Consider the following 230,786-nt stretch of genomic DNA (forward strand, 5'->3'; position numbering starts at 1 on the left):
GCAGCAGTGAAGGCAGAGATTGGATGAGCTTCCAGGCTCGTGTCCGCGTATCCTTCGTCGGTTTTCCAGCGGCCAGGCTGCCTCAGAACGTTAGCAGAGTGCGAACCGTGCTGTCGTCCAGCTCCGGCTCCGGCACCAGGCACCAGCAGCAGCAGCAGCAGCTCCCGCCACAACGGCTACAGAACTCAGGGAAACTTTTCCACACTCACACACAGACACACAGTCACACACACACACACACACACTTACATATATTGAAAGGACACAGGGGAAGAGGAAGCGACAGCGGAATAGCCTCAGACAAATGGCCAGAACAGCGAGCAACGGAGCAGCGGGCCAGGCCAACCCGTGACTACAAACGGGATACGAGAACAGAGGAGCAACAAAGAGTATAACAGAAGAAAAGAGTGGAGGAGAAGGGGCAAAAGTAGGAGAAAGGAAAATCTTGCCTGCTGGAAATGGAAGGAGAAATGCTGCGGCTTCTAATGTCGACGCCAGCAGCGGAAGTAGCAGCCACAACAGCAACAGCAGCAGAAGCAGCAGCGGAAGGAGCAGCAGCAGGAGCGGCAGTGGCAATATCGCCCACGTCGTACTCCTCATAATTTCGAGTCCCGCTCTCGCTGTCCCCCCCGTCTAAAATCTGTGTGTCTATCCCACGTCTCACGCTCTCACAGTCTGTTTCGTGTTAATTGTTATTTATGTATAGTGTGTTGTATATATAAAGTTTGTGTGATAACAAAAGGGAGATCGAACATCGCGGATATCCCAATCCCGATCCAAATCTGAGTCCCGATGATAACCCGAAATCCGATAAGCGACTAAGCGAAAGATAAACTCCATCTTTAGTCAAAAATCAAAAGCGTACAACGAGAACAAACAAACAAACAAACAAACAAACAAAAAAAGGTTTTGCCAGCTGAAACAACCAACAAAAAACCAAAAACCAAACAACACTCCAACGGGTCCAATGTTGCAGCCAACAACATGCAGCAAACAGCAACAGCAGAGGCAGCAAACAGAACATGCAGCAGCAGCGGCAGCAGCAGCAGCAACAGAGGGAACAGAAGCAGCAGCCGATCAGCAGGAGCGGCAGCCGATAGTTAAAGATCATGGAGCCCTAGCCTTAGCCTTAGCCACTGACAGAAGCAGCAGCAGCAGCAGCCCCCGCAGCTACAGCAGCGACAGCAGCGACATTCTGTGCCACAGCAACATGTTGCCCGTAACCAGCACAAGCAGCACAACGATAGATTTCAATAGTCGCCGGCGAAGGGGTCGTCTACGGGGCATGGACGAGGCAGGATCTGCACCGGCAGCAGCCTCAGCCTCTGAATCACCCAAAGAACAACACCAAGCAAAGATACTTGAAGAGTGTGTAAATATTTTCAAACGCTTAGTATTATTAACATTAAATACAATATCAACAAGAACAACCGCAACAATAACGAAAGGGAAGACAAGAGGCAGAACCGCAAAGGAGCATTCCATGACCAGCAGCTGCTGCTCATGGCCACAGCCTCAGCCTCAGCTTCAGCATCAGTATCAGCCACAGCCTCAGACACAACGCTGCCGCCGCCTCCGCCTGCCGATCTACTGCATTCTGTTGGTTGGCTGTTGCCTGGCCACTCAGGGACTTGGCGTTGAGGCCGCCAAGCCCAAGTCCGCCAAACAGCATTACAGTAACAACCAGAACAACAACAACCAAAACCCCAACAACAACCAGAACAACGATGTGCTGAATGGAGTTAATGCACCGCCCTTGTATCAGGGGGCGCCCTCCCAGACATCGGGCGAGGACGAGGCCGAACTGATGTACCCCTTCCAGTCCGGGGAGCACATGTTCGGCGAGGAGGAGGAGCAGGACCAGGAGATGAACATGAATGCAGCGCCTGGCTCTGACGAGGATAATGCTGGCAATCAACGTGGTATCAATGGTAAGTGTCAGACCTCCTCCTCCATCTCCATCTCATCTTATTTAAATCATCCTTTGAGTCGGAGCGGATGGTGCCACATGGCGTACGATGCTCGTATGTGGAATTTACGCTTCTTCGCGTCTGAGTAGGAGCCTGACTAATGGCATTTGTATTTAAATGAGAGGCAGAGGCAGAATCGAAAAGAATCCGAGGGCAGGGACGGATTTGTATGAGGGACTCGTATGAGTCTGAAGAAGAATGCAAATTGGATTTAATTTGCATGGGGCACAGATGAATCCGAATGAGGGAGAGAAAATCAAATCGAATAAAGTTCAGGGGTTGCGTGCAGAGCTCTAAGCAAGACATCCCATCTATCATCTATTTAACTATCCATCCCACACACTGACAATATCTTAAGGTGGAAAAAGTCAAGCAGCGAATCTCCCATACAAATTCCACTAAAGTTAAAAACTTAAAGACAAAGACAGGGTTCGATTTCGGTTGAAATTCTTTGCCAGACGTAGTATTCCGACTAGCTTAAGGGGCCCCGTTGCGTATGCGTGATATTTATGTGGTAATTTTGTGGAAGACGGAAGCCATGGACTCTTTCCTCGCTTCCGCTGTGCTGCCTTCGGCACATAGTAATTCTTTTTCACCGACGGTACACACGGCTGGCGTATGCGCGATATTTATGTGATGCCACTGCGTATATGTAACGTATGGTGTGTGGAGTGGCCACTACTGAAGCGAAACACGCGCCCTGCGTATACGTAATATTGTGAACATAAATTATCCCCCATTGCAGGCCAGGCCGCATAAGCGACTGCAAATGAACATAATGGAACATCTGTCTGCAGTTCTGCACTCACACTTGCCTCACACACAATGATATAAATTTATGTTTGTGCACATATGTACATGGCACTCTTTTCCTTTTTTTTTGTTCAGTTTTTACAGCCCTATCAGCGAAAGTCAAGCTGGCTCCCCTTTCTCACCTTTTAACCCTGATTCTGGCCCTGTCTCTTGTCTGCCTGCCTTCCATGCTCCACGTGTGCGATGCAGTCACATTTTGGCCAACAATTAAACCCAACATTGCACTTTGTTTGCTTAGGCGTGCGGACCCTAGAGCCATTTCTCATTTTAATGACTCAACAGAGCTGTCTCTGGTCTGGTCCTGTCTCTCCTGTGTGTTCCGTGTGTGTGTGTGTGTGTGTGTGTGTGTGTGTGTGTGTGTGTGTGTGTCTGAAAGTGGCTGAATGAACAAAGGAAAATTGCGGCACACAGTAATCGACTATATGGCACCCTATAAAGTGTGGAATGCCAATGGCCCTAAGTGGATTCCATTGATGATGATGTCAATCTGAAAATCTCCAACAAATCCGTGCATTCTCTATTCACCTTTTATCACCCACTGAAACCGAAATTGGAAATTCGTGACACATAAAACTATTCAAAGAGGGTGGGAAAAGGAACAGTATACTCACAGAAACTGGATATCGATGTTCAATTGAGACATCATCCATAAATCTCCTTCTCTTTTTGCTGCTGTGCACCCAACTGCAGTTCTGTATTGGATGTTGTAGCTGTGGATACATACTTACTCGCATATCTGTATCTCAACCATGAACGTGTTTTGTGTGTAAATCAAGCTTTAAAACTAACGCAGATTGGTGGAACAAGCGACAGGCAACGAGCAATTAACATGAAACCAGCGGGAAAAACTTGGAAAAACAAAAAAATGGAAAAGCTCACCCAGCAAAGGCAGACAGACCCTCCACCCCCACCGCCACACACACATACAGCAGGAACTCAGCAGTAGAATAGTAGTAGTACAGGTCACCCGAAATACATATGTATGTATGTATGTATGTATGTATGTATCTGTGGGGATATACTATTTATATGTGCATGGCATGTATGTGCGAGTTTGTATATATTTTATGTGCCACGGTGGCACTGGTCTTCTCTTCAACGACCTTTGTTCGAAATTTTATACCACGTATCGTATGTGTATGCACGTGGTACTAGTACGAGTGTACGAGTAGGTGTGTGTGTGTATGTTTTTTGGGGTGTGTATGTATTTGCCTTGCTTTTGGCTTTTCTATTTTACCATCGACCCAAATTGCGAGCCCGCTTTTCTCGCACACACACACACACACACCCGTGAGATATAATATGTAAGTGTGTGCAGGACTATGGTGTATCTGTGTGTGTGTGCGTGTGTGTGTGTGGGGCACACGCAAACGTGGCTGTTAACGACGTTTCAAGCTCTCAACGTCGACGTTTGTCGTGTGGGTGGGCCCGGGCCGAGCGCAGTCAGACCCTGAACAAAAAGCAAGAAAAGGAAAAGAATATAAAGTTAAGTAAAGACCTCGACCTAAACGGCAGGCGGCCAAAAAATACAATATATGTACATACATATATGTATGGATGTGTATGCAAACATTTTGAAAAATGATTGAGAAAAAACAAAAACAGAGACAGAAACAGAAGCAGAAGCAGAGACGCGGAAAACGAGTTGCCCGAAAGGAAGAGGGAAATCCCCACTCCAACCCCCCGCCCCCACCGAAAGAAAGCACGCACGGAGCGCCTTAAACACAAAATTTAAATCGATAAATCAAAATGCCAACAACAGGAAAAAGCAACCACAGTACGTCGAAGGAGGTGAACGAGGAAGAGGAGGTCCTGGCAAGGACGTGTGAGTTGCATGCTAAAAGCCACGAGAAACGATAAACGTGAAGGGGTTGGAGGAGGGGCCTCAGAAAATGGCTGGTTCGTGTGTGGGTGGCAGGAAGTCTTTCCTTCCTTCCTTCTACCATTTGTTTCCCATGTTTTTGTTGCTGCTTTGTGGGCCTGGGGTCTGGGGTCCTGAAATGACAACATTTGCCCGCCTTTTTAATTATTGACATTCCGCTCAACCTCTTCTCCCCCCACAACCACATATGTACATATACATATATCACCCATGCCATGTCCTTTCGGTCCTCGGTCAACGGTCCTCCCATTTCTTGTGGCCACACTAATTGTCCCTCGCTGGTCCGATTCTGTGCGTGTGTGTGTGTTTGTGTATTTGTATCCCCCGACTGTGATTCGGCATTAATTTCAATCCCTGCTGCAACATGCAGCACAATTGGATCTTGGAGCTTCTGGTCTTCTGGCCACTCTGTTCCTCGGGGGCTGACTCAGCTAATCGGATAAACCTGCAACCCTGCTGTTCCCAACAGGAATCGGAATCACTGTCCCAAAAAACACACACACAACAGTTATGATTGGATATTCCACAAAACCCGAGCGAGCCGTGATTCGAGCATGATTCATGATTGAGGGCCCCCGAGGGGTTTGCTGTGGTTCATCTCGGCATCAATGACAGGTGCACGCTTCGTTATCATTTAATGATTCATTCAATACGGGGATTTGCGGTATGTCTGTCTGTCCGACTCTCTGGGAAACCGGTTATCAAATGTGCAATCCGTAGTCTGGTCTCGGTATCGAATGGCACTACTACGCCAGCAACTGCGTAAGCAAATCTTTCTCGAATACCGAGTCGAAAACCTCTCGAGCATATACTAGATCAAAATTTGTTCCATTATGTTAATTTGTAAGTGGAGTTTATTTATGGTTGATTAAAGCAGCACACAAGTGAATGAGCGAATCAGCTTCCACTCATATGTAGCACTCTACTCCAATGAATGATACAAATCAGGTTCCATTCAAAACCCTATATCACGGAACACTGCAAAGAAAGTTATCTTATCAGAGAAAAGCTTCACCAATGGTAAATTTAGACACACTGATGTGTTAATCAATGAATTTTGAGACATCAGTTTGCATTAGAAAACCATATAACATTCCTAATCACATCAAAATGAATCAAAAGCAAATTGATTGAGCAAAAAACCGCATAGAATGCTTAATATGCTGTACGTACGTCTTATTATTTTTTGATTTAGAAAAACCTTAGTTGAGTCATTGCGATATACCGTAAGTCACTTTCCGGTAATTTTCATTACTATTGGGACTACGCCGTGAATCCAGAATTAATTCATGGACTTTTGATGAGTGACAATGTTTTGCACTCGAAAAACTTTCAAATGAATCTCTAATTAAGTTTCTAAAGATCTCTTTTATGCATGGGGAAACTTTAATGGGTCCATAAATTCTTGCAAGTTGTGAAAATTAGTTGAAGAAATGTTTCCCCGGCTTTGGCTCATTAAAGAACGAAGCCTGTTCAGTTTATGGCGTTTATGTAATGAGTGTAATTCCGTTCGAAATTGGGTCAAGCACATGGTATGGTATGGTAGGAGTAGCACTAGACTGCTGCTCTGTTCGCACTTTGGGGCTTGGTCCACAACGGGATTGCCCTGGGGACGAAACGGTTTGATTAGGCTAAAATGCGGCCCACTCATGTGTGTGTTTTTTGGGGCCGACAACTATGCCAAGTTATGGTAGCCATAACTTTCGAAAGTGGCCCCAAAGCAAAGGTAGCAATAGGCAGTCAGCAAGGGTTGCCATCGGGCAACCTTCATTGACAGCTGCTCATAGCCGTGATAAAACTTTCTATGGCAATCCTTAAGTGCGCCCCCGTCTCTCCTTCCTTCCACTTCCACCCACTGTTTATTGAGCACACTGCGGCAGGGCGAGTGGCTGTTAGAGAGGCTAGAGACGAGGCCTGGCCCAAGCCTGCATTGATTCAACAGCCACTTGACAACCCTGGCTCTGCCTGGCTGAATGTTGCATGTGCATTGCACGTTTCGCTTGCTTTCGGTCTGATTTTGGCTGGGCTAATCGATTCCCCAGAGCCACCTTGAAACTCTTGCACCGCTGTGCCGTTCCGTTCGTGCCGAAGCGCGCTGTCGCTCTGATAAATTAGCAGCTGCTTTCACGGCAGACTAGAGCCAGAGAACACTGCGGGTCAAAGCGAAGCGTGAAAAAATGCGGACACTATCATTCCACACGTTCCAAGAGGGGTGTATGTACTCGTACCCGTGGGAGGGGTTTGTGTGTGTTTGCTAGGGGCCGCTTCCGCTTCGGGTGCTACGAGCCTCCATAATGAACTTCCGGCCATGGCAAACGCTTTTTCTTTTTCTTCTTTTACTATTACTTTTGTTGTTGTTCCACCATTGGTTGCTCCTTCTCCTGCTCCTGCTCTCGCTCTCGTTTGTGTAATTTTCATGCGTTTGTTCAGCCGTGATTTATGCACATTGATGACGTAGCGGAAAGGAAAATACAGCCAACGAGCCTGAAAGCCGCTCTCTTTACGGGCCACGGGTCTTATCAGCCCCCTAATGACGTTTAACCCATTGGGAGCTCAAAGCAGAAGAAGAATTTTACTCGATCTATCAAATAATACTTTTTATTGCTTTATCATAAATATTCATGGGGGGTTTTTTTCTTCTTCTAATAAATATCGAACATAGTTGGGGTTTGGATTTGAGTTTGGGTCTGGGGAATAGTCATTTAAATTGAAATTTTGGCAATGGAATTTCACTTTCTTATGTGTTTCACTGTAGCTCCTGCTCCTGGCACTTAATGGGTTAAGTTAATCGATTAGGGCGCCTCCTCCTCCTCTTCCTCTGCATCCTCTGCCTCTCTTCTAGTAGTCTCTCTTTGTCACGCGATTCCAGCCACTCTCGTACCGCTCCACCTCAAAGAAGTTGTTCAGGGTCTGAGGCAGATTCTTGCTCTTCGCTTCGGTCCCCATTATCCGCGGGGGCGTGTATCGCTTGGGCGTGGTCGCAGTGGCCGCACTCCCCGCCTGCTTAATGCATTTCGCTGCCGTTTCCGTCGCCTCTGGGGTGGGGCTGGGGCTGGCCGTAGGCGTGGGTGGCGTCGCGACCTGTGTATGCCACTCGTAGATGCGCGGCGGGGCAGCAGGCCCGAGGGTAGCTGGCGACCTCAACTGCAGCTGAATGGTGGCCCGGCTAACGAAGAGCGGCTCCTGGCCGTAACCATGGCTGGCACTAGAACGGGGACTGTGACTGACTGTGGCGGCCATCTGGGCGAATCGGGTTCCACTTTGCAACTGATTGCGAATTCAGAATGCGAGTGCCAGGCCAGGCAGAGGCAGAGGCAGAAGCAGAGGCTTGTTTGCTCTGTGGTTTTGTTCTCTTGTTACGTTTCGTTTTCGGTTGCTGCTCCGTAAACAACGCGTCTCAGTCGCCTGGTGACGCATCCCCGAGATGGGAGAGTGCTGTGTGTATGGCGATGGGAGCCACAGAGACTATAAAACAAGTCACGACCCGCGGACAAAAATTACTCATTGATTCGCCACAAAATTGTTAAGTGAATTAAGATGTGATGGGCCTCTTAAGTACAGCAATTCCTCAACGAAAGGTTAGCTCTCGTGAGTAATCACGCGACCATCGCTAACTTAAGTACAGTCATCGCATGAATTAGCATATTGATGAGGAAAGAACATGTCTGATTCAGAAGGAACAGCTTCTTTTAACATCTCTATGTTAATAATTTCAACTTTAAAGTGCATTCGTGACAAGTCACGCTACCATCCCTAGGAAGTGGTTATTTCCATTTTTATAAGATTTCTTAGCTCAATTATTGTATGAACGTTGATAAGAACCCGTCACTCCCGCAATCTGAATGAACTTCTTCTGCAGTATTCCACCCCCCATTCCACTCTCTTCCGGTGCTTATCACGCTACCATCGCTAGCATATGTGCTCTAGAAGCTATCTGACGAGGCTCTGGGCACGACTGCTGCTGCTGTTGCTGCAGTCGCTTAGTCAAATTTTAGTGCCATTTCAATAGCGGCACTCGAAACTGGTTTCTGGGCACTGGCACGGGACAGGGGGGACTGAGAGACTGGGGCAGCAGGCAGCCATCGAGGCAGACGCCCACATGGGCAATGTCAATAAATAATCATAAGCACAACAAAAAAATTAAAAATAATAATAAATAATATTTAATAGTCATTATTTTGTTACCTTCGCAAGTGAACCAATAACAATTTGATGACCAACTTCGTGTGGAGGTTCTCAGATTGGATCTAAGTATTGCTTTTTGCCCCTAGATTTCATACGTAGATGGCGCAATCGGTGTTACTTTCGGGGGAATCTTTTGATTAATATTCATCTGGAATGAAAGGAAGAGTTTGAATTGAGTATGGATCTCATCCTCCCCAATAAATATCTTCTTCATGAGTGGACTTTATCTGCTAATAGTTGTATGGGAGTGTGAGTAATGAGTGCAGGCAATGCGAATATCTAGTATTTCTCTTTATGACCCGATAAGAGGGAGTGGTTCTACATATGTGATTCATTAACATGAGATATTTAGCATTATCTTCTCTGCCATTTTCTATGATTTGAAAGCGCTTCTTCAGTTGAGATACCGATGCCATATGCTTTCGACTTAGGCCGCTTTCCCAATCATCGACCAACTCATAACCGAATGAGTAACTCACATCAAAAGAGTCTGTTCCCATTTGCAAATTACCCAAGCACTGAGGCCTGGGCCGATGCTCCACTTTTGATATGCAGGGCACCACTCACCCACCCAAAGCGAGGGCTCCAGCCTAAAAATTGAAAATTGTTCAATCCAATCGCCTTCGAGAGGCGTCGTCGTCGTCGTCACTCATTAAGCATTTGGCAGGTGATTCATAAGAATCATTCATTTGTGGCTCACGCTCCCAGCGGGCGTCGGGCTTTGGGTCTCGAGTGTCCGCCCACCGCCCCCACACAGAAAGGTGGATTAATTGAGTGGGTGTGGCGGCGGAGCATGTCGGTGGGGTCCGTTCTCCGTTAGCTGCATGCAAATGCGAGCGAATCGGGAACCGGTTGTAGAGCAAATTTCTTTGTCTGTCTGCCTGGCAGTCTATCTCTCTGTCTGTCCCCGATCCGACCACAAAGTGAGTCAACCTCCATGTGGAGTGCTCTATTTCAGGAGCGTAGGCAACCTCTGACTCCGCTCCTGTGGCTCTAATGAGCCTATGATATTCACAAGATTAAATTGAAGAAAAACACACTCCGATAGATCCGAGGGTTGTCTGTGAATATGCCATGAATCAGACAAGTCGATGCCGACGATCGACGGCGACGAGCCACGCGAGCGATTAAAGCCGCGTCAATTATTTGCTCGGCACACGCGCCAAAATGATTGCTCACAGTGCAAATGATTGATAAACATTTACATTACCAACATTTACCATTCAACATCCACATCTACTGCCAGTATAGCTACGAGTACATCATCATCATCATCATTGACATCGACAGTTGGCAGCGCGAATAAGTGCAATTTGTTAATTGTTGCAAAATGTGCTGCTGCATAATTTACTCTAAAGATAATTGCCCATGAAAATCGCGGCTCACAAAAGGTGCCGCATGCAACAAGGGAGTTCTGCCAGCGTTTCCAAAAGGTCGAGCCACTTAATTGAGGATGTCTAATGGGGGATGTATAGTCATTGAGGGGGGAGCAGCACTATTAAAGGTAAAGGTCAGTAAAATGACAAATTTGTCAGTCAACTGAGGAAGACGATTTCAGTGCCTTTTTTTAAGCTATTTTTACCGCTAGCTACTATTCCGACTAAGAAGCGTTTTAATTCGTTATTTTAATTGAATGCGAAAGGATTCCCCGAATCTACCTGACTAATTAGCAAATACTGACATTATTTTTCTTCCCTTTCTGAATATTTTACAGACACTCACAGCGAGAACTCGACCGTCACGAAAACGCCACTATTCCCGAAAGATCTATTCACGAAAGAACAGCTTGAAAACGGCGCTGTTATCCTGCACATCATTGGAGTAATCTATATGTTTGTGGCGCTGGCAATTGTCTGCGATGAATTCTTCGTGCCTTCCCTTGACGTAATCATTGAAAAGCTCGGCATTACAGACGATGTGGCCGGCGCGACTTTCATGGCGGCGGGTGGCAGTGCCCCCGAGCTCTTCACAAGTGTGATTGGCGTTTTCGTGTCGTTCGACGACGTTGGCATTGGTACGATCGTTGGCTCTGCGGTCTTCAACATATTGTTCGTGATCGGGATGTGCGCCCTCTTCTCGAAGACGGTGCTCTCGCTCACCTGGTGGCCCCTCTTCCGCGACTGCTCATTCTACAGTATCAGCCTCCTGGTGCTGATCTACTTCTTCCGCGACAATCGCATCTTCTGGTGGGAGGCCCTCATCCTGTTCACCATCTACATCGCCTACGTGACCTTCATGAAGTGGAACGTCGAAGTGGAGCAGTGCGTCAAGAAGTTGATTACCAAAAACAAGGTGACTCGCGTCCGAAGTACAGATCAACTTATGCCAGCAGTAAGTAGTTGGGAAGTTTTTTTGCAACAAAAAATCAAATCAAATCAATCCAAAAAAAAAGTCCAACAAAATCTCTCTCTCTCTCTTGAAAATTTAAACAAAAAAAAAGAGAAATTAACATTTAAATTAAAAAAAAAAACAATTACAAAAAACGTAAGTCAAGAAAATCTTAAACGTAAAAGAGAAAGCGAAATTGAAAGCCAAAATTTTGTGTGCCACAAGAAAAGAAAAGAATCAAAGAGTAAAACGAAAACGAAGATCCTTTGCCAGGAACGAAATTTCGTTTTTGATTTTCGTTTTGTGTATGTTTTTCCTTCCTTTTTATCCCCCTAAGCCCCCACTAACCCCCCATCTCCATCATCCATACTGATCCATCTCCCATCTCCATCTTTCTCCCCATTGCATTCGAGCTGTTGGCGCGTGCCAGGCACTAACCAGTTGGCAGGTGTTTAAGCTTGTGTGACTAAGGGCAGCACCTCAGATTGCTGTGGTTGTTTTTGCAATCGCAGATGAAGCGTCCATGACTAAGAGATCTCTGCTGTGACATTGAAAGCACGACTCACTAACTCAGCCTCTCACTCCCCAGAGTTCGACTCAAATTTCACCTGCGACACTGCCATTCGAGTGAGTCCGTACCGAAAACAGGTCCAGGAACTGAAAGCGGCCCACTCTCCAGTACCTTGACCTACTCTTGGTTTCATTACAAATTGAAATCGGAAATCCGAAATCCCAGTTTTTTTAAGTATATGGCATTTCTAGACCCATCTTTGGGGTCTTTCCCCCCCCTAGAAAACCGGTTTTTTCTAGTGTCTTGGGGAAAATACCAATAATATATAATAATTTCAAACCGGTTTAAAGCTAGAGGGGTTATTTTTACGCCCGATGGCGCAATTTAGATCCTCAAATATATATAAAAATATAAGTAATAGAGAAAAGTTAGTTTAACCCGGTGCGGCTCTACGTCGATCAATTTTCTAGTAGATTCTCGTAGTTTTAGACTTAACCTGTACTAGCTATATTTAGGGAATTTGTAGCTAGAGATCCTTTTTGGATTGTTCTAGAACCGAACATCTGCCAACTGGTTGGTACCACCGAGTGCGTTCCATCTCCAATTTCTACTAACTTTTATTATTATACTATAACTATTCTTTTAAATACTCTATCTCTCGATCACTAGTTAAACTCCTTGTTTTTTCTTTAGTACTTAGCTTCGAATCATTTGTTAGTCAAAAGTTTGATTTGCTATGCCGTCTTTTCGACTTGAACACCCTAACACCCTAAGAGACACCCACACACCTGAGCAGACACACCCCCAGACACTCACTTACACTGCTGATACCACACACCTACACAGGCATACACTATGTGCTCCTCACACGATCACGATCCGTAGAGAACAAAACTCTTCTTCTGCATGAAAGTAAAGTAAATCTAAAGCCCAAAAAGAAACTTTGCACACAGCTTGAACTTGATCTTGAGCCGAGACATAAACCAGTCGTCCGTCGCATGCAGAGTGCGCCGTGAGTGCAAGTGAGAGCGGAGCGAAAGAGTGAAAATGAGTGAGAGAGAACGCGTGCGCATGCGTAGAACAGTTTTGAGTTTTTTTTCTGTTTTTTTTTTTTGTATTCTACGCTTCTTGCTCTGTACAATACATCCATCTCGTTCGCACACACATTTCATTTGTTGTAGCACACTTTCGTTATGTGGTGAAAACTATGCTCCTTTGCCACGGGGGGATGGTAATAAATCCTGGTAATAAATCCTCTGGGATGGAACTTTTACCTTTAATAACTTCACTCTACTTGGAATCATCTTGGGCTGAAGCCTTTATCCTTATAGTTCCACAATATGCTTGATTGATTCATTTAGAATGCGGTCTCCCGAACGATAAGACGATTATGAAGTATTTCAATAAAAAATATTCTTGCTTTATTATAAAGAAAGGCATATGACACATATGCAATTAATAATTACTCACATTACAAAAAGGAGTCTAAGACTATTAATAAATATGTAATATATTTCGCTAACTAAAGTTCACTCGAATGAACACTATCGAACTCTTTCTGCTGCAAGAAGAGCCTTGTGCTGTTATGATTGACTAATTTCGTGGTATTTCGATTGTCTTTTCGATCTTTGGGCTGTAGCTAATACTTGGAATGGACCTTGTCATCCTTCTCAATGGAATATGAGTCTGTCTCTACACCATGTCTGGATGTCTTGGCATCAGGACCTTGGGCGACATGATCACACCTTGGTTGTAGACGTTCGGCGGTTGCATTGGCACTGGCGGGGCACATCTCAGGCTAGGACTCGGACTGGCGTGGACCTGGGCGCGCTGCAGCCTCGGGAGGGTGGCACTCTGTAGGGGCCGTGTCTCATGCTTGACGTGGATGCGGGCCAAATCGCTTTCGATAAGCAAGGGGTTGCTGATGGTCCTAATCATCTTGGGGGTCATGGGCCTTTTCTTCCCACTGTCCACAGTGTCAATGTTTTCCGTGGACACAGCCTGGTAGTGGGACTTCTTGCTCAGGTTAGCCTCGGGGTCTTCTTGGGTCTTCTTCAGGTTGTGCCACATCTGGATGTCGCAGACCTTGAGCTTCATATAGATGAAGATCACTATCCGGTAGAGGATCACGTAAGCCACCATCAGGCAGAGGCCGAAGGTGCAGTGCTCGGCCACTGTGTCCAGCAGGTGGTTCATATCCACCTGGATTATGTTCTTGTCCTTGCATATCTTGTAGACCGCCGGCGTGATCACCATCCAGTACAGCAGTACCACAATAAGTTCGATAATCCTTTTTTGAAACATTCTCGCTGTGGTTGTTGTTCTTGTCGATGTTGGTTCTCGATGGTTCCGCGGGGAAGAGGAGCGCGCGCGCTTCAGAGCTCGATGCGGTTCGGTTTAAGCTTCGTTACTAAATGATGCACGGAGTGCGCAAAAGCCTGCTATATAAAAAAATTACAACGCCAATCGACCGCACTGATCGATGCAGTCAGCGCGGTCTCTGCTCGGTCTCAGTCTCACTCTCAGACGAAGCTCTGAAGTCTCAGCGAAGCTCTACCTCGGTGGGGCTCGCTTCGAGTCGATCCAACGAACGACGGTCAGCGATCAGCGATCTTGTTTATCAGTCGCGTATGGGTTTATCTTTAATCGTTCGCTATTCCAAACACGGATTGTATGTAAACAAAGTATGCCTACGTCAAAATCGAGCCACAGTACCAGGAATATCTACGCTTTTTCTTGGAACTGGTTTCGGGGTCACCCTCTGGGCGGCAGGCTGCTACTTCTTCCGATTCCGATTGCATTTCATTTCGAAAACGACAAACAGGTTGAGTGACAAATTGAGCTCAAGTGTGAGTCGGGTTTCATTTGTTGTTTGTTTGCTTTACAATTTGCATTTCTTAGATCATTTGGTAAGCCTCTCAGGTCGCCCTCTTGACTCGAATACTCGAAATCAGCAGGCGAAATTTTTGAGCTGTTGAATTGAGTCTTTTTTATTTGAAAATTGCTGTTGAGAATGATTCATGCTGAACTTAAATAATTCATTATGTGATTTAAGCGCTTTGGTAACTTACGTTGCCCTGCTGTCTGCTGTCCCTCTCCAACACAGCGTCTTTGTCTTTGTCTCCGTCTCCGATTGGGTGATGAATTTTCGATTTTATAAAATGCTTTCAACGTGATTTCATACACTTGGCTTTGGCTTTGGCTCCAACTGCAGCTCCGTCTCTGGTTAATATAGATAGTCCACCATTAATTGTGGCTAATTTCATTGTAAAAAAACAATCAGACCCAGCTGACAGATCTCCCTTTAGCACGGGTTCAAGGTGATTAAATCCAGAGGGAGAGAGAGCTCTCTCTATGTTTCGAGATATTCCCTCTGCTTGGATCGGATTTCGCAGGTGTCTTCTGGCTTTGCGTCAGAGATGAGTGAGTTAGTCCGAATCGTGAATGAGTGGTTGGGGGGGACTAGAAATCCCATAGTATGGGTTTCGATCAACAACATGACTGGGCATTAATTAGCATTTTAATCGGATTGGTGGGGTAGTTCACCTGGCACGAGCCACTCGACTCGCTAATGGTGGTCTGATCTTGACTTGCCCTACACCTGCTTCAGTTGCAGTTCCAGTTTCACTTTGAGTTCGATTCATGAATGGAGTTACGAAAGACTCGTTCTCCAATATAACGTACGAGCGTACGGGTATGGGTACGGGTACGGGTATATGTAACACCAATTATCATCTCGTTTCCATTCATTCATTAGAGTCCCCATTAGTCACCTTCCCCTCCACACACACCCATCATATATATACATATGCATATATGTAGTTGTAGTTGTATATATAGTATGTACATGTATATGGTTAGTGCCTGCACTTGTTACACCTACCGATTCCAATTCCGACTCCGACACCGACCCGATCCTACCTCATCTGCCTGCGCTTCCTTCGCTAATGTGCCAATTAATTCGCATCAATTGAAAGTATTTTTCGATTTTCAGTTGTTCTCTGACAAAGTTTTTCCAAATGTTTTTGTGTTTTATCTGTTTCTTTTTGATTATAGTGAAGGCAAAATGAAATACAACAAAACTTCCCACTGCGCTTTGACAAATATCAATACAGATATCGTATAAAAAATATATGTGTATATTTTGTTTGATCAAAACAACCAAAAAAAAAAAAAAGAAAAAAGTAAAGAAAAACCAAAAAAAAAGTCATTCAAAAGCTTGTATGTATAAAAACCCAACAAAAAATGTTGCAACAGACAAACAGAAAAATTTTCAACGACCAAAAAGCAAAATGTTTTCATCATTACATACTTTGTTTCCTCATCTTCGAACTTATCGTTTTGATTTTGTAATAAATGTAAGACTCGTTTGGATCCCTCCTATGAGGCCTACAAGCATGTCCTGATGCTACAGTTCCACAATCGATCCTATGTACTGTATATAACACACAGATCCAATCCAACTCTTTATTTTGTTGCACAAAAACCTCCTCCTACGCAAGTATTCCAATCTAACGACGATGGCAGACAATCCTAGTGTTCCTTAATGTTCCAGCGACTAGCGATCCATCTCCAGAGGCTGTAAAGTACTCCCATCAGACTATAGATAGATTTCAGTTTATCAGATCTTAAGTGGTCCGTGTATTGTACCGTATTGTGTTGGATGTTGTGTGGTAAATCATCTCTTTCGACATTTGACTTGATTTTGACATTCATTGAGTTCTGTTCCGTTCGGTTTTTGTTTCGATGTCTTGAGTTCTGTTCAGATATTGGCTCCCAACTAACTTGCACTTACCGATTCGATTAGACCTTAAGCTACACACCAAACATACAAACAAACAACAACACCAACAAACAACCAACAACCAAGAACCAAGAACCAACAACAACAAAAGCAATCACAGCCAGAAACAACAAGAAACAGATACATACATATATGTATGTACAATGTACATGCAACATGACAAAAGATAGACAAGAGCTACTACAAATACTACACTCAACCTGTAAATTTATACAAATTGCAATAATAAACTTTTCTTCTTCTTCTTTTCACCTTTTTCTCGAAATATGCTTACCAAAAAAATACCAAAACTAAATCCGAAAACCATTACACCGCCCTCTCGAAACTCAAAACTCAAAACTCAAAATACGAAACAATAATCCGTTATCTGTAACCCCGTAACCCGCAACCCCGTAACTGTGTGTAAACCCGTAACCGTACCACTACCACCCACGTACCCACGTCCATCCGTTCTTGTTCTTCGTTCCACTTCAGGGTAATGCGGCAAACTCATCGGAAACCTCAATGGCCACCCAGCCGGGCGGCTCGGTGACATCGCGTGCGGCGAGCGAGACGCGCTCTGGACCGCCCGGCTCGAGCAACGCGGGCGCTACAGGTAATAGCAGCGGTGGTGGCACCTCGGGTAGTACACAGACCGGTGCCAAATTCCGTCATGGCCTATTACAGCTAATGATACACACGATAGATCCACTACACGATGGTAAGTTCTTTCGTTCGTTGAGCTGTTGCCACAGTGTGTTTTGCACAAGTCAAGCCTAAAAAGCCTAATGCCTAACAAAAAAAACTAATATGAGAAAAGAAAACCCAACTAAAAGTCCCCCTAAACCCCCAATATTCCCCATCAGCCCATTCCAGATCCCTGTTCTAATCCCCAATCCTTGACCACCACGCTTACATCCAAAATAAGATAAATACAAATGCAATAACATATATCTCAACTACGCCAAACTCTACTCTATATACTCTACTATATATGCCTTCTATATACCTTCACCTGTACCTTCCACCTATCACCTACAACCTGTACCCAGTATCTAAAGTTATGTTATGTTCAGTTTTTGTTCCTTTTGAAAACTCTGTGTACATTCTGTGTTCTTCTAATTGGATGTTTGACTTGCCAGCCAGGGGGTTTCTTTTTCTATGCTTTCGCTCATTCTGTACTCTACCCATTGCTGTATCCATATCCGTATCTATATCTGTGTCTATTACAATTTCTATTTCCATTTCCTTCCCTTTACGTTGCGTTCTTGCCTTCGGTTTTGTTGTGTTTTCATATTCCTTTTTTTCCCTTTGCTTTTCTTTCTTTTCTTTTCTTTTCTTTTGGTTCTTATTTCTTTTTTAATGGCGACCTTGGAGCCACTTACCTAATTAGCACGCCAGCCAGCCCCAGACGGAGCGTCGACAAACAGTGCGGATGTCCGTTAAGGGGCAGGGGGAATTGACAGCTTAACCCTTTTGTTTAGGGCCCGGCAGGAAGACAGGAGGGACATCCGACTTGAGCGGAAAATCATTTAAAGGTCATCCTGGGACTCGATTTCGCTTCCCCCCCTTTCCCAGATTGATTTTGTTGCAAACCAAAACCAAAATTTCCAATCACCATTGATTTATTATGGATTAGGCACATTGTAGTAGCAGGGGTCTGTGCATGTACTCGTACCCATAAATATGTATGGGACAGACCCAACGTTGAGTCGTTGTTGCCACGGCAATGGCCCACACCGAACGAACAACAGCCAGGGTCGGCCTTTGGGGCGTGCTCGTCAAGGTTCGCAGGTGCAAAGTGTTAGAATTCGTGTAGCGCCAAGTGGGGGCCTACCTCAACGCGGAGTGGTGTCTCCCAGCTATACATTGAGGGAGGTTCCGATTTAAACTTAAGATGCCTGTACCTAAATAGGGGATTTGAGGTACCCCAGAGGTAGATTTCGAACTAGAGAGCATTTATTATTTGGATATGCAGGGAATCCCCCCACAAAGCGGTTTTACGCTTCGTCTAAAATTTATTCTTACATTTTGAGTTTCTGCCGCCTCACAGAGCTGCTATTTGCTAATTTATTTTCGCCTTTGTTTTGTTTTCATTTTGTTGCAAACAACAAAACAAAAGAAAAAAGCATTATCAACTAAAAGAATGAAAAAAAGAAGAGAAACAAACAAGAAAAAAAAATAAACCATAATAAAGAAAATATTTTATGTTGTTCAATGTCAGTTTGGAGTTACATTTATACTACCAATATATCCAATATCTATAAATATATATATATACATATGCGTTATATATCTAGCATTAAAAAAGTTATCATAAATTCCTAGAGTTTTTGAGCGCAGCTCAATGGCATACGTACTGGAAAGATACTTACGAGAGATATACTAGATGTATCCTAAAGTATGCCGTAGTACCTATGGAATTGTCTGTGGATTGAGTTGAGTTTGACGCGTGACAAAAACAAAACAATTTATTGGATTGTACATATTAACTATGCGTTGTCAATGTTGTATGTGTTAATCGTAATCGTTATAGTAATTGTAATTGTTAACGTAATTGAAATTGTAATTAGTTAGCAACTAGTACAATTGGCTCGCTGGCAGCAATGCTGTTCGAAATTGGCTTCCACTTAGATCTAGGCTTAGGCTTAGACTTAGGCTCGCTCTCGGTCTCGGTTTCATACAACTCACTCCGTCCCACACCCATCCCCATATCCGAGTATATTTAGTCACAAAGATCATTCAAAAAACAATCAACGCGCTCGATCCGGCTCGGGCTGCATGTGCGACTAGTCGAGCGGGTTGTTTTTGCATAGGTTTTTGTATAGGCATCGCTTTATGTCACTATGGAATGTTTGTCTAATATTTGTGTGTTTATAAGTTTATTTGTGTATGTGCGCTGTATGGGAATTGTGTTTTTGGGGCTGCAGCACTTGGTGGAAATCCGGCAAGAACCGATCTGAACAGAGCGGAAGCCATTCTTATGGCAATGATCTCAATAATCGATAATTGTGTGTGACCCAAGAGCACAAGTCCCATCATATCTTTTGTTCCGTTCACTGTATGAGCATGTTCTGGGTCTGTATTCGAAAGACATCCATTAGAATCCCCCTCGTACATATCACACTTACTGTACACTTACATGCAATATATATATATATAGTAGATACGTAAGATAAGCTATGATATAAGTCTATTGAATCGTGTACATATATACACACATATGTATATGTATATACTAACGGAGCAATGCTAGATAGGGGGTCCTTCGAATAGCCATTTAGTCCGACGATCCCCTCAAGAAAATATCAATTTAAAGAGTACTTCATGCCGCATTGACAACAACAAACAAAAAAAAAAAACAAAAACAATTCTAAAAACCCATCAGAAACCCCCCGTCCGATCCCGAAACATCAGCATCCAACAACCAGATCGATTAATAATAATACAAACTCTTAGTGCAAAACACAAGTTCACACTCAAAACATCGATCGAGAATCGAAAAGTTAGACCAAATACCCATGAGACTCTGACTCTGACACGGTAAATATCAGTAGTGATCTCTAGTCTAGATCTAGTAACTATATATAGCCATAGATGTAGTAATAGTCGGCTTAAGAACCCCCCGCTACTGTCCATTGCCCTCCCAATGTCCGCACTATTCTACTCGGCTGCTCTTCCGCTATACTCTGTCATCCCTATACTCTCTCCATAGACTAGACTACTTACTACTCGTATATACCCCCTACTTATTCGTACTTACTACAAGCAACCTCCAAATGCTGTTTCGCAACTGACATCAACATTTTGTATAAAATATTTTCAATATACCTACATATAGATAAACGTATATATATGCGTATATGAACGATCCAACCAATCCAAAGTACCCCGTTGGGCTAGGCCCTAAATTTGTTTGTAAATTACAAAGCTCTAAGAAAAAAACTAAATCTGAAACCGAAACCGAAACTCGTAACTGGGTTAATTCGTTTATTTCTGATTTTAATCGATGCAATTTTATTCTTTCTTTTTCTTCTTTTTTTCGTTTAATTTTTCGCAAAAAAAAATACAAAAAAAAATCAAATAAATAAAAAAAAACACTTGGATTTTGCGTTCAAAAACTCCATTCGTTGTGTGCCAACAAAAAATACCAAAAAATACGATACCGAAATGAAAATCGAATACCAAATACCAACTACAACAACAACAACTACAACTATTACTACAACAACATCGCTACTCTACTCTGCTACTCGCAACACACAACCACACCACCACCACCACCACCTACAAAACCACCAACAACACCTTCAACACCAACACCACCACACATGTTGTATTGTGTAAACAACAACCAAAAAAATACTGCATTATTTATCGAAACACACCCTCCCCAAAAAAAAACCACACACAATTACAATGACAAAGATGATGTTCCAGGCAAAGTGGACGAGAAGGCAACGCAGCTGCACGCCATTGCCTCGCTCAAGGTGCTGCTGGACGCCACCAAGCCGCAGCGGGGTGGCGCCACCACCTCGGCTGCGAATCACGTCAAGATCAACCTGAAGGAAACCGTCCTGGCGGATCGTCCCAATGGGAATATTGACACGACGCTCGATTCGGTAAGTTGTTTTGATCATTTCGCACCCCCTCCCACATTCTATAGCCCCTCGTCCGGGAGGATATATCTGCAACATATATGATGTGCTAATGAATTTATCCTCATGATTTCCCTTAGGCATGACTTTTCAGTTTCAAATATTCATTGATTTTATGTGTTCTCTGATTTTCCGTTTTGATTCTACTATTTCGTTTAAAAACAAATTGATTGTGTCACACAAAACGCGCTGCATTCTTCATACAAGCAATAATTAGGAAATATATATGTATATTGTATTGAATATCGTAAATCGGAATTGAGCTAGTGTAACATTCGCCGTGGCATTTGTGTCTGAATATCGTAACCTTAGATTTCCAGGAAACTCGGGACTCATAATTGAATATCGTATATGGAATATCGAGTATCGTATTGGAAATATCGGGAATTTTTTATCGTTAATCAAAATATCAAAATCGAATATCGTATTCGTCATAGAATAGGATACAAAAGACTCTACCGGACACGGGTTTAGCGACCAGTTCAAGCTCTCTACAAAAATGTACACACAATTTCACAATTCTAGCTGTTGGCATGTTTCCCTTACATGGCTAATTGATTGGTAGACTGACTGATTGATTGATCGATTAACTGATTGATGCAACGTTTGAACTGATTCTAAACTAAATCCTGGTGTGTTACTGCTACTCCCCCACCTATTCGTACATATTTGATGTTCTCTCCCTAAGTTTATTCCCAACCTCCCCCAATGTGTGTTTCCTCTTCGATGTGTTTTTAATTTATAGATACGTTTTCAATCCGTGTTTCTAAAATGTCAACTACATGTGTGTAGGTCCCAACGAATGAACAAAAACAAAAACCAAAGAAATTGAAACAGTGTATTTATGCAACGTTTATGTGTGACTTTAAATGGATTTTTGAGTTAATTCTTTAACGATTTGTGTCTGAATTCTTTTCCATTCAACTGTTCCACCCACCCCATCCCCCACCACACACACACACACGCCCAAACACCCCACTATCTCTCACACCCAGACACAAACACAAGACACTCGCCTCTCTTCCTGTGTCTCTACTTTCTGTTACTTTCTGCGTGTATGTTTATGTATCTCTCCCCCTTATCACTCAACATTCCCACATCTATCCATCCATCTAAAACAAACAGTCTATCTATCTATCTGTGTGTGTGTTTTGTCTTGCCCCAGAAATAATAATAAACAATAGCAATATGAAGAGCTAATTCGGAATAGTGAAATTTTTGCATATACTCGTACCGTATGATTATCGTACCCCCATTTGGAACTCATTTGCTTTGTGTCTTTACCTTACCTTATTTTATTTACCTTTACTCGTACCTAGTGTTGATCTACCCACAAAAACACAAAAAAAAAACGCATATATAGACAACAACAGACATTACTCGTACAAATATAAAGGAGAGCCAAACGATGCCTTGCATATTACAATTGCCATTCATATTTCACTAATGTGCGGTGCGATGCAGTCATTCCAATGCAAAGTAGTGCCTCAATTGCTGCGCCCCAAACCACCAATCGAACATCATCGCATACCATCCACACCCCATGACACCCCACGAGACACAGCAGCTCCAGCTCCAGCTACAGCTCTAGCTCAAGCTCCAGCGTACATATATCGTAATATCGTAATCGTTGGCATTTGGTTTTAAACGAACATTCTTATGCATAGGCGCAAGCACTTGGCTTTGGCCCCCAATAGCAGCAGCAGCATTGCATTCCGGATGCTCATTCCGCAGCCCCTTGCAGAGGCTATCAGAGTTCTGAGATCATATCTCATGTCTGTCTGTATCCAAAGCAAGAAACAGCTGAGATAACTAATTTTCATACCATCAATCAATTAATAGGACATTCCATAAACGATCTGCAAGGGTATGTAGCCTTCGGTTTGCCGAAGATAGACCCCGCTTTCTAGTTGACGCTTTTTAATTACTTTTTTGGTTCTATCGATTTATGCAAAGATCACAAAGCAAACAGACAAAATTCTGAGCCGCTGAATCGATGGCTCGATGGCTGCCACCTGCAATTTAAATCTGAATTCGACTCACGATTGACAGAACATGGAATATCTCCGAGTTGGGCCTCGCTCTCAAAAGAAAATAAATCCAAAAAAATATACTTCGATCTATCTATCTATTCAAATCAAAATCTAAATTTAAATCTATATCCCCTTCAAAAGAAGCAAATTGTGCTTTTGTTTCAACGCTATCTATCCCCACTATCCGTATCCGTATGTGTTTGTTATGTGAACCCCGAACAAATCCCAAGTACACTTATTCTACACATTGCGAACAGTCTTCTTTCTTCTGTCTATCCCCCAGTCTTCTACTATCTGTAAAAGTTTAAGTTAAAACGTTTTAATCAAAGTTTTATTTCGATATCTGATCTGAATCCGAGAACTTGAGTGCCAAACAAGTGCCAAAAGCTTATAATTACAACAATCTGTCTCTCTTTCTATATAATGTGTATACTCTACTCCCAAAAATACCTTATATATAAACATCAATTATATATATCTAAAATATCTTGAATAATCAACTTAAAGCCATCGTTGAGTGGTCGACGTCCTAGCTGGATTGAGCAGAGGGTCAAAATTCAGACACGCAAATTTAGCATCAAAGTTAGTTTCATGAACAATTTTTATTGATCTCTCTCTCGCTATCTCTCTGTATCTATCTATCTATCTATCTATCTATCTATCTATCTGTTTCTGTCTCTACATACTATCTCTCTTCAATATATTGCATAAAATCTTTATCATTTCTTATTACAAATACTACTGTATCGTAAACAACGAAGCTTTTATCTTCAACTCAGTAACAAAAGAATTATCCGACAATAGAGCACGCGGTCTCATGGCACACAATAGCTCCTTGGTAGTGGCCTCGTCATAGATCACAGACCAAAGAAATGTATATACATAGATAAATATAAAACTATTAAATTTATACGTATGTAGACAAGTTCCGTTAAGTTCCTTAAAAGTACTTTTATAGATGACTTGCCATTCAGAAATCTCCCAGGTAAACAAATTTAAAGATTCTCTGGAAGTTAATAAGTCACTCTGATGACAATCGTTCAATATGATTGATTAGTAAGAGCCGCAGAGCCGCAGCCCATGCGATGATTAAGGCTGACATAAATGTGAAACCAGATCCCGAATCAGAATCAGGGCTTAGGGGGCCACTGGCCAGGAGCGTGTGCAGTGCCAACCGCAGATAAATTTACACTTAGAGAACCGTCACCCACCGCCCACTTATCACATAGAAATGCTTCAGTGTCGCCTCTGACAAACACACTCACATCTGTACACTTAGTGTAGAGTAGATCTTAGATAGATATTTGACCTAGATCTAGCATTTTCTTATAACCATTTTTACTTTCTACTTTCGTTTACAATTAATCTAATCGACTTGGTAGACGTGTCGTTGGTGTGTTGTTGCACTTGCTAAACAAATACGAGCATGCCCACTGTACCGCAGTACCACTGTACCTACTTGCGATGCTGATAGAACTCTGCACGTTTTAAGTCTCTCACTCTCTCGTATCGTATCGTATCGTATCGTAATGTATTTGTAACTTTGATAGAAAGTAAGTGCACCTCTCTCTGTACCACACTAAGTATTTTGATTGAACCACACTCTGTAAGTCCCACAAGCCCCACAAGAGGAAACGAACCCAAGAAACAACCTGCAGACTTTTCTTAATTCAAAATCGTAACAAAATTTGTACTATGACCAAGAAGTATCTAAGTATCTGTAACTCACGCTCATCTGTATACAAAGCTCATAAGGCATTCCACAATTCAAATCGAATTCAGTCTCTGATCCCCGATTCACTCACTCACTAAGCGAATAACTCGTACTCGTACATAAGAACCACTCACTCACACACACACTCGGCATTTTTACTATATATTTTATATAACAAATTCCATATTATATATTCTCTATTATAAATACCATAAGTACTTTATACGGATACTATGCCTATAACTAATGTAAAGAGCAGCAGACAAAAGCGCACAATGTTGAGTCCAAGGGTTCTAATCGAATGTCTCTTGCTCCCTGCTCCCTTGCCTACTGCTTCCCGACCCGAAAGGCGCCCGAAATCGAGGACGAACCGGAACCCCTGAGCATGGCTTGGCCGGACACGGCGCGTAAGCGCCTCACTTATGTCCTGGTGGCCCCGCTCCTGGTGCCCATGTGGCTGACGCTGCCCGATACGCGAACGCCGCGTGGCAAGCGCTTCTTTCCGGTCACCTTCATCGGCTCCATTGTATGGATAGCGGCCTTCTCCTATCTGATGGTCTGGTGGGCAAACGTGGCCGGAGACACGGCCCGCATACCGCCCGAGGTACGTTGCCGATTCCATTCCTCCATTCTTTGCGGGGTAATTGAAACCTGAACCCGAGCCTCAAACTGATTCTCTCTTCCCTCTCTCTCTTCTGTTCTCTGTTCTCCTTCCCGTTAACGAATAGGTCATGGGACTGACCTTCCTGGCAGCGGGCACATCCATTCCGGACTTGATTACCTCGGTGATTGTGGCACGCAAGGGATTCGGCGATATGGCCGTCTCCAGCTCCGTGGGCAGCAACATATTCGATGTGACTGTGGGGTAAGTAAATCCATTTCCAAGTACGATACCAACAATCCTGCTCCCGAGACATCGAGAACTAATCTAATAAACTAATATGAATGCATTGCAAGCTTACCGATACCCTGGCTGCTCTATGGCATCATCTACGGTGCGCCCGTTGAGGTGAACTCGGTGGGCATGGTGTGTTCCATAACCATTTTGTTTATGATGCTCGTATTCGTGGTGATGTCGATTGCCTGCTTCCGTTGGCGCATGAACAAGGGGTTGGGCTTTACCATGTTTCTGTTGTATTTTGTCTTTGTCGCCGTCTCGCTGATGTTCGAATACGATGTAATCACATGCCCCTTCTAAATATGATGTGGGGGGCACGGGCAAAGACAAAATAGTATCAACGGTAACCGAGGGGTACCAATATACATATACCGCATAGATATCGAAGATAAATATGTATATCGAAGATATACCGGAAAGAGATTGAGATACAAAACGTGTTTTTGATAGCAAATCTCTTTCTCTCATCCAATTAGCTAAATTATATACAAAGCAAATTAATGAATGAATAACAAATTAATTACCAGTGGACTAAAGCTAAATAATCGAATTGTTAAACAGACACAGAAACATTCACACACAGACACATAAATACACACCCATACAAACACATGCGAACATGCGAAAACTTAACGTTAAAATGCGAGTTAGTTAGTGCCAGCGTTTCTTTTTCGAAAGACATTTACTTTAAAGTGTTTAGCCGCAGCTTTTTATGCATCCTGTACCCTATACCCCTCTATACTCTACGAACTCTATCGTATCTATCTATCTATCTATCTACCTATCTACGATCTACCATGATCTACTACGAGCAACCTTATTAGAAAGAAAGACGAACAATGGCTTCCCAACCAATTACTATCTATCTATGTATCCACCTAAGCGTTTGGGTTTAAACTATTCTAAAGGATTAAACGATGACAAGATTAAGACAAATATATATAAACTGTATATCTTGGCACAATGGCACCCACTATTCACGATATGAAGATACGATAAAGAATAGCGAAGAACAAGCAAGCAACAAACCAGCAAAGAATGCTACTACTTTTGTCGCCTTTCAGTTGCGTGCTCTACTAAGATTTCTTCTCCTAAAACAAGAGCCTCTCTCTAAACTCTATCTCTAGTTTAGCCACTTATAAACATACATACCGAATACGGAGGAATATATACCCCCACATACCCTCACACGCACACTTACAACATGGCATACTACTATATATTGACCTACACTACATATGTATATTGATTAAGTGATAATTTGCATAATTATTAAACAAGCAAAAGCTAAAGCAAAACTCTCAAAGTAAGCTATAATTATACTCGAAACAAAAATCGAATCAAAGCGATCAGAAAGCGAACAAGAGACAAGAGATCAAGGAATACTTTACAAACATTTTGCTAATGTATTTGCCACATACCAAAAAAAAAAAAAAAAAACTAATACCAAAGCATTATGATTATCGATTATACTGATTGAAATTCCAAGTCCAAATCCAGTCCTAATTCTAATTCTAGTTATGATTATGATTCTAGTTCTGATCTTAATTCTAATTCTAATCCTAATTCTAATTCTCATTCTTGCTGACGTGTAGAACGAGCAGAATTTAAATTTAAATTGAAACCATATTTATTATAGACTATTTCAAATCCAAAAAACTAAACCAACTTATAACAAAAAAAAAAAACAAAAGAAAACAGAAACTAAACCAAAACTAATTTCATATACTTTCATGCTTAATGAAGAGTCAAGTCCCCAAAAAAGTACATATATGTATATGTATATATATATGAGCATATAAACATATTGATATATATACTATATATATATATATAAACGACATACAAAACGATATTTAAATGAAATACGAAAGAAAATCAACTTGCTCTCTTTATTTAGAACGTACGTAACATTTTTCTAAACTAAAACTAAAACCAAAAACCCTTAAACTCGTATTAAAAAAAAGGTGGCCGCAAACCGAGCTAAAGCAAATGCAAAAGATTAAGCAAAAATAAAAAAAAAGATAATTTAACATAATACGCATACATATATACACCTAAATATATACATACATTATATATTTTATATATAACAGAAGATAACTTACTATATACATACATATACATATTTATATATATGCAAAACTATACTTAAGTAGGCAATGTATCTAACGGATATCCAAACGTTTGCATATGGCTCGCAATCAAGTTGAGGAAATGACAGAACAACAAACATGAAACAACAAACAAAGAGAAACAAAGATACACGCCCATACACACCCATACACAAACACAACATACACACATAGAACAGAAAGCAATAATTTTTATTACCAGAGATCTAGAAGGAAGCAGTGACATAACTTTATATACGAGTATATACATGTATATTGTACACCGGTACTATTCGAAGCTCGAAACTGTATATCAAACAGCAGCAGCAAACAGCAGAAGTTGTAGTGGAAGCCATCGGAAATAGTTATGTATGAATATATAGACATACATACATATATGCAGATGCAGATACATATATATGCTGTAATGTAATGTACTTACTGAATAATACGATATGCAAATGCAAGAATTAACGTAACTAAGTGGCTGCTCTTACACCCCATGGGTGCAGTGCATTCGATTGCACACAGATATTTATACATATATATATGATAAATAATATAAAATATACATATATAGATTATGGACAGAAACCAGAGATCACATCTACAGCGGAGAAGAACTTAACACCAAAAAGCTAAAACAGAAACAGGAGCCAGGAGAAGAAGACATTGTACAGAAACCCCTCCTACGACTCGCACACGGACAATGCTTACATCAGAACAATGCTCTCTCTCTCTCTTTATATAAGGCACACACCATCCATCCCTGCTATTCGATGCACTAGTCCAGGTTTGGCTGAGATCTTGGGATGTCCTTCTACGATATATGGGGTTCTCTAGCATGCCTTAAACCAAACCAAATGTGAATAGGGAATTCGTAGAACTTCTCCTTAAGCTTTCTTGGATCACTCCAATCATTCCTTTCTATGAGAGTTCTCCCTTGCTTCTCGGCTCTCATGATTACACTCTCAACACCAAAACCATTGACTGTAGTCCATCGATATCGATATAATAGATACATATATCCCAACTAGCAAGCTCACTTCTCACGAGTAGATTGCCTCGGTCGCCAGGCTTTAACAGAGACAACTTCCAAGAACAAACAAGAAATTAACTTAATCTTTTATACATGCTGTATGTTAAACTAAACTAAACAAAAAACAAAAGCGAAAAAACCTAAAAAATATCTTCCAAATTAACTTTAAAAACCAAGTCATATATATATATTATATAGCGAGCAAATACTTGAAAACTAAACAAACATTCATACTTAACTGAATACATCTTATTAGAACCTAACAAGAAGGAACACCCAGCAATTACTTGTACTAAAGATTCTCCTCACTCACAACAAACACACAATCACACATATCGCGCCCACTTTTTCTCTATAAAAAAGGTACACGAAAAGTACAAAAACCTATGTAGGGCCTACTACTACGAGTATGCTGCGATATCCCAAGAACGTAACTAACAGAATCGAAAAATTGTTAACGAACAGATACATTTAGCTTTGTGAGGCACTCTTCTGCTTAACGAAAAGCAAATCAAAAGCTAATCGGAAAGAACAATATTACATTGAAACACCTCCCCCGCCAAGAACCACTATCCCAAGTCCCCACATCGCCCCAAACGCACACACTGAACACACACAAATGTCGGAGTGGCCGTATAAGTCGCGCTTTAAGAAGAAGTATATACAAGAAACATATATATATACAGATATATATATGAAATTGTTATGGTTATAGATTTTTAACAAGTTGAATAATTGCATAAAAAGTAAAAGTGACAAAAAACCAAATAGAAAATACAAAAAAAAATTGTTGAAACATTAGCAAAAAACGTTCATAAAACAAAAACGAAGCGTAAGGAAGAGAACAAATAATAATAATTATAAAAAAAGCAGAAGAAAAGCGAAAAGAAACGAAACAGATATAGTAATGCTATATATACTTTATGAAATATTTAACTATGAAAATAAAATCATTGTTTGAAATTAAAGTAAAAAAGTAAACTTACTAAAAAAAAAATAAAACAAAAATTCAGTGTTTGCTAATTTTGTGTCCCGACCAAATTTTGAGTTTGCAGAATAACCCAACCGTAAGTATAGACCGATTGATTTCTATAATTCGTTCCGATCAATTGGCATTTTAACGACCTCAAATAAGAAGATATATATTCGAACATTTGTATGAAATTAGCAAACACACAAAACAAACCCAAGCACAGACCATTCGAAAGCATTTCTAGAGATGTGGCCACAACAATTACTACGAATACGCTCTCAAGTCAATCACCTATAACAATCGTCTGTAACTGTAACTGAACAACAAAACTACCAGAATAAACACCAAGAAATACTCGTACGAACATAACTTATGCGAACGATCTAACGGTCTAAAGAACGAACGAACGAACAAACAAACGAGCACATAATCATTGATTTCAGCTTTAAATAATCTATAACTAGACTTAAAATAGACCGTACTACTTATATAGAACACACATATACAACACAAATAATTATATATATATTGACTTTTATAAACAGGTACTATATATTACGAGTACGTCTGGGGATGGGATTTTATTATGCAAACCGTTGAAAGAGAATTACTTTTTTTTTAATACGAATACGAATACTAAATACGATAACGAATACAAAAATATAAATAAAACAAGTGAAATGCAATGTATACAATACTTATATTCGATTATACAATATTTAGAGAGCGTTCAAGTTGCGTCCGTTGTTTATAACACAAGAAACACAGCAAACAATAAATTTCGGCAGCCGCGTGAAACGGAACGGAACGAAACGGTACTGAACTGGCGCTCGGCTTCGATTTGTTTTTCGATTTTTCGTTCGATAACAATAACGATAGCGATACCAAATACGATAACGACAACCGAAGCAAATATGAATATATGAATCCAGTAAAAAGTAATAGTTAACATATTGGTAGACTTATTTAACGATTTTATAGCGTTTTCAAATTTATAAGTGTACGAACAAGATGCGTTTATTATTTGTAATGCCAGCGATGTAGCGATGTAGCAAATGGGGACCGGACACATCAGTATATAGTGCGTGAACGGGAATATACATATATAGCCGTCGTGTGTAATACAATTATCATTACCCACCAAAATATTTTGCGTTGTTAAGTTTCGATTGTTGTACTTATTGTTGGACTTTTACTTTACGAGTGTGTATTTTTTCGATAAACAAAACCAAAACCAAAACAGAACGTACAGCACGGACAGGTCGAGTGTTGGAAGATGGGCATGTAATTAGTACAGGAAGGATCGAGTAATTTTAATAGTGAACAATGAGAGTATTATAATAACAGACATTAATTTTAATAACTGATACGCTTCTAGCACATAAGATTGTACAAATGATTTATATACATAATAACGACAAACCACGAAAAAGGCGAACAAACACAGAAGTCGGGCTTCAGTTATATTCAGATCGAAGAACACTATATATTCCAACACCCCCTATGTTGCTGTTAGTCATCGGAGGACTCCAACCCCTCGGGCCCCATACCGTCTTCGGCCTTACGAACGTTCGAATGATGAATATATAATGAAATACAGCGAGTTATTTACTTTATACAAGTACGTCTAGTTAACGACATTTAGATTTTATACAAAACACACATACACATTGCCACACCGAAACACACCTCATTCCCTTACACTCCCCAAAAACCGCGAACCAAAACCCATTCGGAGCTCATCAAAAAGAAGAAGAAGAAGTACAGGAGCAAAAGGAGTAAAGCAAATCAAATATATAGTCAATTTCTAAACGATACATGCAAACATATATGGCTGGCACTCAAAAAATATACAATACATATATGAAACAAGAATTATATAAAGTTATGTAAAAGCATTTTAAAGGATCGGAAATAGGGAGCATAAGGAAGGAAGAGTGAAACCTAAAGCCGATTGGAGCGGATCTGATCGGAACGGAAGGGAATGGAACGGAAACGACACTTATGTAAATCAAAACGAAGCTATAGCAAATAAAAACCAAATGTTAACTAGTTATTTAGGTGAAATATACAACAAATCACACTCAGATACAGATAACGATAAAGATACAGATACAGAACGAGCAGCAGATACACAGATGCATTTACATTGCAGACAGACACTAACACACCCACATACACACACACACACGCACACACTGACACGGACACACGAACGTCTGTAACGGTGTGAATGCGCCGTTACGCAGCCAGAATTGTAGCAGAGCCGCAGCAAACGAATATAGAAACGAAAGAAAGAAGCAAAAATCCAAAAAGAAATGGCCGTTTAATAAACTTTTGTTATTAACAATGCAATCAGTCGTAAATTGCAGTTGATTGCAGTAAAGCATGTTGCGAAAACCAAAACGAAGTTAATGTTCAAACTAACTAATATATAACGAATATTATATAATACAACAAACTTAGACTGTATGTTATTTTCTCAATACAATACCTATAAAAAAAACAATAAAAACAGATTCAATAAAATGAGTTATCCAAATGCAGCACATGGCGTTTTAAATATTCAAATTCCCCGCTCACTTTTTTCCTTGGTATATTTACGGCATATTTTGAAAATGACGTTTCTGAGGTTCCAGTCACACTCGATAAAACAATTCAAGCGAAATATTTATTTTTCCATATATTAATATACTTTTGAAAATGACCGCCAAACCATATCAAAAGCGCAACGACTGTAGCTCGATACTATCATGATAGTCTCAAAACCATCGATAGTAGAGGCTAGCAGCAAAATATCGATACTATCGATATACCTCTACCACGCGACCAACAACACAAAAAACGTGTGTTTTGGTGTGCTGCGTGTTTTTCCTCAAATTAATCTGCATATAACAGATTTTACCAGACAAAACGAGCATTTTTCCAACCATCCACAATGAGACGTCCGAAGAAGGTAAGTGGAAGAGCAATCGCAGTATTTTAGATACCGCTGTGAGGTTATGTTTTTGGAGCACCCCTTAATGCTTGTCCTACGCAGTACGAGGCCGGTGAGGCCACCCAGTACATCAGCCGTCGGGCAGCGATCCGGAAGCTGCAGCTGTCGCTGAACGATTTCCGCCGTCTGTGCATCCTCAAGGGCGTCTATCCACGCGAGCCCAAGCACAGGCGCCGCGCCCAGAAGGGATCATCGGAGATCAAGATCCTGTACCACACAAAGGACATCCGGTTCCTGCTGCACGAGTCCATTGTGTGGACACTGCGTGACTACAAGGTAAGTGGAGTTTGGAATGGCAGTCTGAAAGCAGCCCCTTGAATTGTTCCCCCCTTCCAGATCTTTGCAAAGAAAAGCAGCCGCGACCGCGCCATCAAAGATTTTCGCAACCTGAAGCGCAGGTTGTCTCTGTTCCCCGAAATCAAACTCGATCACATTGTCAAGGAGCGCTATCCGACCTTCATAGACGCCCTCAAGGATTTGGATGATTGCCTGACTCTGCTCTTCCTGTTCAGCACGTTCCCCTCGCTACATCTGATTCCCCGCGAGCAGTCGAACTTGTGCCGACGTCTGACCATCGAGTTTCTGCACTATGTGATTGCCTCCAAGTCGCTGCGCAAGGTATTTATCTCCATCAAGGGCTACTACTTCCAGGCCGAGATTAAGGGCCAGAAGGTCACCTGGATCGTGCCCCACTACTACCCGTTCAAGCCGCAGTCGCGCCAGGAGGTTGACTTTAAGGTCATGTCCATTTTCGTGGAGTTCTACACAATCCTGCTGGGCTTCACCAACTTTCGTCTCTTCCACGGCCTCAACCTGGCCTATCCGCCTCAGTTCCCCTCCAGCCTGCTGCAGGACAACGCAGAGACATTCAAGGACGAGTCCAGCTTCGTGTCGGACCGCATTGCGGCCCTGAACTTTGAGCTGCTGCGCACCGACAAGGTGCAGGAGGACGAGGAGGAGCCCGACATTGACATGGAGCTGCTGGAGCAAGACGGCGACTCCAAGCGCATCATCAAAATGAAGCAGGATGCCCAGGAAATAACTCGTCTGCGCACCCTCTTTAAAGGTCTAAAGTTTTTCATCAATCGCGAGGTTCCCCGCGAGCCACTCGTCATTCTCATTCGCTCGTTTGGCGGCAAGGTCTCCTGGGACGCGTCCGTCTTCGCCGGCGCCACCTTCGCCGAGAACGACGAGACCATCACCCACCAGATCGTGGACAGGCCCAGTCTGAGCACACAGTACATCTCCAGGGACTACATTCAGCCCCAGTGGCTCTTCGACTGCGTGAATCAGCGCCAGCTGCTACCCACTAACGACTACTTCCTTGGCGAGACTCTTCCGCCCCATCTCTCGCCATTCGTCGACTCCAAGCGCGAATCGTACATACCGCCCGAGGAGAAGGCCCTCCACGATCCCTCTCTAATCGAGACTCACGGTAAGTTCTCTAGAGTCGAGTCTTCTTGATCCTCAAATATATCTAATACATAATTCACATCTTTTTTTAGATCAAAGTGATGAAGAGTCCGAAGAGGAGGATGCCGCCGAGAAAGAGGAGGAGGAGGTGGACCAGGAGCTGCTCGACGCGCAGCTGCAGCTGGCCTATCAGCAGGAGACAGCCGAGTACAAGAAGTTCGGAGGCCCCGATGGCGTCAACGAGGACGAAGAAGACCTCAGCGAAGAGGACGAAGAAGACCTCAGCGATGAGGACGATGATGATGATGTCGATGAGAAGACCAAGCGCAAGCAGCAGGAGAAGGAAAAGATGTCCGTGCAGTCTGGCAAAGTGCACAAAGTGAACAAGCGACAGGTGCACAAGGCCGAGGTGGACGAGCACCGCCTGCAGGCGCGTATGGTCAAGCCACGCCATCGCAACCTCTTCCGCAAGCTGATCCGCGAGAAGCAAACCAAGGAGAAGGAGGAGTGGCTGCTGCGCAAGAAGCGCCGCAACATCGACGCCGACACCAAGGAAGCCAAAAAGACGGCAAAACGCGAAGCCCGCAAACTGGCGGCCGAGGCAGCCGCCCGTGCCGCCAAAATGGTGAAGTGAGCAGTTGGAATGCTGTGTTCGAGTCTTGATCTAGGTACAAAACAATAAACAATGATAATCGAAATCCATCGAATCCTAAGTATTTTTATATATATATATATGTATAATCTTTATTTTGCACTTTACAAAATGATGAACAATTAATTTACATGCGGGGTAAAAAACTGAGCTAAAATTTAAAATATTGTACAACAATTGTCAACAGCAACTCGAAATTAGTTTTAAAATCAATCAATAGAAATCTGTTAGCAATAGTATCAAGTGGTTTCGGGGTTTGGTTTCCTTTCCTTCAGAGTCCTTCTTCGAGAACAGAACACAATCGAATCTCTAGGCCCAGCCATGGGGGGTAAAAACTTAAGCAATAGTTTGTATATAAGTATAAGTATATCGTATCCGTATCGTATCGTATCGTATGTATATAGTAGTATATTGTATAAGCCCTGACGCAGTCCGCAGTCTGTCTGTAGTACATATCTATTAATCTACGTGTATAATCGATCGCTAGTTAAGTCCTAAGTCAAATTTTTCGTTTAACAAATGCCTAACTTCTCGCCAGCTTCCATTTCACTCCATTCTACTCTACTCTATCCTTGCTTTCTCTATTCCTCCTAGTCGCTATCGCTATCATCTCCGCCTGCCGCACCATCCTCATCATCATCATCGTCACTGTCCTCCAGTTCGGGCATAGGGAAACGCAATAGAGCCGCCACTCCAGTTAGTTGAGCCAGTTCTGTCGATGAGAATAAATCAAGGAATGAAAGATATAGAGATAACAGCCGATTGGTAAGTGAGTCTCAAAAAAGATCTCTAAGGTGACGGGAACTACGTAGAATTTCAAGTCAATTGCATGCTAGATAGGCCCATGACATAGTCAACTACAACTTTTCCACTTAATGGCCTGCCTGGGGACGTGGGCGGTTCCGATTCAAGGCTCACCGGTTGTCGGTTCTCGGCTGTGACTCAATCTCTGAACTTGGCCAAAGGTTCTCTCGGTAATTCTATCTCTCTCTTTGCCTGCCCAATTATCGCTGGATTAATGTAGGTTCCACAAGATAATACTTTGTTTACTCGAATCATTTTTGTGGGTTGCCAGGCCCCGTCGCAATCGCTTAAATTCCACTTCAATGTTTATATATTTATGTAATTCCAAGCTGATTAAAATCCGCAGCGGGAAACAGTTGCTCATTCAGCACTTGAGCAAAAGATATCGTACGAATGGGAAGCACTTGAGAAATACTTGCAAGTGTGGATAGACGAGCATTAGTACAATGTATTGGGGGATGGGGATGGGATCTGATCTATTTCGGAACCTGCAACGACCCATTTTCGCGTCGAATCGGAAAGTGCTGCCAAGATAAAAGAACAGATTGGCATCCACGTGAGTCATTTGTCGGATGAAATGACTATTTAAAGCATTCAACACCACACAAATATGTGCAATTAATGCTTTCTAAATTACAAATTGAAATGCAAATGAAATCGAAAGTCCCTTCCGAAGGAGGCAAACATTTTGGCAGCCTTTCAATGCAATCTGGTGATGATGTATTCCGCTGTGAGATGTATGGATGGACTTTGTAATGCGGGAGACCCCTCCAAGAAATACGTCTACTACATGTACGCATATGAAAACAACATCTAGTGGCGCAGTGCAGTGGGGGATTTAAAAATAGAATATTTAACGAGGTCATTAGACAGGGGGAGGCCAGGCCCCTGCACACGAATATTAAAATTGAGCAAGCAAAGCATAGGAATTACAGAAGCAAAAACAAATGTGGCTGTGGAAAGTAGCTGCCATTGGAGATGCTCATCTCTATACACAAAGAAGTGCTCTCCCCAATCCCCCTTCATAGAAGTTTCTCCATCTTCTGCAGCTGCAGAGTGAGTCATTGGATCTGTCTTCGATGGAGAAATCCTCTCCTTCGTTGCTGCTACTCACGTTCTCCTGAGATGTGCATGCTGGAGAAGATTTTCACCTCGCCTCCAGCATCGCGAACAGACTCCACCAGGGTGACATACTCCTTCCTGAGATTAACATCCTGACATCTGAAATAAAAAAGAAGGAAACATGTAATAGATATTTAACATATGAATCGATTCATCTATTATCCATTTATGGATCGTGATATCTATTGCATTTTATATTCGACAATCGGATGGATCGTTAAAATGCCACATAGCAAAGTGCTCGATCATGGCACGTGATGGGCATAACAATCCAGAGTGGTGGATAAGGTGTCAAGTTGAACTAGAAATTGTGTCTTCCCTTGGAACGGGCTTTTCCAAATGCACGGGGAATGGAATGCACGAAGTCAGTCACAGTCAAGAAAAGCGCATAAAATGTCTGACAGTTCAAGAACCTCAGATAAATGATTATGTTAATGATAACCATTAAGCATTATCATTAACAGGTAACGCGTACGAGAGTACGAAAGTAAGAACAATGAAGCGAAGGAATCCCAATCCCATTTTAATTAAAACCGCTTTTCTGTTTGCAAAGAGAGAGAGTTAGCGCGGTGCAGAGAGCGGAATTTAATTCGATCGGTGACCAGTGGGAGCAGCTCTCCCCATGTGGAAGCCATTTACGTTCCACAGCACGTGCAGTGCTAGCAGAGTGAGAGAGCTGCTTGTGGGACCCAGCGGCAGTGCCTCGTCGACGTCTTCGCTTGAAGAATTAGTTGCAAAGCGGCTTTCTTGGGGGACGCATCGAAGAACGTGTACGAGGCTCGGAGACTGCCACGCGTAAAGAAAAATTGGTGCTAAGACCCGCGTTACAGCTGCTGCTGCCACAGAAACGAGTCTTCCATCCGTCCATCCATCCATCTATCAGCAAACTGCAAGCTGCAGCCGAACGCAGAAATACTGCACAAATCACGCATACAAAAAAGGTGTGTGGAACGGAACGAGTGAAAGTTGGACGATAGTTGCACTTGGGATTGTTGTTCATGGAGGGAGATATTCCGCTGACAGCTACAGTTTAGGGTTTCCAGCCGTTGACTCAGCGGAAAGCAATGCAGCAGCAGCAATTATATACATATGTATATCTGCTACCTGTATCTGCTTTTTACTCATCCGCTAACCGCAAGCTGCGATGAACCCACGAGAGGAGGAGAGCCATTGTTGTAGATGCAATAATTGCTGCTGTTTCCACTGCGTGACAATGATTGCACAATGGAATCAATTGTTATAATGGAATTAGCGTGCACCGTGGGCCCCGGCACCGGCCCCGTGCACGAGGTCCCGCCACGTCTAGCCGAAAGAGCCATGACTTCGCAGCCAGAAAGTACGGGGAAAAGCGAGGGAATGTGCGACACAAGATACGAAAACGAATACGAGTGCGAATAGTATCAGTAAATGCCCGTAAAAATGTCTAATTAAATGTGAGGCCGTGTGCCGGCGGTGGGGGGTGGAAACTGAACTTGACTCAACTGAACATCCTCTTGCCTCTTGCACGAACCTTGTGATACGCTCCAAAAACGCTGACAAAGAAAATAGAAATGGGAATACAGCGAAAGCACTCGAATAAGCTCACCTCCGCTCTTCTTTCTCTTGATTTCTCGACTTGTGAAACATTTGTATGCATGTCTAGGGGGTTTGTGATCTTTTCAAAAAAGCGACAACTCATTGATTTCGCCATTAAATAACCGCTAACCAAACAAAATCCAACCCCTGTGATACAAAACACTCGAAACAGAGCTGGGGAATGGCCCTAAGATTCAGTGATTCATGGATATCGTATTCAGTGATACATTCAACCCATAAACGGTGTCAATATCTGATATACACAGACAAGCCCTTTCACTTCTTGCCCATGCTCGTGTTGGGTCTGTTTCCCTATATGTAAAATTACAAAAAATTGTCTTTCAAGACAACATTAACATGCGCCGCCAGCTGCGACAACAACAGCAAACAGAAACAGCCATCGAAAAGGGGGGCACGTTTTGGATGCACAAGACACGAGGTTGCTGTAAGACAAAGAGGGACTAGAAAAACTGGTTGGAACATATAAATATTGTAATAATAAAATGCACATAGAAAGAGAACTAGTTGTCGATGGACATGCCCCGGAGAGGGAGTGAAATCGGTTAATGGATGCAGAACTAGGAGAACTTTATAAGTGGATCATATTACATGCGGCGTGTGGAACCCATTGAGAGCGATTCCAATGGAAAGCAGAAGTGGGAGAGGTGGTGGGAGCGAGAGTGCCCGCTGCTTCAAAAGTGGTCCCCGCCAAGTGCTGATCCATAAACGGAGCGATTAAATAAATTAAAATTCTTTGCTCTATAGCTGTTTTGCTGTTCTCCCAAGCTGTCGCCCACGAATGTTGATGTTGGGTTCTAATAATTAGCACTACTTTAAGCGAGAAACGCTACAAAGAAATGCTTCCAGAGAGCGATGAGGGATATACAGTATATATGTATATATGTACATACATACATCCGATTTACATCAAAGTGTAGTTCAGTTTCAAAGTTTACGTGTGCAAATCGCAAAACTCGTCTGGCGAAAACAGCTCTATAAACAGAAACGAGACCCAAAACCCAAAAACAGAGCACACGCAAATCGAGAGCTCGGGGACTGGGGACTGGCCGTGAGGAGCGGCGGATATGGTAGAGGAGATAGGAGAGCAGGGAATGAACGCACAAATCCCAAGCAACTTTAGCTCCAGCCGTCGTTAAAACTCAACAAAATATATATGTATCTCGATCTCCACTCAAGTTCCTACTCAAGTGCCGGCCACTTAACACCCTCCAAGATGCTCAACCGACAGCCCGACTACACCATCTCCGATCTGGGCCATCCCTGGCCATGCGACCATCACATGAAGATGAGAAGAGAGCTTTCGATGACTTGTGGCACACCTCCAGCATCGCCCAGCCGCCTCCTGCCCATGCGGGAGACGCTCGACGACTACTTCCAGCGGCTGCTGAGGCAAGAGGAGGAGCAGGATGACCTGGCCCGACAGAAGCACCACAAGAATCAACGGAATGAACAGCAACGGAGGCGGTAAATCAAATGAGATTTAAATGGAAAGTGCGTTCCCATCTAACCTAACCATTCTCTCTGCTTCTGTCTTTCGCAATTGCGAAACAATCAACAGCAATAAAAAATGTCGAGATAAAGGGGAGACAGCCACAACCACAACCACAGCGACGACGACGACGTCAACTTGCGATTTGAACAATTTCTGACGGAAGACACGGATGGTATAGAGGGGGAATATAGTAGGGGGAGCAACTAATTCAAAGCGGACTGATTAAAAGTGCTACAATAAACACACCTTTTTGCATAGAACTTTAAGTACATTAAACGTTAAGTAAAGAAGAACGAGAACCCGATAAACACTTAATTTTAATTTAATTGCGAGGCAGTTTGGATCTTTCGTTGCTGGAATTTCAACGGTCCATTAAATTCGTACAAAATGGTAAACAAAAAAGCTAAAGATCAGTGCGAAGAGAGGCACAAAGCGGACAGCCAGAACAGACGGCCAAAAATGGCAGAGAACGACGCAAGGCGAGGCACACGGCAACCTTGATCATGAGCACGTCGCCATGGGGCCAACAAATTGCTGCTCTGGGACGTGCTTTCTTTAAATGGATAAAACCTGCGAATGGAGTAGAGATCTATCTACAATACGCAGCGGAAGATTAAGAATCGTCCAACATAAATGGGGGCATCATCATGATGGGTGGTTGGGAATATTCTCATCTATAGAAAGCAGACAGAGTATAGACATCCAGGTTCACTCTCTCCTCATGCATCTCCCAATGAAGATCTATCCATACATTGGCATCTGTTGCAGAATATACTGTTGCTTTCCCTTTTCTGATTCTGCCAATACTCTAAATTAACAATTCAAATATTAAGATGGATTTCCTTCCCTCATGAATCCAACAAAACATTGCCAGATGCTCCACCTTCTGCACATATGTGAACATAAATTGTTGTCGCGCTTGTCGCTAGCAATTGGCTAAAGTTGAAGGTTCTCTGTGTGCTATCGTGCTCTTGATCTCTCCGCTTGATGGGGCTTCATGTGTCCGTCTGTGTTCTTCCGCTTGGAATTGGCCTTGAGAGGGAAATCCGCCAAGTGTGGACGACGGGGACTCACCTAAACAGATTGTCGGAGATGAGCAGCGTCTCGATGGCCTGGGATTCGGCAGCGCGCAGCACGTGCTTCTTGCCATAGAAGGCCTTGGCCGGTTCGCATTGGAGCATCATGTAGAACTGTTCCAAAGCCTTGACCTCGCCAGCGGCCTTTGTATCAGACATTTTGGCCACCACAGCGGGATCCTGGAGAACTTCTGTAATTGGGAATGGCGAATAATTGCAGAAGACTATCCAAAAAAGAAGGGATTGAGATTGGCTTACCCTTTAGCGAATGCTTGAACCCTGACGAGGCATGGACGAGCATGAATTTGCTCTTGTTGTCCAGCAACAGCTTGTAGTCCATTTTGACGGCCTGCTGGAACATGTAGTCGTAGAACTGGTCCCGCACAAAGCCGGGCGAGGCGATCAGCACGCACTTGACCACATCGAAGTTGACGTGACGGAGGATGCTCTGCATCACCTGCTCGTAGAACTTGGCCAGGCCCTTCTCGTGCTGCTGGACGCTGCCCTTTCGCTTGCGTGGTATGGAGACTTCGATCTTGCTGCGCACCAGCGTCATGCTGGCGGTGATGAGGCAGACATGGGCCAGTCCCTCTTGCATGACAACGGCGGCAACGTCGGCCGACTGGGTGGGATCGCAGGCCATCTCGATGCGCTCCAGGGCGATAGTGTCCCACTCGGGCTTGCGCAGCTCGAACTTGCGGTTCAGCTCGAGGTCGAGGGTGTGGTAGGCGCCCATCTTCACGTAGGGATTCTCCTCGATGTTGCGCCCTTTCAGGCGCAGCACGCAGGCCTGGGTGTCGAAGTCGATCGTTTCCACGGCGATGGTGAGGGTGGTGCGCACCCGGCTGCTGGTGGAGGAGCCGGTCGCCGTCTCGTTCTGCACTTTTCTGATGGTGGTGCTGCGGACGCTGTCGCCCTCCGCTATCAGGTTGTACGCGTGCCACATGTCCTCCGACTCCTCGGGCATGAGGGTCACATTGCTGCAAGAAAACCGATTGGGGAGCGGAGGGCATTAATGAATTCCATGGGGAATGGGAGCACTTACCCCTGCATGCCCTTGTCCACGTATTTGCCCAGCAGTTTCATATCGTTACGCCCCACGAATCCTGCGGATTCCCGAATCCCTGCGTCAGGGAGGGTTTACTTTTGTAGGGTTTACTTTTGTTGTAGGCACTTCGTGCTTTGCGTTTGCTGCTGCGGGGAGCTGCTTGTCACTTGAATCTGGCTGTATGTTCCCTCGGGCCACGTGAATCGCAATGCATTTTTGTCATTTGATCAACCAATTTCCCAAATTTCACACAGTCGACCCGAAGTTTCGGCGGACAAGTGGCATTCACACGGAACTGACGGGTCGGGAACAGCTGACCCGCTTCTGTGGCGGTATATATCTGGTATTTTCCGATTCCGAATTTCCGGTTTCACGCATCAGCATACGGTCATACTGGACATGTGCTAAAAATTAGGAAAATCCAAATATTCCGATTTTGTTTTGTACTGGAAAAATACACGCTACACGCTTTTATTTATGTTACGACTTTGTACGCATGGTTGCTTAAACCATTCACTTAAACCTAAACTAACAGCCTTTCAATCTCCTGCTGAATGGAAGTAATCTGCGACTTCAGTTGGCTGCCCTCGTTGGTGGTCACCGAGCAGGCCACGATGGGCCTGGAGACGCCACAGGCGCGGCCCAGCGCCTGCTTGGAGCGCACAAACACATACGGCACGTTCTTGTCCTCGCACAGCAGCGGCAAGTGGAGCAGAATCTCGATCGGCTCAGTGTCCCCAGCGAGCACCACAATGTCGGCCAGACCACGGTTCAGCGTCTTGGTGGCCTCATTGGCGCCCTTTCGCAGCTGGTTGTAGTTCAGAGCCTGCTGCAGCAGATTCATTATCTTGGCCGTCAGTTGGGCATCTGCCAGGGGGAATGCTTTCGGGTTCACTTCCTCGGTCTGTGGGGGCGGTAGAATGTTTATATTTCACTTGGGCAATGTTCGCAATAAGGATGCTTACCATTTTAATGATTGTTTTAGTTGTTGGTTGGAATATAATCAAAATTAAATGCAACCTCTCGGCTTGTTGCTTCACTGAGGGCAATGGCGGCGGTACACTTACTAAAACACGTGCATTAGCGATGTAAATACCAGTTGGGATTGTTGATATTATATCGATATAATGATATAGGTGATATTTTTTATTTTTGATACGATAATATCGGTACGATACTTTTGTCGCCGACTATGTCAAGAATCGATATTTTTAGAAAATATCGACATTGATTGGGATGGGCTCAGTGTGCAGAGGGCATTCGTTTAAAGGGAAGATTATGAATAAAATGTTTAATTTTGAACAATCCTCAATTCATTTCGGTGGAAAAATAGCATTCAAAACTATCGATGGCGCTAATATCAATCGTTTGATAACCATAACCAACTATCGATGAGTTGGGAGTGCCATGCAGCCCTGTAGTGGCAATCGAATCTGTGTGACGCGCTTGCAACCCTTGCATTTTTTTCGCTTGCTTGTAGGTTAATTGAAAGTATTTTTTTTGCAAATAAAACGTTTATTGAGCTGAGAGCGCACCAGCAAACTGGCGACAATGGCGGGCGGCAACACTCCGCGTGTTATACAGGTGACCAACATTGCGCCGCAGGCCACCAAGGACCAGATGCAAACGCTGTTCGGCAACATTGGCAAAATTGAGGAGATCCGGCTCTACCCCACCATCCGAGATGTCTCGTGCCCTGTGCAGTCGCGTATCTGCTATGTGAAGTACACGGAGACGACCAGTGTGCCTGTGGCCCAGCATCTCACCAACACGGTGTTCATTGATCGCGCCCTGATTGTCATCCCCGTGCTGGCAATTCCCGAGGAGTACCGCGCTCTGGAGATGCTCAAGAACGGAACCATAGTGCCGGGTCTGCAAAAGCCCGACTCGAAACTGCCGCCCGAAGTGATCAACCGCATCGAAGGCCAGCTGCCGCAACAAGTTATCAAGACTTATGACCCCAAGCTGGTGGAGTTCAATCTGCCAGAGTATCCGGCCCTGCCCTCGTTCTATGACGCCCGCAAAATTGAGGAGATCCGGCGAACCATTATTGTGTGCGATGTGAAGAACGAGTGGCGCCTGGACGACCTAATGGAGTGCTTCCAGAGGGCCGGAGAGGTGAAATATGCGCGCTGGGCCGAGAAGGACAACAAGACGTACTGCATGATTGAATTCTGCGAGCAGACCAGCATCATCCACGCCCTCCGCATGCAGGGACAGGAGTTCAAGGGCGGCTACCTGAGTGTCTATCATTCGACATACTGCATCACCAAGCCGGAGGCCAAGTCCAACGAGGCGGCCCAGGCGGAGATCGAGGAGGCCATGACCATTGTGAAGGAAGCGCAGAGTATGATATCGGCCGCTATTGATCCAGTGATTGGCATGCTGGCCAAGGACAAGCGACGCCGGTCCCGCTCCCGTTCCCGCTCTCGGGATCGCCGCACCAGCCGCTCTCGCTCGCATCGCTCCACGTCCCGAAGACGCTCACGTCGCTCTGGCTCCAGGGAGCGACGCAGTGGTTCGCGCTCCAGGCGCTCTCGCTCCAGGGGAAAACACTCGTCCCGTTCCCGAAGCAAACGCTCTAGATCCCGTCACCGTCGCAGCACCTCCCGTTCGCGTAGATCACGTTCTCGCGGTGGGAAACCATCAAGAACGCGCGGCAAGCGATCTAGGTCCCGTCATCGTCGCAGCACCTCACGGTCCCGACGTTCACGCTCGCACGGCGCCGGCGGCAGCACCAGCAGCAAACGCTCCCGTTCCCGCGAGCGCAGCAAGAAGTCGCACCGCGAGAAGCGCTCCTCCCGTTCGCCCAGGTCGCGCAGCAAACGCAGCTCGCCCTCGCCAACACCGGTGAACGCCCTAAGCAGCAAGACACGTACAAGCCGTAGTAAAGATGTGTCCACGGTTGTCGCAAAGACTGCCTCATCGGCCGTCCGGCGGCGCGAACGCTCTCGCACACCCGAGGCACCAGGACGCAAACTGAAGGTTATCTCCGAGGATATAGAGTTGAAGAGCTCGCGCTCCAGCGCCGATTCCAAGTCCCGCAAATCGGTGAGCGTTGAGAAGTCGGACAACATGGATATATCCAACTCCCCATAGAGCCTAGATATATGGACCTACACGAATTCATAATAAATACATATTTAAGTAATCCCCAATTATATGATGTCAAGTATGAGATTTCCTCATTTCCACTTTCAGTTTCCATCAAGTATAAAGTCAAATTTAGAACTGCAGCAACACGTATTGTATCCTTACTCGAGAGCAGTCATTAAAAATACATAATTAAGCTTCTAAGACCAATATGTCCACCAACTGATTTATTTTAAGGAATTTCTTTCAGTGCATTGCACAGCTGAGGAACGACTTGTTTTTCGTTCTTGCAGCAAAGCTCTACGCCATAAATGCTGGCGATTTCAAAGCTTTGCAAGCTTTTCCCCCTGTCAGCGACGGAGCGAACGTCGAAATCAGACAGAAGTCGAAAGTTGGTCCCATCGAACGCCTGTCGTCAGCGGTTTTTAAGTTATATTAAATCTACATTTGATAAAGAATTAAAACCAAAATCCTCACAAGATGTCTGCAGCAACAAAAGGTATATACATATTGGGAAAACGAACCCCAGTGATGGATAAAGAGTTCCTGGGAGATGAATGTGGTTGCGAGAGACTGGTCGAGGCTTTGCTGAGAGCGAACTTTGGACTTGTTTGCTATCCCCCGCACAGAGCCGGTTGCACTTTGGACCTGTTGAATTGAAAACAAAATTCTGATTTAGTTTCTACAATTTGAATAATCATTCTTGCTTACACGCATATTATAATATATGTGTGTATGTACACAGGTATATATATCGTGGCTGCCAAGCGCACGGCATTCGGCACCTTCGGTGGCGCCCTGAAGGCCATTAACCAGACACAGCTGCAGACAGTAGCTGCCAAAGCTGCTCTAGAGGCGGCTGGTCTGAAGGGAGAGCAGGTAGACACCGTCATTGTCGGCAATGTGATTGCGGTGAGTGGGAACAGAATCCCAATTACCTTCAGAATCGAATTGATTGGGGATTTCTATGTTGCAGTCATCCTCCACGGACGGCATTTATGTGCCCCGGCATGTAGGCCTTAACTGTGGTGTGCCCATTGAGAAGCCCGCCTTGGGGATCAACCGCTTGTGCGGTTCTGGGTTCCAGTCGATCGTAAACGGAGCCCAGGACATTCTGGTGGGCGGTGCCAAGGTGGCGCTGACCGGCGGCGTGGAGAACATGTCCCAGAGTCCGTTCATTGCCCGTAACATTCGTTTTGGCACCACCCTCGGGGCCAACTACAATCTGGAGGACGCCCTCTGGGCAGGTCTTACCGACAGCCGCTGCAAACTTCCCATGGCCCTCACAGCCGAAAACCTGGCCGATCAGTACAAGATCAGCAGGGAGCGTGTGGATGAGTTCGCACTGCTGTCGCAAAAGAACTGGGAGAAGGGTCAGAAGGAGGGCGCCTTCGATGCGGAGATCACTCCCATTAAGCTGAAGGTTAAGGGAAAGGAGGTAGACTTTGTCATCGATGAGCATCCTCGCCCCAAGACCACCATCGAAGGCCTGAACAAGCTGCCCTCGCTCTTCAAGAAGAACGGAGTTGTTACGGCCGGCACAGCGTCTGGCATCTGTGACGGAGCTGCCGCCGTTATTGTTGCCTCTGAAGAGGCTCTGAAGGAGTACAACCTCAAGCCCCTGGCCCGCCTGGTCGCCTTCTCCTTTGTAGGCGTCAACCCAGAGATTATGGGTATTGGCCCAGTGCCTGCCATCCAGAATGTACTCAAGGTGGCCGGCAAGAAGCTGGAGGACATTGATCTCATTGAGGTGAGACCAGATCCCACTTAAAAGGAAAAAGACCCTGTTGACCGATTCCTCGTTTTGCTCTGTGCAGATCAACGAAGCTTTTGCTGCCCAAACTCTTGCCTGTGCCGATGTTCTGAAGCTGGATCCCTCCAAGTTGAATGTGAATGGCGGTGCCATCGCCTTGGGACATCCTTTGGGTGCCAGTGGTTCTCGCATCACCGGTCACCTGGTCCATGAGTTGCAGTAAGTTGCCTGTCGTTAAACGATCCGGGTAGATATATAATCTTTCTTTCCCTCTCGCAGGCGCAAGGGACTCAAGTATGGCATTGGCTCGGCCTGCATTGGAGGTGGCCAGGGCATTGCCTTGCTGCTTGAAGCTGTCTAAGTTGGATTGTTCAGCTAGAGCTGTCCTCCTTTCTGCATTTATGATTATATTAGTACTGAAAATTCCCCACAAAAAGAAACCCCTTTAATTAGAAATAAAGCAAAAAATAATTTTATCTTTACAATTTATTAAATCATTTGCGAATGGAAGTGTATCAGCTTTCTACAAGAAAGACAACAATTGCATCTTCGTGGTATACAAATTTCTATGTTCATTGCTGGAAATGCTTAACGGACGACTGATGGGTGATATGTCTCAGCCCATGTACGAGTTTTGGATTAACGGAATTCTCGCCCGCTGTTTAGGGTAGGGAATCAATCTCTTAGAGGGCCTAACATTACGAGTAGATGACGAAATTTGTTCAGTTCGTTTGGGCGCTGGTGGAGAAGAGTGCCAGGGCTCCGCTGGCGAGGCCAACGGAGAAAATGTAGTTAACAAAAGGCGTCGAGTTCTTCAGCAGAAAGAAGCTGATGAAGATGATGACGGCCAGGTAGATGGAATTGTTGTAGAAAATCGAAAAGGTGGTGGCCTCGTAGTCGGCGACCTCGTTCTTCTTCCAGAGGATGCGCTCGTCCTTCTCCTTGCGCGTGACCTTCTTATCGTCGCCCAGCTGGCGGTTCACCTCGCGGGTAACAGCGTCCTCGCGACGTCCGGCAATCTTGTGCTTCAGCTGGAACTTGATGTTCTTGTAGGCAGTGGCCATCAGATAGGTGCTAGCGGCGGTCACCAAAACAAACAGAATAGAGCTGGGCCACAGGTCCATGTTGTGTATGCGCCAGAAGAGCCCTACGAAGCAAAACTTTCATTCATAAAGGGCGGCCGAAAAAATCAACAACGTGTCACTTTACTCACAGATGGGCACCGCGGAAACGATGAAGGCATTGCCGTAGAAGAGGGCCGAGGACTTTGTGCTCACATTGCGGCTGAAATCCTGCAGCAGAAGCTCTTCCTCCTTGGTGAAGCCAGAAGACTGCACTTTTTGTTGCTTGCCAGAGCCCATTTTTCACAATTTTAGTTTAACGAAAGCAAGAGCTACAGTGAAAGTTGCTACAACGCACACAAAAGTCTATAACGAAGTGTACACGAATGCACAAGAGTCAAGGGTAGTCGGCTTGTCGCCGATGTGACGTGTAAACGTCAAACCCAGAGTTGCACCGGGACGTCTAATTGACAGCCCTGGTGGCCGATAGTTGGCAAGCAACCATTTACCGATAGGAAAGCAACAGGTTCTGCAGCTGAGCGGAATTTGTATTTATATTAATTCAGTTTGAATTTAAAGGTGCGCTAATGAGTAAAGGGAACAATCGGCATCTGTTTAATGTTGCGGTTGTGTTCAAAACAGTCCAATTGTTGAATTTAAAGCTTAGAAGCTAAACTGTCACTGCAAACGGAACCTGTCCAAAGGTCATTTCAAGTTGTTTACATGTTTCGTGCATTTTAGGTCTGTAATGCTCCGAACAAAAGTCTTAAGTCTGGTGGTCCGTAGTGGACCTAGCCGGCTCATGTCCACCGCCACCAAGCTGACCACAGTGGAGGTGAATGACAAAACAGGAATCGCCACCCTTACCATGTGCAGGGCTCCAGTAAATGGCCTCAATTTGGAACTGCTCAAGGATCTGAAAACCTCCATTGACGAAATCGAGAGCAACAAAAGCCGGGGTCTCATACTGACATCCGTAAGATAGTGCATTCAATTCTCGGCGATCCCATATAATCAATTGCATAACACACTTGCAGTCCAATGCGACAATATTCTCAGCCGGTCTGGATATCCTGGAAATGTACAAACCCGAAAAGGAGAGGATTCGTGCCTTTTGGAAACAACTGCAGGAGGTTTGGCTTGCCCTCTATGGTAGCAGTGTCCCCACTGCAGCTGCCATCAATGTAAGTTTCCAGGTACGATACGGATCCAGATACGGCTGTTCTAACGATTTGGTTTCGTAGGGCCACTCGCCCGCCGGAGGCTGCCTTCTGGCCACATCTTGCGAGTACAGAGTCATGCTGCCAAAATTCACCATTGGTTTAAATGAGACTCAACTGGGCATTGTGGCGCCCAAGTGGTTCATGTCGTCGTTCCTGAGCGTCCTTCCACAACGTCAGGCAGAGCGGGCTCTCAATCAGGGCCGTATGTTCTCGACGGAGGAGGCCCTGCAAATCGGCCTCATCGACGAGACTGCAAACAGCAAAGAAGAGGCGGTGGAAAAGTGTGCCGCCTTTATAGGCACATTCGCCAGAGTGAATCCTTTGGCTCGGGCACTGACCAAACAGCAGTTCCGCGCAGCCGATTTGCAGCAATTGGAAAACGAGCGTCAGGACGATCTGGAGAAGTTTTTGTTCTTTGTTAACCAGCCAGCCGTGCAGAGGGGTCTGGGCATTTATCTCGAGGGTCTAAAAAAGAAGGCCAGTAAATAATCATATGTTGAAATTATAGTTGCCAATTTTTAAATAAAGGCAATTCCTTTTGTATTTCAGTTTGTTGAAAATTCAAATTAGATTTCTTGTATTCGAAACCTTGTGTCGTGGCGACGATAAGATAATCGAATGAGAAATCACAGTCGTGGATCGATAATGGCAGAACAGGTTATAATATGCTGAAATGTATACCGGCCAGAGGTCTGAAGAAGAAGGCCAAAGAGCAATAATCATTTTTTTACATTTATAAAAATAATATCAATGAAATCATTTGAATTTATGTTCTAAATTCGTTCCTTTCGATAGGCAGTTTTCACGCGCTATCGATTGCCGATCTCTGTGTTTTCTTTAGGTTCGCGTCCCGACTGCAAATGAAGAAAAACGAGTTAATTTGTTTAATTTTATGCCTGCCGCTGAGTGCGTGATTGCTACTCAAGATCAAAAGTCGTAGAAATGTTGCGCAACAGGGTGATAGGGAATCTCCGGCAGATAAAACCCATCCTTTGGAGCCAATCTTTGCGATCGCTCTCAAACGCAGGAAACTCGGGTCTCACAACGATCGAAGTGGACGACAAAAGTGGAATTGCCACATTATCAATGAGTCTGCCGCCCGTGAACACTCTCACCTTGAAGCTGATGCACGACCTAATTGATTCCATCAACCAGATTGAGTGCAACAAGAGCCGTGGGCTCATTCTGACGTCGGTGAGTCTGCACAGGGGACAAAGGCGTTCTCTGACACGATTTCTTTATTATTATCCAGAGCAATGACAGAGTTTTCTCCGCCGGTCTTGACCTCAAAGAGTTGCACAAGCCCGATCAGGAGAGGCTGAAGGAGTTCTGGACAATCTTCCAAGACTTGTGGCTGGCCCTGCATCTTTGCGGCATTCCAACAGCTGCGGCCATCAACGTAAGTCCTGATTCTGCATGGAACAAGCCCTCCCCTAATCGTTTTCCCATTTCAGGGTCATGCGCCTGCCGCTGGCTGCATAATGGCGACGGCATGCGAGTACCGCGTCATGCTGCCTAATTTCTTCATCGGAGTGCATGCCACGCGGTTTAGTTTCCTCGTCTCCAAGTGGATGATGCTCTCCTATCTGAGTGTGCTGCCACGCCGCATTGTCGAGCGGGCGCTGAACCAAGGTAAGCTATTCAGCACTCAGGAGGCCCTGGAGGTGGGCCTCATCGATGAGGTGGCCGGTACCAAAGAGGAGGCCTTGGCCCAGTGTGCCGCCTTCATTGGCACATTTGATAAGGCCAATCCCATTGCCAGAACACTGACCAAGCGAATGTGTCGTGAAACTGATGTTAGCGAGCTGCTCAGGGATCGTGCCGGGGACCTGCGTGCCTGTGTGGACTACATCAATACTCCCCTTTTCCAAGCGGGACTGAGCGCCCACCTCGAGGGCCTCAAGGAGAAAAAATAGAAGGTCAAGGCATCAAACTGATGTTTTCCAAAGTGCTGCATTTATTATTGAAATTTAAAATTAAACTGTTACTTCCAAATCTCATTCCTGGTTCAACTCCTGTGGAAGATTGGCCAGAGCACCTGTCATCATTTCCATGAACGAATTGATTTCCAATATTTTGGCACGATGGCGGTCCACTTCCTTGCTGGAAAGAGAGTGTCTATAGGTTTTTGTTGTCTTTGAATTCGGTCTCCACTTACTTGTTCAGCTGCTGGATCATGTTGTCAATGAACTCCCTGCTGCGTATGGCCATGCGATCCTCGCGTGCATCGATGCGCAATATGTGGGTTATTCGCATGCGCTCGACCAGCTGCAGTACCGCCTCGCGATCGTCCACACACATCATCAACTCTTTGGGAACAGCACCGATTTCCTGACGAGCCAGTTTGGTGGACAGGAATTGTGTCACAATCTCCGTCATGTTATCTGCAAAGTGGCTGCACACATCGCGTAGCTGGAGGAAAAAAACCTGAGCTTGCTCCACAAAGCCGGCCATCAGCTGGGAGATCTTGCGATGAAAGTTCCGAGTGGATTCCTGCGGATAGAAGCGACATAAGTTTAAGGAATAATTCAATCTTCTCCTACCCACCTCAACAGCCTCGTGCAAATGTAATTCCTGGGACATCAAGCTCTGCCACATCTCGTTGAGGGCATCATCAAATTGTCTGTTGAGGGTGTCCACCTGGGAGAACTCTTCTGACCCGTCTTCGCTCTCATCCAGCTCTCGCAACTTCGAGCTTAACTCCTCGAAAGTTCGATCCTTGTATTGCAAAAACTTTTCGATCTGCGACTGGCCTAGGGACTGGAGCTCTTGCTGCCCCTCCTGCAAGTTTGCGTTAAAATCCCGGATCTCTTCATCCCGTTCTCCAAAGCGCTCCAGGCCCAGCCTGTAGATCTTCTGGGTCAACTGGTGGACATCTTTGGCATACTCCTCGGTCAGCTCTTGCACCGGAGCCCCCACCAGCATCAGGAGTCGCCCGTTCTCGTCGTCTCGCCACAGGGAATCGTACAGCTGCTGTCCATCTAGATGCTCCACAAAGCTGGAAGCTAGTCGCTCAGCTTCGGCTGCCTCTGTTGCATCCGTTTCAAGGACCTGAATCTCTCGCTCCTGTTTGTCCTCGATCTCGCGTAGTTCGCGACTGTAGGGAAAGGGAGTTGACAATCCGGATGAGAAAATATATGGAGGATTCTCACTAGAAACGCTTCCTCGCCGCTTCCCGGGTGTCCGCCTTGATAAAAACGTATTCATAGTAATTCAATTGGGGCAAAATGGCAATCACATAGAGAGATAGAGGGAAGTTTGGCTGCTGGGCAATGGGATTACCTTCCAGATTAAGGACTTTCAGGCTGTTTACAAAGCGCAGTCGTTCGATCTAGAGAGGAAGACGTGATTAAAAGATGCAGTTTCCTTAAGAGAAGTCTCACCCCATCCACCGTTTCGATCAGATTATTGCCAATGCTGAGGATGACCAGCTTGTCAAGGGTAAGGTTCTCAATTTTCCTGATGCGATTGCTGAACAGCGAGAGGGTTTCCAGGTTGACCAGCGTCTCCAGGTTCTCGATTTTCGTGATGTAATTGAAGCTGAGGTTCAGCTCCTTGAGAGCCGTGAGCATTCCAATGTGCTCTATGACCTCAATTTTGTTGCAGTTGAGGCACAGCTTGGTGAGATTGGGCAACATCCAGAGGTGGTCGATACGCAAGAGATCTTCAAAGACATCCCTCAGATTACACCCGCTCCAAAGCACTCTTTCGGGCGGACTTACTCTTGAATTCTAGCCGCATGGTTCGGATGCGCTCGTAGACCACAGGCTCTAGCTGATGCAGGCGACCCGACTCTCCCTTTTGTCCCTCCCCTAGGTAGGCAGTCTCGATCATCTGGCGATCAATGATGCCCGGCTCTGGGCAGTTGATCTCCTCGAGAAAGCCCCTTGCCGGTTCCTCACTCTCATGTTCTGAACCCTGGCTGACCTGCTCGTCCATTTTGATTGACTCTCGTTTAACATTTGCCAGGCGGTGTCGTCGTGCAGCGTCGAGTCCATTCCATATCAAGGTTATGGTTGCTGGGGTAACCGAAAACAACAGAGCCCTGCCTAGTAACCACCTGGGCCGTGGTCTGTGCGTATTCCACCCCATCGCTGACTCTTGGAACAGGTGCAAGGGGTCCCTTCTCTGTCTCTCCGGTATGGCCGGCTCCATGTCCCGATTGATTCCACTCGTAGACCTTCGTGCGTTCGGCTCTCTGGGGGTGCAGCGGAGGCGAGGGATGGTCTAGTTAGGGTTGCGGTTCTTTAGGTTTTCGGGTTGTTGTGGATATCGGCTCTGGCAGTTGTTAATGTTTGCTTCTAAAATAAACTCCAGTTCGCGAGTGGTTACTCACATAGGAAGAAACTCGAGAGATCTATATTTAACTCGTCCGATTCGTATTACCCAGTGATCAAGTGGAGAGAATCTGGTTTAAATGCGATTGTGACTGAGGTACGACTAGGGAATAGGGAACGCAGAATAGGGAAGCGGAGCCCTTCCTTCCATTGACCGAAAGGCAATCGATAAAGTGACACCCTCACCTTTCAGTTTGTTTATTTGTTTGTACACAGTGCGAAAAGTTAGTCGCATATCAGATATAGTAATACCCAAATCCCCCCGAGATGTGCGTGTGTCCCTTGTGCAAATCTAATAAATTAGTTAAATGTGAATAGGTTCAAGGCTTCGCTGCGGGCAGCCCAGCATTTTGACTAAAGTCACACCGAAACGTGACTCAAATCGCCCTGAGACTCCTTCCAACAACGTAACCCACAATAATCATACACACGAGAAAGTACATGTACAGAAGCTACCATACGTACATCTGTATCTGTGTAGGAAATAAAAGAAATTGTTTGTTTTCCTTAACGAACTATATTCGCCGTGACCAATTTATTTTTCAAATGTAGATTCCTAGAATCTCCCGAGTCCAAAGGAATACCATCTTCCAGTGGCTATGGCCCCAGATATTCCAACAATCAGGAGTAGTACTTGAATGCCCAGCTTCATCATTAGATTGCGACTGAGTTAAGTGTTCCCCCAAGTGGATCTTTTATAGAAATTGCCAATCTCTAATTGAATTGGCAATGCCTTAAATGAGTGTTAACTAGATCTTAATAGGTTCCTTATTATTTCCGGTGCTTGCATAAGGCCTGTGCAGGAAATTTGCATGACTAATAGTATACTCGAATGATTTTATTCCCGATCCAATTGGGAATGCGCGAAAGCTTTGGATGGTATTAGGAAAGCGATAAGTAATCATCTATAAAAATCTTCAAAAATTCAAAAAAAGATGAAGCGGAAGATCCTCCGAAAGGCGTTGCCAGTTTGATTAGGGAAGGGAATATAAATAGTATAATTAAGACTCAGAAGAATGCAGATCCAAATCATTTCGAAACTGAACATGTGGCATTAATGCAAACACCGCGCAAAATTGGGAATTTAAAGGTTTTAAAGGCGTTGCCAATTTGATTAGAGAAGGGAATATAAATAGTATAATTAAGACTCAGAAGAATGCAGATCCAAATCATGTCGAAACTGAAGATGTGTCTAACGACTGTACTGCTCATTGTGGCCAACGCCCATACTGGGAAATATTCCTTTGGAATGGGCAGAAATTAGCATTACAATTTCCTTAGCCACTCATTCAGCTCTTGTTTGGCGGGGATATAGCACTAATGAAGACACCTAATAAAATCCGGATTCCATAAATTAGTCTCTTTTCTTATCTTTGACTGTGGAAAGGATATCTTCCATAAAATACCAAAAAGGATGCGCAATCTGCCATTATAACATATAACTATAACTAACATTATAACTTCGAATCAGATGTAGATATGTCCGGATTTTTATTAGTCGATTGTAACTGTTTTTTATTATCTGGGACTCTTTACTTGTGTGTACTTTCCTTTGAAAGTCGAACAGGCTGTAATTACAAGCCCGTCGACCCTGACCACTAACCGCCCTATCAACCTAATCATCTATAAAAATCTTAAAAAATTCAAAAAAAGATGAAGCTGAAGATCCTTCTACTTTTGTGGCCTACCTCAATGGAAGATATTCCTTCCATTCAGGAAATTAAATTTGATTTTGCAAATTATTTAGTTATTGTTTAGCTTATATTGGCTTTACTAACAAGTGGCATTATATTGACTTTGCTGACAAGTGGCATTAATGCAAACACCGCACAAAATTGGGAATTTAAAGGTTTTAAAGGCGTTGCCAATTTGATTAGAGAAGGGAATATAAATAGTATAATTAAGACTCAGAAGAATGCAGATCCAAATCATTTCGAAACTGAACATGTGGCATTAATGCAAACACCGCACCAAATTGGGAATTTAAAGGTTTTAAAGGCGTTGCCAATTTGATTAGGGAAGGGAATATAAATAGTATAATTATGACTCAAAAGAATGCAGATCCAAATCATGTCGAAACTGAAGATGTATCTAACGACTGTACTGCTCATTGTGGCCAACGCCTGGACTGGGCGATTTTCCTTTGGATTGGGCAGAAATTAGCATTACATTTTCTTTAGCCACTCATTCAGCTCTTGTTTGGCGGGGAGATAGCACTAATGAAGACACCTAATAAAATCCGGATTCCATAAATTAGTCTCTTTTCTTATCTTTGACTGTGGAAAGGATATCTTCCATAAAATACCAAAAAGGATGCGCAATCTGCCATTATAACATATAACTATAACTAACATTATAACTTCGAATCAGATGTAGATATGTCCGGATTTTTATTAGTCGATTGTAACTGTTTTTTATTATCTGGGACTCTTTACTTGTGTGTACTTTCCTTTGAAAGTCGAACAGGCTGTAATTACAAGCCCGTCGACCCTGACCACTAACCGCCCTATCAACCTAATCATCTATAAAAATCTTAAAAAATTCAAAAAAAGATGAAGCTGAAGATCCTTCTACTTTTGTGGCCTACCTCAATGGAAGATATTCCTTCCATTCAGGAAATTAAATTTGATTTTGCAAATTATTTAGTTATTGTTTAGCTTATATTGGCTTTACTAACAAGTGGCATTATATTGACTTTGCTGACAAGTGGCATTAATGCAAACACCGCACAAAATTGGGAATTTAAAGGTTTTAAAGGCGTTGCCAATTTGATTAGAGAAGGGAATATAAATAGTATAATTAAGACTCAGAAGAATGCAGATCCAAATCATGTCGAAACTGAAGATGTGTCTAACGACTGTACTGCTCATTGTGGCCAACGCCCATACTGGGAAATATTCCTTTGGAATGGGCAGAAATTAGCATTACAATTTCCTTAGCCACTCATTCAGCTCTTGTTTGGCGGGGATATAGCACTAATGAAGACACCTAATAAAATCCGGATTCCATAAATTAGTCTCTTTTCTTATCTTTGACTGTGGAAAGGATATCTTCCATAAAATACCAAAAAGGATGCGCAATCTGCCATTATAACATATAACTATAACTAACATTATAACTTCGAATCAGATGTAGATATGTCCGGATTTTTATTAGTCGATTGTAACTGTTTTTTATTATCTGCGACTCTTTACTTGTGTGTACTTTCCTTTGAAAGTCGAACAGGCTGTAATTACAAGCCCGTCGACCCTGACCACTCACCGCCCTATCCTCATCCCATCCGCTAATGTTGATATCTGTGACCTTGACGGAGAGTTGTTTTTCGGTTAAATCAAATGAAATTCGGGCAAGCTTATCGGTTGGTGCTTCTGGATCAATATATTGATTCCAGTTGGATAGGGGGCATCCGAGAATCGGGCACACACGTCCGGCCAACGGGCTCATGGCCGATTTGATTCGATTCCATTTTTAGTGCATGTCATTTAATTCAAACTCTGAGATTCGCTTGAGGTTTGCCCGTGTGGGCGGAGGTGTATAAATAATAAAAAACCCTTTATTGCTTGCCCATAAACGAAACTCGTTCATTTGTTTATTTCTTTGTGCAGGTGCATCCAGAAACTATGTGAAGAATTGAAGAGTGCTATTGTAATAAGCATGAACCGATACATAACGCTGACCCAACTGGGGGACGGCACCTACGGCACCGTCGTGCTGGGCCAGCGCAAGGACACCGGCGAGAAGGTGGCCATAAAGAGAATGAAACGCAAGTACTACTCCTGGGAGGAGGCTATGAACCTGCGGGAAGTTAAGGTGGGTTCTAAACAATTTCTAGAGTTCGATTCCTCCTAAATGAGTGCCCCCAATTGCAGTCCCTGAAGAAACTGTCGCATCCGAACATCGTCAAGCTCAAGGAAGTGATTAGAGAGAACGACACCCTCTACTTTGTGTTCGAATACATGAAAGAGAACCTCTACCAAATGATCAAGGATCGGGACACCCACCTGCCCGAGCCCGAGCTTAAGAGCATTCTCTTCCAGGTGAGCCGGAAGCAAGCACTGAGATCTTTTTCCATCTGTTACTCATCTCCTTGATAGGTTCTCACTGGCCTGGCCTTCATGCATCGTCATGGCTTCTTCCATCGCGATCTGAAGCCGGAAAATCTTCTCTGTTCTGGCCCAGAGCTGATCAAAATAGCCGACTTCGGCTTAGCAAGGGAGATCAGGTCGAGGCCGCCGTTCACGGACTATGTGTCGACACGGTGGTATCGGGCGCCAGAGGTGCTGTTGCACTCCACTAACTACGGCAGCACCATCGACCTGTGGGCAATGGGCTGCATCATGGCAGAGCTGTACACGTTCCGACCGCTCTTTCCGGGTAGCAGCGAGATGGACCAGCTGTTCAAGATCTGCTCCGTGCTGGGTACGCCAGAGAAGGTGAGTGCACCACCTGAACACCGCTGAACATTATAATCTGAAAATATGTTATTGCTTTGCAGGGTGACTGGCCAGATGGTTACCGACTGGCGTCCATGATCCACTTCCGCTATCCAGATTGTATCAAAGTGCCACTAAGCAGCGTCGTCAGCCGCTGCAGCCAAAACGGACTCGATTTGCTCGAAGATATGCTCGCCTACGATCCCGACAAGCGTCCCACGGCCCAGCAGAGCCTCAAGTATCCGTACTTTCACGCCCTCAAACGAATCTCGCCAACGGCGGCCACCAAGGCGAATGTTCGCCTCAGCTCCAAGTATGCGGCGGCTTCTTCTGGCCAGCTCCTGCTACCTCAGACCCAGACTGTGTCAAACCACGTGCTTCCGGTGCAGGAGAAGCTCCAAGTTGTCACAGAGCTCATCCACCAGGGCAACAGCAACAACAACAACAACCTTAGCAATGGCAAGGGTCTCTCGAAGAACGTGAGCCTGAGAAAGTACCAGCCGAAGCTGAGCTTCTTAACCAGCCACGATATGGGCATGCCTGTTGCTGGGGGAGGATCGATCCCGCAATCCCTGGCAGATTCTTCCAGCCTGGTCGGACCCACAGGAGATCAACGCCAGACACAGCACCAGCCACAGAACGGAGGTGAATCCATCAACGACATCTACTTGAATCGCAACATTGCCCAGCTTTTTGGATTGCCCGCAGCAGAGGGATCTCAGCAGCATTTGTACCACCCGAATGTCTCCTTCAGCAACACCATGTCCCGCAACGCTGGAGCCATTTATGTGAATGGAAGCCAGCTGAGCTACGACACGGCCAACAAGAATACCAAAAACAATCCCAAGCTCGTTGTTGGCGCAGCTGGCACCAACGGTGGCTACTATGTACCGGTGACACGCAACTCCGTCTTGGCCCCTGATTCCAAGGTCTACAACGTGTTCTCTAAGGTGAGCGCCAACCAAGCCCCGCCCAGCTTAATCGTGCGCCAGCCACAGCAACAGCAGCATCAACATCCCTCCTATGAAGCGTCATCCATGTTGGGTGAGGGAGTACTCAATGGAGCCGGCATTCGGTTGTCCGCGCGATCCCGTCCGACCGCGCAGGAATCCAAGGTGAGGTCTGACGATCTGGACCAGATACTCGGGTGAGTTTTTTGTGAATAGACGGAAACGACTGTGGGCAAATTGCAAAGTGTGCACTTTACTGTGAAGTCCTTATCTATCGTTCGCTGCACTTGAGATTCATTTCGTTCCCTCACCATGTGACTTTGTCTTTCGTGTAGCTCCAAGCTGAAAACCTCCGCCAAACGCCAGCGCAATGCTAAGGCCAATATGCTCCTGGAGGACCTGTTTGGCCAGCTGTCGATGGACTCTGACAGTGACGGCAAGTACCCTCACACAGTTCCGCCCACGCAGCAGGCGAAGAGTGGCGCCCATCGAGAACGCGACCTCTTCGGCGAAAGCTTCCTGCGACCCGGCATCCGGAAGAAGAACACCCAGAGCAGCCTAGAGGTGAACAACGGCAGTCACGCGGACTCGCTGTAAGTAGGAGGCGGGGAAGGAGGCCCTGGCCTGCATGCTCGTGTAGACCTTGTCCCATGCTTCTTTGAATCCTCATGCTCTCAAGATCATGCGCTATCATCCATATCGTCCATGTTGTGCTCCCTATACTTTGTGCTCTTTCTATACATTGTGCTCTGTGTCTTTCATTTCTCCCTTTCTCTCTCCTCTCTCTCTCTCTCTCACTCTGTGTTCTCTGTCATCGTTTTGTGTCTTTTCATTTGCTTGTCATTGAACATTTTGTGTGGGTGCAGTGATAACTGCTCCTCGTCCTCCCCATCAATTGATGAAGAATGTCGCTTTTGGCCCATAAGGTAAAAACCAACATTCGCCGCCAAGTTGTAAATAAATTTGAGTAGAATTTGAACTACCTAGAAGTAAGAAGCATTGTCACTATATCATATCATCTGTACAATTACCGTAGCCACAACATATTATTTGCCTTCCTCTGTGTACGTACGTATTTGGGATTAATTACTGACCCGAATATTTGCTTTGAGTTTTATTTCTGTATGGCACACTAATCTCTTTATTAAATATGAATTTGAGTACCTCTATCACGAAGTCTTAATTTTATCACGTGTCCACATTCTTTCAGAGCACAAAACAGACAGAAGCAGAAGCCAGCAGCAGAAACAGGAGCCGCGGCATTCCCCTGGGATGAGACCAACAAGACGGAGGATGAGAAGCTGACCGCCTGGATGGTGGCCGAGAACGGTAACTTGAATTTGGGGAATCAGCAAGCGTAGAAGTCGAGAGCACTCCAATCAATCCAAATCAAGTAGTCGGTTAGAAACTGAAAATTCGGGGCAGCACCACATAACAATCCACAACACATTGGGTTATTGGCATGCATGGCGTTCCACCAGGTATTTCTATTATCACATTATCATATTCCCAGGATCGCTGCTGGAGAATAAATTTTGAGGAGATCATCGACTAGCAAAGTGCCGTTGTACCTGAAACAGAATGGAATGAATACTTCTTTTTCGAACTGAATCTGAATACAAGTCGTCAAATCATCAAATCATCCAATCAGCGTGTAGAGGTAGAGTTAATCTTGTTAATGCTGTGATACAGAATAAGCTAAATATTGATCTATGAGCGTAAGTTGTAATTTAATCTATAATAATATAATCCGAGTGAATTTTGAACATAAAGCTTTTTGCTAACCCGCCCCTTGAGCACAGAAACTCGTAGAGCTGAAGGTGGAACTGGAGGTGGAGTAAGTGCAAGGGATTCGGTTTCATTTCCCTAATGCGATTTCGCCAAGAGTTGGTACGCGTTGCATAAGCCCCAACCAGTGCACTTTTTGCGGGGGATTCAATTTCATCTCACATAACTTGGCCACTACGACAATGAGCCACGGGCTCTGCATATAAAAGCTTGTTAAGACAAGCCCTTAGTCATCAGTCGATTGAGTACGTTCCACCCACAGCCACAGCCCCATCTCCAGCTCCAGCATGAGTGCCCTGGTAAGCGACAAACACTATGGAAGTCTATCACAATATCACAAATCAGCACTTGAGTAGTCTTCCAGAATTGGCATTTGCCTGATCCTGTGTGCATTTGCCGCTGTTCAGGCTTCCATCATAGCCAGCCACCCCGATGAGCTGATTTCGAGTCCAGCTCAGTATGAGTTTCAATATGCCGTCCATGATAGCCACACTGGGGATATCAAAGACCAGTTCGAGCATCGGCGCGGCGATTATGTGACGGGTCGTTACTCCCTCATTGAGCCCGATGGCCATCGTCGCATTGTGGACTACACCTCCGACCCGCTGCTCGGTTTCAATGCACAGGTTCGCCGAGAGCCCATTGCCAGCATCTCCCGCTACTGAACAGACACCGAAAAGGGATATTCTCCGCTGAAGTGACTCTTGACCTGCACGCATAGTCTGAAACTAAAATATATCATATGATCTGTATTTGTAGAATATATCCGCAGGCTGTTGTGCGAAAAGAGTTTTTCTGATAGAGATTGTTTTCTAAAAATGCATTTATTGCCGTCTATTTAGACATAATATATACAATATTAGGCGGATGAGATAGGACCCCGCTTATACCAATATGCGGCAGTATCGGTAACTGAGTGGCGAAGAGTCTAAGTGGAAAAGTCGTCGAAGAAGACACAGAAAAGATGCATATGTAATGTGTAGAATGTAGATACGATCCGAAACAAGGTGGTGTCTGGGTATCAGGTAAATCATAGTTCGGCTAGAGTTCAGATACAGATGCAGATGCTAGTGCTAGTGCGGATGGGTGGTCGTCGTCGATGCGATGAAATCAGTGTTTGATATCTCTCTCTCTTCCTATCCAACCCTCCAACTTAGTGGTACAGGCCGAGGGGTAGTTTGGGCAGAGGAGACAGGATTTTAGCAATGGGAGCAGCCTTAATCACCTTGTGGCCCAGAGGATCCCGGCGGACGACGGCATTGAAACCATTGTGGGCATCCGAGGTGTAGTCTACGGTACGCAGGTATCCGTCGGCATCGATTAGCGTGTACTGGCCCTGCACTTGATCTCCCTTACGGGACTCCGTCTGGCTCTTGATGTCGCCGGTGTGCTCGTCGTGCACCGAATAGGCAAAGTCATAGTGTGCGGGCGCCTCAACCTCGACAGCCTTGAGCAGGGGCTTGATAAGTCCCGGGGAGTGGTAGATGGGACTCAGTGGCAGCTCGATGGCGGCGGCAGCGCCCACACCCAGGATGAACAGAGACAAAAGCTGCAAGGGAACATATTGAGAAAGGTGGTTAGTGGAAACTTTCTTTTACGATTTTCCCTAATCCTTTTGACTTACAGCGAACATTTTGGCTTGGAATTTGTTTAGATTTGGTTTGTGGTGGCTTGGTAGTTGGCTTCACTTGCGGCTCCTGCACTGAACTATGTCTCCAACTGTCGCGTTCGTAACTTTTATATGGCTCGTCGAGTCAAAGCTCTCTGTCCCCACCTCCACTCAAAATCCAAGCCCAAGCACACGCACCACGCACCGCGAACCGGAATCCGGCTAATGCAAAATTGTTATAATTTTTTAATTTTATTTTTTGGCAAATTTTGTGTTGCGGTAATAAAACATTCACGGTGCTATGCTCCAGTTTGTTGCAACAATGTAGGCAAGGCTAAGCTTTTGTCTCTGGATTGTCAATCGGGTCCTATGTGACCCATAAGCCAGGGTCATACAATGGCACCCAGCATACCATTCAAGCTACAATCATGGTCCAAAGTCAAGTGAAAGTTTTCTTTTATTAGAAAAACAATTAAACCAATATGATGGGTTTTAGTGGATATTCCTGTATGTTCAAAGTTAATATTAATTTTGAATGATGCTGATGGTGATACGAACAGGGCTTTGATAGAGGTTTAAGAAAGAAAGGATTGGCTGAATATGGTAAGTATACTTGGAGATCAATCTATAAATTTCTTATTTTTATTAGCGTTTCCCTTAAGCCTTCAATTCAATTGGACTACTTATGTGAATCCACCAGAATCTCCATAATATTTTCAACTCCACTAATAGGATCAGTCTGCTGACAAGTTAGCTGACATATTGAATGGCTGAATGGCAGGGGATAGAGGCTTGTTGTTAATCGCCGTCACAGCAAACAAATTGCACGCTGACATTCGAAGATTGTTTGATCGACAAACCCGAGAAATGCCGTAAAGAGCTTTGTCGATTTTCCACTTAATTAATTAATCAAATTGCAACATCCGCCTGCGGGCCGAGCCCCCCAAGATCTTTGATCTGGACAGATCTGGGCCTGGTCAGGTGGCAGTGAAGTCGCATTCGCCTTTCACGCATGCTCCGCTCAAAAATCAATGCGACAAAGGTAGGCAAAGTAAAGGCTCCGAACACCAAACTCGTTGCTAAATTCGATGTGAAGTAATATGCGCTATAGTGGAGTGGTGTGGAGTGGGGTCAGGTAAAGTTGAGTGGGGTGGAGCTGACAGGTGGTGCGGTGCGTATTAGTATATTGCGCCACATTCATTTAGAACAAGATTACGATTTCATTGCGAGTGGTAGTGGACCAATTTTGGAGTCGCCACCGCCTGCTCACGCACTTGGACAGCTCGACTTATCTGCCCCTTCTCCCCAGGACCCCTATCAACGTTCTCCACCATCCGTGGTCGTGCCTGCTGTCTAGCAATGCCCAACCCAATCAGCAACAAGACATATAAATTTAAGTAGTCTCTATACATAATAAGTTGTGTCTACTTAGCGACATATACACATGAGTCCGATACAAGTACGAGGAGCGGATTGGCTACGGCGACTATGGCGATCACTACGACTAGCGCTATGACTCTGACTACCAACAGATCGGATTTTTAGCAACCCCAACTAACTATTTATTTTTCAAACGAGCGGGAACGTTCTCCCGATCATGAGGAGGGGTGGCACGCCCAGATCGGATAGAAAATTGCCGACTTATAGCGATTTTACTAAAATACGATTTTAAAAACCGTTAAAAAGGCATTTCCTTATTGTCCTTGATGTCCTAAATAGGTTGACTCGACGGGGGACATTTTTCCGGTTACGAGGATATGTATCACGTCCAGATCGGATGAGAAATGGCGGAGTTATATACAATAAAGCACAAATAAATAACACATATTCTGCATTTTGTTGTAAAAAAAGTTAGTGGGTGCTAGTGGTGCTAGTGGGGGCGCCACTGTGCAAAACGTCGTTTTCACAGTAGCGCCCCCACTAGCACCGACGGCCAATGATGGAACTAATGTAATTTAGTTCCAGAATTCTCCGTCGGTAACCATGGGGGCGCCATTGTGCAAAACGTCGTTTTCACAGTAGCGCCCCCACTAGCACTGACGGCCAATGATGGAACTAAAGTACACTAGTTCCAGAAATCTCCGTTCACAAATGGGGGCGCCAGTGTGCAAACGACGTTATTTCACAGTGGCACCCCCAGAATGACCGACGGCCATTGCTGGAACTAACTTTTTTTTTACAACAAAATGCAGAATATGTGTTATTTATTTGTGCTTTATTGTATATAACTCCGCCATTTCTCATCCGATCTGGACGTGATACATATCCTCGTAACCGGAAAAATGTCCCCCGTCGAGTCAACCTATTTAGGACATCAAGGACAATAAGGAAATGCCTTTTTAACGGTTTTTAAAATCGTATTTTAGTAAAATCGCTATAAGTCGGTCATTTCCTTTCCGATCTGGACTTGCGACGGCTTCTTGTGATCGGAAAAATGTCATTAATTTTATGGTAAGAAAATGTTAATTTAAAAGGGACTTTAACATACAAATTTTACGCATTTCTAAAATTTTTATTATCCATTTCAATTGCGGTTTGTTTTTGTTTTTTTTTAAATATCAAAAATTGCAAATACATATTCACTAATTTTTTTTTAGATATTCTTAATTTTTCAGATGTGTTAACAATACGACGCACTACACATAATCATTCGTCCACATATGAATTGTATATGTAAAAAAATTTAAGGAAATCGCTAGCACATTGCACTACGTAGAGCTGTATAATAAATATTTTCATAATAATTGGCAATTTCAAAAAAAGGTGAAAGTTGCACTTTGCTTGTACTTTAAACCATCTATTCGTCATTAAAAAAAATGTAATAATAATAAACACAATAAGAACAATAAGAACGGATAAATGGTTTAAGCACAGACAAATTGCCAGTGAGGTAAACAAAAAAGCAAAAGCTGTTAACAAGAAATTATGCCACGGTTCCCAGCTGACAACGTGCCGCGAATGGCTCATTGTCTGAGGGAAAATGACAGCTTGGGCCTGGAATTGTTTTTGCCTAATATGACTTTTTGCTCTTCTTTGACGCGTTTTTCCTGTTCTTTGCGCATTCGTTGGCGTTCCTCGTCCATCAGACGCTGTTCTTCAATTATTGATAAGCGTTCCTCAGCCTAAAACAACACAACATTAAAACAACTTTTCCAAGAAACAATAATCTTTTATAGCTTACCAATTTTCTTTGCGCCTCTTCAATTTTACGATTATTTTCGGCCAAAATCTCTTCAAGCTCTTCGCGTTTTTGCTTTTCATCCTCCTATAAAACCCAAACAAAATGTCGTATTAATAAATCATGCCTAATATTTTAGCCACAGCTTAGAACTATGAAATAGAAACAGTTTCTTGACATCAGCGATGCGATGGAAACTGTGCGAGAATTGGACGCACAGAAGTTTGTGGTTTCAATTTTTTTTTGCTTGATGGGCTGCAAATGCAGTAAAATCTATTTTTATGTTTAACAATAAGTTACAAAGAAAATTTTGGTGAAAGTAAAAACATTTAGTAGTGTCTAATAAGAATGTTTTAAGTAAGTTTTTTTTTTTAGTTTTTTACATTATAATAGCACACAACATAAACAAATGTACTAGTATTTCTAAATTGTTGGTCATTTCATTTCATTTATTTTTTGTTTTGTTTTGTTGCTACTTACTATTTAAATAGGTCATTATTCCAGTATAATGGCTAAATTTGTTTGGTAATTTTTAAACTTTTTGGATATTTTTCATTTTTTTTTTTTTGCTGATTTTATAAACATTTTTTGAAAAATAAAAAGCTTCAAAAACAAACATGAAAATCGCAAACTAGGCACAAAAATGTGTAAAATTGGTAATCCGACTTAATAAAAATTATAGACAGATGTTCTATAACGCTAAAACTTGGCGAGTGAATCTTAAACTATCTTCAGTCTTCTCGTAGTCCATCATATATTGTTTAGCTATGTGTTTAGCTAGTATCGTTATAGTTGATGGCTTATCACACCGTCCACGAAGTATCGTTTGCTTAGGACACTCACCCGTCTTTTGTCTTTGTTTTTCAAGCAGCGTACAGTTGGAACTAATTAGTCGGCAGGCTCAAAGCCCGCCCCCATAACTAGACCACCTAACTATAGAAACTAACTTAAAGAATCAGGACTGTACGCGAACCTGGGTTTTTGGGAGAAGAGTAGAGGAGAGGAGTGGGGGATCAACCTCTGCTTATCTGTCCTTCCATGGACCAAGTGCTTCACAGCAGGCTTGCTTTAATTCCGGCAGGGGGGCTCTGTGTGATTTGTGATTTGCTGCGATTTCTGTGTATTTATTGCGGGCTCTCGCATGAAACACACACTTACTCGTACAGACAACAAGAGTATCACGCTGAATACGGTCTACAGAAAGCGAAGTATGCGCCCAACGATAACAACGGGTTACAAAAACCAATACCAAAATAAAAGTTTTTAAAATATATAGGTAAGAACAAACAAAAAATGAAGCTAAGAGTAAAAGTACGCAATATTTGTTTGGCATCAAAACTGTGACACATGCGACATTTGGCAATGTCGTCATTTTGGCTTTTTTGGTAGGAAAAATAAAAATTACAAAATTATTGGCAAGAAGATAGATGCGAAACCTGCCGCGGCGTTCCCAGGGGCTCAGTGGGGTTGTGTGCAGGCTTGCGATAGGGGCGAGCTGAAAAATGCCAGGTTAGTGATGCAAATGGTGGTGGGGTGTTAGCCATGTCTACGCCTTTAAGCAGTTAAATATGGGGTGTTTCATGGGCTGTGCAAATTATTTAAATGAGGGGATGGGGGCTTGGGAATATTTTACAGATGCATGTACACACGCGCACACTGAGCCGTTGCTGAAAACGCCGCCAGAGCGATTTCTGGTGGCATTGTGAAGACGACTGTTTTTAACTGCTGTTTATGTTTTTTCATGTTTTCGGTAGTTGTTGTTTTGTGTGTAGTTTTCTGACAGTGATAGCAGCAGTCGTCCAGCGAAATCTGATTACGAGCACCTACCTCGCGACGGCGTTCTTCTTCGCGTATCTGTTCGCGCCGCCTCTCCAGTTCCAGCATCATTTCTCGCTCCATTTCAGCCTTGGCCGTCTCGACGCGACGGTTAACCTCTTGTTCAATCTCGTCGCGCCGCTTTTCTAGCTCCTCCTCAACACGCTTCTTGACCAGCATCTCAATACGTTTCGCTGCTTCCTCCTCGACGGTTTTTTGTTCAGCCTCTTTTTGCCGCCGCTGCCGCTCCATTTCCGCCAGACGCTCTACCTGCAGCTGGTTTTGCTGCAATAGATTTTTGATACATTTAGTTTAATCCCCATTGTAGGAAACACCGCTTACCTCATCCAGCTTCTTGAAGCGGCTGCGCTTGTGTCTGCTACGCTGAGACTCATGGTCCGAGTATTGGCTGTCACCGCTCGATGAACTGGACCGTTTTCGAGGCTTTGATATAGACGGTGAGCTGCGATATTCTGTGTGCCTGTCGCTACGGTGCCGTTCTCGTTCTCGGTCACGCCGGCCATGGTGGTTCACCTCTGTTGATTTATCTCTGCCAGTTCTCGTGCTGCTACGCTCGTGGTCGTGGTCCCGATCCCGATTGTGCGACTTACTGCGTTTCTTGTGCTTGCTTTTGTGACGGCGTTTTCCCGACGTGCTTGGGGTGCGTGAACGGGAACCCATGGTAAAATAATTACAATTATTTTTATCACTAGCTTTATTGAGAGCTGGTTTCAGCTTACACAACAAAACAATCAATCTAATCAAATAAATTTATACAATTTTCACAATGCTCGAAAACAGTGTTGCTAACGTTGCTAGAATCCATTTTTCTGACACCCTTTAGTGCTATTTTAAACTGGTATTTTTTTTTAGCGTTTTCTTAAGTGTTGCACAACTTTCCATTTATTTTAATTATAATTTTACAATTATTTCGTGAAACTTGTCTATCATCTCTTTATAGTCCTTAAAACCAGCGCAGTCTTTGGCCGCCTCCTTGCCCAGCCACTTAAACTCCGTATGCTCATCGGAGAGAATAGGTGCCTGGTTGGGATTTCGGAGCTCAGCCAACCAATATATCACGATTTTTGGCTTTGCCTGAGATTCAGGTTTCGACCTGACCTCATAATTAAGCGTTATTGGTGTGTCCTGGTATATAATCAAGTCCTTTTCGTCATAACTGTTTATGCATTTCAATTAGTTATGTATGTGTGCACATTTGTGGTATCGTAAGTCACTTGCCCGGCTTCCTCTTTAGTTTCCCGCAGCGCTGTGGTGAAATCGTCCTCTCCCGGGTCCACGTGACCCTTGGGTGCACTCCAGTGAAAGCTACCATAGGAGGCTTTCAACAGTAAGTACTCTATCTCCCCACAAAGACGCCGAAAAACAACAAAACCAGCCGCTTTTCTCATTTTGTTGGTGATGACTGTCCCAGTGTTGGAAAGGATTGTCAGGTAAAAACATATGATATGTTGATAGGGCTCCAGTGTTGTAAAGGGTTACCGAAAGTTACATGAGGCTCCATGTGCACGTTTCTGAGTGAAATTACATAAAAACTAAATTAAGTACACGATGTACGCATTACTTCGCCGCTTTGCGGGAAACTCCATCCGCACCAATCAACTGAGATGTTACTCTTCCTTCACGCCGAGAGATGTGGTGCGGGACACCGCCGATGAAGCCGGCACGCTGCTCACACGCTTTGCCAAACATATCGCACTGGTGCGGTACCAGGATAAGGAAAATGTGCGCGATGTTCCGACGACAGTGCGCTATGCCGACTATTTTCCAATCACAGACGGTCGCTACTTTCAGCGATCTGTGGAGAAGACAGACGCTTCACAACTGCCAGCCCTGATCATTCTAGCATCCAGCTATCGATCAAATGCTGCACTTCCAATGTATGCAACCGCTCTAAACACATTGGATGCACATGCAGTGGCACAGCTAGCAAAGATGGACACCTCAACAGTGCTTGAAACGCTGTATTCATTCCTTTTCCTAATACCAAACTGGCTCAAACGAACGGATTTTCATCAGGAAGCAGTGCGCCGGCTGGCAAAGGAAGATTTCCGTGACAACAAAGAGCGATTTCTTCAAGTTTGCTTTTACATGGGTCTGCAAAAGAAGCAGACAATATCAAACGATTTTCAGGCGCTTCTGGAGGAGCAACTTCCAAAGCATTTGTCAGCTTTAACTGAGCTGGATCTCGCTCTGATTAGCAATGCTGCCTATAAGACGTCGACTGTGATTACGGGCAGTGTGAAAGAAGCTTATGACACAACTTTGGCTAATGCCGTTTTAGGCTTGAAGATTACACCAGAAAACTCAGCTTTGTTAATCTCTTTAATCAAGGCTCTGCGGCTGCAGCGTGTGCGTGACGAGCGAGTGTGCCAGCATCTGCAGCAAATTTGCTTGGACTCTACTCAAATAACTCAAATTGAACCTAGAGGATTGGGACACATTTTTGCATTCTTTGCCGAGCAACGTTGGGACCAAGAAGAATGTATGGCCGTCGTAGTGGAGCGGCTAATGACGCTTAAGCCAGGCGACTTGAGGGCCAAAGATTTAGCCACATTACTGTGGTCTAGCGCACAACTCAACTGTCAATTGTCTGCCGCGCAGCTCAGGCAGTTGGAGCTGGCTGCCCTTCAGAAACTTGATCATGGCGAGTATAATTTTTACCCAGACAATCTGATAGACACCTGCCTATCCCTGTACACGTTGGGACATTACTCAAAGGATTTGATAGACGCCGCCGAAGAGCTAAAGGCTACACAACGTCACCAAAAAGCACAACCCAAGGTGGACAGTCGTTTAACAGTCTTGCGTTCGGCTGTGGCCATTGAACATCCATCACTGGCCAAATTGAAAACCGAACAGGTGTTCAAGGAGTTTACCCGTGCCCCTGGCTACTTGCTTAGGGATCGGACGGACTTCACCAAGTATGCTGAACAGCTGGGTCTAGATGCTGAGATAGAGGGCGTTGATCTAGTCTGCCCCATCAGTGGCATCAATATTCCCAGCTTGCGGGTGCAGACTACGGGCGATCAGGCGAGCGTCTACTTCGTGGAGCTACTCACTCCAGAACAAACTTTAAAGTTTAGTAAGAAACCCACGTCATTAGTGCGCCTAAAGCAGCGGCTCTTGGATTCCTTAGGCCAAAAAGTTGTTTTGGTAAGTCATCCCATTAATCAAAGCGAACGAACTAATTGTTTTGTTTTATAGCTGCACTCCGGAAATATGGCGACCACTGCCAAGCAACTCCATGCGCTTCTACAACCAGCTGTCGAGAGTATAGAAGATACTGAGGTCGTCCAAGGCCTAAGCAACTGAATCATGTGATATCGAAGCTAATCTTATAGGCTTCATAGGCTAGTTACAGATTGTAGCTTTATTTAACAATGTTTTATGTACGTGTAAATATTATTTAAATATTAATAGCACTAAACGTAATGTTCAACAATAATGTATAATACAAGGAATGGGTTATGGTAACAATACGCTCCGTCACTCTCAACGGATGGATTTAATCTTGGCCTTGAGAACGACATAGGACACGAACCTGAAAATGAGGATCATTGCACTCAGGGCAATAACGTCATTCCAGAACTGATCACCAGACATCGTAATCTCCTCCAGAAACTTCTTTGGATACCTTGAAGGTATATCGTGGCACATAAGAAAGATTAGGTCCCAGATTTTCAGGGAAAAATGGTTGCTATTTACCTGTAGTGGCAATACGGCGCCTCATTGCACTCTAGAACTCCCCGATCTAGTCCGTATATGGCAGATATAAAGCCTTCCAGCCCATATCTCAAATAGGATATGTGACTGCCCCACCGCAAGTAGCTGGGGAGGTCCCGCAACGTCACTCCAAAGCCAGCAAACATCATCATGGGAATGGTGAGCACGGGCGCCAAGAATGTCCCATTCACCACATCGAACCAAGCACCTATCATCAGCCCAAAGCTGTGGCCTACAAACACTGTCAGTAAACTAATGGCAAAGAACATCCAGAAGCGAACCCACTCCATGGGCTGGTAGCTCCACAGATAAACAATCGAGGTGAATAGGAAGCAACTGATGATCTTCAATAGAAATTATAGTTGGAATTGGCAAAGGAACTTTAGATTTGTCTGATGAATTACGCACCGATATGGGGAGGTCCACGAGGGTCATGGCAGTATAGTAGGCTTTCATGGAGTACCAGCGGTTGAAATGTTCCTTTATCAGAATGGACATCTCAATAGGGACTGTTATTGACGGAGAGCAGTTAAGAGGTGGAAACGATGCATTTTTACCCTACAACGCTTATAGAAGGATAATATTTACTTACAGGTCAGAACTGTTAACATCATCGTGGTCATGGAGTGGTGCATCAATATGGCAAATAGTAAATTGTAATTATCCAAGACCCGCGATCCCTCGCGACCCGTGTGATCGTACATGGCTCCGAACAGCAAGGCCACAGCTATGTTGACTCCGATGCGGAGATGTGTCATGGTCGTATCTCGGCGCGCCTTGATGTAGCCTCTCCGCAGCAGCACTGAGCACTGGTTCGCGTAGCTGGTGTCCTCCAACGAGTTATTCTTGGTACGCTTCGGAATGGGATACTTTCGCATTAAGGCCTCGGAGCGCAGCACCGCACTGGCATTGTTGAACCATGTCAAACAGCTCCCGTTCTCCGTGGCGCTTTTGAGTGTGTCTATTTTGTCATAGCCGTACTCTCCGCATGCCAGTTCGATAACTTAAGAGTGAAAGGTTGGGATGAAGTTGCTCTAAATATATGCCTTAAAGGGGGCCATCTCTTGACTTACTGTAATCCGCCGGGTTGTGATACATGGGGCAAGGCAGGTCCACGGCTTGGAGGAAAGGAACCAACTTCTCTGTGCCACCCTGGTAGACGCAGTTGCCTGCCGACAGAACGTATACCTCATCGAAGATCTGGAATAGCCTGGCCGTGGGCTGGTGGATGGTGCATATGATGGTGCGGCCCTGGGTTGTCAGCTTCTTGAGCAACTCGAGGACTTTGGTGCAGGAGCTGCTGTCCAAGCCACTGCAATAGGGTGAGAAATGGATAAAAAAAAAGCTTGGAGTGACAAAGGGAGTTGGGATCCTACGTGGTGGGCTCGTCTAGAAACATCACAGTGGGATTGTTGATCAGCTCCATTGCAATGGATAGCCTCTTCTTCTGACCACCGGACAGGCGCAATGTGAGTGTCTGGTCGTGATCGTACAGACCCAAAAGTAGCAGTATGTCTTCGATCTGGAATGAGTATTTCCAGAATAAAACCCACTCGAACATTTCAATGCTTTGTAATATTTAAACATACCCTGCTCTCCTTCTCCTCGTAGCTTACGGTATGACCCAATTTCAAGTCGGCGGCTATATGCATGTTCTCGTTCACCGTCAACAGGGGCTGAAGACGATCATCCTGTGTTATGTAGCAGGACATACGACGGAAGGAGGCTGAGCAAATAAATGAAACCATTAGAAGGCGAACGTTTCCCAAGCATTTCAAACTACTTACGCAAATCGCGTCGTCGGCCATTCAGCAATATGGATCCATCCACGCCGGTGGTCTTGAAACCCGAAAGAGCATCCAGCAAAGTGGACTTTCCCGCCCCCGAGGGACCCATAATGGCAATAAGCTGACTCCCAGGAAACTTTCCACAGACGTTGTGTAAGATTTCCTTAGATCCTAAAAAGAAAAGTGTAAATATTTTTGCAATTAGTTAATGCTCTCATGCTCTCACGTAATACTAGTTGTCTCTGTGTGACATTCCGAGTGCACTCGTACTCTCGTAAGGTCGGTTCATGAGGGCAATGGGTAACCGGTTAAGCAAACTATATTCTAGCATTCCATCTGGAAATTGTAGGCCAATAACGGCTTAGGGGGGTGAACTACATACTAAACTAGAATAGTTAACCCCAGGCTCCATTTCAATATATGTACATACGTAGAAGCAGCATTCATGATGCATCAACGTTTACTGTGGAAGCGGAGTACCCTCTCGAGTCCACAGGGCGGGGCTAACATTAATTAACTGGTTAATATGATAACTCGATAACAATGGCATTATTTCAATCTATTACCACAGCTCCCAACAGGCATATTATCTTTATATACGTACTTAGTATAATTGCTGACACGAGGCAAAGAGTGGCTCTGGCTTGGTCAACGCCCCGGGCCCTAATCAAGTTACCAGGCGCAAATCGATGTCGATTTTGATATCATTTGGTTGCTTATTTCTTTGGTTCTTCCTAAACTTTGATATCGTCGAACATGGCCTGTAAAAACCCCTTCCCAGTGCTGACCCAGATATATCGAATAACAAATACTCTTTCCATTTCCGCATTGTTTAGCTGGTTTATTTTAGCAGACCTGTGACAGAGAGTCGAATCAAAGGAAGAGAACCTTTGAATGACTAACTCTGGCCCTGATAGGCATGCACCGGCACTGGAATAGGAAGCGTGAAAGGGGTAGGAAAGGGGTTAGGTGCTTATCTAATCAATGGAGAACAAAGTTGGCGAAAGAACTAACAGGCAAGTGTTTATTGCTGGTTGGTATGTGAAGCATGACCAAAACCAATAACCTTGAAAGACTCTTCTGCTATATCAATAATTGTGTGCACGACTTTACTAGAGGCAGTAGCCTAATCTTGGATATGAACTGGTAATGGGAACGGAAACAATTTTTCCTTGGGGTGCTGCATAAGAAGTAGCCGCTTACCATCATAAACCTAATTCAGCTATGCTCCCAATCTAATATTAAATAATAACCAGTTGCCAATCTTATCGATCCATATCTTAGATCATGCGATCGCAGCTCAAGTTCTTTGTAAATGTCTTCGCCCCCTTATGAATGCTTACCACGGTTGAATCCCAAGTTCACAGTCAGCGACAGCTCCTTGAACTCAATGTCCACTGGCTCGCGAGCCGGCAAATTGTTGAGGGCATCCGTGTCGAAGTGCACCTCCTCCTCGGCCACAGACTCCAGAGGCGGCTGCTTGGTGGCCGCTGCCCCATTGCTGTACGCTACTTGAGGTGGGGTCGGAGCGGAAGTTGGTGCGGACGAGGGCGTGGTGCTGGTGGCTGTGTTCGTCTGACCATTACGCCAATTGCTTGCACTGGTCATCGGCACTGTGGTGGCGTTGTAGACTCGTCCAGAGGTGGCTTCTCCAATCTCAATTCCGAGACCGATGCCAGCGACACCGTCGCCAGCGTTAAAGAACTGCTCCCGCGCAGTCGGCATTATCTTTGGTTAACTGTAAAAGACAAAAAATTCAATCACTTCGATTAGTTTTGTCGTGTTGTTGCCCAGCGATTGATTGATTGAATTAATGAATTATGCAATCATGGATTGTGCGGTATGCCTCTTGTCTCTTGTGAGAACCTTACAGCCGCTCAAGCCAACTTCGAGACCAGCCTGGCAGTTTATAGCGATTTTCCCACAAACGGGTTTAATTGAGGCTCATTTCGCACTTTGATCGACGCTGACGGTTTTCGCTCTTTCCGAATAAAATCAACCTTTGAGGCTGTGCTCTCCCTTTGTTACACGCCTTAAGTGTCTTCCGGATGGTTCCCTGGGAGCAGATGCCGCCGCTCAGCTAATCCGACGTTCATCTGATTCTGCTTCTGACGAGCCATGAGAGATCAGAGATGAATAATGAAACATTTAAATTATCTGCAACAGCCCCAATGAAATTTACATTTACATAAGCGAAAATGTAGCACGCAGTTTACTCCACACTTCGCGCAGCCAGAGCTATTAAATACGAGTAGATTTAATGCCAGCACAGATTTTTGCAAAAAGATCAAGGCACAGGCGGTGGCGGCTGCGACAATCAAACAATCAAATGCGAATAAAAATTTACAATAGTTGCGACAATTGCTAAAAGCGCCCATCCGCGTGTGTTTGCATTGATCTGCTACAATCCGATCTGGTGGGATCTGATTCTGATCGCAACAAAAGCATTGTTTCATGTATAGCATAGCGTTAAGAACAACTGCAACTGCAATCGTCGCTGTCGCTGTCGTTGTCGGTGACGAAGCTATGGGTAGTACTTCTCGTGTGTGTCATCTTTAACCCGCGGCATCTTATCGCCATCTGGGACTATGGCGCGAAAACAAAAGCCCCATCACGATCCAAGAGAAGCGCCTGCCCACCGCAGCTGGGACATTTACCTTTGCATGGGAAAGCGTTGCATTGGGAAAGGTAAGAATCGCTAATGAGGACTGCACTTGAATCCGTGCAAACAGCTATCAGCTGTCCGCTGCAATTACTACCCATGTCAACGGCCGAAGTAGCAGCGGCAGCCCCTGTAGGGCTAAAATGAAGGGGGGGACTAGACCTACACTACTCAAGAGTGACGTTGACGGGTCTTAATCAGTTGTATTTCACTATTGATTGATACGAGTGCTGTCTCTCTCGTTGTCACGTTTTGCTGGACTGGCTGTTTTCTTGGTCCGACCGAGTCTTATTTAGACATGATTTCCTTTGTTCAGTCTTGGATTTACATTTCATATTTGCCTGTGACTCTGGCAATCCACATACTCGTGTGCTTATGCCTTTCTTAGCTCTCTTCGTGCCCCCACTTCGCACAGAAAAATTTATGCTAGACCTAATATATAAATTCTCTCTAAGTAGATACAAGCTTGTATTTATACACATATGTACATACGTATGGCTGTGTATGTACCTATGTGATGGTGCTGATGCTGACATGAAACATTGTTTTGTATACTTTGCTCACCGAACAAACCGGTTCATAGATCTCCGTCAATGCAGCTGGGCACGGGAGCACATTAAGAGCGTCAAAGAAATTCAAGCCAAACAACAGCTGTTCCCAAAGGAAATGGGAGCAACAGCAGCCCCCCATCGATGGAAGAGATTCTTGCTTGAGGTTTGTGATGTGTTAATTTGAAGAAAGAGACCAAGCAGCCAAATCACTTTCAATATGCCATCTTTCTACGGCTGACCTCGGGAGGTTCGACTCAATTGTTATTTTAATGATCGCAAAAGTGATAGCTAATCGATTCTCTTCCAGAATGCAGTTCCACAATTCAAAGCGCACTGTCAGCAGTTCGACGAGTTCACGCTGGTTAATTTCAACGGAAGTGACCCACTCTCTTTAAAACCTTTAGTTCATTCGCACCAAATGCGTGAGTCAACTTATCATTGAACGCCATCCTTTGTATCTGAAAAGAGTGGTTCCTCACTGATTTACACATAATGCCATTGATATCGAGCAAGCAAGCACTGATAAGGTGGAACCTGAGTGTATTCAATGTATACAAATATATACAATTGCCACTCCTGCTCCTGCACCTCATACTCGCACAAAGAAGCAATACCTAACATTCAACGGAAGGATGAAAAGTCTTTGGTCGGATTTGTAATTAAATGTCCGTTAGATTGTTTCTTAATTTATTTGTTTAATTTGTGGTTCTTATTTTATATTTTCTTGTATTAGTACAGTTCACGCTTTCAGTTTTTGGGGGATCCTTACCCGTTTGAACAACAGGCTCCGCAGAACTACTATCACACGTTTCTTCGGCTAAGAATTAGGACCGGAACCCTTTTGTTTCGTTAGTTTCTTCGGTTTGAACTCGCGATCCAATTAGCCGAGGAGTAACAGCGTCTTCGGAGCGACGTACACGACTGGCGGGCAGTAAAACAAATAATGATCCCCCATCTAGCTGTGGGGACCGTTCAAACGCGTTCCCTCAGAATTCGAATTCCGGTAGAGTCCGACCGCCGAACGACCAGCTGACGACGACGACTCATTGAGACCAGAGACCCACACAAGCACAGAAAGAACACGATCGAGCGTCTCAGCTAGTGGAGTGGAGCTGGGGAGCTTATACGCATACAACCTGCAAGCATCTGTGTGTGTTCGTGTGTCGGTCTTTTGTCTCCGCCTGTATGCGAGCGTGTGTGAGTGAAATGCAAGCTTTATCAGAAGCACAGCCGAAGTCCGCTTGACGGATACGTACCTCTCTGTTGGCGTATATTTTGCATTGGTTATTGATGTTTTGGCGTTGTTATATTTGTCGTTTTCCTTCACTGATAAGAAGCTCATTCTCTCTCTATACAAGCACACACACACTCAATCGCAAATACCTGTTAAAAACTCAAATACACACCTATGGGGCAGCTGATTACCTTTTTGGTAGCACGATCTACAACCCGATCGCCCGGGTCACAAGTCCACATCGAATTTCTTCGATTCTTCATAATACTCGTATTGTACGTAATAAAATGATTTCTTGTTGCTGTCGGATTCTTCATTTCGCTTTTATTCTGAACTCATTGGCAGCAAAAACGTAGAACAATGCCCAGCTCTATCCCCGTCATGACATTATCGAGCAACTTTACAATGGGACTATATACATACATTTGTATGTATGTACATATATGTATGTATACACATATTTGTATATGAATCTCCAAGGTACCCGGAGCTTTGCTTGCCTTGACACAATGAGAGCAAAAAGTGCGAGGAGAGCATCTTATCCCTGGATCGTAGAATGACCTTACCTTGTGTGCATGTACCCTGGGATCCCTCTGTTCGTCCGATATGCATATTATCATATTTCATTCTTACCATCTTTCACTCTCTCTGCCATTGATTGCCATCCATCCATTTTTCGTTCATACTATATAGCTATGGTATGCGCCATGAAATTTTGTAGAGAAAAAAAATGTTGACACGAAAATTTGTTTCTTAAATGTAGTTGTATTCCAATACAAACTTTAATTTACATACTAGTATTTGGCCCTATTCAAAATTCGTACATAATGCGCTACTTCGTCCCGAATCGATGCAGTAACCAAAATCGCATTTTTCTAGGTTGGGATCATGATGATCACTTTTTAAGAGCCCTGCCCCAGCTCGAATGTTTTTTTTTCAGTTTTTGCTTTGTTTAGTTTGGAGAATAAACTTGATTGATAAGTATTTATTTAGCTATTATCGTAATTGTTGCCTCATTACACAACCCATGAACCGACAGTCCGTCGCTTGTAGCACTCTGATTCAATCCTCTGGCTGGACTTTGACCGTTCTCTCGACTCTAGCTAAACAAAATCCGATTGATATGTTCCCATGCCTAGTAATCGTAAAGTTGTATAGAGAATAGGGGAAAAAAGAAACAATATGAAATGAAATCGGGTTGAGCGCTATGTCATGGGTTTTTAACTGTTGATTTCCATTTCGAAGTTGGAGCTGGTTTCAGCAGCTCGTCCCCCGATTAGCCCTCGAGCACTTGATGAATTTTTCAAAAAATTCGGGAGATTCTGAACCGCTATAGGCATGGCCACGGGCATGGAAGGGATCATATCTCTGAGGGAAGTCAAACATATTATAAATAACAATTTACATTAGTGTTTGATAGGTTCAAATATTGACTAAAACACAATCTGCACGTCTGCGAGAAACTTACCAGCTCTACGATAAGATTACGATTTACAATCGTTCGCGCCATACATTATACTCGTATAGTCAGTCGTAAGCTATAGGAAATCGTAAATAAACCGGCTGGAAACGCATCTCTTCTGATTAAATCAAGGCAATCTCTGGCTGACTTATTCCACACACCCTCGTCTTTTTCCCGCGATTCACGCTCCTCGCAGTGCAAAAATTTACAAATATCATTCTAGTCCCAGCCCCCCCACTCTATCGTACCTGGCTTTTTATGTACTGTCCATGTCGCTGTCGTTATGGTGCTTTTCTGCTAAATAAACAAAGTCCAAGCAATTGCGGCTTCTTTGAAAGCTCTTGATCGACGTCAACGCCGTAACGACGAATCGTCGCATTGTCGTAGGCGATCTGACATGGTCGTGTGCATTGCTTCTTTATAGCTTTCTCCCTGGTTCTCCCTGAACTGATTAGAGCAACTTTATGAACTTGAGTTCGTTGAAAAAAAGCGCAATAAGATCTCTGCCCACATCTGATCTTAGTCGCATCGGAAGTGGTTTATGTTTTTGCATAATTGATCCAATGCATCCCTCTTGAAGCGCCCTAAAGACTCACCACAAACAGAATTAAAATCCCGAATCCAGCTGCTGATGAAGACATCATGAAGATTGCTTAACAAATTTCTCACACACCTGAAATTTTGCTCAACCGGAATGAAAGACCATGATGGTTACGGTTCAGCAAGATACAGGCGCGAATGAAATATGCCGGCACATGATTGGATATCAAGGAAAATGGATAAACTCCAAAACTTGAAGGGACACTTGGATGAGAAAGTGAAACCGCGACCGCAACTATTCCTGGCCACGCTCGGAGTGGAACTGATGCATAGAACGAACCGCCAACCTCTAGGTAGACTCCCATAATGCCACTTGTGATCGACCCAGAGCCGTGCGTCTATGTGAAACATTTCCCGCCGCTGCTGCTGGCCGGGGGAGTCGGCATTAGAATTAGAGACTCAGAACAAAAGGAACCTGCAAGAACAATGTACTGGCGTACCGGCTGCCTCGCTGGTTGGCTGAGTGCTCGGTCGGGGTCGGCTGACTGTATGGGTGGGTGGGTCAATAGCGGCCAGTACTTGCAACAGCGGCGCATGCTTTCTAAGCGCCACCGTTGTGCTGTGCTGCTGTTGTTGTGGGACGCACCTTACTAATACAAACATCCAAATGGAAGCAGAACGACAGCTAACACCATCATAGAACGCGCCTTTTTAACGAGCGACGCGACCTCACCTATAATATAGAATCCGACCAACGAAGATGGAGATGCCACAGCCCCAGGGTTTGTCATGACGCGTGTTCGGACAGAAGTGGGCTTGGGCTGCCACATATTGTATCATTGGGCACATACTCGTAGCTGGATCCTGTCATATATCCTGCCATTTAAGTGTTATATGAATTTCTAAATGGGTTAATACTTGGAAAATGCATTTCCTAATTAAATTAGACTCCAGGTGCAATGCGTGGACTGTAGAACTGTAAGAATCTAAGGGCAAGACAATCATATAAATCATTTATTTTCAATAGCCCCCAAGAGGGGTTTGAAGCCCCAACATTATGTATGATCCACTCGGACAGGACATTCAAGATTTGTGTTTTTGGTCGCCCATCAGGAATCCAAATGAAAGAAAAATAAGGATTCACCTGTTACAGAAATAGTAGAATTTTAGCACATTTAGATGTACTAACTGAAAACTGCAAGGATATCCATAGGTAGAGCACTTTAATGATTGCTATTCTTTCGCTAGCCATGCTTATAAGTCAGTTATATTTATCCACAGTCTGTTTCTCTAGAACACACCTTCTTCCAAAAGCCAATCCCTAAAAGTTTATGTATTGGCATGGACTGGGGGGTAACCACACCCAGCCACGGACGTGCCACTTTTCGCGCCCCACCAATTGCCCTTTTTCAACCCCACTCTCGCACGTTATGCCCTTTTTGCCTCACAGGCACACAGGACGAAGGACACGGAAACAAGGAAGCGTTGAATAGCTGCGGGGATGATCTGCGGTCATTAAAAGGGCGCGTCGCATATTAATACCAACAAACAGACACACTACGTAGCCAAATGTCAGCCCAATTCGAGTGTATACTGTAAGTCCCAACAGAACTGGGCTTGGCCAGACATCTGGGCCCTTCGGATCTATTATCGCTAATTGAAAGTTAAAAATTAGAATTCTTTAAAAGGGTGAAGCAATACACGATCTCATTTTTAAAACTAACCACAAAGAAACAGAATTTAATTTTCCCCGAAAGATCAAAAAATAGATTCAGGATTATAATGCTCAAAGTTGTTAAATTGATGGAAAGCGGGATGACACACCTACTAGCTGGCCAACCAGCCACCCTCTCCTTCCAACACACTGTGCTGACAACGTTGAACATTGGCCAAACGATTTCTATGTACAAGCCATGGTATACACATGTGTATGCACATAACTTATATCGTATCGCCAACTGTACATTATATAAAAAGCTGATCCCACACTGCGGCCAACCCAGCCGAATCTGCCTTTGTCTTGCCACATTGGCTCTGCCAGCATTAAAATCTAGGTGAGGGAGTGTTTCAGCCTTTCAACGAAATTTAGTATCAATGAGCATGGGGCTCTGCCATTTGGATTGTATGGTTAATTTAAATGCAACTATTTAATTAATTTTTGCTCCGTCCGCAACGATTTGTTTGCACATAATTAAATCGACTAATTGGACGCCAGTGTTTAGTACCAATTAGCCGCGGGCTTGGCAATGTGTAACATTATGCCTATTAAGGTAAATCAACAATGCTTAAATTTAAACTACGCCAACTCCGGCTGGGGGGGCTGGTCTGTATGGGAAGGATTCGTCGTCGGACTACGTGGTTGCGGCGGACCCACGGCCATGGGCAGGCGATCGCCCCAACGGCTGACTTTGGCACAGCTGTATGCCGATCTAGAACAGGGAAACAGTATCGTGAGATAGGGACGAACATCTGAGAAAACATTTGGGGACTTACTTCCCGTGCTTGGCCTTCGTGAAGATGACCTCTTGCAACTTTCCCTCTTCCGTGCAGAGACGGCAAATCGCATGCTTTGACCGCACCAAGGTGGGACGCACAATGCGGGGCCAAGGGCGAGAGGTGTCTGAGACGTGACCCTTCTTCAAAATAGCATAGCTGTAGAGGGAGGTTTGGCGATCTGCGGAGGAATCGCTGCTCAGTCGCAGTGGAGCGTATTTTACAGGGAAATTGCAGGGTGTTCGATCTGCCAGATCTCTAAGACGGGGACAACGTACATCGTGTGGGCACTGAGAGTGGAATACTTGGACTAAAATAATTGTATACGGATATGAAAAACAATTTTAGAGCTTACCGGAGCAACTGTATGGCCTTGCAGGTCCTCATCATTGACACGCAAAAGAAAACGTCTGGCTTCGTTGACCAGCTCGCAGCCACGTCGTGTTCCTTCTTCGGCAATGACCATATAGCCATCACACTTGCGCCACAGGTTGAGCAGAATCTCTTCTCGCTGTGCCTTGTCCACCATCTCAAAGAGAGTATGCGAAATAATGACTAAATCATATTTTGTTTCAATGGCGGGCAGAAACTGGCGGTAGAACACGTTTCGCAATGAGATTTGCTTATTTTCCTGGCCGTCCCGTAGGATCAGCTCGGAGAGCTCATTCATTTCCCTGGATCGATCCACATTATAGTACTCAAATATGTTCTCTTTCCACAGTTCACTGGCCACCCACATGCCAGTGCCGACCCCGGAGCCAAAGTCAAAGTAGCTGCGGGGCTTAAACTGCTCATCTCGCTGTGCCAGCTCTGTGAGAACTCTCTTCAGGACCGCATACTCTTGGGCTCCTCTGGCCACCGCATAGACAATGGCTTCGTAGGCACCGTACTCGATGCGCTTCCAGGCATACGTGCGCTGGCTCAGGCGTTTATTGATCTCCAGCTCCCGCTTGCGTTTCCAGCGATCCGCTTCCTCCTCGCTTAGCGTGGCCAAACGTTCCAGGGACATCTTGGAATTCACCTCCTCAACAATCAGTTTCTTTTTGTTTTCGATTTCTGCCAGGGTTGGTGGGGGATGTCGGGACCTGACGTATGAATTGAGCATCTGGCAGTCCTGCAGGACTTTCTTGACGGGATGGTCTCCTATAATGCGCCGTAGTGTGTCGCCCAATTGTTGGGGTAGCTCAAGATGGTTAGCCTTGACGATGCCAGGATGCTTCCTCGGCTTCAATGTGGCTTGCTCCAGACCGGAAATCACTGTTGGTTCCACATCGACGGCGATTTTACTTGTAAACCGATACAGTCGCGGCGCTACATGCCTTCTTGTGCAATTTAGTGTAAATTGCATTGTTAAAGTTAAATTAACTGTAAATGATGCAACACGCGTTTGCCGGTGTTTTGTTCTGTTTGTTTCGGTATATCGGTCTCGGTATATTTCCGGTATATTTTGAAAATGATAAGGTGTATTAAGAGTGTCTGAGATTTGCGTGGTCACACTGCGTTTCACTTTTTTGGACGACCATGTTTAGGTCACACACCTTGCATATTTTTGGTTAATTAATCGTAGAAAAATGTATGTTCAGCGCTGAGTCTTAGCACTAATCATACAGTTTTGGTCCGCGGCTTACTTTTAGTATTTTTGGTCTTTTATATTTTAAATTTCTTTCTTTGTGGCTCCCACTTCTGCTATCGTGTATCGATAACTAGCAGTGCTGATCAATACTTGAATATCTTCGCGCCATGTCGCGAGTATTTGCAAATTCAAAATTTAGGTCTTGTTTTCATTTTAAATATAGTTTAATCACTAACCATACAGTATATAGTTGTGCCAGTTCATACACCGAACGTACTGTTTGGATAGTGTCGGTAGCCCGTTGTTAGCAGAACAATTGTCCCTACCAGTTGTCATTAGTTGTCATTGAATGTTTTTCACTGTTTTATTATAGGGGGTTAAGTGGGCTAAGTTCTTTTTTCCTCGGTATATTTTGAAAATGATAAGGTATATTTTGGTATATTTCTGAGTATATTTTTTCCGTGAATTCGCGGGTGGAAATTAGCGGATATATGCAATAAATTGATAATATAATATATAACATAATTGCCAGCGAGGCGGACTTGTAGCCATATCTTCCCAGACCATAAGCCGTCAATTGCATATCAGTCCGCAGAAGGAATAAATCTCGCGGAGTAGCAGCGTGTGTCGCTGCAGTCGTGGTGTTTTGTTATTGGAGCAAATAAAGAAGTAGAAAACAAGATTAAAAATAAATTCAGTGTTTGGCTGGCACGCACTCGGGAAAAATGCATGTGCTGCTGGTGAACGAGCAGGAAAAAGTGCGACCAATTGTTTTCGCCACAAAACGTCATATATTATAAAATTGAAAAATTAGGTCGTCGTTTGTTGTTGGTTTTGGAATCAAAATTATTTGGTGAGTTGCGTTGCTGTGCTGTGGCAGCTATAATGATTAGCTTACAGTTTCAATTAACTTTCAGTGGCTGGCTTAAAAGTTAAAGCAAGCGGACGGACCACGGGCCCAAAGAGAAGTCAACAAAAACGACTTTGAGAGAGACGTCGCGACGCACACGAAATAATTATAACAACACGTTCAAAGTGAAGGTCAACGTCACAACGGCGACGACGAAGGCAACGACATCAGCAGCAACTCTGGCTGCCGAAAAGCAAAGTGAACGCCTTCCCTCGAGCTAGCGATTTCCAATCTGGGCCACCCTTCCACCACATCCACTGCAACACAATGTCTTCACCAGGCATGTCCACATCCATATCCTCCTCCGCCCAGCGGCTGATGTTCACACTGTTCCTACTGGCCCTGCTCATCCTGGTCGCTAGTGTACTCAGCAGTGACACCGCCATGCCCACACAGAATATGTCCCACAAGGAGAGAACGGAGCTAAGGTGAGTGAATGGTAGATGAGTAGAATGGTAGTCAAACTCTTATTCCGTCTTCGTTTGCAGGGAAGAGGCCCGCGACATGTTTTACCATGCGTATCGTGCTTACATGGAAAATGCCTATCCAGCCGACGAGCTGATGCCTCTCTCCTGCAAAGGGCGCTACCGCGGCGTGACACCTTCGCGGGGCGACATGGATGACATACTGGGAAAGTGAGTGTGGAAAGTTTGGAGTGCAAGTTGAGCTTGAAATGTACGGACTGTGGCCTTATGTGTGTTGTAGCTTCTCCATGACCCTGGTGGATACTTTGGATACGCTGGTGCTGCTCGGTGACTTCACAGAGTTTGAGCATGCCGTCAAATTGGTCATCCGTGATGTCCAGTTCGACAGCGACATTATTGTCTCGGTGTTCGAGACAAACATTCGAATGGTGGGCGGCCTGCTCTCGGCCCACATTCTCTCCGAATATCTGCAGAAGCAGGTGGATGTGATGCACTGGTACAAGGGGGAGATGCTGGAGATGGCGCGCGAGCTGGGCTATCGGCTGCTGCCGGCGTTCAATACCTCCACGGGGATACCGCATGCCAGGGTAAACCTGCGCCACGGCATGAAGGATCCCATGCTGAAGAAGTCGCGGGAAACGTGTACGGCCTGTGCAGGCACGATACTGCTGGAGTTTGCTGCCTTGTCGCGACTCACGGGTGACCCCATATTCGAGGTGCGTGCCCATGCCGCAATGGATGCGCTGTGGAAGCTGCGCCACCGCGGCTCAGACCTGATGGGTACCGTCCTGAATGTCCACTCCGGCGATTGGGTTCGTCGCGACTCGGGCGTGGGTGCCGGCATCGATAGCTACTACGAGTATTTGTTCAAATCGTACGTCCTGCTGGGCGACGACAAGTATCTGGCTCGTTTCAATCGCCACTACAACGCCGTGATGAAGTACGTCAGCGAGGGACCCATGCTCCTGGACGTGCTAATGCACAGGCCGCACGCCAAGTCCAGGAACTTCATGGACTCGCTGCTGGCCTTCTGGCCGGGCCTCCAAGTATTGTCCGGTGATCTGAAGCCAGCGGTACAGACCCACGAGATGCTCTACCAGGTGCGTCAATCCATTTTAACTACTGTGCATAACATAATGAATTGTGTTTACTCTTTAAAATAGGTTATGCAGATGCACAATCTTATTCCAGAAGCATTTACGGTTGACTTTCAAATCCATTGGGGCCAGCATCATCTACGGCCCGAGTTCATCGAGTCAACGTACTTTTTGTACCGTGCCACGGGCGACCACCACTACCTCCAAGTGGGCAAGCGTGCGCTGAAGACTCTGCAGCAGTATGCAAAGGTCTCCTGCGGCTATGCGGCTGTGAATGATGTGCGGACGGGCAAGCACGAGGACCGCATGGACTCGTTCGTCCTCTCCGAGACATTCAAGTATCTGTTTCTGCTGTTCTCCGATCCGCAAGATCTGATCATAAATGTGGATGAGTTTGTCTTCACCACGGAAGCGCATCTGCTGCCCCTGTCGATTGCACAACTAGGGAATGCCACGTTTAGTGAGTGAACCACAGTGATCCCCTAAAGACTCCCTTGTCACTTACAGATTTCACTTACAGGCTTTCGGCAATCGGACGAGCACAATGTACTCGACTTCATGCGCACCTGCCCCAGTTCCAATAAGCTTTTTCCTGAGAAAGTACGCAAACCATTGCGCAACTTCATTACGGGCTCGTGCCCGCGCACCAGCAGTGGCAAGCGACTCAGCGCCCTGGATTTTCAGGCAAGCAATGCAGATCATCTGCGAGCTGTTTACGACATGGGCATCACCATGGTTTCGGTAGGGGACCGCAGCCAAGGCAAGGTGCGACTGTTTCATAGTTTCTATAATGTAAGTTTTTCGTTCTGTTTTGCATTTTTCTTTTCCTCTTTTTTTTTCTTTGGTTGCGTTTAACATTATAAGTAATCGCTGCTTCTCCTTTTTCTGGTTTTTATCTGATGATGGGATCATCATATATATTCTCTCTATATTATGTTTATTCAAACACAGGCCAAGAGTCACGAAGAGGGCGAAATGGGACTACAATTTATGCAGGAGATGCTGGAGCTAACTAAGATTCAGAGCATGAATCAGCTGGCGCAACTGCAAGTGCGTAAATTAATCAGAAGCACAAATAAATGTAACTATATTATCCATAATTTTAAAGGCCGTGGCTTATGCCACTGATGAGAAGCTTCAGGACTGGACTGCCCTTATGGCCGGACCTTCGCACTTTAGTCCAGAGCTGATTGGCGAGCAGTTTGTGGAGGGCGATATCATTCTGGCCAAACCATTGCGAGCCTGCGATGAGAAGCTCAATCAGGAGGAGGATGGCGATGATGCGAGGGGAAAGGTTCTGGTGGCCGAGCGCGGCGATTGCACGTTTGTCAGCAAGGCACGACTGGCGCAAAAGGCTGGCGCTGTGGCTTTAATTGTCTGTGATAATGTACCAGGTTCTTCCGGCGAGACGCAACCCATGTTTGCCATGTCCGGCGATGGCACCGACGATGTACTCATACCCGTGGTCTTCATGTACAACGTGGAGTTCAGTAAACTGGCGGCGGTGATGAAGCGGCGCGAGCATCCGCTCCGTGTGCGAATCATGCAAATGGTGGAGTTCAAGCGCTGGCAACTGGCCAAAGAGGGGCGGCAAAACGATACGACGGCATCGACCCAAAAGCCGGACAGGGAATTGTAGTGCCTACTGTCCACCCACCCCACCGTAAACGCTTCTGCTTCTGCGGCTCTCAAAAGTGCTTTTCGATAAACATTTTTGAAAAAGTATCAATCGAAATTTCAACATTCGTAAATTGTACATTTTAGCCGCTCAGTAGCAACTACATTATAAAATTCTTGTACTTTACTAGACACGTAAGGATCCACCCTTCCCCCCGTAAACCCGTTAACGGAACCGCTTGAGCTAGCCGTGACTTTTAGAACTTTCCTCTTTGGGGACTTTTTTGCTTGCGTGTGATTTTTGTGATTCGGTTCGGCGCAACTCTCAGGCTAGCGATTGGCTTTCTAGTAGCTGCAACTATTGCCGGGCCGATCTAACAACTTCAGATATTCAGATATACCCATACATGGTACGTACATTGTCAAAGTGTAGTTCCGCAGCCTCGCCTTCGGATTTTTATACGAGTTTTACTTTCCGTGTAAGTAAATCTTTTGTACATACAACATTAGATCGTAGCAACTAACAAAGTACTAATTAATGTTTAATTTTAAGAATAACTAGATTATTAAGCAATAAGTCGAGAACAAGAAGCCAATCTGTAGTTGAAATTGTTTAGTTCATATACCAAAATAGTTTAAAATATACGAGAATTTGATAAAACCAAACCAATGCCTTTTTTGCATTTCGTTCGAGTTCATGAATTAAAAGTGAACCAAAGTTTAAATATGTACCCTTGAAATATTAGGAAGCTTTAAATATGATAATGTTGCCCGATCTTATGCTTTATGCCACTTGTACCTGTATTCCTGCACTCTCCCTACCGCTTCGCACCCATAAGGCTTATATCCCCAGGGGTCTATGAAAACATACATTAATTATACAATTATAGATATATTTGAAAAGGGATCCATTTAATGACATTCGGCTTGTTTCCATTTTGGTTTCCGTCGCTTAACTCATATTATATGACACTCCTACTGTTCTACTCGATTCCATTCGCGAGCAGTAGATCAAATTTAATATTTAGGGGCTAGAACTACGTTAACTAATTTACAATATGCCTAGAGTTTTGTTTTTCTTTTAGAAAAGTTCAAATAATAAAAAAAAGAAAACGAAAAGCCAATGAAATAAAAAACACTTAGATAATACAAATGGATGACTTAATTAAGGCCGACTTAGGATTAGGACTTAGACTAGAGAAAGTTATCGAAAACAATTGCTGGAGAGGGGTAGTGAGGGGAGGGTAGTGAAATAATAAGCGTGAAGCGCCGTACAGGGGCTGTATCATCCGATACCTTCAAGTATATTTGATGTACGAGTGAGAGTTCGTCTGTGGGATTTATGAATATTACATTTCAGATTTAGACGCCATTAACGTATCGTCGAATCTGGTGAGAGACACAAGTCGCACAAGGAGCAGGAACAGACGGCTAGATAAAGAACTTGGGCTAAGGGAGCCTCTCTGTCGGTTCATACTGGTACGGGCATGGACTGGATTGAAGCAGTGCCAGATGCTGACATGGTCGACTGGCTGCTGTTCATAATCTGTTGCTGCTGCTGAACGGCCAGTTGCAGCATGTGGTTGGCGATGCTGTCCACGGTGAGGGTGCGCGGCGACAACTCGATAACCTGTGACTTGTGGCGCGCATAGAAGCGCTGTGAGCCATTCGCCTGAGGTGCCACGTACGTCAACTGCCTGGGATCGGCGGAACTTATCCAAATCTCTTCGCCAGTGCCGGCCTTGAGGATCAGGTGGTCCCCGGTGTTGACGGCCTGAATCTGCTCATTAAACTGAGGTGTTGGCAGGCGGTGCACCTGCAACAGACGATGCGAGGGCGTCGCATGCGACAGCTCGCAGGCAATCACGTGTACCTCGGAGGGCTTGTCCAACTGCTCCTGGGACTCGATGTGCTGATAGAGCACCAGCATGCTGCTCTGGTCCATTTCGAAGCTGGGGTAGTGCATGGTGGCCAGAGTGCGGCCCAGCGGGCAGCAGAGGTCATAGTTCATCAGCGTGTCTCCGCTGCGATGGTCCCAGATCGTGATGCGTGTCAGTCCATAGCCAATCAGGCGATCCTCCGTGAGGCACTCAATGTGCTTCAGCTCGTGCCGCAGCTGCTTGAACTCGCGTATCGAGGCCAGCGTGTCCAGCGTGGGGGTCAGCGAGTACTTGCAGATGCCCGAGCGCGGCTTACCCATCACCACCTCCTGCTGCCAGGCCACCACAAAGTAGCGAGACTCTGCAATGCTTGTGAAAATCACATGCGACCCGTCACTGAAAAGAGCGAATAGAGAACACATCAATTATGATTGAATGTTTGACTGTGGTTCGATTTGTGAAGACTCACCAGCTGACCGCATCCAAATGCACGGAATGCATCTTGGGGCGCAGCTCCTCCTCGCAGTAGTAGTAAACGTTCACATGCAGCGACGTCAGCGTCACTTCCCGCTTGTGGTGGTCCAGCGGATGGCAGCGCATCTCCACGTACACAGGCGTTGAATTGTGCACACAAAGTCTATTCCCGAACGGCGCAAACACCTCATTGTCTGTTGGAAAGCAGTTGGAAATTAGAAAAGGTGCACATATGTAAGATGTAAGATATAAAGTACGCACCATTCGTAATGCGCCTCAGTTTTCCCAGATTCACCCAACGCGGGCCCCGTTCAAAGTCTTCCTCTGCATAGGAGTGTTCCGATTCTGTGGCTTTCGACTCAGTGCCTTGGCCCGGAAGTATCGAGTGTGTCGAGGCTTTATTCTCCTGTGCTGAGCTTGGCGTACGTGGCTTGTGCAAGACATTGAAGACCTTCGAGTACTTCCAGAAGCTGACGCAGTGCTCCTGCAGAACTATCAGCTGGTCCAGCTCATAGTAGATGTACAACACTTTGCCGTGTTTGCCCGCCAGCGGGTTGCTTAGCATACGAGATCCATCGCAGAGTCGGACCATGCTACCGGGGGGAAGGGTACGATTGATATCGGTATATGACCCAGCATTATCCGTCTGCTGCGACGGCCGACGACGCGAGAAATGTATATCCTTCTCCCTCTCCTTCTGTCCGATATCCGATCCTCTCGGTGGCGGATAGACCAAGACGGGCTTGGCCAAACTGGCATACTGGGCATAGTTTGAATTGTTTGTTTGCATATACTGGCTGTAGCTCGGGGGATTGGCCTGCATGTAAAGCTGCTGCTGCTCCAACAGTGGCTCTTGAGGTTGGGCAAACTGACGGGCACTTAACAAATATCGACCCACGAGGTCTTTAGCTGGGGATGTGCGTGCATGTTTTGCGAAAAACTCTTGGGAGTCGTCCATCAAGGCCTTGATTTGATGAGGATCAGCAGTTACATGGAGAGAACTGGGAAACTGGGCAAAAGGCAAGGGTCCAGCTGCTGTTTGAACAGAGACCCCAGCCCCAGGCATCGTGTGGGCTCGCGCACGCCTGTAGCTCTTTGGGCGATTACCTCCAGCATCTCCGACCACGGCGTTGGTTACCTTCCCTACCGTCTTTTTGGGAGAATGCGGTGGAGCAGCAGCCGTCGTCTGCTGCTGCTCGAGACGATGCTGTTCGGGCAACTTCTTATCCAGGGTCTCCGTGGCCTCCGTTGCTTTCTTCGCGCTTCCTTTGGCAGACTTCTTCGGGGCTGCTCCTGCGGCGGTGCCACCGCTCAGTCGCTTGCCCCTGCCCTGAGCATCCGCATCCGAGAGAGCATAGCTCTTCAGAAGGCTGACCTTTCGATTGCGTAGCAGCTTCGAGTTCATGTGCGTGGTGGAGCGCGTGACCAGGTCGCGGGTGCGGGCAGGTGCTCCCGCTTTGGTAGGAGACGATGCACCCACCGATGTCCTTGGCTTCTTGCTCTCAGCCTGACTCTTTCGGGGAGTTTTGGAGGTTTGTGCTTGGTTTTTAGTTGGCTTTGGATTGTGTTTCAGCTGTCTGGATCTGTCTGGGCTGGAGCTCTCCACAGAGGGACGCGGACCGCCATAGCCCGCCGTCTCGACGTTGCGGGTGGGAGAGGGCGTGAGGGTACGCGTGCGTGTGGGTGCGCGCGGCGTTGGTTGTGCCACTGGCAGCGCCACTGGCGGAGCATTACTCATCGATTGGACAATGTAGATGGATGGCTTCGTCTCACGTGCCTGTCGCAAGCGCTTCTGCATACACTCCAGCAGCTCCTCACGGGCCGGGGCGGCAGCGGCGTAGACCTGGGCGAAGGCAGCCTCTACCAGTTCAGACTTGGAGCACCTTGTGTCCTTCTCTGGCTGGTGGTGCTGCTGCTGCACGGTCTCCAGCAACTGGTCCTGGGTGGGTGTGACAGCGGCATAGACCTGGGCAAAGGCCGCCTCCACCAATTCAGACTTCGAGCATCTATCGTCAGCCTCTCCATCCGCCGCCCCCTCGTCCTCCGCATCCGAGGATATTGGGTGATCGCCCTGTGCCTCATAGTATTGGTCATACGCTTGGGTGGACTGACGCTGCTCTTCCGCGACTAAGGCTGCGGCTTGCTCCTCTGTGCTCTGCTCACTGCTGGTGTTCAAAGCCACAAGCTGCTGAAGCTGCTGTTTCCTCTTCTTCCGCTTGCCACGCACATCACATCGCATCCTGTCCAGCTGCTCCTGCGGCCGCACTCTCAGGGAGCGTCGGGCCACCGTGCTGTTGGCCAGCTCCCGCATGGCCGTGGCTACTGCATTGGCCGTGGACATCTCCGTGAGTCCCAGATAGTTGCAGAACTCCTGCTGCTCGTAGAACATGGCATCGTTGGGGCAATCGCCAAAGGCGTCAGCATTCTGTCCAACCCTCAGGCTAAGCGACACATCTGTGGGGGAAACAGAGAAAGATTAGACCTCGTAATGGTATGGCACACGGAGGAAACCCTTACCCGATGGGGGATTGGGACTCTCCCGATAGCGGGAATGCTGCTGCTCCTCCAGCAGTAGCTCTTTGTGCCGTTTCGTGACATTCTTTCGCATCAAGCCAAGGACAACGTCCGCCAGCTCACGGTCAACTTCAGTTTCCGTGGAATTAATAGCAATAGCAGCCGGCATGGCTGCGAGAGCGACAGCAGGGGCGGGAGATTCTGCGGATGCAGTGGACACTGAGGCCACTGCCAGCGGTGCCAGATCTGCTGTGGAAGTCTCCTTTGTGGCCAGTCTCTGGACTGAGGTCTGTGTCTGAATTGTCTTCATGTCGGGCACCATTTTGAAGTCCTCCAGCAGCTGCTGCTGCTGCTGCTCCTCCTGCTCCGAGGAGAGTGCCTGCAATTCAGCCTCCGGTGTGAGGGTGGCCACAGATGGATTGTCCCCGCCCACCTCGTAGCAATCATCCTCGTCATCCTCGTCCAGAATAATGGTATCCTCTGTGGGCAGCACATGCAGCTGGCGTCGCTGAATGGGGGGCTTCTCCGGAGCGGATGTCCCTTGGCTGGCGCTGGCCTGGTCCTGGTCCACTGCCGATTGGGCTGGACTATGCATAAACTGGCGGCTTACCTTTTCCATATTGCGAACCAATGTCTCGCAAAACTCGTTGAAGCTGTGCCGCTGGTGCGGAATGGAAGCCTCGTGCTGCTCGAAGGTGGCCTGGAAGTTCTCCACATCCTCGACAGCCTCACAGTCGTGGGTGGTGGCCGTCTCCCAGGTCTCCACCTTCTCACTGAGACTCATCTGTGGCTGGGCCTGGCAGATGGTGGCCAGCCGCCGGTCCATGGCCTCCGAGAAGAGGGTGTTCTTCAGCAGTGGAGGATACTTGCGCTTTGCCGGATGTATTTTCCTTGGCCTATCCTCATCGCCCAGGCCCAGATTGAAATCTGCGTAGTTGTCGCTGCCGTTGGGCGTGGACGAAGAGCTATTTGGAAATTGTGTGGGGCTGCTGTGCTCAGCCTCGGGCTCCGGTTCGGGCTGCTCCTCCTCCTCCATGTCGCTGATAACAATGGGCTGCTGGGATTGCTCTGTGTCCATCTCTGGGACATGCTCCAGAGGAAGCTCCTGTTCCAGATGTAGCTGATGATGATGGTGCCCCTGCTGGATCTCATCCTCCTCCTCCCCCTCGTTGTCGTGGTCCTCCAACTCGTGATCGTACACCTGACAAATGTCGGGACGCTCTTCCTCCAGCGGAGTGTCGTCCACAAAGTTTGCATCATTCTCATTGTCATTGTCGTTGTGCGCCTCCTCATCCTCGAGCCCATCTCCTTCGACCAGCTCATGATGATGGACCATGGGCTGGTCCAGAGCCGCATCGCTGAGATATACATTGTTGCCGGCCTCCATGTGCGTCCCTTCCTCATCCTCATCCCCTGCCACGCCATCGATGTAGCCCGAGCCGTTCAGATGATGCCGGATCAGAGCTCCGTTGCCGGACATAAGGAAGGCCTGCTCGTTCTGCGTCGAGACTATTATCTCGCAGCAGTGCTCCTCGGCCAGGACGATTTCACCGTCCACGTCTTCGTAGACAACGCACTGCTCGGCACTGCTTGGGTCAACCATTTCGAGAGCTTGCTCCTCGCTATGCGGCAGAATCTCAAACAGACGAGCATCGACGAGGCTGCCGTTGGTGAGCAGAACCCCGGGATTTGTGGAAACCGATTGCATAAAGACCACGCCCGAGTCTGTGGCCGCCTCTGGAGAATCTAAAAAAAAAGGATGCTATTAAGTTACACAAAACCCTGTGCTTGAGGTTGACCAAAAACTAACCATTGATTTCGATTATTTCGCAGCTCATTCGCGGCCGTTTGGGTGGTGTGCAGGCAGAGTAGTTTGTGGCTTGTAGATCTTCGGCCTGTGACTGCATGGTGCGACAGAGTCCGTAGACGTCATGGCCTACGGTCTCCTCTGTGGTATCCACGTCGTCCTGATCAAGCCAGCCATGGAAGTCGGTGCCATCGCTCGATATGAGACTGCAAATCTCCGAATCGTCGGAGATGATGTGCAGCAGGCTGTCCACCGCGGGATCCAGCAGCTGCTGCTCATTCGCGATCTGTTCCCGGCTTAAATGTGGCCGTTCTTCATCGGCCACTTCCACGCCCAGGGGACCTGGTGCGGCGACTGATTGTGGCACTATGCCACTGCTCGACGAGACGAGGTCGAGCCACCGTTCTTCTGCCTGCGCGTAGGCCCTGTCCCGCTTCGACATTGTATTAGTTCACGCCAAATCGATTAAAACTGAAGAGATTGAATAATGGTAGCAATTGTGGAAGATTTTTTTTCGGAAATTACACGTGAAATTTTAAAAACTGTGCTCAATGCTGTGTACAACATAAAATATAAAGCCTCAACTCCGTATGGCTGCACAACATGATTGATTGTCAAAGCCTGCCTTGTTAGGATATTTTTGTGCGTATAGCAACGCACATATTTCATGTATTTTATATTTTGGCAGCAACAAATTCTTTTTTGTGATTACTTTTGATTACACCTCTACGGATAGGGGTATTCTTTTATTTGGTTATCGTTACTGCCCACCAATAGATGCATCGCATTCATCGGTATCCCAATGAAATATAATCGCTCAAATCTGTACTTATATGTTTAAACGTACTAATGAGACAAGATAAAAAGTACTAAATGAAAATAAAAATCAATGGCGCGTTTTTTGCCAGCCACAAATTTAACTTGGTTTTTTCGCCAAGATACCCCCAATCGATTAATCGATTGACTGCAAACAGCTGGCTGGAATACAAAAAAAATACAGTAAAAAACCATGTTCACTCGCCTATGCTAACTTGACTACAATTTTCCCATTCCCCATCCCATGCGCCCGCGCGCTGATAAGTTGCTGGTGAACAACAAAAACTTAGTGGCATTCGAAATAAAAGTACTAAGCGTGCTCGTAACTCTGAACACATCACAAAACATCCGAGCGCTCGAAGTGTGAACGTCGTGTCGTCCGCTCTCCGGAAAAAAACAAGAAATAAAATAAAAACGCTACTTTTACTCATCAATGTGCGTCTAAAACGAAGTCAACGTCAAATATAAATTTAAAGCGGAAAATTCAATAAATCAACAATGAGTGACAAATCTGTAAACGGCTGCAATTCTGGCCAGAGCTACAGTCAGTGCAACGGCACCGCCACCGCAACCACACAGCAGCAGGAAAAGGAAACCCCAACCAAAGGCAAAGACGTCCGCGTCTGGTGCGACGGATGGTGAGTCATTGGTCATACATTCATTTTTGGCAGAGGGGAAGGGGTGAAGATTGTGCCAGCGACTACTTCAATCCAAGAACCTTTGGTATTTGTATAGAGTTCCTTGAAAACGGTGAAATAATATCCACAAAAACGTACCACTAACGGTAATCGCTGTCGTTCGCTTGCGTCACTTTATTGATAGCCAGGAGGGGGGGAACGGTAAAGGCTGGCCGGCGGGCAAGTACACGTACAGTGGGTCAAAGCAAGACATTTCACAGGAATTACGTATAATTCTAGTGTTCAATCCGTCCGCTATATAGTGTCTATTTCAGGTTCAAGGTCAATTAGAACCGAAAGATCGCTCGACATATTAATGCAATAGTATACATATGTACATGTAATGGGGTAAATGCATGTAGGTATTCCGAGGAATTTGACGCATTTGCTAGTGCTCCGAGTGCTGCATGTTCTCTTTTGCTCGTATTATTGCTTTGGAGCTCTCTCCATTTAACATTTGATTGCATAGGATAGGCCAAAACCGGTTTATCTTAATCGAGAATGACGCATTCTACGGCGATAATGCTATATGTACTCCGTAGATGGATGGAATGGCCTACCATAACAAGTTTTATTTATTTGCTTTATTAGACGACAGAAATTTCCTTCTTTTTTATTGTGGCTTCCGCTGAACGTCTCAGAAGCATATATGTACATACATACATATTTACATCTCCGAATATATCAATTGTTTATCCTCTCTGTCCTCACTCTCTCTGTTGTTCCATAAAAAAAACAATGCCGCATGCCCAAACAAAATATATGTACATATGTATACATATAATACAAATAAAATCATCATCGTATGATTCTGTGTATGTGCACAGAGTGAGAAGCGAGATTTGTTCTTACCCGATACAGTGGCTGCTGGCCGCACCGGCACGTTTCTCTTTCCGGGGCGGGTGCGTTTACGTGGCCGTTGTTGACTGTGGCAACCCATCCATCCAAACATCACGTGATTGGGGTTTGCGCATGCCTCGTCCTCGTCTCCATCCCACGCCCAATTTCCAGTTCATGGTTTGGCCATCGCCATCGCCATTGACCCATCCCATCCCATATGGGGCCTCTCCTCATCGTCTGGCATTCTTTTGTGTACATTTTTCATTGCCATTTTGCAGCAGGCCTTGAGGGTCGCAAAGGAAAGGGCTTAGCTTGGCTGTGAGGAGAGGAGTACCTGTAAAATCTTGAAGGATATAATTAAAATTGGATTTTATAATCCCAAAACACTGAAAATGCTTTCTTAATTACATTCGAGTGTAAAGGATAAATAACTGTATAAAGAATATATACAAAATCTATCAGAGTGCATTAGATGCACATTTAGAATCCATGTATAGACGCCATATCCGATAACAAAACGAAGACGTCTTCGGACTCACAAATTGGCTTCCTTTGTCAATGGAATTTCCTTTTCTAAATCCGGATTTTTAAGTATAATAAATCACATGTACTTGTATTTCCGGGTAATCTCTCCCTTAGCCCCAATAGGGGTCGCACACCCCAAGTATCAAGTCCAGCGAAACATTTAAGGCTGATAAGCTGTCGAGGGATCCGCCAACCAATATTCAAACGGCACTATCAGCTCAGCTGCTCTGCGGATGTTGGGGGGGCTCCGCAAAAAGCAAAAAATAAAAAATATAAACAAGCAATTTATTTTGGTACACATTTTTGTGTGGAGGAATCAGAGAGGAATCCGCCCATTAACCCAGCGACTCTTCGGTCCGGTTCACAAAAATCGTCTCTAATCAGCAGAGATTGACGCAAGCAATGAGAATGAGCCTGAGCCTGCCTTCTCCTACGGCACTCACTCAGTCACCTCTCTCTGATCTATTTCCGATCAATGTCAATGAACTTGAGCTCAAAAACAGTTCAAAAACAATTGAATGATGCTCGTAATACTTGTTGTAAATGGTTGCCGCGCAGGTCCCTGGGTACCCGCTAAGACCCCCGGTCGTCAGAGCACAAATTCTACTAAGAATCGCGTGATATTTTTTTAATCAGCAACATTCGTCGTTGTCGCTTGTGTCGCCGCTTGTTGCTCTCTCAATTGATTAAGCGGCCCCCGAAGCCTGTTCTACATATAGAGTACAATAATATAATATATGTATGTACATACTCGTATGCATGGTACATATTACTCGCATGTTTGTTTCCCCCGCACTCGGCACAGATTTCTCTCCTCTTCTCTATGGCAGAAAATCTCCGGGAGCAAAGGTTTTTCCCTCTCGATTAATGAATGGCCCCACGTTTTTACTAGCTGCTACTGCCTGTCCCTGCTCTTCGTCTACGCCTACGGCTACCAGCTGTGTGCTGTTACTATCAGCCAAATGTTCCCCACCCCTCCATGTACCCATGTTCGAAGTAGCTTTATTTTTGGCTCTTCATTATGCTCGTATTCCGTGACGTAGTAGAGTCTCTTTTGGCTTCACTTTTTAACAATCGAACGGCCCAGCCACATCCAAAAGATGAACGTCTAAATATACCCAGAAAATATTCTCTGTTTATTGTCAAGGTATTTTGACAACCTTGATCTTATATGTGCGAAATGGCTGAAAAGCGTTAATTGTACAAATATATTATATAATCCTAGAATATATGTATTATTTACCCACATTCGTAGCAAGCTACATTCAAGAGTCTACGACGTGTACTCACATATGTGGTCTAATCAGTTAGACGGAACCGATAATGGTGACGTTTACTCACTCCTTATCATACATATATTTTCGTGTGTGGTTCTTAACTGTTTTGTTTCGTTTGGGTGCTATATAATTGCTGCATGCTATCTAAGGTGTGTCACCATATTTCTGTCTGGCCTCCTTTTTCAGACCACACCCCTGCATGCAAAATGATTTCAAACCTTAAGTTCCATAGTAAGTTAAATTCTTCTAAGTATATAGATATGCTTGTATCGTAATATTATTGTCAGCATATTTTGGTTGGACTACTAACGGACTTCTTTGCTCTTATTTATTGACAAAGTGAATCAATTCGCTTTGCAGCAGTCTGATTTGGGTGGAAAAATACTGTGTCCAATTTGTGTGTCTCGATCCGGTCCATTGCTTTCGACTATTTAAATGAAAAATGTCATTCAATAATGCACAAGTAATGCAATTTACAGACTTTGAATGGATCGTCACGTCTGTCAAGTGCCGAACTAATCCAAATCCAAAATTGGCTCATGGCACGTGTGTGCCGTGCGTATGGAAATAGCTTTAGAATCGAAACGACGGGGAATGAGTATTCGCCCTCGCATTCGCACTCACATGTGCTGTTTGTGTATATATATGTACGAGTATGTGGACACGCTGCTTGAGCACAATTGCAATTAAAAATTGCTAAATGGCACACAGAAATCAAACGTACATATCTCTTGTTGCTCCAGTCATCTCTCGCCCTCTCTTTATGTCTTTATGCCAACAGATGATCGGGTCCAATGTGCAATCTTGACCAATGCTGCTGCGGCGCTTAAGTGGAGCACAAAGCCGGGCTTTGGGGATAGCCATCAGTCAAGTCAGTCACTCAGCTACTGGTCTGTACTGGTCGGCATTGAGCCGCGCCACACAACATCAGACACTTTGCTGACGCGCATGGACTTTGCGTTGAATGGGGCGTTTTATGTAAACGATGTAGTAAATGATTTATATTATACGTGTACGTAGGTACTTTCGTATGCATTCAAGCCTGAGCCCCACCGCAAGTTTACGAGTACGGCTGCGGGTCAAAAGCGACGGCTCTCAATTACTTGTAATCCTTCTGTCAACCAAAGCTGATTTTATTGCTCCGAGCATTTATTTATGGCTACTTTGTAAATGAACTTTCATCCCAGAGATCTTTCTACTATGCATGGGGATAAAAATACTATCTAAACGCAGCAGATACGCCAGTTACGGAATCCCACGTTTTAGAGTGAGGATCTTTTGCTCAGAAGCAAAAGTTACTTGAACCCGAGTCTCGGTTGAATGCAAATCTCTTCATACTTTGTACTAGCAAGGCGATATGCCAGTATATATGCACATATAGACGAGATCAGAGCTCATATTAAAGCTTCCAGCCTGGGCTTATCAAGCGAGATCCGAAAAAAACTAATTTCTAGGAACCACATGACTCACGCAACCACTATGGGAGGTAGTAGCATGGGAAGCATTGACTTCCGATTTCCATGCTCCAAGGTCGCTCTTGTTTTCCAATCTATTCCAATTTGTTAACCGGAAGACAGTACATTTCCCGTGCGATAGAAAGTTTGTAATCTATACAGGTGTTCTCAGAAAAGATAAACAAAGAGCGTGTCGTGTCTTCTGCCACACTTCCCTCATAGAAGACAGTCGTACTAATATCTAACTAATTAACGTGCAATTCCATTCCATTGCCACAGCTATGATATGGTACACTTTGGGCATGCCAATTCTCTGCGACAAGCCAAAGCACTTGGCGATAAGGTAATTGTCGGCATTCACACCGACGATGAGATAACCAAACACAAGGGACCGCCCGTCTTCACCGAGGAGGAGCGCGTCAAGATGGTCAGGGGCATCAAGTGGGTCGATGAGGTGGTTCTAGGTGCCCCCTATGTGACCACTCTGGAGGTTCTCGATCAGAACAACTGTGATTTCTGTGTGCATGGCGGTGAGTACCCAAATATCACGATCTACTCTATTGCAACTCTCTTTAACTTGTTTTATTAATTGCAGATGATATTACAATGACCGCTGAGGGTGTCGATACATATCATCTGGTCAAGTCGGCCAATCGCTACAAGTGAGTACTGCCTGAAAATAGCTGAACTTGAGCTGAACATAACTTGGGTTCTCCTTTTCCTGTCCAATCAACAGGGAGGTCCGACGCACAGCTGGCGTCTCGACAACCGATCTGGTGGGTCGCATGTTGCTGCTGACACGCAACCACTTCCGCCAGGGATCCGCCGAATACGACATCGAGAAAGAAGGTAGCTTCCGCTTGCTATATGGCTCCGGCTTTTGCATCGAAATAAGTTTAATTTTTGTCCCTGAAATGCCCATTGAATCACAGCCGCCAGCACAATCCTTGTTTCATTGAGTGTTCCGTTCCATTGAGTTCTTTCATTTTTAACAAATACTAACTTTAGACTAAGGTTTTTTCTTTCTTTTACCACTCCAAACTCTCTCTCCCCCCGGACTGTTTCCTTCTGTTACTCTTTGTTGTACGTTGCTCTGCATGCTGCGCGTAAACCACGAATCAAATCGAATCTCAGTTCCAAGTATGAACAATTCATATATGTAGCTATATATGTATATATTGTCTACAATAATAGTATTAGCAGCAAAAAAAACCAAGCGAATGCTTTAAAGGAGAATGCAATGCAATATAACAAAATACATGGCATGTGCATGAAGCTTTTAAGAGATTTTTGTTGTTGTTATTGTTGGGATAAGGCCTACATATCGTTGGCACTCCACCGTACGCTTAGCTTACGCTGTTAGTTGATCCTGTATATTTTCCGTACAGGGCGTACCGTTTTTGACTTGTTTGATCCGTGACTAATCCTTTGACTTATGTTGCTCTCTACATTTTTACTATTTCTCTTCTTTTTATTTCTATGTACGCACTGTTTACCACTAACAAAACAAATAATCTACTACTCGTATATGCAAATCTATGCTAAATCCTCAAATGCCAAATACCAAATGTCCTGTGCGTGTGCGCGCCCGCGAATCGAATGACAAATGAAAATATGAAATGTATCAAAAATATGACCTGCAATGACCTGCTATCCGTAATCTGTAATCTGCAATCTGCAATCAAATATCAATATCCAATTCAAATCAAATCTGAATTCAAAACCAAATCCAAATCAATTCCTCTAAATGTAAACGTAAATGTAAATGCAAATTCAAATGCTCTATCTTATATACTACACTGCTCTCTCATTCGTCTGTGTTTGCTTTTCCAACCAATTACCAAACAAATTGCATAAACAGCGAAAATGTTAAAACTACTACAAATAAAATCCCATCCAGGTTCATCGAATATGGGTCAAGATTCAGCTGCCAAAAGTCCCTGGACCGGCTGCAGTCAGTTCTTGCCCACCACACAAAAGATAATACAGTTCAGCGATGGCAAGTCACCAAATGCCGGCGACAAGATTGTAAGTAAACTACTAAGCTATGACTAATCAGACTCGTTCTAAATCGAATATGGTTCTTTTCAGGTATATGTGGCTGGAGCCTTTGATCTATTCCATGTGGGACATTTGGACTTCCTGGAGAAGGCTAGCAAGCTGGGCGACTATTTGATTGTTGGCCTTCACACAGATCCCGTGGTCAATTCGTACAAGGGCAGCAATTACCCCATTATGAATCTGCACGAGCGCGTGCTCAGCGTGTTGGCATGCAAGGTACGATCTGCGTCTATCGGCTAAGTCTTAGTCGGCTTGAGCTGCTCCTTTTTTTAACACTGCTCTGGCTTCTCTTTCCTTCTATAGTTTGTCAATGAGGTGGTGATTGGAGCGCCGTACTGCGTCACCGAGGAGCTGCTCGAACACTTCAAAATCGATGTGGTCTGCCATGGACGCACTCCTATTGCGATGGAGGATGGTAAAATTGATCCGTATGCCGTGCCAAAGACGAAAGCCATTTTCGAGCTGATCGACTCTGGCAATGAGATGACCACCGAGCGGATTGTGGAGCGCATCATCTCGCATCGTCTGGAGTATGAGCGCCGCAACCAGGCCAAAGAGAAGAAGGAAATCGAGGCCTTTGAGGCGTTGCAACGGCAGAAGCAGACCCAGAAGGCGGGCTAGCAGCAGCTGGAGCAGTCCCCCGTCCCTCCTTCCGATTTCACACACTAGACGGATGTTTTATTTTAAATATTTTAGTTTCGTTTTTTAGTTTTTCGTTTTGTTTAGTGTTTAGTTTAAATTTTTATTTGGGCTTTGTTGCCCCTTGTTTCGTTATATGTTATGTTCAGGGCGTGGCAGCCTCACAACACGCAAGCCCCCGCTCCCACAAGCAACACTCAGTTACTACCCCCCTGGACAGCGGATCGGCTCGTGCACGCGCATCTCGTTTTCTAGTACAATTTTTGAATAGCTGAGGGCTCGCAGTCAGGCAGGCAGGAGGCATGCAGGAGGCTCTCTGCAAGCCTCAATGATATATAAAGTTATATAAATCGATATATATATATACACTACGATAATAGCATATTTAAAATCTAAATTGTATGTAAGCTCAAAATTGTAAATTCTATGTAATAAGTGTTGAGAAGCAAGAGTCATGAGTGAGTGGAAAGCAAACTCTCAAAATTGTACGAAATATATTAGTTTAGGCCAAAAGCAATGAACTTGTCTAATCGCTAATCTACAGTATATAGTTATCAGCCTGGCTTGTGCTTGAAGTGTAAATACAAATGGGAACTCTAGCCGCAAGTGGCCCCAAGTGGAAGAAAGTGAACGAACTCTGGATCTATCAAAAGTAATCTCTGATATTTTGTCTTCAAATACACATATATCCAACCTAGTGCAAGTTCTTGTCCGCTAATGCTACTCCTAATGTTTTATGTTCAATGTTTAGCTCTAGATTAAAATATATTTATGTACATGGCCAAAAAGTAATCCAAAAAAAAAAAAATTAAGCATATTTATGTATAAATTTGTTGTCGACTAAATCTTCTTCTGTTCGCCGAGTAACTTTAGCTCCACTGTGAGCAGCTGCTGCCACACATCCACATTAGCCATTAGCCCGCGTAGGTCTTCGACGCTGATGAGTATGGCGTTGCGGTCGGTTTTGATGAACTCCTTGCAGTCTTGGGTCGCGGAGACGGGGCGAGCCTTTAAGGGCTTGGAGTAGCAGCGCGAGGACTGTGCTGCCTGGACCTGCAGGCGCAGGGAGACTGTCACATCCTGCAGTGGAGTAGTCACCCAGACGGCCAGCACTTCATCAACGGCTGGTTTGCGGTGCCACAGCAGAGAGTGCTGGGTGCGACAGCCAAAGACCATGAGGACGCCATGCTGTGAATACTGGCGATACTCCGCCGGCAAATGAGTGTTACGGGCGCATTTGAGCGGGTTGAGGCCGGCGCGACGGTACCCAAAGACCCCCAGAAGCGTATTCACATCGTGCTCCAGGCTGCTGACATGGCAGCACAGAGAAGTCTTCTTCTCCGGCCTCATCTCCACAAACGGAAGACCCATCCCGTGCAGATGGTCCCTCAGATAATGGCCCAGCAGACCACTGGGCTCCAGAGAGCACTGGCAGGCATGGCACGGACAGCGAATCAGGCGAAGTTGGGACCAATTTGATTTGTTTCTGGCTGTCTCAAACAGCGACGAATTTTGTAAGCTGGATTGTGATGTGATTGACTTGTACTCGTATCGGTTCAGTCTCAGGAACCTGACCTCCGACGTCGAGGCTTCCGATATGGGCAGTTTGACGCTGGAGTAGGACTGGGTGTCCTGTATGTGACGTTTCCTTCTTTTGTGCCTCTGCTTTGGATCACTGGAATCTGTTTTATTTGAAGCGGAGTGAAAGGTCGGAAGTAAGACAGACATGCTCGGATGGGTACGAAAAGCTCAGTAGACAGAAACCTGATTCAACGGCATAATTTTGCTGGGAATTTGGAAGTGAATGTGACAACTTTCGCTATGGAACGCAAAGGGTCTCTTCATACAGAACGGGATCCATAACAATCTTAGCATTTAATTTATTATTTATTGGCCCAGCAACCGAAGCCGCCGGGCACTACGAAAAAATTCATTTTAGACTCATTAGAGTGCCCCTCTCCACGGAAATCTTTAGTAAAAGGCGAAAGATTTATTCGACAATTGAAGAGAAGCCAGAGTAATTTTGCAATACCAAACACGTCCAATCTTAAACAAGCCTGGCCAGAACTAGTTGGGAATTTTAAGAGCAAGCTCTCGCTACACCGAAACTGGGGTTGCCTGTTATGTGTGAGCATAGCTCGCTGAGCAATATTGTGAGGTCTAGTCTAGGCGACAAGCTGTATTAGAGTTTAACTTAAAATATACTACCAACATATATGGATATATCTGTACTACCTACGATTATGAAATTATCACAAAACAGCTACCAAAATATAGTTTGTCCATACATTTTCCTCTACCACTGATAACAAAACTTCTTGACAGAAATAATGTCTGTACTGAAACCAAAAAACAACCCTGAAAGCATACCAAGGCAGTCTGATATTTTTCAGCGTGTAATTCCCAACTAGTTCTGGCGCCATGCTTATGGTGTGGCGGCTGTTTTACCGTTTCCAGTTATCGCTTCTCGGCCTTATGGCTAAGATCAAAGTGTAGTATCTGTTCTTATCAGCTTAACATCTGATAGTTTCTCCATTGGAGAACAACAAATGTTAAACTGATTTTTGGAATCAGACGGAGTGCTAGGGGCTTGCTCCACCTCTGTCGCGGGTTGGCCCGGTATTGCAGTACCGCCGGGATTTCGGCCCAACTTAATAATAAATTTGACAAGTAGTTTTAGTAAGAGAAGAATTGTGGAGAGAGTGGAAATTCTGCGTGCCTTCGCGCCGCTGCTGTTTCTGTTTCCCCAAACCAGAAAGATAAACGAGAGTCGACAGGTTTTTAGGTATTAAGTCGTACATTTATTTTGATAATACACCTATTATTAATACAGTTTCTTTTCGAATGTGTGGGCTTTTTTTCGTTTTCGCTTTTTGGTACATTTTAATCGGTTTTAATACAAAGTTGTCCGGAGCGCGCGCACTTCTTAAGGGCGCGCGTTCAACATTTCTGGCCATAATACGCAAGTAATTAATAATAATGATAGACAATTTGATAGTAAACAAAAACAATAACGATCGAGTCGTGTCGTGTCGGGTAATGTTCAGCAATTACGATACGTTGATATACATTTTGCCATGCGACGACTATATTTGGTTTCGCTTTTTGAAAGGACAACTTCAACTACGGAACAATCTGAGCTGGCTGTGTTGCTCTCTCCTGGCTGCTGGCTAACTACTACTACTAGGTTTAGTATGTATAACTGGTGAATAGCTGCGCTGTTTCCTCTACCGATAACGTGTCAACCGGAACGAACAATGCGCTTTTCATTTCTTTTCTTTACTTTGGCGAGAGACCACTACTACGTTCAAGTTATTCGAAGAAGGAAGAGATTTGTGATGTGTGTAACGTATACAACGTATGCAATAGATCTACAGTTAAAGAGTGTGTGGTTGTTTCTTTGCGTGTGGGCGTGCTTAAAACGACGTGAGATTATGGGGACCAGACTCTAGACCTCTAGACTCCTAGACTCCTAGACCACCACAGCACCGGCCTCGGAACGGCTGACTGGCAAATCTGGGCAATTTTTCCAAGAGTCCGACAGCGGGTCATAGCATTCGACAGCGTTGATGGTGACTTGCGCTCGATAGAAGTTTACCTCGCAGGGCTGCAACGAACAACTGGATTAGGAAATGTTTACGAATGATGGACATATTCAATCGATTACCTGATCCCCACCAGCCACATAGAGCAGGCCATCGGCAGCGGCTACGGCTGGAATGGCTCGTGGCACGTTCAACGCACAGACCATTGTCCATTTGTCCTCGTCGAAGCTGTAGCGCTCCACAGAGCTGAGAATGTCCTGACTGATGCTACTGCCCCCCACCACATACAAGTAGCGGTCCAGAACGGCCACGCCCATTTGGCAGCGAGCAGTTTGCATGCGGGCCAGCTGGGTCCACTCCTTGGTGACTGGATTGTAGCTGAAAGAAATGGGGATGATCAGCGGATGCAGTAATTATTTCATATATTGGATAAAAACCTTATCAAGTCTGGCAAATGTCGGGTGGTTGTTGTGCAGCCGCCCACAATGTAGATGAGACCCTCGAAGCTGACTACGCCCATACTGAAGCGGGGCTGGGGCATGCTGCCAATTAGTTTCCAGAGATCCTGCTCTGGGTCATAGCACTCCATGGTGCCGCCAATGTCGTCGCCAATCCAACCGCCAACAGCAAACAGATTGCCGCCCATGGTGCAGAGTCCAAATTCGCAGCGAGGCACAATCATCGGCGAAATGGGCTGCCAGATGTCGTTTTGGGGGTCGTAGACTTCGCCATTGGCCAGGATCTGGGAGCCGCGTTCGCCACCCACCACGTAGATCTTGCCGTTCAAGGCCGACACTCCCGGCAGTATGCGCCCCACCTCCATGGGGGCTGTTTCAGTCCACTCGCGTCGAAATATATCGAACTTGGCCACCGTCTCGAAGATGCAGTCTGCCGAATTCCAGGTCCGTGGCGTATCCCTATGGGATCCCCCAATTATGTATATGTTTTTCTTGGCCAGCTGCCGGGGGCAGACACGCAACGGCACCAACTGGCCGCGCTTCGAGGCAATGTCCCGACAGATCGAGCGCAGCGCAATCTTCACTGACATGTCGCGACAGTCGTCTTTGAGTGCCTTGTCGATGACCTTCACAGGAACGAGAGCCATGCGCACATGAGACAGTATATCAAAGACATAGCAGCGCCGTTGAATCACATCGTGTTTGATCCAGCGCAGAGCTGCCTGAAACACCTGCGATTCAGAGTCCACACGCAGCAACTCGGAGTTCAATAGCTGCGACAGCAGAGCCTGCGGTGTCTCCAGGAATTCGTCCTCCAGTGTTATCTGAGGGTGGAATCATAGATACCGTTTAGATTCCAATTATTTATTATTAAGTTGGGCCGAAATCCCGGCGGTACTGCAATACCGGGCCAACCCGCGACAGAGGTGGAGCAAGCCCCTAGCACTCCGTCTGATTCCAAAAATCAGTTTAACATTTGTTGTTCTCCAATGGAGAAACTATCAGATGTTAAGCTGATAAGAACAGATACTACACTTTGATCTTAGCCATAAGGCCGAGAAGCGATAACTGGAAAATGTAAAACAGCCGCCGGACCATAGGTGATCCTTCAGAACCAGTTGGGAATTATTATTCAAGTCCTTTTAAACATAACTGACGGATGCAGAAAGATCCAAACATCCCCTAAAAGGGTATCCTAGCCTCAGGTACTCAAAAATTCAGGTAAAGTTCAGGTTAATAATTCCCAACTAGTTTTAGAAGGCCAGGTATGGATAACCTCTGGTTTTGGCGGTGTAAAGTCACTCTGGCTTCTCTTCAATTGTCGAATAAATCTTTCGCCTTTTACTAAAGATTTCCGTGGAGAGGGGCACTCTAATGAGTCTAAACAGAATTTTTTCGTAGTGCCCGGTGACTTTGGTTGCTGGGCCAATAAATAATTCATTTACCTGTGCAAAAGGCAACTCAACTTACCGCTGGAAAGTTAGCATGGACAAAGTTAAGTGCACTCTTGGCCAATGATTCACAATTGTGCGCTTCGGCGAATCGTAGAATGCCCAAGGCATTGGAGGCGTGCAGCTCGCGACAGAGGAACTCGCAGCAGCCGTCGACAACCTCGTTGAGCTGGAGCATATCGGCAGCGGCGAGAAGTTCCTGGACATTTGACTGCAAATAAGGACGACCGTGAGGAAAGGGCTACACACTTTGCATGGAATTGCAAACCAACGAACCTGCGTGATCTCACAGCGTCCCGTGTAGATGAAGTCGAGCAGAATGTGGAGTATGTCGCCATCGATTGTGTGCAAGACCACCGATTTCTGTTTGACCTCGTTTAGGCCGAGTTCGGGCCGAAACATGGCCTCGAAGTAGGCACTGGCAGCACTCAGCACCGCTCTGTGGGCGTTAAGGGTGGCTTCGCCTGCTACGATCTCCACGTCGCAGAAGCGAGCCTGTTCCCTCAGCTGATTGAGATTGGACAGGACTTTGAACGGATATTGGGCGTTGCAGTAGGAGGGAAGATTTGTGCGTTGTGTGGAGGCCTCGGCCCCCGATCCTGGCGTGCCCTGATTAGCCTGCCCAAAGAAGTCGCCGTCGTTGGTGGGATTTGGGTTTTGATTTGGATTTGGATTGCCATTGTGACAGTTTGCGTTGTATTCGTGGTGTATGGAGTAGGTTTTCTGCGGTGGCATTTCGTTTTCTTCCGTTCGGTATGTTTGTTTGTTTGCTCGGGTTTCCTTGTTTCGTACTCGTACTAATAAATGCACTGTTGGGGCAGCAGCTCAGCCTTTTCACATTCAATTAGATATCTTAATTAAAGTTAATTGCTGCACTCTGCACCATTTGGGCTCATTTTTCATCAATCAAAAAGAATCACACACACACACACACCCACGACTGCAACGCACTCACACACAGGAACAAAACGAGCACTGGAAAAGTTTACATACATTCCCCAACACAGAGAGGTTTTCTGGCATTGATTTTGCTTGCACTAACTTATTATTTGCTGCACTATAGCGACTCTGCTAATACAACTATTCCATATTTAGTTATTAATTAGAAACTAGCATATTTTTCTTAGCTTTTCTTTGCGTTTTTTTGTATGTAGTTGTAAATTTGATTGGGTGTGCAGCAGTGGGGCCGTAGGAAAAACAGATACTGGCAGTGCTGCCAGTTTCGCCTTTTTCAGGCTAGATATAGAATATTTAGAGTTGACTCCCTTATAAAATTTGTAAGTAGCTTATACATATAAGCTGTTTAGCATATTTAGAAAATAAATTACAGCTTTTTCTTAGCTTAAAACGTAAAATTAAAATATATTTAGTTTTAGCTTATTTATTTTAGATTCTAGCCTTTTTTTAATCTACTTTAAATTGACTCTGAAATTCTGTCAGCACTGGATACCAGATGGGGCAAAGTACCAAGTCATATGTAGTTTCGTAGCAGTCAGCTTTTGACTGAGATCCCACTTTTGTTATTTAATTGTTATTTAAAGGAACTTTCAATTAAAATTGACAAAAATGCTGCTGCGTAAATTGCTAAACGTTCGCTGTGGCTACCTGGCACGCCGCTGGGCCAGCTCCGATCCCCTCAGCCTTCAAAACGAGAAGCTGCAATCGTATTTGGAGTCACTGCGCCAGGAGTACTATGGCCTGCGTGTGAATGCAACCGGCAATAGCAGAGCATATGAACGGCTCTCCCAGCTAGAGGGAGTGGTTAATGCCCTGGAACAGAGGCGTGTTCTGGAGCGCAACATTACCAGTGCCAAGGACATCGAGCAGGAGAAGGATAAGGATATGCGAAAGCTGATGGAGGAGGAGAACGAGGTCTACGCGGATCTGTTGAGCAAGCAGGAGCAGACAATGCTGCAAGAGCTGCTCGCCATAGCCGACGACGAGGTCTATCCGGCGCTTATATTTGGAGTGAATGCCGGAGCTGGCGGTCAGGAGGCCATGCTGTTTGCCCAGGAGCTCTACGAGATGTATACCAGCTATTTTGAGCACATGGGCTGGGACTACGAGGAGTTTGCCCGCGAGACGACCGACATAGGTGGCCTGAGGCATGCCAACGTCATGGTCAATGGTGTTGACGCCTTCCAGTGGCTTCGCTTTGAGGCGGGCGTCCATCGGGTGCAGCGTGTCCCTGCCACAGAGAAGTCCGGACGGATGCACACCAGCACGGCCTCCATAACTGTGATTCCCCGACCCGCCGATGTCCATGTTCACATAGCTGAAAAGGATCTGAAAATCGAGACGAAGCGAGCCAGTGGAGCGGGCGGTCAGCATGTGAATACCACCGACTCGGCTGTGAGAATTGTCCACCTGCCCACTGGCCTGGCCGTGGAGGCGCAATCGGAGCGATCCCAGCTGAAGAACCGCGAGCTGGCGCTGAAGCGTCTTCAGGCGCGACTCGTCCAGCAGCAGCTGGAGAGCTCAGAGGCCAGCAAGCAGGCCACAAAGAAGGCGCAGCAGGGCAGCCTCAACAGGAACGAAAAGATTCGCACATACAATTTTGTACAGGATCGGGTCACAGACCATAGGATTCAAGGCGGAACACTTCACAATCTGGATGGGTTCCTGAAGGGGGGCGAGCCGCTCACTGGACTGGTGGAGAAGCTTCAGCTGGAGCACCGAAGAGCCCGGCTCAGAGACCTCTTAGAGGCGTGGCAGCCGTCCCGGGAGCCAGCTAAAAAAGAGTAAAGATTAAAGCACATTGCAAGCCTTAATTTGTTGATATTTAATAATAAAAAGTTACAGAAAACCATAATTCAACTATAATCCAACTCTGGCCCAATCAGCCGCACTGCCGATGTGCAGGAGATGCTCCCTGACAGCCGCCTCCAGAATGTCGCGAATCTCCCGACAGCCAGCCATTGCAGTCTCGATGACTGTTTCCAGATGGTCAATGTGAAAGCGTTCACTCATCTCCAGAAAGGCAATCTTCTGGGCCGTGGGCAGGGCAGCCACTGTGAGCATGGGTCCGCCGGAAACCTCTTCAGTGTGCGAGATGTCTGTTAGGGGAATGCTGTTTTTGCTCAGCGAGGCCGTGCAGGCCACAATAAACTCATTCAGACAAATGCCAGCATCGATCAGTGACAGGGTGGCGGCATTTAGTGCAACCGCATAGTTGGCTCCATCTGCTTGGAGAACCTCCACGTAAATGTCGATCTGGGAGCGTGGATACAGCTCGGACTTGATGGCCGCACTCAGGGCCTGTTCCAAGTACATTTTGAACTCTAGCGATTTTCGATCTCCTCGCGGTCGGTTCTTCCTCTCCGCCGTAGCGAATGTGGCCTGGCTGTACTGGCAATTGATGATCACATCGTTGGTCTCCGTTTTCATGCCCTTCGCTTGATGGGGTCCATATACGGCTGCCAAGACTTTTGTGTTTCCTTGTTCCATGTAGGCGCTGCCGTCCGGCTGTTCGAACACGCCCAATTTGCACTTGATGTGGCGCAATTCGTGGGGTCTCCGGCCATCCAGGCGCAGGCCCTGCTCGCTGAGCAACTCAAAGTTACCGGCCATAGGTTTAAATGGAGTTAAATAGTTTATTTAAGAAATTATTTCCTGCACGTGTGCGGCTTTTTGTTTACAATTTTCGAGCCAGTGCTGGACAACACATTATTTCTTTGGTGGCGCCAAAAAAGTCATGAGACCATATACTGAAATTGAAAATATTTTATTTACGCAAAAAAACTTAATTTTAGCATGAATTACTAATACATTAATGAAAGGAAAAAGGGTTTCAAGATGTCCATACTATCAAGCAACATATGTTAAAAGTTTTAAAAAATTCCTACCCAACTACGTTCCATTCTTTTATTTCGTAAACCTTATAAATATAAACAATGCAATAAAAGGGAGTCCTTAAAATTAGCCAATCTTGTAGAATATTAAATTATCAATCAGATAAAATGGCCATATCATAGCTATAGCCAGTTGACCAGCAATCCGACCATAGAACATTTAATTCCGTTCACATATTTCAATCAGGACACACAATGTACGTTTCATGCATTGGCCCATTTTGTTTAACCTATTTCTTAAACCTAATAAAAGAAACTTCTTTAAATCAGCCACCATTCTAGAAAATTGATTTATCTATCTAATAAAATTATAAATTCAGTGCTGAGAGGCCTAGCTAGCTGATAATATAAAACTGAACATCAAAATAGAGTAATATAATTTCCAAGCAACAGAAAAGAACGCTAGCCCATTGTCGACCAGGAGATATTATAATTTACGCGAAAATATTATGAAACCTGAAAAACAATTCTGTAAAAGGGAGTCTTTAAAATTAGCCAATCTTGTAGAATATTATATTATCAATCAGATAAAATATCCATATCATAGCTGAAACCGGTTGACCAGCAATCCGAACATAGAACATTTTATTCCGTTCACATATTTCAATCAGGACACACAAATGTACGTTTTATGCATTGGCCCATTTTGTTTAAACCCATTTTTCTAAAACATCCAATAAAAAAGACTTCTTTCTATCAGCCACCATTCTAGAAAATTGATTCATCTATCTAATAAAATGATAAATTCAGTGCTGAGAGGCCTAGCTAGCTGATAATATAAAACTGAACATCAAAATAGAGAAATATAATTTCCAAACAACAGAAAAGAACGCTAGCCGATTGTCGACCAGGAGATATTATAATTTACGCGAAAATATTATGAAACCTGAAAAACAATTCTGTAAAAGGGAGTCTTTAAAATTAGCCAATCTTGTAGAATATTATATTATCAATCAGATAAAATATCCATATCATAGCTGAAACCGGTTGACCAGCAATCCGAACATAGAACATTTTATTCCGTTCACATATTTCAATCAGGACACACATATGTGCGTTTTATGCATTGGCCATTTTGTTTAAACCTTATTTCCTAAAAAATTGAATAAAAGAGACTGCTTTAAATTAGCTACCATTCTAGAAAATTGATTCATTCATCTGATGAAGTCATATATTCAGTGCTGAGAGGCATAGCTAGCTGGTAATATTAAACGGAATATCATAATAGAGATATATAATTTCCAATCAACAAGACAAAGCGCTAACCCACTGTCGACCAGGGGGTATTTCAATTTACACGCGAAAATCATGAAACTTTAAAATGTTTACTGCAGTTCAGTTGAAAGATATTGCGGTCGTTTTTGTTTTGTTAGTAAAGAAAATAAAGGATATACAAGAAGGGTTTACAAAAAGCATTATTTTTCGTGGTTTAACTCAAGTTGTTCAACTTTTTAAATAGAAAGGGACTTCGTGGGCTAAGTTCGTCCACTCACTGAAGATTTATGGTATATCAGTATATAAAATAGTATGTTAATCAACATTTTGGTATATTACGGTATATTTCTGAGGGTCAAACAGTATGTTATATCAACGGCCACACTAATCTAAATATAAAAATAGTTCTATGTGCAAAAAAAAAATCTAAAATTGGTTAAATATAACGAGTTTTAGACAATTAAATAAACATTCTGCTAAGCAAAAGGTGCGCGTTCGACTACCCATTCCCAACAATGTCCAAGTCCAGCGCAGGTATGTACAAATCAATAGGAAAAAGATTGTAAGCCGAAGAGACGCCCGCCTCCGGTTACACACGAAACCAAAATAAATAAAAACAGACGGCACAGTATATTTCGAAAATAACCAAAATTTCCTCCACTCACAGCACGTTGGGTGAAGTTCTTCAATGCCGCTGGTATACCATCGCCAGCGGCTGCCAATTATGCACACATGTTCGTGGAGAACCGGATCCAGGAGGACATGCTTCTGGACCTGAATAAGGAGTACTTGCGTGAAATGGGGATCACGTTGATGGGTGATATAATAGCCATACTGCGGCATTCGAAGAGTGTATACGAGCAGAATGCCCGTGATTTGGTTCTCACCGATCCACTACCACTGGCCTGTGTGACTCCCTCCCCCGTTGTCAAGTCGGTGGCTGCTACAGTGTCGACTGGGTCAAAGTCGAAGGCGTCGCCACCCAGAAAGCCGGCGAGACGGGTCCTGCCCGAGCATGAGGGGAAGTATAAGGTTACACTGCCCTCAGGCACCACCGAGCGCAGCAAACAGATTCTGGCCAAGCGGGAGAAATGTAAGTGCGGCCAAACCCAGACCTCGACCCATGTTAAAAAACGAGTTTCTATGTTTTTCATTTGCTTGCAGTGTATTCAGATCGCGTGAGCAGCTCGAAGAAGTCGGACATCTTTTCACGCCTGCACAAGCCGGCCGTAAGCGACGATGAGGCCCAGGAAGGCATTGTGTCCAGCTCGGGCGAAAGCAGCGTCCGAGTGCACATCACAGGAATAAAAAAAACAGCAGATACCTGCAGCAACAGTTCGGTCTTTGCGCGCCTCGGCGGAAAGCACACATTTGATTCAGCCCAGGCCTCGGGAACGTTGACCAGGGAAATCAAATCGATTTTGAAGAACACACAACGCACCGTCGGAGCAGGAGGAGTGATTAGGAATTCGCCCATAGTCAAGGCGAAGAAAATTGCTTCGACTGCTGTGCAGCAGCCGCAGCAGAAGGTGATGCTCGTCCACAAGGTGCCACTGAAGAAGTGTGACGACAGTGAGGACGACAGCATGGATAGTGGCGATAACGATGTTCAAGAGGCATACGATTCCAGCGATGGGAGTGATGTCGAGATGACAGGTGGTGAAAAGATTGTAAAATTCGCCTCGACTGCGGAGGTTAGGGAAATCGCCCCACAGTCTGCTTACAAAGCACGGCACGGCAAAAACCTGGCCAACAATATCAAATCGCGTTTAGGAATGGGTAAGGCAATGTCTTCAATTAGCAATCCACCTGAAATTATTCCCTTGTTCAACATTCCAGTGTCCAAGCTTCATGCCACAAAGAAGACGTACAATCTGAAGGCGTCACCCTCGAAGAAACCACAGGCTCGCATCAGTCCCGTCAAGGGCAAGACCATACGCATGCGCAGCGATGAGCTGATGACCCGCCAGGAAACAGTGTCGGTGCACAAGAGATTAGGCAGTGGCCCTCCCCCAGTCCCTGCCAAAATGGCTCCTCCTCCGCCCACTTACCGTCAGCCGCGACCAGAGCCGCAGAAGTACGTGCCCCCACGTCGTCACAACAGCATGAATGCGGGCCGCAACAAGCCACGCGGCGCCTCTAGCTCTTCTGTCTTTGATCGCTTGGGCTTCAATAACTCTATGTAAAACTTTGTATGTCCGCCGACGAAATGTGTAAGTGTGTAAGCCTTTAGTTAACCAGTAAAAGTTTAAAAAGAAATATTCATTTGTTCATCATATAAAAAAACATAATTAGCCAAAACATTAGTATTGTTTGGTAACTGGATCGGACTCCCCAAAAGGAGCTATAAAGTCTGGTTAGGAATTGTTCTCTTTCCGTTGTTCAGACCTTCTGTCGCTGCTGATTTGCCCTTCCAAAACAAAAACAAACAACATCATTAAGTTACGATATACAATTTATTAGTTATGTTAAATATATGTAGCTGTTATATACAATTATGGTTTGGTCTAGAATCTAGAGTATCATATCCGTGGAATCATTTGCAAGGGCTTCGTATGTACAATCTGTCTGCAGGCACTTAAAGTTCTATATCACTGGTTGCTGGGCAAATCACTCCGTTTGTTCCATCTCGCTCCTTTCGTACCTTCTGCTTACTGCTGCAGCAGTGCTTGCAGGGCCCGACGCCATTCCACCGGCCAGGTATTGGCATCCGGATTGATGCTGAGCAGTTGGCGCATTTGGAGTACGGCTCGCTGCTTCTGCAGCATGTAGGCGAAGGCCTGATGATTTAGCACAGGTGATGGAGTGGCAGTGGGCGTCGCCAGATATTGGGGCTGCAGTTGTTGTGCATACGACGGATATGAATGCGGATGCGGATGCTGAAGCTGTGGTGGAGTTGTGGGCGGTGTGGGAGGCAAAGTATGCTGCACCTCTCGCTCCGAATCCTGGCGACGTTTTCGCGGCGTATTCTCGCTTAAGGCATATGGCCGAAACAGAGGCGTGCTTGTACTTGTGGCGGCACTGGGGGCCGCCTCTTTGCCGCCGCTCTTCTTGCCGAACTTTTTGTGTGTGTAGTTTGTCGTCTTAAATTTTTTGTGCGTGTAACTCGCACTGGCCTCCGCGCTGTCTCCTCCGATGGTGTGGTAATCCAAGTTTGAAGGTGCCATAATGTGTTGGATGATTTTTTTATGCGTTGTTCAGGATGCTGCTGTCTTGTTGGTGGCTAATGCTCGACTGTGTTCTTGGCCACTGCGCAACATTCCTTTATATACGGGCGCTGGTCCGGTCGGGCTCTGGTACCTGTGAGTCCGGAGAAATTATCATTAAGGTAGTGTGCGCCTTGTTTATGGGAAAATCTTCGTTGACAAAAGGTTGGCATTGTCGTAAAAAGAAAAGGATTTCGTGTGCAACACCTACTACCTACTGCGCACAATGTCTCTGTATGCTGTTGTGGATGCGCAGGTAACACCAAAGTCCTTTGTAATTAATTTTTCATTTGCCGCACTCGGCTCGCACCTTCTCTTCTTGTCCAGGCCGTCTTCTGTCTTCTGCCTGCCTGCTGGTCCTGTTCTGTTTTTCCTAGTAATTTCTGTTCAACATTTCACTGGAACAATCTCCTACCTCGAGACAGCAGCGCCTGCGCTTGCCACTCTTTGATGATTCCCAATGTCTCCATGCGCATAGGAATAGAAATCTTATCTCGCTTACCGCTAATCTGCCTCATTAAGTTCTGGCTTGGGCTCAGGTCCAGGTTCTGTTTTTGGCTCTGGCTCTCGAGAGAGACTGTGGGCTTAGTCATTGGTCTGTTGCTCATTGAATGGAAATTTATTGGGATTTTCCCGAATCGTTGCGTGTCTCTCGGCCAGCATACTTTCCAGATCGTTTGAGCGCATAGACACAGTATTTTAGTTTGTAGTTTAAGATGTACAAATTTATTGATGTTTGAGACCAGATATTAGACAGCGATAAAGATGAGTCAGTGTTGGAATACTGAAGAAATGGAAATACGTGGAAAACTCTTTGAAGGGACAGATATGGAATTTAGATCTAGACATTATTTGCAATTAAAGAAAGGCGAATAGCTCATACTAAATTAAAAGTATAGCTAATGTTTGCAATTTGTAGTGTCTCAGGTATAATTCCTACAAATCATATATGGAGCCAACCATCTTTATTTGCTGACCTTTCACACCCTTAATCAGATCTGATTCTCTGAATATCCTCCTGGGAAGAAATGTACATACTACGCGTACACATTCAACTCTCGATTCAATGTTATACAATGCGACATGCATCTATTTGTATCCTCAGAGAAAGCACTTCCTGGTAGGTGTTTGTCAATTGTATCCTCTGCAGAGGTCATTCCCCCTGCAAAGTACAGAAGTGCAGGAGGCAAGGAGGAGGAAGCAAAATCGATTATTTCCGTTACAGAATAGATGGCTCGTATTGATCGATATGATAATGGAACAGACAATCAAACAATATAACAATCTTTCACTGTAATACTTGAAAGTGAACAAATAACAATCCCCATCCTGCGCATTGACTCGACATCTTGAGACCAGCCCTCGGGTCTCAAACCCACCTGAAATAAATCCGCTTAGGGAGAGTGGAAAACAGACGCAGACAACCAACCATCTCTGACTGCATAAATCAATGGACAAAGGCCATTGAATTGAATGAAACTGGAATCCGACATAATGCCAGAACGGAGGAAAAATTCAGTAATAGCCGAACGAACTTCTTGGATCTAAGCCTGAAGGAGAGACGTTTTTTCAGCTGGCCAAGCTGAAGTCATAAATGCGTGTTTGCCAGATCGGTTTCGGGAACGGGAACGGGAATGGGAATGGAAACGGGACTGTGTCTGTTTCGGTGTCTGCTGCTATTCAGGTGCCACAAAGGAAGCCGAAACAAAAGCGGGTCAGTAGACAGCATGGCCATATTGAGCGCCAGGATTACACAGATCTGATCCGATCTGATCCCATACCCTGCCCATGGTCACAACAGGTAATTCCGCCGAAAATGTCTGTCGATGTAAACAGCCCGGAGAGTAGAGCGGGAGCGATAGGGACAGAAAGAGATCAGTGTAAAAGGACAACAACTGGTTTATGACACCCCAAGGCGAGTGGAGTGGAATTGAATACCAGCCGGCGGATTAAGGACAAACTAGGGACTAGGGACTCGGGACTCCCTGGCCAAGACCCTTACCTGCGCTACCTGGACCAATCGAGGTGATTAGTTCGGGCCATCTTTGAGAATGAATGAACTTTGATTGGGAAATACCTGCACGCAGTCGGGGACAGGGATGGGTGGGAAAATCTCCTGGATTTGCTGGTACCTGAATTGAGTACCAGAAGGAGTCTTGCCGATTACCTAATATTGCATAAAAGTCGCCGCCGGGAGGAGGGGCAGCACAGTCGTCTCACCGACACTAAAGCACACAGACCTCCCAGCAGAGCAGTCCAACCACCCACCGCATACCCATACCATGGACAACTACAACCACAAGAAATTTACAGGAGCCCTGAAGCGCAAGCGTTGCCAGGAAGAGGAGTCCGACGACGATGTGGTCTTCATAATGGAGCAGAGCGGCCATCGCACACCCGAACAGCCGCAGCCCAAGCGGCGCCTCTTCCGGCCCTGGCTGGACGAGTCCGTGACTCAGGAACAGGAACCCCAGCAGACACGGTCCCGCCAATCGAATCCCGGCAGCCCGGCTAGCCCTCCCCTGGTGGATGCCAGCTCGACGTACCACGCCAATATGGTCCGCTCTCACACTCCCCGTCAGCGCAGTCCGCAGGAGCAGCTGCGTCGGGACCGCAACACCTTGGCCAGCCTTCGCCACAGACGCTCCAAGCAGCAGGAACAGGCCCTCATGGAGCAGCAGTACTTGGAGTATCGGCGACAGCACGAGGCCAACTTGCAGCAACAGGTCCGGCTGAGCCTCTACTACGTGCGGTTTCTGCAGCAGACCATGGCCGCCACCAGAGAGCCTCTGCACGCTGCCAGCCATCAGCAGATGCCCAAAGCTCAGACAACGACCCAACATTCTTGGGGAGTCTATAACTAATTTGAATTCTAGTCCTAGTCGTAGTCCTATACTTTTAAACTCTTTTTAGTGACCTTGTGATGACTTTTAAAGTTTTATTAATTTGATTTGTTGACAAACAATATATGAGAAAAATTGTTATTGAAATTATTTGTATGTTTTTTGATTGTCAAGAAGTGGAGAAACCTAAACCTTGATATTTTCTATGTAAACAGTTTCTAGGAAACTCAATTTGCAATTCAAAATTCGAATACTTCCACTCATAAGTTAACTGTCTATTGACTTTTATCGTTGTACTTAATTGCAGTGATGATTTCGAAGAGTGACATAATTCCAGTGACATTAATGCCCAATTGCAGAAGCATATACATTAATTGGAGACAATAGAAATGATTTAACTTATGAGAAAATCCGCATTGCAATCAAATTAACATTTCCTGAAATAATTGCTTGAGCGTTGATCATTTCCAGAGCATAGAATCATGGGCGAAGATCCGGTTTGTGGTTGACAAACCCGGAATGAAATCATCGTCGATGACACTATGGAAATATGTACAACAAAAAATGCACCCTAGGTCAGACACAATAAATGGGTTCATCGTAGGTAAGCACAATATTTGAATAATACTGTAAGCACGGTGTATATTTCGCCAATCGGCGGGGGATGAGCCTATCCCAAGCCCTTTTAAATGTGCGCATTTTCTATATTCCCAAGAGTTGTAATATTTGTATTTGTATAGCAACAAATTAACGCTATAGTCTATGCTACTCCCGACTATTTGGATAGAAAGATGCTAGATTTTAAATATAGTTTATAAATAATATAATATAATATAAATAATATAATATATTTTAAAAGGGGGCCAGTAGCATTTCTTCGTGCGTGTTTGAAAATTCTTGATCTGTGGTCCGTGCCTTGAAGCACAGCCCCGCCCACTTCTACCAGGCAGAGTTGTTCCATCATTCTAGCTGTAATTATTATCCGATGTCGTAATAATTATTGGGGTTGTAATAAGTATCCATTGACGGGGGCCCCAACGTCTGGAAAATTGTGGATTGTCTGTCGTACTCTCTGAGTACGAAGTATTTATATGTAAATTCAGGAAAGTAAAAATCGAAGATAGTTGAAAGCAAAATATACTCAGCGGTAGGGTTGTGAACTTTCAGTACATTAGTTTTTAGTCGCCGATAAAATCTGGCAATAAAATATTGAGTGTGATGTAAGTTGTTTGTTTCGTCAGTATACTAGTACTTATATGGTTACAGCACTTAATTTAACAGGGGATAATATATGGCTTCTATGCAGTACATTTTAGATGGAATATGCATATGTACATGCTTTTATTTTGGAAGGAATTCCATTAAAGCGTGATCATTGGGAAGACATACAATGTAGTTGCAGATTATAGCATATATAGTCAAGATAAACTAGGCACAGATTCCAGTCTATTGCCCAATATTGCCAGTGGATGTAGCCAGCTGATATAGCCGCAGTACGGAAGCGATCAATCTGGAATGTCCCCGTAGGTAGAATGCAACTGGTTCACTTGATCTGAATTTAGTGCACAAATATAGTGGATGGGTTCCTGGGTAATACTGTTGATCATAAATCATGTCCTGCATCTCAAGAAAACATGAGGGCGACTTACCTATGGCATTTCCTAAATGCGGTCGATCCCTTTTCGTATTGTCTTCCCCCCAAGAAAATGTGAGTGCGCATAGAGGCCCACAGGGATTTTCACAGAATTAAGACAATGTACGGTGGAGTTGTCAGACCTGAAGCAGAAAGGAAAGGCAGACAGGAGGACCACACACACACGCAGCAAATGGCGTCAAGTAGCCCAATAAAAATACCATCGAGTGTGTGTGTGTGTGTATGCATAACGGTTGTCCTGTTCCGGTGGCAACATTTGGTCGGTCGGTGGATGGTAATCCTAAAAAAGGGATAATTAGGCAAGGCCGAGGCGACAATTAGTGAGAGCAGGTCGTAAAAAAGATTCCCCGATCCACACACAACGATTACCTAATAGAGATGCGCTAATCCCTTTGTTGACAGACCCAAAATCAAATGGCAGCGCATCCTTTTTACCTGTTCCTGTGTATACTGTGTATAAAAACAGGATAAAAGGGCAGAGAGTCAACCATTCGCACAGCAAACATCGAGCGAGCAGCAGCATCTTCAACCGAAATGGATAACTCTACGACGACCTCCAGCTACACCCACAAGAAGTTAACCGCCCACAAGCGCAAGCGGAATATGGACCCAGGCCTGGAATCGAACACGGATAACCTCATCTACCAGGAGCAGCCAGTCACCAAGCGCCGGCAGACCAAGGCATTCTTCCGTCCCTGGCTGGACAACGAGCAAAACACAGAGGCATCCTCATCCGCCGCCTGTCCACCAGAGTCCCCTGCTCCCGCTTTGGACTCCGCCTTCAGGCCTAATTGTGCCTCGACGCCACGGCAGCGCAGCCCCCAGGAGCGTAGTCTCCGGACCAGTCTCCTCAGTCGACGAGCTGAGTCTCACGCGCACAAGTGGTTGCTCGAACGAATGGCCGTGCTGCAGCAGCAGAACCTCTACTACCGCTATCTGCTGCAGCAAGCCGTTTTCCAGCGAGGAGGCGCCGTCCCGAGCAGCCAACTGCCCCAGCAGCAACAACAGTTCCTCCAGCAGATGGCCCTCTCCCAGCAAATGCTCGTCTTTGGAGCACAGCACAGAAATGTATGAGGCGAGGCGAAGCCAGGAGGATATATCTATATTGACTATGGACCACCCATGTGATTTAGACGCCTAATGTGATAAGCCCTAATTTTTTTATTGAATAAAAAAATCTTTACTAAATTCTGGTTTTTAGTGTTAATACTTAAATGCGTTTCTCCTATCCATTTGTTAGTTAGGTAAAGTTTGAGATGAGAACATTTAGTTGCATGTGAGTTTTTGGTTATATATTAGTCACACATGGATAGATACTCGTACATATTTCTTGAAAACAATTAATTTCAAGCAATTGCCCAACAAAGTTCAGCGAGTTCAGTCGAATGCAGTTTCACAATATGCTCAACGGGGCTATTCCAAGGTTCAAGAAACCACAAAGAACAATAATGTTTTGGCTAAAACGAGCTTTCGGCAGCGACTTGAGCCGCCTGGCGTAATGGGCCACAAATATTGGCAGAGAGCATACTGGGATCCGAGCTGGGGTAAATAATATGCTAGAAGTTTGTGGGGTCTCCGGGTGCGACCAACGCGTCAAGTTCAACTGAGATGAGATGTGAGACAACGTTTTGCAACCGCAATACTCGTACTCGAGGCGCAGATGCAATTTTCAATGTTAGGCAGGCCATAGCCGGAGAGCCCAGAGAGCAAGCCGAATACTGAAATTGAACAGAAAACAAACCGTAGCAAAAAGTTGGCAATTAACTGAAACCTGAGGTTCGCTGGCATGGTACAAGTGCAAAGTGGTTTGTTTTGTTGGGCTGCGTTGCCATGGCCGCTATGGGACGGAAATTTGCTGCACTTGGATTTTCCGCCGTCACCTGACGTGACGGCCGCTTCCAGCATAGGAAGTCGCGCTGCACTCTCGAGTATTATCAAATGGCCCACAATGAAAATTAAGAGCAATTAACTGCGCTCGCTACGATTGCGCAATGGCCAAAAGAGTTAATTACGGCGGGCCAAAACACTGGGACAGCGGGCACCTTACCCCTGGAGCATGAATACTCAAATTAAGCAAAGTTTTCTTGTACAGACTGTGACACAGTTGGCTGCACTTTCGTCGTCCATGTCTCTAAGCATACTTTCTGCCTACGATCAGGTGGACTTCCTTATAAACCGTTGATTTTCTACTTGGCTAAGCATGATGCAAGGGGAGTTGAATGCGGGTCGAGTGAAAGTGTCTTCTAATTTAACTATTTTTCCAATATTTATTTATTTATTGTTGTCAACTTGTCCACTTACCATATAATAATAATATATATTTATATTTATATTGATTTTGTTTATAAAATAAAATATTAAACAAATAAATAGTAAAATAAATATATAAAGTAGTGGAACAAAATTTTACTTATCATATTTGGGTATTCCTGACATTCTTTCAAGGCCTTACTTGGAAACGTTTGTATCAAATAAATACAGGTATATTACCGCGTAATAAACATAGTCATAGCTAATAACTTAAACATAAACTTATATCAGGATTAAATCAAAACGTTAGCTACATGCGTATGTACATATATATAGTAATCCGATTGTCAAACGGATTTAAGACGTGTTACCCCAAATCCATTTCCAAATAACACACGACTTTGTTTTTGTACATATAAATAATTTGAAAGATGTTTCGCAATCAGTACGACAGCGATACGACGGTGTGGAGTCCCCAGGGACGCCTCTTCCAGGTGGAGTACGCCATGGAGGCGGTCAAGCAGGGCGCGGCCACCGTGGGACTAAAGAGCAAGGACTACGCAGTGCTCATTGCCCTGTGCCGGGCATCGGACACCGAAACGATGCAGCCCAAGATCATGCCCGTGGACATGCACCTGGGCATATCCATTTCTGGTCTGACGGCGGATGCCCGATTAATCTGCCAGTACATGCGGACCGAGTGCTTGTCCTATCGTCATTCGTACGCCGGAATTGTGCCAGTTAACCGCCTGGTAACCAATCTCGGCAACAAGATGCAAGCCACCACCCAGCGCTACGATCGCAGGCCGTACGGTGTGGGTATTTTGGTGGCTGGCTACGATGACGGTGGATCGCACCTCTACCAAGTGATGCCCTCAGCGGTCGTCCTCAACTGCAAGGCCATGGCGATTGGCTCGCGTTCGCAGACCGCTCGCACCTACCTGGAGCGTAACTTGGACAGCTTCGAGAACTGCTCCATGGACGACTTAATTTGCCACGGCATTCAGGCTATTCGCGGCGCGCTGGGCCACGCGGAGAACCCAGCGCTCACAATAAACGTGGCCATAGTGGGCGCCAACCTTCCATTCAAAACCTTCGGCGAGGAGGAGAATCACAAGTATCTGGAAATGGCCAAGCTCATGGGCAGCCCAGTGGAGGTAGCAGACGAGGCGACATCCCACAGCGATGAAGATCTCTTGGGGCAGGGACCAAGTGCCAACGACCAAAGCAATGCTGCCACAGAGGACACGTAAATTCGATGGCACACAAAATTAGTATCTGTTTCGTTGATTGGTTATTAAAATTCAAGTTATGAGATGCACTAATTATGGTGTCTAACATACCCACAAGTTGATCAAAATTCTAGTATTTCCAGCTCGTTCCATAGTACCCACAATTCTAGCCCATCTGATCAGTGGATGTTATGCAAGACGCCCCAGTCCCCAAGCATGACCGATTTGATTATCATGGCTTGTAAGCAGCCGTAACTGGATTTCGCTGATATACTCGTATTTATTAATATGCAATTCAAAGCAGTAGTAGCATATCCCGGCCACAATGAGAGGTGAGTGTTGAATGTGGACGGAAGAGGCTGTTTTAGTAAATGTTTACCCCTTTAGTTGGCGTTCTGGTTGACATCCTTTGGTTTTGCAGTTGTTGGATCGGCCCGAGTCGAGAGATTATCCCAACGGAGCGGTATCCCGATGGATGGCCCCAGCGGCAGTATGCGACGCTGCTCCACAGAGCCATTGTCGACGGTATAGAGATTTTTGTACCCAATGGCGTGGCGATATCCCATGAAAATGTTAGGGCTGCGCTGGGAATTTTGTTCCACGGCTCCAACGGCTCCACGGCGGATGAAGTGCGTGAAGCAATGAACCCACCAGAGTCCGAGCAGGTGGAACCGATGGGAATTGTTGTCCAACGTCCAGCTGCGGACAAGTTTAAGGAGTTGAGGTACGTCGGGGTTTTCGTGCCTCCCGAACTAAAGCTAAGCTCGGTGTATGTGCAAAAGATTCGCGATATGGGAGTGGATCTGGTGCCTACCCATCCGACTCGCACGATTCGCAGCCTGACTAGGAAGCTGTGGAGGTTGAGCCCGAGCTTCCTCCGCAGCTCTCTGTTCGATAGAGACGACCTCCCCTTCGAATTGCAAATTCAACCCGAAATCCTGATTGTGACGGGAGCGGCCTTCTGGGCCCGGTGGGACGATGCTGGCTTCCACCGGGAGAACCGACGCATGCGCGAGTTTAATGTGGACAAGAGACGTCGCACCTACGTGGACACCATGTACAGTTTGCCCAGGAGGCGTCAGGTGGCCCGACTGAACAGCTTGCGATCGGCAATGCTGCTTCTGCCACTTGCCAAATAGTTCGGTGAAGTTCATGGTGATACTGCCACAGCGGCTGGAGGGACTGCGACAGCTTGAAGAGGAGCTGGAGTTTGTGGACTTGCGCCGCTTGCTCCTGACCGACATGGAAACGGAAGAGTACGATGTTCGCTTGCCCGTCGTGGATCTCACGACCCACATTCAACTCGCCCGCGGCATGGACTTCTTGGGCGTTCAGAGAGCCTTCCAGCAGGATGAAGCCGACTTCAGCCTTGTAACTGGCCAAACAGAGGGTCTTTGGGTGCGCAAGATTGCCCATTTCACCAAGCTAAAGCTGAACGAAGACGGCATCAACTTGAAGCACCATCACGGGCTTGCAGATCGGAACAGAGAAGTGCTCAGGCATGATAGCGAGAGAGCAGCGAATCACTTCTTTGCCTCGCATCCATTCTTTTTCGCCCTGCTCGACGAGAAGAAGATCTATGCCACCGGTCGGTATGGACAGATTGCGGCTCAACCCGATGACATATAAGTACGAGTGTGCTCCTAAAAAGGATTAATAATAAAGCCAAGTATCATGGATCAGAATTTTTATCTCTTAAAGAAACGTTGCTGCAAGTAATACAAGTCCATTATTACTATATATGGGTTCTACTCATATCGAATCATAATCAGATAGTAAGGGGTTTATGGCTAAGATCCTAAAAAACTAAGTCCCTAATTTCAAACGTATTCATTTCTTGAAGAAACTTACAAAATAACACTTAAAACAAGCTTTAAGCTAATACTTAAATCAAGTAATGTAATCACACAGTGATTAAGGCGGGAGTGGCCTCGGAGTAGCTGCACTGCTCCCGTTGCATCGCTCCGATCAGATATTCGATGCTGAAGTTCTTCGCAGCCATTGGAACCTTCTGCGGCGGCTTAGGTGTTGTTGCTGGGCCTTTCGTTTCCTTGGACTCCTGCTGGACCAGCTGCTGGAGGTGATTCAGATACACACAGGCTCGCATGCTCTGCTCGGCAATTTTGAGATGCTGGCTGGAGAACTCGTTGTACTGCTCCTCGATGGCCAAATGCTCGAGTTTTTTCACGCGGCGACTCATGCGGCAGGCAATGGTGTTCTTGTTCCGCCGCTCCTGATCCTTGGGCGTGCGCTCCTTCTTGGGAAACTTCCGCACCATGTTTCCGTGATATTTGCAGATGTTTTGCAGAGCGGCCGCGCTGATCGAGGTCAGAGAGTGCGAGGAGGATGCGGTTGAGGATGCTGTGGTCGATGTGTCCAGGCGTCGGCGCTTGGCCAGCGGCAGATAGGTGCTTCCATACTCGCTGGAACAGCGGCTGGTGCTGTGCTCCTCCTCCTCCCACTCATCGTAAGCGCTGCGACTGCTGTAGGGCGTTCCAGTGCGGGAGATGAGCTCTTCCTTTAGGAGCAGATCGGTTTTGTCTGCCGAGGATCGCCCAAAATCAAATTTCTTGTGGCGATAGATTTGATTGCTCTCCGTGGACTGCATTTTGCTGATGATGATGATGATGATGATGATGTTCTGCTCTCTGTGTCACTTGATGATTGACTGATGACCCGTTGCCGTCTCACTTGTCTTATATGCAACCGCGTGCACGCGCTTATCACCTCACCAGTGCCGCCCGCTGTAATCCGCCAAACAGTTTATGGCTCTGTTTACACAAAATCGAGTAGAAATGTTTTTTTTGCAAAACACAAACAAGATCATAAAATCAGCTGATTTGCCTGCGCCTACGCCTGCTCTCTCTGCGCTTGCGCCTGCGCACGCATATGCACGCGTCGATTGCATCCCATCCCTTTCACACAACCTGTTTTACCTACCAGTGCAGAGCGAGACGACACCCGCTGCGCTGGGCCGCGTCTCTGTGCATGTTTGTTCTTGTCAGCATTCTGGCTGGACTGGACAAATTTGCAGTCGATCTTCCTCCCCTGCACTGTCGCCTGTCGCCTGTCGCCTGCCCCTGACTCTGCCTACGCCGTAGGTGGCAAAATGCGCGCCCATTGTTTGTCCGATCTACAATACAATGGCCGATGTTCATTCAATTCGAGTTTGTTCCTCTTTTGCTGATTATTCCGGGCTTGTCCATTATCCATTGTCGCAGCTTCTTTCTGTCAATGCCGATTGTCTTACGAGTATTCGTATTCTTGTTCAATTTTTCAATTTTTCAATTTGGTTTTTGCCCAAATGTATTTTGCGGCCTCATTTGTCTATCCTCTTTTGTCCTTACCCCCATTGATAAGATATGTGTGTAGTACATGTGGCACCGCAGTGAGTTATTTTAAGGGTTCTCAGTTCTTGGAAAGGCAGTCTCTTGCAATAGATGCCGATAAGATGAGGTCGGAGAGGTTCGCCTTGGAGTGACTTTTACTTGGGTTGCAAAAGGCAGACAAGAGTTGATAAGGCTTGGGATTTGGATTGGGTTTCTCGTCTCGTCTTGTGCTAGGTCAGGGGATACATAGATCGACGTGGGAGATGGCGCGCTCTTGGAATTTTCTAGGGCAGACTGCGATAAGATATGCAACTGAAACTACGATGAGCTGTGCAGGTTCCATGATGGGGACTGTCTAGAGTTCTTGACAGGCTTTTGAATTGTAAATAGCGTAGATCTAGCACGTGCCAAAGCTTCGAAGCTCTATGGAAATGAAATGTTCACGGGGAAGTTCAAGTGCAGTTGATGTGCAATTGGAAATTCGACTTATGTACGGGGAACCTTATCTATGCAATGCCAGACAAGTGAACAAACCTCTTATCTTGAGCAACTACTCGTATATACATACATGTGTACATATGTATGTACATAACTATGCATGAAAAGATTCTCAAAATATACAAAAAATATTGGAATATACCATGCACTCGGATGCAAGTAAGATTGGCTGATAAATGTAGCTACTACTGAACTGTGTAACCTGTAAACTTTGTAGAGTAATTGCAGTGCTATCTAATTTAATAGTTAGTTTCCTCAAACAAGAGGAGAGATTTTGCACCCCTGCTAATTTGCCGATGATCCCAGAAAGACCTTTGAATAGTTGCCCCTTCAGTCGAGCAGTGACTAATCCCTAAACAGTTGGAATTGATCCGAGTGCTGGGCAAACTGTTGTAATTGAGTGTTTGTTTTAATTTCATTACCCAGAAGCGAATCCATTCCAGGGGCACACCGACACCGAGACCAAGATCTGGAGACGTTCACGTGTCGAGCAATGCAAGACGAGGAAACATCAAAAGCTGCTTGGAGTGCATCCGACAGCTGCCGGTAGTCGATTGTCGTTAGTTGGTAGTTGGATCTGATGGGTCGGGTCGGTTTTGGGTCGAGCCAAGTCGAGGCGACTCGCTGGGGGATTGGTGGCTTCAACTTCACGACTCGGGGAGGGGATTTAATAATGTCGTTTGTATTTCGCTGCTGACTTTTGCATTTGCTTTGTTATCTATAAACGACAACGACGACGTCGTCGTCATTAGTTCCATGTACGCGTAGAGATGGGCAGTGGCAAAGTTGTTCTCCGTGTCACTCACTGCAAAACTCAATTTCGTGCAGAACAAAAATAAAGTAAATATAAAGAATTCTAGAAAATTTCAATTTTACAACTGCTATGGATTTTTCATGCCGGGTAATTACCCGCGTGATCCATCCAATCCCATCCCTAGCCCCAAGCTATGACTATTTTCGTTTCGCCGGTGAACAGAGGCATCGCGCCTCCACTTCCACCTCCGTCGCCTCCTCCACCCAATCCCTATTATTTGTTATTGCCGCGCATCAGTGTTTGTGTTTGCATTGTCGTTTGTCTTTGCAATTTCGCTTTTATTGGCTTTGATTTGATTTGCTTTCTGGCCATAAATAAAAGGCCCCCTCTGATCGAAAGTCTCAGAAGTCGACTCGCATTTGCATTGGCCAGGTTCATTTCCCTACCCTGAGAGTAAGCCAAACCGGAGCAACCACGAACTTATCATCAAGAGCTATTAATTAAAACTACCAAAGATTATGAATCTATTGTGGAACTTCGTTGTGGTCACACTGTGCGGAGTGTGCCTGGCACAGAATTTCGGAGCGGAGCTGCCACCCGTTGAGTTCAAGCCAGTCCGAGAATTATGTGAGTGCCAAAAATGATATATAAGTGAAACAAAAACTGTGCCCACTAAATATTAGATTTACAGAGAAACGATATTTTGTGTAAAACTATAAGCCTTGTATTTCATAGATGTTTAAACAATAGTCACAGTACAGTACACAGATGCTCAGCGCAGATATTAGATTCTTAGATTTATTGTTGCAAGTGCTTCAGGTAGCTGCTATGTTAGTTGTGACATTGACAAAACCACAAAAAAATAATAATAGCTTGGCATGTTATAACCAATAGAGTCAGAAATAGCAGAAATTACATTTTCTGTCACCATATGGCTTTACCATAAAATTATTAAATTCTTTACGCGGTAGCTCTGAAGAAAATCTGTATAGTAGAATGGAAAGAATATTTTTTTTTAATTGTATGTACATTTAAGGTAAATGATACAGTGGAAGAACGAATAATTGGTCCAGTACTAAAACGATATATCAAATATTTTTTGCTTCAATTTTGAAATTTTTCACGTAATTGGTTAAACGTAGTTTTCGATATTTATCCTAAGTAACACTTTTCCCATTTGTCACACATTTGTAGCAGGAACATTTGAGACATCATCTTAAAAGCTGTGGTATTAGCAGATAAATAACGAAATTCAAGAGAAGCGAAAAGATCGCCATCTTCTAATAGCAATAATCGTGTGAGGCACGCAACGTTTGTGTGAATTTTATAACAAAGCAATCAGCCTACTTAGGAGTCAAAGTTCATACAGTTTTCCTTAAAACAATGGGATTGCACAATAAATACGTACATGTACGTAGTTGTGGGATCGCAACGAAATGTGACAAATTGTATTAGCTTTACGGTAGAGCTAAAGCTAAGTGCACAAATTCATACAATACTAGTATACAACAAAAAAAGCAAGATTCTATTTACTTTTATTGATTACCATAATTAATCCTTATTTGTGGAATCTATTAATGGCTTGCAGGCGGTTCTATGGGCAAACAAAATATATAATATCATGATTAGTATTCTAGAAGTGAAAGGGGGGGCTTTTAAGGCCCAGAAGCTTATAAAAAATAATTGATGCCTAGAAGTGGGAAAATATATATATTTTTCTGATATTCCACAAAGCGTATTCCATTTGCAATTTTCGGAAAGCACTGATCATATTCACTTGCTTCGAGTTTATTTTGGTTTGATTCAGATTCAGATTCTATTTAATTAAATTTGAATTGTCATGCTGACCATTTGCCAGCCAAGTGGTTTAGGTTTATTGTCATAAATATAGCTTGTTCATGGGGGTAAATAAAAATAGAATCGTTTCGTTGGCGCTTGAAATTGCCATTTGCTGGATGTTTCGGCAAGTTCGTGGCCTAAGTCTTTTGTGTGGAATTGTCACTTCCGCTGAACGGCCTTGCCCACGGCTACGGCTGAGCAATGCAAAAAGTCTTAATTACAAGCAGAGTCGAGGCGAAACCAGCTGGATGCGAACAACTGAAGTGTAGTCAGTACAGTGGAAACTCTTTTTAATTGAATGTAGTAATTCTCGTTCGGAGCATAGGCAAAAACAAAAGCCAAACAGCAGATAAATTGCGCATGACGTTGACAATTATGTGAGCAGCAAAGCGACGATTACACAAACTCAAACCGAATATTCTCAACTGGAAAAATGTCACGTTCTGAGCATAAGCGCATAGATCGTAGACGATATAATTAACGTTTATGTGTAGCTAAATATGTCAGGGTCTGCCTAATCGCGTTCTAATCTGATTCGTTTGACCTTCGACAGCCGGCGACATACCGACCTGTCGGGAGAGCGATCTCAATATCAACGAGTGCATCAAGCAGGGCCTCCAGCAGATTACCCCTCGCATGAAGTACGGCATCAGCGAGCTGAACATACCGCCGCTGGATCCGTTCGAGATGGGCAAAAGTTCCTATACGTACAGCTCGGGTCTGCTCCAGGGACGCATTGCCATGAAGAACGTCGTAGTGCACGGCCTCAGCGAGGGCATTGTGGACAAGGTCAACTTTCGTATGAAGAACGGACAGGTGCGGATGGAGATTCTCTCGCACGTCCCCCAAATGCTGGTCGAGGGCGCCTACAAAGCAGACATCAAGCTCAACGACCTGAAGCTTACCCCAAAGGGCACCTTTAACGTCACCCTCAGTGAGTCCCACAAAGCTACCCCCAGTTCAAAACTAAATATAATTAATATTATGGCATTTACTTGCAGCCGATGTCACCATGAGGGCGAGGCCCACAGGGGAGCTGTACGAGCGCGACGGTCACACTTACTTGCGTCTGACCAAACTGGAGACTGAGCCCAAAGTGGGCGACCTGCGTTTCTACGCCAATGGCCTGGTGCCCGATCCGGCTCTGAGTAAGCTCCATTACGACCAAATCACTTAATCTACTGTATAAAACTATCTTTTTTTGTGCGTGCAGACGATGTCATCTTGGACTTTATAAACCAGTACTGGCGCCAGCTCTATCAGGCAATGTTGCCCGAGACTCTGGCCACCTGGCAGCCGCTGCTTCTGAAGTCCTCAAACGATTTCTTTGCTGCCCTACCATTCGATATGCTGGTGACCAAGAATTGAGAGAATTCTTTGACTTACCTTACCATTGTTATAGTATTTAAACACTTCGCTTCTATATGTTTTACTCAAGGTGTTAACATAGTTTGTGTCCCAATAAAGAGTATCAAATCCCACAAATGCCTGATCTATCTGCAACCAATCTCAGGATACAGAATAAATTGTATACAACTAATTTGAAAGAAATTGATATGCAAATACCTGCCACTAACCACTACCATGACTGGTAACGCAGCTGCAAGCCTTCATATCATATTTTCATAATCAGGATAGAAAGTAATTATCGGTATTTGCCATTGACTTGATTTGGTTGCCAATACATCATATTTATCGTTTGGTCTCATGCCTCTAGATTTGATTATACTTGAGTGCACTCTGAACGTACATTAGTTTAGCCTTAACTATGTCGATTTTGTTGATAATCTTTTGATCTTACTCTTGGCAGAGGAGTGGCTGCAAAACCCGAGTAAATGTGATACAATCCCGAGAAATATAATTTCCTCCTTATTTTATGTTTATTATTATTATAAAACAAACCAGACTTAGCTATCTACTCGGAGGCGATCGTAATGGGCTTCAACAAAATTTAAATGTGCACTAATACGATTAGAGGGTATAACTTATTTGCATTAAATTTCAACACGATCTGCTCGGCGATAATTAATGATTGATTGCTTGACGACATCTGTGTCAGTATGCCGTATAGCTACACTGGGAAAATTGTTTGAAATTACATGACTAACTCTAGAATTGACATTTAAATATAATGGTGGGCCCGGGTCAACTTAATCTACGTAAGCTCTGTTACATCTAGGCACTATCCAAAATGATTCCGCCATCAGTGCATGAATTAATTTTATTTGTGTACGTAAAATTGAACACAGGCTGAAGAGCTCCACAAAATAATCTAGCTGAGAAATTTCAGAAGTCCAGATTAGTGGCGGCGGCATTGAGTCAGAAGGTTGTTGCACAGTGTAACGACTTCCACTCGTACAAATCAGAACGGCATATAATATAGTATGCAAGTTGCTCCGTTTCTGGGGCGTGCAAAAAGTAAAGTTCATAGTGGAATTGTGCATATCTAATCGAACATTTATACGGAAATGACTCACCAGCTCTGAAGCTCGCTTCTGGCTCAATCTGGCAGATACCCTTCGACGGTGTGGCTATATCCCAATGTATGGCCAAAACAATTCATCCGTGATAAAGGGGAGAAGGTAATTATTAAAATGATTTGTCGCAAATCATCGTTGTCGTAGGCTATTACATTTTCAATAATTTTACCATTTAATAATACGACATTATAAATCAGAGGGACGGAGCCGGTTTTGCGATCAGTCAAAGTCTAACTGTCTGCTGGATTTGCTGATTTACAAGTAAAATTTACTCAGTTTAGTACGAGCTAAGCGGCGCTCCAGTCTCCAGTCACCAGTCGCTATTCTCTAGTCTCTGACTAGGAATGTGCAGCGTTGTGCTAATTTCGAGAATAAAATAGCTCGACTTGTTGAGTGAGAGATTCAGTTGCTCGCAAACGTTCTAGCCGCAAGTTTGGACAGCCGATCAGGCATAGAAAGGATACAAAATAGTTCATCAGAATGCATTTCACTATTGGATTAATGTGCCTGATGGCTTTGGGAGTCAATGCAGCACCCTCTCCCGCTGATAGTAGCAAATACTTTACGGGTGTGTACCATTTTTCAAGACACGAGAGTTTGCATTATCTATCGGATTTCCACAGCGAAAGATTTGCCGAAATGCTCAACGAACGAGGACCAGCTTGGGGAGTGCATCAAGCAGATATTTAATACGATGACGCCGCGTCTCAAGGATGGCAATCCCGACCTGAAAATTCCGCCCTATGAGCCCTTCCACCTTAATCGCACAAGTTTCCAGTACTCAAGTGGCACTGTCAACGGCCGCATCACCGTGCGGAATGCCAAGATCTACGGATTCGCGTCCAACACCGCCAAAGATGTGAGCATCAAGGTCGATGGCGACAAAGTCAGGATGCGCCTGATCACCTACATGCCGACGATGAAAATTATAGGCAGCTACAAGGCCGACATGCAGGTGAATCAGCTCCAGCTGAAGCCCAAAGGCGAATTCAACGTAACGCTGAGTGAGTGTGCTGCTCTAATTTGCTCTGTTCTGGGGTATTTGTAATTAGCTATTGCTCTAATTTTTTCAGAGGATGTGGAGACGACGACGCTAACTGAGGGTGAGATCTACAGGAAGGATGGTCATCGGTTCCTGCGCCTCAGCCGCATCGATACAAAGCCAAAGATTGGAGATTTAAAAATCAAAGCCAATGGAATTTTCGCAGATCCAGAACTGGGTGAGTAATAGGAAAATGGTAGTACATTGTTCCAGCGAAATCCAAATTTAGAGGATTGGTGGATGGTGTAGATCTGATAGATCCCGAACGTAATTTTCGAATCTCTATTTACAGATGAACTAGCTCTCAATGTCGCCAATCAATATTGGCGCGATATCTATGGAATAATGCTGCCTGAGACGCGTCAGTATTGGCAGCCCCTCATACTGCGCATGTTCAACGAGTCTTTAGAACTGGTTCCCATCGATCAGTTTATCGAGGAGTAGTTCAATTATTTATAGATTTACAATTTGTGATGATGGCTTTATAGTGCATATAAATGATTTCATTGCATTAGGTGAAATTAAATGATAATTGTTGTATGTACAATTTATATGAGCATTTCATTCTAGGCGCCAAGCAAGCTGCAGCTTGCCCTTTATGAGCCCAGCCAACTAAAAGAATGGAAATGTAAAAAAAAACTAGTTTTAATTGCCCATTACATGCCCCATGCCGGCTCGTTCAATTCATTCAACTGTTTTCGAAATCACGCCCCTGGGTGACCTACCTCTAATGATAATAGCGTTTATAGGTTAAGTGCACCATAGCCGCAAGCTGACTGACCTTAAACAGACAATGGGGGATGTATGTCGGTCGGTACGAGTATCACAGGCCAAGTGCGAGCTGTAAAGTGAAATTGAGCAAGACTCAAACTGGGCGAGTAACTACTATTCGTAACTTCAATTAACGATTACTGTGTGAAATTTATTTATCAGTTGGGCCGAAATCCCGGCGGTACTGCAATACCGGGCCAACCCGCGACAGAGGTGGAGCAAGCCCCTAGCACTCCGTCTGATTCCAAAAATCAGTTTAACATTTGTTGTTCTCCAATGGAGAAACTATCAGATGTTAAGCTGATAAGAACAGATACTACACTTTGATCTTAGCCATAAGGCCGAGAAGCGATAACTGGATATGGTAAAACAGCCGCCAGACCATAGGTGATCCGTCAGAACCACTTGGGAATTATAATGTAATGACTAGCGCTCTTCCTGCTTATGCGTCCTTTCCTGTGTTAGGGGTTACTTTGAGGTAATTTCCATTGAGAAAAATTCCACGTATGAAAAATATAAGGGAGGAGTGTATGTGGGATAGAGCTAAGAAGTAGGATTACTAAGGGAGGATGGAAAATGGATTGTTTGGCATAGAAGATATTTCAGGTATGTGGTCCTCTGTTGTAGGATGCAGGAAATGCTCTTAAAAGTGATTCTAGGGAGACGAGACGATTTCACCCGGGAATCTTCAGGTATTCTTAAGGGCTGCACCTTTACAGTACTTCTTACGATTCCCAACTAGTTCTGGTGACACTTATGCCAGCTTGACCGTGTTTGGTGTGTCAAAATCACTCTGGCTTCTCTTCAATTGTCGAATAAATCTTTCGCCTTTTACTAAAGATTTCCGTGGAGAGGGGCACTCTAATGAGTCTAAACAGAATTTTTTCGTAGTTCCTGGCGGCGTCAGTTGCCGGGACAATAAATAATGCATTGAGCAGATGAATCGAATGGGGGGCTTTCGATTTTAGACAACTGCTTTAGTTGCTGGCAATTTAAAGTTATGGGCATAAACAAACAAATAGAGGCTGACCAGACCGGACTCTGGGGGGCAATAGTGAGATAAAAAGTGCATTTTATTGTACACTTGCCTTAGCATAAAGTGATGTAATTGTACTTGGGCAAAGTTTGAGCCGTGAGCAGCGCTAAGTATGCCATAAATCAGCCCACTATATTGCCAACAATTATTTATTCTTATTGCTTATAGAGTCTGCTCGGTGACTCGCATACTAAAAGCAGTTGAGGAAGGGAAGCCAACCCCCGACAAACAAACACGCGAGTGTCGTCTGCCCCGCGCCTGGCGAGGCATAATAAATGGCCAGATTAAACATTTTAATTAGGCATTTGATGTGACTGTACGAAGAGTGGTTAGACGGATGTGTTGCTAAAAGGAAGTGAGCTCCCAATCTTCTAGAGAAATCATACGTTCTGATCTTGGCTATCCAAAACTCGGACTTCGCCTAGCATCACGTACTCAGGCAGCCTTGAACATCGATTTGAACGCCACATTTCCCAAGTTCATGAATAATTTTATGCGGCCTATTCCCCAGCACGCAGTAAGTACAAATGGCTGCAAAGATTTATAGCTGACCCACATTTTTCATGAATAACACCCACCCCGTAGGAGAGGTGGCCCGACAATGGCCTGTATGGCCTCACTCCCGCAGTCCCTCGCAAACTGCAAACGTGCCCTGCAACTTGATCTGAAAACAGGGATTGGAAAGATGTGCCAGATCCAGGTGTGACAGTTTCCTCATTGTTCCTCTGACAGATTTGTGGGTGCAATCGTTAGATGGATGCTGATGTGGTCCGTGTGGGTATGCGGCTGAAGCTGGTGTCTGAGAAAACAACTTTTAATTGTTTTGAGCTTTCTTCAAAAATACTTGGAAAGTAAAATATTAATTTAAATTACATTCATATTTAAGAAAATCTTGGTTGATATCCAAATTAAGCTTAACAAGATTTTTAGATTTTATGAATTAACTAGAGACTTCATGGATCCACAGTAAAGTCGCCTTCATTCTACCAGTGCAAAGGTAGGATCATTGAATTGAAATGTAATCAAAACAGGACTATTATGTACACATAAGAAGCGTGAGGGAGAGGTCCACCTGCAAAGGCATCTTATGCTTTGACCCCTCTGTTTTATTTGAAATTTTAGATTCAAATATTTTGGCTAATGAAATGACTCATGATCATAAAAGCTAGTTGATCAGTCACTCTCCAACTGTAGCCACGATTGTTTTGTTCTCTCGAAAAGCGAAGAGCTTTTGCCTATACGAATTTAGCTGTTTGGATGGTTGTTGGTGTTATTGTCGCTGTCGGCTTCGGCTTCGGTTTCGGTTTCTGTTTCGGCAGCAGCATGGAAAAACTTTGGAGCAAAAAAATTCAAAAAGTCGTGTTGCTCGGAAACTATAAATAAACGTGGGTTTTATGCAGCGCTCATTTCAAGATTTGCAACCGACGCGCCGTCAACACACAACATTTTGCCTGCAGATTTTTTTGCGCAGATGTTTGGCAATTAGTTCGTCCGTCTCCGTCTCCATATCGCGTACTCTCCCTGTCATTTGTGTGTAGTTGTAGTTGTGTGTGCGCGTTTGTATCAGTGTGCAATTGCAGCAACAATTGCAGTTAACCGAGAAAACCCAAAAGCAACAAAAACATCAGAGATACTGTAAAAAATACACTCGTGTAGAAATAAAAGTGAAGCCGGTTTGAAAAGTTACGCAAAAAAAATAAACAAGGAGAAACAACGGAGAAAACAAGATTATTGTGTTAAATCAAGCCGCGCAGAAATAGTATAGTCAAATAGCGACTCAAAAAGAGTAGCGCTAGGTAATCCATTCAAACGGGTTTTCACTGTGTGTGAAAGAGTTCGAAGGAAAGCAAAAGTGCTGCCCGAAAATGCATTTGCTCTGCCTCTCGCTGACGCTGACGCTGGTGGCGCTGGCAATCGGAAGTGGCTCAGCGGCCACTCTGTCCACGGCACCACCGAGCGTGTTCAGCAGCGATCCCAATCAAAATTCCAGCCCCAGTGCCAGCCCCAGTCTCAATCCCGGCCAGGAGTACGTTGGGACGTATGCGGAGGGCGAGGCCGAGGCGGGGTCATTCGATTTTGGCGGCCTGCAGTTTGATGGAGGTAAACGGGATTATGTAACTAAAACAAGAACTTGATATTCAAACAACACACAACACTCCACACCCACTCCCTGCGCCACCAAAAAAAAAAAACCAGAAGCCAAAAACCGCTAAAGGAAAAACAAGTTTGTTGCTCAAGTCTTTTGTTTGCTAAGTGGCAATTGGAAAATGTAATTGAAAATGGGGCTGCCGTGGCCCGTGTGGCATTCAAAATGGAAAATCAATTCGGTGTTTTTCCTCGCTGCAGCATGGAAAATGTTGGGGAATCGGCGTTCTCAGGAGGAAAAGGGAGCAGATATGAGCTATAAAAAAAAGGGACAAAACTCCAGCGAACTAATTCAATGTGAACATAAGCATATAGAAAGATATAAAAGCAGACGAGAAATCATTTAATAATGTACAGATAGATCAAAGATGGTGCTAAGGGAAGAACTAAACTGAACTGATATCGAATACCTAAATATTAGCAGGGAACATTAGAGCTTTAATTTATATAAATTCCAAAATCGTTTTTTTCCTATCGCTAAGTATTCAGCACACAGATTTGCCCGTTTCCTGCTATTCAAAACATTGGTGTACTTTATTTATTGTATTTGCTGTATAAGCTAAGATGATTCGCCATTTCACTGTCCACCTTTGTTCCAGAGACTTTGAGTTCTTCATTTGAATTCCGCTCAGGCCATGCCTCGTGCGCTGCCCATTAAAAAGTGTCTCGCGTACCCAGGCCAACTCTTTAACAATACACATATATTTTTAATGCATACGTATTACAACCCTGCAACCTTCAGAAAAATACAAAAAACTGGAAAAGTACTCGGAAGCAACAATAATAAAAAAGTACTTTTAAATGAGATTTCCAAACGGCTGTAGAAAATGAAATTGCAATAGAAATTAGCAAGTCTATTTGCACTAAAAACATTTTATTTATTCGAGTTTTAACACTTTTGTGACTGCAAGGCAGCAAATCAAAAAAAGATGTAACAAAAAGACTGGCAAGTCACCGCCTCTGCCACTTGAACTTGACACACTTAAAGACTGGAGTAAAAGCCGCACCGAAAGTTGATGACGATGTGTGGACTGTACACAAAACGGTGCAAATAGAAATTCACCGACTACGATTCAAAACAGGGAGCGGAGCGGTAATAAATGCAGAATCAACAAGAGAGCTAGAGAGCAACAGGCTCGAAAAAGTCACATTAAAATATTGCCAATTGCATTAATTTTATCGGCAGCATGGTGTGATTGCGTGTGCGAGTGTATCTGTGTGCTGTTTGGGACATTGCGAAAAGAGTTCAGCGTGAACAAAACCAACAACGAGGCATAAATTCGAAACCAAACCGGCTGCTGTCGGCGCTACGGCAGCCGCTGGCAAAAAGCAAAAAGCGTAAGGCTGAAAAACTGACCTACATCAATGCGTAAGCGTCTTTTTGCTGGGCTTTTGCCGAACTGAAAGCTGCAATTGTAACCTGTTGCGCAAAGAAAAAACTTCACAAAAATATAAAACCAGCGGTCATTTATTGACATTTACTTGAGCAAACAGACAAACAAAAGACTTAGGCAACAAACTTCACTTCACTCGCTTGTAAACTAGTAAAACGAAGTGCTTAAACTCATTGTGTGTACCTTTTAATTTTGGCATTTGGAAGTGTTGATGTGGGGCTGCCCCGCCACTCGGTTCACCTTTGACATTGAACTTGTCAGGCAAACCAAAAGCAAAACGCCACAAAAAGAGCAACAAAATGAGAAAAAAAACACCAGGCCCTCAAGCCAAGTGAGTCATTAGGGTTACTCACGCGCTTTAATGGCTTGGAAACTAGCCAAAGTTTAACTGGGAATTAACTAAAAATTGACTCCTTCTTCGAGTGCTTAATTGCAAACTTTATTTCATATTTTGGTAATTTGGCAAAGGAACATTAAATATAATTGTGCTTTAAATGCTTTCCGCATGTCATTAGAAGATGAAGAAACCATGACTAAATATCGCTTCTTCTGAGAGAATAAATCCTGAGAATAAATCCTGAGAATAAATCTCAATAATAAATAAGCATCGCCCAACTGCTTGTTTTGCAACAGTGCAACAGAGAGACAGGAAAGTGGTTTACAGAATTAAACCGAGTAAACTTCGAAGATCAATGGAAAGCAAACAGGTTGAAACCAATAAATTAATCACATAATATTAATTGGAAATACAATAATTGTTAGACCTGTTCTTGAGAATATTAAGTGCTAGTAAGATTATATCAAACAATTAAAGAAAATTGTCGCAAGTCAGTGACATCTATGAGATATTTTATTTACAAAAAAATATAAGTGAAATAAAATAAACTAAAGATCGATTCTTCTGAGGAAATAAATCCTGAGAATAAATCTGAATAATAATTAAGCATCGCCCAACAGCTTGTTTTGCAACAGTTAAGAGACAGGAAAGTGGTTTACAGAATCAAACTAGACCTGAACAAATTGATTGCTTGAATATAGTCGCACATCCAGAAGTTTACTTTAAAATCGATTTTGATTCAAGGAAAGTCTTGACTCTCAATACTGCGGGATTCCTCAAACATCACTTAAAATGTTTTGCACGGTGGATTCACATAGCATTGTAACTGCTTACGCGGTTCCCTTCTTGGCATTTTAATTGTTTAAAACCTTGACAGGTGTTGTCACCCTGACACAAACCCCAATCGGATGTCAACGCAGCAGAAAAGCGGGCAGTTCATGTCCAACACGTGAGCCGGACCACGCTTGGACGGCTGCCACAGATCACAAAATATAATAATTATAATCATAATCTCCTCGAAGCAAGGCGCTATGCCATGCCTCGATGAACTTAACGACTGAGGCTAGCCATGACTTAACCGATCGTGAACTTATCTCCCATCACTTTCGCCTTCCAGTTACACCACAGACGACACAGAGCAGCGTCTCGAATGGCGTGACACCCTGTAGTTTCAGCTCGCCGGAGCTCAACGAATGCATACGCGGACTGATCCAGACATTCGCCCCGAAGCTAAAGTACCATGGAGTGCCGGAGTTCAACATGGGATCCATTGATCCGTACTTCTACAAGCGGGGAATCTTCCGGTACACAAACGATGGCATCCAGGGTGGACTACTGATCAAGGATATGGAGATTTATGGAATCAGCGACCTCCAGGTCAACAGTGTGGTGTCAAACTTTACAGAGAACGGCTTTGTGATCAAGCTGGGCGTGGGTCTTCCTCAGCTGAAGGCCGGCGGACACTTCAAGGCGGACGTGAAGTTTGGTGGACTGCGTCTTGTGCCCAAGGGTCCATTCAACATCACCGTGGGTGAGTACAGCCCCCCAAGCTATGGCCTAAAGTGCTTTTTATTTAACTTTCGTGAACTTCCAGACAACATCAAGGCCACAATTCTCACTGACGGACACATTGAGCAGCTGCCCAGCGGACAGCAGCGCCTCAGCCTTCATCGCCTGAATGCCAATGTCCACATCGGCGATGCCAAAGTGGTGGCCAATGGGATCTTCTCCGATCGTAACCTTAGTAAGTTGCTAATGTTGAAGCAAGCGGAATTTGTGTTTATTACCGAATTAATTTCACCCACAGATGGCATGATCCTCAACTTGGTCAACGAGAATCTCCCAGAGATCACCCGCGTCGGGATACCAGCCACCCGCGAGCAGTGGGCCCCCATTCTGGTGGCACACATAAACGAGTTCTTCGCTAAGGTTCCTATCGAGAAATTCCTGGTTCAATGATGCACAACCACAACACGTTTCTCATGGAGTGTTTAGACCGTAGCTAGTTTTAGTCTAATAATTACAACTTTAAATTTATCTTAAAAGCTACTTCCAAATAATTTTCAGTGCTCAAAACATTTGGCAACCATTTGGAAAGAATTTCTACACATCCAATTTGTATTTATTTATGTCATCCATTCTGAAAGGAGAGAAGTTGTGTGAAAACATCAAAATAAATATTCTTTTCAAAAACTAATGTCTCCCTCATTGTACTAGAATTTATTTGACTCTCAAATTTAAGTACATATGTATGTTACTATGACGGGTATGTGATCGTGAGAATATTACTCAGCTAAGTATTAGCTACTGCAGCGATGATAATGAGTGTGGAAAGCAATATACTTATAGGCGTAAAATAATATGACGATTCACCTAAATCCCGCAGTAAAACACTTATATGTACATGTAACACCTACATCCATTTATGTACATGTATTGCTACATGTGTAGTATGTAATTTATATTGGATTGAAAAGAAAAGTTTGAATACGTTCAGGCTGAGCTTGATACAAATGTAAATGTATTTGCTAATGTAAAATTCATGTATGTAGATATGTAGAGAAGTATGTATGTATGCATCGAGCTGTGTAAAAATTCATATAGGTTTCACTTTATTTGATAACAAAGAATTCTTGATTACTGTTATTTGTTCGTGCCTGAGGAAGATGCAAATATCTCCCTGCAACTAAAACGCCTATGGGCTATAGGTTTAATTTAGTTAATAGTTACTTACCTATACCTACCTTTCTTTCAAATACTGTATTTATATTCCATTCCTTCCTAAAGGTACCATTATAAAGGACCTAATTACTTCATTCATAATTACGATATGTACTCGTATCCAGAGTTCAATTGGCAGAGCTTTCTTCGGCCCTTGATCTTGCTGCCCCTTCTCCATGTCGTGTCCGGGCTGAGAACTCCAATTTCGAGAGCTATCCCATTGAATGGCTGTTCAAAAACCATATTCAACACTCGCACTTGACGATCAATCAAACAGGCGAATGTGCCCCAAAGCACCAATTACAGACAATTAGTTGGCAAAATATTGAAATACAATTATCCCGAAAAGGTTCATGGGGCCACCATGGCCGTGACACTTAGCTTCCCATCGATCAGCATTTGAGACGGGGATCAAGTGTGCTTATTGCAATGATCTGGGCAATACCGGGCAACAATTGACTTCATTTCTGATACTTCTAACACCCAAGGCGCCCTCAGTTCTTTTTTAGATCCAATGACAATGCGCCGGCGACTCACCACTGATTAATGTGGTTTTTAATTGAATCCTGAGTTGCCAGTTCAATGGACGCCCAACGTCGTAAATTTTGCATATTATTTAGCAAACAAATTTGCATCGTCTGGCGATGGGACTGGTACTGCAGCTGAGACTGAAGCCGGCACCCTGGCGGAAACGCTGACTAGGCAATGAAAACGAATCCAAACGGGCTTTGGTCTATTTCATGTGGTCAAGTGGAAAATGAACTACCAAACGAAATGTGCGCCACGGAATTTAAATGGAAATTTAATCTGGCAATGCACCTGAAGAAATGTCAGCCCAACTAGAAGCAAATTTAACGAAATATAAAGAATAAAATTCTCCAAGTGCATACAATTTCTAGAGGTAAAACCGCAGCAGGATTTTTTTAGTATTAGTATGCAGCCGCACAACTTCCAGGCGGCCACTGTTCAGTTCCAGTTGGAGCCTCAGTCCCTGTTGGTGCGTGTTCGGATTCGGGTTGGAAGAGACTCTGCCCCGTCCCGGTGCCTGCTGCTTTTGCTGCTGGCTGCTGCTGGTGGGCAAAGGAAACGGAGGTGTTACTGGAACTAGTTTAGATGTGTTTACTCCGTGATCAGCGGTAGTTGTCATCATTGCGTTTGACGTCGCGTGTGCATTAGAAGGCGTTCCGGCCCGGCCCGGCCCGTCCCAATAAGTTGGCCAAAAGCGAACCAGTGAAGGAAAACGCGCTAAGAATTGACATTTCGGCTGCTTCGACATCCACATTGCGGCCGGCGTCGCTGTCGCCGACGCTGTTGCTGCTGCTGCTGTTGTGTGGCAGCATAGTTGTTAACCAAACCCCAGAGACGGCTGTTGGCTCAGAAGCGATCGGACCTTACTACCCAGCAGACGGTCCTGCCTGTCTAACGCACGAGAACAAGAACTTCGTTTCGTCTTCGCCGTCGTAGTCGTGGTCAGGTGAATGCCATCGGGGCAACGTGCCTCGCATTCGAAAAGATATTCCGAGTCGCGATTCGTTGTGGCGGCTCCATATACTATTTAGCAGACAACTTATATATGGTATCCCCAGTTCAAAACGAAAACAAATTGGGAAGATAACAGCAGCAGCACCAGCTCCAGCTCCAGCCAAAACAACAGCAAAAATGTTTGCATTTATACGGATTTTATTACTTTGTGTGCATTTGCTGCATTTTAAAATAATCTCGGGAGTGGATCTGGATCTGCCAGAGGTATTTGGCGGGGAAGGAGCAGCAGGAGGGCCTGTGTGGCAAAATGGTGAAATCAAGGCGGCGCCCGGGGCAGGATCTGCCGTAGTCAATGCCACAGAGGAGCAGAGCCTTGGTGTGTCCGTGGAAGGTGAGCAGATTCTTAGTTGCAAAATGTGAACTTAAAATTAATAAATTGGCTATGGGTGTGCATACATATGCATTGGATTTGTTGACTAATCAAAAGAATTAAGACACGAACTTGACTAAGTTTTTAGTGAAAAAGTATATTGGGACATAGCTAAATGATTCATTTAAAACCAAAAATAGGATAAACATTGGACAAAGTACGAGTAGAAGTTATTCGATTCCCGTCCTCCCTAACAAATTGACTGCATTCAATATGGAATTCCGTTTTTTCATCAGTTTCCCTGAGTGAGAACCATCCATCTGTGAACACCCTAACAATGACTACTCTAGAGTATATTATATCGCAATGTACGTCACCCAATAAGTTCAACGACATCGGGGGAACACATTTCATGCCTGGCACGCACCGGGCATTACTTGTGTGACCTTCAGAAATCTATAAATGTTATATGGCAACCAACCATAGAGATAATGCGAAATTTGTTCGCTGAGTGTGCATAGCGTCGTTTGCTTTACAACATCGTCGGTCTGTTGATCTGTCGGTTCTCCAGCCCTTTGTGTCAGTTACAGAAAGATTTCTAGAGCAAACAAGAGCTCTCAATGAGATCTGTGTGGGCAGTCGTGGACTTTCAGATCAACTTCCACTTCAGCGCTTGTCGTGGCCTGTCGCCTGTCGCCTGTCGCCCGTCCATGTCTCCTGCAATCTCTCCCTTTTATTTATGGCCAACAATTAGACAATTAGACTCTTTATTACGTTCTTTTGATGGTAAGGCGTGATCTGCGATGATGTTTTTTTTGTTTTGTTTGGGCGACGACATAAGCCTATTAATTTGGGATGGTTTGGGGCTTGGCCTACAAAAAAAAATGCCATATAGAAGCTCTTAATCTGACACCTCCCACCGATTTATCACGCAATATTCATTAAACAATTTTTTTTGTTTGCCTTTGGGCTAAATTTAGTTAAAGAAAAAAAAAAAGAACTAGAAAATAAAACAATAAAAAATAAAGCAATTAACATTAAATAGCCGAAACGGCTGTTATTAAATTGAATATGTTATTTATTAATTGCAATCGGAATAACTCGGATGAAAATCAATGGCATAAATATTAAAAAGATGAAATTATCATTTATATGTCTCTTGGTCATATAAAATTTAAGAGTCGCCATAAAGTAGACCTCCAGTTGAACATTGCAGTGGTCCTGCCGCGGAATTCAGGTTTGCGTGCACACGCCCCGATGCAGAAGCAGGCAACCTGTAACGGTCAGGCAGACCTTGAACTTGCTACTTGCCCCTGGATGTTGTTTAATCTTTTGAGTATCTGCCGGGCACAGCCAACTTGTTGGGTGGGTCTGAAGAAGCAGACCACACTTAGGCACAAGCAGAAGAAGGGCCGACGAAAATTATCATACAGCAGATCATGCAGCGAAGTTTCTGTGAATGTTTTAAGTGTGTCAGAATTCAGGCAGGACGCTTTGATCAATCAAGCTAAATTGGTTCCTCTGATTTCAGTTGACAGCTTGTCATAACAATTTAAAAGCCATCAATGAAATGTCCAATAAACAATGAACATTGAAACACAAAAATGTAAGCCACTATTTGGGGCGAGTGAGTAATTCTTCGTTGGCTTTCTTTAGGCTTAAAATTCCATTTCACTTGTGACTCAGTGTACTAACATTTTTGCTGAGGGTGTTTTGGGGGTCTTGCTTTGTAATTGTAATATGCAAATATAACGTGCAGAAAATAAAATTAATTATTGATGCGGGGCACGACCCGAACGTATTCTTCATTACGAGTGGTGTCGGCAAGGCAGAGACCACGTGCAGATCTCCAGGCCCCCGTTCCCCTACACGAAACATAACGAATTTTATGCTCGATTTAATATCAATTAATTTTACACCTTGGCGATGGCACAAAGGGCGTGATAGCTTATGCTATAGCCATCAAGAAGCTCGTTTAAATGAATCGCCACAAAAGCTAACAGCTCGTAAACAGCAATGTGTCTTAAAGATAAACTGCCCAAATGGCTTATTTAGGCAAATTTCATGCGAAGACGCAGCCGCAGAACAGAACTCCAGCTACGAGTGGTATATGGGCCAAAACGGAGACAGAGAAATGTGTAATAAATTAGGGAAATAGCAAATTCATGCTAAATAGCAGCAACAAAGAGCCGCAGATCGGACCAAACAAAGGCCTAGACCAATTTTAAGAAGCTGCCAATGGACCTGACAAATACATGACAATTGACAGTAGAAAGTTGCCGCAGTGGGGGGGCACGACCACGGCCACGGCCACGGGTCTCTCCGTCTCTCGAAAGAAATGGCACAGCAATTGTCATTCAGTTTGAGAAAAAAAAGCTTAAGTTTATTGTCAATATTCTGGGAAACAACAAAAACGACAACGAAAAATGTCAAAATATTGAGTAATCACTCTCGCGGCTCGAAGAGGAGCGTGGACCCGAAACCTAAACCCGAAACACAAAATCCGAAACGAAACGAAACGTGAACGAATGTTGGGTAAATATTGGTTTGTCTTTTCTACCCATTTTTCAGTTATTTAGGTGCTTTGTCAATAGCGCAACAGATTGGCTAACAAAAAAATGGGTCTTAGGAGGGAGTTCGAGTAGACCACAGGCAATTGGCCGGGCAATTGGGTATGAAGCTCTTTCGAGAGGAGAGGTTAATGAACTTTGCTTTCAGAAGTACTCCAAGTGAGGCACAGATTCTCAGATGAGGTCATGGATCCCATCGATGGCAGTTCCTTTTACAATGCCCTGAAGCGGATTTTGATTCTTACAGATCCCTCGTCAGCGAGCCTGCACCGGAGACACCGTCAGCTCTTCTTCGACCCGAATCTCTTTCTGCTCCAGGCCGGCATGGGTGGTGGATGGGAGGGATCCAAGTGTCTCACGGCCCACGGTCAGCCCGGGGCTTGTGTCCGCATCAACAACTGTCGCCAGTATTACCGAGTGGCCCGCCAGCTGACCTTCATCGCTCTGCGGCAGTGGCCACAAAACCCTGCCCTCGGCTTGGGCGGAAATCTCTGCAACTTTTTCGACCAGCTGGGACGCATCAACAACGGCATCTGCTGCACGGACATGGATGCCAACACTTTCGGAGTGTTTCCGCTGCTGCCGACTCCAACGACGACAGAGAGACCTTCGCCGGTTGCCGATGAGGGAGATAAAGTGGATGAGCCCGAGGAGGAGCAGGAGCCAGTCAACGTTGACACTGTGGATCAGCCGGCGGACGCACCACATCCAGAGGATCATCCCATCGATAATGGGAACAGTGTGGAGGACACGCCAGACTTTCAGGATGTGAACACAATCGAGGCCAATGCCCCAGGACCGGAACCCGAACAGGGTGCGGAACCAGAGCAAGAGGCGATACCTGTGCCCGCCACACCTGTCTACCCATACCAGTGGCCATTCGGCTCATTTGCAGGAGGTCCAGTGGCTCAGTGGCCCCCACCGCTGCCCACACATCCTCCTACAACGGGCGGCTGGCCGCCACCGCTTCCCACCCATCCGCCCAACCACCACTATCCGACGCACCCCTCTACGGCCGGAGTGCCCCGACCCACTGCTGTGCCCAGCACCAAGCGGACTACCCCAAGACCTGCCGCCAGACCCACAACCACCAAGCGTCCCACCTATCCAAGCTATCCGGTGACCTCGGCACCTGCGCCGACGACCACGCGACGTCCAGTGAGTGGATCCAGTCCGGAGGGCTTGCCACTGCAGTGTGGCAACAAGAATCCGGTGTCGCCGGATCAGGAGCGCATTGTGGGCGGGATTAACGCCAGTCCGCACGAGTTCCCCTGGATAGCGGTGCTCTTCAAGTCGGGCAAGCAGTTCTGTGGCGGCAGTCTGATAACCAACACTCACATCCTGACAGCAGCACATTGTGTGGCACGGTAAGAAACCTGCGTTGGATGCAACCGCAACACCTGCGCGAAGGCTCTTCTAATTTCCCTTTCTTTTGCAGCATGACATCGTGGGATGTGGCGGCCTTGACGGCCCACCTGGGTGACTACAATATCCGGACGGACTTTGAGGTGCAGCATGTGGCGCGCAGAATCAAACGACTGGTGCGGCACAAAGGCTTCGAGTTCAGTACGCTGGTAAGATTGATTGATACCGAGGATACCGAGGCATCTCATAAATTCTGATTGAATCGTGCTATATGTTCTTCCTCCCAGCACAACGACGTTGCCATTCTGACTCTCAGTGAGCCTGTTCCCTTCACGCACGAGATCCAGCCGATTTGCTTGCCCACGTCGCCGTCGCAGCAGTCGCGCTCGTACAGCGGCCAGGTTGCAACGGTAGCCGGCTGGGGCAGTCTGCGGGAGAACGGACCACAACCATCTATTCTGCAGAAGGTGGACATACCCATTTGGGCGAATGCGGAGTGTGCTCGCAAGTACGGACGTGCAGCGCCCGGTGGCATAATCGATTCGATGATATGTGCTGGCCAAGCCGCAAAGGACTCCTGCAGCGTAAGTGTCTTCTAATTACCATGTAGGCTTCTGTACTTTAATTGCATGTTTTTGCATAGGGCGACTCTGGTGGTCCAATGATCATCAACGATGGCGGACGCTACACTCAGGTGGGCATCGTTTCGTGGGGCATTGGCTGTGGCAAGGGTCAATATCCGGGCGTCTATACGCGTGTCACGTCGCTGCTGCCCTGGATCTACAAGAATATCAAATAAATATAGTATTTTGATTAGTCTAAGACGTGATATGCAGACATGCAGAGCGAATAATGTAATAAATCGACAAAACTTTAAACGAATTTACCGACTGCCCGAAAGTATGCAAACATTAAATGGATATTCTCCATCGTCAAAGTCAGGTTGTTCCAGCTTTCTGTCGGTTATGTGTGTGTAGGTATATATATATGGCAGTGAAACAATCATTGGATATAGGAAGATATATTTTCGGTTAAAGTAGTTTTAAAATAGTCATAGTGTATGTGTCATTAAATCAGATCATTGTGCTACTACTCAGTATAAAATCGAGTCGAAATGACTACACTACGAGAGCTTGTGCCAGCTGATCTGTTCAAGTTTAATTCCATTGTCTTTGATCCTTTCGTGGAAGGCTACCACACGGACTTTTATTTACTGAAGATGATCCAAAAGCCCAAGCTGTGCCAGGTGGCAGCTGCACCTGATGGTCGGCTCATTGGCTTGCTGGTGGGAACACACGGTGCGAGCAAAAACGAAAAAATAAAAGCTGAAAATGGCACAGACTTGTGTCCAACATACGGACACATTTCTTTGTTGGCGGTGGCCTCTGACTATCGTCGCCTGGGGCTGGGAACGTGCTTGATGGGAGTGTTCACGGAGATTGTGGAGCGCTATTCAGACTGGTATGTGGACCTCTTTGTGCGAGAAAGCAATGTCACGGCCATCCAGCTATACAAGTCCCTGGGCTTTGTGAAGTATCGCTGGCTGCCCTTTTTCTATAAGAATGAAAATGGCTTCGAACTGCGAATGCCCCTGTCCCGAGATGTGGAGCGAAAGTCGCTGAAGGGCATCACAAAGAACAAATTCTATTGCCTTTACCAGGTACTAATTATGCTAGTCAACGAGTTTCTGATGTGGCTGAAGGATCTTGTATACTGGTAGCATGATTAGAAATTATAGAAATGTACCACACACAGAAAAAAAGAACACTAATAAAACATTAGCAGAGACCCAGAAGAAAGTCCCATAAAGAGTTCATTGCACTCGGCGAGCGTTCATCAAAAATTGAACTAAAAGCTCGAGCAGATCGCCTGAGGGAAAAAGATAAAACATGAAAATATATGTCAGAAGGCATATGGAGACGAGATTTGTTTATATGACAACAAATTTTCATTTAAAATTCTATGCGTTTCAAGTTGCGCAAACTGGCCAAATGAAAAGCGAAAATTGAAAATCATTGCGCGTGTTTCAGCCATCAGGGAAAAGCAATACACTATACACAATTCTATTCTAATTTGTTTGCGTTGAAACATTTTTTGATAATTTGCAATTGGGTTCTTGCTTGCCATCGAAGGGAAGAGAAAGAAGTGCGTTCAGGCGAAAGTATCTGCTCGTATACGTATCCGTATCCGTACTTATGTTTGTATCTTCTTAGGTTTGCGTTTGTGCGTCAGCGGAAATTCGTCTGCCGCCAAGCATTCACCGCAATTGAGTTTCTTTAATTAGCTAGCTGTACACAAATATGCTCTTGAATGTATGCCGAGTAGTACAGGGGATGTTTGGATCAATGATCATCCTCGTCATCCTCCGATAGGCACTGGGGCACCTTATATATGACAGCCACCGACCTACGTAGCACATCACGTGCCAACGGCATCCTCATATCGTATGCATTCTCCGGCATCGGCACGTCCGGATAGTAGTCCAGTACGGTCCTTCGCAGGACATAACCCAAGGAGCTGTACAGCGCATGGGCAGCACTATTGCTGGAGCGCAGGAAGAGATCCACGTAAACGGCTCCCTTGGCATCCAGTGCCCTGGCGATGTGGGCCATCAGTAGTGTGGCCACGCCTATGCGGCGATAGGCATCGGATACGGTCAAGGCGCACACATGACCGTGCCACTCGCTGAGTTTACTCTCGAAATATTTGCCAAAGATGTACCCCATTGGCCGACCCTCAGGCCCAGGTGCCACAGCGATTTGTGAGAGCTCCGGCCACTTCAGGAGATGTGTCAAGAAGAATTTCAAGCTGTAAACCTCCGTCTGGGGGTCGAGGACGAGAGAATTGAACTTGAAGAGATCCTCCAACTGCATCTCCCTCATGGTGGTCATAATGGCTGCTATTTTGGTGAAATTTTAATAAAAACTTGGGATTTTGATTGAACGTTTGACGGAAAATTAAAATAACAATTGATTTCGATTTTGTGACCATGAAAAGCAATTTATGAATTTCATTCAACAGGCTTTTCCTTCTATCAAGTGTTTGCTCACTGCTTCACCCCTCTACCCGGTTCATTGTTCATTGTCAGGGTTGTGGATACTCAATGACCGCATCCACCATCGAGCCGGATAGTCGACAGCCTCCAGAAGAACCGAAGCACAGCACAAAAGAAGCGCCGAAAATCATTTGACGCTCTTCTAATGAGGTTAATGTTCGAGGCACTCGGTGAGTTGACTCAGCGCCCTGTGCGCTTTTCAAATATCTATTTATACCACTTAATGGCGCATTTTGCACAAAAATAAAGAAAAGTACGAACCGATATGTACATATGTATATACACACGCGCATACATACATGTACATATGTAAGCATATATATATATATATGTGTGCATTTATATCAATTATATCGGTAAAGAGCCAGCGATCTATTTATAATCGAGAGCATCAGGCAACTTTGTTGTGTTCTCGCTGCCTGGACAGGTGGTCCGGCCGAGAAGACGAAGAACTTGAATTAGACATTATACGAGTACTCGTACATACATACATACATTCTCGTACATTAAATGTTAATTATCAACTCGAAATACAAAATTTGTCTACTGCCTGCCTCAAGATGAATGAGTTGCTAATTCACCCCAGACATTGCTCTTTTCCATTTGCCATACATCTCCCCGCCCATGGGGTCTATGCTTTGTTTTAGGCACATCTGCATACATATATGATATATCTACTACATATAATGGATGTTTGCTTAGTGGTCTCCCAGCGCTATATAATCTTTCCTTCTAGTATTTATTTTCCAAGCATGTGTGATTTATTATGATTTATCTCAGCATCTGTCCGCAATGCAGGGCCAGCCCAACCAATGGAATCATTCACATCGTTTCTGCATTCTCTGTGTATCTTCGGTTGCATTTGTAAATCAGGGTGAATATTGGGGGGCTTTCCTTATATTCTCTTTTGGCGCTCGATCAACTCAACTAACGACAACGTTTTAGTGCTACGTTCAATTAAATAAAATAAAAACTACAGCCGGGGAAATTAATATAGGAATTAGTTGAAGGCTAGTTAAGAAATTAATGAAATATTCCTTTAAATTGGCTAGCTGTAAGGGTATTTAAAGGGTACGCTTCTTTCTTGAATAAAATTATAACTAAGAAAAAAAAATAAGCAAAATACATACCATTTGATTATAGTAAGTCCAAAATTCCCAATAGTGCTCGCACCTAGCATCAAATGCTTTCCCCACAAGTTTTCGAAAATGTTTCGACTAGTGCAGAAATTTTCTAAGTTGCCTCCGACAAGTGTGAAAGAATCGAATGAAGAGTAATTTATTAAATGTTTTGAGAGTGTTCGGCGCCCCAGCAACAATTGCTGACTGGGAAGGGAAGGGATGGAAGGCGTTATGAAAGGAACAAGTACAAACAACTGCGGGCTTGCTCAATTTTTTGTTTCTTTTAAATAAACTCAAAATTCATAGAATAGAATTTTCCAAGCAGACGCACTTTACACATGCAAACGGAAACCCAGACACTCTCACTGCCAGTGGCACGGGCTTTCGTATACATATAAGCAGATATACGTACTAGTATATACACAGACATGACCGATGGTCGAAAAATATATAGGAGAGAAGAAGGAGAATTTGTTTCGAAATGTGAAATGTGTTTTTCGTCTTTTCGGCTTTTCGGCCGAGGAAATTTCTTGTGCGAATTCAGTGCGACTTGGGCTGCTAACTTGAACGCGTTGCAAACGAGAAAAACCATCCGAAAGAAAGAAAATTTTCATCTAAAACTAACACATAGATATATCTATATCGTCTATCTATCTGGCTGGGCTGTCTATATATACAAATATATATAGATATAGATACGAGTATTTTCTCTAGCAAAAGTGAGCAATGCGTCGTGCCGCGTTTTATTAATAGAAAATTACAAAATTCGGAACCGAACAATTGTGAACGAAAGGGTTTTCGAAACCCTCAAATATACCTCGGATCGATTAGGGAGGGCTCTAAACATAATCTTTAAACACTCAATAAACGTTATAGTTTGAAAAATGTACATTGCGAGTATATACATATGTAGGAAAAACTATTTCCCAGTGATTTAGTAGTGTTCGTGTTCGTGCCGAAAGTTATATAAGAAGGCGTGATATTTTGTGCAAAATAAATTTCAATTCATTATTCATAATTTTATTTCAATTTTCCATGAATTTTTCAGTGTTTCTGTGTGCATAGGTTTCCCTTGCTAAATCTTTTCGTAGAACTTGCGTGCGATTTGGCATAAACCAACGCCTACGACAGAAAAATAAATAAAAAGAAACCGAGATCTTCCTTTTGGCTGCTGTGTGGAGGCGGTGTGTAAAAGTGATTCAAAGTTGATCTTGAAATATAAAGCAGTCAGCTAAGATGAGTTCTGGGTAAGTTTCAACAGAATTCGGGGACATGGCAATAAGTTAAGAACAATTGAGAACCTTTTCATTGATGGATGTAGTATATATTCAACCTTTTGGTACATATGAATCTAGTCTAGACGCGACTTGTGGCAGCTGCACTATATTATTCCCAATGTTTTTCAAGTGTGGCCAGAAAACTAATAAAAAACACAACCCAATGCCGGGCGAGCTGTTTGAAAGAATTAGAAAATAAATAAAACATGTATGAATAGATACATATACTTTGAAAATACCTATATACCATATGCATAGTATATACAGAACATCTTTATGATGTCTTTCACAATTAAGGCTTTCACATGAGTTTTTATTTTGAAGGCCATCGATTCGCCCACGCTCACGCCCTCCCTCGATGCTCTCTCGACTCGGCCCCATGGTGCACGCGCTTTTTGGCAGGCGACAATTTTTTGCCTTTTCCCCGCTATCCCTGTCTGTCCCACACTCTAGGCGAATTAATTAATTAAATATCGTATTTTTCAACGAGATTTTGGTGCAGAATTTTATGTTCTACCCCCAGCCGCCAGCTGTCTCTCGGCCGTATCTAAAAGCATTTGGCACACGTGTTGGGAATTTAGACAACTGACGGCATTCACCGGAAGTTTTCCTCTGGCCACGCACTTCACTCAGACAATGCTCGAGAACATCTCAAACAAACAAAAAAAAGTCGAGAATTTGGCATAAAATGCAGTTCATTTTTTGTTTGATTTTTTCAACACTTTTCCTCGGAGAGTATTTTCTTTTTTTTTGCACTGCTCTGCTGACGTTGATGTGTCGCGCATAAATGTTCAGCACCCACGAGAATCGGCGATAATATATTGAGGAAATTGGGTCAAAATGATGCAAAAAAAAAGAGAGAAAAAGTAAGAAGTATGGACAGAAAACAAGAAATTAATAATAAATAATTATATATAATTATAATTATTTTTTCCTCCTAAAATGTGTATCTGCTTATATTGATCGTTTCCCTTAACAAATAATATGATTCTCTGTGAAAGACCATATATCTTGTCAGTCAATGTGCTTCTGTGTGTAAAATCTAATTATTTGTCTAGCTAAAAATGTTTAACTACGAGTATAATCACATAATTTAATTTCTTGCACAGCATATCAAGTATACGACATGTGGATTCATACTTGAAATCTTTAAATCTTGTAAAATCCCCAAAAACATACATAAAAATGAATATTGTCCATTAACTTACGTGTGAACTTGAAGCAAATATTGACAAAGTAAAATATTTCGTATATATTTTTATTTATTTAAGTTTTCGCGTCTCAACGACCGGACTTTTGATGCATTACCAGACATGACTTTGATTTTTGTCAACGACACTTATTTTGACACTTCTTTGTCGGTTGTTTTGCTTTTGTAAATTGCGTAAATCAGGTGTGAATTTATTTGTTTTACTCATTTTTGCATTTTTAATGGATTTCAATGGGTTTGTTGTTGCACGAAGTTCAAGTCGATCGCAGTTGACCGTGAAATTCGAATGTACAGGGGGAGAATAATTTAAAGGAAGATGCGTACCGTCGATAAGAAAGAAGACATAAAACTGTCATGAGAAGACCACACCCAAAAGACATCACACTCAAAGGCCTCTGGGAATATGATTATATTTAGAGCATTCCGAAGATACTTGCTTCTACGGTTCATAAAATTAATTGAACAAGGAGTTGGCTGCTTTTTACTTTGATGCTTTACCGTCCGTTTTATTACGTACTTTCACTTAAAAATAAAAAAAGGAACTCTCTTAAACACAATTTTCGTGATTTAGTTTTTCCATTCCACAAATCAATATCATGGCAATTTGTCAGCCAACACCAATTCAAAGTCAATGAAAAAAAGCCAAAATCGAAAAAAGGCGCTGGCGGGACTCAGCTGCCCGTCTGGCCATAAACGACGACCACATGTGGTTGTGGTAGGAAAAATGTACGGGTATACAAATTACGTATCCTCCAATCAGCCGAAGAAAAAATATTGCCGCAGTGCATTGTGCAACGGGCGCTGTCTCGGTTTCACTTTCACCTGGAGTCGCGTTGACCCAGGCCAGATTAATATAAATAATTACAAGCCCAGACCCATACCCAGACCCAGGCCAAGCCCATGCTCAAGTCCAGGCTCTCCGCTCCGTCTGATGTGCTCATGTCATGCAATCAACGCAGCGCAGCGGCAATCGCAAATGACAAATGCAAAACGAGCTGCACACTCAAGTAGTCGTAGAAAGTGATGAATGGGCTCCCTGATTGCGATCCCCTCCCCATACATATACATTTACTCGTATACGTACGCTTTTTTCCCCTTTTCGGAAAGTTTCGCCCCTCGGCGCATAACACGTTTTTCAAGGTCAGTCCCAGCAATAGGAGGCCTGAAATATTATAATCTTACACATGCCCGTGTCCGAGGGTGTGGGTGGGATATGAAAATCAGCTTTTTATTTATATATTATTAGCTTTCCCTCGCTTTGTTTTACGTTTTCCTTAGAGATCTTTTTGTTGCTTCCGCATTTAATGGCATATAAACTTTAGTTCGTTTTTTATGTTTGCACATTGAGGATTATTTATAAATAGGATGATCGTACGCATTAGTTATACCTACTGCATACATATATTCTTTTTTAGTTGTTTTTTGCGTTTCCCTTATTTCTTGTTTAGTTTGGGATAGTTTATGGGCACAACAGCTAGACTAAATGGCGTTGCCATTAAAGTTTTGGAAGCACTTTGTGCTTGGATTGATGATGAATCAACTTCTATTGAAATTATATTGATCTAACTGGAAAATATTAAAGCTAAATTTAACACTTTGAAACCTGCTCTGCTTTGACTCATTCGAAGATTTATATGTATGCAAGGATAATCCATTATAGCGCCACCTGTTAGTTGTCTGAACCCTAGAATCCGCTCTCAGCATCAAAGTATTTTCGGAAATATATTTTCCAGACAAATTTTAACCTGATATGTTTTCGATCATTTTCCACTTTTATTTTAAGAGATTGCATTGAAATGCATCATAAAATAAATCAAATAAAGAATACTAAATTGGGTCAACAAACCTAAACAAGCGCCAAATTAAATGATTCGAGAAATTGTTTTGAGAAAGAGAAACACTTAACACATAATTACGAGAAAAGAGAATATTTTCTAAGAGTGAAGAAGCCATTTTTCTCATATTATTTCCCACAATGAGGGGGCCTGTGGCTAACTAATTAGATGGCCCTCGTGATTGATGGCTGCACCAGACCGCATAGCTCTGTGTGACCCACTTTTGAGGCAGCCAAAAAATACAAATTACTGAATGAATAAGTGGAGACCAGAGACCGGATACCAGACATTTGACAGTTGGTTAAGGAAATATATAGTGTTCATATAGTATATATGAAAAATCGAAAATTATTGACAGGCACTCAGATTACAAATTTCAAGTGTGCGTCAATTGGGGCCACGTCGTGCCGGCTCTAATGTGTCTGTCAATCCGGATGAGTCACCGCAGCCGTGCAAAACTATTGTGGATACTATGGGTGGCTCTGCAGTCCCAACGAATTCGGCTCTCCAGTCAGTACGACCTTGACATGGAGCTGACGCTCCGGATCCATATCGATGAGCTTTTGAATGCTGGTGCCAGAGTACAGAATGAAGTCCATGTGGATGAAGAGCTGCTCCCCGTGCCCGTGAGCCCCCATCTGGGTGTACGGAGAAAACTGACATAGGGCTTTCTGGCCATGCTTATCCTGTTCGCCATCCAGGAGCGAGATCTGGACAGCCACCCCCAGTTCCGTGGTGATCAACGGACTGACCATGTAGAAGATGACGATCTGTTCCACGTCGTCTACCGGCGGAGTAACGTACATTACGAGCATCACAGGCAACTGATGGACGACTTGCAGCTCCGGAGTCACCGGAGTGCTGAGTCCCGCCTTCGGTGTGCCCTGGTAGGCCAGTGCACCAATCACATAGCTTATGCCCGCCTCCAGTTCGTTTAGTTTCACATGAAACAGCTCCGGCAAGTCGGCCACTGCCTCCAGCATCGACTCGCCGGGGCTGTGAGCCATCAGAAGATGGGTTAGCATCTCAATTGGCGTCAGCGCGGCCTCACAGAGTGGCACTGGGCACTTCAGTGGCGTGTTAAAGATCCGCTCCACATCGAGAAAGGCCTGTCCCATATTGTTTTTCAGTGGAATGTTGGACAGACTTGTACTTCATTCGCCACTTACCAGCATTTCGCCAGTGCATGGATCTCCATCGCCATGTTTTGCCATCATGTTGTAGTCAAATCAAATTCTGCTTGAATTGAAATGCTTGTGCTGTAATTTTGACAGAGTTTTCATCAGAAACTTAAATTCATATCTCAAATGTATTGCATTGGTAGTGCTGGAAGAAAAGCTCCAATCAATCCATTTCTATTTCGATATTTTGTCTGTTATAAGTGAACGATCGTAGGCCTTGTGGACATTGCTAATCGGATTAAACGAAAGTTATTTCTCCAGCCTGAAATAAAGTTTCAATGTCTAGAACCATCTGCGACCGGCAATCGGAGTCGCAGACATATGGATGTATTTTCTATAGTCATTTGTGTCGGTCGCAACTTTCCCCTTCTTTGTGCTTCATTCAGCATTTTACACCGTGGCAGGCGGCAATTAGGAGCGCACAAATTGTGTGCCAGATGAAAATCATTTTCGACCAGTCATTCTGCATTTAAAATTCTTCAACGCTTTCTTGCCAATTATTATTTAACAGAGAGGGGGGGGGGGGCCCAGGGCATTCCCAAGGCAGTCAGTCGTTGGAGAGTTGATAATCTTATTTGTCTGTCAAGGCTAGTGGGACGCGCTTCCGCAGATGCTTGTGTTAATTAGAGCAGAGAGGTGTAGGTACATGGAGCGTAGCTGGGATTCGATTAAGAAATCCCCAGAAATGTGAGGGAGGGACGCGAAATACGTGACAACAAGAGAAGAGTGCGAGATAAACGGAAAGCCACCAAAGCAATAAGCAGGCGACATGACAGCCGAGCAAAAACAATTAGCTGCACGATAAGAGTTGCAGATACAGCCGGGAGATACCAGATATAGATAGACCCAAACGTCGAAAGTATTTGGCGTTTAGCTTTAAATTTGTCGTCGGCATCGAACGGCTGTGACAGACGTATAAATTGGTCTGCTCTGCAGGTCGCTGGCACTGGCAGGCCGTGTATCTTGTAGATACACAGGCACAGACAGCGGACAGCCGCCGCGTGCCAGCCGAACGTTTATCATGAGCTCGGTTTTCCTTTTGCGGCAACGAAAAATGTATCTGCAACAAGTTGCTGAACAACTAAGGCCCCCAACCACAGCCACAGCCGCAGCCGCAGACGCAGTCGCCAACCTCCAGCGAACTCGACTTCAATGCGCGTCGAGACTCTGCTGCGTTCAGTCGCCCAGTCCAGTGCGCTTTCAGATACTCAGATACTAGATACTACGAACACCCGACTTCCAGATACTTCTGCGCTGCGCGTGTGCCTAAACTTTCATGTGTGTCCATGTGTGTGGTGTGTCTGTGCGGGTCCTAAGTGAGAAAATTCGTACCCCAAAAATAACAAAAACAAAAACCAGCCAACTGTAAGATGTCCCCTCTCTCCCCTTGGGGGCCAAGCAAATGTCGCCAGATAATCGTTCTACCAGTAGTTTCTGTTTAATTTGAACAAACTCTTTAGCTCATGGCTAAAAATAATATATGTACGTAAAGCTGCGTGAGCGTATCTCTGAGGCGGAACAGCTGCCTGCTCTATATTGTTTACGCGCCTCTTTGACTTCCCCAACCGTCCGTTGATACTTCTCGGCTGTTCTGAGTCATCAGGCAATGATCATTTGCCGGCTGGCCTGCACCGAAAAAGGTTAGATTGCCTGCCCCATCGATTGCTGAGTCACTGGGCTCCCATAGTGTCTGTCTGTCTGTCTGTCTGATCTGACTGCCAGTCAGTGCCTTTGTCTGGTAATCGATTGAACAAACAAATTCACTCTTTGTTTTCGCACAAGCCAGATAGGTAAATAGGAGTAGTATCTCCTCTGGGGGGCGTTCATTGACATTCATTTGTGCTTTGTAATTTGAATTAAAAGAACAAATTACGAGCAGTGCTGATACAAATTGGCCCATCTTGTGGACATTTGCTTGGGTCATCCCCATCCCCCTTTCCAATTGCTATGCCAGTTTACTCAACTGAACAACAAATTTGAGATTGTATAGCAATAAACAATATAAATAACAGAGTTTAACAAAAACAATGGCCACCTCAACGCTGCAATCTCCGGCCGCGTCGCCTTCCCCATCTTCCACGCCCTCGTCGGTGAAGAATCCGCAACTGAAGCGCGTCGTCTACTCCAAGTATCGGGAACTGCTGGGATCGTACAACGATAAGGCCAATGCCATCATTGACACGCTGCCTGCCTATATGGTGCGTCAGGATCGTGGATTTCAACTGTCAGAGTTGCCTCTGAATGCGGATGGCAAGAATTGCTTGGAATCATCGTAAGTCTCTGTCTTGGGAACCCAACAAAGAAAACTTTCGTCAGACAAACGTCCCTGATAAGCATTTAAAAGCGCAATAGCAAAAAAGTTGGGGGAAAAATACTCGTAGCGTAAAGAACAAAACAATTTCTTGGCAAATATTTATCACAAGATTAGCTCAACTGTGGAATGTGGGCGGCTGGTCGGGTCGGGGCACCCTGTACTCCAGCTACAGCTCCAGCTCCAGCTCCAGCCGTGTCTATTTATAGACACGCTCGCATACTGAGAGATGGCCGGACAATGACTATCATTATGTCATGTTGCATGTGGCAGCTTTCAAGTTCTTACTTCCACTGCTGCGGATGGTGCTGCTGGGCTGCCCTTGATCTTGAAATATGCGCGGGCAGCTGCAACTGCAACTGCAGCAGCAGCGTCGAGGCAACAAGTTTGCTTTTTTTTAGAGGGTAATCTAAGGAGTGATGGACTTAATAGATGGGGTACATATATAGCAAGTCTTAAATATCTTTTGGGCATTAAATACTCGTTAATAAATTGAGTGTGAAAGCTTGCCCCCTTGGCGGAAACATTTTGAATTTCCATTGATGGGAATACCCATTTATAATTTTCCTCAGATCTTTGTATCTTTATATATTTTCTCATGTGGTATCTCTCAGTCGATTCCTCGCTTTCACAGCCCTCGTCCAGCCCTGCTCGTATCTGGCGAATCCAACCGACTGCGAGCTGGCCGTCGCAGTTGACTGCAGATACATATTTGCACGCTCATTTGCATGCGCAGGGGCAAAATCCCAGTCCATGCCCAACGAGTCGAAAAAAAAAGTGAAAATGCAAATTGCACAGATGTTTTTCTATCATTTGATTTTCAGTTTTTCTAGCATGTTTTCTCCTCACGCACGGACAGCTTTCCGTGCTAACAAGAGCAAGATTTTTTCGGTTTTTTTTTTACATATTTTCTGCTTTTATTTTCGGCATGAATGTCATGCCAGCGAAAGGCTACATACAGATATACTTGCATGTATTACAAATGTCTATTTATGGCGCAAAGTGCAATTCGAAAATGTCACAGAGAGTGGCGCATATAATTATGATTCACCGGCAGCAGCAAGGGACTTATGTACGTCGTTCAATGTACAAGTTAATTAGTCACGTCGGATTATGGGGTATGGGGTATGGTATGCAAATAACGATTATATTTTGAAAACTTTGGTCTGCACTTGACCAGATATTGCTGCTTCCCTTCCCCAGTGTCTTGGCATGGCTCTCGGTCATGCTAATTGTCAAATCTGTCAAGCAGTTTTGGTCAATTGCAGAGTCAAAGGTACTGACGCCATTTATCAGCCATTGACGTCATCGGACGACATCTGCCATGGGATGGGGCGCCGCGTGTGCTTTCAGTTTCGGCCCAGCAGTTTTTTTTATTAATGTTTATTTTTGAGATGGAGATTTTGGCAACAGTTTGTTTTAGTTCAGCATGCGTGATGGCCAGAAACAGTGAGAGAATAGAATAAAGCAATTGATCAGGAAATGCCTGCTGCATGCACTTACTGACATGAGGACTGGCATTTTCCTGGGCTTGTCGGGATTTAATAACTTTCATAACCCGATGGCCGCGGCCAAATATGGCAGGCCAGCTAGCGTTTAATAAACAGAAACAGTTAGCGAAACTGTTGTGTAAATTGAGTTTCCTACCCTGCCATAAAACAGCGAACGCCGCTGCACCGAACTGAACGACCTCACAATTTTGGGCACGCCTCGACAATTATGGAAGCTGTCGACGTCGATCGCACATAATCAATGGCAAGTTCAGCCGACTTGGGCATGAGTGTCTGCAACTTGTTGGGGCATATCTCTCCATAGTTTTTCTCCGCGCCGTCCTACTATAAGGAGCAGACAGCATTTCTTTGATCGCTCCTCCTATGGGGGCAATTACCGATTTGTTTTTTGTTATTTTCTGTCAATTCTGTCACCAACCGCAGCGCGGGAGTTGCGTCATTTGCATTTGACTTTGATGCACGCGCTCCAATTTGCATCTGAGGCACTCTGTGCTCTGTGCTCTGTGGGTGAGTGTTGCAATCGTTTTCCCACACTCGGCCTTCGCATTTGCGGTTTAGCTCGGCCGAAGAGGGCAGGGCAGCGCAGGGGCAGAGGCAGCCGCAGAGTACATGCGAATATACCTCAACCCCATACATTTTGCCACACTTTGGCTGTGTCAACATTGTGGAACGGAACGGAACGGTCTGACAGTAGACGCAAAGACGTCACCTGTTCCTGTTCGCCTGACCCACTTGGAGGCGAATCATTCACGCACTCTCCTCGCACTATAAAAACTAATGAAGCTGACTGACAAGAGGCACAGCCAAGTGGCAAGTGGCAAGAGGCAAGAGCATACGAGTAGCATGCAACAGGCCTGACAACTTTTCAGAACCCGAACACGAACCAGAAACGAGCGCGAGTACACCAGATGCCTGCCCATCACTTTCTTTCAGCATAACAGGCTTTCAACATATGTATGTACATTGTACATATATACATGTATGTACGTGCATCCATCTATGTACATATCGTACATATCTCCTCACATGTTGGGCCCACCGGTACCGGCCTACGAGAACGTCGCCGAGTGTCTTCGATTTTCGCTTTTAATTAGAAAATTGTCAACGCTAAATGCATTTAAAATTAAGCAAATTATGTGGAGAGAAGTCGGCACTAAATGTTGAGCGAAATGTGCGTGAAAAATTAATAAAAAGATTATGGGGGAAAGCAGCGTAAACAGGAAAGAGAATAAAAGGGTACATATATACATACATACATATGTATGTATGTATATATGGGTAAAAATATAGGCCAGAACATTTTTGGGGTTTAATGAAATTCTAATTTACGACTTAATCTTTCGCAATTTAAATTTATATTAAATTTAAACTAAGCAACGAACTTATGCACAGGGGTCCGGTTCCGTGTTCGCTCTTCAAACATGAACAATTGTCTCTGCCATCGTAAAATGAATTAACTAAATCACATTTTCTGCCCATGGTCCAACGAAAGTAATCTAATTCAAAATTATTGTGATGAGAAAAAACAAATGCATGGCATTTCTGCGGGACAAGACGAGACGAGACGAGACAATGTTTTCTGCCATAATATAATGCCCCATCGAGTCTTCTCACTTTCAACCTTTCAAATTTGGCACTCCGTCGGGCGCCTCACCTTATATGGGGACGGTGGTGCCGGTGCTCCGTAACAACTTCAACTCACTTTCCCCCTCGATCGTAAAAAAATCAAAGCATCAGCCAGTCGATGGCTGGCTCATTGAACCATCGATGAGCGACTCATAAGTCAGGCAGCAGCAGCAGCAAAGAAATGAAAATAAAATACACACAAATGAGGGCTCAGCAGCGACCCAGAGAGCGGAGCAATAAATTAGAAAAAGATTTAACAAAAATTATGATAAATAGCCCAAGAGAATGGAGGGATAAATTAGCATAGCTCGAGGGGAAGTGAAAATGAATTTGCCAATCACTTTTTTGGCTGATCAAATTTAATCGTTGTGTTGTGAAGAATCTCATTATTATTGTTTTTGTTTTCAATATTTACTATTACTATTATTGTTAACATAATTGATGTAAGGGAAAAAAGAATTTTCCAGAGAATAATGTCTAATCTTCTCTTTGCAGCTATGGACAACGCGGTGGAGGAGGAGGAGGCGGCTCGGGAGGCGGGGGCTACGAGGCCCCAGCCTGCGTACAGAACGCGATGATGACAAAAGACAAGAAGCCGTTCACCTACACCCCGGGCGGCATAGATCTCTCCCAGATCCGGTCGGAGCGCATGGCCAAGCGCTTGGCACGCAACGCGCAGTCGGAAGGCGCCACTGGAGCCGCCCAACAGAACAGACCCGCCCAGCCACAGTCGCCAGGCGGCGCCACCAGCGCGGCCAACGCGATGGGTGCCGCTGCCATGGGGATGCCTTTCCAGGTGCTGCCGCCGCCGCCACCACCACAACCACAGACACAGGGTAAGAACGGCAATCAGTTTGGTGCCGCTGCAGCACCCCCACCACCGCCCCCCCAACAACCCAGCACACTAGCGCCACCCACTGGCCGACTCAGTGCACCAGGGTCGCCGGCCACGGCCCGCAAGTCTCCGACCCCGCAGCGCTTCGAGCCGCCACCATTGGGCTTCCGTCCGGAAATCAAGATTCCGACGAACCCAATGGCGGCTCTGCGAAAGGTCCCACCGCCGGTGGAGAAGAACACATTCTGGAAGGATGAGTACGTGAAAGACCGCTCCAAGAGTCCCCTGCCAGAGACCAGCAGCAACCAAAACGGAGACTACAATGGCGGCAGCAATTACAGCAACTCGGATGCCGTCGATGGTGAGCAGAGCTGCAGGACTCGCTGGCTTAATGATCATTGGGGTTTTTGGTTCCGATACTGACTACGAAATACTCTTCATGACACCTCGCCAGCAATTACTAACCGGTTACGGTTGCTTCTTCTAAACCACATTCAACTAACCCCAGACATGGAAAAGGCCCTACAAAAGCCTGGCTAAAAATCTCCCACTAACTGCACTAAACGATGTTATTCAAGCCACAACGATGTTCGTTTTGAATGCGATATCTAATTCAAATATTTCCTTTAAATTTAGGTCCAAAATCGTTTGACAACAGCAACAACAACAACAACAGCAACAGCTATAGCCCCATGCAACAACAACAACAGCAGCAGCAGAAATATCCTACGCCGCCTGAAACTCCGCTACAGCAGCAGCAGCAGCAACTGCAGGAGCAACAATCACCGCGTCAGGAGTTCCGGAGTGTGGCCATGCCTACATCGCCGTCTGTCAGCGTCTACACACGTCAGGCAGAGAGTCCTCGCTCTCCCTTTGAGCGTCAGACGGAGAGTCCACGTTCGCCCTTCGAGCAGCAACGTCCACCAGCAGCCAGCTCTCCCCTGGCCCAGGCACCACAACAGCAGCAGCAACAGCAGCAGCAACAGCAACAGGCAGCCCAATCCGTGCCCTGGCGTACACAGCGTGCTCAGCCTGCTCCACAGCAGCAGCAGCAGCAGTCTGCCCCACAGCACCCACAACCCATCTACAACAACGTTCAGCAGCAGCAGCAACAGCAGCAGCAACTGCAGCAGCAACAGCAACAAAGATCTCGCGATGTCTTCAGCCCAGGACGGATTGAGACATCAGCAGCAACCAATTTCAATGCACAGCCGCAGCAGCAACAGAACTTTGGCCAGCAACAAGCACAATATCCAGGAGCAACAAAGCCGGTGAGTAGTCAAATACTGGTATACATATATATATGTGATAGTGATTCGTGTTTGCCGTCTTGTGTTTTCCCAAGCCACTCAATTAATACGAGTCGCTCATTTCGGAATAATTTCCACTTCTATGTGACCTCTAACTTGGTTACTCATACGCCATGTTGTGCAACCCCTTGAACGCAAGTGCGTGAGTAATATTTAAAATCATTAAATCCTTGAATCAGCTTAAAGCTGTTAATACTTTAAATACATAACCTGTGATACATTTTATTGTGCATTGAGGTTTTGTTAGTTTTGCAGTCAGCCAAAAACATTTTTCGCACTGCAAATCATGTCAAATGCGTGGCGGAAGCACAGCGAGCTATTTTTAAACCAAAAACCAAAAGAAAACTGAAACTAAACATTGAACGCATTCGCCAAGTGCAGCGGTGAAAGAATTGAAGCTAAAATTAGAAAACCGCAAAGGACAAACACGAATTTTGAACTTGAGGCAAGGCAAAGACCCAATTTGTTGTCGAGTGGAATATCTAGAGATGGAGAATATACATATAGATCTCTTGAATGATTCTTTCTCTATAGACCAACGTTGGATCGCTGTATATTGCTCCTCTGGCCCAGCCCACAGAGCCCCAGGCACAGCGCATTCTGCTCCAGCAACAGCAGCAGACACCGTCCCGCGATTCGCCCATGCGCCAGTTGCCACAACAGCAGCAGCAGCAGCCGCAGTCGCAGTCGCTGCCCCAGCAACAGCAGCCGCAGGGTAACCAGCCGCTGCGTTGGCTCAGCTCTCAGCCAGCGAGCAAGGAACAGGCACCCTGGGCTCGTCCCGAGGAGAATGGCAATGTGCTGCCCTCCACCTTGAGGCAGACCACACCGGCACCCCAGCCCCAGCCCCAAGTTGCACAGCAGCAGGCGCCACAGTCGCAGACATCTTTCTACCAGCCACAGCTGGTGCAGGGCAATGGCTATGGGCCCACTCCAGGTGCAGTTTCGGCAGCAATCAGTCAGCAGAACTTTGGCTCGCATCCCCAGGGAGGGGGACTGCGTTTGCAGATCAACTTGAACACGAATGGCAGCAACAATAATGCCACTCAAAGCGCTCCAAGGGTAAGCTAGCATCCTCATCAAGGTAGGATCTCTGTTTGAGCTGTTTATCCTTTTCTAGGAGCGCATCATACCCATAACACTGGAGCAGACCCCAACTTATGCCGCTGCACAGCCCAACTTTGGTGGTAAGTCGCAACAACGCAAGAGCTTTCCATGTGTTCTGTATGATCTCTGTGGCGCTTTCCTGAAACCCGTTGATGTTTGTAACTAACACCAAAACCTGGTAGATTTTTCCCCACCCAACCCCAAACCAATCCGAACTGAAACAAACAACGAACCAACTCAACACTCCCATGCACTCTCCAATGACTCCTGTATACACCCTCCCTTACCCTCCTATGTTCCCTGCTCTTGTCCAAATGTGTAACTCTCCATCTTCTATATCAACATGTGTCTATGTATACTCTCTCTTTCCCACGAAAGCGCCTGGTGGGCACATAATACGCTCAGCTAATCAATTTGTCGATCAAGGTTACAACAATTATCCAGCCCAGTCCAGCCCCACGCAATGGCGTGAGCCCAGCTCCCAGCGTGTGCTGTCGCCCAACCTGCAGCCTCCAACGGGCAACGGGATCAGCAGCAACGGAAATGCCAATGCCAATACCAATGCCGCGCGGATCATACCCATTTCGATTGAGGGCGGGCGTGGAGGACCCGTCTCCCAGTCTCCAGTGTTGCTGCAAAAGTAAGTACAGTGCTGCGAACCGAATGCACTCGCCTCGGTTGGTTCTCTTTGTGCTTTACCAACACTAAACACTAAACAGTTAGCCTGCACTAATGCGTATTAATTTTGTGCTTCTTTACAAACTAAACCCAAACCAAACCAACCAACCAACCAACCAACGACTATTTAGTGGCAATTACAATGTGTATGTGCATCAGTGTCCGCTCGAGGCGGAGATACTCTACAGAAAGAATCGTCTCAGGTAGTACGAGAGAGCACAGTCGCCATCGCCATAACAATCGTTCAATTCCCATCATGCACAACTGTACCGCTAAGTGTTGTAAAACGTAAAGTGAAGCAGCAAAGAAAGCTGGCTTTCCACCGAAAGGAAAGCTTTCTTTCGGCTACAACTTTCCTACTGAACTGTGGACTGTGAACTGTGCCTTGCATAAATCATCTGCAAGTACAGTCTCGTACATCGCTGCTAAATTCCCAATAAAATCATGTCATCGTGCCAATCCAAATCAATCATATAATAACTAACCCGTAACGTTTCGTTCGCACAAAAACAAGAAACAAAAGAAGAAAAGAAACAAAATCGTTGTAATTTGGTTTATTTGAGACATTTTTCGATTGCATGCTAACCAACGACATAACCTAACATACGCCTATATCTACTTGCAGCGATCCGCGCTCACCGCCCATCCAATCGAAATCGTTTAGAATATTGCAAAAGATAACCGACACGGTGGACGATGGCAGCGGTGGAGACCCCCCGCGCCAAGAGTCCCCGCAGCAGCCAGTGTCCCTGGACGGGGCCGGGGTGCCGCAGCTGCAGAGGCCCCAATTCGCGCGACAGATGAGCGCCCAGCAGGCACGGAATAGTCCGACCATTGAGCAGATGCGGCGCCTGCAACTGGCCCAGGATCAGCAGCAGTCGGGTACGCCTTTAGCTTGGTCCCCGCAAGGTGAGATTTGAACGGTCCCTCCTCCTGTCCTCCTGTCCAAAACCAGTCTCAGATCCATACTCAGCCTCAGCCCACTCATACGCCCCTCTTTTCAGCCATGCGGGTGGGGATGGGGGTGTTGTCATGGTGAAAGTGCGTGTCTCTTGGGAGGGAAAGGGTTTCAGGTCTCTGGTTGGTCCTTAGTATACTAACAAAGCTTCCTGTGTGTGTCCCCACCATACGGTTATTAAAAATGGTGCCATTTAGTTCGATTATCAAAATTATTGCAGCAGCACTACTAAGTAGACTAATTTAACGAGCACTAAATCCTCTGGATAAGGTTTGCCAATTGGTTTGAAACTTGAATTTTTCTTGCAGGTAACGGAGTCTCCGCCCAGAATCGCTTTACGCCCCAACATTATGGTAGAAAAAGTATAGGAAAATCGTATACAAATTTGTACTAATCACATATAAATCCCATCAACAGATTCACCCCAACAACAGACACAGCAATATGTGCCGCCAAGTGAACAGCAGGTGCCGGAGCCGAAGAAGTACACCGGCAGCGCTATACCCAGTCGATCATTCAAGATCCTACAGGCAATGACAACACCCGAAAATGCCGGTAAGTGCTCGTAAAGATATAGTTCATAAAAAAAAAAAAACAAAGACTACTCGGAAAGCAGTTTATCGTTGTCTGAAAATGAGTTAAAAGTTTTGATACCGAAACATCATACTACACACCCGAGACAGATATCATCGCTGTATATACTATTTGCATATATTCCACAATATCACAATACCCACCACACCCACCCACACACACACACAAACGCATTCCACATGGATACAAACATATGTACCAAAAGACATTGCATCTAGAGTTTTAGTTTAAACCCTTTTTTTTTTAATTGAGAGATTTCACCTTTTGCTTTGAGTATTAATTCTTGCCCTGGTAGTTGAGCGATGCTCATACGATTGTGATGTGAAGTGATGTATGGAAGAACACGGTCAATCAGACTAGACTGATCAGCATGATGTGGTTTTGTTCTGTTGTTCTGTTCTGTTCAGTTCTGTACAGTTGTCAGTGCATCCCACTCCCATCGTATCGTAAGAAGAACAACAATAAAGCATCCCCCGTCAGTTATTGATTGCATCCCTCATTCGCCATATACAACCCAACCTGTACATACAATAAATAGCCTTGCTTGATCGTTTAATCAATGAATCAGTCAATCAATCGAATCAAATCAAATCAATCAGAACACACACATAATACCGCACTCTCACCGTGTCTATTTCTCTTCTTCTTCTTTTATATCTTATGATAACCGTGCCTCCAAAACAATAAATCCAAAACCAAAAAACCAAAAACCGACCTCAGAACATAAAATTCACACCGAGCTGGACTCGGATTTGGAAAATGTTGAATTGAACGAAATCCCAAATAATAATAATAATAATAACTATAATCAAAATACTGAAAATAATCATCATAATAAGCATAGCAATGAGATTAACAGTAAAACCAATAAACGTCACAGTTACACATCATCCACAGTCCCACCCACACCCACACCTAGTACACCCAGCACACCCATCACAGATCACACCCAAGCCACATACTCATCCAATTCATCCCTCAGTTCTGCCGACAGCTCGTGTCCCCCGCGCTCGCAGTCGGTGCCTCCACACTATCCATATGCCTATGGCTATCCGTATCCCTGGTACATGCCACCGCCCCCGGGAGAGGCAGCTCCCATGGCCAACTGGCCGTATCCCTATCACTATCCCGCACCACCACCACCGCCTCATGCGGTGGAGGGAAAGCCAGCCGATGGGTATCCGCCCTACCCTTACTACTATCCGTACCCGTATCCGCCCACAATGCCGCCATACGGACAGCATCCGAATGGCTGCGATGCTCAGCCTCCGTCCGGGTATCCCCCGTTCCATGCCATGCCCCCCTACGGGCCGTACCCGTATCCAGTGGCTCCCAGCTACAGTCAGAGCTCCAACGAGGAGAGTCGCGCCAGCAGCGTGCTGCCGGACATCATTATCACGCCCAGCACCGATGACATGCCCTCGCAGGTGATCATGCAGCATCACGTCAAGGTGGAGCCACGCGAGTCGCCCAAGCGGGCCCACTCCGTGGAGATCGAGGAGCTGGTGAGCAGACCCAAGACCCGGAACATCTGCAGCAGCAAGCACGAGGTCATCGATATGCTCAGCCAGCGACTGGCCAACATTAACAAGATTGCCGGCGGCAACACCCAGGCGAATCTCTCCAAGCAGCTCCAGAAGGACTATGCGGGCGAGCAGTCCAAGGAACTGGTCGCTAGATCTCCCAGCGAGAATGCCTCGATAGACGACAGCGATTCAGAAGAGGAGACCAGCGATAGCGAAGACTCTGAAGACACTCCAAAGCACGCAAGTCGCCCAGCGCCCTTGCAGGCAATCAAGTCAGTGACCAATGTGCAGGTCTACAAAGGCAAGGCATTGGATCAGCATTTGGACTCGGAGAGCAGCGATGATGAAGGTGACGAAGGTGATGAGGATGTGACCACTGCGGATGAGGAAATGGACGAAGATTATATTGTCGAAGAAGACCTGAGCGTCATATACGAGGAGGAAAGCGAGCTGGAACGCAGCAGCGAATATGCCAAGACTGTCATCCGAAGGGATGACTCCAGATCCACCCTTGTGGACGACATCGAGAAGCAAATTGAGGACAACGATCAGTCTGATAACGATGATGATGATGGGTCCAACTCGGTGACCGTTCGCCTGCCGCTGCGTTTCTCCTTCAGCCGCAGCTCCAATGATGAGAACATCGCCACCGTCCAGGTCGGCAACACCACCCAAATCGAGGAGAGGCGCCAGAGCATTGCCAGCAGTGCGGAGAGCAAGCGCAGCTCCTTCAGTGTGGCCATGGTAGAGAGCGCAGACGAGGACGGGGAGGACGACTGTGAGGTGAGTGTGACCATAAGTCTGTCCAACTCGTCGCGTTCCAACTCGGTGGAGAAGTACAGAGCCAGCGGGGCATATCCCATTGAAGAGATTGCCGCACCTCTCAGGGCCAGCAGGGACGATGTATCCGCCTCCTTTTCCCTGGGAATGCGTAACAAGTTCTTGGGCGAGACCATAGCCAACGATGTGACCAACAATATATCTCCGGCCAAACCAGAGACGGACACCAAAGCCAAAACTGTCGAAGAGACTGTCACCGCACCTGCAGCTGCACCTACGGAGGAGTTTGACTTCTTTGCCACTTTGATGGCCACCAAAATGCAGGCACAGAAAATGATGGAACAGTCCAAGAACTTCTGGAAAACCACCTCAGAACCAGCACCACTAGAGCCAGGGGTGGAGGCTATCGAGACACCCAATCTAAGGGCCAAGGAGAACTGTTCCGAAGCCAAGCCACCGAGGCCAAAGTCGGCTGATATGTCGAAGACCCAGGCATCCTTGGAGGCAGCAAAGAACAGCTTCTGGTCCACTTTCGCGACAGCATCCCAAGAGCAGGAACACACAGCCCCGCCAGAGGAGAAACAAGAGAGATTGGAGTTCTACGGGAGCATAGAGAACAAAGAGACGGCTGAGCTGGAGGACAAGCAGTGGACAAAAAAGAAGAAAACTGTTACCTACACGCCCCTAAAGAAGGAGACGGCGACCAGAGTGGAGCACTGGACCACAACTCTCAGGGCTCACGTGGTATCCATGCCATTGCCCCAGAAAGCTGAGGTTCATTTTGTGGTGGAAGAAAAGCCCAAAGAGATCGAGAAACCAAAGGAGAAAGAACCGAACGAGGACTTCTGGGCATCTGTACAGGCAGACCAACCACGGACCGCCTGCCAAGAAGACTTGCAGATGGAAGATACATTTGAGTCTCAGATGGATATCTGGAATGGCCAAGAGGCAGAGCAACAGGATGGGGAGGACGCAGATTTCTGGGCCGACAACAAGTCCACAACGAGCAGCAGCGAGGAGGAGAAGCCTTCGGGTGGCTTTGCTTTCGATCCAACGAAATATCCGGAGGAGCCTCGGGAAGTTGACACTGATGAGGAAATTGATTTCTGGGCCGAGATCGAAGCAAAGAGGCAGCCAGACGATGACGATGATGTCACCTTCCACAAGTCTGCCACCTTCTGGGCCCGGAAAGAACGCCAGAATTCCGTGGAGGAAACCCCTTACAAGCCCGTGGAAATCAAAGCCTTCAGAGCCAAGCTGCCCGACGAGCCTGCTGTGGCAATCGATGTGTGGGCCACACTGGAGGCAGCTCGTGGCGCAGAGCCGGAGATTGTCGATCCCATTGTGGAGCAGGAAAAGGAGCTCGCAGAGCAATACGAGGAGTTGCCGCATGACACTCCCGTGGAGAAGGAAACACCGGAACTGCCCGAGGAAGTGGTGCCCGAGAGCAATCTCCATATGGTGGATACCATGTCGCTGGCATCCATGCACGAGCCGGCCACAGTCTATACCTGGGCTGCCCAGCCGCAGGAATGCTCTGAGGATGTGGGGCAGACCGACTTCTGGGCCGACATCGAAGAGGATCGCGCCAAGAAGGAGCAGGTCGAGGAAGCCGATCAAAAGCGTCAGAACTATCGCAAGGCCATGGCCTTCTTCAACACCTCCATCGATGGCCAGCAGTCGCCACCGCAGCCCAGCACCAGTCCCACGCACACACCCACGCCCAATCGGCACAGCGTTATCCTGGAGGAAGCGGAGCCCCAAGAAGTGGACCTGGGTCCCCCGGGTGAGTACGAGATTGTAGGCGAGGATGGGGCAATTATGGAGGAGCACAAGCCCCAGATCGCTGAGGCAGAGGCAGAGGAAGAGGAGCGGGGTGCTCCCACTCCGACCAACTTTGAGCCGCACCTTCCGGAGGTGTATGTGGAACCCGAGCCAGAGATGAAGCGCCTGGCCAATGGACTACCCGACCTGGAGGTGGAGAAGTTCTGTGAGGCGCCCAAGATCTCGGTACGCGACCGCATCAGCGTCTTTGAGGTGAGTCCCGAGCAGGACGCGCCCAGCTCGAAGGCACTGTCGCTGTCCGTGGACAGTGGCCATGGCAAGGGGACGCTGTCGCGCAACAGCAGCACGCAGCGTTCCGAGTCAGAGATAGAGGAAGATGATTCGGGCGTGACGGACATGAATCGACAGCTGTCAGAGACGGACACCGAGTCCGAGAGCTTCCCGGAGCTGCGCAAGATGACCAGCTACCAGCGTGCCGCCACACATTCCAGACTCTTCAAGTTGCTGCAGGACGAGAACGACCTGCCCGAGGCAGCGACCCAGGCTGACGAGTTCCAGCTGAAGCCCAGCCGACGCAGGATCGTCCACAATGTGTCCATCACCCGCCGCCAGAATCCCAACGCGCTGGGCGAGGCCGAGAGCATGTCGCAGCGACGGGAACGCCTCTCACTGCCACTGCGCAAGAACACCAGCATTGATGCGGACAATCCATCGACGCCCAACAGCCCGGCCTCACCCATCATGGGGCCCTCGGCCAAAAATCAGCGCGTGGTCAGTGACAAGCTGGTCAACGAACTGGTCCAGAGTCTGCTCCTCAAGAGCGACAGCACGCATCTGCGCAATCTTCCCATGGAGCGGCTGCAGGCAGCCGCCAAGCGAGCTCTGGTCGAGGAAATGGACTCCGCCCAGGAGAACAGCTCTCTGGACAGCACACCCGCACCCACGCCCAAGCAGGACAAGGACTACGCCGACTACTACAACAGCTGGTGCGATGCCAGCGGCAGTGGCGAGGAGGTTGTGCCCTCGAAAGCCTTCCGCGCACTCCAAGATGCGCGTCGCAGCCCCTGGACTGTGCGCTGTCCGCGAGTGCTCAGCTCGAAGACCATCAACAGGGATCTGGCCAGGGTCACGGAATCGCCAGAGATCGCCAACGGTCGCGGCAGCAAGAGTCCGGAGTGCTTCCGACAGCAGTCCCAGTCCCAGTCCCAGTCCAGGGAACGGTCGGTCAGCAGTTGGCGCAGGGTCTAGAGCTGGCTGTGGTGATCGCAAGGCAAGAGATGGCCTGTTGTATATATAAGGGCGGGATCTATAGTCTTTAGCAGGGATGTGAGACCGGTTCAAAGGGGAGACAAGTTCTTCCCAAACGAACCTTGACCAAATCGAACGAAGTAAAACGATTCCGAACAGAAAAGCTTAAATGGGCTCTAGCGGAAGCGCTGCATCATTTTGAACCGATTTTCATTCCTGATCCATTGGTAAAGTAAGCGCCTGAGGCGATCTGCCCCACCCAAAACGGGTGCTAGATAGGCTCGGGTCGGGGCCAGTTATTGCATTTCTCATCCCAACCCCATCACACAATCGCACACACACGCACATTGTACATTTTGAATATTAATAAACTAAATATCTAATAGATACCATAATGTAAATAAACCAATTGAGACCAATGACAAAGAAAGAAAGTCGTTCATTCGTTCGTTCGTTTGTTACCTCAGTAAAGCGCAAGATCTAAATCATTTCTAAATCGAACCAAAATAATACCAAGCATATAAAACCTCAAAAACCGCAACAACCAAAAAAACCAAAACAAACCAAAAACCAATCGAAACCAAAAACAAAACAAAAATATCTATCAAATCGCCACAATAAACAGCAAAATAAAAACCAATTTCATCTCAACTCAATGATTTTGTAAAACTCGTTCAAAATCCTAAGGTACCTAAAAATTGCAATTTTTATAAGAATTCCCCCCAAAAAACAGTTTGAACTAATTTTCTATTCTATGTAATATATTAATTTTATTTTCGCCGCTATTTGATTTTTATTCTGTTCTGTGTGCCGTATTATTCCTTTTATAATTTGTTTATAAAAATATTTGCGATAGTTGAATTGAAATGAATTTGAAACAGGTTTGTATCCTCTGCCCCAATCAAATGTTCAACCATTAACAAACTTAAAGTAAATCGTAGCAATCACAGATACTACCTGCACACATTAACAATTTACAAGGTGTATTAACATCTTGGCTCTGATTATAGTACTTATTACTCTGATGAAATTGTTGTATCGCAAATATTTTTATTAAAATGTTGTAGTTCCTATACCATTCCCAAATGCTTTCCTTTCCCTAGTTAAAACTTGAAACTGGAGAGCAAACTCCACCTTGTAATGAACAACGAATGATGATTACTTTTTGTTGTTGTGACCAATAAATAAATACAATCCGAATAAAAGAGTGAAACCATAAAAAAGAACAATTGTACAATATAAACTTTTCGAAGAGTCGTTCGTTACATTAACCATTCATGAGTTACAAATGCATAATTCAATGTTTCTTTTCTTATACTCGATTAACTTGTTCTACACACCGTAAGAAATATATATAAATATTTTAACAAAATTAATCGTTAACTTTAATGATAATTAAAATGACAATGAAACCAACAACAAACAAAAAAAAAACCAAACAAAAGAAATAAATTACAAACGAAAAGGTGAAGTTTTCTCTCAAAATTAATTTGGCTGCCTGGCACATGCACTTCCTCAGTTGCTGCTTTTATTAAGTTTTTATTTTGTATTTGATTTTTTAGTTCTAGTGTTCATTCTCTTTTCTGTATATATGTATGCAAGTCCGGTCCCGGTGCTTGTTGTCTTGGTTCCAGGACCCGAGACTTGTATATTTCCACAAATTAGTGTTAGCTTTATCTGTTTGCTGCCCCCTAGAGATATGGGCAATCGTATAATCTGTTCCATTTGATCTTTTTCAGGACCTGGACAATCGGATCTATAATTATTTCTCAAAGCCATAGAAATCAATTATAGCAACAACAAAGCAGCATCGAGATAGCAAAACAATCAAAATGCTTGCTATACGATTAGATATCTAGGTTAAGTCCAGCCGCACCTAGGATCGCAAGGGAACGGCAGCAGTTTTTAGTCAAATTTTCTTAAAACTAACCCACACCATTGTAGATGAAGAGGAACAATTTTTTTTGTATTTTGTTTGTTAAACGCGATTTGGTAGCAGCACTAAAACCAAACAAAAACAATTCTAACACAATTACGAAACAACTAGCGAAAGCGAACCTTACGAATACTAATCCTAATCGTTAAGCTCTGGAAGGCAGGTGCAATGAGGTAACAACGAAACGAATCAGAACTACACTGAATACAACATACATACATATACATACATATTAAAAAGGCAAGAATCGACTAAGCATGCATAAATATGATATGAATCCGGATAATACGAAACACGACTAATAAAATACTGTAAGGTATAATTTTTGTTATTTGAGAGATATGGCAATTTCGAAAACAATTTCACATTTGACGAGATCCTTTTTGTTTGTGTCATTCATTATTTATTCATTTACTATATTCGTATGCATACGAATCAATTATTATTTGATATCCATTTAATATACGATATATTTTGTGTTGTATGATTTTTTATGCAGTGAACATTTTTTAGTAAATAAAGAGAGATAAAACCAACTGGGTTTATATTTGATTGAAAAAGTACCCCAATCCCAAAAAAAAAACCGCTGGCTAATGGTACAACTGTCTTTTATTATCAGAAACTTTGTAGGGGAAAGAGTTTGGTAGGGTTCTTATATTTACGGATTTACAGATTTATAGTGTGTGTAGATTGGAGTGAAACAGTAAGAGCTCAGAGCAAGTTCGTTGAGGTACAGAGAAGCCGAGTGTAGCAAAAACCGTTGTATACTTTTATATTTATCTTAAATTTAACTCAATGGAAATTCGATATATGTATATAATATATATTATCTGTATATGTATAGTTTTATATTTACTATCTATCTTTTGCAAGCTAAACTCTTGGCAAATACAATATATGATCCATAGTGTGGACAACGTTGATCGTGTAACGCCAACAAAACGCATTCAAATTTCAACTACAAGCGCTACAGTCAATAAACATTTAAAGCTAGATATCAATACAATATATTGCCACATATGTAGTTATAGTAGTTTGCTAAATTAAATGCATGGTTATACATACATACATACTCATAATATTCTGTAAATACTTTTTCAACACTACGTTTCTTTTGATAGTTAACTTTGAGATACTTTGGATTTGTACAATTCATCCCGCTGGAGATCACGTTTTAAAACAATAACAAATTAGCAATCAACTATTTTAAATATTAGATTGCTTAGTTTAACACAGTAAACAGAGCCTAAAGAAATAATCTGAATAACATATGGGTGTATACATATATGTATATATCTTCAGTTATTGTTTATAGTATTGCTTGGATAGGTAACTGTTTTCGAATCGAACCCTTTAACACGTGGTTTGACTTGCCCCCTGCAGATCCATGAGCTCCTGCACAATCCGGTACTCATGACAATCCGGACAGAGCAGGCGACCATTTGAACGATTTGAGCGTTGCACCTTCTCATGGCACACAATGTGCACTAGCTTTAGGTTCTTCAGGGAGAATATTTCTAGAAAGTACTCCAGCACAGAGATGTCTACCACGCGCTTGTTGTGGAACGAACATTTGAGCTGCGGCTTGGTGACTAGCTCCTCCACATTGGCCACCAGGGCGGGCAGAATCGTGCGAGTGAGTTCAATTTGATGATCCAGATTCCAGACCTGAAACAAAATGAGATTTTCGCGCGAGGCATACGGATTGATGGTATGCTGCAGGGAGCAGCAGTTGCCATTATCCGAATAGGCGCCCTGGCAATAGAAGTCCCCCAGATCGGAGCACAACGAAACGGACCAATCGTCGAGAATGGAATGCTGCTTGGTGTACTCCTTGATTAGTTGCCTTAGTCTCTTACTTGGAAGGCTTCCGGCGTCGGGCTCCTCCTCGCCCGTCTGCCCCAGCTGCTGAAGAAAGGCGTGCTTTTGTCCACACTTTCTGTTGAACATCATTGAGAAATAGTCGCATCCGATGAGGAGGTAGCGGAATTGCTCCAGCACCGAGTTGATGACTTGCCGCGCCTTGGGATTTTGCCTGTACAACGGATTGCGTGTCAGCTCCTCCTTGGCCTTATAGTAGTAGCCGCGCACACGCGTCTGGGCACGCACGGCCATGGCCTCTTCCTTGGAGTGAAAGCGCTCCTCGCCGCCCTCGAACCATTCCACGTGCTCGTCCTTCAAGCTGAGATGAGCCTTGCTGTTGTCCAGGACCAGTCGCTGCTTCTGGTGCTCATAGTCCGAGATCATGCGTCGAAACTTCTCCGGGTGCTGTTCGATGAAGTCATAGAAGATGTCCGCCACCTTCAGCAGGGGCGATTGCTGGCGCATTTTCTCAAATTCAAAGTCGGCATCTGTCGGGTATAATAATATTCGTAAATTAAATTGCTCTGCTAGACAAGTGCACTGGCTCTCACCTGTTGTTATGACTGCATCGGGACCAGCCACAATGAACAACGTCTGGGCGGGCAGGCTATTCAAATAATCATCATCGGACACCTCAAAGCCATCGGAGGCCAGATAGATGTGCAAGTCCTGCAGCTTAACATTTGAATGAAACTAAATTGTATAAATTGCCCTTGACATGGCGTTACAACAGGCCAGAGCGAGGCCAAAGCCGAAATGTCTCGGCCAATTTGGAGGGAAGTTCACTGGCCTTCAGAGAATTGTTTTTTGGCTAGGACAAGGACGCGACAAGCGACAGCAAAGGCAACAGGTTGTCTACAAGGTTTCCTCTACTCCAACAATTTGCCAGACATGCGCACTGCGGGTACCATTGAATTGACAGAGAGACAAACGGAATGCGGAAGCCACTGCCAGGGACATTGGCCTTGAATGTGCCAGGGCCAAGAACATTTTGCCCCTGCGTGGGTGCATGGGTACGTGGGTGGGTGGAACGCAAACATTTTCACTGGAGTTTTCCCTTTCTTAGTTATAGCAACACTCACCGGAAACTTGTTTTTGGCTTTGGTTAGCAGCATTTCCAATGAATTGGCTCCAATCCCGTATTTTCTCGTTCGCTCGTTATCAGTTATCTTGTAGCCCCGCATTGGAGCAGTTGAGATTTCCTTGGTTGTGACAGTTTGTTTGCTGCTGCTGCTGCTACTGCGTGTTGACGGAGCCATAATTGTATCTCTAATGTAATTTAGCATCGTGCAAACTCATGGAGCTGAACACCTTGCAGCCAGGCTTCCTTTTAAGCGGACTTTTTGTTTGTTTTGTTTTTGTTTTGTTTGTCGAGGGCTATATCGATGGTATCGATATACTCTACTATCGATGGATTTGAAACTATCATGACAGTATCGATTGTTTTTTCAAAACATTCAACGTTTATATTTCTCGATTTTGATATTCCGTTTAATATTACTAGCTAGCTGGGACTCTCAGCCCTAAAAAAATAATTTTATCCGATACATACATAAGTTTTTGTACAAGATTGGCAAGTTTTCAGAAGTCCTTTTCATTGGATTATTTACATATTAAGGTTCAAACAAAAACAACATAAAACGAATTTGACGTCGTTTTTGTGGCGTTGCCAGACTCGTGCAATTCGTAGTTGAAGGCCACACCATGATATTTTGCTACCCGTTTCATTACCGATTCGCTTTGAACCGATCTGGCAGCCCTAAAACAAAAGTAGGCAAACAAGAAGAAGAAGATAAATTTTCCGCAAATAGGAAGAAGAAGAAGATCAATTTTCCGCAAATAGGAAGAAGAAGAAAATATATTTTCCGCAAAAAGGAAGAAGAAGAAAAAACAAACAGAAACAAATTAGTTGTCAAATATCGATAGCTGATTTGCTAGCTGTGGCAAGCTAGCTGCTCTGACTCACAATGCTATTTTACTATGCCGGACGTTTACCAACACTACACCAGAAAACCGCGGTGTATTATATTATTTTCTGGATAATTTGACGTCGAAATGGCGTTCAAGGTATATCTACGGTCTATCGGTATATAAGGTATAATTAATTATAGGTCTAAGAACCATTAACAAACAGTATTATTAACCAGTTTAAATAGAGGGGCTTTAGTGGGCTAAGTTCTAAGGGTCTGTCACACTGCAGAAAACAGCTGTTATTTTTTTTTGTTAAAATTCATTGCGAAAAACTACAACAATAGTTAATTTGGTGGACAATGCACTGGGTAGCCGCAAGATCGTAACGTAACCGGCATCCAACCCCTCTATCCACTGTTGCGATGAATCTGCGGCCGCGCTGCCGAAAATGGTTGCCGCTGGCAACGCAGCAGCTCCGTCTCCGCAACCTGACGCGTATACAGGGATTCAATATTGTGTGTCGGCAATGGAGTGTGGCGACGGAGACGGTAGTGGAAACCGAGGCGGAGGCAGAGGATGTGCTGCTCTACTATACGCTGCACTCAGATAAGGCTAGTGAGGCGCTCTACACGAGCGAAAAGCTGCCGCAGCGCCATCAGCAGCAAAAGTGGGCGGAGATCGGGGCAGACGGCGATGCCTGGCGAAAATCTAACGCGCAGTGTGTGTGCGTCAAGGTGTGGAAGCACTGGCCGGCAGCCAAGCGAGCTGCTGGCCAAACAAGAGAGACTGACGCCAGGACGAAGGACATGTGCGGGTAAGAGAGATTTTGGTTTAAGGTTCTTTGTAACGTTCCGTAACGCTTTTGTCTTTTTCAGGGAGCCTGGGAGACGCCCCGAACTGCTGTTCAGCTGGGGCGTGTACTTCTCCGGCCTGATACCCTTGGCTCCTCTGACGATTGGCCAGTGCGGCCAGAACTGTTTGATTTTCCAAATGAATGGCGAGCAGTTTGTGTCCCCGTCGATGATCAGCGAGCAGGGCCTGCATGCGCAGCTGCATCTGCACTATCAGAACTACGGAGAGGAGGAGAAGGAGGAGCAGCCCAAGGACCAGCTCGGCATCAACTCGCCCAATACCAGTCGCAGCGCGAGCCCCGTCCTGAAGATGAGCACGATGCGGTACGCTCAACTGAAGTGCCATCAGCAGGAGATTCGCCGCAGCTACAACCTGGACAAGCTGCTTCTGCTGCAGCGACTGCAGCGGCTCCAGCAGCAGAAGCTGCGCCACATGTCTGAGATCGGCAAGGAGATTGCTCGCCTGAGCGTTCACTGCGTGACCAGGAACGAACTGCGGCTAAAGCCTCGCACCACATCCCTGTCCGGAGACCACTCCCACCACATCCACCATTCCATGGGGCGTACTCTCAGCGTTCTGCTGGCCGAGCAGCAGCAGATTGCCCCCTTGGCCCTGTACAATGCCCAACAGCTGACCAAGCAGATTGAGGGGCTGCGCTGCAAGCAACGGCTGCTCCAAGCGGAGCGGGAAACCTTCCAGCAGCGCAACAAGAAGGCCAAGCAACGTTTGGAGGCACTCGGCGAGACAAGGGAGGCCCTGCAGCAGCAGTTGCACAGGCAGCGGCATCAACTCGAACAAGAGCGCCTGGAGCTGCGAACGGTGCAGCCCCAGCATCTGGCCCAGCGTGATCAGCGACGCCAGATTATGCGACAGATGGACAGACGCATGTCGACCTTGGTGCTAGAACTGCAGGAGATCTACAATATACAGAGCGTGGGCGGGGGTCAGCAGCTCAGCATTTGCGGCATTGCCTTCCCCCACATGGAGCAGTACACAAGTGATTCGCGGCAGGCGGCCAATGCCCAGGTCCTCGAGAATGTCTCACCGCTGGCGGTGAGTGCGGCCCTCGGCTATGTGGCACATCTAGTGCAGATGCTGGCCATTATCATGGACCGGCCCCTGCGGAACCGCATTCTCTACGAGCCCTCCAAAACGAGGATTGTGGACGAGATCAAAGAACTCACCTACACCACAAGAGAGTAAGTGGAGGCATACTTTACAATCATTCTCATCTAAAAATTGTCCCCCTCGTTTGATCAGGTTCCCCTTGTATACGCGCTCCATTCTGCCGTCGCAACAGACCAAATATGCCATCTACCTGCTGCGTCAGAACGTCTCTCAGCTGTGCTTTGATATTATCGGCCACTGTGATCTGCGCAACACCTTTGGAAATCTTTTGGAGCTGTTCAGCACCTTGCGATACATCGAACGCACCCAAAGGGGTGACGAGACGGACAGTGGCAGGACGCGGCTGGTAAATGGTCTGACCACGCCAGCGAACTCGCACTTGTCCCAGTCCCATTCATCGGTGGATATGAATCATGTGGCGCTGCCCACCACCGCAAATGCGGCCAAAGATGCCCTGCTCCAGCAGCTGCTGCCACCGGGCGTGAGTCAGGCTCTGGCCATCGAGGGTTATGCGTCAACGCAGCGGTATGACGAATGGAGTTATATTTACTCTATGCTGGGTCAACTAATAATGATATCTTTATAGCATTTGTCGTTCCGTGGGCTCCTACTCGGATGGCGAGGATGAGTTTCGACCCAGATTGGAACACAACTATTCTAATTCGGACTCAAACATACCGCTACAAACGGAGCGCAGCTGAATACCAATATATCTGATGTATCGAGCGTCTATACTCGTATTTATTCCGTATGTACCCTTTACCCGTTACCTAGCCTAGCGATTAAAGCCCCCTCCCCCAGAAAAAACAAAGCAATCTGCACAGCTGTGTCCCAGAGTGCTGATTCCCAGTTGCGGAATGTATTAGGTTGAAACACATTTGTTCGTCTTTAAATTATTTGATCGGATGTGTGATTGCTTTGAGACAGCGTCTACTGTGTGCATATTATTTTTAGTGGTTTAAGATCTCTATGTAAATGGCCGTTTATTGTTTATTTGCTAAACTAAGCTATAAATAAACATTAAACATTTTATACAAACTTGCTGATGCTTTAATCTCAATTCTTCGTAGATATAATTTGAATTTACCGCCAATCAGTGCTGTGTAATTTTAGCAGGTTTCATTTATAGCACTATTGCATTTTACCTTTTTTGTTTGAACGCCATTATGTAAACATTCCCATAAAAGGGAGTTCTAAAGTCTAGCCAATTTTTTAGAGAATTGATTCATGAATTGGACAAACTTATATGTTGAGTGCTGAAAGGGCTAACTAGCTAATAATATTTAACTGAATATCAAAATTGACGAATTTCATATCACAAAATATCACGGTATGACATCCCGCAGCAACTACGAATTACACGAGTCTGGCAACGCCACAAAACGACGACAAATTCGTTTTATGCTGTTTTTGTTTGAACCTTAATATGTAAATAATCCAATAAAAAGGACTTCTGAAAACTTGCCAATCTGTTAAAAAATTTATGTATCTATCGGATAAAATTATTTGTTTAGAGCTGAGAGAGCCAACTATCTAGTAATAGTAAACTGAATATTAGGAATATCAACGCATCTTTTCGTGTCCTTCAGAATACTTACGGTAGATTATTTAATCAAGTTCCAATTTATTTGTTTATATATTAAGATACGCTTCAAAATGACCGCCAGACTCCACTTATCGCATAAAAATATCGATATTATTCACTCTCAATTCGTGGAGAGTTTTCAAAATTTGCTCTCAATTCGTGGAGAGTTTTCAAAATTTGCTCTCAATTCGTGGAGAGTTTGCAAAATTCGCTCTCAATTCGTGGAGAATAGAGTGTTTTTGTGGAGACTTTCCCCTCATTTTCGTGGTGTGGCAGCATGTTGCTGAAATTTTTCCCATACAAAATCAAATGTATCTTACGGGAACGCGTATGGAATAAAGATTCATTGTTGCGTCATTCCATACGCGTTCCCGTATGATACATTTGATTTGTATGGGAAAAATATCAGCAACATGGGGAAATGAAGTAGCAGCATTGCTGTGCAACTTTGGCACGGAATGAGCAACAGTCTGCATACCCTGGGAAAATGGATATTGTGGACTTGAGATATTGTTTGTAATTTCAGGCTCCAATTAATGCAGAAACTACTCAGTCTCTGTTTTAAAGATATTAACGAAATTTTTTAGCTCACGGGTTCCAATAATAGGTATCAGAACAGGGATAAAAGTATATATAAAACACAAACATATGCATTAATAGGTAAAAAACATGGCAATCTAGGATAAAATCATAAATAATGTTTCAATGGAGCTTGGAACAAAACATTTAACACCAAGTAAAAGAAATAAGGTATACAAAAGCCCATACGCATAAAAGATACTTGGTTGACCAGCAACACTGACGTCAACATTTACGTGTTATGCTTTGGCCGCTTTTGTTTGAACCTTATTATGGAAACAATCCAATGAAAACGAGTTCTGAAAACTAGCCAAACCTGAACAAAATTCATTGAGGAATTGGATAAAATTCCTCTTTCAGGGCTGAGAGGGCCAACTAGCTAGTAAAGCCCCCCGCCCCCCCCCCCACCGGAATGTTTAGGGCTGAGCCAGCTAGCTGGTAATATTAAACGGAATATCAATATCGAGGAATATCAACGTCGAATGTTTTGAAAAAACAATCGATGCTATCGTGATAGTATCGGGTTGAAATAATTTTTAAAAAACCATTGAAACCTTTTAGGAACTTGTCCATTGTAAAAATTAGATGCCACCTGTCGATTTTTTTTACAAATTTGTCTTCGTATTTTATAGCAGCCAATCCAAACATATCAAAAGCGCAACGACTGTAGCTCGATACTATCATGATAGTCTCAAAACCGTCGATAGTAGAGGCCATCAGTAAAATATCGATACTATCGATAGTGCCCTCGATGGTTTGACACCTCTAGAAACGTGTCAAAAAAACAAAAATTCGCAAAAATGTGCAATAGAGAAAGACTAACCAGTTGACGAAATGTGAAAATCGGAAGTAAAGTTGCTATTGCTGTGTGCACGTGTGAGCAATGGTCTTTGGATTTTAGAAGCTATTTGTATTAACAAAAAGCATATAGTCCGGCTCGATTGCTCGGTTTATACTAGTGCGTTTATGGTGACGAATGGTAGCCGGCATCCGTTTCTGATGATAAGAGGTGTAAACTGTATTTGACTCGGGCCACGCCGCCACGAAATAAAAGTGTTGATAGTGTTGTTGATAGACGTGATTTACGGTTATACGACAAACACGCACCCACATGTTTACCGTTCAAGCAAATCGAGAGATAAGGACAAGGAGGCTGCTAAGGAGCAGAGCAGGCGACTACCAGCACGTGAATAGAGTCGTGAGGGAAGGGGTCTCTCCAATGGAAACGTGGCAAAGAATCATTTGAAATCAAGAGAGTGAGACATCGAAATGTATACAAAATAATATGTATGCAAATGCCATGACATGGTTTAAATTAGATTAAAGGCAAAAAATATAAAAATTCACCGAATTGAGGCAGGCGCGCAGCACAGCAACAAATAAACACCTGTGTAAACTCTCTTTCGCTCTCCTAAAATGGCCGATAGCAGTGTGCCGCTACGAGACTTTGACGAAGAGAGCGAAACCGACTCTGAGACAGAATTGCTCATACGCAGAGACGTACGGACCGCGAGTGTCGCTGCCGTCAGCAGCAGCAGCAAGAGCAACAGCAACAACAACAGCAGGGGCAGACACCGCAAAAGCTCAACTGGTTATAGCGGTGTCGCTGACGTTGGCGTCAACAGCAGCAGCAGCGGCGGCGGCAGCTTTCTGGGGAATCTCTTTGGGCACAGTCTTGGCTCTGCCGCCGGACAAATACGTTATAGAAATGAACGGAGTCGCGAGCGCGCGAAATACTCGAACAGCAGCAGCAGCGTTTCGAAACTGGCGCAATTAACGCACACAATTAACGCGGGTGGCAGCGGCGCGGGTGGACACGGGATTGGTGCGGCAGTTTCAGGCTCCGCTGCTTCCGGCCCCAGCGGGGGTGCGGCCACAGGTGTGGGCGACAGCGCGGCAGTTGCAAGTGATCTTGACAACGGGACACACAGCACCGTCATCGATCCGGAGAATGGCTCGGCCACCGTCTTCTACCAGAACAACCGCCGGAGGAGCAAGGGCCGTAGCCTCGGGAACATCTGCAAGCTGTGCCTCTGCAGGTGAGTGAATTTTTCAGTGGCAACGCTGCGTATGCGCAATAAATACAGCGAGTGTGGCGACAAAAAAAAATAACAAAAAAACAGATTTTTTCGAAAGAAATGTGGTATTGGATATATGTACATGTGGAGGTGCCCCCAGATGTGCTCTTATAAGCGGAAAACCTCAGTTACAATCTGTCAATACAGTGAAGTGGATACCAAATGTTCCACGAAGTAAATTCTGTGTTCCCAGCCAGGAGCAGCAGAATCTTCGACCGTTGACCTTGCTTCTTGACTTATTTCAATCACTTTTCCTCTGCCAAATTGTTCCCTTCTAGACAACTTGTTGTTTTCCTCCCTGCCACCGTTTATTATTACAGTGAAATCTCTGTCGAGTGGACCCATAAACAGGGGCACGAAAGATGTCTTTCCACATGTGATTCACTGTATTTGGACTTCGAAATTGTTGCGCCATAAGAACAAGCAGCTTCCTCTGTTGCAATGCGATTTAGTCAAAAGCTTTTACGAAAAACATTTCCAAGAAATCTTTCTGCTACGCTCTCTCTATGAATTTTGAAATGTGAGTCGCAATGTGCTACACATTGTAGATATGTATAGCCGATCCCGAGATATATTTTTAATTTAGCTAATTAGAAAGGAAACCGCTAGAGAACATGGGAATGGCAGGGCACGGCACACACTTGTAAGTGGTTCGGAAAAATAAATTAAAAACATTTCGAACTGCAAATCGATAAACGTGACAGACGAATTCCCGGTCCGTAGACCGTTCCAGCTTTCTGTTGGGTACAAAACATTTAAAAAAATAGAAAGAAATATAAACCAAAACAAGTCTATAAATAGTGTCCGAGCGACGACAGTCGGGTGACAAACAGAAAATAAAAGGAAACGCTCTCGTTGGACTCCAATTGTTGCAAGTCCCAACCTGATTCCCTCCCCCACATCTCTCTCTTGAATCTAATCGATGTTTTCCGTGCCGTGCAATTCGTTAACTCGTAAACAGCTCGAGAAATCACATCAAATAAAGACTCCCAAAAACAAAACCAGTTCCCATCATCTCCATGGGCTCTCGTTTAAAAACAATACACGAAATGTTGTTTTCAAGGTTTCTAAATTATACAAACGAGTTCCGCAGAAGCAGAAGTCGCTTAGAGGTGTTTTTTGTCCCCCTCTTTTTCTTTTTTGTCGGTCGATTCTTTTTGTGTCGAAAAATTGAAAGTTTTGTTCCCTCCTTGCGGCAGCTAATCAGAAGCAGGTCATTCTTTTAGCCACAAAAAACGAAGCAAAGAAATCCGCATTGCGTCGAGAGACAGCTCGTAAAAATTATTATTGTGTGTGTTTCGAAAAAGTGTTGGGCATACTCTAAGTTTTTTCATTAAAGTTTAAACAAATCCAAATATCGTCTTTAACTATAACTGTATACTGACCGATTGTATTCATTATTTATTTATGTCAAAGGCTTATTTATTATGGGAGAGGATAGAAAAAAGAGTAGTAATAATGACAAAACCAATTCTAGTTGACCGCTTTCAGCACTGGCAACACTTGTGACATTTTTATCACCGAATCGTACAGAGTTCTCTTATTGAATTGGGTCAGCGATAATTATACATTTATTTTTGTGCATATGTATATAAGAACTCTTTTGACCTTTGAGATGATCCCTGCTGCCAGTGCATACAATATATTGTACCTATCTTTAGGATTAAAACAATTATTTGTAAAAACACTTGTAAATACCTTTCAAAGAAATTCTCCCATGTGATGTGCTGTGTTTAACATGATTCACAATAAACATTTACTCATTTACCCACAATGTTATATTGCAACAAATAAATCCGTGAGAGACAGATAATATATCAGTAAATATTTATAAAATGAAAGTGCTGCAATCTACAGCTGAGATTGTCTCTGGCTTTGTGCTCATGTGAGTAGTAAAATGTGTAATTCACTTTTATTATTGAACCTACGATTGGGCTCAATGTCATCGCTTTTGATTATTTATTTAACCATTCAACAAGCCTCTTTTTCGAGACCACTGACCATGAGGGGAGTCTTGAAGCCCTCGCACTGGCTTTAGCTTCCTCTTCAGTTTGTCTTCAATTTTTCGACACTCATTTGGTGGAAGGTTTTGTTACTCTGCGGCCTGACTGTTGCCTGGCTTTTGTCTAGGTCTAACTTTTGGTTGGGCTCTTCGCTTGAATTTCACCGCTCGACTCGGCTGGGCTCGACTCCGATTGCCGTTTCGGTTATATGAGGCTCAAAGATTTCGACAGCCCGATTAGAATTGCAAAGTGAGGAGGCGCCATGCGGCACATTCGTTGTTGTTGTGGCACCACTCTAGTGGAACCAACAGAGCATTTATTTCCCTCATTTTCCTATTCCCCCCACACATAGTATTTACAGGTATACTTTTTTCCATACACAACAGATGTGGAAATAAATTCCATTAGTGCCGAAAACTCGTCAGCCGGTGATAAGCGTTCTCCTTTATTCTCGGATTATTGCACTCTATATTGTTTCTGTAATGCATCCAAAAACTTTAATTGAACCCAGATGCACATTCACATCTGTGGCTAATGTCTGGTTAATTTGTTGCAAAGCGCACCTTTGATTTGTACAGCGTTTGCCACAGCATATATTATGTTCCATATATATGAACTTGCAATTTTATTTGAAATTTCTGAAAGAAGTTGGCGGCTCTTTCTTGTCAATTGAGTTCTAAGCTCAAGAAAAAATATAGAACATGAAATTCATTTTCTTAATTTGTGTACGGAATTAAATTATTTAATTGAATCGCAGTCAACGTATGTGTGCGGCAACTAACATTTAACATTGGAATTTCTTTCTTTTTGCTGTGAAAATATTCTCTATATTGTACTCTTCATTTACTCTTCCATATACATTTTTTATTTCCATCCCCAGGATAATTTTAATTATTTAAGCTACTTTTGCGGATTTCTATAAATCGCCCTCCCACTCACGGAGCTAACTGGAATTGGCATTAAACTGGCGACAGACTTTTCCCGTGCTCGTTTTACCACCATCGCATGGAAATTAGTGCGCCGGCAGGCCCCCACATGCCCACATGCTCCTTCACCCTCGCATACCGCTCCACGTAAAACTGTCAATGGCAACGCCTCATGTTATTATTTTTAGTTGTTCTGTTGGCTGTTTGCAAATGCAAACAGGTGGGGGAAAAAGGGAAAAGCGACAACGATTGACGCCCGCAACTGGCACTGCCACTGCCTCCGCTCTGCGCCCCCCACCGGGAATGTTGGTTAATAGCCAAAAGCCAGAAGGCAACTTGCGGGCCCACTCGTCTTTCATGCCCTTTTCGAGGGCATCATATCCAGAATGAAGAACACCTGATCCCAGTCGTGGCTGATTCTACCACCTCACGTTCTTTTCAGAAAAACTTTCTTAGCTAAACTTATTCAAAAAGCTGACTTAGTAAAACGATTCGATATGCGGCGGTATCAATTGGTATCGTATGGATGTTTATATACGTGGAAGTCAGAGAGTACAATCTGTGATGGATGTACAGCCAGATACATTTTTTAAGCTAGGAAGGATTGGAGACACCCTCTTGAGACTGCCAAACGAATAAACTGTACTAGAAACGGTTCCAAATGTATGCATTCCCTCTCCATTACTAGGTTATTTGTTTCTTAACAAGAATTTGTGCAAGTGCAGATGCACCGCGAACGTTGGATATTTAATGGGAAATGGGGGATGGGGTATGCAATATCGGATTGAGCAATCCCATCATCCACTTGTGTCATAATCTGCTGATGTCTACGAATCGTTTTGAAATTTCCAGTTAATTACTCAGACGGAGACGTGCAGCGGAGTGCAGTGCAGTGCAGTGTACTTGTTTTTAATGTCAGCGAATGCCATTTTATTCAAAACTGAACGAGTACGCGCTTCAGTTGAATCACAGTGGCCGATAAGTGAATCAGGAAAGGCAGATACATAAATGTTCTAGGCACACACACTCGTATTTAATGACAGTGACACACTTTGTGCTTATGGCAGAAACTTTAAAGTTAAAAAGCGGCTTTCCGTCCCTTTGAAGTGCCCTGTGAGTCATTTACTGAGAGGCCAGCAGATGTAAAAACAAGGCCAGATGGTAGTTGAAGGTAGAAGGCAGAAGGTGAGCGAATTCCTGGCCCTTTTGTCTGGCCAAATTCTTTTGGCTGTCGCCAGTCATTGAACTCTCGCTGTGGCTGTTGCTGTGGCTCTTATTTTATTTTTTGATGGCGTTTTGGCAACTTTTTCTTATGAGATCATAACACGAAATGGTCTTAGCGCGATGTGTCTGCTATTGACAAAACATTCAGTCGCAAGAATCCAAATAGAATTTATATTCTATGGCCATACAAATCTAGAGAGAAAACAAGTTTACACCGAGAATAGTAAGAGAGAGAGAGAGAGGCGTCGGATGATGGTTGGCACAATCACTATGGCACAATATTGCGCTGATCTAAGCAACTGAAATGTAGGCAACCAACCCACCGACAAAAGCTTATTTAATTAACGTCTCGGTGCGAACGAAAGCGATGTGAAGCTGCTCCGTCAATCAGCGACAGCGACAGTCGTAAATTTCCATAACCCGTCCGATGGCATTTAAATGGAGCGCGCTCTACAGCGCTGCCAGTGCCCGGGCCTCTGCCATGTGGCAACTCTGTCATCAATGGTTCGGTATATTTCGGTATATTTATGAGTATCAGATGGTATATTTTATGATAAATCAGTCTTCGGTCACACCGCAACGAAAGTTTTCATGTTTTTTGCAAAAGAATTTTTTAATTTATTAAATTTCAAGTGCTTCGTTTTGTGCGTTATGTGCCTGGACAACAATCGTGTGCCCTGAGCCGCTCGTTCACTATGTGAAATCCAAGATTTAACGAAGTTAAAGCAAATCAAAACGAAAAGCAGCTGCCACAAAGAACAAAGACCTGCCAGACAGCCAAGTGCATTAGATTCCATTGGATAAAAGGAAAATAAAATCCGCATCAAGCCAGATGGATGATGCCACATCGCAGACCTCGGCTGCAACGCCCATGACACGGGAGAATATTCCGCTGCTGAATCGCCAGCGTAGTCGCTGGTATCTATTCAGGTGAATCATCGTCATCACCCCCCTGACCCTCGTTACGTTGATTTTCGCACTACTTCCAATAGTGGGAGGAGGGAAGTGTGCTATCATTTTGGTACACATGAAGACTTGCAAGCAAAAAACAATTACAGTCAATCGGCTCCCTGTCTGACCCCCCGCTCGTGTCCGACTTTCTCAGCCACACATTTTATTAAGCACTATTAAAAAGGTGTCTGTTTGGTTTGGCCAGTACTTAATGGCTGTTGTGTGAGTTTTCACTTTTGTTTCTTTTCGAGTTTTTATTATTGATTTTTTTTCTGTTCAAGGTCGCCTTCCTTTGCATATTGCTATGGACTCGAGTGGAAAATGTGATAGAAATTTTAATTAGTGTGAGATTGTGGGTGGAAAAAAGGGAACGAATGATAGGTTCTGAATTGATAGAAAGTAAATTTGTAAATGTAATAGTAATAGCTATGTCTCTTAGCGCTTTTCACTTGTTCATCCATGCAGAATCGTGCCCAGCAAAGTATGCGATATTGGCTGACAGATAGATTGAAAATTTGGAGACCTAATATGTTAATCTGGGGCAGGAGAATGCTCCTTGGCTTTGGTCGGATTAAGAGCATCTATATATTGATATTCTTGTGTCTTTTCAGCTGCTGGCGAAAATGGTTCAGGCCACGGGAACTGCGAGCCCGCACCGTCAACCTGGGGAGGGTGAACACGGAGAAGTTCCCGCCGAACGAGATCCGGAACCAGAAGTACAACTTCATCACCTTCCTGCCGCTGGTGTTGTTCGAGCAGTTTCGCTTCTTCCTCAACCTGTACTTTCTGCTGATGGCCCTCTCGCAGTTCATTCCGGACATACGCATTGGCTATCCGTACACATACTGGGGACCGCTGGGCTTTGTGCTGATGGTGACTATATGTCGTGAGGCAGTCGACGACCTGAGGCGGCACCAGCGCGATCATGAGGTCAACTCCCAGAAGTACAAACGGCTGTCGGCGACTAATGGAAGCGGCTACGAGATGGTTCCCAGCTCTAAGCTGAAGGTCGGTGATGTCATCATTGTGGAGAAGAACGAAAGAGTGCCAGCGGACCTTATTCTGCTGCGTACCAGCGATCGCAGTGGTTCCGTCTTCGTACGCACCGACCAACTCGATGGCGAGACGGACTGGAAGCCCCGCCTGGCTGTGCCCTATACCCAGAAGCTAAGCCGCGACTCTGAGTTGCACACCATCGATGCACACTTCTATGTGGAGAAGCCCCAGAACGATATACACAGCTTCATTGCCACCTTCTGCATGACGGACGGCAGCGAGGACACCGGCCTCAGCGTGGAGAACACTCTATGGGCCAATACGGTGGTGGCTGCCGGCACAGCCACTGGCATTGTCATCTACACGGGCTGCGAGACCCGCAGCGTGATGAACAACTCCCAGCCCAGATCCAAGGTGGGTCTCCTGGATATGGAAATCAATGGATTGACAAAGGTAAGAGAAGCTACCTACCAAGAGCAGATTTAATTTGTTTTTGCCATTCTTTCAGGTTCTTTTCTGTGCCGTATTGGGCCTGTCGCTGGTCATGATGATGCTGAAGGGATTCGGTGGACCCTGGTACAGATATATGTTCCGCTTTGTCCTGCTCTTCTCGTACATCATTCCGATCAGTCTGCGGGTGAACCTGGACATGGGAAAGGCCTTCTACTCGTGGCAAATGCAGAACGACTCCAACATCCAAGGAACAGTGGTGCGCTCCACAACCATACCGGAGGAACTGGGCAGAATCTCCTATGTGCTGACGGACAAGACGGGCACCCTCACCCAGAACGAAATGGTATTTAAAAAGATTCACCTGGGCATTGTGTCGCACGATGCGGACACCTTCCATCACATTGGCCATATCATACAGAAGCTATCGGGGAACATACTGCAGCAACAACAGCAGCAGGGCAGCGTATCCAGCTCCAGCAGCGGGGAGTCCAACACCGCCACCAAACCGATTATGTTTGCAGGCAATCGCATGCGGCGACCCGAAGGCTGGCGTGAGTGGGAGGCGGTGCGCGCTTTGGCCCTGTGCCACAATGTGACCCCCGTTAGTGATGAGGAGGACAATAGGTCCGTGTCCACGGCATCCACAGTCACTGGCGGCAACAACTCTCCCACCAAATCTGTTATAAACATCGAGGCCCCAGGTAGCACAGACACAGAGCATCAGTACCAGGCTGCCTCGCCGGATGAGATCGCGTTGGTCAAGTGGACAGAGCAGGTGGGGTTGACGTTGATTGCCAGGGATCTGAACACCATGACACTGCAGGTGAAGACCCCCAGCGAGGACAGTAAGTAACGACAATCGTAATGCAATCGTATCCCAAGTAAATGGCTTTTTTCCAGACGATATCCTGTTGCAATATCAGATTCTGCAGCTGTTCCCCTTCACCAGCGAAAGCAAACGCATGGGCATCATCGTGAGGGAAAGCAAGTCCGGTCAGATAACGTTCTATTTAAAGGGCGCCGATGTGGTCATGTCCAGTATTGTCCAATACAATGATTGGCTCAGCGAAGAGTCGGGTAACATGGCCCGCGAGGGACTGCGCACATTGGTGGTGGCCAAGAAGGTTCTCACGGAGGAGCAGTACTCGGACTTTGAGATGCGGTACAATGCGGCTCGCCTGAGTATCACAGATCGCGTGGCTAAGGTGGCCGCCGTGACCGAATCTCTAGAGAGGGAACTGGAGCTGCTCTGCCTCACTGGGGTGGAGGATCGCCTGCAGGAAAATGTGCGCCCCACCTTGGAACTGCTGCGCAATGCGGGTGTTCGTGTATGGATGCTGACGGGAGATAAACTAGAGACCGCCTGCTGCATTGCAAAGTCCTCGCAGCTAATTGGCCGGAACCAGGGTCTGCATGTGCTGCGCTCCGTGAAGACGCGTATGGATGCCCATCAGGAGCTGAATAGCTTCAGGCGCAAGCAGGGCCATGCCCTTGTCATCGAGGGCGAATCACTTGAAGTTTGCCTGCAGTATTATCGACCAGAGTTCCTCGAACTGGCCACCGCCTCGCCGGCTGTCGTATGCTGCCGCTGCTCGCCCACCCAAAAGGCCCAGGTGGTGGCGCTCATCCAGAAGCACACGGGCAAACGCACTTGTGCCGTGGGCGATGGTGGCAACGATGTGAGCATGATCCAGCAGGCGGATGCCGGCGTGGGCATCGAAGGCCGTGAAGGCAGACAGGCCTCTCTGGCTGGCGATTTCAGCATTCCGCAATTCTCACACATTGCCAAGCTGTTGCTGATCCACGGCAGGCGGAGCTACAAGCGCTCGGCGGCTCTTTCCCAGTTCGTCATCCATCGCGGCCTAATCATCACCACACTGCAGGCAGTATTCTCGGCAGTTTTCTACCTCAGTTCGGTGGCTCTGTATCAGGGCTTTCTCATGGTCGGCTATTCGACATTGTATACCATGTTCCCGGTGTTCTCGCTGGTGCTGGATCAGGACATCACCTCGGAGACGGCTGTTACGTATCCGGAGCTATATAAGGATCTATCAAAGGGTCGCAGTCTCAGCTATAAGACCTTCTTCATTTGGGTATTGATTAGCATATACCAAGGCGGCGTCATCATGTACGGGGCCCTGATACTCTTCGTGGACGAGTTCATACACATTGTTGCCATTAGCTTCTCGGCTCTGATCATGACTGAGCTAATAATGGTGGCTCTAACCGTGCGCACTTGGCACAGGTGAGTTCTTAAAAATAATACGACCAACGAGCACTCCTAAACCTACCCATCTTTTCTGCAGGCTAATGGTGCTAGCAGAGCTATTCAGCTTGGCCCTTTATCTCATTTCATTGGCCGTCTTGCACGAGTATTTCGGTGAGTCTTTTACACTTGAAAGGCCAGAGCCTGCGCCGTTACTAATTTTGTGTTTTTTTCCGCCCGCAGACTGGGAGTTCATCTGGTCTTACGACTTTCTCTGGAAGGTGTCGCTCATCACGCTAGTGTCCTGCTTGCCCCTGTACATAATCAAGTTCTTGCGTAAGAAATGTTCTCCGCCTTCATACTTGAAGCTCTCTTAGATCCGATTGCTTCTATTCCCAAAATAATTTCCCCCGTCTATGGTTTTCCTTTCTGTATTTGTTTATGGTTTAATGATTAATTATTTGCACGTGCTGTGTTACAATCTGTCGTCTCGTTTTGCCAAACGCAAACCCAGCCCCACACTAATCCCATTACCGAGCCTGCGTCCCCGACCCCCATATGCGTGATATAAAGTTAAATTGACTCTCCTTCGACACCTTTGCACTTTGCTTGTTTGTTGTTTTTGTTTCATTTGTAAATTTACACAAAAATGCAGAGTAAAAGTGAGGGATTCGACTAACGTACGATTATTAAAACAAAAACTAACTTTAATTTATAGGCGTGTGAGGAGTAAAAGAAAAGTTTATTATTATATTTCCACATTTTTTGTATACCTGTGTGTATTTGATTAATATTTAAGTCGCAGTAAACCAAATTATGTTACTAATTATTTAATGTTAAAGTAAATTAAAATAATACTAATTGTATCTATGACTAAACTAAAACACTGAAATCAATTATGAGAAATGTACGAAACAAAATGTAAAACGACAAATAGATTTTTGTATTAAGGTTTAAAAATCGCATTGGATTGTGAAATAAAGACATAAATAAATAGAAAATATATCGAGAAAATTTCGGAAGTCCGTCCAAATCGGTCGGAATTACATTATTTACTTAAAACTGCAATTTTTAATGAAAACCCATGCAGAAATATTTTTCAAAAACCATGGCATACTTTTGTGGGTTCCTTTATAAAAAAGTGTAGCATACTTTCAGGCTGGCATATTCAGCCAGTCTATTACAAAATTGCGTGTAAAAGGCGTATGCTTGCATCCCTGATGTCCTTGATAAGGTCATAGTATAGAGGAGACCCTTCCGCTCACGAGGACATGTATCACGCCTGGATTGGTTGAGAAATGGCAGAGTTATACAAATTTTATCCATAGTCCTTGATGTCCTTGATGCGAAACTGATTGCAAACAATCGGGGAGATTCTCTTGATCACGAAAAGGTGTCGCCCGCTTAAATCGAACGACAAATAGCCGAGATATAGCGTCACAAAAAAATACTGGTTTTTTCTTTCCGATGCTATATCTCGTCCAAATAGGGGCAGATCCTGGAAGGACCTACTTTTTCAGGTTCGTGAGGATCCACACTAACGATCGGCATCCAAAAAAACGACATCCGAGGAATACTGGTTTTCGCAAACCAGTGATGTAACCATCATCCTTTTTGCGAAAACCAGTATTTGCCGAATGTCCTTTTTTTTGATGCCAAACGATGGAATGGGCTCTCCTGATAACAACCAGATATGCCACGCCCAGATCTGCCCCTATTTGGCGAAGATATAGCTTCATTACAAAAAACCAGTATTTTAAATTTTTGGCAGCCAAAACTTTGGGACGCTATATCTCGGCCAAATAGGCTCGGATCGGAGCAGGACCTATCTTTCCAGAATCTTTAGGATCCAGACTGTCTATCGGCTATAGGTTTTCCCCGATCAGATGGAGGCGTGGCTCGCCCTGATCAAGCTAAATATGGCGAAGCAATAAAGGATTTCTAGCGTTTCCAAGGCAATATCCTTATTGTCCTTGATGTCAAACGATAGGGGACTGTGTTCCGATCAGGAGGAGGCGTAGCACGACCAGATCGGACAGGAAATGGCAGAGCTATACGTATTTTAAAAAACTCTATAAATTGCTGCCGGTTTCGTAACAGCCAGCCTTTGACCTGATGTAAAAAAGAAAAACCAGCTACCTTCTGCTGATTTCTGTTCGCCTGGTACTCGGTCTGAAAATTTTCTAGTTTTCGGCCATTTGAGCGAAGCATTTTCAAAAGGTTAGTTCCAACAGTGGACGTAGGCACATTAGGGGCGCCACTGTGCAAAATAATTGTACAATTTTTTTTTAGCAATATTTTATTTTATTAATTAATGACCTGATATCAAGGAATATCCTTGATTTTATGGAGTACTTGCCAAGGATCCAGAACATGAAGGATAAAAATATTTAAATTTCTCCAGTATTCGCCTTCGCCATGGCAACATCCCCTGGTGGAGTCCTTATCAAGGATCAAGAATATTTTCACAGTGATACATACTTACTTTTCTCCGCCATTTCTCTTTCGATCTGGCCTTGCTATACCTTTTTGTGATCGGCAGGACGCTCCGACAGCATAAAGGGCAATAAGGATATTGAACATTCTTGATATTGGGGAGTCCTTTTTAATGACTAGAATGAGGGATATTTATCCCCAGTCATCCATACTTATTTTTCTCCGCCATTCCACATCCGATCAGGACGTGATACAAGGCCTCTTAATCGCCAGGATCTCCTCCTTTTTTGGCAACAAGGACAATAAGGATATTAGGAGCTATAGCCCCGCTTTTCTTCATTCGATCTGCGCGTGCCATACCTTCTCGTAATCGGGTCCTTGCCAAGGACCAAGGATCAAAATATTTAAATCTCTCACCTATTCGACTTGGCAACATCCCCGATGGAGACCTTATCAAGGATCAAGGATATTTTCACCATACATATTTAGTTTTCTCCACCGTAAATTCAAATCTGAGATACCAGGCGCACAGAAATCAGCAGAAGGTCGCTGCTTTTTTTAAATTCTGTTTTTCCCTTATCTCTCTTTGTATTTCGTTGCTCTCTTCTTTCGCTCTAATTTTTCTCATTTTCTGCCTCCACTTTCCACCGCTCAAATGGCAGAAAACCGTTAAATTCAAATCTGAGATACCAGGCGCACAGAAATCAGCAGAAGGTCGCCGCTTTTTTTAAATTCTCTTTTTTCCTTGTCTCTCTTTGTATTTCGTTGCTCTCTTTTTTCGCTCTCATTTTTCCCATTTTCTGCCTCCACTTTCCACCGCTCAAATGGCAGAAAACCATTAAATTCAAATCTGAGATACCAGGCGCACAGAAATCAGCAGAAGGTCGTTGCTTTTTTTAAATTCTCTTTTTTTCTTGTTTCTCTTTGTATTTCGTTGCTCTCTTTTTTCGCTCTCATTTTTCCCATTTTCTGCCTCCACTTTCCACCGCTCAAATGGCAGAAACCGTTAAATTCAAATCTGAGATACCAGGCGCACAGAAATCAGCAGAAGGTCGCTGCTTTTTTTAAATTCTCTTTTTTCCTTGTCTCTCTCTGTATTTCGTTGCTCTCTTCTTTCGCTCTAATTTTTCCCATTTTCTGCCTCCACTTTCCACCGCTCAAATGGCAGAAAACCGTTAAATTCAAATCTGAGATACCAGGCGCACAGAAATCAGCAGAAGGTCGCTGCTTTTTTTAAATTCTCTTTTTTTCTTGTTTCTCTTTGTATTTCGTTGCTCTCTTTTTTCGCTCTCATTTTTCCCATTTTCTGCCTCCACTTTCCACCGCTCAAATGGCAGAAAACCGTTAAATTCAAATCTGAGATACCAGGCGCACAGAAATCAGCAGAAGGTCGCTGCTTTTTTTAAATTCTCTTTTTTTCTTGTCTCTCTTTGTATTTCGTTGCTCTCTTTTTTCGCTCTAATTTTTCTCATTTTCTGCCTCCACTTTCCACCGCTCAAATGGCAGAAAACCGTTAAATTCAAATCTGAGATACCAGGCGCACAGAAATCAGCAGAAGGTCGCTGCTTTTTTTAAATTCTCTTTTTTCCTTGTCTCTCTTTGTATTTCGTTGCTCTCTTCTTTCGCTCTAATTTTTCTCATTTTCTGCCTCCACTTTCCACCGCTCAAATGGCAGAAAACCGTTAAATTCAAATCTGAGATACCAGGCGCACAGAAATCAGCAGAAGGTCGCTGCTTTTTTTAAATTCTCTTTTTTTCTTGTTTCTCTTTGTATTTCGTTGCTCTCTTTTTTCGCTCTCATTTTTCCCATTTTCTGCCTCCACTTTCCACCGCTCAAATGGCAGAAAACCGTTAAATTCAAATCTGAGATCCAGGCGCACAGAAATCAGCAGAAGGTCGCTGCTCTTTTTAAATTCTCTTTTTTTCTTGTTTCTCTTTGTATTTCGTTGCTCTCTTTTTTCGCTCTCATTTTTCCCATTTTCTGCCTCCACTTTCCACCGCTCAAATGGCAGAAAACCGTTAAATTCAAATCTGAGATACCAGGCGCACAGAAATCAGGAGAAGGTCGCTCTTTTTAAATTCTCTTTTTTTCTTGCCTCTTTGTATTTCGTTGCTCTCTTTTTTCGCTCTAATTTTTCCCATTTTCTGCCTCCACTTTCCACCACTCAAATGGCAGAAAACCTAAATTAAGCTAAAGAAGAGATCAATGAAATACAAAGGAGACAAGGAAAAATCAGTAACAAAAGGTCGCTCTTTTTTTGAATTCTCTTTTTTCTCATTTGATTTCTCGTTTTTCGCCATTTGAGCGGTGGAAAGTGGAGGCAGAAAATGGGAAAAATAAGAGCGAAAAAAGAAAGCAACGTAATACAAAGAGAGACAAGGAAAAAAGAGAATTTAAAAAAGAAGCGACCTTCTGCTGATTTCTGTGCGCCTGGTATCTCAGATTTGAATTTAACGGTTTTCTGCCATTTGAGCGGTGGAAAGTGGAGGCAGAAAATGGGAAAAATGAGAGCGAAAAAAGAGAGCAACGAAATACAAAGAGAAACAAGAAAAAAAGAGAATTTAAAAAAAGCAGCGACCTTCTGCTGATTTCTGTGCGCCTGGTATCTCAGATTTGAATTTAACGGTTTTCTGCCATTTGAGCGGTGGAAAGTGGAGGCAGAAAATGAGAAAAATTAGAGCGAAAGAAGAGAGCAACGAAATACAAAGAGAGACAAGGAAAAAAAGAGAATTTAAAAAAGCAGCGACCTTCTGCTGATTTCTGTGCGCTGGTGTCTCAGATTTGAATTTAATGGTTTTCTGCCATTTGAGCGGTGGAAGTGGAGGCAGAAAATGGGAAAAATGAGAGCGAAAAAAGAGAGCAACGAAATACAAAGAGAAACAAGAAAAAAAGAGAATTTAAAAAAAGCAGCGACCTTCTGCTGATTTCTGTGCGCCTGATCTCAGATTTGAATTTAACGGTTTTCTGCCATTTGAGCGGTGGAAAGTGGAGGCAGAAAATGAGAAAAATTAGAGCGAAAGAAGAGAGCAACGAAATACAGAGAGAGACAAGGAAAAAAGAGAATTTAAAAAAAGCAGCGACCTTCTGCTGATTTCTGTGCGCCTGCATCTCAGATTTGAATTTAACGGTTTCTGCCATTTGAGCGGTGGAAAGTGGAGGCAGAAAATGGGAAAAATGAGAGCGAAAAAAGAGAGCAACGAAATACAAAGAGAAACAAGAAAAAAAGAGAATTTAAAAAAAGCAACGACCTTCTGCTGATTTCTGTGCGCCTGGTATCTCAGATTTGAATTTAATGGTTTTCGCCATTTGAGCGGTGGAAAGTGGAGGCAGAAAATGGGAAAAAATGAAAGCAAAAAAGAGAGCAACGAAATACAAAGAGAAACAAGAAAAAAGAGAATTTAAAAAAAGCAGCGACCTTCTGCTGATTTCTGTGCGCCTGGTATCTCAGATTTGAATTTAACGGTTTTCTGCCAGTTGAGCGGTGGAAAGTGGAGGCATAAAATGAGAAAAATTAGAGAGAAAAAAGAGAGCAACGAAATACAAAGAGAAACAAGAAAAAAGATAATTTAAAAAAAGCAACGACCTTCTGCTGATTTCTGTGCGCCTGGTATCTCAGATTTGAATTTAACGGTTTTCTGCCATTTGAGCGGTGGAAAGTGGAGGCAGAAAATGGGAAAAATAAGAGCGAAAAAAGAGATCAACGAAATACAAAGAAAAACAAGAGAAAAAGAGAATTTAAAAAAAGCAGCGACCTTCTGCTGATTTCTGTGCGCCTGGTATCTCAGATTTGAATTTAACGGTTTTCTGCCATTTGAGCGGTGGAAAGTGGAGGCAGAAAATGGGAAAAATAAGAGCGAAAAAAGAAAGCAACGTAATACAAAGAGAAACAAGAAAAAAAGAGAATTTAAAAAAAGCAGCGACCTTCTGCTGATTTCTGTGCGCCTGGTATCTCAGATTTGAATTTAACGGTTTTCTGCCATTTGAGCGTAGGAAAGTGGAGGCAGAAAATAGGAAAAATGAGAGCGAATAAAGAGAGCAACGAAATACAAAGAGAAACAAGAAAGTAGAGAATTTAAAAAAAGCAGCGACCTTCTGCTGATTTCTGTCCGCCTGGTATCTCAGATTTGAATTTAACGGTTTTCTGCCATTTGAGCGGTGGAAAGTGGAGGCAGAAAATGAGAAAAATTAGAGCGAAAGAAGAGAGCAACGAAATAGAAGGAGAGACAAGGAAAAAAAGAGAATTTAAAAAAAGCAGCGACCTTCTGCTGATTTCTGTGCGCCTGGTATCTCAGATTTGAATTTAATGGTTTTCTGCCATTTGAACGGTGGAAAGTGGAGGCAGAAAATGGGAAAAATGAGAGCGAAAAAAGAGAGCAACGAAATACAAAGAGAAACAAGAAAAAAAGAGAATTTAAAAAAAGCAGCGACCTTCTGCTGATTTCTGTGCGCCTGGTATCTCAGATTTGAATTTAACGGTTTTCTGCCATTTGAGCGGTGGAAAGTGGAGGCATAAAATGGGAAAAATGAGAGCGAAAAAAGAGAGCAACGAAATACAAAGAGAAACAAGAAAAAAAGAGAATTTAAAAAAAGCAGCGACCTTCTGCTGATTTCTGTCCGCCTGGTATCTCAGATTTGAATTTAACGGTTTTCTGCCATTTGAGCGGTGGAAAGTGGAGGCAGAAAATGGGAAAAATGAGAGCGAAAAAAGAGAGCAACGAAATACAAAGAGAAACAAGAAAAAAAGAGAATTTAAAAAAAGCAACGACCTTCTGCTGATTTCTGTGCGCCTGGTATCTCAGATTTGAATTTAACGGTTTTCTGCCATTTGAGCGGTGGAAAGTGGAGGCAGAAAATGAGAAAAATTAGAGAGAAAAAAGAAAGCAACGTAATACAAAGAGAAACAAGAAAAAAAGAGAATTTAAAAAAAGCAACGACCTTCTGCTGATTTCTGTGCGCCTGGTATACCAGATTTGAATTTAACGGTTATCTGCCATTTGAGCGGTGGAAAGTAGAGGCAGAAAATGAGAAAAATTGGAGAGAAAAAAAGAGAGCAACGAAATACAAAGAGAAACAAGAAAAAAGAGAATTTAAAAAAAGCAACGACCTTCTGCTGATTTCTGTGCGCCTGGTATCTCAGATTTGAATTTAACGGTTTTCTGCCATTTGAGCGGTGGAAAGTGGAGGCAGAAAATGGGAAAAATGAGAGCGAAAAAAGAGAGCAACGAAATACAAAGAGAAACAAGAAAAAAAGAGAATTTAAAAAAAGCAACGACCTTCTGCTGATTTCTGTGCGCCTGGTATCTCAGATTTGAATTTAACGGTTTTCTGCCATTTCAGCGGTGGAAAGTGGAGGCAGAAAATGAGAAAAATTAGAGAGAAAAAAGAAAGCAACGTAATACAAAGAGAAACAAGAAAAAAAAGAGAATTTAAAAAAAGCAACGACCTTCTGCTGATTTCTGTGCGCCTGGTATACCAGATTTGAATTTAACGGTTATCTGCCATTTGAGCGGTGGAAAGTAGAGGCAGAAAATGAGAAAAATTAGAGAGAAAAAAGAGAGCAACGAAATACAAAGAGAAACAAGAAAAAAAGAGAATTTAAAAAAAGCAACGACCTTCTGCTGATTTCTGTGCGCCTGGTATCTCAGATTTGAATTTAACGGTTATCTGCCATTTGAGCGGTGGAAAGTGGAGGCAGAAAATGAGAAAAATTAGAGAGAAAAAAGAGAGCAACAAAATACAAAGAGGAACAAGAAAAAAAGAGAATTTAAAAAAAGCAACGACCTTCTGCTGATTTCTGTGCGCCTGGTATCTCAGATTTGAATTTAACGGTTTTCTGCCATTTGAGCGGTGGAAAGTGGAGGCAGAAAATGGGAAAAATAAGAGCGAAAAAAGAGATCAACGAAATACAAAGAGAAACAAGAGAAAAAGAGAATTAAAAAAAAGCAGCGACCTTCTGCTGTTTTCTGTGCGCCTGGTATCTCAGATTTGAATTTAACGGTTTTCTGCCATTTGAGCGGTGGAAAGTGGAGGCAGAAAATGGGAAAAATGAGAGCGAAAATAGAGAGCAACGAAATACAAAGAGGAACAAGAAAAAAAGAGAATTTAAAAAAAGCAGCGACCTTCTGCTGATTTCTGTGCGCCTGGTATCTCAGATTTGAATTTAACGGTTTTCTGCCATTTGAGCGGTGGAAAGTGGAGGCAGAAAATGAGAAAAATTAGAGAGAAAAAAAGACAACGAAATACAAAGAGAAACAAGAAAAAAAAGAGAATTTAAAAAAAGCAACGACCTTCTGCTGATTTCTGTGCGCCTGGTATCTCAGATTTGAATTTAACGGTTTTCTGCCATTTGAGCGGTGGAAAGTGGAGGCAGAAAATGGGAAAAAATGAAAGCGAAAAAGAGAGCAACGAAATACAAAGAGAAACAAGAAAAAAGAGAATTTAAAAAAAGCAGCGACCTTCTGCTGATTTCTGTGCGCCTGGTATCTCAGATTTGAATTTAACGGTTTTCTGCCAGTTGAGCGGTGGAAAGTGGAGGCAGAAAATGAGAAAAATTAGAGAGAAAAAAGAGAGCAACGAAATACTAAGAGAAACAAGAAAAAAAGAGAATTTAAAAAAAGCAACGATCTTCTGCTGATTTCGGTGCGCCTTTTATCTCAGATTTAAATTTAACGGTTTAACAAGAAAAAAAGAGAATTTAAAAAAAGCAGCGACGTTCTGCTGATTTCTGTGCGCCTGGTATCTCAGATTTGAATTTAACGGTTTTCTGCCAGTTGAGCGGTGGAAAGTGGAGGCAGAAAATGAGAAAAATTAGAGAGAAAAAAGAGAGCAACAAAATACAAAGAGGAACAAGAAAAAAAGAGAATTTAAGAAAAGCAACGACCTTCTGCTGATTTCTGTGCGCCTGGTATCTCAGATTTGAATTTAACGGTTTTCTGCCATTTGAGCGGTGGAAAGTGGAGGCAGAAAATGGGAAAAATAAGAGCGAAAAAAGAGATCAACGAAATACAAAGAGAAACAAGAGAAAAAGAGAATTAAAAAAAGCAGCGACCTTCTGCTGTTTTCTGTGCGCCTGGTATCTCAGATTTGAATTTAACGGTTTTCTGCCATTTGAGCGGTGGAAAGTGGAGGCAGAAAATGGGAAAAATGAGAGCGAAAATAGAGAGCAACGAAATACAAAGAGGAACAAGAAAAAAAGAGAATTTAAAAAAAGCAGCGACCTTCTGCTGATTTCTGTGCGCCTGGTATCTCAGATTTGAATTTAACGGTTTTCTGCCATTTGAGCGGTGGAAAGTGGAGGCATAAAATGGGAAAAATGAGAGCGAAAAAAGAGAGCAACGAAATACAAAGAGAAACAAGAAAAAAAGAGAATTTAAAAAAAGCAGCGACCTTCTGCTGATTTCTGTCCGCCTGGTATCTCAGATTTGAATTTAACGGTTTTCTGCCATTTGAGCGGTGGAAAGTGGAGGCAGAAAATGAGAAAAATTAGAGAGAAAAAAGAGAGCAACGAAATACAACAAGAAACAAGAAAAAAAGAGAATTAAAAAAAAGCAACGACCTTCTGCTGATTTCTGTGCGCCTGGTATCTCAGATTTGAATTTAACGGTTTTCTGCCATTTCAGCGGTGGAAAGTGGAGGCAGAAAATGAGAAAAATTAGAGAGAAAAAAGAGAGCAACGAAATACAAAGAGAAACAAGAAAAAAAGAGAATTTAAAAAAAGCAACGACCTTCTGCTGATTTCTGTGCGCCTGGTATCTCAGATTTGAATTTAACGGTTTTCTGCCATTTGAGCGGTGGAAAGTGGAGGCAGAAAATGGGAAAAAATGAAAGCGAAAAAGAGAGCAACGAAATACAAAGAGAAACAAGAAAAAAGAGAATTTAAAAAAAGCAGCGACCTTCTGCTGATTTCTGTGCGCCTGGTATCTCAGATTTGAATTTAACGGTTTTCTGCCAGTTGAGCGGTGGAAAGTGGAGGAAATGAGAAAAATGAGAAATGAGAAAAATTAGAGAGAAAAAAGAGAGCAACGAAATACTAAGAGAAACAAGAAAAAAAGAGAATTTAAAAAAAGCAACGATCTTCTGCTGATTTCGGTGCGCCTGGTATCTCAGATTTGAACTTAACGGTTTCTTCCATTTGAGCGCTGGAAAGTGGAGGCATAAAATGAGAGAAATTAGAGAGAAAAAAGAGAGCAACGAAATACAAAGAGAAACAAGAAAAAAAGAGAATTTAAAAAAGCAGCGGCTTTCTGCTGATTTCTGTTTGCCTGGTATCTCAGATTTGAATTTGAACGATTTCCAAGGTTAGTTCTATCAATGAGGAACCAACAAAAAATTATAAACAATGGCGTCCGGGAAGGATTTCCCCGATATAGAGATATATATTTTGTATTATCAACTCCATTTTTATACCCGTACTCAAAAAAGAGTTAAGGGGTATATTAGATTTGTGGTAAAAGTGGATGTGTGTAACGCAGAGAAGGAAACGTTTCCGACCCCATAAAGTATATATATTCTAGATCAGCATCAATAGCCGAGTCGATAGAGCCATGTCTGTCTGTCCGTCTGTCCGTCTGTCCGTCTGTCCGTCTGTCTGTCTGTCCGTCTTGTTGAGCGCCTAGATCTCAGAGACTATAAGAGCTAGGGCAACCAAATTTGGTTTCCACACTCATGTGATATCACACTGCTACAAGTGTATTTCAAAATTTCGCCCCGCCCCCTTCCGCCCCCACAAAGGACGAAAATCTGTGGCAGGCACATTTTTAAAGATACGATAAAACTAAAAACGCAGTATCGTAGAGAATGACCATATCTACCAGACTGCCGAATCTGAATCAGATCGGATCATAATTATAGCCAGAATGAAGAAATTAATTTTCAGTTGCTTCCCCTGTCCCCCCTCCCCGACGCGACAACGAAACTCATTTTCCTTCTCGCTCGCACCCTCTGCCGCGTTCAGTGCGCGAGCACCCCCTAGGGAGGAGATGTAGAATCTAAATGGAGCATGTACATTGTACAATCTACATGTTAGATGTAGAATATACATTGTAGATGTAGATGTAGATATCAGATGTAGCAAAAAAATGTAAAATGTAAATTTTTTTTTTTTTTAAATTCTTAAAAATCATAAGATCAAAAATGTATATACTGACTGAGTACGGGTATAAGTAGAGTCGCGTCCCCAGAAGCGACTCGCACGTTCCTTCTCGTTTATTTTATCTTTTACATTCTTTATTTACCACCATTTGTTTGCCATTTTTGTTGGTTTAATACTAATTCACAATTCTTTGTTTCAAATACATAATAATAGTTAATAATATTATATATGATGCCTGTACCTTAAAATGCCTTCCACTCGCTTCATTAACATTTTCATGCGTTTTCCAATAATTTATTTGGTTTTCCTTTCAAATTTTTGTTTTTTTTTTGTTTTTGTTAGTTTTTGTTTGTTGTTTATTGAAATCTTGTTTCGTTTATAATTTGAATGTTTTCATATTTAATTGGTTAACAAAATTTCGACTCATTTAATTGGGAATGTTGAACCATTTGTTTTTACGATTTTGCTTAAATGCGCAGAAATACTCGTACTTTTGAAGTAAACAATTTGCTTGCTTGTTGTAGTTTTTTTTTTTTTAATTTGGTTTTTATTTTAGTTTTAGTTACTTATTCGTAAATTTCACTATTATACTGAAATTTAATTTATACTCTCTCGCAATCAACACATGCAGCTTTTTAAAAATTTTCATTTTGGTGTGCTCTTGTTAATAACATTTTGAATTAATGATTTGTTTGTATACTCGCATCAATGCCTGACATCTCCTCACATCTACTACTACTAATGCTCGCCCCCTGTTCAGCATTCTTCCATGGGAGGTACGACCTTGGTTAAGCCAATGGATGACTCCAATTGAGCAATTATTTCAACTTTTATTTGAGTGTAGATATAAAAGTTTCGTCCAACCATTTGGGTTTCTTAAAGCTTTTCCATTTTCTCGTTTGTTTCCTCAACAACTTCAAAACAAACTCTCGCCTCGGGTACAGAGAGCTACATGGCTATACTATGTAGTACTGTAAGTACTCTACGTAGTATGCAGGGATGTATGTACTGTATGTATGTATGTTTGTATATAGTTGGTATATATTGTAGATATATGCTGTCCATGTTCACTCACTTCTAGTTTACTAAAAATCTACAAAATATAATATTTGAATTTGTCTCTCTTTGCTAAATATATTCTGCATATAATTTAATTTATTTGTTGTTGTTTTTTGCTTTTTGCTCTCATTTTCATTTAAGAATGATTTTGTTTAATTATTGATATGTGCCTTACTATTTTACGTTGCGGTTAATATGAACTGGCTTAAGTTTTTGTTTATATTTTTACACATTCCAAAATGGTTTATTCGCTTGTTTTATATATATTATTAAGTTTTTTTTGTTAGATTTTCATCTTTTTTTTTTTAATAATATTCAGTCTATATAAACATACATTTATACATTTATGCTAAATGTTGGAAAACAAATTAGGAGAAACGAGGAAACTGACACAAATACGAAGCACATTTTCAGTTCGGCTAAAAACCTCAACCAAAACTGGTTAAATTTCTCTAAAAAGAAACTGGGAAAAAAATAGCATCAAAATATTAATAAACATCAAACAGAAAAAAATCCTGGAGATCTGCTGGGGATCTGATCTGTGTGTTTTCTGTGTAATGTCCCTAGAATATGAGCGTTCTGTTTATGTAAATCTATCAAAAATTAATTGTATTACATTACTAGGCTTTACATTTTTATATTTGTGTGGGTGTTTTTTATACCCGTACTCGAAGAGTTAAAGATTATATTAAATTTGTGGTAAAGGTGGATGTGTGCAACGCAAAGAATTAAACGTTTCCCACCAAATAAAGTGTATATATTCTTGAACAGAAACATTAGCCGAATAGCGACCTCTGGCGGAAGAAGATTTAGATGTAGAAGACAGATGTAGCAAAAAAATGTAAACTGATAAAATACTTAAAAAATCAACATAATCATAACCTCACATACATATAATGACTGAGTACGGGTATAAAAATAGAGTCGCGGCCACAAAAGCGACTCACAACGTTCCTTCTCGTTTATTTATAATTTCAAGTATGTATGAGTATGAATACCTAGGGGATGCTATTTGGTTGCACTTCGAATTCTGTATATTAATTAAATATGCTTTGTATTTGCATTTGTATTTGGTTTTGCTTTTGCTTGTTAACACATTCCTCTTGACGAGTTTTATTCATTGCATTTGATTTTGGTTTTGGTTTTCGCTTCATTGTTGCATTTCGGTTCAAGTTTACTAAACTTTTATACGAGATTTGATTTCATTGTTCAACAGCTTCCCCCCCGTCATTGGGGGTTGCCTATGCATTTGAATATAGATAGAATTCGCTCAACATATATGAAAACAACTATTTACATCAGTGGTCGGCACGCACACAATCAAATGTTTTGCAATGCGCTTGTGTGCGCATACAGCAGGAAAAACGGATCATTGTATTGGTGCCAACCACCGTAATACACGTGTACGTGAGCGGCAGCGCAGCAGCAGCGCCTTTTCCTAAGCGCAATAGATTTACATACACATAAATATACATACATATATGTACATACGAGTATGGGTACTACCATTTCCATTTCTATTACCATTTGGTTGTAACTCTAATCACGTGCTAAGTGTTTGTAATTTGGGTCTTAGGATAATTAGGATAATTCTGTAACGGTGCTGTCCGTATGGTGAGTCACAGAAACAAAAACCAACAAAACGGAAAACTTTTTGAGCCCCTCGTTAGGTACAGGAATATCGTTAATTTGTTTGTTTGTTTGTTCTGAGCAAAAAGTATAGTTATAGTCTTAGTTATTTACTTTCAACATTATATGCTAAAATACTTCATTTAGATATATGTATGTATGTATTTTTTTTTTTAATATTTATCTGTCGTGCTTTATATTGTAGAGTTATTTTTGCAGCGTAGTGCTGGCTTCGAAAATATCCATTCAAATAATGTATTTTATTTAATCAATTTACTAAATACTAAGCAAATCAATGCCAAGCATACATATCTTAAAGTTAAACTTTACTCTTCCTCTATATCTCCTAGTGCAATTTGCGCCACTAAAACTGCCAATTAAATTTGCCAAGTCCATGCACAGTGCACACTGCTCCCCAAGAGCAGACAAAAACGATTTTAATTTTAGTAAGCTTTATTTTTGGTTGTCCGACTCTGGCTGGTCTTGGGGTTTTGGGGCTGTGTGCATGTGCATGAGCTTGCTTTACACCTGCACCGATATATAAAATTTAGGCGGATTAATGGGAAATTAACTATGTAAAAAATACTTAAGCAACATAATTATAGGCAGTATGTGTTTGACATTTTTGTTGTTTGGTTTGCTGTTCTTCATAAGGAGTATGGGCCAAACGTATTGTAACTATTTGTGGAACGACAATCTTGAACACAATTGATGCAATTTAAGGTATAAATATAACTGAGCTTTAACTTAAGGTGCTAGTATGAGTTGTAACATATCCATGTTCAACTTAGTCCATTAAAAGTGTTTAAAATTGTTGGAAATTACATCCAGCATCAAGGAGCAACTACAATACTGATATCCCCTCTGCTCGAGGGGATATCGTTGCCAAAGATGTGTTTGCAACACTAAAGGAATATCCCTAATATTCTAAATTTATTCAATATTATGGTCGACAAGTACATCCACTACCACTCCTACTCCAAGTCGCTAGCAGACAGAACGAGGCTACACATTTAAAAAACTGGCAAAGCTTTTACAAAATTACGAAACTACTTTTACAAACTACAATGCCGTACAATACCAAGTGCAATACTGATTCGATCCGATCTGATCTGGCAGATACATAGTTGGGAATTGATAATTCAAAGCAACTCTAGCTAACCACTGTGCCCGCCATCGGCGAGGTGGCGCTGCTCCTCGCTGATGGCGTTGCGCGTCGCCTCGCACTGGGCACAGTGCTTCTCCAAAAACTTCATGGACAAGTGGAACGTATACCGGTGCCGGGTGCATCGCCTTTACATCTTATACTCGACGATCTTGTTGGGGTTGAGGAACTGCTCCCGCTGCGACGCATCCAGGTGGGCTACTGTGCGCGTCAATGACCCCGAGCCAGAGGCAGACTTGTGTTTCCCGGAGACATCGCCCACGGCACCAACTCCACCACCACCACCACCACCACCACTGGTGCGTCCGGCATCTGTGCCAATCGGTTGGTACACTCCCTCCGCACTGATCACCCCCACATTGACGCCAGCCACCACGGGCTGCTGCAGGTAGCCAGAATACTGAGGCGGAGCCTGGTAGTTGGCAGGCGGCTGCTGCTGCTGATGCTGCTGTTGATTGCCGGCCCGCGGCTGCTCCGTATGCGCAATGGGATATTGCTGCTGGTGGGCATAATCCTGGCTGCTGCCACCGGCGCCAACACACACAGAAGTAGCGGCAGCCACCGAACCACTGACCCCGCCTCCAGCGCCGCCCATAGTGCCACCCACGCCCCCTCCGCCCATGCGAGAGCCCGAGTCATCGTTGAGACCCTCGCCCATCTCGCCGTCCCGATTGTGGCGGCCACGAATGCAGAGCTTGGTGAACAGCCAGACCCGGCCGCGGTACAGTAGGTAGCAGCAGAAGTGGACAAAGAAGGTGAATATTATAGCACAGGCCGTAACAATAATGGCCTTGCCCGGCTTGGTCCAGTCCATCATAGGATAGATGGCAGTTTGATCTTTCCTGTATGAATGCAACAGAAGTTATTAAATGCCGAGAAGGCCAAGCAAAGTGCTGACCACTCACCTGTCTGTGCCGCCGGCCAAGAAATAGATGCCAGTGAATATGGCATATGCCAGTCCAATGCCCGTGGTAAAGTAGGCGTGGCTCATTTTAATCGGATGCCCCACAATGGCCAAATCGATGAGCATTATAATCGAGTTTAGCACATGAACCATAATATTCAAAGTATCAATTTTGTGGATTTCTGAAAGTGGAATGCAAATATTAGAGTTATACTTTGGAATTATACCTTGATTCGTGGCCTAGGTGATTCTTAATTTACAGTACACATACTACATACACAATACTCTTAAATGAAATGATTACTCATTGGTATAAATACATTTATAATCCTGCATCGATGTATGTTCAAACAAAGAGTTTACGGGTGTTGATCTTAATTTAGTCTTAGAAGAACTTTCCGGCTAGAAAGGTGAGTTCTCGCTCCTTCCGACACGGACTATGAGTTGCATGGTCTTCGAGCTGAGCAAATTTTCGATGGCAAAATCGATATCCGCGACAGCATCCAGGAAGGCATAACAGGCCAGAAAGTCGATGAGAAGAAGCACTGCGCAGAGCGGTATGTCCAGAGAAGGGGGCTCGTTGCCCCAGTATCCGTTGATCACCTGCGACTGGAAAAGGAGCAACGGGCAGATCACTGTCCAGAGAATGCAGTGAACTATCAACAGCGCCGTTTTATCGCTGTCGTCTGGGGTATGGTCCGAGATAATCTTGCACAGGACAAACACTACAACCGCTAAGCAGAACGAAGTGAGGGCAATGTAGAGCAGTGGGTGACACTTCGGTGGCAGCCAGTAGCCGAGCAGCAGCAGTAGGCCCATCATCACGATTACTTCAAGGGCCAAAAGAATCACATGGCCGGCTGTCTGCTCGGGCAGCATTGAGGCAGTGCCCAAGCCGAAAACAACAGCAATGCTGCAGCTCAGTATCCAGTTGACCGGAAACTTGCGCCGCAGAAACATCACATTCACATAGAAAAACAGCGAGAGTAGGCCGAGGCTGAAGAAGGAGTAGGCAGCAGGGCAGCAGCGCTCTCCGGGCTCACTGTTGATGAAGCCAAAGGAGATGATTAGCAGGATGCTGATGAATATAAACACCAGCGCCGTTCCATAGATCCACAGATACAGCCGGAGCTTGGAATGGACGCCCCTTACGCCGTGATGTGGATCACTCATCGATGTGAGCCGTTTTCGTGTTTTTACTTTTTGGTTCTTTAGTTTGACTCTGTCATCTGTCAGTCGGTTGGGGGCACTTGGGGAGCGCTGAAACTGACAGGCAGTATGTCAAGTAACAAAAATAAATCCGTATCTAGCACGACTCCCCAACGGGTGTCCACAGCGCAGCAAACGGATTTAACCACGAGGCCGGACGAGTACGACGATGAGTCTCTGTATGAAGTGAACAGTCCCAGCCCATACGAGGACAATCCGTATGATGACGATCCATACAACAACGAGCCGTACCGTGTCCAGGAAGAACAAAGAGCATATGAAGAGGTTTCCCCCTATCAGGAAGAAGTTAGGGCCCGAAGTGTTAATCCCTATAGGGACACTAATTATGACATTCAAACGGAGACCGTGTACGTCGACGTGGGTCCGGAACCCAAAACAATACTAACAGGTGCCAGAGGACCCTCCCGGCTGGCCTTTCGCTGTTACGTGTACATCCTTATCTTGGCCCAAGTGGGCCTGGCCTCGACGCAATGGATGATCACCACGTATGCCTGGAAGCCCAAGCTGTACCCCATCGAACGGAATATGAATTTGCTGCTCCTGTTCCTGGCGTGGCTCAACTTGACCCTGGGCTTCTTCGGCTTTCGGCGGCTGCAGTTCACATTCCCCCTTAATTGGATCATCTTCATATGCATCTTCGAGAGCCTCACTCTGGCGGTCATGTGCCTCAGCATATCCGACCTGTCACTCACCTGGCCCTTCGTTGTCGTTGGCATTGCTGTACTTGTTATCTACAGCCTCCTAGGTCTCTGGGTGCCAAAAATGCTGACCGCTGACCTCTGGATTCTCATATTCGTGAGCATCACTGTGCTGATAGCCGCCATTATTACCCTCGCCTCGGCTCTTGCCATGCACCACTATGTGCCCTTAAGCTTATGCTTGATCATCTTCGGACCTTGGGCCATGTACAACTCTCAAAAAGTGCATGTAAAAAAGCGATCCGCCTTCACCACACACCAGTACCTGGATGCTGCCGCCAAGGTGTACATGAACTTTGCCATGACTGTCGGATGTATTGCCATCATGAGCCGGTTCTCATTCTACTATTTGGAAACCGACGAATGCCAAAACAAATGGTTCTGTGAAAGACGATCGATGTTACCCTAAGACATTAAATGGAAATTTTATATACTAATCTGTACTTGGTTTTGCGTCTGTCCATCTATTGCTTAGAAAATTGCTACAATAAATTCATGTCATGGAAATCTGCTTATCCCTATCTCGATATTTTTGCAAGGAGTTCCACAAAATCAAAATTTTGTAAAATTTAAAATTAAAATTTTGTGGAGTCCTTAGTTCAATTACATTCGGAGAGGAGATTAAATTAAACTAAATAGCAAAAACTCATTTAATCGCAGATATATTTTGTGATTGTGATAGAAATTATAGTGGATATAAATAACAAGTGATATTATATTTAAGCGTTAGACCATGTGAAGATAAGTATGATCCACTCGGTCAAGTCGACTCACCTGAATTGTGAACGAGCAGCCAATAGCACATGGTGACAATGAAGGCATAAACAGTGGCACAGGTGTAGAGCACCCAGTAGAGGTGATGCAGACGACTCTTCTTGGCTTGGCGCACAATCTCAAAGTCCTCCCGCTCCACCATCATGCCCTGGGTGACTATCCAGGCGGCCAGCCAGGCCTGCACCGTGCAAAACAGCAGGCCCCAGTGAGTCAGATATATCCACCACTTGGCATAGTGGTGCTCAAAGTGCTCATCGGTGCGCCCGATGTCCAGCAAAGAGCAGACCAGCGCCGCCAAGCAGGTGATGGCCGTTATCCAGCGATAGAACAGGTACACAATGCGCACCTGCGTGTTTCGCTGCCACTAGATGGGCACAGAGAGAGAGAGAGAGAGAGAGAATGATGCTTTTAGTCTTAATGGTACGATTTCGATGTGATGCGACTCTTACCTGGCACAGATAGAAGTTGTGCCGATGGACATGGTCCGGCGTGAACTCCGGGAAGCAACTGTTCCACAATTTGCTAACCATCATTCTCTGGTTGCCCAGGCAGCTATTGGCGTCGTTGGCGAAGTGATTGAAGCCCTCGCAGCTGTCCTGCGATGGATACTGGTACGAGTGGTACGCCTGCTGCTGGTGACCTTGCGATTGCTGCGGCGTCTGTTGGAACTGCTGCTGCTGTTGCTGTGCTGCGGCTGCTGATGGTGATGATGGTGGAATTGATGTTGCTGCTGGTGTTGGTGCTGGTGCTGCTGCTGCTGGTACTGGTATTGGTGATAGCGTTGCTCAACCGTCTCGCGTTGCGACTGACCGACGCCACCACCGCTGATGTTGCCTCCGCCTTCCGTGCCGCCAGCGCCTCCTCCTCCGCCTGTGGTAGCAACCCCTCCTCCTGCTCCGGCTGCGGCTGAGCCGTGCTCCGTCTGGTATTCGTGTTGCGGCGGCGTCTTGTGGCTGTGTATGCTGGCCCTGCTGCTGCCGCTTGCGCCGCCGCCGCCGTAAGGATGCAAAAAATCGGGCAGGTCAAGAATATGTGCCAACTGTGTGGCAACCTCCTCGTCGTCCTCGTCGTCGTCCTCCTCCGCCTGGTGCTGTAGAAAGCGCACTTCCTCGAGACTGTCGCAGTCCGTGGAGAGTAGGGCCGCCGGCAGGCACTCGTCGAGTAGGTCCTCGTCGTCTTCGGTTGTGCTGGCAAAGCCCGGCAGATAGCCGTAGTTGTCGTAGGCGTCGTAGCGCCTTCGGGGCGTGGCCTTGTAGCGATAGCCAGCTTGCAGCTCCTCCGCCGCACTAGCCGTGTACTCCTGGAACGGCGATAGTCTGACTGCTGTTGCTGATCCTGCTGCTGTTCCTGTGGCCGTTACCGCTGTGGGTTTTGGTGGAAGCGTGCGCGTGCTCCGACTGCTGAAGTAGTAGTCGGTGGCTACGCTCGGCGCCGGGGGCGGCGGGGGTAGGGCTGCCGGCACAGGGAGTGGCGGCAGATAGCCCGGCGAAGTCCCAGCTGATGCTAGCAGTGGGGTGGGCGAGGCATCAAAGTTGATCAGAGCCGCTGCCGGATAGCCGCCGCCGGAATAGGCTCCCAGTCCCCGATACGGATATGGGTACGGGGTTGTACCTGCGCCGCCGCTGCTGGTTGTCCCGATGTAGATGTGTGCCGACGTGGAGGGCAGATGGTACCTGAAATGAGAATTCAAGAGGGTTCGATGAAACAAGTCTGTAATAGTCGGTAAGAAAATAAGAAACTGTATTTCATAAACAATAAATGTTAATTGAAACAATAGCTTGTTCGGCTCGTTTGGTATTGACTCAATGTCGCTGATAGCATTTGCGACTTGCTGTGCTGCGGATTTTCACTGAGATATGGCGCTTGACAACAACGACCATGTCCCGAAATATATGTATATGGTGGTTACATACCAGCTGGCTAGGTTGCCGCTGCCCAGACCGAAGCCCAGGCCCAGTCCCAGACCCAGGCCGGAGCTGGTGCTTCCCCGACTGAAATAGTAGCTGTATTGCTGTTGTTGCTGCTGCTGTTGTTGTTGTTGTTGTTGTTGGTGATGCTGGAGCAGATGATGTTGCTGCTGCGGAGGGGTCTGTTGCAGTTGCGGCAGAAGTTGCTGCGGTGCGGCGTAGTCGTAGTGGCTGCCGGTGAGCCAACGCTGCCGCACGGGAGTGTAGTTACTCTGTGCCTGTCGCTGGCTGTATAGAAGCTGCTGGTGCTGCTGCAACTCCCGTTCGATTTGTTGCAGCAGCAGTTGTTGCTGCAGCTGCTGGATTTGCAGTTGATGCTGCTGTTGGGCTAACAATTGTTGCTGCACTATCTGCTGGTGTTGCTGCTGCGTTTGTTGCTGCTGTTGGCCACTAATTGGCACCGGTCTAAGGTAAAACTGCGCGTAATCCAATGTGAAGGCGTTCCTCTACAACTTCGCCGCACGTCCACCGCACTCACACTCACACTTTCCAGTTAATACTCTCCTCTGCTTGTTGCTCCTGCTTCTGCTTCTGCTCCTGTGGCTGTTGCACGTTGCAAGTGGTCTCGGTGGCTGTGGCTGTGACTGCAAGTAGACGGCAAGCAAAGGATAATGATAAGCATTGGGTTGAGTTGAGTAGACTGACTGCCTTTCACATATGACTTCATAAGACACTAATTAGGCAGGTATCAAGCGTACGCATCCGTATACGCCATGTGGCCCAAGATGGCGCGAAATGAAAAAGTCGCTTGGCGTGGAAAGCACTTTTCAGTGACACTAATTTGCAGTGGCAAAGACGCCCTCAGCTCTAAAAGAGAATAGACAGGAGCCGAGATAGACGGCTGGAAACCAGGGAAAAAGTAGCTGAAAGTAGTTTAGTCATTGCAAAACCAAAATCAGCCCAACTAGAAAACTCTCTTGACATCTCTTTAGCTGACTATTGAAATCTGCATAAATTGCTTTGGCCCTCCTGCAAGTGCACTTTGAATAATAATTTGAGTTTAGTATCCACGTTTGCAACACACAGAAGAGCAGATATATTCAATATTCAAATTCATAAAAACTTACAAATTACTTAAATGTCTCTAATACAAGTCATTAACGAGTTGAGTTGATGTTGTGTCCATGGTTTGTTTAGAATTATCAAAACTTAAGCACACAATTAGTTAGAGTGCCCAAGCCGAGTAGAAATCAATGAAAGTTCTACACATAAACTACTAATAATCGAGTAGCTTATCAAAAATAGATTAGGGGATTGCCATGATAAGTTGAGAAGTCGAGAATGCTGTATGTAAAATAGTCGTATGTATGCCTTGGCCCAGTCTAGGCCAAATTGCAACTGTTGCTCGTGAGCAGCGCCTAATAGCCTTTGCCAGAGTCTGAAGAGCAATGAAATCAAATCAAATCGCGCGTGCCTCAGCGAAACGCAAAATGGCGGCCAGGAAGGCCCGTTGCGGCCATTTTGGTTGCGTTGCTTCCTCGTTTGTGAATTGAGTTGCCGCCAGTTGAGTTGTCTGCATGAGAGTGCAGGGCGAGGGTCGATGTGGGAGTGGGAGTGAGAGTGCGGCTGGGCGGGGTAAATGGGGCAGCTAAATGCATTTGGGTGGTTTCTGTGTCTGTGTGTGTCTGCGTGTGGGTGCCTTTTGACGTCATCAGCAAATAATTTGCTCTTGTTGCTGCTGTTATTGCCGTTGTTTACACAGCTGCTCTGAGGGTCGCATTTAGTTGTTGCACCGACTGGTTGTTGCAACATTTACATTGGCAATTTGCTTGAAAAAGCACTTACACCAACAGCCTCCTTGTGGGTGCACACACACACACTCACACAAACACACGAGCACACCCAGCACTCATACAGACACTGACGCTTACGTGCACACTTCCGGCCACAAGTCTGTGCTTGGGCCTAACCCGAACTTCCGACATTGCCACCATGTAGATGTAGTGAATACACTTGATTCCATTGGGTCCGGGTCCACGTCCGCCTCCACTCCACTGACAGTGGAAATGTATCGATTTCGCACTAGTTTGTTAAATATGTAAATTCCCCAGAGTTGTTTGCAATTTATCTTCCTGCTAAGACCCTGATTGCAATACCATTGCGCTGGACAAGTTTTCAGGGTGTTCTCGTACAATGGAAATATGTATTGGTATTTATTATTGTAAAAGATTTTCCATTTGAGAGCATTCAAGATTCGTTTAATTCACACTGTGATTGTTTTCTCACTTTTTTGCCAGCAACTTGATTCAACTTTTTCTTTGCTTTTTTTTTTTTTTTGCTACTCACTTTGTGTTTAAAAACTTCGTTTAACTTGTGTGCAAACTTTTTGCCTCAATCATTTTTACTTTCTTCTGTTTGACGGCAGCCAGGGAAAGAGACGGCAAATATATGTATGTATGTATATGCATGTACACACAGAGCGAAAGCATGAGAGGAAGAGAGATGGAGACTGAAAGTGGGTAAAAAGTTTTGTTCAACATTCTGTGAAAGTCTGCAACCCTGGGTGTTTATTTATAGCCCTCTTGGAAAAATTTGACAATAGTTTGTTCGCAGTGGCAATTAGGAGCACGTAGCCACGCCGTTGCAGGTCATAAAACCCGCAATGAATTACGTACGCTACAACGTTGCAATTGAAATGAAAATTGAAATTTAATGGCTCCGAGCAGAAATCGCGCTGTGCTGAATCCTGGGCAGAGAATGGCAAGGGAATGGCTCAATAGTCGAGCAATTGTGTGCATAAAATGCGTCATAAATTCATTCAAGTGGCCGGGGCACGGCCAGCACGTCGTATGAGCGATATTTGATGAAGCCCCCTTGTGCTGAAGGACGAGTGTGACGGAATGTTGGAGCCGTAACCCCAGCGACAACATTAATGCTAATTTAATTACAAAAGCGTGTCTATGCCAGCCTCTCAGGCATTGTCTCTGCTCTTCCGCTTCTCCTCCGCTTCCATGTATGGCTGATACTTTCTTTAATGTTGCCAAAGCACTCTCAAGGAATGCTCTCTTCTGGGCGAGTAAGCGACTTATTAGAAAGAGATTTCTTTGTTCAAATACTTAACAAATATTCTCTGCATTTTGCTCGTTAATTATTTGACTAAAATTCCCATTTGTTGGCTCGAATATAGCTATTCTGACAATTAACTTACGGAGCTCATTGAGCCTTGGACGTTGGAGAAGAAAGTTACAAAATTTGGCCCCAAGCCACCCCCCACTATATTGTACTACTATCTGCCTCCACTCCAAGGAAATGAAAAGAAATTTCGTTCGTTTTAATTAAATTGCATTCTCCTTGCTGTAGCACTCTCATCTGGCTGCTGGAGGGAAAAACTTTAAGCCAACCTCCACCTCTACCATGACTACCAGGGAAACCAGCAATCCCAGCCCCATCAGCCTCACTCCACGGCAGACCAGACTTACACTTGGCTGACTCGGAATTTCTGTTAATCAAACGCAGCGTTCAGCATGAGAAAATGCTTAATTGTATTATTACATAACTTTCGCGGGGATGAATGGAGAGACAACAGCAGTGGTGGGGCAGTGGGGCAGTGGCCAGTCTTCTGGCCATAATTCATTTACCACTCGATACAAAAGTCGTTGGCCATTAATTCACGCGTTTGCCGGTTGCCACGGATAAATCGATGTGGTCTCAAAGGATAATTAATGCGTCACCAGAGCCAGGAGGCCTGCAAGTGGCAGGAGTGTGCCATAGCAGCCCATTAAGCTATATGGCTATGGTGCATCAGTGGATGATCCAGTGCCATAACCTAAATATATGTTTACGAGTATATCACTAAGTTTCGTATATGAAAAAAACCTTAAGTTTTCAATTGTAAATCATGGCTTTCGTATAACATTGTCAGTGCTATGCTTATCGGGGCACTAAACTTCCTCTAGAGTGTCCACACACACACACACACACACACACGCCAGTCCTAGAGCCCACTGATGCAAACATACACGTATATATATGTATATATTTAGAACAAGCGCAGCTTGTGCTTTTGTATTGAAAACAAAATCCTTGTTGAGCTAATGTACAGTTTTTTTCTTCTTTTTTTTTGCAAAAGTTAGGGGCACCAATGGGCAGGGAGAGGTGGTGGCTGTGGCATCAGACACATTGACGTGTTTGCTTATGTAAACAGGAAGTGGTGCGCTGCAGGCTACACAGAAACAACCAGCCCATTGACAGCGTGAGTGCGAGTGGGAAATGGGAGGGGCAGAGTGTCGGCCATGTTTGCTGTCCTCCCTTCCCTCTCTCTCTCTCTCTCTCACTGTCTGCCACTCTGGTACATTGCTCGCTTATGCCACAGCAAAAATATTTGCCCACATGAAATTATAGTAGAGCGAACATTTAATGAATGGCCACCACCTGGGTGTGTGTTTTTAATGAGCATCAGCAGGGACTGCTGTGCTGCAGTCCTGCATCATGAATGGTTATTGGCAGGCGGATGTTCGCCAGGCGGATGTGCACACTGCAAATATAATTCCATAAATATGGATACACGTGGTTCAAAGTATACGAAGAGAAAATGAGCAAAAGCTGTCGTGCTGTGATGAGACAGAATGGGTTTACCCCATTGACAGCTATGGTTCGTATCCTCGTAATGGTAGTAATGGAATAGACTTGAACTTTGTTATGATTGAAATCACAGTAATAAGAATGGTAATGGTATGAATGGTAACTAAGAAAAGGCGCAAGTGCAGGTAAGTGGATGACGACTGAATGCAGATTTCAACTAAACTAAAACAAACAAATACAAAGATAAAAGGTGGTTCGAAAGTGGGCACTGGTGTCGTATGACCAGCCAGCCAGACAGAAGGTGGCAAACACCTTGCACATTCATCTCAAGCGAAGAACATTAAATATAAAACAATTTTTCCACACAAGAAACTTCTGAGCAGAGTCAGCAAATCGTAAGTAAATTTACTTATAATGGGAATGCCAAGAGTTTGTCCAAGTTTTGTTCGTGGAGCGGAAAATTTATGAGCCGCCCGCATTTGAATCTCTGGCTTTTCACTTAATATTTGTTTATGGCACATATAGTTTGGGCAGAGACCGAAAAAATAGAGCATGACTGCCATAAATCAAACTAAAAAAATAGAAATATATAAACGGGCAAACTCGGGCCAACACAAAGATTGCCCCAGCAGCAGCAACACAAAGAGAGGCTTGATAAACTGCTCTGAGAGGAAAAAAAAACTGTAGATGCCACATCGTCTGTGCGGCAAGATGGGGCAGCGAAAAAGGCAAATATGTAGGTATACGTATTTCCGGCAACGACATTCAGGTGCAAGGAAGTTGTCAAAACATTCAGATAACATTTTCTGGCCAGAGCCTCAAAAATGACATTTGATAGCCAAGTCAAAAGTGGGGTCTGGGGTACATATTTCCCAGTCCTGGGTGTATTTGTTGGTCCACCTTAAAGCCCATCCATTAATTTGTGGAAAAAAACCTCGCCTGGTGGAAACACCGTCGTCGTGCCATTTTATTTTTTGCTTAACTGCGCAAACATTGATAATAAATTTTGCCTTGGCGTTCATTTAACATCACTTTTTTTACCCTGGGCTGCCTTCTACATATTTTCAAGGATTTTCGAGAAAAGCCTTCGAAAGAAATTAATATGACCAACGCTAAATTTACGAGTTGCCTGGCTAAAGGTGTCCCATTTTTTTTTTTGCTGCAAATAGTTTCATATATGTATGCACCACGTTTACTTTACACAAATCCCAGTATTAAACGGCCTGCTCCAGGCCTATCCATATAAATTCATATACATATATTATTATACAAATTCAGACGAAAACTTGTAATTTCTGAAGTTTTGCATATGTCAATTGGTTCCACATAATTGCATTTAATTGATGTCGAATCAGATTTATTTAAATCATCCTTTTTGATTGGATGATAATCACAATTGTATCAGGTTGAATATAAATAAGTGGAATTACAAAACCATATGCGTAATACTCGCAAGTCGGATAAAAACGACCATACATGGTATCCATGGAATTTTCACAAGTGGCTGTCTGTGTTTATTTTCCTTCCATGGAGGAATAAATGAACACTCATAGAATATGAGTGATGAAAGCAAAGAATCCCAGCAGTGTACAATATAACATAAATATTCAGATTAAATTAAATGACGGATGAATTGAATTCCAAAGTGAATCAATTCAAATCCCGAGTTCAACAATAAGGTATGGCTTTGATACATTTATTTCATGAATGCGAATGGTTGTACACAACATTCATTCTTGGATAAATTGAAAATCGACCCCCTCCTTTGGCACATGATTGGGGCAGGGGGTTGGGGGTTGTTGGATTAGCTGCACCCACGACATGCAGAAGTCCAACAAAGAGGGCAGCTGAATGAAGAAAACATAGAAATTGAAAGCGGCCCAGACAGCAAAGCCCCTTTGGCACCCGAGATGGCTCACAACAATGCTGTCAGCTTCCCTTCCCCGCGTCACTGCCGAGGAGATGTGATGCGGGCCCCAGCCCCGCCCGACTGTTAATGCGGGACGGGCCTCCGCGCTCATCTTCCCGAGACGTCAGGGAGGGGTGGCCAGAGGCGCACGTGTTGGCTTAATTAAATGTTTTGCTTTTAGTTCTCGCTTTTGTTGCATGAATGCGATTGTGTGTATGTCTGTCATGTATATTTATGTATGTATGTATGTATGTATGTATATAGTGCTTCCGTTTGAAAGCAAAGCGATGATTTTGACGGCCCCCTAGTTCTGACTGTCGATCTCGACATATGGCAACACAAACTGCTTCTTCGAGTGTGATTGCTGCTCGCTCGGATCAAATTGCTAACTCCCGGAATTAATTTGACCAGACCGACGATTCCGGGAGCGGCGATCCAATACCTCTGGTGGAACTGGCCTATAAAACGACCAGACTTATGTGGTCTGAATTCAGTCGTTTCGAGACAGAGACAAAGATCGTTCACTTTTGCTGCCTACTTTAGCTTCAGCTATTAAATATTTTAGTAATTGGATAATCGCAGTTCCGTTGAGATGTTAGGACTCTGCTTGCTATTAATGGTGATTGGTATTTTGCTGGGTGCGGCGCATGGATGGCAATCGTCAATTGAGGATGACTTTGTCCCTGAGAGCGATAAATGTTTCCATTGTGGCCCAAAGTTAAAATTCGGTGAAACCGTGGTTATCATAGATATGATACAGGAAGAAATTAAAGGCTCCCATCTATCCGTATATTCTCGGCTTGTGGCTCTGCTTTGGGCTTTTACTGTGTCTCCAATGCTACCGTCAAGCCAAGTACTATAAATATCGTAACTATGTACACTAATACTAAGTAACAAAATAAATTTTAATTTGTAATCTTTATAAATTCATGGCGGTGACGCATTAATAAATGATATAAAAATGTATTGTTGTATGTATGATTGGGTAGGGGGGTGTTGTGGGGGAGTGATAGCATAAGGAAATTAGAGTATAAAGCAGAAGGCTTACTCCCTGTATCGTGTATGCAGCCCAGCATATGTTACTACCTTCCTTGCTACACTGCGAATTCATTGACTCTCACTTATCGTAAATCAGCTGCTCCTGGCTGACATTCTTGAAAAATCATGCTCGTAACGAGTGATGCACGACTCTGCCTGGGCCATAAAGTTGAATGGCATAAATGTACGAAACAATGAAAATATGGTATGCAAGTCTCACTTTGGTGGTGTGTTCTGCTCGCGACCCACATAAATCACATAAATGTGCGGTAGCATCAACAGCATACCCATAACCATACAAACAAAAAGAAGAAAACTGAAAAAAAAACGCGGAGAACAGAAAATACATCAGCTTTTCGTTCAATTAAGCGGTAACGTGGACAGCTTCCCAGAACCACATGGCTGGAGCATATGCATTACACGGTGTATGGGGTACGGGTTAATTTATAGGTATGGTAATGTGTGGGCTAGCGTGTGTTCGGGTTTATCTATGATTTATGCGTAAAATAATACTTAATTGCCGTTTCATGGAGCTTCGGCCTCATTATGAGCTGCCAGGAATTCACCAAAATTAAGCATACGCCACATGGGCTGCCTTGCAAAATGTTAACTATGGACATGTGTCCAATTAACGTAGATATTTGCGGAATTTAAGCTGTCAGATTACCGCAAAGGCCTTAAATTCATTCAGATAGCACAGCCTACACACACACACCAGCACACACGATCAAAAGTCGCCCATGTGCATTTATTAAAAACTAAAAATCATCAATGCATACGAAAAATCGGTTTTAATTGAAGGCCCTGCTCTGTGGCACACTGATTCCAGATGCTGCAGATCAAAGTAAGTTTGAATAAATTTAGAAAGGTAAAAAAAAAGAAAAATCATTCAAATTTATTTTAAAGACCATTGTTGAAGAAATTCGTGAAAAATAAATGCATGACTTATTGCAGCACTTCGTGAAGGTTTCAATTTGCCGCAAGAGATGCGTATTCTGGGATCGTTAAAGCAGTTGGATTTTTCGATGAAACGTTCACAAATCACACAAAAGAAAAAGCATTCCAAGAATCAAGAAAATGGGGAAATGTCTATGAATCAGTGAACTGAACCAATTCCATTTTTCAATCAGTGCTCGTGCGGCATTCGTGGAGATATTTTCAATAAATTTCTTTTTAAAACACGAACTGCTATATTTTATCGCTATGCCGTCTCAATCTAACGAGCGGAATAAACGATAGCAAAACAAATCGAAAATAATTTCGTGTATTATTACATTTCCATATATTTGCCGTTCAACCAAAGGACACTGTGCCCCCGAGGACGCAGAGCAAAAACCATAAGCAAAGCAAAATAGAAAAACCAACTAAAAAGAGGTAAAAACAGGCAACATGAACATGGGCTTACGGGCAGGCAGACGGAGAGACAGAAATGAACACAGCTTCACAAATGCAGAAAATGCGTTTCATTTGCTGCCACAGTCGACGGCGCTGTCGCTGCGAATCAATATGGAAGCAAACCAACCGAAAGCGGGGAAAAAGCAGGAAAAACAACGGCCATGGAAGAGCTAAGGGGCGCACAAGGAGAGGCTGGGAAAATATACCTACAATGGAATTCATGGCATATGCATCTAAAAGTATGCACCGATGCTATGATGCTGCCTCTGGTTTTTTTTCTCTTTTCTGGTTTCGGTTTCGGTTTTGTTTTTATTGTTTTTGTATTTCTTCATTTGCCATTTTACGAGTGGAAGCGGAGACAAAGACGCAGCCACGTTGACCGCAATTAAAGCGAAATGTTCAGGTGATGGGGCTGCCTGTCCCACAACGGTACTGGTGGAGCGGCTGAGCGGTAGGCTGGTGCTTGAAAGCGGTTTTTGCTGCGCAGCTGGGCAGCCACAAAGGCCCCCATCTATCCCTGACAGTTGAGGGAAAATTTAGCACAAGAAATTTACTGTCAGCCAGAGCAGGAAAAAGAAAATTCTTAGCGAAATTTTTTATCCACGGCAACATGAAAAATAAAAGACAAAGGCAGCCAGAAGGAAGTGGGAGGACAATGTGACCATAGCCCCGGGAGGACATATTTTCTTCGACTTTGTCATAAGCCGACGGAAGGAACAGTTATTGGTGGAGGCTTAAAGTAGATTCTTAAAGTAAATCTGATAGCTAAAAATAAGAAATTGGTGGGAGTTCTACCTTGATTTGAAAAGTTATGCAGAATTGCTAATGACATCCCAATACATATGGGAATTTTTAATTTTCACGGTTTCCCTCAGAGAGAGGCGGATATGTATGGAGAGATATGTGAGAATGCTATTAGTGTGTGATAAATGGTGTCCACAGGCAAGAGTCTCAAGATGTTCAAGGTAATGACAAGAACGACAGCAATCATTTTGATATATGTATGTATCTAAGTTCATCTATTGAAAGTCATTGTGCTGCACTAACAACACGCACTCGCACCGACAGATGGCTGCACTTTCGTACTGGTCAACAGACCTCAAATCTCCCAGTTGCCCATGTCCCCCATATCCTCCATATCACCCGCCCCAAGCAGACTTCGTGACATATTGTGTGAGAGACGAGTCAGCTGCTGCTGCATGGCCTATTTTGCATTTTGCGAGACGACGGCTCTGGGCGTTGGATAAGAGTGGCTTAGGCTGCAATTAAAATTGCTAACTCTACTGTAAAATCGCATTGGGGCTGGCTGTAAGTGCTGTAGCTGTGGTCCTAGAACTAAACAGATGTCACCTCTTGGACTAGGGCCCAGAATTTCTGGCATAAATAATTAAGAGAAGGCAATTAAGTGGTGGCAAGGAGACTTGAATGAGGCTATCGAACGAGGTTATTGACATGAGGAACTTCCAACACTTGGCCTTAAGCTAGACAAGAGTGCTGGTGTTGGTGCTGGTGCCAGTCAGTCTGTTCAGGCAGTCCTTTAAGTCCTGCCTTTGATGGGAGGGACATCAATTTTCATGCCAGGCCATTAAAGCTTAACTTGACAGATTCGTGTTCGTCCTTCAAACTGGTCCACCAAGCGGAAGCTGTAAATTCATATTGGGATTGCTTCACAGGGGGATACGCCCACGGCCCATCATTGCCAAGTCGATATTCTCAATACATATTTATATACATATATGAATACGTACATATGTACACTTGTTTGTATGCACACACTCTGTCGAATTTATCGACCATTCAAAATTGCAACATCAAATGGACTGACTGGCAAACCCCACAAATAATCCTGGCACATATGGAGTCGAGGCAGGAACATGTGTCGCCTCGCTCTTTAGGCTGCATCTTTGTAAAATTGAGAAGTCGCCTTAAAAACATGCAAATGAGTTTCAAAAAGTGCCATACCCTCTGGCTCTGGTTCTGTCTCTGTCTCTGGCTCTGACGCTGCTGCTGCTTCCTGTTCGGTTGTCATGTCGCTTGCCAAAGCCAGAGAACGGGGCCGGCGACAGTCAACGGCTTGTCGACGACTAAATGTATGCAATACATTTGTGTTCGGCCCGCATATTTGCATTCTGCCCTCTGCAGATGAACTTTTTTCTCTGGCCCAGCCTTGTGAGTCAGGGGGAAGCGGCATACGGCATACGACACTGAAAACTTTTACTGGCAGTGAGTGCCCTTAAAAATAAGGAAAGTAAACTGCCTGCCAAACAATCGGCAAATATTTATAGTCTAATTGTGAGTGCGATTGAGATGGTATACTCGTACACTCACCCACCGGTGGGCGGCACATACACAACTCTGCTGGGCCCTGCTACCTCCAGAGACCCACTTTGTGGCGCCGCATAAAGAAATCTTCAATTATGCCAGCACACAAAAGATGAGGGGCCGCTGCTGAGGAGGTATGAAGCCTGGCCTGGGGTTTCACCTTCACAGTCTGTGATCCGGGGTCACATCTACACACTGACTCATACTTGTACATAGATATCCATGCATCCATATCGAAGGCGCGTCTTTTGTGCCACTGACACTTGTCAAAGCTTTTGGAATTCTCAAACAATCTATGTAGGCAGGAGCCAGGAGCGCACAGTAGTTAAGGACCTACGCAATGGGTCACATTTAAGATAGCTTGTTATAAATATAACTAGCCGAATCTGAGAAAGTACTTTATGGAGCGAGTTATTGGTTCCAGTGAGGTTATCCCAATCTATTCTCAATTTAAACCATGAAATTCCTTTGGTTTCCCACTCGTCGCCTTTCCAATGGTATTTCCACCACTGTATTTCGATTTCCTCTTTGTGGATTCCTATACATTCGTGCGCGTATGTATCTGTGTCTCGATACGGCTATAAGTGTGTTGTGTGTGGCACAGTTCGTTGAGCAGCTGCTGGTTGAAGAGGCCGCAAGAAACTCACATTTAGGAACTCTCTCATACACACACACACTCACACACACACACACACGCATAGAAGGCGAGGACCCTTAACTGTCATAAACTAGGATTATGTTGCATAAGCCCGCCTGGCCCATTGTGGTGCCAAACCTATTCTTGTTGTGGGCAGAGGCGGAGGCGGAGTCAGAGGCCTATTGAATTTAAAGGAAAAAGAAAAGTTGGTGTTGCTCCGATGCCGATAATTACATTTTCGTTGGAAATTGATGCGTGTTTGACATTCGTATTTGGGTGCGGAGATTGTGCCCGAAATCCTTGTAGTCTAATTGCCGCCTCCGGGGTGTGACTGGGGATCGGTGGTAAAGCGGTGGCGCTCCATTTGAGAGCCAATTAGGCCGGTCGACATTTGTTAGTCACAGCTTAAATGCGTAATTTGATCTATTTTCAAGATAAAAACAGGATCAAGGAGCAAGGACAACCAAGCGAAGTTTCCATTACGCCAGCAACTAAATCAAATATTCTCTTGCACAGCTGAAACGAGAGCATCCGGGGTCGCATAATCAATACGTGTACTTGTGTGGGAACACGAGTGACTGTGTGGACTTGGGGCAGGAGGCAGAAGGCAGAAGGCAGGACAATAGCGAAAAGTTCGACTTGCTGCTTCATTAAATTTAATTTATAAACTTGCCATAAGCACTAAATCACTGCGCAGCAGCTGGAGGAACAGACAGCGATGGGAGAGATGCCAGTATCCGCAGGATGCTCTTGGCCACTGCGTCTCCGATGCGTTGGCATACAAGAAACTGCATACAACGGCGACCAGTGGCCAAATTGGCGGTCCATAAACATCACTACCCTCGTCCATTTTTTTTCTTTTCTTTGTTGGCCATCATTTGCACAGCAACAAACTACACAAAGCACAAAAAAAAAGGGGCAAACGGAAAAAGCCAGAATATTTATACATATTTACATACGAGTACGAGCACATATATGCAAAAAGGCCACGCACAAAGACCGCACAAAAATAAACACTTGAAACCGTTGACAAATGGGCAGAAAAGAAATATAAAAGTGAAACGTATATACTCTTTAAAGCTAACAAATATTCCTTTTTGTATGTTTTAAACCCAACTTTAAATGATTGATTCATATTTTCTCCTTTTTCTTATACTCAAACTTCAAACTGAACATATCAAAGTGTAATGCCAGCTTCTTCTTTAATATGAATTCTTTTTGATATGTTGCCGATAATAATGCTTTCCTATTTTCAATATTCGAGCAGCAGGGCTTGTGATTCCCTAAAAGTAAATTCCAACGATCAATTTAGACTCTGCGGTTTCATCTTTGATTCCACTCAATCGATGGTTTCTATTCTCTTGTTATTCTCTCGTAATTTAAGGCCATTCAGCAAGCCTAATCCCAATGGTATAGTAATCTATGGCTAGGGTATAACTCAGGCAAGTAGCGAAGGCAAGGGAAAGGCGAAGAAAAAATCAACAAAACGCTTGACACACAGAGCTGCAACAACAAAAGCAACAACCATTACAGCAACAACAAAACTTAGATATTTTTGTAGTTGTTGTTGTTTTTCAAGCCATTTGTTTGTTGGAGACATTTCTTGTTGTTGCTGCTCAAGCATTTCCTTTTGGCGCTAAAATGTATGCTAAATTTTTTTTGTTTTCTCTTTCCTCACTTACATACAAGAACACTCTCTCCCATGCATACACACTTGGGGACCGGCGACTGTTGCCTGTTTATGTCAGAGACCGTCTTTAAGGCATGGCAATTTATAAGGCCACGCCCACAAATGGCTGGCCCTCTCGCCCTCCCAGGACTGCGTTTGACGGGCGCGTGTGTCGAGTGATTTTTGTGCGCGCTGACTTCTGATTCTCGTTCCTTGCCTTCAGTTGTAAGAGTAGTCATCACGTCCTGGGCACCTTTTCACTTGCCATTTGTGTCTATATGTGTGTGTGCTGTCCGTGCGCCTGTGTGTGCGCATGTGAATGTGTAATTGTTTGCTGGTGACTTTAATTAAGTTGCTGGCAGTGTGAGGACAGCTGAAAGTTGGTCTTTACTGGCAATATAAGTTGAAAGTTCGAATAATCATGGAGATGCATATTCAGACGGTGCCATCCTCTGCATGTGCACAGGGTATTAGCGATATATTAAATAAAGAAAACAAAAATATACATACAATCGAAATATATGATCCCAAAATTCTACTATTTTTAAGTTCTAGTTCTAGCTACTCAGAAATGAACCAAAATGTTTATGGTTTCGATGATATACTCGAGAATACGAGTATTCATCTACCAGAGCTTGTATAACTTTGGTTCTTTTTATTCCACTTTATCATTCGAGTAAGTTGTTATGAAAGTTTTCCGATGACATGGATTCCATTCCCTAACCGCTAATTGAAGAATTTCTATGATGTGTACAGTTTTTCTACTCTAGAAGCCAAATAAAAACATTAAGCAAACTCTTGGCAAGCAAATACACACATCCACACGGGAACACACTCATATAGAGACGTGTTGGAGGACGTTGCATAGTTATGGGTGCTTGCCAAGCAGCAAAACACGCAAGAGCCAAAAAAGGTCCAGGCCAAAACGAAAAACATCAGCAACAAAAAAAATAAAAAAAAATTCTATGCGAATAAACTTTTACCGAGTGGGTGTGTGTGTGTATTTGCGCTGGTGCTGGCTGCTCTTTTCCATGTTAATGCAAATATTTTTCAATGCAGCCAGCCCATGCTTAAATGCGTAGGTGTCCTGTGTAGGATTGTGCGGCAGTGGCAGTGGGGATGCCAACTATGTGTGCATTTGGCTTGCATTTCATTTTGTGGTATCCCCAGAGGCATTCGGGGGCAATCATTTGAACTCTGACCGGAAAAGTTTTACATCAGAAATTGGCTGGGAAATCTTTATAAGATAGCCACCATGCGGCATAACCTGAACCATCCACATTAGCTGCAGAAGCTCAGTGAGCTCACTGGATACTTGTAGAATTTACTTGCCACATAGACTACAGGTTTTATGAGCTCCATCAAAAGGTGCTTGGAAAAATGAAAGGCATGCGAAATAGTGGAAACATATTAGAAAACCAAACAAAGTCTGTCCTCCGCCGTTTAAAAGCCAGTGTACCAAA

The 230,786-nt window shown here is 44.6% G+C and overlaps 50 protein-coding genes, 2 long non-coding RNA genes and 6 other non-coding genes across 81 annotated transcripts; 32 read left to right on the top strand and 26 right to left on the bottom strand.

Moving 5' to 3' along the window:
• The first annotated feature begins 941 nt into the window (after nt 1-941).
• LOC111072530 (sodium/potassium/calcium exchanger Nckx30C) lies at nt 942-26,341 on the top strand. Of its 8 annotated transcripts, none has more exons than XM_022364460.2 (8): nt 942-1,931; nt 10,565-11,181; nt 16,968-17,193; nt 20,901-21,094; nt 23,671-23,745; nt 25,227-25,481; nt 25,606-25,742; nt 25,835-26,341. In XM_022364460.2, the coding sequence occupies exons 1-8, from the start codon at nt 968-970 to the stop codon at nt 26,073-26,075; spliced, it is 2,709 nt and encodes a 902-aa protein (XP_022220152.2). In that variant the 5' UTR covers nt 942-967; the 3' UTR covers nt 26,076-26,341. The 8 variants fall into 8 exon arrangements, with proteins under 8 accessions (XP_022220152.2, XP_022220153.2, XP_022220157.2 ...); XM_022364461.2 differs by having other exon boundaries at nt 20,913-21,094; XM_022364465.2 differs by having other exon boundaries at nt 16,968-17,088.
• Nucleotides 7,241-7,946, bottom strand: LOC111072541. The gene has a single exon (XM_022364483.2). It carries the CDS (start codon nt 7,903-7,905, stop codon nt 7,504-7,506), a length of 402 nt encoding a protein of 133 aa, XP_022220175.2. The 5' UTR covers nt 7,906-7,946; the 3' UTR covers nt 7,241-7,503.
• LOC111072542 lies at nt 13,097-14,112 on the bottom strand. Its single transcript, XM_022364484.2, has one exon. It carries the CDS (start codon nt 13,991-13,993, stop codon nt 13,382-13,384), a length of 612 nt encoding a protein of 203 aa, XP_022220176.2. The 5' UTR covers nt 13,994-14,112; the 3' UTR covers nt 13,097-13,381.
• A 6,366-nt stretch (nt 26,342-32,707) lies between the features above and the next one.
• LOC111072499 (pescadillo homolog) lies at nt 32,708-35,010 on the top strand. Its single transcript, XM_022364416.2, has 4 exons — nt 32,708-32,857; nt 32,942-33,175; nt 33,236-34,334; nt 34,405-35,010. Exons 1-4 carry the CDS (start codon nt 32,840-32,842, stop codon nt 34,944-34,946), a joined length of 1,893 nt encoding a protein of 630 aa, XP_022220108.1. The 5' UTR covers nt 32,708-32,839; the 3' UTR covers nt 34,947-35,010.
• Nucleotides 35,011-35,045: 35 nt separating this feature from the next.
• Nucleotides 35,046-42,443, bottom strand: LOC111072503 (protein pelota). Its single transcript, XM_022364422.2, has 5 exons — nt 42,100-42,443; nt 41,313-42,034; nt 41,053-41,245; nt 36,883-36,989; nt 35,046-35,676 (listed from the first exon to the last, which is right to left on the bottom strand). The coding sequence occupies exons 1-5, from the start codon at nt 42,138-42,140 to the stop codon at nt 35,555-35,557; spliced, it is 1,185 nt and encodes a 394-aa protein (XP_022220114.1). The 5' UTR covers nt 42,141-42,443; the 3' UTR covers nt 35,046-35,554.
• Nucleotides 35,577-40,286, top strand: LOC111072507. Of its 2 annotated transcripts, none has more exons than XM_022364427.2 (3): nt 35,577-35,729; nt 39,663-39,950; nt 40,045-40,286. In XM_022364427.2, the coding sequence occupies exons 1-3, from the start codon at nt 35,683-35,685 to the stop codon at nt 40,133-40,135; spliced, it is 426 nt and encodes a 141-aa protein (XP_022220119.1). In that variant the 5' UTR covers nt 35,577-35,682; the 3' UTR covers nt 40,136-40,286. The 2 variants fall into 2 exon arrangements, with proteins under 2 accessions (XP_022220119.1, XP_022220120.1); XM_022364428.2 differs by lacking the exon at nt 35,577-35,729 and adding an exon at nt 37,612-37,831.
• Nucleotides 42,444-42,546: 103 nt separating the features above from the next.
• LOC111072509 (NHP2-like protein 1 homolog) lies at nt 42,547-43,201 on the bottom strand. The gene is made up of 2 exons (XM_022364430.2): nt 43,068-43,201; nt 42,547-43,006 (listed from the first exon to the last, which is right to left on the bottom strand). The coding sequence occupies exons 1-2, from the start codon at nt 43,068-43,070 to the stop codon at nt 42,626-42,628; spliced, it is 384 nt and encodes a 127-aa protein (XP_022220122.1). The 5' UTR covers nt 43,071-43,201; the 3' UTR covers nt 42,547-42,625.
• A 318-nt stretch (nt 43,202-43,519) lies between these two features.
• LOC111072501 (probable splicing factor, arginine/serine-rich 7) lies at nt 43,520-45,405 on the top strand. Its single transcript, XM_022364420.2, has one exon. It carries the CDS (start codon nt 43,654-43,656, stop codon nt 45,199-45,201), a length of 1,548 nt encoding a protein of 515 aa, XP_022220112.1. The 5' UTR covers nt 43,520-43,653; the 3' UTR covers nt 45,202-45,405.
• Nucleotides 45,406-45,575: 170 nt separating this feature from the next.
• On the top strand, nt 45,576-47,424 carry LOC111072502 (3-ketoacyl-CoA thiolase, mitochondrial). Its single transcript, XM_022364421.2, has 5 exons — nt 45,576-45,694; nt 45,941-46,107; nt 46,172-46,945; nt 47,013-47,167; nt 47,228-47,424. The coding sequence occupies exons 1-5, from the start codon at nt 45,676-45,678 to the stop codon at nt 47,307-47,309; spliced, it is 1,197 nt and encodes a 398-aa protein (XP_022220113.1). The 5' UTR covers nt 45,576-45,675; the 3' UTR covers nt 47,310-47,424.
• Nucleotides 47,420-48,395, bottom strand: LOC111072506 (translocon-associated protein subunit gamma). The gene is made up of 2 exons (XM_022364425.2): nt 48,162-48,395; nt 47,420-48,095 (listed from the first exon to the last, which is right to left on the bottom strand). Exons 1-2 carry the CDS (start codon nt 48,307-48,309, stop codon nt 47,671-47,673), a joined length of 573 nt encoding a protein of 190 aa, XP_022220117.1. The 5' UTR covers nt 48,310-48,395; the 3' UTR covers nt 47,420-47,670.
• An 86-nt stretch (nt 48,396-48,481) lies between these two features.
• Nucleotides 48,482-49,775, top strand: LOC111072505 (enoyl-CoA delta isomerase 1, mitochondrial-like). The gene is made up of 4 exons (XM_022364424.2): nt 48,482-48,588; nt 48,751-48,985; nt 49,047-49,193; nt 49,254-49,775. Exons 2-4 carry the CDS (start codon nt 48,758-48,760, stop codon nt 49,719-49,721), a joined length of 843 nt encoding a protein of 280 aa, XP_022220116.1. The 5' UTR covers nt 48,482-48,588; nt 48,751-48,757; the 3' UTR covers nt 49,722-49,775.
• A 230-nt stretch (nt 49,776-50,005) lies between these two features.
• LOC111072504 (enoyl-CoA delta isomerase 1, mitochondrial) lies at nt 50,006-51,232 on the top strand. Its single transcript, XM_022364423.2, has 3 exons — nt 50,006-50,426; nt 50,485-50,631; nt 50,687-51,232. The coding sequence occupies exons 1-3, from the start codon at nt 50,175-50,177 to the stop codon at nt 51,146-51,148; spliced, it is 861 nt and encodes a 286-aa protein (XP_022220115.1). The 5' UTR covers nt 50,006-50,174; the 3' UTR covers nt 51,149-51,232.
• Nucleotides 51,167-53,727, bottom strand: LOC111072500 (dynein regulatory complex subunit 3). Of its 3 annotated transcripts, XM_041592314.1 has the most exons (7): nt 53,569-53,727; nt 52,955-53,430; nt 52,616-52,896; nt 52,385-52,563; nt 51,780-52,329; nt 51,391-51,725; nt 51,167-51,335 (listed from the first exon to the last, which is right to left on the bottom strand). In XM_041592314.1, the coding sequence occupies exons 2-7, from the start codon at nt 53,385-53,387 to the stop codon at nt 51,230-51,232; spliced, it is 1,884 nt and encodes a 627-aa protein (XP_041448248.1). In that variant the 5' UTR covers nt 53,388-53,430; nt 53,569-53,727; the 3' UTR covers nt 51,167-51,229. The 3 variants fall into 3 exon arrangements, with proteins under 3 accessions (XP_041448248.1, XP_022220110.1, XP_022220109.1); XM_022364418.2 differs by having other exon boundaries at nt 51,167-51,331; nt 52,955-53,727; XM_022364417.2 differs by having other exon boundaries at nt 52,955-53,727.
• Nucleotides 53,174-60,555, top strand: LOC111072498 (cyclin-dependent kinase 8). 2 transcript variants are annotated; one of them, XM_022364415.2, is made up of 8 exons: nt 53,174-53,666; nt 57,175-57,379; nt 57,439-57,606; nt 57,664-58,002; nt 58,065-59,149; nt 59,288-59,545; nt 60,163-60,281; nt 60,466-60,555. In XM_022364415.2, the coding sequence occupies exons 2-8, from the start codon at nt 57,224-57,226 to the stop codon at nt 60,489-60,491; spliced, it is 2,151 nt and encodes a 716-aa protein (XP_022220107.1). In that variant the 5' UTR covers nt 53,174-53,666; nt 57,175-57,223; the 3' UTR covers nt 60,492-60,555. The 2 variants fall into 2 exon arrangements, with proteins under 2 accessions (XP_022220107.1, XP_022220106.1); XM_022364414.2 differs by lacking the exon at nt 60,466-60,555 and having other exon boundaries at nt 53,178-53,666; nt 60,163-60,329.
• Nucleotides 56,759-60,059, bottom strand: LOC121403942. The gene is made up of 3 exons (XR_005967569.1): nt 59,984-60,059; nt 59,264-59,935; nt 56,759-59,178 (listed from the first exon to the last, which is right to left on the bottom strand). It is a non-coding gene; the product is annotated as an uncharacterized LOC121403942 (long non-coding RNA).
• Nucleotides 60,556-60,945: 390 nt separating the features above from the next.
• On the top strand, nt 60,946-61,530 carry LOC111072510 (cuticle protein 7). Its single transcript, XM_022364431.2, has 2 exons — nt 60,946-61,039; nt 61,097-61,530. Exons 1-2 carry the CDS (start codon nt 61,028-61,030, stop codon nt 61,403-61,405), a joined length of 321 nt encoding a protein of 106 aa, XP_022220123.2. The 5' UTR covers nt 60,946-61,027; the 3' UTR covers nt 61,406-61,530.
• Nucleotides 61,531-61,565: 35 nt separating this feature from the next.
• LOC111072508 (larval cuticle protein A2B) lies at nt 61,566-62,505 on the bottom strand. Its single transcript, XM_022364429.2, has 2 exons — nt 62,365-62,505; nt 61,566-62,289 (listed from the first exon to the last, which is right to left on the bottom strand). Exons 1-2 carry the CDS (start codon nt 62,371-62,373, stop codon nt 61,894-61,896), a joined length of 405 nt encoding a protein of 134 aa, XP_022220121.1. The 5' UTR covers nt 62,374-62,505; the 3' UTR covers nt 61,566-61,893.
• Nucleotides 62,506-64,850: 2,345 nt separating this feature from the next.
• On the bottom strand, nt 64,851-68,145 carry LOC111072567 (UPF0430 protein CG31712). Its single transcript, XM_022364516.2, has 4 exons — nt 67,685-68,145; nt 67,355-67,627; nt 65,531-65,614; nt 64,851-65,471 (listed from the first exon to the last, which is right to left on the bottom strand). The coding sequence occupies exons 1-4, from the start codon at nt 68,021-68,023 to the stop codon at nt 65,313-65,315; spliced, it is 855 nt and encodes a 284-aa protein (XP_022220208.1). The 5' UTR covers nt 68,024-68,145; the 3' UTR covers nt 64,851-65,312.
• Nucleotides 68,146-68,234: 89 nt separating this feature from the next.
• Nucleotides 68,235-68,790, bottom strand: LOC111072568 (bis(5'-nucleosyl)-tetraphosphatase [asymmetrical]). The gene is made up of 2 exons (XM_022364518.2): nt 68,582-68,790; nt 68,235-68,519 (listed from the first exon to the last, which is right to left on the bottom strand). The coding sequence occupies exons 1-2, from the start codon at nt 68,749-68,751 to the stop codon at nt 68,255-68,257; spliced, it is 435 nt and encodes a 144-aa protein (XP_022220210.1). The 5' UTR covers nt 68,752-68,790; the 3' UTR covers nt 68,235-68,254.
• Nucleotides 68,791-68,818: 28 nt separating this feature from the next.
• LOC111072565 lies at nt 68,819-70,791 on the top strand. The gene is made up of 2 exons (XM_022364514.2): nt 68,819-70,516; nt 70,568-70,791. The coding sequence occupies exons 1-2, from the start codon at nt 68,912-68,914 to the stop codon at nt 70,673-70,675; spliced, it is 1,713 nt and encodes a 570-aa protein (XP_022220206.1). The 5' UTR covers nt 68,819-68,911; the 3' UTR covers nt 70,676-70,791.
• Nucleotides 70,705-77,082, bottom strand: LOC111072563 (ATP-binding cassette sub-family G member 4). Its single transcript, XM_022364512.2, has 10 exons — nt 76,856-77,082; nt 74,217-74,611; nt 72,874-73,044; nt 72,676-72,812; nt 72,463-72,608; nt 72,160-72,398; nt 71,679-72,089; nt 71,495-71,595; nt 71,069-71,430; nt 70,705-70,997 (listed from the first exon to the last, which is right to left on the bottom strand). The coding sequence occupies exons 2-10, from the start codon at nt 74,596-74,598 to the stop codon at nt 70,856-70,858; spliced, it is 2,091 nt and encodes a 696-aa protein (XP_022220204.1). The 5' UTR covers nt 74,599-74,611; nt 76,856-77,082; the 3' UTR covers nt 70,705-70,855.
• Nucleotides 77,083-81,065: 3,983 nt separating this feature from the next.
• Nucleotides 81,066-83,239, bottom strand: LOC111072566 (methyltransferase-like protein 17, mitochondrial). Its single transcript, XM_022364515.2, has 3 exons — nt 82,171-83,239; nt 81,816-82,105; nt 81,066-81,751 (listed from the first exon to the last, which is right to left on the bottom strand). Exons 1-3 carry the CDS (start codon nt 83,161-83,163, stop codon nt 81,619-81,621), a joined length of 1,416 nt encoding a protein of 471 aa, XP_022220207.1. The 5' UTR covers nt 83,164-83,239; the 3' UTR covers nt 81,066-81,618.
• A 611-nt stretch (nt 83,240-83,850) lies between these two features.
• LOC111072555 (ER degradation-enhancing alpha-mannosidase-like protein 3) lies at nt 83,851-88,486 on the top strand. Of its 2 annotated transcripts, none has more exons than XM_022364499.2 (8): nt 83,851-84,241; nt 84,306-84,726; nt 84,787-84,933; nt 85,004-85,823; nt 85,887-86,280; nt 86,341-86,585; nt 86,772-86,870; nt 86,929-88,486. In XM_022364499.2, exons 2-8 carry the CDS (start codon nt 84,566-84,568, stop codon nt 87,457-87,459), a joined length of 2,397 nt encoding a protein of 798 aa, XP_022220191.1. In that variant the 5' UTR covers nt 83,851-84,241; nt 84,306-84,565; the 3' UTR covers nt 87,460-88,486. The 2 variants fall into 2 exon arrangements, with proteins under 2 accessions (XP_022220191.1, XP_022220190.1); XM_022364498.2 differs by having other exon boundaries at nt 83,852-84,241; nt 86,341-86,612; nt 86,929-88,483.
• Nucleotides 88,487-88,709: 223 nt separating this feature from the next.
• On the bottom strand, nt 88,710-94,796 carry LOC111072512. Its single transcript, XM_041592468.1, has 5 exons — nt 94,116-94,796; nt 92,309-94,051; nt 90,053-92,245; nt 89,787-89,985; nt 88,710-89,713 (listed from the first exon to the last, which is right to left on the bottom strand). The coding sequence occupies exons 1-5, from the start codon at nt 94,552-94,554 to the stop codon at nt 88,909-88,911; spliced, it is 5,379 nt and encodes a 1,792-aa protein (XP_041448402.1). The 5' UTR covers nt 94,555-94,796; the 3' UTR covers nt 88,710-88,908.
• A 357-nt stretch (nt 94,797-95,153) lies between these two features.
• LOC111072556 (ethanolamine-phosphate cytidylyltransferase) lies at nt 95,154-103,193 on the top strand. Of its 4 annotated transcripts, none has more exons than XM_022364500.2 (7): nt 95,154-95,566; nt 99,981-100,231; nt 100,297-100,363; nt 100,438-100,550; nt 101,563-101,729; nt 101,793-101,978; nt 102,066-103,193. In XM_022364500.2, exons 1-7 carry the CDS (start codon nt 95,427-95,429, stop codon nt 102,381-102,383), a joined length of 1,242 nt encoding a protein of 413 aa, XP_022220192.2. In that variant the 5' UTR covers nt 95,154-95,426; the 3' UTR covers nt 102,384-103,193. The 4 variants fall into 4 exon arrangements, with proteins under 4 accessions (XP_022220192.2, XP_022220194.2, XP_022220195.2 ...); XM_022364502.2 differs by having other exon boundaries at nt 95,155-95,566; nt 101,623-101,729; XM_022364503.2 differs by having other exon boundaries at nt 95,155-95,566; nt 101,629-101,729.
• LOC111072558 lies at nt 102,850-104,228 on the bottom strand. Its single transcript, XM_022364504.2, has one exon. It carries the CDS (start codon nt 104,127-104,129, stop codon nt 103,242-103,244), a length of 888 nt encoding a protein of 295 aa, XP_022220196.2. The 5' UTR covers nt 104,130-104,228; the 3' UTR covers nt 102,850-103,241.
• A 77-nt stretch (nt 104,229-104,305) lies between these two features.
• On the bottom strand, nt 104,306-104,422 carry LOC121403986. The gene has a single exon (XR_005967632.1). It is a non-coding gene; the product is annotated as a U5 spliceosomal RNA (small nuclear RNA).
• A 438-nt stretch (nt 104,423-104,860) lies between these two features.
• On the top strand, nt 104,861-105,056 carry LOC121403989. The gene has a single exon (XR_005967635.1). It is a non-coding gene; the product is annotated as a U2 spliceosomal RNA (small nuclear RNA).
• A 123-nt stretch (nt 105,057-105,179) lies between these two features.
• Nucleotides 105,180-109,044, bottom strand: LOC111072543 (actin-binding protein IPP). Its single transcript, XM_022364485.2, has 5 exons — nt 108,132-109,044; nt 107,875-108,066; nt 106,384-107,228; nt 106,069-106,324; nt 105,180-106,008 (listed from the first exon to the last, which is right to left on the bottom strand). Exons 1-5 carry the CDS (start codon nt 108,588-108,590, stop codon nt 105,874-105,876), a joined length of 1,887 nt encoding a protein of 628 aa, XP_022220177.2. The 5' UTR covers nt 108,591-109,044; the 3' UTR covers nt 105,180-105,873.
• LOC121403996 lies at nt 107,275-107,470 on the bottom strand. The gene has a single exon (XR_005967642.1). It is a non-coding gene; the product is annotated as a U2 spliceosomal RNA (small nuclear RNA).
• On the top strand, nt 107,703-107,820 carry LOC121403990. The gene has a single exon (XR_005967636.1). It is a non-coding gene; the product is annotated as a U5 spliceosomal RNA (small nuclear RNA).
• A 181-nt stretch (nt 109,045-109,225) lies between the features above and the next one.
• On the top strand, nt 109,226-110,957 carry LOC111072489 (peptide chain release factor 1-like, mitochondrial). The gene is made up of 2 exons (XM_022364404.2): nt 109,226-110,596; nt 110,658-110,957. Exons 1-2 carry the CDS (start codon nt 109,422-109,424, stop codon nt 110,665-110,667), a joined length of 1,185 nt encoding a protein of 394 aa, XP_022220096.2. The 5' UTR covers nt 109,226-109,421; the 3' UTR covers nt 110,668-110,957.
• On the bottom strand, nt 110,627-111,521 carry LOC111072490 (exosome complex component RRP41). Its single transcript, XM_022364405.2, has one exon. The coding sequence runs from the start codon at nt 111,423-111,425 to the stop codon at nt 110,673-110,675; it is 753 nt and encodes a 250-aa protein (XP_022220097.2). The 5' UTR covers nt 111,426-111,521; the 3' UTR covers nt 110,627-110,672.
• Nucleotides 111,522-113,293: 1,772 nt separating this feature from the next.
• Nucleotides 113,294-115,416, top strand: LOC111072548. Its single transcript, XM_022364490.2, has 4 exons — nt 113,294-113,455; nt 113,589-114,014; nt 114,086-114,700; nt 114,761-115,416. The coding sequence occupies exons 1-4, from the start codon at nt 113,437-113,439 to the stop codon at nt 115,105-115,107; spliced, it is 1,407 nt and encodes a 468-aa protein (XP_022220182.2). The 5' UTR covers nt 113,294-113,436; the 3' UTR covers nt 115,108-115,416.
• LOC111072549 lies at nt 115,373-116,331 on the bottom strand. Its single transcript, XM_022364491.2, has one exon. The coding sequence runs from the start codon at nt 116,086-116,088 to the stop codon at nt 115,573-115,575; it is 516 nt and encodes a 171-aa protein (XP_022220183.1). The 5' UTR covers nt 116,089-116,331; the 3' UTR covers nt 115,373-115,572.
• Nucleotides 116,332-118,272: 1,941 nt separating this feature from the next.
• On the top strand, nt 118,273-119,059 carry LOC111072550 (protein Mabiki). The gene has a single exon (XM_022364493.2). It carries the CDS (start codon nt 118,410-118,412, stop codon nt 118,989-118,991), a length of 582 nt encoding a protein of 193 aa, XP_022220185.1. The 5' UTR covers nt 118,273-118,409; the 3' UTR covers nt 118,992-119,059.
• Nucleotides 119,060-120,936: 1,877 nt separating this feature from the next.
• Nucleotides 120,937-121,705, top strand: LOC111072513. Its single transcript, XM_022364435.2, has one exon. The coding sequence runs from the start codon at nt 121,159-121,161 to the stop codon at nt 121,696-121,698; it is 540 nt and encodes a 179-aa protein (XP_022220127.2). The 5' UTR covers nt 120,937-121,158; the 3' UTR covers nt 121,699-121,705.
• Nucleotides 121,706-123,211: 1,506 nt separating this feature from the next.
• On the top strand, nt 123,212-124,144 carry LOC111072552 (proteasome subunit alpha type-1). The gene has a single exon (XM_022364495.2). The coding sequence runs from the start codon at nt 123,306-123,308 to the stop codon at nt 124,125-124,127; it is 822 nt and encodes a 273-aa protein (XP_022220187.2). The 5' UTR covers nt 123,212-123,305; the 3' UTR covers nt 124,128-124,144.
• A 201-nt stretch (nt 124,145-124,345) lies between these two features.
• On the top strand, nt 124,346-125,245 carry LOC111072551. Its single transcript, XM_022364494.2, has 2 exons — nt 124,346-124,438; nt 124,494-125,245. The coding sequence occupies exons 1-2, from the start codon at nt 124,432-124,434 to the stop codon at nt 125,243-125,245; spliced, it is 759 nt and encodes a 252-aa protein (XP_022220186.2). The 5' UTR covers nt 124,346-124,431.
• A 13-nt stretch (nt 125,246-125,258) lies between these two features.
• Nucleotides 125,259-125,735, top strand: LOC121403952 (serpin B10-like). The gene has a single exon (XM_041592398.1). The coding sequence runs from the start codon at nt 125,259-125,261 to the stop codon at nt 125,733-125,735; it is 477 nt and encodes a 158-aa protein (XP_041448332.1).
• Nucleotides 125,673-126,720, bottom strand: LOC111072553 (protein Mabiki). The gene has a single exon (XM_022364496.2). It carries the CDS (start codon nt 126,712-126,714, stop codon nt 126,010-126,012), a length of 705 nt encoding a protein of 234 aa, XP_022220188.1. The 5' UTR covers nt 126,715-126,720; the 3' UTR covers nt 125,673-126,009.
• Nucleotides 126,721-129,086: 2,366 nt separating this feature from the next.
• Nucleotides 129,087-132,005, top strand: LOC111072495. Its single transcript, XM_022364409.2, has 4 exons — nt 129,087-129,314; nt 131,080-131,460; nt 131,528-131,674; nt 131,740-132,005. The coding sequence occupies exons 1-4, from the start codon at nt 129,206-129,208 to the stop codon at nt 131,892-131,894; spliced, it is 792 nt and encodes a 263-aa protein (XP_022220101.1). The 5' UTR covers nt 129,087-129,205; the 3' UTR covers nt 131,895-132,005.
• Nucleotides 132,006-133,349: 1,344 nt separating this feature from the next.
• Nucleotides 133,350-134,592, top strand: LOC111072497. The gene is made up of 4 exons (XM_022364413.2): nt 133,350-133,574; nt 133,630-134,010; nt 134,080-134,226; nt 134,341-134,592. Exons 1-4 carry the CDS (start codon nt 133,487-133,489, stop codon nt 134,490-134,492), a joined length of 768 nt encoding a protein of 255 aa, XP_022220105.2. The 5' UTR covers nt 133,350-133,486; the 3' UTR covers nt 134,493-134,592.
• A 384-nt stretch (nt 134,593-134,976) lies between these two features.
• Nucleotides 134,977-135,172, bottom strand: LOC121403997. The gene has a single exon (XR_005967643.1). It is a non-coding gene; the product is annotated as a U2 spliceosomal RNA (small nuclear RNA).
• A 435-nt stretch (nt 135,173-135,607) lies between these two features.
• Nucleotides 135,608-135,725, top strand: LOC121403987. The gene has a single exon (XR_005967633.1). It is a non-coding gene; the product is annotated as a U5 spliceosomal RNA (small nuclear RNA).
• A 1,529-nt stretch (nt 135,726-137,254) lies between these two features.
• LOC111072545 lies at nt 137,255-141,928 on the top strand. Its single transcript, XM_022364487.2, has 4 exons — nt 137,255-137,955; nt 140,849-141,262; nt 141,326-141,475; nt 141,539-141,928. The coding sequence occupies exons 1-4, from the start codon at nt 137,721-137,723 to the stop codon at nt 141,688-141,690; spliced, it is 951 nt and encodes a 316-aa protein (XP_022220179.1). The 5' UTR covers nt 137,255-137,720; the 3' UTR covers nt 141,691-141,928.
• Nucleotides 141,929-143,445: 1,517 nt separating this feature from the next.
• Nucleotides 143,446-149,121, top strand: LOC111072546 (transmembrane protease serine 9). Its single transcript, XM_022364488.2, has 5 exons — nt 143,446-144,325; nt 147,122-148,241; nt 148,313-148,448; nt 148,527-148,823; nt 148,883-149,121. The coding sequence occupies exons 1-5, from the start codon at nt 144,112-144,114 to the stop codon at nt 149,036-149,038; spliced, it is 1,923 nt and encodes a 640-aa protein (XP_022220180.2). The 5' UTR covers nt 143,446-144,111; the 3' UTR covers nt 149,039-149,121.
• On the top strand, nt 146,705-147,102 carry LOC121403968. Its single transcript, XR_005967602.1, has 3 exons — nt 146,705-146,839; nt 146,899-146,976; nt 147,023-147,102. It is a non-coding gene; the product is annotated as an uncharacterized LOC121403968 (long non-coding RNA).
• Nucleotides 149,122-149,218: 97 nt separating the features above from the next.
• On the top strand, nt 149,219-150,026 carry LOC111072547 (N-alpha-acetyltransferase 20). Its single transcript, XM_022364489.2, has one exon. The coding sequence runs from the start codon at nt 149,354-149,356 to the stop codon at nt 149,957-149,959; it is 606 nt and encodes a 201-aa protein (XP_022220181.2). The 5' UTR covers nt 149,219-149,353; the 3' UTR covers nt 149,960-150,026.
• Nucleotides 150,027-150,145: 119 nt separating this feature from the next.
• On the bottom strand, nt 150,146-151,212 carry LOC111072529 (N-alpha-acetyltransferase 20). The gene has a single exon (XM_022364458.2). The coding sequence runs from the start codon at nt 151,128-151,130 to the stop codon at nt 150,582-150,584; it is 549 nt and encodes a 182-aa protein (XP_022220150.1). The 5' UTR covers nt 151,131-151,212; the 3' UTR covers nt 150,146-150,581.
• Nucleotides 151,213-152,969: 1,757 nt separating this feature from the next.
• LOC111072561 (transcription factor SPT20 homolog) lies at nt 152,970-176,657 on the top strand. 6 transcript variants are annotated; one of them, XM_041592496.1, is made up of 12 exons: nt 152,970-153,134; nt 153,464-153,662; nt 163,862-164,562; nt 164,838-165,472; nt 166,046-166,573; nt 166,632-166,698; nt 166,997-167,258; nt 167,428-167,499; nt 167,922-168,205; nt 168,563-168,607; nt 168,672-168,809; nt 175,927-176,657. In XM_041592496.1, exons 2-12 carry the CDS (start codon nt 153,652-153,654, stop codon nt 175,947-175,949), a joined length of 2,766 nt encoding a protein of 921 aa, XP_041448430.1. In that variant the 5' UTR covers nt 152,970-153,134; nt 153,464-153,651; the 3' UTR covers nt 175,950-176,657. The 6 variants fall into 6 exon arrangements, with proteins under 6 accessions (XP_041448430.1, XP_022220202.2, XP_041448427.1 ...); XM_041592493.1 differs by lacking the exons at nt 152,970-153,134; nt 153,464-153,662 and adding an exon at nt 159,923-160,190; XM_022364510.2 differs by lacking the exons at nt 152,970-153,134; nt 153,464-153,662; nt 167,428-167,499; nt 175,927-176,657 and adding exons at nt 159,881-160,190; nt 169,569-174,872 and having other exon boundaries at nt 167,045-167,258.
• On the bottom strand, nt 157,042-158,028 carry LOC111072560. 2 transcript variants are annotated; one of them, XM_022364508.2, is made up of 2 exons: nt 157,907-158,028; nt 157,043-157,846 (listed from the first exon to the last, which is right to left on the bottom strand). In XM_022364508.2, the coding sequence occupies exons 1-2, from the start codon at nt 157,952-157,954 to the stop codon at nt 157,208-157,210; spliced, it is 687 nt and encodes a 228-aa protein (XP_022220200.2). In that variant the 5' UTR covers nt 157,955-158,028; the 3' UTR covers nt 157,043-157,207. The 2 variants fall into 2 exon arrangements, with proteins under 2 accessions (XP_022220201.1, XP_022220200.2); XM_022364509.2 differs by lacking the exon at nt 157,907-158,028 and having other exon boundaries at nt 157,042-157,855.
• Nucleotides 176,658-176,705: 48 nt separating the features above from the next.
• LOC111072559 (DNA fragmentation factor subunit beta) lies at nt 176,706-179,369 on the bottom strand. 2 transcript variants are annotated; one of them, XM_022364507.2, is made up of 3 exons: nt 179,069-179,369; nt 178,538-178,655; nt 176,706-178,474 (listed from the first exon to the last, which is right to left on the bottom strand). In XM_022364507.2, the coding sequence occupies exons 1-3, from the start codon at nt 179,270-179,272 to the stop codon at nt 177,477-177,479; spliced, it is 1,320 nt and encodes a 439-aa protein (XP_022220199.2). In that variant the 5' UTR covers nt 179,273-179,369; the 3' UTR covers nt 176,706-177,476. The 2 variants fall into 2 exon arrangements, with proteins under 2 accessions (XP_022220199.2, XP_022220198.2); XM_022364506.2 differs by having other exon boundaries at nt 178,538-178,661; nt 179,069-179,368.
• Nucleotides 179,370-180,166: 797 nt separating this feature from the next.
• LOC111072488 (UV radiation resistance-associated gene protein) lies at nt 180,167-182,625 on the top strand. Its single transcript, XM_022364403.2, has 4 exons — nt 180,167-180,711; nt 180,773-181,948; nt 182,010-182,402; nt 182,464-182,625. The coding sequence occupies exons 1-4, from the start codon at nt 180,320-180,322 to the stop codon at nt 182,576-182,578; spliced, it is 2,076 nt and encodes a 691-aa protein (XP_022220095.2). The 5' UTR covers nt 180,167-180,319; the 3' UTR covers nt 182,579-182,625.
• Nucleotides 182,626-184,836: 2,211 nt separating this feature from the next.
• LOC111072496 (probable phospholipid-transporting ATPase IIB) lies at nt 184,837-195,879 on the top strand. Of its 2 annotated transcripts, none has more exons than XM_022364411.2 (6): nt 184,837-186,080; nt 191,835-192,672; nt 192,728-193,517; nt 193,573-194,917; nt 194,979-195,052; nt 195,122-195,879. In XM_022364411.2, the coding sequence occupies exons 1-6, from the start codon at nt 185,458-185,460 to the stop codon at nt 195,253-195,255; spliced, it is 3,804 nt and encodes a 1,267-aa protein (XP_022220103.2). In that variant the 5' UTR covers nt 184,837-185,457; the 3' UTR covers nt 195,256-195,879. The 2 variants fall into 2 exon arrangements, with proteins under 2 accessions (XP_022220103.2, XP_022220104.2); XM_022364412.2 differs by lacking the exon at nt 184,837-186,080 and adding an exon at nt 190,830-191,202.
• A 13,328-nt stretch (nt 195,880-209,207) lies between these two features.
• Nucleotides 209,208-219,221, bottom strand: LOC111072514. Its single transcript, XM_041592399.1, is given in 9 exon segments — nt 209,208-211,101; nt 211,165-211,345; nt 213,866-214,229; nt 214,315-214,553; nt 214,556-215,538; nt 215,779-216,278; nt 216,319-216,416; nt 217,688-217,826; nt 219,174-219,221. Coding segments are annotated over 9 exon segments (3,264 nt in total). The 3' UTR covers nt 209,208-210,389.
• On the bottom strand, nt 211,471-212,414 carry LOC111072528. The gene has a single exon (XM_022364457.2). It carries the CDS (start codon nt 212,334-212,336, stop codon nt 211,566-211,568), a length of 771 nt encoding a protein of 256 aa, XP_022220149.1. The 5' UTR covers nt 212,337-212,414; the 3' UTR covers nt 211,471-211,565.
• Nucleotides 212,387-213,606, top strand: LOC111072527. The gene has a single exon (XM_022364456.2). It carries the CDS (start codon nt 212,442-212,444, stop codon nt 213,498-213,500), a length of 1,059 nt encoding a protein of 352 aa, XP_022220148.1. The 5' UTR covers nt 212,387-212,441; the 3' UTR covers nt 213,501-213,606.
• Nucleotides 219,222-230,786: the final 11,565 nt, after the last annotated feature.

Source organism: Drosophila obscura, unplaced genomic scaffold (genome assembly GCF_018151105.1).
Source record: "Drosophila obscura isolate BZ-5 IFL unplaced genomic scaffold, ASM1815110v1 contig_179, whole genome shotgun sequence".
Taxonomy (NCBI): domain Eukaryota; kingdom Metazoa; phylum Arthropoda; class Insecta; order Diptera; family Drosophilidae; genus Drosophila; species Drosophila obscura.

Excerpts from the sequence above, each read along its gene's own strand:
- LOC111072501 (XM_022364420.2), top strand. The coding sequence starts at position 43,654 with ATGGCGGGCGGCAACACTCCGCGTGTTATACAGGTGACCAACATTGCG.
- LOC111072547 (XM_022364489.2), top strand. The coding sequence starts at position 149,354 with ATGACTACACTACGAGAGCTTGTGCCAGCTGATCTGTTCAAGTTTAAT.
- LOC111072561 (XM_022364510.2), top strand. The coding sequence starts at position 159,946 with ATGGCCACCTCAACGCTGCAATCTCCGGCCGCGTCGCCTTCCCCATCT. Across the intron at positions 160,191-163,861 it reads AAGAATTGCTTGGAATCATC|CTATGGACAACGCGGTGGAG; the intron begins GTAAGTCTCTGT and ends TTCTCTTTGCAG. Across the intron at positions 166,574-166,631 it reads CCACTCAAAGCGCTCCAAGG|GAGCGCATCATACCCATAAC; the intron begins GTAAGCTAGCAT and ends ATCCTTTTCTAG.
- LOC111072543 (XM_022364485.2), bottom strand. The coding sequence starts at position 108,590 with ATGCCACCGCAGAAAACCTACTCCATACACCACGAATACAACGCAAAC. Across the intron at positions 106,325-106,383 it reads CATTTGCCAGACTTGATAAG|CTACAATCCAGTCACCAAGG; the intron begins GTTTTTATCCAA and ends CATTTCTTTCAG. Across the intron at positions 106,009-106,068 it reads ATGTGGCTGGTGGGGATCAG|CCCTGCGAGGTAAACTTCTA; the intron begins GTAATCGATTGA and ends TGTTCGTTGCAG.
- LOC111072548 (XM_022364490.2), top strand. Across the intron at positions 114,015-114,085 it reads TCTGGCCAAGCGGGAGAAAT|TGTATTCAGATCGCGTGAGC; the intron begins GTAAGTGCGGCC and ends ATTTGCTTGCAG. Across the intron at positions 114,701-114,760 it reads CAAATCGCGTTTAGGAATGG|TGTCCAAGCTTCATGCCACA; the intron begins GTAAGGCAATGT and ends TCAACATTCCAG.
- LOC111072565 (XM_022364514.2), top strand. The coding sequence starts at position 68,912 with ATGTACGCATTACTTCGCCGCTTTGCGGGAAACTCCATCCGCACCAAT. Across the intron at positions 70,517-70,567 it reads TAGGCCAAAAAGTTGTTTTG|CTGCACTCCGGAAATATGGC; the intron begins GTAAGTCATCCC and ends TTTGTTTTATAG.
- LOC111072555 (XM_022364498.2), top strand. The coding sequence starts at position 84,566 with ATGTCTTCACCAGGCATGTCCACATCCATATCCTCCTCCGCCCAGCGG. Across the intron at positions 84,727-84,786 it reads AAGGAGAGAACGGAGCTAAG|GGAAGAGGCCCGCGACATGT; the intron begins GTGAGTGAATGG and ends CTTCGTTTGCAG. Across the intron at positions 84,934-85,003 it reads ATGGATGACATACTGGGAAA|CTTCTCCATGACCCTGGTGG; the intron begins GTGAGTGTGGAA and ends TGTGTGTTGTAG.
- LOC111072527 (XM_022364456.2), top strand. The coding sequence starts at position 212,442 with ATGTCAAGTAACAAAAATAAATCCGTATCTAGCACGACTCCCCAACGG.
- LOC111072556 (XM_022364500.2), top strand. The coding sequence starts at position 95,427 with ATGAGTGACAAATCTGTAAACGGCTGCAATTCTGGCCAGAGCTACAGT. Across the intron at positions 100,232-100,296 it reads TGATTTCTGTGTGCATGGCG|ATGATATTACAATGACCGCT; the intron begins GTGAGTACCCAA and ends TATTAATTGCAG. Across the intron at positions 100,551-101,562 it reads ATACGACATCGAGAAAGAAG|CGAAAATGTTAAAACTACTA; the intron begins GTAGCTTCCGCT and ends TTGCATAAACAG.
- LOC111072553 (XM_022364496.2), bottom strand. The coding sequence starts at position 126,714 with ATGCAGTCCACGGAGAGCAATCAAATCTATCGCCACAAGAAATTTGAT.
- LOC111072506 (XM_022364425.2), bottom strand. The coding sequence starts at position 48,309 with ATGGGCTCTGGCAAGCAACAAAAAGTGCAGTCTTCTGGCTTCACCAAG. Across the intron at positions 48,096-48,161 it reads CGTTTCCGCGGTGCCCATCT|GGCTCTTCTGGCGCATACAC; the intron begins GTGAGTAAAGTG and ends TTTGCTTCGTAG.
- LOC111072568 (XM_022364518.2), bottom strand. The coding sequence starts at position 68,751 with ATGAGAAAAGCGGCTGGTTTTGTTGTTTTTCGGCGTCTTTGTGGGGAG. Across the intron at positions 68,520-68,581 it reads GAAACTAAAGAGGAAGCCGG|TTATGACGAAAAGGACTTGA; the intron begins GCAAGTGACTTA and ends ATGCATAAACAG.
- LOC111072502 (XM_022364421.2), top strand. Across the intron at positions 46,946-47,012 it reads AGGACATTGATCTCATTGAG|ATCAACGAAGCTTTTGCTGC; the intron begins GTGAGACCAGAT and ends TGCTCTGTGCAG. Across the intron at positions 47,168-47,227 it reads CACCTGGTCCATGAGTTGCA|GCGCAAGGGACTCAAGTATG; the intron begins GTAAGTTGCCTG and ends TCCCTCTCGCAG.
- LOC111072559 (XM_022364506.2), bottom strand. The coding sequence starts at position 179,272 with ATGCTAAATTACATTAGAGATACAATTATGGCTCCGTCAACACGCAGT. Across the intron at positions 178,662-179,068 it reads AAGCCAAAAACAAGTTTCCG|CTGCAGGACTTGCACATCTA; the intron begins GTGAGTGTTGCT and ends TCAAATGTTAAG. Across the intron at positions 178,475-178,537 it reads CGATGCAGTCATAACAACAG|ATGCCGACTTTGAATTTGAG; the intron begins GTGAGAGCCAGT and ends TATACCCGACAG.
- LOC111072498 (XM_022364414.2), top strand. The coding sequence starts at position 57,224 with ATGAACCGATACATAACGCTGACCCAACTGGGGGACGGCACCTACGGC. Across the intron at positions 58,003-58,064 it reads TGCTGGGTACGCCAGAGAAG|GGTGACTGGCCAGATGGTTA; the intron begins GTGAGTGCACCA and ends ATTGCTTTGCAG. Across the intron at positions 59,150-59,287 it reads GATCTGGACCAGATACTCGG|CTCCAAGCTGAAAACCTCCG; the intron begins GTGAGTTTTTTG and ends TCTTTCGTGTAG.
- LOC111072499 (XM_022364416.2), top strand. Across the intron at positions 33,176-33,235 it reads GGACACTGCGTGACTACAAG|ATCTTTGCAAAGAAAAGCAG; the intron begins GTAAGTGGAGTT and ends CCCCCCTTCCAG. Across the intron at positions 34,335-34,404 it reads CTCTCTAATCGAGACTCACG|ATCAAAGTGATGAAGAGTCC; the intron begins GTAAGTTCTCTA and ends ATCTTTTTTTAG.
- LOC111072550 (XM_022364493.2), top strand. The coding sequence starts at position 118,410 with ATGGACAACTACAACCACAAGAAATTTACAGGAGCCCTGAAGCGCAAG.
- LOC111072504 (XM_022364423.2), top strand. The coding sequence starts at position 50,175 with ATGTTGCGCAACAGGGTGATAGGGAATCTCCGGCAGATAAAACCCATC. Across the intron at positions 50,427-50,484 it reads GTGGGCTCATTCTGACGTCG|AGCAATGACAGAGTTTTCTC; the intron begins GTGAGTCTGCAC and ends ATTATTATCCAG. Across the intron at positions 50,632-50,686 it reads CAACAGCTGCGGCCATCAAC|GGTCATGCGCCTGCCGCTGG; the intron begins GTAAGTCCTGAT and ends TTCCCATTTCAG.
- LOC111072529 (XM_022364458.2), bottom strand. The coding sequence starts at position 151,130 with ATGACCACCATGAGGGAGATGCAGTTGGAGGATCTCTTCAAGTTCAAT.
- LOC111072546 (XM_022364488.2), top strand. The coding sequence starts at position 144,112 with ATGTTTGCATTTATACGGATTTTATTACTTTGTGTGCATTTGCTGCAT. Across the intron at positions 144,326-147,121 it reads CCTTGGTGTGTCCGTGGAAG|ATCCCTCGTCAGCGAGCCTG; the intron begins GTGAGCAGATTC and ends TGATTCTTACAG. Across the intron at positions 148,242-148,312 it reads GCAGCACATTGTGTGGCACG|CATGACATCGTGGGATGTGG; the intron begins GTAAGAAACCTG and ends TTTCTTTTGCAG.
- LOC111072545 (XM_022364487.2), top strand. The coding sequence starts at position 137,721 with ATGCATTTGCTCTGCCTCTCGCTGACGCTGACGCTGGTGGCGCTGGCA. Across the intron at positions 137,956-140,848 it reads CGGCCTGCAGTTTGATGGAG|TTACACCACAGACGACACAG; the intron begins GTAAACGGGATT and ends TTCGCCTTCCAG. Across the intron at positions 141,263-141,325 it reads TCCATTCAACATCACCGTGG|ACAACATCAAGGCCACAATT; the intron begins GTGAGTACAGCC and ends GTGAACTTCCAG.
- LOC111072512 (XM_041592468.1), bottom strand. The coding sequence starts at position 94,554 with ATGTCGAAGCGGGACAGGGCCTACGCGCAGGCAGAAGAACGGTGGCTC. Across the intron at positions 92,246-92,308 it reads GAGTCCCAATCCCCCATCGG|ATGTGTCGCTTAGCCTGAGG; the intron begins GTAAGGGTTTCC and ends TTTCCCCCACAG. Across the intron at positions 89,714-89,786 it reads CATTTGGATGCGGTCAGCTG|TGACGGGTCGCATGTGATTT; the intron begins GTGAGTCTTCAC and ends CGCTCTTTTCAG.
- LOC111072513 (XM_022364435.2), top strand. The coding sequence starts at position 121,159 with ATGGATAACTCTACGACGACCTCCAGCTACACCCACAAGAAGTTAACC.
- LOC111072507 (XM_022364427.2), top strand. The coding sequence starts at position 35,683 with ATGAGAATAAATCAAGGAATGAAAGATATAGAGATAACAGCCGATTG. Across the intron at positions 35,730-39,662 it reads ATAGAGATAACAGCCGATTG|TTCCTACTCAAGTGCCGGCC; the intron begins GTAAGTGAGTCT and ends TCTCCACTCAAG. Across the intron at positions 39,951-40,044 it reads AATGAACAGCAACGGAGGCG|CAATAAAAAATGTCGAGATA; the intron begins GTAAATCAAATG and ends AACAATCAACAG.
- LOC111072560 (XM_022364508.2), bottom strand. The coding sequence starts at position 157,954 with ATGATGGCAAAACATGGCGATGGAGATCCATGCACTGGCGAAATGCTG. Across the intron at positions 157,847-157,906 it reads CATGCACTGGCGAAATGCTG|GCCTTTCTCGATGTGGAGCG; the intron begins GTAAGTGGCGAA and ends AATATGGGACAG.
- LOC111072489 (XM_022364404.2), top strand. The coding sequence starts at position 109,422 with ATGCTGCTGCGTAAATTGCTAAACGTTCGCTGTGGCTACCTGGCACGC.
- LOC111072563 (XM_022364512.2), bottom strand. The coding sequence starts at position 74,598 with ATGCCGACTGCGCGGGAGCAGTTCTTTAACGCTGGCGACGGTGTCGCT. Across the intron at positions 71,431-71,494 it reads TCGTGGACCTCCCCATATCG|ATCATCAGTTGCTTCCTATT; the intron begins GTGCGTAATTCA and ends TTTCTATTGAAG. Across the intron at positions 70,998-71,068 it reads GCGCCGTATTGCCACTACAG|GTATCCAAAGAAGTTTCTGG; the intron begins GTAAATAGCAAC and ends TATACCTTCAAG.
- LOC111072505 (XM_022364424.2), top strand. The coding sequence starts at position 48,758 with ATGCTCCGAACAAAAGTCTTAAGTCTGGTGGTCCGTAGTGGACCTAGC. Across the intron at positions 48,986-49,046 it reads GGGGTCTCATACTGACATCC|TCCAATGCGACAATATTCTC; the intron begins GTAAGATAGTGC and ends ACACACTTGCAG. Across the intron at positions 49,194-49,253 it reads CCACTGCAGCTGCCATCAAT|GGCCACTCGCCCGCCGGAGG; the intron begins GTAAGTTTCCAG and ends TTGGTTTCGTAG.
- LOC111072542 (XM_022364484.2), bottom strand. The coding sequence starts at position 13,993 with ATGTTTCAAAAAAGGATTATCGAACTTATTGTGGTACTGCTGTACTGG.
- LOC121403952 (XM_041592398.1), top strand. The coding sequence starts at position 125,259 with ATGGTGATACTGCCACAGCGGCTGGAGGGACTGCGACAGCTTGAAGAG.
- LOC111072530 (XM_022364460.2), top strand. The coding sequence starts at position 968 with ATGTTGCAGCCAACAACATGCAGCAAACAGCAACAGCAGAGGCAGCAA. Across the intron at positions 23,746-25,226 it reads CACGCAAATTTAGCATCAAA|GCGCCCGAAATCGAGGACGA; the intron begins GTTAGTTTCATG and ends CCGACCCGAAAG. Across the intron at positions 25,743-25,834 it reads ATATTCGATGTGACTGTGGG|CTTACCGATACCCTGGCTGC; the intron begins GTAAGTAAATCC and ends ATGCATTGCAAG.
- LOC111072567 (XM_022364516.2), bottom strand. The coding sequence starts at position 68,023 with ATGGGTTCCCGTTCACGCACCCCAAGCACGTCGGGAAAACGCCGTCAC. Across the intron at positions 67,628-67,684 it reads GCTTCAAGAAGCTGGATGAG|CAAAACCAGCTGCAGGTAGA; the intron begins GTAAGCGGTGTT and ends AATCTATTGCAG. Across the intron at positions 65,472-65,530 it reads AAGAGGCGCAAAGAAAATTG|GCTGAGGAACGCTTATCAAT; the intron begins GTAAGCTATAAA and ends GTGTTGTTTTAG.
- LOC111072495 (XM_022364409.2), top strand. The coding sequence starts at position 129,206 with ATGAATCTATTGTGGAACTTCGTTGTGGTCACACTGTGCGGAGTGTGC. Across the intron at positions 131,461-131,527 it reads CACCTTTAACGTCACCCTCA|CCGATGTCACCATGAGGGCG; the intron begins GTGAGTCCCACA and ends ATTTACTTGCAG. Across the intron at positions 131,675-131,739 it reads GGTGCCCGATCCGGCTCTGA|ACGATGTCATCTTGGACTTT; the intron begins GTAAGCTCCATT and ends TTGTGCGTGCAG.
- LOC111072541 (XM_022364483.2), bottom strand. The coding sequence starts at position 7,905 with ATGGCCGCCACAGTCAGTCACAGTCCCCGTTCTAGTGCCAGCCATGGT.
- LOC111072566 (XM_022364515.2), bottom strand. The coding sequence starts at position 83,163 with ATGCAATTTACACTAAATTGCACAAGAAGGCATGTAGCGCCGCGACTG. Across the intron at positions 82,106-82,170 it reads AAGGCCATACAGTTGCTCCG|TGCCCACACGATGTACGTTG; the intron begins GTAAGCTCTAAA and ends TTCCACTCTCAG. Across the intron at positions 81,752-81,815 it reads ACGAAGGCCAAGCACGGGAA|ATCGGCATACAGCTGTGCCA; the intron begins GTAAGTCCCCAA and ends TCCCTGTTCTAG.
- LOC111072558 (XM_022364504.2), bottom strand. The coding sequence starts at position 104,129 with ATGTCTGTCTTACTTCCGACCTTTCACTCCGCTTCAAATAAAACAGAT.
- LOC111072490 (XM_022364405.2), bottom strand. The coding sequence starts at position 111,425 with ATGGCCGGTAACTTTGAGTTGCTCAGCGAGCAGGGCCTGCGCCTGGAT.
- LOC111072503 (XM_022364422.2), bottom strand. The coding sequence starts at position 42,140 with ATGAAACTGCTGGGCAAATACGTGGACAAGGGCATGCAGGG. Across the intron at positions 42,035-42,099 it reads GTGGACAAGGGCATGCAGGG|CAATGTGACCCTCATGCCCG; the intron begins GTAAGTGCTCCC and ends GTTTTCTTGCAG. Across the intron at positions 41,246-41,312 it reads GTTCAAGCATTCGCTAAAGG|AAGTTCTCCAGGATCCCGCT; the intron begins GTAAGCCAATCT and ends TCCCAATTACAG.
- LOC111072552 (XM_022364495.2), top strand. The coding sequence starts at position 123,306 with ATGTTTCGCAATCAGTACGACAGCGATACGACGGTGTGGAGTCCCCAG.
- LOC111072528 (XM_022364457.2), bottom strand. The coding sequence starts at position 212,336 with ATGAGTGATCCACATCACGGCGTAAGGGGCGTCCATTCCAAGCTCCGG.
- LOC111072496 (XM_022364411.2), top strand. The coding sequence starts at position 185,458 with ATGGCCGATAGCAGTGTGCCGCTACGAGACTTTGACGAAGAGAGCGAA. Across the intron at positions 186,081-191,834 it reads TGCAAGCTGTGCCTCTGCAG|CTGCTGGCGAAAATGGTTCA; the intron begins GTGAGTGAATTT and ends GTGTCTTTTCAG. Across the intron at positions 192,673-192,727 it reads AAATCAATGGATTGACAAAG|GTTCTTTTCTGTGCCGTATT; the intron begins GTAAGAGAAGCT and ends CCATTCTTTCAG.
- LOC111072488 (XM_022364403.2), top strand. The coding sequence starts at position 180,320 with ATGAATCTGCGGCCGCGCTGCCGAAAATGGTTGCCGCTGGCAACGCAG. Across the intron at positions 180,712-180,772 it reads AGGACGAAGGACATGTGCGG|GGAGCCTGGGAGACGCCCCG; the intron begins GTAAGAGAGATT and ends TGTCTTTTTCAG. Across the intron at positions 182,403-182,463 it reads GGTTATGCGTCAACGCAGCG|CATTTGTCGTTCCGTGGGCT; the intron begins GTATGACGAATG and ends ATATCTTTATAG.
- LOC111072500 (XM_041592314.1), bottom strand. The coding sequence starts at position 53,387 with ATGGAGCCGGCCATACCGGAGAGACAGAGAAGGGACCCCTTGCACCTG. Across the intron at positions 52,897-52,954 it reads CATGCGGCTAGAATTCAAGA|ATCTCTTGCGTATCGACCAC; the intron begins GTAAGTCCGCCC and ends ATGTCTTTGAAG. Across the intron at positions 52,564-52,615 it reads TGATCGAAACGGTGGATGGG|ATCGAACGACTGCGCTTTGT; the intron begins GTGAGACTTCTC and ends CTTCCTCTCTAG.
- LOC111072497 (XM_022364413.2), top strand. The coding sequence starts at position 133,487 with ATGCATTTCACTATTGGATTAATGTGCCTGATGGCTTTGGGAGTCAAT. Across the intron at positions 133,575-133,629 it reads TAGTAGCAAATACTTTACGG|CGAAAGATTTGCCGAAATGC; the intron begins GTGTGTACCATT and ends GGATTTCCACAG. Across the intron at positions 134,011-134,079 it reads CGAATTCAACGTAACGCTGA|AGGATGTGGAGACGACGACG; the intron begins GTGAGTGTGCTG and ends TAATTTTTTCAG.
- LOC111072549 (XM_022364491.2), bottom strand. The coding sequence starts at position 116,088 with ATGGCACCTTCAAACTTGGATTACCACACCATCGGAGGAGACAGCGCG.